At 49.3% G+C, this 280,336-nt stretch overlaps 7 protein-coding genes across 35 annotated transcripts; 4 read left to right on the top strand and 3 right to left on the bottom strand.

Moving 5' to 3' along the window:
- The first annotated feature begins 4,907 nt into the window (after positions 1-4,907).
- Positions 4,908-93,095, top strand: MAST3 (microtubule associated serine/threonine kinase 3). Of its 25 annotated transcripts, none has more exons than XM_051972352.1 (29): positions 21,768-22,033; positions 22,619-22,708; positions 47,681-47,769; positions 47,991-48,063; positions 51,073-51,151; positions 51,870-52,030; positions 52,242-52,317; positions 53,604-53,813; positions 55,222-55,323; positions 56,328-56,460; positions 59,697-59,746; positions 62,800-62,885; positions 63,330-63,538; positions 64,130-64,268; positions 64,721-64,853; positions 65,524-65,689; positions 66,342-66,443; positions 67,267-67,389; positions 71,757-71,866; positions 74,941-75,089; positions 75,968-76,212; positions 76,529-76,732; positions 77,664-77,890; positions 79,660-79,782; positions 80,132-80,268; positions 82,913-83,100; positions 84,924-86,912; positions 86,979-87,011; positions 87,044-93,095. In XM_051972352.1, the coding sequence occupies exons 1-27, from the start codon at positions 21,987-21,989 to the stop codon at positions 85,964-85,966; spliced, it is 4,494 nt and encodes a 1,497-aa protein (XP_051828312.1). In that variant the 5' UTR covers positions 21,768-21,986; the 3' UTR covers positions 85,967-86,912; positions 86,979-87,011; positions 87,044-93,095. The 25 variants fall into 25 exon arrangements, with proteins under 25 accessions (XP_051828329.1, XP_051828312.1, XP_051828310.1 ...); XM_051972350.1 differs by having other exon boundaries at positions 86,946-87,011; XM_051972369.1 differs by lacking the exons at positions 21,768-22,033; positions 22,619-22,708 and adding exons at positions 4,908-5,027; positions 18,052-18,083 and having other exon boundaries at positions 84,924-87,011.
- A 9,442-nt stretch (positions 93,096-102,537) lies between these two features.
- PIK3R2 (phosphoinositide-3-kinase regulatory subunit 2) lies at positions 102,538-131,006 on the top strand. 2 transcript variants are annotated; one of them, XM_051972342.1, is made up of 16 exons: positions 102,538-102,641; positions 106,458-107,119; positions 117,238-117,333; positions 117,896-117,955; positions 118,195-118,326; positions 118,528-118,762; positions 119,172-119,257; positions 119,551-119,656; positions 120,164-120,262; positions 120,478-120,658; positions 121,493-121,618; positions 123,410-123,552; positions 123,980-124,156; positions 125,521-125,592; positions 127,782-127,952; positions 128,302-131,006. In XM_051972342.1, exons 2-16 carry the CDS (start codon positions 106,780-106,782, stop codon positions 128,492-128,494), a joined length of 2,217 nt encoding a protein of 738 aa, XP_051828302.1. In that variant the 5' UTR covers positions 102,538-102,641; positions 106,458-106,779; the 3' UTR covers positions 128,495-131,006. The 2 variants fall into 2 exon arrangements, with proteins under 2 accessions (XP_051828302.1, XP_051828303.1); XM_051972343.1 differs by lacking the exon at positions 102,538-102,641 and adding an exon at positions 104,318-104,380.
- Positions 131,007-144,565: 13,559 nt separating this feature from the next.
- Positions 144,566-153,638, top strand: IFI30 (IFI30 lysosomal thiol reductase). Its single transcript, XM_051972336.1, has 7 exons — positions 144,566-144,825; positions 147,124-147,306; positions 147,420-147,494; positions 147,669-147,767; positions 151,592-151,744; positions 153,068-153,121; positions 153,357-153,638. The coding sequence occupies exons 1-7, from the start codon at positions 144,652-144,654 to the stop codon at positions 153,414-153,416; spliced, it is 798 nt and encodes a 265-aa protein (XP_051828296.1). The 5' UTR covers positions 144,566-144,651; the 3' UTR covers positions 153,417-153,638.
- A 23,705-nt stretch (positions 153,639-177,343) lies between these two features.
- Positions 177,344-184,312, top strand: MPV17L2 (MPV17 mitochondrial inner membrane protein like 2). The gene is made up of 5 exons (XM_051972340.1): positions 177,344-177,633; positions 178,287-178,457; positions 182,078-182,154; positions 182,977-183,105; positions 183,605-184,312. Exons 1-5 carry the CDS (start codon positions 177,432-177,434, stop codon positions 183,647-183,649), a joined length of 624 nt encoding a protein of 207 aa, XP_051828300.1. The 5' UTR covers positions 177,344-177,431; the 3' UTR covers positions 183,650-184,312.
- Positions 184,313-184,425: 113 nt separating this feature from the next.
- Positions 184,426-191,677, bottom strand: RAB3A (RAB3A, member RAS oncogene family). Of its 2 annotated transcripts, none has more exons than XM_051972337.1 (5): positions 191,530-191,677; positions 189,414-189,641; positions 186,778-186,896; positions 186,532-186,656; positions 184,426-185,864 (listed from the first exon to the last, which is right to left on the bottom strand). In XM_051972337.1, exons 2-5 carry the CDS (start codon positions 189,639-189,641, stop codon positions 185,674-185,676), a joined length of 663 nt encoding a protein of 220 aa, XP_051828297.1. In that variant the 5' UTR covers positions 191,530-191,677; the 3' UTR covers positions 184,426-185,673. The 2 variants fall into 2 exon arrangements, with proteins under 2 accessions (XP_051828297.1, XP_051828298.1); XM_051972338.1 differs by lacking the exon at positions 191,530-191,677 and adding an exon at positions 191,441-191,503.
- A 10,583-nt stretch (positions 191,678-202,260) lies between these two features.
- Positions 202,261-254,271, bottom strand: PDE4C (phosphodiesterase 4C). Of its 3 annotated transcripts, none has more exons than XM_051972332.1 (15): positions 253,899-254,271; positions 218,728-218,919; positions 218,542-218,578; positions 218,302-218,372; positions 218,166-218,218; positions 217,206-217,318; positions 215,142-215,235; positions 213,636-213,820; positions 213,442-213,540; positions 212,365-212,529; positions 211,962-212,061; positions 209,169-209,323; positions 208,376-208,498; positions 205,902-206,084; positions 202,261-204,804 (listed from the first exon to the last, which is right to left on the bottom strand). In XM_051972332.1, the coding sequence occupies exons 1-15, from the start codon at positions 254,156-254,158 to the stop codon at positions 204,334-204,336; spliced, it is 2,301 nt and encodes a 766-aa protein (XP_051828292.1). In that variant the 5' UTR covers positions 254,159-254,271; the 3' UTR covers positions 202,261-204,333. The 3 variants fall into 3 exon arrangements, with proteins under 3 accessions (XP_051828292.1, XP_051828290.1, XP_051828291.1); XM_051972330.1 differs by lacking the exon at positions 253,899-254,271 and adding an exon at positions 233,435-234,339; XM_051972331.1 differs by lacking the exon at positions 253,899-254,271 and adding an exon at positions 221,775-222,110.
- Positions 254,272-269,330: 15,059 nt separating this feature from the next.
- On the bottom strand, positions 269,331-276,039 carry LOC127545218 (putative protein TPRXL). Its single transcript, XM_051972335.1, has 4 exons — positions 275,695-276,039; positions 271,050-271,601; positions 270,570-270,709; positions 269,331-269,985 (listed from the first exon to the last, which is right to left on the bottom strand). The coding sequence occupies exons 1-4, from the start codon at positions 275,756-275,758 to the stop codon at positions 269,938-269,940; spliced, it is 804 nt and encodes a 267-aa protein (XP_051828295.1). The 5' UTR covers positions 275,759-276,039; the 3' UTR covers positions 269,331-269,937.
- Between the last annotated feature and the right edge of the window lie 4,297 nt (positions 276,040-280,336).

The raw sequence follows: 280,336 nt of genomic DNA, 5'->3' as shown, positions 1-280,336 counted from the left end.
ATGGCCTCCACCCCTTGCCCTGCCTGCACCCTAACCTGGGCACGAAGCCATACAGAGGCAAGAGTGGGATGGGGGATGGTTTCCCTTTTAAAGTCTGAAGGCCTGGCTCAGGGCCCCTCTGATGCTGCCTGGCCCCGGATGGAGCAGCCCTGCCCAGGGAGGAGCTAGGCCCAGAGGGCCTGTATGAGCTCAGAGCTCACAAGAAGCCAATGTCCCCGGGAGCCAGGGTGCCCAGTGCAGTCGGACAGAGGACCATTCACCCAGTGCCCAGGCAGGAACAATCGAGGGCCTTTATCTTGGTTAGAAGGGAGGGCGGGGAGGAGGAGGGAAGAAGAGAGGGAAGCTGTACTTGGAGCAAAGGGCAGCCCAGGTGGAAATGGGATCAAGGGTCCATCCTCTCTCTCATAAGGCACTGAGAATGATTGGCCAGTGTTTAGCCAAATCACCCAGCTTAAATGCAAAATAGGCATGTGCCCTTGGTACCTTTGGGGCCAGAGAAGAGGAGGGATACTATTATTGTCTTTATGAGCGTTAGTGTTCTATGTGGCCTCAGAGGGCAGGACTAGGACCAGTAAGGGGTGAGGGGGATTATCCAGAGGCAGATTCCAGCTACACCTTTCTAACAATCAGATCTATCCATCAGTGGAAGGAGCTACTTCTGAGAATGTTCAAGCAGAGGCTGAATGATAGTCCTCCCCACCCCCCAATCAGGGACATAGAGAGAGCATCTCTATGCTGGGTAAAAGGATTGAATTAAGTAACCTTTGACCTCTTTTGTAGTTCTGGGGTCCTGAGTCTAAAAAATGACACCAGTAATGCAAAAGCCTTAATTGGTTTTTCCCTCCTGTTGGTATCATGCTGCCTCTGGCACAAAGAAAGCCCTTTCTGTCCCCCTTCAATCCATCACTCATCTGATCGTGGCACTCCTCTGCTCAATAATCTTCAATATCTCCCTATGGTAAATGGAGTCAAATTCAAACACTTCTATCATTTTCTGGCATTCAAGTCTCTCCACAATTTGATACCACCTTCTCATCCAGCCTTATTTCATTGCCTTCTTCCATAAAGGCTCCAGACAAAGCAGATATGTCTCTACTCTCCCCATTCCCAATGTGTATACTAAGGCTGAATCCTCTGCTTTCTCTGCAAATCAATTTGACAAGTACTCATTTCAAGGTGCTGGAATTACAAAGTCAAAAACAAAAGCCATTCTCCTTGAGTTTTGTTCAGGGTTCTGCATGCCCATGGAGCTTAACTAATGTTGAGCGAATGAAAGAAGGAATGAATAAATGAATAAATGAATGAATCCACCCCGTCCCATCTCCAGCATCCAGTCCCTGGATCTCTTCCCTTAGACCGGGGTTCTTAACATTTTTTGTGTCAGTGCCAGGGACTCAGGTGATGTCCATGGCGCCCTTCTCAGAATCATATTTTTAAATAATTGAAGAAATTGAATAATTACTAAGTTTTAGTTGGAGGTTAGTGAAAACAAAAATGTAATTTCCCCCATCCACATTCACAATCTACCTGAAATCTATTCACTGAATCCTTGGGGAGAGGGTCTTGGAGGGAGGAGGAATATCTATGAACTCTAGGTTAAAAATTTCTGACCTAGATCCAGCTCTCCCATCAAGGGTATTTGATATGTAATTGGGGAGGAAAAGTATCAGTGGATCACAATGGATTCTACTGACTACTTCTTCCAGGTTAAAAAAAATCAGCAAGCATTTATTAAGCACTTACTAAGTGCCAGGTGTAGGGCAACTAGGGTGGAACAGTGATGAGCTCTGGGTCTGGAGTCCGGAAGCTCTGAATTGAAATCCAGCCTCAGCCACTTAACTACCTGTAAAAAACCTCTATAAGTCATTTAACCCTGTTTGTTTCTGTTTCCTGATTTATAAAATAAGCCTCTGTTTCCTGATTTATAAAATGGCAAACCCCAAATGGGATCATGAAGAGTTGGAGGACATGACTGAAAGCCTGAACCACATGCCAGGTACCATGTTCTGGAGATATCTGAGACACGAAGACAAAATTCAGTCAATCAATAAACATTTATCAAGCACCTACTATGTGCTGAGGACTGTGTTCAGCCCCAGAGATTCAAAAAGGGGCAAAAGACAAGTCTCTGCCCTCAAAGTGTTCACAATATAGGCAGATAGATCCAGGTGAGAGATGTGTTTGGCACCTTCTCTGTAATTTACAGTCTTAGAATTGCCTAGAGCACCAAGAGATTAAGTTACTTATCTAAGGTCATTTAATCAACATGCCAGATGATTTTGAAGAACACCAGCAACCATGGGGATCAAGATAGCCTCGATGTATTCGGTTATTTTAAACTTCTCCAATTAATATATAAAAGACAAATACCTAACCATCACCATTTCAAAATGATTTCAATCAGAAATTTCCTCCTGAATAAATAAATTATAGTAATATTTGTTGTTTAGCCATATCAGGGACTCTTTGTGACACCATTTAAGGTTTTCTTGGCAAAGATACTGGAGGGGTTTGCCATTTCCTTCTCTCATTTTACAGATGAAGAAATTGAGGCAGACAGGGTAAAGTGACTTGGCTAGGATTATACAACTAGTAAGAGTCTGCAATCCAGATGTGAACTTGTCTTTTTGACTTGAGGTCTAGCACTCTAACTACTAAGCCACCTAGCTGCCAACTATAACACTAATAATGATATATAACATTAACAGTACATATAAATATAAATGAAGTCAATAAATAGGAGAGTCTCAGGGCTTTTCAAGGGCCTTTCATGGAGTAGTTCCTGAAAGGGATCCAAAAGGGACCTGTGTGGTCTGGCATATGGGAACTTTTGCCTCATCACATGGAGGCCTGGCCCAGTTTCTCACAGTCAGACTCTTGGGTTTATTCAACCAAGATTAGCCAATAATAAGGACCACTGTTCCTGTCTCTAAGCAGCTTAGAACTCCAGCATGGGAGGAATGGAGGAGCCTTGGAACCAATACCCAGTAAGACTTAGAGTTGGGAAAGATTCTACAGGTCATTCAGTACCAATCCCATTTTACAGAAGAGGAAACTGAGGCCCATAGAAGTAAAATAATTTGGCTGGTCACACAGGTAGCAAGTGGCAAAGTCTGAAGCCTAACCTTCACCTTCTCACCCTAGCAATTTTCCCTGCACTTTATACTAGGTTGGTAAGTTGATCTCGAAAACAAATTAGGGTTAATTAGGTGACACAGTGGGGTAGGGTGCTAAGTCTAGAGTTGGGAAGCCCTGAATTGAAGTCCAGCCTTATACATTCACTACTGGGCAAATCACTTCACCCTATTGCCCTCAGTTTTTTCATCTATCAAATAAGCTGGAAAAGAAAATGCCAGACTAGTGTCTGTGGCAAGAAAATTCTCAGTAGGGCCATTGGAGAGTCAGATGGGACTGAATGATAACTGTGCTATCACAGGACATTGGTACAGAGCTGGGAAGGTCCTCAGTCAGAGAGCATCTAGTCCAGTGGTTCTCAAACTTTTGTTTTCAGTATCTTTATCCTATTAAAAATTATTGAGGATCTCTCCAAAGCGTTTTTGTTTATCTGGGTTATATTTATAGACATTTGCCATATTGGAAATAAAAACTATTTTTGAATTTGTAGACCCTCTAAAAGGGTTTCAGTGATCCCCAGGATTCGCTAGACCATACTTTGAGAACCACTGATTCTAGTCTAAGCCCATAATTTTATGGAAGAAGAATCAGCAAAAGATCCCATAAATAGTAAATATCAGAGACTGGATTTGCTTCTGGTTCCTTTGGTGCCGGAGCCGGTGAGTTTTTCACTCTCAAAATAGCCTGTTGAAATGAATGTGGCAATGATAATAATAATGAGGAGGAGGAGGGAGAAGGAGAAGAAGGAGGAGGAACAGAAAGAGGAAAAGGAAGAGAAGGAGGAGGAGGAAGAAGAGGAAGAAAGGAGGAGGGGGAGGAGGGAGAAGAGAAAAAGAAGTTGAAGAAGGGAAAGTATTTCTTAAGCATTTATTAAGTTCCCACAGCTATCATTAGGACAGGGATACAAATACAAACAAGTAAGATGAAGTCTGCCCTCAAGGAGCTTACATCCTAAGGGATGAGACTAGGGTTACTCGAACTAGAAGGTGGGAGGGGAGAGGGAAAGACAGGAGAAGGGACAAGGTGGACCGGTTCTTAGCGAGTTAAGATGAAAGTTCACGTGTCGGAGTCCAGAGTCCCAGGGCTGAGAGTGTGAGTTAAGGGGAGGGATTCTGGTAGTCACTACCTGCGGGACTTTAAAAGTGACATAGCCTCTCATGGTCTGTTTTTTTCATGTGTCAAATGAGGATCTCTATTCCAAATTCTATGATCCCCAAATCCTGAGTATCGGGAACCTCAGAGCTAGGAGGGACCTTGCCAAAGCTGCCGGGCCACCTCATCAAATCCTTCTATTTGAGAAAAAGGGAAGGGAAAGCAAGGCCCAGAAACGGGAGGTTTGTTCGAGGTCGCACGAAAGTCAATCTCGGTTCGGGACTTTCCAGGAAACTGATGCTTCGGCGCAAAGAGAGGTAGGTGAAGGTTTTTTGTTGCTACAGTGGTGGACCATCAATCCCTTTCTCCTCTCCGGTCACAGTTTTCCTTCTCTGAAAAATGGGGGGAAATAGTCCCTTCCTCCCTCTTCCTCCCTTGGATGCTGCGAGGATCAGAAGGGAGAATGTCCAAGAAAGTGCGCCCTGGGGCCCTGCGTCGCCAGCCTGCCCCTAGTTCCGCCCCTCTCTTCGGGGCCCCGAGCTCTCTTTTCTCTGACTCCCTCCCGCCCCCTCCTCTCCGGGGCCCTCCCCCGTGCCAGGGCTTCCAGGGTTTGGGGGCCGCAGGCGGGAGGGTCCGAGGAGGATCAGCTGACCCGCCGCAGCCCAATCGCGCAGGAAGGAGGCGAGCGCGGAGCCCGAGCGGGAGCGGGAGCGGGAGCCGAGAGTGCGGGCCGCCAGCTGCTGCGGAGGACAGCCGGCTCCATGGACGAACCGAGCATCCTGAGGCGCCGGGGGCTGCAGGTGAGACTGGCCGGAGCCCCGCCCGGGGGAGAGGGAAAAGGGGAGGCTTTCTCCCCGCCCACAATGCACTGGGTTAAGGGCGGGAGGGGGATAGAAGGGAGCATCCCTTTAGCTGTTGGGGAGCTGGGTCTGGCGAAAGGGAGGTGGGTGTGGACAGAGTCCCTCTTTCGGCGTAGTTCTGGTTTAAACTAAGCGTTTGGAAGGCTCTGGTGGTCAGGAATCCGGTCCCGCCCGGATTAGGACTTCTCGTTTCTGGACCCTTGCCTCAGTTTACCTTTAATGGAGACTATGGAAAGAAGCTGAGTAAATGGGGGCTCAGGAGTTTAGGCGATAGAAGATGGGAAATCAGAAACTCCGAGGGGACAATAAGACTAGAAATTAGGGACAGAAATGTTGGGATCCCTTCCCCACCTTCCCTAAGCTGGAATATGTCTTCAGTTTACCTGCAGGGTAGGGTTGGAGTGATTAAAGGGGCTCTGAAACAGGAGGAGTGAATTCTAGGACTGAAAGAGAGACTTGGATAATCGAGGAGAGCTGTAAAGAGAGCCGGAGACCGAGGGAATCAATCCTGAGACCCTCCCCACAAACCTTGGAGGGTGAAAGGCTCAAGGACTTCCCTTAGCCCAGGCAGAGCCCCAGGGGTGTGGTCTGGGCCAAGCAAATCTAACCACAGGCAGTAAAATTATGAAGTTACCCAATTTCCTTTCCGCTGCTCTCAGCCATCCCTTCATGTACCCGTTTCCTGCTATGCCCTCTCAACGAGGCTGTGCCCGGCATCAGGCTGGCATTGCCCTCCGTGCACTCTCCGTCCCTGATTTCCTAATCTCACACCGGCATAGCACCTCACAAAGCAATCTCTCTGTTCCCTCGTTAGCACCCATAACAATCCTCTGAGCTAAACAGGAACTATACTTCTCATATTACAGATGGGAAAACTGAGGCCCCCGAAAAGGGATAGGTATTGCTTGGCCTTGAGCACAATACAGATTAATGTCAAAATTAGGACTGAAGCCCGGGTCTCCTATCTATTCATCTTTCCATGCACCAGCTTCCTGTTCTCAGGGAAGCGTCCTTATGTCAATAACATATCTTCCTCTGAATTTGTATCTGAATTTCCTCTTTCACCACCCTTTCTCCCCTTTAAAGTAGATCCTGACAAACAAAAACTAGGCAAAAATAATAATAATAATATAATCAAATTTTCTCAGCTTTCAAATAGAAAAAGATTGGTTTAGAGTGGGGAATACTGAAGTCAAATCAGACATAGGAGGGGCTCAGCCCATTCATGGAAAGTATTCTAGACCCTCTGACTCATGTTTCATCCTCAGAATCCTCCAGAAACTCCTCCTCCTGGTCTTAAGATCCATCCCTGGTATAGTGGGATCGTGCTTAGATGAAGGGGGGCAGATATTAAATATCTAAAATGAATGGAAGGGAAATTAGGCTCATTCTCTTGTCTCTTAGAGTAGAAGTGATAACTTAGGGGAAGTGCACCGGGGCAGGTTTAGAGTCAGGCAAGAAAAACCCTAATAATGAAGTGTCTCAGAGTGGCCTGGAAGACTTCTGGACAGCTCCAAGCCCAGCCCCAGATAACCACTTGCTGTAGAGATTATCCAGACTCAGCCCTGAGTTGTACTGGATCCTTTTTTTTTGGGGGGGGAGAATTGGGAGGGGAGAAAGCCTCTTCAAGAACCCTGAGAGTCTAGAACTCCGATTCTATGGGTCTGTTTCTCCCATGATCTTCAGGCTGTAGTGTTCCCAACAATCAATCACCAAATCTATTATGGACTTAAATATGACTTAGATAGCCCTGAGAATACAAAACTAAAAATGTAAGGGTTCCCCTGCTTAGATGGGGGAAGAGGAAGAAGGGGAAGGATAATAGATACATATATAAAGTGGATACAAAATAAGTACCAGGTAATTATGATAGGAAGAGGAGGAGGGTGAAGGGGATTTGGGAGAGCATTGCAGATCAGGATAGGTTTCATGCAGGATTTTCACCTTGATCTGAGCTTTGAAGAAAACTAGAGATTTTAAAAGGCAAGCATAAGGAGGGAGGGTGTTCTTGGCTTGAGGGACAGCCTGGTCAAAGGTTCAGAGATAGAAAATGGGGAATAGTGTATAAGGAACTATTTGACTGGATTGTAGAGTCTGTGAGGAGCGTTGTAATAACGTTAGAAAGATAAATTGGGGCAGAGTTGTAAAGTGCTTTACACATAGAAGTTTGTATTTGATTTTCAAGGCAATAAGGAGCCACAGGAGTTGGTTGAATAGGTTAGTGACATGGTTAGCAGTCAATGTAGCAGCTATGTAGAGCATGAATTGGAGAGACTTGAACAAGAGGAATTAAATAAAAAGCTATTTCTGCATAAGGTGCTAAGGATCTGAAGGGGGGGAGAAGGGATCAAGTAGGAGAGATGTTAGGGAAGTGTAAGACTGGTAACTGATGGAAAATGGGAGGTGAGGAAGAATTCAGAATTGAGGAAGACCCCAAAGTTGCAAACCAAGGTGACAACAAAGATCAATTAATTCAAAGGATGTTGATGGTGATCTCAGCAAAGAGTCAGTTTTAGGAGAGAATTAATGAGGTGAATTTCAAACTGAAGATGTTTCCAAGAAGTCCAGTTTGAAATGTCCAATAGGCAAATGGTGTTGCAGGAACTAAGCTCTGGCCACCATTAGCTCAGAAATAATCCTTGAACCCATGGCAGCTGGAGTTCTCAGGAGAGATTGTGGAGAGACAATAGAACAGCATCCAGGCTGATCTTGAGAGACATTCATAGTTAGAGAGCAGGCTAGAGGCTTTTATTATACTAGCCTCTCAGCAGACTGGCTCATACCTCTGATGTGCATCCCAGGAGCCCAGCATGTGTTCAGAAAAGGCTTCTAACTCTGGGGTAACTGTATTTATGATCCCCAGGATCTGTTAGGGCCTCCCCTCCAAATTACTTTATATTTATATATACATATACATATACATACATACACACATGCACACCTGTGTTCACTTGCCCTCAGTAGGATTGTAAGCTCCCTGGGGGCAGGGACTGTTTCACTTCTGTCTTTGTATCCCGGGTACCTAGTGTCTAGCATACAGGAGGGGCTTACTAAATGCTGGTTAATTGATTGGTATTTGAATAGATTGGAGACTGAAAATGTTGATTAATGTGCTTTGCTCTCAGGATGTTAGAATCCCAGAATTCCAGTGCTGAAAGGGACCTTAGAGGGCATGTAATCCAACACCATAACCGAACAGGAGTCCATTCCACAAGCATGTATTAAATGCCCTCTATTGCAAGACATGATACTAGGTGCAAGAAAAGAGAAGATTTAAAACTGGAGCATCAGCTCCTTTCTATAATATCCCCGGGCTCCTTTTGAACATTGTCTTCCCCTTGTTTGGCCATGTGTGAATAGCTATGTTAGGTGATAGATCAGTAAGCATTAATTGAGCACCTATTATGTGCCAGGCATGGTACTAAGTCAAGGGATAAAGAAAAATAGCCCCTGCTCTCAAGGGGCTTACAATCCAATGGGGTCGGTTAATGTGGGAATTTGTCTGCACGACTATACATATTTGTCATGGATTCTATTTTTCTTGCCTTCCTAATGGCTAGGGGAGTGTGGGAGAGGGAGAGAATTTGAAACTAAAAATAAAATTGAATTTAAAACAATCTAATGGGGGAAAACAACACCCAACAGGAAGCTGAAAGGGGAGTGAGGAAGGGGGCGGGGGATGATAAAAAAGTCTGGAAAATTACATACAGTGAGATGAGAAATAAAGAGATTGCTGGACTGGGTGCCCTCCTTACATAGAGATTTGGGGAAGGCCATCTCCACTTGGAGAGATCTTATATGGATTTTGTAGCATATTGTTTATGTGTGTGTGTGCAGTAATCAAAAATGATGTTAGTGGTACTTATGTAGATTTGTATACATGTGTTTACAAAGCCATATGTTTACAGATCTGTGTGAGCATGTGTGGGAGAGGAAGCATAACCCCCTGGATAAAATGTTGGTCTCAGCCCCTTCGGGAAGAGCTGGATTGAAATCTTACCCTGATGCTTACTAGCTGGATGATCTTAAGCAAGTCATTTAACCTCTACTGAGTCTCAGTTCTCTGAACCTTCCGATGTCTTTGTAGGTAGCATTAATACTGTCTACTAAGACAAAGATGTCAAATACCAGATGGTTGTCCTTCTATTCCTGAAATGCCCCACCTCCTCATCTCTGCCTTCTGGCTTCCTTCAGGTCCCACCCTCTGCAAGAAGCCTTTCCCAGCCTGAGTGACTTCCCTCTATTGATTATTTCCAATTTATCCTGTCTCTATCCTTTCTGTACGTGACCGTTTGCCTGTTGTCTCCCTCTCTGCCCCCATTAGACTGCAAGCTTTTGAACAATTTGAGATTATTTTTGCCTCTTTATCACCAATGCAGTGCCTGGCGCATAGTAGGCACTTAAGAAATGTTTGTTGACTTGGCCAGCGTGTATGTTCTATTCCTCTGTTTTTCTGTGTATTGTTTATGAATTCAGTTCACTAAATAGCTGTTGAGTGCTTTCTGTGTGCTAGGCACCCGGAGTAAACAATTCCTCCAAAATTCTACTGGGCAGAGCAGACATGTTCGCAGATAAGTATGACATCATACTTGGGCGTGATGGGACAAAAGAGAAATTGTGACAAAGTATTCTTGGAAAATGTGAAGAAGGAGGGGCAACTTTAGGTTGGGGAGGATCAGAGAAAGCTTCACAAAGAGACTGACCTGAGCTAGACCTTCCTTGAAGGAAGAAAAGGATTTTGAAAGGCAGAGAGGAGGAAGGGAACCCATTGGAGGCGTGGGGAACAGCTTGTGTGAATGCATGGAGGCGGGAGACAGTATGTTGGTTTGGGAAGCAGAGCAGTCCAGTTTGGCTGGAACGGAGAGTCCCCGTCATGCTTCCCCGAACTTGATGTTCCAGCTAAGCTGGCTTGCTTTTTGTTTGCTGTATTCCATCTCCCATCTCCAAGTCTTTGCTTAGGCTTTCTCCCTGTCCCAAATGCTCTTGTTTCCTTACCTCTGGCTTCTAGCTAGGCTCCACGGTACATTACTTTGTAAATATTTTGATATAATTATCTGTTTTTATTTTATTCCCTTCCTCCAATTAGAACATAAGCCTCCTAAGGCAAAGAGGATATGACTTTTGTCTTTACACCCTTAGTCTAGTGCCTTGCACACAGTAAGTACTTAATAAGTGCTTGAATGAATGAGAGTAAATTGAAATAAGCCTGGAGAGATAGCATCCAAAGATGCTAGAACAGGGCAGCTAGATTGCCTAATGGCTAGAGCACTGGCTCTAGAGTCAGGAGGAGCCAAGTTCAGCCTCAGATATTTAACACTATTAGTGACTTTGGGCAATTTACATAACTCCAGTTGCCTTGGGGAGAAAATCAGGAAAAGATCATTAGAAATAGAGCTGGAAAATTGGAACAAAAGGTTTGGCAATTGTCAATGCTGTAAAATTACCCATGCATATCACTTGTAAATAAAAAGGTATATAATAAAAAAATAAAGAAAGAAATAGAGCTGGAAGGACGCTTAGAGAGGTTACTTAGCCCAACTCTCCCCTCATTTTACAGATGAGGACACTGAGGCCCCACAGGGATAAAATGATTTGCTTGAGATTATACATCTAGGAAGTGGCAAATCTGGAATTTAAACTCAGGTTTTCAGACTCCAAATCCACTGCTCTTTTCACTAAAGGAGCGTTATTCCAGGCTGAGAAAATTTTATTTTTCCTTCGAGGTAATAGGGAACTCCTGAAATTTTAAGTATTGGAAAGTGATCTGATTGGACTTGAATCTGACAAGGAGATTCTCTGGCCAGATGCATGGAGGATTGATGGGAAAGGGGCTGGCCTGAGAGCAAGGAGACAGTTGGCAGGCTGTTGCCATCTTCCAGACCGGTAGTAAGGAGGGTTGGACTTAAGGCGGTGGCTCAGTGGGTGTAAGTGTGAGATGTGGATGAAGGAGACATGAAAACTAATTGGACTGGGGAGGAAGGGGGGATGGGTACAGGGATTGGGGCAGAAAGGCTGGAGACAAAGAGACTGAAGTTTCACCTAAAATTCCTCCTTCTGTAGGAAGTTTTTCCCGATCCCTCTTCATAACCCATCCCCTCCTCTCTTCCCAGTCCCCTTACTCCCTATTTCTCCAACCACACTGTTCAATCTAGCAACACTGGCCTCCTGCCTGTTCCATGAGGCACAGGGGTCCCCGGGCCAGATGCGGCAGCTGAGGACATTTATCCCCCTCACCCAGGGCTAGGAAGTTTTTTTATTTAAAGGCCCACAAAACAAAGTTTTTGTTTTTACTATAGTCTGGCCCTCCACTAGCCTGAGGAACAGTGAACTGGTCCCCTATTTAAAAAGTCTGAGGACCCCCAAACAAGACCCTCCAACTATTGGTTCTGGGCAATTTCCCTGACGGCCCCCATGCCTTCGATGCCTTCCCTTCTCCGCTCTGACTACAGATCTCCCTGGCTTCTTGTAAGTCCCCATTCAAATCCCACCTTTTCTAGGCAGTCTTCCCCAAGGCTTATTTCCAGAACCTTCCCTCTGTTAACTATTTACTAATACCCTGCTTGCTTTGTATAGAGTTGTTTCACATTGTTTCCCCCAGGGAGACGGCTATCTTTTGCTCCCCCTTTTTTCTCCATCTCTTAGTACAATGCCCCCCACATAGTTTCCAATTCCTTGTGAGCCCATGTGGGTTTGTTGGATTTTGGTGGGCGTTGGTTTGACATTTCCTTCCCCGGCTCTTTTTACAGATGAGGAAACTGAGGCAGACAGGGTTAAGAGACACAACTAGTATAGTGTACCTAAAGGCACTTAATAAATATTGACTGATGAGTGCCTTCCTTTGAGATTTGTCTCCAATTGATAGCTTCCACGTAGCATGTTGTGTACACAATCGTTTGTATGTTGTCTTCCCCATTAACCGAGCTCTTTGAGAACAGAAACCGGGGGTCGGGGTTGGTGGTGGGGGTGGCAAGGTTTGGGTTTTCTGCTTAGCACAGGGTCTGGCACACAGTAGGCTTTTTAATCAATGTCTTTTTGAGTGACCCTGAGAAGCTGCCCTGCATGTGCACAGTGTGCGCGCGCACGTGTATTGTATGGGCATGGACTCGGGCGGGCATGTGTTTTGGGGTGCGCACGTGCCAGCACAAGTTTCCCTGCCCCGCCCCAGATCCTGGTGTGCCACGCTCTTAGGGCCTTTACGGTAACGAGGGCTCCGACATTTCCCGGGGCTGACACGTGTGTTTGTTTACCGCTGAGTGACTTCGGACCTCTTCCCTAGGGGCACAATAAGCCCCAGAGTCTCATCCAATCGGGTTCAGAGTGGCTGGAGTCTCAGCCAATCAGATAGTCCCGAGGCACCTGTCTAAAAGCTGGCGCTGGTCACATCAGGTCAGTTCAAAAAACCCCCGTGGTAAGACGCGAGCTTCGTTCTTACTGGCCAGCCCCGCGGAAGGGCCGGGGACCTGACCAATCTGGGGACGGCAGCTCGGGAAGCGCAGGCAGATGCTGGCCCGGGACACGGCTCTGTGCTCCATCAGTCTCTGTCCTTAAAGAAGGGTCCTGGCGTGACGTCCCCGGGAGCCTGCTGAGACAGGGGAAGGGGCTGAGAAAATAAACAGTCGTTTTCTCTGGCGCAAGAGCGGCCGAGCCTTTCCTCCCCCTCCGAGCTTCCCCTCTGCTTGCTTCCCCTTCCTGCCCTAACCAGGACCTCCTGCAGAGACAGAATTACTCCTGTCATCCGTGTTTGGGTTTGGGGAAAACATAGACCAGACGCACTGTGATGCACTGGAAGTCGGTGGGATGCAGCAGGCGGAGTGGCTGCTTAGAACCCCGGACCTAAGCTCCAGCGTAGCTCTGCCACCTGAGTGACTCCTGGCAGGTCGCCGAGTTTGGATGAGCCGACTTCTGAGGTCTCTTCCTTCCCCGGATCTCCGATTTCTCCTTCCCCTTCTGCACTTCCCTGAAAAGGGGGCTTCCTAAGCTTATGTATGTGTCACGTGGAAAAAGCATTTGGGCAGGCTCGTGCTCTCTCTCTCTCTCTCTGTCTCTCTGTCTCTGTCTTTCTGTCTGTCTCTCTCTGTGTCTCTCTGTCTTTTTCTGTCTCTGTCTCTCTGTGTCTCTCTGTGTGTCTCTCTGTCTCTGTGTATGTGTGTGTGTTTCTGTCTCTTTCACTCTTTTTCTCCCCTCTCTCCTCTCTTCTATCTCACTCTTTGTTTCTCTGTCTCTCTGTCTTCTCTCTGTCTCTGTTTCTCTGTCCCTATCTCTCTCTCTATCTTGCTCTCTCTCTTCTCGCCTCTCTTCTCTCTCTGTCTCACTGTTTCACTCACTATCTCTTTCACACTCTGTCTCTGTCTCTCTCTCTCTCTCACTCCTCTACCCCCCATCTTAGTTTCTTCATCTGTAAAGTGGGGATAATTATATTTTTCTTCTTGGCAAGTCCTTATTGGGCTTCTGTTTCTTTTTATGCAAAATAAGATAACCACTTTAATCCCCTCAAGTTCCAAATCTACAGTGATACCTTTCCCCTCTTCCCCCAGATAATCCCATACTGGTGCAGAGGTATCTAAATTCTGGCAATTTCAAGAACAGTGGTCAGAAAATCAATCTAGATAAGATCAGAGAGGTTTATTGCCAGATTGTCTAGTGGTGGAGGAATATTTTGGCTACAGCCACTTAGAAAGACCATATACAAAGAAGTAAGGAAGAGCTTGGAAATACTCATCCTAATGAAATCATGAATAATTTTTAAAACTTCAAAGAATGGGACACTAGCTACCTTGTCCTGGTGATTGTGAAGAGAGCAGTTTGTAAGCTGTAGGGAGGAAAAAGTAGCTAATTTGTAAACTAAAATCTCATTAATTCAGGCCTTCTCATTTAAAGATTAAGGAGAAGTGGAAGAAACCTCCAAAGACATGTCTATTTAAATCCAGAAATTGCCTCTGAAGTATTCCTGATGGGAAGATCTCCATTCCCTATCTGAACATCCCCAGTGACAGGGAGGTCACCTTCTGAGGCAGTTTGTTCTATTGTTGCCTGCTCTGATTGTTTTCTTTATAACAGAGCTGAAATCTGTCTCCTGGTGACTTTTCTTCCCCAGCACTTCTCTTTATAATTATAGTTCCCATTCCTCTAGCAATTCAAGATTTACAAAGCATTTGCCTCATCGTCACTGAAGTAGGAAGTATGTACATTGTTATTCTTATTTTTGAAATGAGTTTATTTTAGGAAGGCCTTGGAAGTGCCTAGTTGGAAAAAGAAACTGAGGGGCAAATCATTTGAATGACTTACACACTTGAAAGTTTTGCCTCTTGAAGACATAAAGAAAAATCAGCTTTCCCCCAAAAAAAAAGATTTTAAAAAAAGAAAGAAAAAAAAGTAAATCAGGGCACAATCATTTATGAAGTCCCTACTATGTGGCAGGCCCTATTCCAGAATGTCCCAAAAAGTGTGAACTTGACTATCTATATTTGAGAGCTACTGAGAACTTTTGAGTAGAGGAGAGATATTATCAGATCTCCACAGAAGGATTGTTATTTTAGGGGCAAGAGAAGCACAAGGAAAAGCAGGCCCTGCCTTTAGGGAGCTTACATTCTTTTTGGAGGAAACAATATATACATTTATAAATATCCATGATATAAATAAAAAGTGACTTGGGGGGAGCCACTAATTTAAAGTATCTGAAAGGTCTCCTCTAGACATTTGAGCTGAGCTTTCAAGGAGGCACAGGTGAGGAAGAAGGACATTTCAGGTATAGGGGATGATCTGGCCAAAGATATGCAGGATTGGGGATTAAACATCATGTAGGAAGGATGGCAAGAAAGCTCCTTTGGTTGGACTGGAGAGTATGAAATGGAGAGTAATATAAAGTAAGTCTGAAAGGATGTGTAGAAACCAATTTATGAAGAAGAGCTTTTAATATCAAACCGAGAAGTTTGGTCCCAGCAGAAATAGGGAGCCATTAGAGTTTATTGAGCAGGAGAATAACCTTGGAGTATTTGTTGTTTGTTCATGGATTGTGGGATTTCAGATAAGCCAGAACTTCCAGGGACTTCAAAAGGCATCTAGTCCAACCTGGACCCGAGCAGGAATGAACTGATCAGAGGCCATTGTCCATTTGCTTTTCGGTGCCCACCAGCCCTACGGGTAGCCCTTTCTACTTTGGACAGCTCTGTTTGGAAGGAAAGTGTTTCTTACTTTGAGCTGAAATTTGTGCCTATGTAACTTCCTTTTTCTGACCTTAATCTTTCTTTCATTTGATGGTCTTTCAGATACTTAAAGATAGGGAGCAAGGAATCCATCCTCATCTGGTCCCCTGGTCCCTGGGTTCCTGCAGCTGAGGGCTGAATGTTCTCTCTGTGTCCTTCACCATCATGATTGACCTCCTTTGGGTAGTCACCAGTTTGCCAATGCCCTCACTAAGCTGATACCTCAAAACTGAACGCAGTCCTCCCCATCCTGTGTCACCAGGGCAGAGCACAAGGGGACAGTCCTGTCCTTTGTTGTTTCTCGGAATAATGCAGCCCAAGATCTAATTAGCTAATTGTGAAGGCCATTGCTCTCCCCCCACATTGTTCTCCCCTTCGGGCCACACACCCCCAGTTGCCTTGCTCCAGTAGAGGGAGTCTTCAGAGATTCCCCCCACATCCACCCCCACGTGTGTTTGGCTTCAAAGGGAAAGCTGATCTTTTGTCTCCCTGCCAGTGACTGGAGATCTTTGACGTCATCCGGTTTCCATGGCAAACGCCTGTTGCCTCCCTGGATGTTGCCAGGAAGGCTGGGATGTGGGCAGCCCTGAACCTCCCTGAGCCCACCAAGCCAACCCTGGAGGCAAAAATAGCTGTGTTCCCGAACCAGCAGCCCACCCAGCCCACTAAGCACCCTCTGGGCCCCTGGGGTGTGTGGAGAGAGGGTGGTAGGAACACCTCCTTCCCCCGTGGACCATGTGTCCTATCCCCGTGGGGGAAATCGTGGAAGAGCACGAAGTGGGGGGCCTGGAAAGAAGGGGGAATTCCTACAGAATACAAGTTGTTTTCTCACCTGGAATGACCTTCCCCTTCCTCTCCGCCTCCCTCCCATCTCCACCTGTCAAAAGCTTCCTCATCCTTCTAGGTCTGGTTCCAAAGCTACCTGCTCCTGGAAGCCTCCCCAGACCTTACCAGGTGGATGCGACCTTGAGCTCAAATAATTGTCACATAATTATAGGCTTTGGAACTAAAAAGGCTCAACTCCTAAAATCTGAGGACTCCCAAAGGCTAAGGGCTTTCAGTTCAGTCATTCTTAAACTTCAGTCAACTGGCATTTCTTGCTCCCAGGCTCTGAAATTTGTCCAAATCAGTGTGGTCAAGCAGTCAAGAAGCATTAAATTAAGCCTGTGTGCTAATCATAGATGATGTACAAAGAAAGCCAAAAACATCCTTGTGCCTGTCTGTGCCTTTGTTGGAGCAGAGAAAGTCTTGGGGGTTTGGAATCAAAGAATTAGAATCTAAGCTATTAAGTCAGGCAACAAGCATTTATTAAGTGCCTGCTGTATACCAAGCATTGTGCTAGACTCTGAGGATATAAAGAAAAAAGTGAAAGTCTGTTTTCAGGGAACTTACATTCTATTGAGGCAGACTACACAAATAGGTACATACATGCACGTGTACACACAAACACATCTGGTACATCACCTGAAACTGGAGTTCTTTGTTTACACCTTCAAAATTAATAAAACTGCAAATAGGCCTTGTTTGATACTTTTGTTAATTGTCTAGACTTAAGAAGAAAGTGATTGGGGGAAAAACCGTTAACAAGGCAGATTAAATTTAAAAGTATATCCTGCATCCAGTTCTTTTCCCAGAAAACTGATTTTTAAATATTCAGCAGCACACTGCTGTATATAAGTGTTTATGAAACACATACAAAGCAAATACTCTCTAAGATATCCCTGGAGCAGAAGACAGAGTGGGAGGGGAAGGAGAGGACCAGGAAAGGCTTCAATTGGGTAAAGGGCCTTCTACATGCAAGCCATTGTGCTAGTCCCTGAGCCAGCTGAGTCTCCTTTCTGTGCCTCAGTTTCTCCCTTGAAATGGTTATCCTAGATGGTCTCTAAGGTCCTTTGCAGCTAAGCTTAGAATGAGGAAGAACCGATTCTTGCCTTGTAAATCCTGCCTTAGATACTTAGTAGTGTGTGACTTAGGGTGAACCATGCTATCTTTCTCTGCCTCAGTTTACCTCTCCAAGATGAGGGGCTTGAACTCATTAGTTCTTTCATCTCCCATGATGGTGACTAAGGGAGCCAGGCCAGGATTTGACTCTAGGTCCTTGCAGTACAAAGCCAACTTACTTTCCTCAGCCTCCCCACGCTCTCTCACAGATCTCACACCCCATGGGACCTAAGAGCATAGAATCATTCCCACGACTGCACGGGAGTCTTTTTGGAAAACTTCAGCATTTTTAAGAACTCCAGTGACTGGGCCATTTACCATCACGTTCCTTTTGGACAGTTCTTCTAAACTCTCCTAGTTCTTGAAGGACATGGAGGGAGAAAGTGTGGTCCCTGCCCCCCTTTCCCATTCCTTGCTCTCTTTGTGTCCCCCTCCCCTCCCCAAGTCCTTCAATAGAAAGAGCCTCTGTGTGAAGATTGCCAGGTTCATGGTTCTAGTTCCAGTTTCCTCACTGATTCACTGTTTGTTTTTGGGTCAGACATTTCCTCCTCCTGGAGCCTCAGTTTCCTTCTCTGTATAATGGGTATAACTAATCCTCCTAGGGCAATTATAAGGAAACTTACTCCTATAGATATGGATTCAGTGTTATTTTTGTTATGATTTGTGGGGAAAGACCTGGACCAGGACCCCGAGCTTCATTCCTGACTCTCGGAAACCGGGCTGGGATGGGAGGCGGATGGGAATTTTGGCCTCTTGGGCCATTCTGACCCCCTGACAGCTGCTACCATAGTCTGACCTGCTCTCTCTCTTTTTTATTGCAGAAAGAGCTCAGCCTGCCACGACGGGGACGGTCGTAAGTACCCGGGGTGACTTCTGGGCCTGATGAAGTTTTGGCCAAGATCTGAAATTTGGGTTCCTTAACAGCTTCCTTAGAGGGGGAGGGGCTCAGGCAGGTGAGGAGGGCAAGAGAGGAAGCAGTCTGCATGAGGGCCACGGAGTGACACAAACTGGGCTGGCGATACAAAGACCGGCCCCTCGCCTCAGAGAGCGTATATCCTAAAGGGGAGGAGAGGAGGAAGAGGCAGCATGAGCAGAGATAGATGGTCCAGGAGACAGAGACAAAGTTCAGGGTGACCCGAGAGGGAGCAGCGCTAGCGGAGACGTCTCCAAGGTCGTGTTCTGAGTCAGCTGTCTTCTCTAAAGTTCCTTCTGTCGCCGACTTACTGTGGGACTTTGGGCAAATTACTCCCCGTCTCGATACCTCCGTTTACCAGGCTTAAGGCAAATCATTTTCCTCTGCAAGCCTCAGTTTCCTAACCTGTAAAATGAAATCCTGAGACCAAATAGTCACTCATCTTCCTTCCAACTCTGGCATTTGTGAACTGAGTTTCATTCAACACGCATATATCAGGCACCTGCTGTATACAAGGCATTTTGCTTCATACCAGGGATACAAGACACAGAAAAAAATCAGTTTGAGATCTCAGCTCTCCCCTCTAGCTTCCCATTGTGTGGTGTCTCTGAGCGGCCCCTAGTGGGGAATTAAGGAACGGCCGCTCAGGGCTGTGAGACTCTTGTGGAGGGGGTGGAGGAACCTTCTCTGGTGGGTGGATTGTTTCTGTTCTCAGGGCCATGTTAGGGCAAGAAGACTCTTTCCTGTATTTGTATCCCTGGTGCTTAGCACAGCACCTGGCAAACAGTAAGTGCTTAATAAATGCTTATTGACAAACCCTATCTCGAACCGTCCACTAGATGCGATAAGGCATTGTATACAGAAGCCTCCTGCAAGAATGATCCTGCATTTGTATTCGTTTTTGTAACATTTATTAAGAGTGGAAAGGAAACAGAAGGATAAAACCCAGTCTCCTTGCCTTCACAGAGCTTGCCAGATAGATACAAAGCAGTAATGCCTTGTGGCCCTCACAGAACCCTTGTGAGAGGGATAGGGCAAATATTATTCTATTAAATTCCCTCAGTTTCCTCATCTGTAAAATGGGTAAATTGGATTATATGATCACCAAGATCCCTAAATCTATGAGGCTATGATCCATTTTCTAGATGGGGAGACTACAATCCCAAGAGGAGAAGTGATTTACCTTTTGGTACATGTAGAATGAGTGTTGGCCTGGGACTAGGATCCCTGCTTTCTGAATCCCAGGTTAGGCTTCTTTCTACTGCCTTCTGCAGAGTTCTACTCATCCTACTACTGACTCTTTAATGTGACCTGGACCGAATGGCTCAGCCATTCTCAGCCTCTATTTCTGCTATAAAATGCGAGGATTGGGCTCAGTGGTCACCCAGGTCTCATATTCCATGTTCTGTATCATTAAGGGCCCTCCCAGCTCTGACATCCCAGCTTCTAAGAGCCTTCCCAACTCTGACATCCCGGGTTCTAAGGGCCCTTCCAGCACTGACATCCTGGGTTCTAAGGGCCCTCCCAGCTCTGACATCCCGGGTTCTAAGGGCCCTCCCAGCCCTGACATCCCTGGTTCTAAGGGCCCTCCCAGCTCTGACATCCCGGGTTCTAAGGCCCTCCCAGCTCTGACATCCTGGGTTCTAAGAGCCCTTCCAGCCCTGACATCCCTGGTTCTAAGGGCCCTCCCAGCTCTGACATCCCTGGTTCTAAGGGCCCTCCCAGCTCTGACATCCCTGGTTCTAAGGGCCCTCCCAGCCCTGACATCCCTGGTTCTAAGGGCCCTCCCAGCTCTGACCTCCTGGGTTCTAAGGGCCCTCCCAGCTCTGACATGCTGGGTTCTAAGGGCCCTCCCAGCCCTGACATCCCTGGTTCTAAGGGCCCTCCCAGCTCTGACCTCCTGGGTTCTAAGGGCCCTCCCAGCTCTGACATCCCGGGTTCTAAGGGTCCTCCCAGCCCTGACATCCTGGGATCTAAGAGCCCTTCCAGCTCTGACATCCTGGGTTCTAAGGGCCTTCCCAGCTCTGACATCCTGGGTTCTAAGGGCCCTCCCAGCTCTGACATCCTGGGTTCTAAGGGCCCTCCCAGCTCTGACATCCCGGGTTCTAAGGGCCCTCCCAGCTCTGACATCCTGGGTTCTAAGGGCCCTCCCAGCCCTGACATCCTGGGTTCTAAGAGCCCTCCCAACTCTGACATCCCGGGTTCTAAGGGCCCTCCCGGCTCTCACACTGGCCTAAGGGCTGCTCGTTTCTGACATTTTGTGTCCCAGATCTCATGTTTGGGGTTCAGAGAGCAGGCCTGAGGAGCTCTCAGGAGCTGGAGAGCTGGGTCGGGGTAGGACGAGGTACGGTCTGAATGAAGAGCTCTGGGTCACCTCTGGGTTGCCTTGAGCTTGAGCAAGGTGGTGCACGGTCTGGCGTAGCAGCAGCTGGCTATTCTCCCTGATCTGGCAGGGCCTGGGAGGGGGACCAGGGCACACCTTGCTTCCTTCCCAGACCCTTGGCCTCGGGCCAGCTTGGGATGGGCCCCGGCTCCTTGAGCTTCGCCCCGGCCAGGGCTGTGGGAGGCCAATCTCTAAGGAGCGAGGTGGGGTCAGGCCTGGGAGCAGATACTGGCCGGGGGCACAGGACGCCTGGTTTCCTGCCGCGAGGCCGGCATGTTGCAGACCCAGTACCGGAGCCCAGCCTGAGCAGTAACAGCCAGGACTGGTGACCTGCCGCCTTAGCGATACCATAGGCCCAGATTTGGGGGACAAGTCATTCATGCTCCTCTCCCCCTCCCCGGGCAGCTCTGCATAAAAGCACCGGACTTTGGAATCATAAGAGAGCTGGGTCTGAACCCTGCCCTGACTCATACTAACGGGCAGCCACAGGCCGATCACAAAATCTGCTTGAGACTCAGCCTCCCCTTCTGTGAAATGGGAGGAATATTTCAGTAGCCCCTCTCTCTGAAAGGCGGCTGGGATGAAAAGCCAGCTCCGGCCGACGAAGACCCGAGTTCAGGTGCCCCTTCTGACACTGGCAGGGAGACCCTGGACTCCCGGTGCCCCAGCCACTGAGACCAGCAAGTGCTTAACTGTATTCCAATCACACAAGAAGCATCTTGTTCACCTTAAACTACCATATTAATATCAGCTGCTGTTATTAATGAGAATAGCATTCTCCTCGCGAGGAAAGTCTCGGGCCCGTGTCCCCCTCCCTCCCGTTTGCTCCTCCCTGGGACGCGTCCCTTTCTGCCCCTCCTCCCGGCTGGCTCCCTAACTCGAAGTCCCTGCTTGGGGCAATTCCCTTTTCCGCCCCGCCCCACCCATTTCTACCTATCCACCCCCCCCTTGGGGCGGGTCTCCATTCTGCCCCCATTCCCACCAAAGGGCCCCTCCCATCGCAAACCCCTCCCCGGGACAGGTCCCTATTCTGGCCAGCTCCAACCGGCATCCGGCCTCTCTTCTAAGCCCCCTCCCGGAGCAGGGCCCCCCTTCCAGCCAGACCCCATCTCCAAAGGGCCAGTTTCTCTGCTCCCGGCACGGCTTGGGGTTCCCATTGCCCAGTTGTGCACGCGGGGCGGACTCCCCGGAGGAGGTGCAAGGAGTGACGCGCGCGTAGAGGGGGCGGGTACAGCGCAGCGTGGAGGCCTCCGCCCGGCTCCGACTGAGGATCCGAGCCTAGGACCGCCCCCCACCCCATTCCCACCACCCCCACCCCATCAGCTCGCCCTTCCTCCTCCTCCCTCCTCTCTCCCTCCCTCCGCGCCGGCGGCTGTGGGGACAGGCGGACTGACAGCTCAAGAAGGAGTGAGGCTACCGGCCTTCCCTTCCTCCCCCACTCTCAGCCCCCTCCCGTGGCCATGAAATCCCGGCGGGACAAGCTGAACATCCCGGCCCTGACCTTGGAGTGAGTAGCCTGGGGGGCTATCCGGAGGCGGCGGCCCCACTTTTGAGCGAGGTGGAGCCAGTGAAGCCCCGGGCTGGAGAGAGTCGGGTGGGGAAGGGGATCCCAGAGTGCCTGGCCCCGAGCCTCTGTTTGAGGTTACTAGGTGACCGGAGCAGGGCCCCTTCTGATTGATGGGGCACAGAGAAAGTCCGTGATTCCCCCTCCTCCTGGGGAATCTCAAAGTACCTTCTCCATGATTCCATACGCCCCCAGCCTCTGTCCTCCCCGCAGATCCCGGAACCCCTGATAGAATCGGGGAGCGGGACTTCTCCCAAGGGAATCTGGGGCAATCTGAGGGACGGGATTCTGCTCCCCAGCCCTCAGCGCCCTCTCCTGCCCCTGGCCTGGGCTGAACCTCCTTCACTGCACTCCTGAGCGCCCCCTTACCCAGTAAACTGGACCAGATCCTCTGGAGGCCCAGCCTTGATGTCTCTCTTCTCCCATCTCCCATCTGCCGCTTCCCGAGCAGCCAGGATGAGGGGAGCTAGCCGCTTGGGGGTGCCTGGCTCTGGGGAAGATTCACAGGTTGTGGTCCTCTCATTGCAGTTTGTCACCAAGTAGCCAGAGCCCGACCCTGCTGAGTCCTTGCAGCCCTGCTAGCCCCTGCAGCCCATTACAGACCTTGCACCCCTGGAGGTAAGACCAGGCCAAAGAGGAAGACCTGGATTGTCTGCTGGGAGAGGGGAGGGACAGGGCACACCGAGGACTTGTCTGGAACTCAGCATCCCCTACTTTTCCCCAGGGAACCTGTTGCTTATTACCTTCAAGGGGAGGGTGTGTGTGTGTATAGGGAGGAGCACCCACTGCATCTCTGCCAGCTGCCTGATGGGTAATGCAACCTCAGCAAAGGGTGACTGTGCCTAAATCTCAAAATCTGTTCCAATGAGTATTGAAACTGGGAGGGCTCTCAGAACACAGACTGTCTGGGCCCAGGGGGAGGGGAGCCCTTAGAACACAGACTGTCTGGGCCAGGAGGGGCCTCAGAATACAGACTGTCTGAGCCAGGAGGGGCCTCAGAACACAGACTGTCTGGGCCAGGAGGGCCCTCAGAACACAGACTGTCTGGGCCAGGAGGGCCCTCAGAACACAGACTGTCTGGGCAGGAGGGCCCTCAGAACACAGACTGTCTGGGCCAGGAGGGGCCTCAGAATACAGACTGTCTGGGCCAGGAGGGCCCTCAGGACACAGACTGTCTGGGCCCAGGGGGAGGGGAGCCCTTAGAACACAGACTGTCTGGGTCAGGAGGGCCCTCAGAACACAGACTGTCTGGTCCAGGAGGGCCCTCAGGACACAGACTGTCTGGGCCCAGGGGGAGGGGAGCCCTTAGAACACAGACTGTCTGGGCCAGGCAGTCCCTTAGGACACAGAATGTCAGGGCTGGAAAGGCCCTTAGAATAGCCTGGGAGGGTCCTTAAAACAGAATTCTGAATCCAGAGGGGTCTTAGAGCGTCAGATATGGAATGGTCCTGATGCAAGGGGTGAAAGTGAGGAAATGCTTTAAAGATGAAACTTCTAATGTTGGTGTTCCAAAGTGATTCCAACTTATCTCCTATATCCAAAGCTAAGCGGAATGACTCTTAGTCATTCTTATCCTGCTCTCTAGGCCTGTTTCTGAGCCTTTGTTAAAACCATCTTCTGTGCCTGGAATGGATTCCCCATCTTGGAGCCCATCTCCTTAGGCCCTCTGCAGGTTTCACGGCTCTTCCTGGTAAAAGCGATTTCTCCCTCCTCTCCTCTCTTCTCACACTTTGACCTATGCTTCTCTTTATCTCCTTCCCAGGTCTAGATTCTAAGACCTGTGATATGCTGATTTCTACCATTGCTGAAGCTGTTTCTACCAGAGTTATTTGTGTGCTTGTCTTCTATCCCTCTCCTAATCAGACTGATGGGTAGTCATCAGAGGCAAAACCTTGGAGGGTAGGCTCTGTCTAATCTACCTTTCTGTCTCAAGCACTGGGCTTGGGGCTCTGTTACCTTCCATCTCAAGCACTGGGCTTGGGCTCTGTTACCTTTCTATCTCAAGCACTGAACGTGGGGCTCTGTTAGATAGATATATCTTTATTAGAATTTAATTTGTGGGAAGGGAGCCTGGTCACTCATTTTACAGATGAGGTCAGAAAGGGAGAATAAATCTGTCCTAAGTCCCACAGCTAAGTTGGTGGCATATTGGAACCCAGCGCTCCTGATAGCAAAACCAAGCCCTTTCTAAATATACAATATTTCTTCTCCTCTTCTTCCCCTTCTCCCTCCCCTCCTCTTCCACACACACCCTTCCCCCACCTTTTGTAAATATGAGTAGAGCTATAGACCTTCTGGTAGGGAGGACTTTTCCCTTTAATTACTTATCAGTCAATGGATAAACATTTATCCAGCTCCTGATGTGTAACAATCATTCCGCTAGGCCCTGGGTATACAACTACAAAGAAACAACTTTATTGAAAGCAAACATTTACTATGCACTATTTGCTCTACTAGGTACTTGACAAAGGCAAAAATGAAATCATCCTTACCCTCAGGGAGTTTATAGATTAATGAAGGAGACATGTGCATGTGTGCATATTATATATAATTTGTAAGTACAAGATAATTTGGGGGAGGAAAAAGCTGAGGGGAAAGTTTCCCTAGAAAGGGGGAATAAGTATTTTTATAGCTCCTGCTGATTTTTTTTAAATAAGCAATAGACACCCCACCTTGTAAATCTCAACTGGAATAGAATCAGCACCCAGTGCTTTACCACACAAATGGCATTCAAAATTTCTTCAACTGGAATTGTACTTAGGAAGCGATTGATTTCAATTTGAGGTAAACAGACAATAGCTTCAGCATTGACTGATGATGATCTGTTGAGAACACCGTGGAAGTGTTCATCCCATCTAAGATCATGTCTTTATCACTAATCAGTGAGACTCCATCAGCACTGAGTAGGTGAGATGCACCATAAATAGAGTTCGATGCATCATAAAAACGATTTGGATTGTTACTATCTGCATAAAACTTCCTTCTTCCTGAGCCAAGAATGCTACATCTCTCCGTCATTTTTGAGGGGTCCTTTTTTTGGTCCTTTGATCTCCTTCAAAATGAAAAACAACCACCTCCTACTATGTGCCAGACACCATGCTAGCCACTTTTTACAAATATCTGATTTGATACTCTTAACAATCCCATAGGGTAAATGCTATTATTGTCCCCATTTTATAGATGAAGAAACTAAGGGGCAAAACAAGGGGAAGTGTTTTGCCCAAGGAGACACAAGTAAGTGTCTTAAGGTTAGATTTTAACTTAATTCTTCCAGATTCCAAGCATAGTCTCTTTATTTGATTTCACCAGAATTGTATTCCAAGCCCCAAATAGAGAGTTGTAAAAAGGTGAAAAAGGTGAAAAAAATCTCAGAATCTGGTGAATGCCTGAGAGCATCTAAAATTTCATCAGACAGTGATGAAATACACTCTCTTCTCTTCAATCAATCAGGATGGGAAGCTGCTTTTGGGTCTGTAGGTCAGGAGAAAATGATTTATGAATGTCAGCCACTATTCAAGAAATGTTTAGGAGTCTCCTCAAGGTCCCTTCATAGCCCTTTCATGAGATTTTTTTTTTTTTTTTTGTCAAAATAATTGGGGTTAAGTGACTTGCTCAGGATCACACAATAAATGCTAATTGTCTGAGGTCAAATTTGAACTCAGGTGCTCCTGATTTCAGGGTCAATGCTTTAACCACTGTGCTATCTCACTGTCCCGTAGTCCTCCTGTTCAGGAAATAAGAGCAGGTGCTTATTCCCATTACATGGATAAGGAAGGGAAAAAGCATTTATTAACTGTACTAAATGCTTTACAAATATTATCTTATTTGATAGGAAAAAATATTTACAAATATTATCTCATTTGATATTTGATATCTTCACAACAAGCCTGAGAGGTTTTTTTTAATAGTTGAAGAAATGGAGGCAGACAGTGGTTAAATGACATACCCAGAGTTACACAGCTATTTAGTGTCTAAGGCTGCATTTGAACACAGGTTTTCCAGATTCCATCCACTGCTCCATAAGCTTGGTTGAGATTCAGAAAAGGTACTTGCTGAAGTTCATGTTGCAAGCCAGTGGCAGAATTGTAGAAATCCTACATTTTGAGCTGAAACGACTTCTCATTTTTACAAGAGAAGAAACTGAGGCTCAGGGAAGTAAATTGACCTGCCCAAGATCTAAATAATGGGAGCAGGGTTAGAATTCACATCCTCTCAACCCAAATCCAGGGTTTCTTCCAAGAAAAGAGAAGTCAGTTGTCCACAGTCACATAACTCATAAATGGAAGAGGAAGGATTTATGTTGGAGTCCCTAGTTCAGATCCTGCACTCTTTGCCATATCATCCTGTCAGAGTCAAGGTTAAGATCCTGGTCCTTTGACTCTCAGGGCCCTCGAGCCTTATCTCTGCTGGACCATCTGTGGGGTGCCTCCTGCCAGACTGGGCCATGCCCAGAATGAGACTGACCATCCCGACTGAGCCAAGCCAGAGCAGCAGCTCCAGAAGGACTTCTCTGGGAGCTATATATAAAATGAGTCCCTACCCCATCAGTCCACATAGAGTATCATAGCCTTGCTTTTAAAATGTTTTTTTTTTTTCTTGGATTTCTAAACCCTCCCAAAATGGGAGTTGGAGTTTACTGGCTAGATTTCTTTCTTAAGGACCACACTTTCAACCAAAACCACTCTCCCATTGATTGGCCACTACTGGGTCCTAGGAGACCATTTATTTGGGTCCTGATTGATTCAGATGGAATATAAATAGCAATCATTTTGCTTCAATCAGAAATCCTGAGAGTTTTCCCTTCCCAGATAGATAGATTGATTGATTGAGGGGTTTTTTTGGATTAACTAAGTGAAAAAGGCCATTCTTTGCCTCAATTGCTACCTAGTCTTAATCACTGAATGGGTGCAACCTCGGTCAAACTGCTGTGGTTGAGGATGTGGGATTGATGATGTAGAACTTAGGACTGAAAGTTGGGTTCGGTCATGTGAAGAATTCACAATGGTCATTCTCTTTAGCAAAAGGTAGATTTATTTAGGGAAGAAGATACGACAAAATGAGGGGATACAATAGACAACAGGAATGGTAAATATAAAATAGAGTGGGAGAGCATATGAAAGACAAGTTCCTCAGTGGCACTCCCAATTACCTAGTAGAAAGGGAGTACCTCATGAGGTTGGGGCATGTTCTTAGATGGAAGACTAAATTCTAAAAGGGGGTTAGCAGCCTGAAAGAGTTAGTTAGCTATAAGGAAGCTGGTTGGAGAGCATTGTGGAATTAGGGGAGATACCATATGGCATGGGGGACAGACAGGTAAAGAGACACACCACGAGACAGAGTGCCATGATGGACTCACCCAAAGGAAGGCAGCAGCCATGCGATGGCCCATAAGTAGATTTTATAGGGAAAATTTAACCTCAGAGACATGACTGGGATTTCTGACAGGGCATGGTAAGGTATCTCTTCTAATTTCAGATCTACTGAGGGGGTCTACCTATCTCAAGTCTTTCCCCACTACAATCCATTCTCTAACCAGCCACTCATGATTTTTTCCTAAGTTACAAATAAATAAATTTGTTGTTGAGGTTTTCAATGTTAGGTGTGGTTAGCAGGGGAATTGATCCCTGAGGCAGATTCTGATAGAGATCAATTTAGCTCCATGATCCTATCTTCTGGGGAGGTCGACCAGTCTGAAATCTAAGTTATGACAAACTCTTGAGATCCAGCCTCTGTAGAGATCTCGAGCAGACTTGAGATGGGCAGATCCCTCAGCAGAGCTGAAATCGTTCAGATGTGAAGTGATAAGAGTCTTCTCCAGAGTGGGGACAGTGTCTGAGAGAAAAGGGGGATATTCAAGAGTGTTTTAGAAGTGATGTTGACAGCCCTTGGCAACAGCTTGGAAATGGGAGAGTGGTGGGGAGAGAGATAGTGAGGAGTCCAGAATGACTCATAGGTTGGGAGCCTGAGGGTCTGAAAGGATGGTGTTGTTCTTCATAGTCATAGGGAAGATAGGAGGTGGGGAAGCTTTAGAGGGAAAGAAGAGTTCTGTTTTAGACACTGAATTTAAGATATTTACTGGACATATATAGTTTAAGATGACTAAAAGGCAGTTGGAGATGTGAATTGGGGGAGCAGAAAGATTGGGTTCAGTCATGTGAAGAATTCGTAATGGCCATTCTCTTTGGCAGGAAAGATAGATTTGATGAGAGTTGGTTCGGTTCCATGGAAGTTGATGAGATCATTAAATGAAGTCGTATAGGACAAGAGAGGGAGGACAGAGCTCTGAGAGACATCACAATTTGGAACTATGCTCTAAAGGCTGTAAAACTGTATACCCTTTGAACCAGCTGTCTCGACTGGGTCTATTTCCCAAAGAGATCATAAAAAAGAAAAAAAGGGCCCACGTGTACAAAAATGTTTGTAGCAGCACTTGTTGTATTGTCAAGGAACTAGAAATTGAGTGGATGCCCATCAGTTGGGGAATGGCTGAATAAGTTATGGTGTATGAATGTTATGGAATATTATTGTTCTGTAAGAAATGATGAGCGGGCTGATTTCAAAAAGGCCTGGAGAGACTTACATGAACTGATGCTGAATGAAGTGAGCAGAACTAAGAGAATATTATTCATAGTAACAAGATTATGTGATGAATAACTGTAATAGATTTGGCTCTTTTTCAACAATGAGGTGATTCAAGTCAATTCCAATAGGCTTGTGATGGAAAGTGCCATCTACATCCAAAGAAAGAATTATGGAGATTGAATGTGGATCAAACCATAGATTTTCATCTTTTTCTTGTTTGCTTGTTTTTTTTCCTTGTGTTTTTTTCCCTCTTGATATTTTTTTTTTTGCACAGTATGAGAAATATGGAAATATATTTAGAATTGCACAAATTTAACTTAGATTGGATTGTTTGTTGTCTTGGGGAAGGGGGAGGGAAGAAGAGGGAAAAAATGTGAACACAAGGTTTTGCAAAGGTGAATGTTTAGCTATCTTTGCATATGTAGAAAAATAAAGTACTATTAAAAATAAACTTCAGACTTTAAAAGAAGAAAAAAATAGATCAGCATGACAGGAGGTAGACTGATGTGGCCACAAGTGAGATTGTAAAGGGTTAAGAAAGTGAAAGTAGGGAAAGTGCAAGGGCATATTACAGACAGTCTTAAGCTTTTTGAAGGGCAAGAAGGGGTATAGGAGGAAGTTAGTAGGGATCCAATTAAGAGTTGGATTTGTTTGGTTTTTTTCACAACAGGGGGAGACATGTCTGCACTAGGAAATGATTAGAAGTATATATAATCAAGCAAAGCAAAGTCCCTCCCTGTCAGTGTCCAAAAGTCACATCTCATTCTGTGTCTAAGTTAAGTCTATTATCTCTGGCAAGAGCACCAGCATGGAGATCATTTCATTGATCAGAGTACTTAAGCCTTTCAAAGTTGTTTTTCTTTCTCTGTTCCATATTCTTCCTCTTCTTCCCCTTCCTCTTCCCTTTCCCCTGTCTACTGATAAGGCAACACATTGTACACTTTATTCTGCTCACTTAACTCTGCCTGGATTCATAGAGGTCTTCCCAGTTTTCTCTGAAATTGCCCATTTCATAACCTCTCACAGTGCAATAAGATTCCATTGTATTCGTATAATACAACTCATTAAACTATTCTTTAATATAGATATCCCCTTAGTTTTTTCTCTGTTTCTTCTATTCTTTTTCTTCCTCCTTTTTTTTTTTTTTTTTTTGCTACTGCAAAAAGAACTTCTATGAATGTATTTTATACATAGATTCTTTTCCTCTTTCTTTGATCTCTGCTGGAGTATATAGAATGTTAGCTAGGTGAAAGGGTATACCAATTTAGTGGCTTGAAGGCACAGTTCCAAATTGCTTTCCAGAAAGACTAGCCTCATTCATAGCTCCCCCAACAGTCCATTTTTTAATTGTCTCATTTTTTAAGATTTTTTTTAAAAAGAATTATTTTTTTAAAGAAATCTTTTTTTTTTAAAAAGAATTCTTAAAAGAGAATTCTCTGAGCAGAATTATTCCCTGGGGGCAAAAGGCTGATCTTCCCTAGACACCCTCATACCAACTCACACCCAGGTCAGTTAGTCCTTCTTTCCTTCTAATGTTCCTAGTCCTAATGTTCCTTCTGGACATTAATTCAAGAAGGCTGCTGGCAGGAAAGAAGCCGGCTTAGCTTTGGCTCTTGGTGGCCAGAAGAGGGCAGCATGTCCTAGCACACTCCAGGTAGACTTGGGGCTGTCCTGATTCTGGGGGACTTGGCAAAAAGGAAGCTTCATCCTTTAAGAAGGGGAAGAGCTAGTGAGCGCTGGAAGCCCTAATGAAGTTGCCTTTGGACAGCTCAGAGATCTAAGAAACCCAGTCCTGTTGGCAAAACCCTCTCTATCCATTTCCTCATTTGAACCTAAAAATACTGAGAAGTAGATAAGAGAGGTATTATTGTCCCCATTTTACAGATGAGGAATTGGAGGCAGAGTTGCCCGGATTAACACATTATCAGAAGAAGGAAAGAAGCATTTAAGTGCTTTGTTGTTCCTGCTTGTTCTTTATTCTCTAAGATGATCAGGATATCAGGGAGGTGGTGCAATGTTATGCAAGTGAACTGGATTTAAATGAGGGAGGGCTGTGCAAGTTACCTGCCTCACTTTCCCTTCCAGAGCCAGCTGGGCCCAGTGGTCTGTACTGATCAAGGTTATTAAGAGATGGCTCTGGATGAAGTGAGGCCTTCAACAAATCTCCGTTTGACTGAGGGCCACACCCGTTCAGTGATTAAGGCTAGATAGCATTAAGGCAAAGAATGGCTTCTTTTACCTAAGTAAAAAAATCTAAATAAATCTTGGAGGGAAGGAGGCAGAAATGATTGCTATTTACATTCACTCTGAATCAATCAGGAACCAAACCAATAACCAGCGGCCTTGGCCTGGGACCTATTGTTGGCCAACCAATGAGAATCTGAACAGTTTTGGTTTAAGGGATGGATGGTCCTTAAAAAAGAAATCTAGCCAGGAAACCTCAAGATTTCTTGGGAGGATGTATCGATCCAAAAAACAAAAGTTTTTAAGAGCATGTGTACGTAAGCGTATGGTACCCATGTGGACAGAGAGAGGGAAGGAGGAAAAGGAGAGAGGAAGGGAGTTTCCCAACTGATAATTCCAATTGGGTCCCCAGTCACTGAATGAGTGTGGTCTCAGTCCGACTGAGACCTGTTAAAGGCTTTTAACAGGGACCTTTCCCAGTCATCCTTATCTTGCTGTTGGACCCAGATGGCTCTGGAGGCGAAAGTGAGCTTTCTTAATGCCATGGTTCTCTTGGAGAATAAAGGACAAATTAGTGCTGGTTCTGTGCCAGTCACTGTATTAGGGTACTAATACAAACCCAAATACTTGTCTTCAGGGAGCTTACATTCTGAATGAGAGAGAGGCAACACACTAAAGGGAGTTGAAGGGAGGAATGAAAATGGAGGCTGCCGGATGAACTGAATTATGGGAGAAGGGAGCTGGCTGGTGGAAGTATATTTGAGTGTGAGAAGGGCTCAAGAATGTTAAGACAGCTAGTTAAGTGTCAGAGGTGAAGCTCAAATTTAGGCAGACATGTTACTTTAGATATGCAGATAGGAGCAATGTAATAATAAGAGACTTGGATCTTGGTTTTCTCTTTTGTGAAAAAAGGGAATTTATTAGATGATTTAACAAATATTTTGAAACTATATATTGTGTCCTTGACAATACGCTCAGTGCTAAGAAGAGATCATCTTTAAGGGGCCTCCAACCTTTATATTCTGCCATTCTGGGTTCTAGTTCTCACATTTTCTGTTCTAAAGGTCCTTCCAGCCCTGACATTCTGTGTTCAAGTTCGTTATGTCTTCTAAGGTCTTAGAGAGAGCGTTGGGATATAAATTTTAAAATATCAGAGCAAGAAAGGAGATAGAGAACATCTTGTGTAATCCCCTCATTTTAAAGATACGAAAATAGAGGCAATGATTTGCCCATACTGAATCAGTGGTAGAGCTGAGACTAAAACCCAGACCTGGTGCCTTCTATTTGGGTCTCTATGGGCTCAGTTGCTAGCCAGACATTTCAGAATAGCCTCTTCCACAGTCCAGAGGGCAAAATTCCCTGGATTCTCTCTAACCCTGTGTGTTTCTGAAGGCTGGTCCAGGTTCCCTGCAGCCACTTCTTCGGGACTGGCAAGTGAGGCAGGACATTGGACTGATGCTATTCCAAACATGCTTAACTTCTCTGGGTGTCATTTTCCACACCCTGAAAATGAGAAGTTTGGAGTAATGACTTGGGATCCTGATAATAGAATCATACATGCTGGGATGGAAGGGAATTTAAAAGGCCATTTAGTCTAACTCCCTCATTTTACAGATGGAGAAGTTGAGACCCACAGAGCTCAATGACCTGTCCAAGATGACCTATGTAGTATGTGACAGGATTTGATCTCAAGTCCCCTGACTCCAAAACTCAGGCTCTTTCCTAATTTTTTGGGGGTTGACTTCATACCATCCCTCTAATTCTACATAGACTCTTATACCATCCTGTGATTTGCTAGAATATCGGTCTGGGCCTTCAGAACCCAATGGGATTTCAGAAAAACTAGCTGTCCTTCAGTGAGTGTCACTTCCATTATTGGTACAAGTTTGAAAATCTGTTCCTAAGCCTGGTACTTCCAGCTTCCCCAGCCCAGATGATCCTTCAGGTCAGGGCTGGTTGGTACCTGCCAGCCCTGGGGGGAGAAAAAAAGACAAATGTAGCCAGCTATCTTATCTCCTAGTAATGGTGGCTATTTCTAAAGTGCCTTATAATCATATAAGCCTCTGAACATCTCTGAGAAAGAGACAGGGAAGGGCAAATTATGTCCATTTTGAAAACTGGGAAAGTAAAATTCTTCTTAAAGTCAGTCAACCAGCAAACATCTGTTAAGTACTTACAGCATGAAAGGAAGTGCACCAAATGCCAGGGGTACAAAGAGAGACAAAAAACAGTTCTTGCCCTCAGAAAATTTACATTGTAATGTGAGAGGTAACATGAAAATAATGAGTATAGACCAAGTAGATGGAAAATGACCAGAAAGAGAAAGTGATTTCCTGAAAACTGCCCAGTGGTGATGCTGGGATTATCTTCTTTAGGTCCAGTGCCCCCAAGGAGCCTGAGAGACTATCTAATCCATCCTCCAAGGGATTTTTGTGATAGCATCTCCAAGAAATAGTCTGCTTTAAGCTCTCCAGTGTTAGGATGCTCCCATTCAATTAATCAACAATTAATAATTGTCATGCACATACTATCTGTCAATCCCTAAATATTTATTAGGCACTTATCATATGCTAGACGAATGGAAAAATAAAGAAACATTAGTTTTTTTTTTTTTATTAAAGCTTTTTCAACATTGATCCTTGCAAAACCTGTGTTCCAAATTTCCCCTTCTTCCCCCATCCCCTCCCCTAGATGGCAAGTAATCCAATATATGTTAAACATTTTAAAATATATGTTAAATCTAATATATGCATACATATTTATACAATTATCTTGCTGCACAAGAAAATTATATCAAAAAGGAAAAAAATGAGAAAGAAAACAAAATGAAAGCAAACAACAAAAAGAGTGAGAATGTTATGTTATGATAAATACTCAGTTCCCACTATCCTCTCTCTGGGTGTAAAATGGCTCTCTTCACCATCACGAGATCATTGAAACTGGCCACAATCATCTCGTTGTTGGAAAGAGCCACTTCCATCAGAATTGATCATTTTATAATCTTATTGTTGTTGTGTACAATGATCTCCTGGTTCTGCTCATTTCACTTAGCATCAGTTCATGTAAGTCTCTCCAGGCCTGTCGGAAATCATCCTGCTGATCGTTTCTTATAGAACAATAATATTCCATAACATTCATAGACCATAACTTATTGATAAAGAAAAATTAAATTGCCTCTGCCTTCAAGGAGCTTATAGTCTTGGGAAAAATAATGGGTACATACATGCTGTTACAAAATATATAATAAAGAAAATAAAAGGTAATTTGATGGGGGAAGATGCTAGCAACTGAGGGATTTGGAAAGATTTCCTATAGAAAATGGAGCTTTCAGTGAGCAATGAAGGAAATTGAAGATTTTAAAGAGCAGAGGTGAGGAGGGAGTGTATAGGGCAGCATAGGCAAATGCAAAGAGGAGTTTGGAGATGGGGATTAATGGATGAGGAACCACAAATGAGTCGGCCTGCCTGGGCCAAATGTTAAGGGGGATTTCTGATTTCTGTCAATTATATAACATAAGTCTGGGAAGGTAACCTCGAGAGGGATTTTTGAAGAGATGTAAATGTCAGAAATAAGGATTTGTAGGTATACCTAGAAGCAATAGAGAGCCACTGAAATTTATTGAGCAGGGATACTTTAGGGTTGTTACATGAACAATTGTTTGGAGAATACGCCGGAGAAAGAGACTTGTGACAGGGAAACCAATAGAGAGACTGTTGCAGGAGTCCAGGACAAAGGGGATGAGGGGCTAAAATAGGGTGATGGCCATGTGAATGGAGAAGAGTATGGAACTGACAAGATAGCATCTGATTGGAGGAGGGGAGCAAGGAACTGAAGATTCTGAGGTTTTGAACTCAACTGCCTGGAAGGGTGTTGGCAACCTTGACCAAAATAGGGAAGTTCAGAAGAGTTTGGTTTTGAACAAGACAGCCCATAACTTAGTGGGGCAGCTGTGATTGTTAGTACCTTCTCTCCTATGAGGAAGTGATAGGTGTGGACTGAAGAATTCAGTAGAATTAAGCATAGAACAAAGCAAGTTTGAGCTAAGGCCCATCAAACATAGTTCATAGACCCTCAAAGCTGGCAGGGACCAAGCCTAATTTAAGGTTAGGGTCAGATGCTGTGCTAAAGTGTTGGAGTTACAAAGGATAACCCTCCCACAACCAAAAACCCATTGTCTCCTTTCTAAGGGCTCAAAATAGTATCTGGTAGAGGCAGCATGCAAACTACTATGTATAAACTAAGTGTATACAGGATAGCATTAAGAAGGTTTAGCTGAGACTGGAAGGAATCCAGGGAAGTCAGTGATAGAGAGGACAGGAAGAGAATTCTAGTCATGGGAGACTTTGAAAATGGCCAACACATATATAACATATACTAAATTGTTTACTGTCTGAGGGAGGGAGGGAGAAAATCTGAAACTCAAAATTTTATTTTAAAAAATGTTAAAAATTGTCTTTACATGTAACTGGAAAAAATAAAAATACTGTTAAAAAAAGGAAGAAAGAAAGACAATGCCCAGTGTGGATAGATGAAGTCTCTTGTTCAAAGAACAGAAAAGAAACTAGTGCTACTAGATCTAAGAGTCTATGGAGGAAAGCAAGAAGGAAGAATGGGAAGATTATAGAAGGTTTTAAAAATGAGACAGAAGGGACAGTTAAGTGGTGCAGGGGATAGAGCTTACTAAGCCTAAAGTCAGGAGGACCTGAGTTCAAATCCAGCTTCAGATACTTAGTACTTGTGTAATCCTAGGAGAAAATCACTTAACCCCAATTGCCTTCTTGGAGATCCTAGGCAGCCACTGGAGCTGATTGAGCAGGAGGGTGTATGTGGTCAGACTTGAGGAAGATTAATTTGATTACTAAGCCAAGGATGGGCTGGAATAGAGGGATGGGAGCAGGGAGATTAGCAAACTATTGTTGGAATCCAGGTGTGAGATGATTAGGGCCGGAATGGTGGCAATATCAGGAAAGGATTATATGTGGAGAGATAGCTTATGAAGGTGGGATCAACAGGACTTTGCAACTGAGTAAGAGAATGGAGATTTGAAGGTAACAAGATTTCAGGTTTGAGTGACTAGAAGGATGGGGGTGTTCTTGACCCCATCTTGGAAGAGGTTAGGCTTGAGAGAAAGGTGAGGAGTTCAGTTTGGGACAGGTTGAGGATTAGATGTCTAAGGGGCATCTAGTAAGAGATTTCCAGGAAGAAGTTGGTGATAAAAGGACTGCAGTATCATGGATGTTAGGCAGGTGTATAGAAATGATCATTGAATCAATGAGAGCTAATGAAATCAGAGATGAAATGATGCAAAGAGAGAATAAAAGAGGTCCTGGTCAGAGACTGGGGACACCCACAGTTAGCTGTGCGACCCGGAGCGGGATCCAACAAAGATAAGCAGGAGAACTAGAGAGGAGGTGATCCCTAGCATGGAAGGCTGCAGGTGGCTCCAGAAGGCTCAGGATCTAGAAAAGGCCATTGCATTTGGGAGTCAGCCCACTGGATGTTCAGTGCTGAGATCAGACTGCTCCGAGTTAAGGGAGGACGGTGGTAGGGAGAGTCTAGAATGTCAGAGCTGGGAGGGCCCTCCATCTAGGCCAGGCTCTTCACTATGAAGGTCCACAGATGGGAAGTGGTTGGCCTGTGGTTACACGGCAAGTACACGTCTGGTTGGGTGGAGCAGGAGATCCCAGGCCACTGATCTGCTGGTTTGTTGTAGGAGGGTGCTAGTGTTCTCAGCCCCTTTCCATCCCCTTTTTATGGTTCCCACGTGAACCCTCTCTCCCAAGTCATAAATACTCCCACCGTGGAGAGGACAAAGTGAAACATGGACTTGACAAAGGTGTTTTCCAACTTCCTGTTTGGTTGCTCAAGATGGGTGGAAATTGAGTAAAAGAATCCTTTTGCATCACTCTGGGCCATGTTTGAGTCACAGCTTGGGACTTTGACTAGCATCTGAAAATGAGAATGAAATCTGACTTTTAAAGAGTCACCCTTATAGTCACAGAACGCCAGAGCTGGAAAGGCCTTTCCAAATCAGAATGTCAGAGCTGAGAGGGTTCTTAACACACAAACGTCAGAGCCCTTAGGACAGATTATCCTAAAATAGACTAGATTGTCAGATTCCAAAGAACCTCAGAGGTCAACTAATCTAGAGGTTCTTAAGCTGGAGTTCTGATTAGCAAGGGTGTCTGGGGATAGATTTCAGGGGGAGTGTGTTAATTTGGATGGGAAAATATATCTTTACTTCTATATAACTGTTTTCTTTTGTAACCCTATGTATTTTATGTGTTTAAAAACATAAAAGGAGAGAATCCCTGATGCTGCCCAACCTCCTATTTTACCTACAAGTCAATGTAGGGTTCAATGTAGCCCAGTTTTGGGCTTTTCCTTTCCATACTATACTCCTTTGATTGGTGGAAAGCATTTTTTATGTATCTACTATGTACTAAGCACCTACTAAGTGCTAAATAAATGCTGGGAATACAAAAGACAGTTCCTGCCTTTAAGAAGTTCCCAGTTTAATTGGGTGCAAAGTAGTTATAAACAGAATGTAGGCAGGGTAAATTGGACCTTATCATGGGAGAGGAAGGCTTTAACATCCAACTAATCAGGAAATGCTTTCTCTAGAAGATGGGATTTTAGCTGGGACTTCTTATTGCAGTGGTGATCTAGCTCTTTGTGACTCTGCTTTTGGGATTTTCTTGGCAAAGACACGGAGTGGTTTGCTATTTCCTAGTCATTTTACAGATGAGGAAACTGAGGCAAATAGACACAGCTAGTGTCTGAGACTGGATTTAAACTCTCTTCCTGACTCTAGTCACCTTGCCGTCTGGCTAAGATTTAAGCTGACCTGGTTTTGTATGTGTTAAAGCCTGTTGGACTTCTCTTCGGGACTGTGGGTCTGGTCTCTCTGAGGCTGTGGGAGCATGGCGGGAGCTAAAGAGAGGAGGGGGAGATTACATAACTACCGTGAGAACAGCATAAGCAGGACCCAGACTGGAATCATGGGCACTATCGGCCTAAAACCCCAGGCGCTCATGGAAGCCCTCCCACAGGAAGTAAGCAGGTACCACAGTGGCCTGGGCCACTGACACTTCCCCTCTCAAAGACTGTTTCCTCTAATTTACATCCCTATTTTATAGATGAGGAAACTGAGGCTAATGTGCTGGGCAATGGTTGCATAGATCCTGAAAGAGGCCAGTGCACCTGGCCATGGCCATTGCCCGCCTCTTTCTCAATCCCCGACCGCGTCCTGAGCCAGCGCGCATTTCCAGGGTGGCTGCGCCTTGGACTGCGTGAGCCCCAGCTCCAGGAAGCTCACCCAGCAAGTTAGTGACGAGCCTGGTCCCAGGAAGGGGAAGGACTGACTCGGGCCTTGGATGAGGAGGCTCTGAGTGAGATCAGGAGTTGGCCACCCACTGGGACAGTGCAGGGTCCGCAACTGTGGGAGCTCTTCGCTGGACATCCCCAGGGCCCCAGGCAATGCTTGGGCCCTCTGTACGGGACGCTTGGTTGGCTGCTGTCGAGATAGCCAGGAGGGGGAATTGGAGGATGTGTCCGGAGCCAGGTGGAAAGGGCCCCCCATCACCTTGCCTCCCTTCACTCAGCCCCGGAGCCACCAGGGCCCTAAGCGGGTAAAAGGCCCCGGGGGGCTGGGACATGGCCCTGACCGCCACCCACAGCCTGGACCCCAGGGTCCCCTGGTTCACTGCTGGGCCCCGTCCTTTTAGACCATTGCTGCTGCCGGGTCCAATTCTGGGGGACCCCTTTGGGGATACCGCAGTGGTTTGCCATGTCCTCCTCCAGCTCATCTTACTGAGGAGGAAACTCAGGCGAACAGGGTGAAGTGACTTTTCCGGGGTCACCCAGCTAGTAGGGATCTGGGGTTAGATTTGAATTTAGGAAGGTGAGACTTCTAGTCTGGGGGGAAGGGGGGGCGCTCTATCTCCTGCCTACAGGACTAAGCATTGCCCTCATGATCCCAGGTGGGACCCTGATGCTTTGGGGCACCCACAGCCCCCGTGTGCGCTCTGGTACCCAGGGAAGGGGGCTGGGGCTGTGATACCAGCACAGCTCGGGCACGATTTTTCAGGGTCCGTGGCCGGCCCCTGCACGGGGCCCGGGCGCCGGGGGTCGCAGCCCCGGCTTGAGGGGCGGGGGCCCGCCCGGTGGCTCGGCCCCCTTTTGCACGTGGGCTGGGGGCCCGCCCAGTCTTCCGCCCAGCCCGGGCCCGGCCCCGCCCCTCCCCACCCGGCTGGCCCGGGGGCGCGGCGAGAGCGCAGCGGCTGCCGCCTGCTCGCCCGCGCGCGCTCCTTTCGCGCGCGCTCCTCCTCCCGCCCCCGCGGAGCCCCACGCGCCAGGCGGCCTGGCGCGCGCCGCCCGCTCCTCCGCCTCCGTCCCCGCCCCCGCCGCCCGCGCGTGGAGCAGCCCCCCCGGGCCGGGCCGGGGCATGGCCACGGCCACGGCTGCGGGCGCGCGGCTCCCTCGGCTGTTCCCGGGCCCCGCGGCGTGCTGAGCCCGCCTCCCGCCCTCCGCGCCTGCCCCGGCGGCCTGGCCCGGGGGGCGCCCGCCGCGGCGGACAAAGGCCGGAGCATGTCGGACCCCAGCTACTGGACGGCCGCGCCAGCCCCGGGCCACCGGAGCCGCCTGGCCAAGGGCGCGCTGCTGCAGCGCTCCAAAAGGTACCGGGCTAGGGAGGGAGCCGGGGAGGGGGCCGGGCGCCGCCTCGGAGCGGTCCGCCGGGATTGCCGGCGCGGACCGGGGGAGGGGGTCGGGCGCAGGGCTTCCCCCTCCCCCCTCCGTCGGATTAAAGCGGGGTGGGGGGGAGCTGATTGCTGCCTGTGTCTCCCGTCAGCCCCCACCCCCACCCCAAGCGCCTCAGAGCGGGGGTCTGCCTGACCCTCGGGGCCGCCCCGGAGCCGAGCGTCCATCGGCAGATTCCTGGGTGGGCGTGGAGCCAGCCCGGCGTGGGCAAAGGAGGGGGGAGGGGAAGACAGCCTGACACAGCTGGTGGTCAGAGAGCTGGGCATCCACCTCGGACTTGTCTAGCTCCTCGACCCCACCAGGAAGTCACCTATCCTGGGCCTCAGTTTCCCCCTCCTCACAAAGGGGCATCATATTGGCATCCCACCTCGTAGGGTATTGGGGAGGATCAAACGAGGTACAGAGAGGAAAGCACCCTCCACCTCAAAGCTCTAAGGAGACCCTAGCACTGTGGTGGGCAAGGAGGAGGAAGCAGGAATAGGGCTGGTGGTCTACACCCATGCCTCCCCCCCCCTCCGGGTGATTCATCCCCAGCTCCATTACTGGGCCCTGCCCTCCCCCGTTTGGATAGTCTGGGGTTGCAGTGACTCCGCCAAGCGAGCATCTCCTGCCCTTTGGCAGCCAGCTTGGGGGGAGAGGGGAACGGGCAGGAGGATCTCAGGTGTCCTTCCCTGTCCCTCTGACCCGCTCCCTCCCGCCCCATCCCTGTGTGGCCCCTGCTCCTTGGTGAGGAGTGAGTGAATAAGGGGAGCCCTGAGCCACAAAACCGGAAAACGCCCTAGTCCTAGTTCCCTGTAGGACTGTCTCCTAGAGCTGGAAAGGGCTTCAGATGATTATCCAGTTAAACGTCTTGTATTACAGACGAGAAAACAGACCTCAGGCCTCACGGTAGGAGTGATAATCAGCCCTAGGAAGGCGGTCTCTTGGGGAGGAGGGCAGAGGCTTTCCTGGAGCCTCAGTTTCCTCCTTGGTAAGTGAGGCGAGTGAGGCAGGAAGGGGCAGCCCCTGAGTTCCTTGCAACTGTAAATGCACGATCCGGTACTGTAACTCGTGGAGCCTCTCCGGGGCCTCTGCACAGAGGCAGGTGCTTGTGGGTTTTATTATTTCTCTTTACAGAGGAGGAAACCAAGGTTTCTGAAAGCTTAAGAGGCCCGGCCATGGTCGCAGAGGCTGCTAACTCTACCAGCGGCAGAGCTGGGAGGAACGTTAGACTATTTGGACCATTGGAATACGAGTCTGAGGCAGATGTGAGGGAGAGCAGCCCTAGCTTGGGGTGGCAAGCAAAGCTTAGGCCAAGAAAGGGGGAGGCGTAGAGTGCTCCTAGGCCGTGGTTCACAGGAAACCACAACAGACTATCTTGTCAACCAGCAGGGCTGGATTCGAGCCTGCTCTCGCTACAATATCAGCGCTTGAGAGGGTCCTTAGAGCAGAGAAGCCCACACAGAATGTCAGGGCTAGGAAGACTCTTAGAACAGAACTAGAATGTCAGTCTGTCGGGGAAGGAAAGAAGCAAGCACTTATTAAGCACCCACTGTGTACCGGGCACTGTGCTGAGGCACTTCCCAATTATTATCTCCTCTGAACCGCAGAATAACCCGAGGAGGTAGATGCTGTTATTATCCCCATTTTACAGTTGAGGCACCTGAAGCAGACAGAGGTAAAGTGACTTGTCCAGGATTACACAGCTCGTAAGTGAGCCTGGATTTGAACTCAGTTTTCCTGACTCCAGAATATTGATCCTTAGAATGTCGAATCTCTGTATTTTTCTGAATCTTGCTGGTAGACACAGTAGCCTTTTGGGTTTTCCTGTGAATGATGACCTTTGAGTTTTGTTTTTTTTTTTTTTAATTCTGTGCATGTGTCTCCTCTGAATACGTGCAGCCTGTAGGTTTCTGGGCTAGAAGCAGGGTGAGAAAAAAAATTTCTTCAAGGATCTTTTCTTTTTTTGATTGAGTTGCTTCTTTTAGTCAGTCACAAAGTCCTTGGGGTTGAAACCAAAGAAGTCCCTGCCCTCAGGAGGTTTATAGTGTTAAGAAAGTAAGGGTCTTAACATGGGGTCTGTGACCATGATTTCAAAAAAAAGAAAAAGTTATAAATATATTTTAGTATAATAGGTTTTCTATATTGGGATTCCTGTGTTCTAATGTAATTGGTAATTCTAAATGTTTTAATTTATGCGCTCAAAAACCTTTTCTGGCAAGTTCTTGGCAGACCCATAACACAAAAAGTTAAGGATCTCTGGTCCAAGAAGCAGTGGATGCCACAAAATGGTAGGACAAGGCAGTGTGAGCTGCGGACCACTGGAGAGGAAGGGTAGGATTGGGGCTGGCCTCCTGGAGGAAGGGTTAGAGCAGGGCCTTGAAGAATTATTCCCATGCTCCCAGAGAAGGATGGGGAAGGGTCCCTCCAAATCCAGGCCAAAGTAGAGCTACTCAGAGTGCTGCGAATTCAGAGACAAGACTTCTGGGAGGAGACTCCCTAGGCAAGGGCTTTGGCTTCAAAGCCAGAGGCCCTGGATTTGAATGCTGTTTCCTCTGCTTACTCCCTATTGTGCAAACTTATCACCTTGACCAAGACCCTCCCCATCTGCCCTCAGTTTCCTAAGCTGTAAAGTGAGAGAAGACTTGACAAGATTGTCTCTTGACAAGGAGCTCCCCTGCCCAGCTGACACCAGTCTATCCCTCAGGGTGAGATGCGATTTCCTCCCTCTCTCCTGGGCTCCTTCTACTGAGATCAGCCCTGTGATAACACCATCACATCCTCTGAAGGTGGGGCAGGAGGGCAGGGAGGGGGTTCTGGTATTTTGCCAGCAGATTTTCCATGTGGTTTCACATGTGTAAACACACACACACACACACACACACACACACACACACACACCCTGGGATTCAGCTGAGCATTGAGGGCAGTGCTTCCTCCCGACCTGACACTAGGCCATCAGTGGAGGGAGTGGCCCAGCCAGGCTTTCCAGCATGGTAGACTAAACTAGACCACACCGGAGAGAGGGGGGGGTCCAGAGTTGAGAGGGCAGCTCAGGACCAGCCAGACCTTCAGGGACAGGAAGTTTTGCTGAGGTCTGAGTCAGACTCCTTATTAAGGATGCTTACAGCTTCCCCTAAGGAGAATGGACTGCTTCAGCAGATGGATTGGATGAGTGGATGGATGGATGGATGGATCTAGACAGAGAGAGAGAGATCTCCGATCATTAGAGGTATCCAAGCAAGGGTGGATGGTCCCTTGCCAACAACATTATTAAGTAGGTTTCCTGTTCAGGTATAGATTGAACCACATAGATGTCCCCAAAGGTCCCTTCTTATTGTTTTCATGAAATCATAGATTCAAAACTGGGATGGATCTTTGAAGGCATCTAATACAACCCCCTAATTTTACTTTGAGGACACAGACATTAAAAATCATACATATAATAATTGGCATAGTGAAGGGTTTGAGGTAAGGGTTCTCTTGTATTCTCTCCAGGGCCCCTTCGCTTACTGTGTGCCAGGCTTTGTGCTACATGCTGAAGATTCAAAGAAAAGTAAGACAGTTCCTGACCTCAAAGAGCTTACAGTCTAATGAGATAGCTACATACTAGCAAGCTACAGACAGGACAAATTGGAGCTAATCAAAAGAGGGAAAGTACTAGGATTAAGGGCGAATCAGAAAAGGCTTCTTGTGGAAGAAGCTAGGAGGCGGAAATAAGGGGGAGAGCCAGAAAGAATGTCTGGAGATGAGTGTCTTTTTGTGGAACCGCCAGGAGGCCGATGACACTGGATCAAAAAATACTGTTGGAGAGTTAAGTTATAGGAAGACTGGAAACGTAGGAGTAGGATAGGTTGAATATCAAGTAGGGCATTTTATATCTACTCCTGGAGACAATAGGAAGCCACTGGAATTTTTTGAGTAGAGGTATGGTCTGGTCAGTTCTGTGCTTTAAGAAAATGCTTTACGACCTACTTTGATGGACGTGGCTCTTTTCAACAATGAAGTGATTCAGGCTGATTCCAATGGTCTTATAATGGAGAAAGCCCTCTTCATCCAGAGAGAGGACTGTGGGGACTGAATGTGGATCACAACGTAGTGTTTTCACCTTTTTTGTTGTTTGCTTGCTTTTTTTTTTCCTCTTTGATCTGATTTTTCTTTTCTTTTTTAATAGCTTTTTATTTACAAGATATATGCATGGGTAATTTTTCAGCATTGAACATATTTAACATATATAGGACTGCTTGCCATCTTGGGTGGGGGGAGGAGGGAGGGAGGGGAAAAAACGAAACATAAGTGATTGCAAGGGATAATGCTGTGTAAAAATTATCCTGGCATGGATTCTGTCAATACAAAGTTATTATTAAAAAAAAAATTTTCAGCATTGACATTTGCAAAACCTTATGTTCCAAATTATCCTCTCCTTCCCCCACCCCTCCCCTAGATGGTAAGTAGTCCAATATATTTAAATATGTTAAATTATATGTTAAATCCAATAAATGTATACACATTTATACAATTATCTTGCTGCACAAGAAAAATCAGATCAAGAAGGGAAAAGAAGAACTGGGAAAGAAAACAAAATGCAAGCAAACATCAACAAAAAAAGAGAGAATGCTGTTGTGGTCCACACTCGGCTCCCACAGTCCTCTCTTTGGGTGTAGATGGCTCTCTTCCTCACTAAACAAGTGGAATTGGTTTGAATCATTTCATTGTGGAAGAGAGCCACATCCATCAGAATTTGATCTGATTTTTCTTGTGCAGCACGATAAATGTGGAAATATGTTTGGAAGAATTACACATATTTCACCCATATTGGATTATTTGCTATCTAGGGAAGGGGAATGGGGGAAAGGGAAGGAGAAAAACTTGGAACAAGGGTAAATGATGAAAAACTATCTTTACATGTATTTTGAAAATTAAAAAAACTATTACTAAAGAAAGAGATTGAAATATAATTTTAAACTTAAAAAAAAAAAAAAAGAAAATCATTTTAGTGACTGAATGGAGACTGGACTGGAGTGGGGAGAGGCTTACAGCAGGCAGACCCATGGCAGGCTCTGGCAATTAATGCAGGTGTGAGGGGATGGGGGATGACAGTGTTGGAGGAGAGAAGATGCTGCAAAGGTGATATTGACAGGCCTTGGCAATAGCTTGGACATGGAGGTGAGAGGTAGCAGGGAGTCCAGGAGTCCCCTCGGTTGGGAGCCGGAGAGCCTGGGAAGATGGTGTTGTTCTTTCTGTACTGTAATAAAGGAAGTTAACCAAGACCAGGAGGCAGGTGAGAGTGCCTGGGTAGAGATGATAAGGTCAGTATTAACATGTTAAGGGCAGTCACAGCAAAGAGGGTATCTTCAGGGCCAGCTTGACCAGTCATCTTGTTTTATAGTCAAGGGGACCAAGGCTGTTAAGGAAGGCCCATCTGGAACAAAAACCCAGGACCCTCAACTCTAAGGCTGTGGCCTATTTTTACCATCACGCTTAACTTTCAGCAGTGTATTCATGTGGCAGACATTTGGTGCCATAGTGGAGGAAGCCCTGAGCCTGGAGTCAGAAATATTCAGGTTCAAAACTAGCCTCAGATACGTGATTCAGATTGTGACTCTGAGCAGCTGTGCCTCAGTTTCCTTACCTGTAAAATGGAGATTTGCCATATCTATGTTGAAGGATTGTAGTGAGTATGAAAGAGATATTTATAAGTATAGTACCTAACACCTAGTAGCTCTTGATAAATGCTTATTAGCCTCCCTTTTTTCCTCCCCTTGCAGAAACCAATGCAGCAGGGGTATAGAATTTGTTCTGTAAGGGGCGAGTGAGAATCTGACTTGGAAATAGGAAGACCTGCGGGGCAAACCCTGAGAATCTGGCAGATCTCTCAGCCTTCCTAAGTCCTTTCATTTGTAAAACCAGCATAAACACTAGCTTTCTCCCTCCTAGGGTTGTGTGTGGGTCCCCAGGAGATAAGGTCTGTTGAGTTTTGCCTTGTTGAGTGCTGCCTTGTAAACCTGATTGGATTTTACTAAGAGAAACCATAATACTTTTTATGATTAAGCAAATATTCATGGAGTGGCTACCCTCAGCAGAGAATTGGGAAAGACAGAGGGCCTTGTTCTCGTGGAGTTCTCTGTGACAAGTCTCTGGACCTTATTTTTCTCACCTGTAAATTCAGGGATCCGTGTACCCATCTACCTCACAGGGTTGCTGTGGAACCTGGTTTTAGTAGCAATGGTAATAGTTCAAAAATACTACTGGAAGTCCCCTTCTGAATTCAGAGCCTGGGGTTTCTCTTTACATAATGAGTGCTCAGAAACATCAACCTTTCTGACTCCATTTCCCTGCCTGTAAAGTCCCCCCGACTTCCTTCCCCAGGCTTACGTTAGAATGCATCAGGAGAGGACCCCTGTCCCCCTGTACTGTAGAGATAGGAAGCGCCAACAGGCCTCATCCAGCTCATCCTATTGTGCTCGCTTCCATCCCCATGTACATATATATCACGTGTTAAAGATGTGTACGGGTGTCTCAGAAGGCGCCCGCTCGGAGCTTCGGGGAGCGTTGGCGGGCTCTGTGGGCAAAGCTCGGCTCGTTAGGGTGTCGGGAGCTGTTCCTGCGGGGGGTGGGGGTGGAGGGTGGGGGCGGCTCCCTCGTTCCTTCTGTTCATCCTCGCTAGGTGGGAACGGAGAGGGCTCGGCCCAGAAGGCTGTGGGGCTGCTCCGGAAGCACCTGCTGGGACCCGGCCAGGCCGGGCGGAGGCCGGCACCCGGGAGAGGGCAGGACGGAGTCTTGTACCCTCCACAAGCCATTTTGCTTGGGAAGACGAGAATGGAGAGCAAGAAAGGGCTCTGTGGGATCAGGGGGAGGGTATGAGGTTCATAGAGGGAGAGAGGGACGGGTGGATGGAGACAGTGGGAGGCAGGAGGAGAGAGAGGAAATGTGCCGGCATCTTGTGGGCAGAGGGCAGTTAGGGAGGATCTCCTTGAGGGCAGGGGGCCTAAGCCAGGCCACAGAAGAGACATTCTAGGTGTGAGGGGGGTGCCCAGAGGAGCCGTAGTGTGCCAGGGAAGGCAGACTCCATTCCATTCCCTCAGCCAGCAGAATTCTGGGAGGCCATCCAAATCAAGGCCCCCAACTATATGGGCCTCTGAGGGCAAAACAAATAGAACCCAAAGTGTGGGGGACTTAATGGAAAGAGTGGTGGGCTTGGGATCAGGTAGGTCTGATGTACAATGATTGTTCAGATATTCTAGGCAAATAATTTAACACTGTCAGTTTACTCATCTGTGAAATGGGAATAATAGCACCCACATGACAGGGCTACTGCAAAGATCAAATAAAATATTTGTTAAACACTGTGCAAACTTTAATGTGTAAATGTTAAACGTGGAACATACATTGTCAGAGCTGGAAGGGCCCTTAGAATATGGAGGGTCAGAGCAGGACAGAGAATGTTAGAGCGGGGAAGTCCCTTAGATCCTTCGGACAGTGACTGGTTTGGCTTTTGTGTCTGTGCTCGGCCTGTTGGAGCTTTGGATCGAAGCCCTGTTCACTGGCCAGCTTTAGGCCAGACGTGTACAGAGAAGGGAAGGCTGTGTGGTGAAGGATACTGGAGTTTGTGCCATTGACCAAAGAAACGAGCCATTTAAGCTGGAGAAGAATGGACTGAGCACATGGGAGAGCGGAGGAGGGGCTCCATCTCCATGTGTTTGAGGGGTTCCTGTGGCTTTACCCGGTTCTGTTGGGCCCAGGCGGCAGAGACAAGAGCTGCTTTGGGCAGCCAGGTTTAGACGAGAGGTCAGGGAGAAGCTCCCCGCTGGGAGAGGTGTCCCCAGGGGAATGATGGGGCTCCTCTCAGCCCTTGGGGCCTTCGATGTTGTCTTGTGCAAGTGAACGATCAGAACCAGGAGGGATCTTGGTACCTGAGGCCCAAAGGAGAGAACTGGAGGTGGCCTTGGGGGCTTACCCAGCCGCTGCCAGTTGTGGCCCCTCTAGCCCTAGGAGGCAGGGATGTGGGGTCTTCCCAGGCTCACTTCCCAGGAGAGGAGGGTCCTCTCCTGCCCATTGATGTTTTCCTGGTTTCCTCCTTTGCAGCTGTCGCAGCGGCAACAGAAAAAGCCTGGTGGTGGGGACGCCCTCGCCCACCCTCTCCCGACCTCTGTCCCCGCTCTCGGTGCCCACAGGTGAGTGCGAGCCGGAAGGGCCATTGGATGGAAGATGTCGGGCCTCCTCTCCGTCCCCTCCCCGGCCCTCCTCCTGCCCTCGCCCTCATCCTCATCGTGGGGGGGTGGGCGTGGGTCCCCCGGCCTAGTGGATCACACCCAGGGGAAAACCTGAGGAGGGATTGGTGTCAGAGTTCTGTGACTCAGTTTCTTTCCCTGCTCTGACCCCTCCTCCCCCATAGCCGGCAGCAGCCCCTTGGACAGTCCCCGGAACTTCTCAGCCAGCACTGCTGTGAATTTCCCCTTTGCACGCAGGTAAGTTTCCCTGATCTGGTGATGTGCAGAAGCGGGTGGGAACAAACTGCCATCTTTGGGAAGGAGGGGGCTTCCTTCACACTTGGGGGATCCTAGAGCTAGAGCTGAGAGGGCCGTCTGGTCCCAATCCACCCCATTTTACAGAACAGAAAATTGAGCCCCGGAGGCTTGTCCAAATGGCTTGTCCGGGGTCTCAGAGCCTGGCCCCCTCCCCGGTGTCCCGGGTCTCAGAGCCTGGCCCCCTGCCCGGTGTCCCGGGTCTCAGAGCCTGGCCCCCTCCCCGGTGTTCCGGGTCTCAGAGCCTGGCCCCCTCCCCGGTGTCCCGGGTCTCAGAGCCTGGCCCCCTCCCCGGTGTCCCGGGTCTCAGAGCCTGGCCCCCTCCCCGGTGTTCCGGGTCTCAGAGCCTGGCCCCCTCCCCGTGTCCCGGGTCTCAGAGCCCGGCCCCCTCTCCGGTGTCCCGGGTCTCAGAGCCTGGCCCCCTCTCTGGTGTCCCGGGTCTCAGAGCCCGGCCCCCTCTCCGGTGTCCCGGGTCTCAGAGCCCGGCCCCCTCTCCGGTGTCCCGGGTCTCAGAGCCTGGCCCCCTCTCTGGTGTCCCGGGTCTCAGAGCCCGGCCCCCTCTCCGGTGTCCCGGGTCTCAGAGCCTGGCCCCCTCCCCGGTGTCCCACCTCCCTGCCTAGAGCTTTTCTCAGAATACTTCCTCCTTGCTCTGCGTCACGGGGGTGACCCCAGCCTGAGGTCTGATGACTGAGAGGCGGCCGGGTGCCAGCCCAGGGGAGGCGGCCGGTCTCTGTGCCCCAGTCCTTAAATCCGGCCTTTCTTCCTGTGTCCCCCTGCCCCCCGCCCTCCCTGGCCCTGGTTCTGTCCCCCTCTCCTTCCCCTTTCCTGCTGATAAACCTTCATGCAGCCACGGGCCCCGGACTGACAGGTAATTTCTTCCAGGAATCTGGCACAGAGCGCTTCCTTTGGGGGTGGGGGATGGGAATGGCTGAGGACAGGAGGAGGGGGTGGGGTGCTGTGAGAGTCACATTTCAAGCACGAAGGGAGTCAGCTGACCTTCCCCCTGAGATCTGATCCGCTTCAGGAACCCCAGGATGTCAGATCCCCTTCCGCTCCCACTTCCCCCCAAGAAATCCCCTCAGGGAAACTCTTCCATGAGTAGGTCGGAAGTGTCCTTACCTCCTAGCGCCTCTGAAGGGGCTTCTGGGAACTGATCCGGGCCAGGGCTGATCTGGGCTGGGGCTGAGCCAGGCCAGGGCTGATCTAGGATAGGGTTGATCTGGACCAGGGCTGATCTGGGCTGGGGCTGATCCTGGCCGGGGCTGATCCAGGCCAGGGATGATCCTAGGCCACGGCAGATCTAGGCTGGGGCTGATCCTGGGCTAAGGCAAATTCTGAGCCAGAGGCTGGGGCTGATTTTGGGCTAGGACTGATCCAGGTCAGGGCTGATCCTGGGCCAGGGCAGATTCTGGGCTAGGGCTGATCCTACCTGAGTGAGAGCCAGGCAGATCTAGGCTGGGGCTGATGCTGGGCCAGGGCTGATCTAGGATAGGGTTGATCTGGACCAGGGCTGATCTGGGCTGGGGCTGATCCTGGGCCGGGGCTGATCTAGGATAGGGTTGATCTGGACCAGGGCTGATCCTGGGCTAAGGCAAATTCTGAGCCAGAGGCTGGGGCTGATTTTGGGCTAGGACTGATCCAGGTCAGGGCTGATCCTGGGCCAGGGCAGATTCTGGGCTAGGGCTGATCCTACCTGAGTGAGAGCCAGGCAGATCTAGGCGGGGGCTGATCCTGGACCAGGGCTGTTCCTGGGCTAAGGCTGATCCTGAGCCAGGGTGGGTGGGGACGGGAGAGGGAGAGTGGGGTTCAGCCCCAGGCTGGGACCTTTTCAGAAGGGCTGGGGGACAGGAGTCCCTGGCCCTGGCTGCCGTGTGGGCTGGCTGGGGAGGTAGGACCTGCCGCCAGCCAGGAAGCAATCACACCGCCAAGGGAGACAGACTGGAAGCATGTGGTCTTGGCAGTAAGTCCTGAAAACTCCAGGAAGAAGAGAGATCGTGGTAGGCGGCAGCAGTCAGGACAGGCTTCCCGGAGGAGGTGGGCTGCCCGCCACCTGCTCCCCCAGTGCCGGAGGATCTCCTCCAGCTGGGACTGGCCTTGTAGCTGGGATGGGGCCATTCGGTCCTTGCTGGCTTTTTCTCTCACCTGGCTCCTTCTCCCTTTTTTCTTCCTTTCCTTTGCCTGTTCCTCTAACTCTCTGGGAGTATGTGGCGGAGCTTGTGGGGGTCACAGATCAGCCCAGCCCATAAGAGGACAGGAATGTGACTGTATTTTAAACGTTAGAGTCTGGGAAGACTCGGGATCTGGGGGCTGGATGGAACCCTAAAGTGCCACTAGCCTGAGCCAGACATACACAATCCACCGCTTCTGCAGCCCCAGGAAGCAGCCTGTCCCCCAGTCATGGCTCAGTGCTCCCGGGGATGGAGAGCTCACCCCCTCCTGGGGCGCCAGGGGCAGTCTTGGAGAGTCCTCACTGTCAAGGAGGGCTTTCTTTATCCTGACTGGGAGGGAGCTGAGATCCACCTCTCTGGCACTTATCGCTGCCCCTTCTGCCCTCTGGGACCCTCTGGCTCGTCCTTCTTCAGCTCGGCCAGCCTCGGAGACGCCGTTGCTGTGGTTCTTCCTCCCCCTCCCACCAGAGCCTTCTCATTTTTCCTCCTCGTTGCCTTCGGCTGACCCTCCTGTGGTTGTGCCAGGGTCCTCACTACCCAACTCCCTACTCCCATCATGGCTCTAGGCTTTCAGTGTGTCCAAGCAGCACGCGATGAGCAGGTGTCCAGGACTTTATAAAGGGGATTTCTGCTCAGGGATGGGTTGAATAAGAGTCCTCCAAGTTCTTTTGGGCCTCAGTTCCCTGAGTGGACACAGAGCCCTCAGTGAGCTCCTAACACAGCCTTCCTCCACCATCACTCCCTAGCCCAGCTACAACTGGCCACAACTTGTTTCTTCTTTCAGGGCTGATGGCCGGAGATGGTCACTCGCTTCCCTCCCCTCCTCTGGCTATGGGACCAACACACCCAGCTCGACTGTTTCGGTAAGGCTCTCCCTGGCTGGAGGGAACCTGGGGGCGCAGTGGCCGGAAGCCCCCAACCCCTGGTCCCTTCCCCAAAGTCGGGCTGTTCCCCAAGGACCTTATCAGGCTCCTATCTGGGATCTTAGTTGGCCCCTCACAACCAGTGAGGCTGGGGCAAGTCGGGCAGGGATTATCGATCCCATTTGACGGGTGAGAAACCAGAGACTCGGAGGATGGAAACCTCTTAGCCAAACCCACGCAGCAGATAAGTGGCAGGGCCAGAAATGTCTCCTCTGCCTAGTGGTCAGCCTCCTATCCCATCAGGGGGCAGCCAGGACTGCGGCTTTTGCCCCTATCTGATGGATGAGGGCATGTGTTAATCAATTGGTCTGTCACTTGCCTAGGGCAACGATTATTAAGCACCTCCTGTATACCAAGGGGGAATGAAATTGGGGGGTTTCCATTCTACTGAGGGACATACAGAAAGACAGCCAGAACCCAGACCCTGCCTTCGCTGGGCTTGCAATCTAGTAGGGGAGGGGGTCTTCTAAGGAAGTGATTTGCCGAATGAGTTAGTGAGAGCACGGGGCCTTGAAAGGAGGTTCTTCTCTCCCCCCACCACCAGTGGTGGCACAAGGTGTGTCCTTGACCCCGTCATGGCTGACATGGCTGACAGCCTTAGGGGACCAGGGGCAGGTGAGCCTGAGACCCACAGCTTTTCTCTCTCCTCCTGCTCAAGTCCTCCTCATCCTCCCGAGAACGGCTGCACCAGCTGCCATACCAGCCAACGCCAGATGAGCTCCACTTTCTTTCCAAGCACTTCCGCAGCTCGGAGAGCATCGTGGACGAGGATGGGGGCCGCCGCTCGCCCTGCATGCGCCCTCGCTCCCGCAGCCTCAGGTAGGGGGTCCTGGGGCTCTCCCGGCCCTCCCCGGCTGAGATCCGGGCCCCGAGGTGCCTGGGGGTCGGCGAGTTCCCTTGGAGCCCACGTCCTGCGGTAGATGGGGGGGGGGCGTTGGTGGGCGGCAGTGGTCTCCAGCCCAGCCCCCAGCCCCTCATGGCCCGACCTCGCTTCTGTCAGATTGGAACTGGTCTTATTTCCCTCTTCCAGCCCCGGGCGAACCTCAGGAGCTTTTGACAGCGACATTGTCATGATGAATCATGTCTACAAGGAGCGATTCCCCAAGGTTGGGCTCCCCAGTGGGAGAGGGCAGTGGGGGAGGGGCCGGGGCAGAGCGAGGAACAGTGTGTGGGGAGACAGCAGAGGGTGCAGCTTGATAATAGGGGGAAACGTCCTAATAATGGGAATCGCCCCCAGTGGAACCAGCAAGCTTCTCGCTGAAAGTCTCTGAGGAGAGCCTGGGATGTTAGTCAGGAAGGCGCTCGCTTAGGAAGGGGGAGGGGGCCGAGCCCTTCCTAGACGCTTGTACCTGGGATTTCTGTGCTGATGGAGCATCCCCTTCCTAGCCCGGGTCACGGTAAAGCCGGAACTGCAGGTGGTTATAACGGGGCTCGGGCAGATTCGGCGGAGGAGCAGATGCAGGGTTTCCCGGGAGCTGGGAGGCCAGCTTTCCCCCAGAAGGCTCGCCCGCGATCGCCGTTGGGGTTGGGAAGAGAGAGGCCCTAGATGGGGGAGCCAAGGGAGCGAACAGGCTACAAGGTTGGGGATGGAAACTGGAATGGAAGCAACCCCCCATATCGGCATCCTGGGGCAGAGCCCCATTTGTCTCAGCTTGGTTACGGCTCTGCCTTAATGGGCTGGAGGAGATGGTACCGTTGGGATCCTTTTCTATAGGAATTCGAAGGATCCTGTTCTCTACCACTATGCACAGCACCCTCCATAATATCCTAATTCATGTCAGAGTCAGGTTTATAAAGCCATAAAATACAATACATAGAATTACAAAGGAAGCTAATTCTTTTGAAATCCAGTTATCAAAATGTTTAAAAAAAAAACCCACTCCTCTTCCCTTTGGGAGTCCATGGGCCTCCCTTCACCCTTCTGGGTTAAGAAGCCCTACTTAATATGTGTTATTGCCTTTGTTCCTCACAATGGATGCCCTTGTGAAGTAGGAAGTTTAGGAGGTGATATTCTCATTTAGGGAATGTGAAAGACTCTCCATTTGATGCACATTTATTGTGTGTTGTGTGTTACATGTTCTCAGCACAGAGGGCAGTACAAAATTATAATATAATATAAAAATAATAATATAGTGAATAAGAGTCTCTTCTTTCGGGGGATTCCCTGTGGAAGGGAAGAGCCAACATACACACAGGGGAAACGGTTACGCAGGTTGTAAATGTCCAAACAACAGATAGGACATTGAGCCCAGTCCCTTTACAATAAGGAAACTGAGACCTAGCAGAGGTCCGTGTGACACATCCCGAGTGAGAGAGCAGGGCTGAGGCAGAAGCAGAGCTGCCGCGGAGAGCCTCCATCTATCCCCTTCTTTATTCTGCGCTCCCCACACAGGCCACCGCCCAAATGGAGGAGCGGCTGCAGGACATCATCACCACCTTCTCCCCGTCCAATACCCTGGCCCTGGCTGATGGCGTGCTGAGCTTCATTCACCACCAGATAGTGGAGCTGGCCCGGGACTGCTTGGCCAAGGCTCGGGAAGACCTGGTCACCTCTCGCTACTTCTTGGAGCTTCAGGAAAAGCTGGAGAAGATGCTGCAAGATGTGAGTATCCCGCTTCTTTCCTTCCCTCTCTTTCTCTTTTCCTTTTCTCCTTTCCCATTTTCTCTCTCTTTTCCCCTTTTCTTTCTCTTTTTCCTTCTCTGAGAACCTGTCAGAAAGGGACTGGATCATCCTATAGAGCAACTATCCCAATTATAAGATGTTTACTTCAAGACAGCCTTAAGAGATCATCTCCAACATACGTCAAGTGATGCTGAGTGAAATGAGCAGGGCCAGGAGATCATTATACACGTCAACAACAATACTATATGATGATCAGTTCTGATGGACGTGGATCTATTCAACAATGAGAGGATCCAAATCAGTTCCAATTGATTAGTAATGAACAGAACCAGCTACACCCAGAGAAAGAACACTAGGAAATGAGTATGGACCACATCATAGCATTTCCACTCTTTCTGTTCTCTGTTTGCTTGCTTTTTGTTTTTTCTTTCCAGGTTATTTTTACCTTTTTTCTAAATCCAATCTTTCTTGTGCAGCAAGAGAACTGTATAAATATGTACCCATAGATTGTATTTAACATATTTAACATGTATGGGACTGCCTGCCATCTAGGGGAGGGGGTGGGGGGAAGGAGGGGGAAAGTTGGAACAGAAGTGTTTGCAAGAGTCAGTGTTGAAAAATTAGCCATGCATATGTTTTGTATATAAAAAGATATTTTAAAAAAGTCTTTTCCAGTTCAATGGAAGAGCACAGCATAGTCTGCCCACCTTCCAGTATGATAGTAAAGAAAACTATTATCGTGCTGTAGTATTTGGTAGCTAATATTTTTCTATTAAACATCTTGTTTATTTGTCTACTGCCAGAGAGAGAGAGAGAGAGAGGGAGAGAGAGAGATCATCTCCAGTTTACAAATGGGGGAACTTCAGTCCCAGAGGACTTTTTCCTGGTTTATGGGTCAGAGCCGGGATAAATCTAGATAAGTCTAAGCTACAGGCTTTCCTCCTCCTACCACATTGTGCATCTTCAGCAGACTTTAGCCTTCCACGGCTCCCTAGCAAGATGGGGAGAGTAGGGCCCTGGTTACCTTTAAAGAAATGCCCGTGAGCATGGGGAGGGCACCTTCCTGCCCAGCCCGGGGAGCAAGTCAAGCCTGACAAGAGGAGATTAGGTGACAGCACAGTTGGGGGGGGCTCGGGCCCCGCCTCGGGAAGCCCTCGGTCCCTTCTCAGGTCAGCAAGTGCTGTTAATGGTGTGTGAGGGTCTATAGTTTTGTATCTACATGTGGTAGCCGCGGCAGAGAGCTGTTGGGGGGCCTCCCCTACAGGGAAAGCCGCCAGCCTCTGCCCTGAGGCTCTCGCCTCCCGCTTCCACAAGGGCCCAGTAACCTGCCTGCAGACAGGCCCTTCCCTGTGGGTGATGCTCTTGCCGCTCTCTGTGTGACCCACAGGCGCACGAACGCTCCGAGAGCCAGGAGGTCACCTTCATCGGGCAGCTGGTGCGGAAGCTCTTGATTGTCATCTCACGCCCGGCCCGTCTCCTGGAGTGCCTGGTAAGTGCTCTCGGCGAGCTGAGGAGGGGAGGAGGGGACGGGGGGAGGGGAGGAGGGGCTCAACGCTGACTCCCCTTGGGAGTCCGGGGCCAGGGCAGCCCCTGGCTACACAGAAGCATGCTGGGGCAGTACGCGCCGGACGGCAGAATCGGGCTCCAGAAAGGCAGAACCAGTCTAGGAGGGTGGATTTAAGCGGTCTCAATGTAAAGTTTTATACTTGGGTTCAAATAGTCACTAACCCAAGCGTAAGATTGGGAGGCAGGGCCCTGCTATCAGGGATTGAGGGCAGAGCAACTACTTGATTTGGAGTTAGAATGTGAAGCGCAGGAAGATGTTGCTCTGTGCACATGGCAGCAGAAAGGGGCTGCCGCGATCTTACGCTGTATTTAGAGCCGCAGTGCCGGTAACAGGGGAAAGCCCCTCTGTTCTCTGTCCACAGCAGGGCGTGGGAGGGATCGGACCCCGAGGGTCCTTGGGCGCACATGGGCGGGGCCCCTCCCGGCTCTGGGACGGCCGGTTGGTCCTGGCGTGTTTGTTGTCGGTTGGGGCAGTGGGAGGGGCGTCCCAGGATTTGTTAAATGCCCCTCGTGTGCCATTCACTGTCCAAGGGGACGGAGGAGAGGTGAGCCCCCCAAGGGCCGGGGCCGCGGGCAAGTTCTCAGGCCCCAGTTTCCTTTCTCTGCTGAACGAGAGGCTTTGTTGGAGCCCCCGAGCTCTCGGATCTGGGGCCCGCTCGCCCACAAAGCTTGTCTGCTTAGTTGGCAGAGGGGCCTGGGGGCCGGCGGAAGGGATTTCCCCGAGGCGATGGAGGGAGTCGGGCGGCCTGCCCAGGGTCCCACGGCCGGTGTGGGCCAGAGAACGGCGGGCCTGTACCCGGCTCCGACACAGCCAGGCCCGATGTGCCGGCCCCGAGCTCAGCCCCCGTCGGGCGCGTGCCACTGGGCGCAGGCCGTGGTGCGAGGGTCTGGGCAACGTCCAGCGCGTCTTCCCCTCCCGCTCTCCAGGAGTTTGATCCTGAGGAGTTCTATCACCTTCTGGAAGCCGCCGAAGGACACGCCCGGGTGGGTCAGGGCATCAAGACGGACATTCCTCGATACATCATTGGCCAGTTAGGCCTTACCAAGGACCCCCTGGTGGGTAAGTGGGGGAAACGGGTCAGTCCTGCTGAAACCTGACTGTGCGGCCGAGGACTGGCTCCAGACTTGGCTTTGCTACTTGTTTGCTTTGGGTGAGGAATTATCTTGGGTCTTCAGTTCCCTGTTTGCATAATGAGCAGGTTGGGCTCAAAGAATTGCTTCTGTAATCTAAGGAACCCTCAGTCCTGACAGTGTGTTTCCAAGAGCCCTGACCTCCCGGGTTCTAAGGGCCCTCCCAGCTCTGACCTCCCGGGTTCTAAGGGCCCTCCCAGCCCTGACCTCCTGGGTTCTAGGGGCCCTCCCAGCCCTGACCTCCTGGGTTCTAGGGGCCCTCCCAGCTCTGACCTCCTGGGTTCTAGGGGCCCTCCCAGCTCTGACCTCCTGGGTTTTAGGGACCCTCCCAGCTCTGATACTCTATGTTCTAAGGACCCTCTCAGCTCTTACATTCTGGATCGTAAGGATTCCTCCAGTGTAGACAATTTTTTTCAATAAATTTCACAGGAAGGAGAGGGCTAGAGAGGGAGATAATTGTCAAGAGGAGCCTCTCAGGAGTCTATTTTTTTTTTTTTTGTTTTAATAGTTTTTTATTTCCAAGACATATGCATGGGTAATTTTTCAGCATTGACAACTGCAAAACCTTTTGTTCCAACTTTTCCCCTCCCCCTCCTCCCATCCCCTCCCCCACTTGGCAGGTTGACTAATACATGTTAAATATGTTAAAGTATAAGTTAAATACAGTATATGTATACATGTCCATATGGTTATTTTGCTGTTCAGAAAGAATCGGACTTTGAAATAGTCACAATTAGCCTGTGAAGGAAATCACAAATGCAGGCAGGCAGAAACAGATTAGGAATTCTGTGTAATGGCTCTTAGTCATCTCCCGGGTTCTTTCTCTGGGCGTAGCTGGTTCAGTTCGTTACTGCTCTGTTGGAGCTGATGCAGTTCGTCTCATTGCTGAGGATGGTCAGGTCTGTCAGAATCGATCCTCACACAGTCTTGCTGTTGCCGTGTATGATGCTCTTCAGGAGTGCATTTGTAGCCAAGGACTAAGAGTCCATAGAACCTGAGGGGGGAGATGTCCTAGAGGAGATGGGAAGGAAGAAGTGGAAGCACCAGGGCGCATTCCCAAGGAAACACGTTTTCTCTGCTGAGCGGGAGGCTCCTGGGGCTGAGGAGGTTCTGCTGGGGGCCGGGAGCTCTCCTGGCTGAGGCCTCTGTCCTGGGGAACCAGGGGCACAGTGAGGGAGAAGGAAAGCTCCGAGTGGTCACTTGGGGAACCAGGGAAAGGAATCGGGGCGGACAGTGCAGCTGCTTCCGGATCCCGAGGGTGAAACGTCTGAGCTCGATCCTGGTGCTTCTTTCTGATCCGGGCGAGCTGCTCGCAGACTCGGGCCTCGCCTGTGAAACGGGATCGCTCTGGGCCCGCCTCCCCGGCCTGTGAGACAGAGATGAGCTGAGCGCTGTAGAGCTCTCTGCATAATTTAAAACGCTGTGTGAGGAATTATTTCTCATTTGTAAAACATTATTTTTGGGGCGAGGAACTTCCAGCTGTGGGAGCTGCAGAGGCCGTTGGTCCAACCAGCCGACTCTGAGGCCGCTTGAGCAGCTCCCCACATACCTCGCTGCTTTTCCAGGCAGCTCGGTCCTCGGAAACCTCCAGGTGATGGGGGCGGGGGGGAGGAGGGGGAGCAGCCTCCGGGGGGGGGGATGCCAAGAACCTGCGCTGAGCAGATGCGGTGTGTGGGCGGCTCGGTGCTAGGAGACTCGGCTTCCTGGCGTTCCTCCCCAGAGCCGAGGGTTTGGGGGCTCCCCTCCTGAGACTGGGGGTCTGGCACTGAGGTCCTGCCAGCCAGTTATCTAGAAAGTCAACAGAGTGCTGGAAAGTCAGGCCTGGGGGCGGTTCTTAGCACCCAGGAGGTCAGAGCACCTCAAAACACAAGGTGCAGGAGCTGGGAGGAACCTTGGAGCACAGGTGGTCAACTGGGAGGAGCCTTGGAATACAAGGTTCGGGAGCTGGGAAGAGCTTAGAACCCAGGAGATCAGGGCTGGAAGGAGCCTTGGAGCACAGGTGGTCAGAGCTGGGAGGAGCCTTGGAGCACAAGGTTCAGGAGCTGGGAAGAGCTTAGAACCCAGGAGATCAGGGCTGGAAGGAGCCTTGGAGCACAGGTGGTCAGAGCTGGGAGGAGCCTTGGAGCACAAGGTTCAGGAGTGGGAAGAGCTTAGAACCCAGGAGATTAGGGCTGGAAGGAGCCTTGGAGCACAGGTGGTCAGAGCTGGGAGGAGCTTGGAGCACAAGGTTCGGGAGCTGGGGAGAGCTTAGAACCCAGGAGGTCAGGGCTGGGAGGAGCCTTGGAGCACAGGTGGTCAGAGTTGGGAGGAGCCTTGGAGCACAAGGTTTGGGAGCTGGGGAGAGCTTAGAACCCAGGAGATTAGGGCTGGAAGGAGCCTTGGAGCACAGGTGGTCAGAGTTGGGAGGAGCCTTGGAGCACAGGTGGTCAACTGGGAGGAGCCTTGGAGCACAAGGTTCGGGAGCTGGGGAGAGCTTAGAACCCAGGAGGTCAGGGCTGGGAGGAGCCTTGGAACCCAGGAGGTCAGAGCTGGGAGGGGTCTTGCAGACTATCTGTTCCAACTTCTTTATTTTACAACCAAAGAGACTTAGAGGGTGAGTTGCTGGTCCTGCCCTGGGAGGTGGCGGGCCCTCTACTACAGGGCTTTAAACAGAGGACTATAGGATTCCAGCTGGGAGGGCCTCCGAACCCCATGGCCACTGGTGTGAACTCAGATGGGAAGTGATCCCTGCTGGCCGTGTATTGACTTGTATTGGTTATAGCATCAATGATTGGTTACCGTTAGTATTGACAACGTGGTATTGTATTGTTTTGTTAATCATTTCCCAGTCCCGATGTGCTTCAGACACTGCTGAATTCTGGGACTGCTTGCCCCTTAGCCCCGCCCTGTCCCTTCACACCCAGGGAGGGAGGTTTGATTTGCCCAGAGAGGCCCAGGAAGCCTCACCGGAGCTGGTGGAAGAGGCTTCCTTGATCAGGGCTTGGGGAGGGGTCCTCCGCTCCTCCAGGTCCCGGCCAGCTTTGGTGTCCTGTGGTTCCCGCCCTGCCTAGGGAGGCAATGAGTGAGTGACAGAGCTGAGACTCTGAGGCCCCCCGCCCCCCTGACTCCCCAGGCTGAGACCCCCCTCCCCCTGCTCTGGCTGACCCCCTCTCTTTGTCTCTCCAGAGATGGTGCAGCTGGGTCCCCAGGACGCCGACGCCGGAGACCCCCCAGAGGTGAGGGTGCCAGTCATTAGGGTGGTGCTAGGGCCCGGTCACCAGGGCAAAGGGGGAGCAAGTGGGGGCTGGGTGAGACGTGTTGGGCCTGGTTACGCGTGTGGCCGCTGGCCAACTCCCGGGGGGGAGGCTTGGAGTCAGAAAAATCCGGCACCCAGTCTTGTCTGGGACTTGCTAGCTGGGTGAGCCTGGCCACTTCCCTCTCCCAGCCTCAGTTTCTCTCTCTATAAAATGGGAGTAATACTTGTCTTTAACTCCTAGGCCGGTTGTGGGGGTCAAAGGAGACGGGAGACACAAAATGCTTTGCCAGCCTCCAGTTGCACAGTCGGTGCAGGCGATCATCGGGGTGGGGTTTCCCTGACAGAGGCAGCCGGTGGCAGGGGGGCACTAGGGGTTGTGAAAGGGGGAACTGCCTTAGGTGAAGCTGCACTTTCCCAGCATCTGCTCCTTTGGCCTCAGCAGGGCAGGGAGCAGGGTTCCCCTGGTCTGGTGTGGGTGGGCATGGTGCCCAGGGAGCCAGGGCTCTGAGCCTCGCCCGGGAGACAAGAACAAGGGCAGTGCTGGCTGTTCTGGCTGGAGAAATCAGGAAGGTGGGAGAAGATAGGAAGGATGGTGAAAGACTTGAGTGTAATGTTGGTCAGGCCTTGGTCTCAGCAGGACAGACACCACAAGAATGATCAGGAATAGAGTCTAGAGTCTTTTTTTATCATTATTATTATAGCTTTTTATTTATAAAATATGAACGGGTAATTTTTCATCATTGACCCTTGAAAACCTTCTGTTCCACCTTTCCCCTCCTCCCCAGATGGCAGGTGAGTCTAGATTCTTTTTTCTGGCCCAGCCTTATTCTTAGGCAGGAGACCATCTTCCAGCCCTTCTGTACCTTATTGTCATTACGGCACACTGAGCATGTGTGACCTTTTCAGCCCTAGCCTTGCTGTGCAGTAGTAGGTGCTTACTAATTGTCTGATGGAAAAGCATTTATTACCACTGCTAAGTGCTGGCTATACAAATAAAAATCAGACAGTCCCTGCTTTCCGAGAAGTTTTGGGGGTTTTGTTTGTTTGTTTTGGATTTTTTTGCTGAGGCAGTTGGGGTTAAGTGACTAAGCTAGGAAGTGTTAAGTGTCAGAGGCCAGATTTGAACTTCTATCCTCCTGATTTCAGGGCCTAAATTCTATCCACAGCAGCATTTATATTTTATGCAGAGTTTATATTTTAATGGAAGCAGACTATGGTGTGGAAGTGGGAAGGGATATTTTGGTTTAGAAAGATACAGGGATGGGGAATGGAGTCACAGAAGAGTTGTGACGCTTTTCAGGAACAATGACAGTTGATTATTTTTATTTCTTTGATTTCCAAATGAAAGAGGATAGTAAAACTGGGCCAGATAGTACGGAGAAATCTTGGAAGTAGAAGTGAAATATACTGCAGCCTAGGGCACTTGGACGGCACTAATCATTTTAGGACCTCGGAGAGGGAATTCCTGCCAGGAAAGGACCTGGAGTATGGACCGGACAGCATGACAGTCAGAAGTTGTCCAGGAAATAAAGAATAAAGAAAATTAAATTTCAAACTTACATAGCTAATTAGTGGTAAAGTTGGGGCTTTTCTCTTCTGGGGAATAAAGAAAAGTAATCCCCTTTAAGGAAGTCCTTGCAAGGTAGTCACTGGCTTCTGTTTGTATCCTTGAAAGGGCTGGCAGAGGTCATTACTGAGCTTTTGTCAGTGATACTTGAAGGATTTGGGGAAAACTAGAGAAGTGCCACAAAATTAGAGAAGCATGGACGTGATTCAGAGGCTGCTCATCCTAAGCCAGTGAGCTTGACATTCATTCCAGGAAAACTCTACAAGGAATTGTTAAAGAGATGGCTGGTGAACATCTAGAAAGGGAAGTGTCGATCACCGAGCATCAGCACGGCAGCTTCATCCCAAACGGGGTCTGCCTAATGAATCTCGCCCACTCTCGTGACAGGGTTACTAAACCATGAGATGAAGGACGTGTTGCGGGTGTTTGTTTACCTAGATTTTAGTTAAAGTGTTTTATGTTATTCTTGCGGAGAAGAGGGAAGGATGTGGACTCCTTGGATGATAAATGATGGATGATGAGAACTTGGGGGTGGCCAGATTCAAACCATAGTTGTCAATGGGGCAGAGTCAGCATGTGAGAGGGATCCTTGGCGTGCCTTTCAGATGTACAGATAATGGAAAGCTGGGAGGAGCAGCTAACACATTGGCTGGTGGGGATCCTTTGGGGTATTGATTGATCCAAATGATCAGTGAGGTCCCGTCTAACTCAAGCTCTTTACTCTGTGACTAAAGTGACGGGGAACTCATCGCCTCCTAAGTCAGCAGCTGATCTGTTCTTCCTTAAATCTGCCTCCTTTTGAGTTCCAGGTTTCCCCTAACCACAGATTTCTTAAACTTCTTTCCTTTTGAGACCTCTTTTTAACCTGAGAAATTTTTACATGACCCTGGCCGTAGAGGTACATAAAATAGGCATCCGACATTTACCGATAAATCATCATTTTGTGACCCCCACATTCAGTTACTAGACCCCATATGCGGTCATGAACCACAGTTGAAGAAGTTGGGGTCTCTGGGGTTTATTGGAGCCTTGAAGGAACCTTAGAGATCATTCAGTTCCATCCTCTCACTTTTACTGGTGAAACAATTTGCCCAGAGGCATTGAGGTGACAGCAGTGACTCAGATTTGGAACTCGAGTCAGAGGACCCCAAAGCCAGAGCTGGAAGGGACCCCAAAGCCAGAGACTGCTCTAAAGTCACACGGGGCAGCTGAGACTTGAACTCTGACTTCCATGTTCTTCAGTCTTTTCCCTGAGCCAGCTCTGCCCTTGGAGGCAAGGTACTGCAGGCTGAGCTTTTGGATCTTTGAGGAAGGTACAGGATGGCCGACCTCCTGAGGGATCCCGAGTCCAAGGCAGAGGATTTCTTGGGGGCTCTCGGGCAGAAGGGACCGATTCCGGTGCCCCAGGGTCTGGTAGGCCCTGGGAGCTGAGGCGTCCCCTCCAGCCTCACTCTGGTTTTTTTCAGAACCGATCTCTCACTGTCCCTTCCCGAAGGAAACCCTGCGAGAATGACTTTGAGACCATCAAACTGATCAGCAACGGAGCTTATGGGTAAGTGGGAGGCAGCCTCACCCCCTGAAGTGGGAGCAACAATTTCCTCAGCTGCAGAGCTGACAAGTAACCGAATTTATTGGGCTTCTTCTCCAGGGAAGCCAGGGATGGGGGGCGCGGGGGAAGGGGAAGATGCTATGGCTTTATCAGCAGAACATGGAATGCCAAAGTTAAGAGAAGCCTTAGAACCCAGGAGGTCGGAGCTGGGAGGGCCCTTAGATCCCGGGAGGTCAGGGCTGGGAGGGCCCTTAGAACCCAGGAGGTCAGGGCTGGGAAGGCCCTTAGAACCCGGGATGTCAGAGGCTAGCAGAACATATGAACATAAAATATAGAATGTCGTAGTTGAAAAAGCCCTTAGAAGGTAAATTGTCAAAGCTAGGAGGGATTTTAGGACATAGATTATTAGTCATCATCTTGTTTATCCCACCCTTCCCTCCCCTCCAGGGCTGTGTATCTGGTCAGGCATCGGGAGACCCGCCAGCGCTTCGCTATCAAAAAGATCAACAAGCAGAATCTAGTGCTCCGAAACCAGATCCAGCAAGTGTTTGTGGAGAGGGACATCCTCACCTTTGCTGAGAACCCTTTTGTCGTCAGTATGTTCTGCTCCTTTGAAACCCGCAGGCACCTCTGCATGGTCATGGAATATGTGGAAGGTCAGTACTGGGGGGTCAATGTTCAAGAATTCCTTCTTCAACTCTGCTCAGACTTTGTGTGTAACTAGAAGAAACCCTTCTCTCTGGGCCTCAGTTTCCGCATCTGTGTTTGGGGGGTCTCTAAGTGTTCCTCCTAGCTGCAACATTTTGTGTTTTAAGATCCCTCCCAGCCCTGACCTCCCGGGTTCTAAGGGCCCTCCCAGCTCTGACACTCAGGGTTTCGAGCCCACTAGTGGCCGAGAGCTCTCCTGGCAGTGTGGGTGAGCCGGCCCCTGCAGGGTGATGAGCTCCCTGCCTCCCTCACTTGGCCCTGGCCCTCAGGAGGCCCTGTGTTCCCTCTGACCCGGTCCGTGGCTCATTCCTTCCTCCAGCTCTCTCTCTCTCTCTCTCTCTCTGTCTCTCTCTCTCTCTCTCTCTCTCTCTCTCTCTCTCTCTCTCTCTCTCTCTGTCTCTGTCTCTGTCTCTGTCTCTGTCTCCTGTCCGGCCTTTTCTGGCTTGAAGCCCTCCTGGGGGAGGCTGAGGGGTGCCTGCTAGTCTCGGGGGTCCCCGCGGAGGCCGCCCCGCACCCGCCCTGACGGGGTCTTTCTGCAGGTGGGGACTGCGCCACGCTGCTGAAGAACATGGGCCCCCTCCCCGTGGACATGGCCCGCATGTACTTTGCGGAGACCGTCCTGGCCTTGGAGTACCTGCACAACTACGGCATCGTGCACCGGGACCTCAAGCCGGACAAGTAAGAGGCGCAGAGTGTGGGCGGGAACCGTGGGAGAGGCGGGGTCTGATCTGAGGCTCTGAGAAACGGGGGCTCCCGGGCTCGTCTCTGCGCTCAGTCTGCTCAGGTGCGGCTGAGCACCTCCCGCCGGGGGGACAGAGGGGGAGATGGGCCAGCTGGCTGCGGCCCTCGGGCCTCCGAGGCTCCGGCAGAAACCCCCGGGCTCGGCTTCGGAGCTGGCCGCCGAGGGCTGGGGGGCGGGCGCTCTGGTGCCTCCAGGGGTCGGGGTCCCCGGCCTGCCCCCCTGCTCCGTGGTGAGGGCTACGCCAGTGATGGAAGGCTGGGTTGGGACCTCCCCGAGGGCAGGAGCCTGAGCGCGGGAGCGTGTGGCGGGTGTCCTGGCGGCCCTGCCCCTCGGGGCTCTCCTCCCGGCCGAGCCGGTGTGACGGGGCCCCCGGCCTGCTCTGTGACAGCCTCCTGATCACGTCCTTGGGCCACATCAAGCTGACGGACTTCGGGCTGTCCAAGATCGGACTGATGAGCATGACCACGAATCTGTACGAGGGCCACATCGAGAAGGACGCCCGGGAGTTTGTGGACAAGCAGGTGAGTGGCTCCGAGAGGAAGGGGCTTCGGATTCGGGGGCTCTGGTGGGCGTGAGACCCCCAGAGGTGGGGAGCCTTTCCAGCCCTCCGGAAGCTTCCTTGTCACTGCCTGAGACAGCAGCATTTAAGTGCCCCCCTCCAGCCCTCCTGTATCCAGGGCTTGCCCGGCTCCTGCAGGCGGCGAGGGCAGAGCTGCATTTACCTGAGGCAGAGGAGGTGTTTGGCTCAGCAGCCCTTGCCCAGCACAGCCCAGTACCTGGCTCTGGCACTGACTCAGTGTGTCCGTCCGTCTGAGAGAGCTCGGCAGGTCTCCTCCTGCCCACTTTTCTCATCTGTTGAAGGAAATGTTGAAGTAGCTCCTGATGCTGCCCCAGGCGAGGAACGGGCTTTGAGTCGCCCGCCTTTCTAGCGTCCCTCTCCTGATCCCCCGGCACACTACCCGGGGCGGCCCCCAGCATCCCACCCTCTGCAGGACTTTCTCCTAGGGCCCTCCCTTCCTCCTCTGTGTGCGTCTGGTACGTAGACGTGTTACCTTGGACTGGAAGCCCTCCTGGCTCCGCTGCTTAGCAAGTGCCTGGTACACAGTCGGCGCTTAGTAAATGCTTGTGTCTGAGTGGCCAGAGTGTCCCAGCTGCCTGGGTCCGAGCCCTCACTGGCGTCTCCTCCCCCAGGTCTGCGGGACCCCCGAGTACATCGCACCTGAAGTGATCTTCCGACAAGGCTACGGCAAGCCGGTGGATTGGTGGGCCATGGGCGTGATCCTCTATGAATTTCTGGTGGGCTGCGTCCCGTTCTTCGGCGACACGCCCGAGGAGCTCTTCGGCCAGGTCATCAGCGGTACGTCTCCCCCGGACCTGGGGCGCCCCCCCGGAGATGCATGGGAGAGGCTCTGGGGCGCTGCGCGGGGAGCGGGGGCAGTCGGGGGCCTGGGTGTGAGTCAGCCTTCTCCCGCTGGGTCACCACGAGGTTCTGGCCCCGGCCCTTCCGTGGGAACCCAGGTTCCGGCCTGACAGCCAGCGAGGAGGGAGCCTTCCCACTTAGAATTTTTTTCAGTTAACAAAGATATTTTTCCCCTTCCAAGAAAAAAAAATCAGAGCCTCTGAAACAAAGACGCAGTTAGAAGCGATGCGGTTGGCTGGGCCCAAGGCCTGTGGCTCCCTGCCTCCTTGGCCCCCACCTGTCAGAGGGCGGCATCCTGACCCTCGGTGCCAGCGGACAGAGCGCTGGGTGGGCTCAGCCCAAGCTGTCCCCGGGCAGGGCCCCGGCAAGCTGAGGAGCATCCGGGTCCCTTCCAGCTCTAGAACATACCCATGGGAAAGGGTGGGGCGGAGGGAGGATTTTCCCGCCTCCTCCCTAGCTGCTCCCTCGACCTACTCAGAGACCTCCCTCTGAATGGCACCGCGGGGGTGGCGCGGGGCTCCGGCCAGAGGCTTCTGCTCTCAGAGCAGCCTCCGCCACCCCCGCTGGGAGCTGACCCTTCCTTGTGTAGATGACATCATCTGGCCGGACGGGGACGAGGCGCTGCCCGCGGATGCTCAGGACCTGATCACGAAGCTGCTGAAGCAGAGTCCCCTGGACCGACTTGGCACTGGTACGTGGCCCGGCGGGGGCCCTGCTGGTCCCCGGTCCCACCAACCACGGGTTTCCGAGCTGGCCCGTAGTCAGAGCCCGGCGCTCAGAGGCACGGCGGGGTCCCCCCTGCCCCCGCTGAGATGGGCCTGCCCGGCCACGTTTTCCTGCTGCGCAGGCTGGGGCCGAGTTACGTTTTCCTTCCCACCGAGTGCCCACCCTTCTTCCTCTCTGCGTCCGCCCTGATGGGCCAGCTCGGTCTGGCCACTGGCTTTCTCAAATTCCTTTTTTAAAAATAGATTTTTAATTTATTTCATTAAGTGTTTCTCGATTTCATTTTATAATTTTTGAGTGTTGAGCTCCAAATTCTCTCCTTCCCTAGCCCCTGAGCGAGCTCAGATCACTTTTTACTTAACTTGAAGCCCCCCACCAGGCTCTCCTCAGAGCACCAGCAGCCGGCCCCCGTAGCGAGCGTTTCCTGGTACCCGACGTACGGCAGACGTGGCCTGGGCTCAGAGCATCCCCTCGCTGCCTTTCCCTCGGCCCACCTGGCCCAGCTCCGGCCTCCTCCCACCCCCACTCTGCCGTATTCCCCTTACTTAGTGCCAGGGGTTTATACAGAGAGAAACAAGCAGCTGGTGGTGGTTCCAAAAAAGGAATTTTTAAGAGGGGATGTGCCCATAACACCCCCCTCCAAAAAGCTTTCTGAAAATTGGTCGTGGCGCCCTTGAGCTGCAGAGAATGAGGCTGGAAGGGCTCGCGGAGGGGAGACAGGGAGGAGGAAGGGGCTTCAGGGGCCCCCAGGAGTGGGATGCTCAGCCCCAGCCCCAATCTGTGCCCGGCAGGTGGGGCCTATGAGGTAAAGCAGCACCCCTTCTTCCACAACCTCGACTGGACGGGTCTCCTCCGGCAGAAGGCAGAATTCATCCCGCAGCTGGAGGCGGAAGATGACACGAGCTACTTTGACAGTGAGTGGGAAGCAGTTCTCTGGAGGCGTGGGGGAGGGTGTGCTCCTCTGGCTGGGGAATGGTTGTGCTTCCCTGCTTTGGGATGAAGGAGCAGAGCCTCTTTTAGACTCAAAACTGTATGTATTAGTCAGAAGGCTAGAACAGGTAGCTCTGAGCGCCTCCCACCCCTGGCGTTCATTGTTGTAAGGGCCCTCCTATCTCTGCCATTCTCTGGGCCCTCCCAGCCCTGACTGACCGGGTTCTAAGGGCCCTCCCGGCCCTGACCTCCCAGGTTCTAAGGGCCCTCCCAGCCCTGACTTCCCGGGTTCTAAGGGCCCTCCCAGCTCTGACATTCCCTGTTCTAAGGGTCCTCCCAGCTCTGACATCCTGAATTCTAAGGGCCCTCCCGGCCCTGACCTCCCAGGTTCTAAGGGCCCTCCCAGCCCTGACTTCCCAGGTTCTAAGGGCCCTCCCAGCTCTGACATCCCGGGTTCTAAGGGCTCTCCCAGCCCTGACATTCCCTGTTCTAAGGGTCCTCCCAGCTCTGACATCCCGAGTTCTAAGGGCCCTCTCAGCCCTGACCTCCTGGGTTCTAAGGTTCCTCTCAGCTCTGACATCCCGGGTTCTAAAGTTCCTCCCAGCTCTGACATCCTGGGTTCTAAGGGTCCTCCCAGCTCTGACATCCCGAGTTCTAAGGGCCCTCCCAGCTCTGACATCCCGGGTTCTAAAGTCCCTCCCAGCTCTGACATCCTGGGTTCTAAAGTTCCTCCCAGCTCTGACCTCCTGGGTTCTAAGGTTCCTCCCAGCTCTGACATCCTGGGTTCTAAGGGCCCTCCCAGCTCTGACATCCCGGGTTCTAAGGGCCCTCCCAGCCCTGACATTGTGTGTCTGCAGTGAGTCTGCTGCAGCAGATGGCATCATCTGTCCAGGGTCCTGAAGTCTCCTAGAGTGGGAGGGCTGGTGGTCCCTGAGTCTTTTGCCCAAGGAGCTGAACAAGTTATAGCATATGATTGTGGTGTAATACTATTGTGCTAAAAGAAATGACAAGTAGGATGGTTTTAGGAAAACCTGGAAAGACTTAGATGAAGTGATAGTGAAGTGTGCAGAACCAGAAAAATGTTGCACATAGTAACGGTAATATTGTGTGACAAATCTCTACAAAGAGATCACAATTACTCTGATCACTAAGTTTCATCCAGCTGGTGACCCCCAGTCCTGCTCCCCGTATTGGCTCGTGACGACCCTTAGCCTGTCAAGCCGGGCTATTGTATTGCTGCATCTAGGCAGGGTAGAGAGAAGTCCCCTGTGGCCAGGGCTGGGAAGCTGTTGCTGACCCCGGGCTGGGAGAGGAAGTGAAAGCAGGAGAGGAGTGAACTGTCCATGAAGAGCCTGAGAGGAAGCTTGGCCCTCTCTGCTTTGGGAGGGGCAGGAAACGTAGTTAACCCCAGCCTGGGGTCCATCCAAACTCTCATCTCTGGGCTCTCCCTTCCCCAGTGTGATAAATACAGCTCTGCAGGCGGGAACCGGGGTCTCCTGATGCCCCGAGAGCAGCTTTCTCTTCTCATTTCCCCCTGCGGTCTCCCCTTGTCTGGGACTCAGGTTCCTTAGGGGCCAAAGCTCCTCACCTAACATTGGGGGCCACAGAGAGGCTCTAAGGCAGTGGTCCTCAGAGTGTAGTCCAAAGAATTGTGGGGGTCTCTGAAACCCTCTCAGAGGGTCTACAAATTCAAAATCATTTTTATTTCTAATAAATAGCTGTAAATATAACCTATGGGATCAAAAACTCTGAACAGATCCCTGATAGTTTTTTCACAACGTGAAGATACTGAGAACAAAGGTTCGAGAACCACTGCTCTAAGGGACGGCCCCTCAGAGCTAGTCTCACGGCAGCTTGGGATGGTTGGCTCAGAGAAGAGGAGGCTTGGGGCCAACTGTTGGCCTTTCGATGTTTGAAGAGCTGTCCTATAAGCAGTCAGTAGGCATTTATGAAGCACCTACTATGTGCCGGTGCTCAACACTTGAGAAAGAAGGAAAGAAAAAAATGAGAAAAAGAACAAAAGAAAGAGGGAGAAGAAAATAACGAGTAGGAAAAAATAGGCGTTAGACTTGTCCTTTTGGTCCCAGAGGGGAACGCTTGGACAAGTGGCTGGAAATTACAAAAGACACAGATCCCACATCCTTGTAAACAACGGCTTCCCAGCATTCCGAGCTGTCAGAAGTGGGCCGGCCTGTGCGGAGGGAGGGCTCCATCACCTTGTGTGCCAGTGGGGGCCAGGGGACCACTCCTCAAACATGAGACTCCTCTCCGGGGTCAGGGGGGCTTTGAAGCCCTTGTAGCTCCTAAATCTCACACGTGGGTCCGTATTAAAGGTGAAATCCTGCCCAAGGATTTGTTTGGGGGCAGCTTTGGGGCTCACCCCTCCTTCCCCAGCACTGCTGAGAACTCCAGCTCTTCTGGGTGGAACATGGCCTGCTGGCCCAGCGACAAGGACCAGGCAGTGTCTCTGGGAGTCGGGCTGGGATGTGCCGCCGCTTCCACGGAGGGAGCTACCCTTGGGGCTGCCTCTGCAGGGCTGGCGCTCGCCCTGAGGGATGCCCCAGGCAGGATTTCCCGGACTTGCCGGTGACTGACCTTCCCCAGGCCCCTTCGGTCCTGCTTTCATGCAGCAGGAAGGTTCCTGAGCCTTTGTCCCTGCTGCATCCCAGGACGAGCCCTCTGGTGCACGACCTCAGAGGGGGCAGCTCTGGGACCAGCCAGGCCTGATGTGGCTCAGTGTGGAGAAAAGTCTCCCTAATGCAGCTCCCCCCTCGTGCCCACAGCTGGGGGTGACCCTGCTAAGGGACCGTGCCATTCCCTCTGCCCTTAGCCCGTCAGGAAACCAGGCCGGCTTCCTGTCGTCTCCGGGGTCGGAGCCAGAGTCCTCTGGGCCTGGACTTTCCAGACTGATGGAGCGCCCACTCTGGGCCTGTCCCCCGGGTCTGAGGCTTTCACCCTACTTCCACCCCGCTCATAGCTCTCTCCCTGTTGAAAGGCTTTTCCTGATGCCCCTCCCTGCCACTCCTTCCTGTTCCTAAGTGGAAGCTTTTCTGTTTGGGGGTTTGTTTTTTGGTTTTAGAATGGAAGCTTTTCTGGGTTTTTTGGTTTGTTTTTAGAATGGGACCTTCTTGAGGGCAGGGACTCTTTGACTGTATCACCAGCCCCTGACAAGTAAGATGACTGACTGAGCACTAGCTACATGTGGACTCGGTGGTCCTGGGAGGTCTTTGGGCTGAGGGCCGAGCTCTTGCTGGGAATGTTGCATTAAGGATTCCTGCAGGAGGGTTGGGTCAGATGCCCTCCGGCTTCTGAATGTGTGTCTCTGGTCTGGGTCTCTCCTTTCGCTCCTCCCCCGGTGATCTCGCTGGGGCCCTCATTGGAGTTCCCACGGATCTGACTGTTGTCTCCATGGAGATGACTCAGATTTATTTGTCCAGCCCAACCTTTGTCTGCCCTCCACTCTCACCTCTCCCACTTCTGGCTGAACCTCTCGAGCTGGATGTCGTGTAGACAGATTCAAAACTGAGGTCATCATCGTTTCCCCCAAGCCCGCCTTCCTTCCAGCCTGCCTTATCATGGCCCACGGGCCTTCCTGACTCCTCATCCTCCCTCGCTCGCACATATCTACTGATTTTACCGTCATCACCTGTGTGCCCCCCCTGCCCTCCGACACTCTGGGGTCCCTCTTGGACTGGTGGGCGTCCCTGCCTCAAGTATCTCCCCTGAACCAGGCCATCCTCCACCCAGCTGTCCAATTAATCTTCCTAATGCCGAGTCTGACCCTGTCCCTCCCACCCCCAATTCTGCCACCTTCAGGAAAAGTTCAAATACAAGTAGGAAAGTCTTTATTGATTGGTACGGCCCCTCCCCACTTTTCCACTTTTCTCCCCGGCACCCCCAGCATGCTCCGCAGCCTTCCTGAGACTACGTCTCCTCTTCCCCTTCCAGCTTTTGTCCTCCCCAGAAGCCCGATCCTCCTATGCTCGTGCTCCCCTCTGAGACCAGCCCCAGGTTACCCTGTATGTGTCTTCCCAGCGTCTTGTCTCCCATCACACCGGCAGCTCCCTGAGGGCAGTCTCTGGAGCTCGGCCACCTAGCGCAGGGCCTGTCACGGCTCAGTAATGCTGCCTGCCTGCCTGAGCATCCCGGTCCAAACCTTCCCGTTCCGACGGGGGATTCTGAGGGGCCTCGGGCAGCAGGGCAGGCTGAGAGCCGGCTCTCCTCGGCTCCCGCCCCACAGTCAGAGAGAGCCCGGGGCTCTGCCTTCTCCCTCCGGGATGGGCGGACACTGAGGGCGGAGGGGAGTCAGGAGGCGCTCCAGCTGTACCCGTGTCCCTGTCCCTCGTTCCAGCTCGTTCGGAGCGGTACCGGCACCTGGGCTCGGAGGACGACGAAACTAACGATGAGGAATCCTCTACGGAAATCCCCCAGTTCTCTTCCTGCTCCCACCGGTTCAGTAAGGTACGAGCTGTTTGTCCTGAACTCTGCCTGTGTGTGTCTCAGGAGCCTCTCCTGTGAGTCTCGGTTGCAAAATTAGCATTCAGAAGCATAAGTGATTCCTCTTGGGGACTATACCTAGGCAGTTTGTCGGTCTATCAACACACATTTATGTCTAGAATTCGTGTATAGCAATATATGATTATATAGTAATATATAATATAGTAATATATAATATAGTAATATATGATTATATAATATAATAACATATAGCAATATATGGTTATATAATATATAATATAATAATGTATAGCAATATATGATTATGTAATAATATATATAGTATATAATATAGTAATATATGATTATATAATATAACATATAGCAATATATGGTTATATAATATATAATAACGTATAGCGATATATGGTTATATAATATATAATATAATAGCATATAGCAATATATGATTACAAAATGTTGTATTGTATATTATATATGATATGTAGCATTATATAGTAATCTGATATAATCATAGTGATGGATAAGCTTGCCTCGAGTAATCTTTGGCTGAACAGCAGTTTGTCTGAAAGGGATCTGGGGTATCGGTGAACTGCGTACTCTGACTGTGGTCGGGCTGCATTAAGGAGGAGGAAGAGGAAGGCTCTGGCCAGACACGGCTGGAGAAGTACCTTCCATTGTGGGGGCCAGAGCCTAGGGGACAGAGAAGGGAAGCTTGGATTCGTGCCCTGGAGGGTTTGTGGAAGGAACTGAGGAGGAGGTTGAGGCTGGAAAGGAGAAGACTTGGGGGATGCGAGTGTTCTCTTCAGTATTGGGGGTGGGGGTGGGGGAGAGACTCTGCTTGGTCCTGGCTGGGGGCAGACCTAGGAATTGAGGAACACTGCCTAGTAGTGAGAACCTCTGCCAGATGAAACCGGCTGTCTGGGAAGCCAGGGCAGGGTTCTCCTCGCCCCCAGCTTGGCTCCAGAAGGCTGGGCCTGTGGTCTGAATGAGCCACGGCCATTAAACTGAGCCAGAGCTCATGGAATATTTACCCTTTTATTCCCCACATCCTCAAGAGATGAACTGTTCTTACATTAACGGATCAGAGCTGGGTCTTATTACCTAGTACTTGTTTTAAGTAACAGGAGATCTTGTAGCAGAATACACATTCCTCCACATTATTATGTCTTATATAATAATGTAATGTATTTTTATAATATATTGATCAATATGTTATCATATATGCATTACTACTCATACTAGACAATAAATGCGCGTGGATTCGAGGAGGATTGATATGTGCTGACTGTGAGATCTGGGCAATTAGCAGAAACTGAGTGTTCCCAGGCACCTTCCCGTTACAGCTGAGTGCTTGATCAGCCCTGTTTCCCAGAGTTCCTGGGGGAGAGATCCCCTTCTCTTTCTTAATCCTATAATAAACATTATCCAGGGAGTGGGGCGAGGAGCATTCTCTCACTACGGCTAAACAGAAGGAACAGCCACCACTAGGGTAGGAAAGGTTAAGATTCCTTCCAATGGAGTCATCTCCCTTAGATGAAATTAGAAATCTGAACTTTACAAAGAAGAAAATGTTTTTTATTTTAAAAAAAACTTTCATATTCAAGTATTAATATATTCTAGTCCTTCCCTCAGCAGTTAGGGGTGGAAGTGGAATTCAGCAAAACTAACCACCGCATTGACCGTGTCTGGCCAGTTTGTATGGTATTCCACACTCTCAGTCCCCACACCTGCTGTGAAAGGAGGGAGATGCATTTTCTCAACTCCTCTCTAAGCTAATCTTGGTCAGGGAGAATTACACAGTGCTCGTTTCATTTACAAAAGCAAGATGCTTGTTCTTCCCCCAAAGCCCAGCTTTGCTGCCTTCTCGTAGCATCGAGGCTGACCGGGGTCCTCGGAGCTGTTGAGCAAGCTCTGGCAGATCCCACCAATGGATAAAGCTTTAGGTCATAGCAACTTTCTTCCAGTTAGTAGACTTAGTGGTTGAGGAGCTCCTATCCACACCGACCAAATCACAAATCCTTGGATTATTGAGGATGGGAAATTCTTATGAAAGGATCTTGGTATAACAGTCAGTGTTCTTAATCATCAGTTAGAAAATAAACAGAGTGAGATTGAAAGAAATAAAACATCTTGGATAAGCCTTGGTTTCTTTCTTTACTAGCTATAAACTTATTTTGTTAAATCTAATTCTGAAAAATTCTTTATTTTGAGCCAAAAAGTCCTTCCCAAATGTTCCTCCTTGGTGAGGCATTCTGGCCTCAAAAACTCACTTTTCCCATCCGGCTTCTCATTTGTCAATCACAAATTATCTGGTTTAACCAAATTGTCCCAGGGACTCATCAGAGGAGTACTCACACTATTCCTTTTCTCCCCTCCTAGTTTTCCTTCCTCTATCCATGTGTGGAGACCGAAAGGGAACAGGTTATTTATAAAGTATATCTCTTTTCCAGCAATGTAAATAAACTGAATTTTCTTCCTTTTGCTCTTCTCCCCTCCCCCTCCAGTAGGTGATTTGTTTTAAGGTCTCTCCCAGTTCTGATACTCTGTGTTCTAAAGGCCCTACCCCTCCCTGGTGTTCCTGGTTCTAAGGGCCCTCCCAGCTCTGATCTCCTGGGTTCTAAGGCCCTCCCAGCTCTGACCTCCTGGGTTCTAAGAGCCCTCCCAGCTCTGATCTCCTGGGTTCTAAGGGCCCTCCCAGCTCAGATATCCTGGGTTCTAAGGACCCTCCCAGCTCAGACATTCTGGGTTCTAAGGGCCCTCCCAGCTCTGACCTCCTGGGTTCTAAGGGCCCTCCCAGCTCTGACCTCCTGGGTTCTAAGGGCCCTCCTAGCTCAGACATCCTGGGTTCTAAGGCCCTCCCAGCTCTAATGGGGAGCTACGTGTCCCCTGATTTCACATGTAATTGATATCTTATTGATTGCCTTCTGGGGAGGAGGGAGGAGGGACAGAATTTGGAGCTCCCAGTTTAAAAAGAAAAGAATGCTAAAATGAATAAATAGCAGCAACAACAAAAGGAAGTGGGGAGTCCTGTCCCTTCTGCACCAACCTGTGCGTTTCCTCCGCTCTCCCTGAAGGTTTATAGCAGTTCTGAGTTCCTTGCTGTTCAGTCAAATCTGACCTGTTCTGAGAGAAGCTACAGCGAGGACAAGGAAGAGCGATTGGAGCGGTGGGACCGGGGCTCAGGGGAGGAGGAGAAGAGCCGCCCTTTGAGCACAGAAGTCAGGTGAGTGGGAGCACGCGCAGGCAGGGCCTGGCTTTCTTTCTGTCCCATGGTGGCAATGAGGGCCGAGCGCAGGCCCGGGGCAGCCACTCTCTGCTGCTCCTTCCTCCGCTGTCCCTTCCGGGGGCCCGAGGGGCATTTAACCAGCACCTGCTATTGCCCGGTACAGGGGCTTTTTCATCCGCCCAGGGCTTCTTCTGGCGCTCTGAATAAAGTCCCCGAATCTCCGTTTCCTCGTCAGTATGATGGGACATTGCTCCCGATACTGCCGAGCTCACCACGTATAAGAAGGCCTCATGGCACCGCAGAAGGGCCTAACAGTCAGAATGGCCCAGCCGGCGTCCTGCCGTTAAGGGAGCGAGTTCCCCAAAGACGCTGGATGCGTTTGCTGGCAGGGTGGGAGGGGGGTTCCTGCTTACACACATCAGAGGGTCTTTGTTTTGTGGTGTCCTGGGCCCCTGGGGAGGGTCCGAGGCCTCTCCTTGGAATAACGTTTCCAAATGCCTAGAATAAAAGACCCAAGTTTACAAAGGAAGTCGGTGATCTCTAACTGACCTAACGGTGACCAGCATTTTCCCAGTAAGGTTAGGGACCCTGACCTAAGTCGGCCGGTCCTGCGTTAACTCGGATGGCAAACCAGCAAGCAGTGATCGAGCACCTACTGTGTGCCGGGCGTTGTGCTGAGCGTACAGAGGAAGGCAGAGCTTAGTCCAGGAGGAAGACACTTCTGTTAATGGAGACCTGAAAAAGCTGCTGGCAGAGGGTGGGGGTTTTCGCTAAGACCTCAGGGAAGGCCAGGCCACAGCCAGGGCCCCGACACCTCGGGAAGGAAGGGCTTTGGCCCAGCGGCTGCCCCCATGCCTTCGGCTTCCTCCCTGTAGGCTGAGATCCTGGACGTCCTCGGGCTCCCTGCGGCACTCCTCCTCCTCGTCCTCCCAGCCGGAGCGAAGCCAGAGCCCCTCCGCCCTGAGCACCACCTACAGCCTGGACCCCATGCCCAAGTTCGCCTTCTCCTCCGAGGACGAAGCCCCCAGCCAGGGCCCTTCCCAGCCAGAAAGGCCCATTTTTGTGTTGGGGGAACCCGAGGAGCCGGTGAAGGAACCGGCCAAAGCGTCTGCCCTCACAGGTGGGTGCCGATGGGGGTCCTCCCTCTCCTGCCTGAGGGCAGGCTCCCTTTCCCGACCGTGGCCTTCTGGGGCGAGCTGGCTCCTGCGCCTCCCTAGTCCTGTTTCATGGGGGGAAGTTGCAGCTCCGAGGTCCCCAGCCAGCGGGAGCCGGAGAATAGTGAGGGCCCAGGGGCTCCGGCCTCGGTCCCGGCCGCTCCACCTCTGGGGGCAGGAGGGTCTTAGACTTGCCCCTCACAGGGCTCAGAACCTGCCCAGCCGGGGCTCCGGGTCAAGGGTCACTCAGACCGATGGTCTCCCCCGTTGTCATTCATGTAGCCGACGGTTCCAGCCTCAGCCACATCCGGCTCCGCAGTAACAGTACTGGGGCCAAGAACTCCACACCGCGGGGCCCGGAGGGCGGATCGAGCCGGCGCCTCGGGGGCCAGAAGGAGACTCCCGAGAAGCAGAAGACGTCCCCCAGCGGGGGCCGGGTGCCCAAGTCGGCCTCCGTCTCGGCCCTCTCGCTGGTCATCACTTCAGGTAAGGCTGGGCCTCTGGACCCGGGCCCCAGAGCCCCGCCCCTTCTGGGGGGGTGTTCTCCCAAGAGATCGTGGCCCGCTCCCGTGTTGTCCTTTGGCACAGCCCCACTAGGTCTCATTCACCCAGTGAGGGAAGAGGCAGAGCAAGGATTTGTGACTTAAAGGATCAGCTGATTGATAAACAGTTATTAAGTGTCTATGCCCGAAACTGGGCTTTTAGCATCGGGGATACCCAAGAGGAAAAGTTCCTGCCCTTGGGGAGCTTACACTCACTTGTTCTCTCTGGGGACAGAATCAGGAGCAGAGAGAGGGTACCAAGAGAGAAAATACTTAGGTCTGATAGGAAAAAATCCTGATAATACAAGGGGTCCCAGCGGGGAACAGGCTAGTCTGGGGGGCTGGCTGCCCCTCGTCTGGTCTTCCACCAGCCAGGCTATTCCTTTAGGAAGCCCCGAGGTTCCTTTCTCACCCCAGAATTCCGTGAAATCAAAGCACTTAGAGCTTGGAAAAAAGAAATTGGAGACGATCTAAGTCAGATCTTCTTTTTACCACTGAGTCAGGAGTCCCGGAGAGGGGAAGTGACTCACCCCCATTTTCCAGAAGAGGCTCAGGGGCACTTAAGGCAGTTCCCAAGGTCACCAAGTGAATCAGGGCCCAGGCTGCAAATCAGAGCCTTGGCTTCCGACCTTCTGCTCTAGGAAAGGCGTTCAGGATCATGGATGAGTCACGGAGGAGCAAACTGGGCCATCCAGGACTGACTCGCTCCTTTCCCTTCTCTCCCTCTGCTCTTTTCTCTGTTCATGATTTCTTGGGGTAACAGAGCTAAGTGGCGTTTTCCCAAGGTAGAACGTAACCTCCTCGAGGGCAGGGGCTCTTCTGCTCGTACCTCTGCATGGCCATTAACGGAGGCTTATTGAATTGAATTTCCACAGATGACTGCAGTAGTGGGGCCCTCATGAGTCCCATCTCCCCTCATTCTCTCTCCTCCAACCCCTCCTCTCGGGACTCCTCCCCGAGCCGAGACTCCTCCATCAGTATCACCAACCTGCGACCGCCCATCATCATCCACAGCTCCGGGAAGAAGTTTGGCTTCAGCCTCAGGGCCATCCGTGTCTACATGGGCGACAGCGATGTCTACACCGTGCACCACGTGGTCTGGGTGAGCAAAAGCACTTGGGTGGGATGGGCGACGTACGCGGGAGGTTAAAATGTAGAGTGTCGAATCTGGCTTTGATTATTGATTATATTTTATCCCTGGTGGTCAGTGATCTGGATTTGGCTCTTTCACTCACCACGGTTTGATTTCTGGTCAGGTAACTTTCTTTGCAGCCAGTGTGAGACCTGGAATTAGGAAGGCTCATCTTCCCGAGCCCATCTAGTGCCAATTAGTGTAACCCTTTGTCCCCGAGGTCTTTGTTCTTGGTGTTGGAGCGGGGCCCAGAACGCTCTGCCCCGACTCCCGATTTCAGACTCTGTCCCCTGAACCACAGGTAATTTCCGAGATGTGCCCAAAACCCCTCTCCGCTAACTCACAAGCTACACGTGACAAAAATCAGTTCATTGCTTTGTAAACTCATTTCAGATGTTCCAGAGAAATTACATTTATCCTCCATGTGTTATGTATGTCTCAAGTAAAGTGCACCCAGAGTGACTCTGAGGAAATTGCATGTCAGCACTTGCACGGACCTTAGAACATGGAATGGCCGAGGCAGAAGGATCTGGAAGGAGTTAAATACAAAGGGACTTTAGGAGCCTATAAGCCAGGAGTTGACAATTTTTTTTTCTCCTGGATGCCTTGGGGGCAGTCTGTCTAGAAAAGCCTGTGGACCCCTTCTCAGATCATATGTTTAAATGTTTAAAGCAAAATACGTAGCTTACAAAGGAAATCTAAAGTTAGTGGAAATTAAGGCATAATTTCTTTTCTCTTCCAACTCACAAACCTCTGGATCTAATCCAGCCTCATTTTATAGTTGTGTGAGAAATGAATATTTCTCTTGTAATTAAAAACTAATTATTGTATAATAAGGTTTTTCCCCTTTTTCTACTTTCTCATCCAGAACCAGTGTGGGGGAAATCTCATAGATTTACCTAGGCTAAAGTCTAATCAGACAGTTTAGGCTAATGGGCAATTTCCTACTCATTGTGTTTACTAAGATGATTAAAAACCATCCCTATTATCAAGACAGATAATATGAAAATTGATATCTCTGATCAAGATTTAGGTGAACTAAGTCATATACCCCAACATAGCTCATTTATTTGCTTAACCAGTCTGGGTTGAATAGTCCCCTTGAAAACACCTACTTCAAAGGGCATACAAACTGTAACCCCACGATCATTAAGGGTCTTTGGTCTGAAAGAGATGGCCCAGTGACCATTTTTAAAATAAATAACGTATCAGTCTTATTGATAAAATTATTAAATTGCTTCAAAACTCTCAAAATTTTTAATCATCACAGGTTAACTGAGGCCCAGAGAAAGGAGGTAATTTGCCAACATTCTGCAGTGAATTTAGTATCATTTATTTTTTTAATTGTAGTAGTTTATTTTTGACACACATTGCTTTGTGAATCAAGTATCAAACATTTATTAAATGCCTGCTGTATGTCAGGCCTTGTGCCAAACACCAGGGGGTACAAAGAAAGGCAAAATCCCATCCCTCTCCTCAAGGAGCTCCCGTGCAATGAGGAAGAGTCCCCGAGAGAAAGCGCTGAGGTCAGGCTAGGGGCCGTCACTCCCAGAGCCCAGGCAGGTCTCAATTTAATTCAGCGCAGAGAACGTTTGTCATGCACTTTACCCGTTTCCGGGTGGACAAAGGGCCATGGGTGCAAGTCGGCGGCCCCTCTCACCTGCATTGGCTGGGCAAGGCAGGGTCCTGCAGTTCCCACGATTCTGGGAGCGGCCGCTAACCGCCCGTCTTTCCTTCAGAGTGTGGAGGAAGGCAGCCCTGCTCACGAAGCTGGGCTGAGGGCGGGAGACCTCATCACACACATCAACGGAGAGTCTGTGCTCGGACTGGTTCACATGGATGTCGTGGAGCTGCTGCTGAAGGTACTGGGGACTCCAGGCCAGGGGCTTGGGACCAAATGGGGGGGAGTTAGAGCGGTGGGAGGGACCGCGGAGTGAGAGGAGGGCCCGGACACAGCAGATGGGGACGGGGGGAAAGTGGAGGATGGGAAGGCGCCAAGGAAGGGGGGCCTAGCATCGCTGAGCTGTGCGGGCGTCCAGAAATGGAAAGGGGAAAGGGCCTCCCGCGCAGGGAGGTCGTTACCCGGACATGGGCAGAAAGCGGGACGGGGACGGGAAGGACTGGGCAGGATGCGGAGGGTGCAAGCAGGCGGCGGGTCCTGGGTGCCGGTCAGCCACTGGCCCTCTGTCCAGCTTTGTCTTCTGTCCTCAGAGCAACAACAAGATCTCCCTTAGAACCACGGCCCTGGAGAACACCTCCATCAAGGTGGGCCCAGCCCGGAAACACAGCAACAAAGGCCGCATGGCCCGGCGGAGCAAGAAGAGCCGGAAGCGGGAGAGTCAGGACAGGTGTGCGCTAAGGCAGGCTGGGATAGAAGGACCTGCGGGGCCTGGATGGCCCAGGCAGAGAGCCACGGCCTCGGGGCCTGGGCGGCCTGGGCAGCCCGGGATAGAAGGCCTTGCGGGGCCTGGGCAGGCCGGGATAGAAGGCCCTGCGGGGCCTGGGCAGGCTGGGATAGAAGGCCCTGCGGGGCCTGGGCAGGCCAGGATAGAAGGCCCTGCGGGGCCTGGGCAGGCCGGGATAGAAGGCCCTGCGGGGCCTGGGTGGCCCGGGCAGAGAGCCCCGGCCTCGGGGCCTGGGCAGGCCAGGATAGAAGGCCCTGCGGGGCCTGGGCAGGCCGGGATAGAAGGCCCTGCGGGGCCTGGGCGGCCCGGGCAGAGAGCCCCGGCCTCGGGGCCCGAGCTGCTTCTGCCTCAGACTGCAGTCCCAGACCCGTCAGTCCTGCAGTGGGAGGGACGCTAACCGCGCTCCTCTGGGATAATGCTTCGGCCCCTCTCGGGGAGTTTCGGGCCACCTCAGGTCTGAGCAGTTTCTGACGATTTGGAGCCGGGGGAGTTACAGACGAAGCCCTCGAGCTCCTGGATCTTGGAGGGAGTCGTTTTCTGGGCCTCGGTTCCCCCAGCCGTTAAAAAATGGGAGGGTTTCTGTGGTGTTCTCTGGCCCATCCTGCCAGGAAGGCGAGCCTTGTCCTGCAGGGCTCAGCTGAGGGAACTGCGGTGTTGCCCTGGGCCCTTTAGAGTGGGCATTTAGGGTTAAGTCCTGGATCTGAGTTCGAATGCAGCTTCAGAAGCTGTGTGAACTGGGGAAAGTCCCTTCAGCTTTCCTGCCTCGGTTTTCTCATTGGTAATATGAGCTGGAGAAGGAAGAGGGGCTTCCCTTAGCCCAGATGGGCTCCTGAGAGTTGGTCCCTGCAGAAACAGTGGGACAACAATTACATTCTTTATCTGACACGATCCCCAGGTGTGTGTGCTATAGTGGGCCACTAGGGGGAGCCACAGGCTGGAGTTGGGAAGACCTGAATTCAAATCCAGCCTCAGCTATGTGACTGAACAAGTGCCTTCCCCTCTATCTGCCTCAGTTTCCTCCTCTGTAAAATGGTGATAACCATAGCACTCACCTCTTCCAAAGCCCTTGTGAGGATTGGATGAAATCATATTTTACAAGTACTTAGCACATAGTAGGTGCTGTAGAAATGCTGGTTGTTATTTTTGTAGATGTTCAGATAAGGAATCTGAGGTTCTGAGATGTCAGATGAGTTGCCTCTAGTGTGCGTGTGGGGCACAGGCTGCAAACCCGTTCTCACCCGATGCAAAATCTGCCTTCCCGTGATGGCACCCTCCACCCTGGGGCTCCTTCCCCTTTGTTGCATGGGGGGCCCCTTTGGCAGCCAGTCTGGGCAAGCCTGCGGATGGACCCCTCCTCAGAAAAAGGGCTCTGAGTGACTGAAGGAAATGGGGCATTTTCCCTCCTGAAATCTGCCCATTCTCATGGATCCCAAACTAAGGTCTCCTGCTTTAGACTGTCAAATGTTCACATAAAAATGCCTGGAAGGGGCCTTGCAAAGTAACCCAGTCCAGTCTGCTTCCCTCCCCGCTTTATTTTCTGAGCAGAAGACTTCCTTATGGGGTTTCTCAGGGTGAGGAACAAGAGGAGTGATTTCATAAGCTCTAAAAAGAAATGAGGAATCTGTGGTTTTCCAGTTATGGGTTTTGCTCAAAATAAATCTCTGGCAGAAGTCTGGAGAAGGCGAGGGGCCCCAATTCCCCAGGCACCGCTGGCTAACCCAGCAGGGCCATTTATGGTGCCGCCACCAGACATGTCTGGGATGGTCCTCGGCCTCCTCCGGGGGAGATGGCCGTGCCCGAGCATCCCCCCAGTGTCGCCTGGATTCTTGCCACCGCCTTTAGCATTGAAGGCCGCCTGCCGTGGGACTTGTTGCATAATCACACATAAAACAGTTTTCCCCCAACACCTCAAACCAGGGAATGATGTCATTCAAAGTAATTTACATTCAGAGATTTTCCCTATCCTAATATAGATTGATAGATTCAAAAATGGGCCTGAGAACCTGAAGAATAGGGCCTTAGAACACAGAGCTGGGAGGGCCCTTAGAACCCAGGAGGTCAGAGCCGGGAGGTCCCTTAGAACCCAGGATGTCGGAGCTAGAGAGAAACTTAAAATATAAAATATTTGAGCTAGAAAGATATTTTATACCAGAATAAAGACTATAAGAGCTAGAAGGGGCCTTTTTCACATAGAACACAATGCCAGGTCAGAGCGCACTTAATACAAAGAACATAGAATGTTGGAGCTGAGAGACCATCTGGTTTGGGAGTTCTTGGAGATTTTAAGATGGAGAGGAAAGATTAAATTCTTTATTTTCATCTCCCTTTGGTTTTCTTTAAAATCCTGTGGACTTAATTTTATGCCTTTAAAATTCTTTTAAGAAGGGGTCAGTCCATCCTTGGGCTTCCTCAGACTTCCAGAGGCACCCACGTCACAAAAACGTTTAAGAACTTCCAAAACTGTTAGTTTACAAGTGAGGAAGATGCTAGAGAAGGAAGGAGACTTGGGACAGCCACATTCTGGCTTTCACTGTGTCCATTCCTTTCTTCCTAAATCCTAAATGATTTTTGTTCTCTGCTTTCGAAGGAGGAAGTCTCTTTTCAAAAAGATCTCCAAGCAGTCCACAATACTACACACGAGTCGGAGCTTCTCTTCTGGCCTCCATCACTCGTTGTCCTCCAGCGAGAGCCTTCCCGGCTCCCCTACGCACAGTCTGTCCCCTGGACCAGCCACCCCTTGCCGCAGCCCCGCCCCTGACGCCCCACCAGGTACCGGTAGGATGTTCCCCCTTTCCCGGGAGGGATCTGGGAAGGAAGGAAGCCCACTCAGTACTTGGGGCCCTCTCTTCTCTCGGGTTTATTTTGCCAGTTTAATCATTCTCTTTTCATCTGAAAATCTTCATAGCAAACTCCAGATTGAGGTGGGTGGTTAGCTCTCACCAGCAGACACTTGTGGGCTCTAAGGAAGTTTGTCTTCCTCAGAATTTTGGTCAATTCTGCCTTTTTATTTTAAACTCATTTGTGTGGGTCTCTCCTGTGCACCAATATGGGATTTAACATCAACTAAATATTATCAAGTACCTACTATGAGTCAGGCTCTCTCCTAAGCACAGAGGAGACAAAGAAAGGCAAGAGAGTGACCCGCTCTCAGAGAATTTAAAATCTAATGACAAATGCAAAACAGTTATGTACAGGAGAAACTGGAAATAATTCATGCGGAAAAGCTTGAAATTAAGGGGGACTGGGAAAAGCTTCCTGTCAGAAGTGGGATTGCCACGGGGACTGGAAGGAAGTCTGGGAATCCAAGAGGTAGAAATGAGCAGGGGATGGGAACCAAGCTGACAAATTTGTGAAGCTAAAGCTTTCACCGAGATTTCCCAAGTGAAACCTTATTCTGAGAATCATTTAAAACACTTATTATGTGCCATGCTCTGGACCAAGTGGGAAGGAGGGTTCAGCAACAGAGTGAAAAACTGCCCTTCCCTGGAGAAGATTCCCTTCTATTGTGGGATACAATATGTAGAATAGTCAGTCATCAGGCGGATGTTTAAGGAAAGAACTCGTTAACTAGGGGCAGTCTGGGAAGCTTTTTATTGAGAACAGTACATAAGCTGAGCACTGAAGGCCGCTAGGGGGTGCAGTGGTTGGACCTCTGGAGCTGGAAACAAAAAACTCCAGATATTTTATAGCAAAGGGAATCCTTCAGCCTCAGTTGTCTCAGCTGTGAAATGGAGACGATCGCAGTATCTCCCTCTCCCAGAGTTATTAGAGTGAGGTAGTTTTTGTAATATACTCTACAAATTGTAATGCTATGTAAATGCTAGTGGTGATGATGATGGAAGGGATTTTTCAGAAGCAGGGCTGAAGAGAGAATGTGCATTCCAGACATAGGAAGCATCTAGGCAAAAAAAAAAAAAAAAAGAAAGAAAGAAATTATCTAGAGATAGAGTCAGGAACATAGACCCATGCAATTAAAACGTAGCATCCAGGATAGTCCTGGGGCAGTGAGCCCAAGCACATGGACCAGGTGATGAAGGATGCTCAATAGCAAGCAGAGGCCCTAGGGAGCCACCAATTTCTGAAGCCTCCTTAGTTTGGGGGCCTCCAAAGGTTGGACGAGACTATCTCTGGTCATGTCGAGCTCTGAATCTGGGATCCTAAGAGCTGCCTCGGGTTCTTCGGTTATGAAATAATAATAGTAATAATAGCCCTTCCCTCCCAGAGGAGTTAAGATGATCGTTGAAAAGCACTTACTACGGGCCTGGCACATAGTAGGTGCTTAAATCCTTCCTTCCTAATAATAATGTCTCTCTCTCACTTGCCGAGACCGTCCCCTTCATTCAGATCTGCTTTTGCTTCTGCTCCACCCTGAAACACGGGGACAGAAGTCGCTGTTGCTCCCCAGGCTCTGCTTGGGCTCATCGGGGAATAGCAGGAGAAGGAGGAGGAGGTTTGCTGGGGGGAGCGTTCCACGCCGGTTGGATTGCTCAGGAAGCCTTAGCTTAGGGTCCCTGGAGAGGGGACTCTGGGTGGCTGCCCTCCTTCGCGGCCTGGGCCATGGGGAGAGCTGTGACATGGGGTGTTCCTCGTTTTTTCAGATACCGCGTCCCCCCAGAGCACTTCGCCCTCCTCCAGCACCCCCACCTCCCCCGCGGGCCACATCCGGCCCAGCTCTCTGCACGGGCTGGCGTCCAAGCTGGGGGCCCCGCGCTATAAGGTGGGCCGCCGGAAGTCGACGAGCAGCATCCCACCATCTCCGCTGGCCTGCACGCCGTCCCCGGGCCCGCAGCCCCCCTCCCCGCAGAGGTCTCCATCCCCTTTGCCAGGTTACCCCAAAAACCTGTACACCTTCCAGGGTAAGACCTTGTCCCCCCCGATGATCACCAGGCAGACGTCCCGGCCCCGGAGCGCCGAGACCCCCCGATCCCCCCTCCTGAAGCGAGGGCAGTCTGCTGACAAAATCGCCCCCTCCCTGGCGGAGAAGAAGCCGTTGGGGGGCCGTAAACTCACCCTGGAGATGCCGGCGGGAGACGGGGACGGCCCGGAGGAGGCGTCCAGCCAGGCCTTCTCAGCGAGCCGGGGCAGAGACTGGGCCGGGGACCAGGAGGTGGTGGTCATGAGGCGCCTGAACCTCTCCGAGCGCCGGGACTCGTTCAAAAAGCAGGAGGCCGTCCAGGAGGTGAGCTTCGACGAGCCCGAGCCCGCGGGCGCTGGGGACGAGGGCCCTGGCAGGCAGGAGGGCCAGGCGCGGGCGCGCGAGCAGAAGCCCCCGCCCGTGCCCCAGATCGCCCTGGAGGGCCGGGTGCACGAGCCGGGCGCGGGCGAGTGGGAGTGCCAGGGCTCCTACCCGCCCCTGCAGCTGGTGGCCAAGGTCTACACCGAGCAGACGGACGGGACCAAGGCGGTCGAGTACAAGAGCCTCTCATCGCAGCGGCGGAACAGCCGGGACCTGCGGGACTTGGGCTCGGGGCCGCAGCCCCCCAGGGTGGGCCGGGCCCTGCGGGGGCCCCTGCAGGCGGCCAAGTCCTTGCCCATCCTCCAGCTCTCGGGAGGCCAGGAGCGGGCGGGACCTGACCCTCGCACTCCCCGGAGTCCGCGAGACGCCGGCCCCTCGCGGAGGAAGGACGGGGACCGGCGCTAGGAGCTGCCACCCAAGCCCGCCCCCATCCCTCCCACCCGCATCTGCCTGGAGCCGAGTCAGTGCATGCGTCCTCGAGGCGGGGGCGGGAGAAAGGAAAGGCGCGAGCCTCGGACCCCGCCGCGGAGCAAGCCCAGGACAAGCAGTGTGGACTCGGACGCGACTTTTTCTACAAACTGGAAAGAAGTCTCCTTATTTTTGTAGCGGGGGCCGTGGGTAGGAGAAGGCACTTTTGTAAATAGCTGGGAGGCAGACCCCTACCATTAATTTATTACTTTTGTAAGCTAAGCTGAGATTGGAGCCCAGAGCTTCTGTGAAGGCACCTTGACCCGGCGTGGGGGAGGAAGGGGGGAGGGAGCCGCCTCCCCCGGGGTGAGGAGCCCACCTGCACCTCCCTCTGGCTGGGGGTTTTCTACTGGGGGAGGGGAGGGCTGGGGTTTAACTCGCGCTGTCCAGGGGTCTGGCTGCGGTCGGGAACGGGCCGAATGCTGCCCAGCTGTGGGCGTGAGGGAGGGGGCTTTCTGCTCCAGGGCGGGCGGAAGGTCATCTGGCCAGGGGTTCTCGATCAGGCTGTGATTCAGACAAGACAAGCCCCTCCTCTTCCCCCCACCCGTCTTCTCCTTTGGGAGATGCCCCCCAGCCCCAGGCACATGCACATGCACAGAAATGGCTACAGCTGCAAACTTCCCCTAAACAGTGTCATGGGCTGGAGCTGCCCCTTCTCTGTCCAGTGACCTTAAAGAAGGAAGGACGCTCTCCCCGGCTTCCTTTCCACTTCACCCCCAAACAAACCTTGCATGTTTACCATAAGTCAGCACTTTGGGAGGAAAACAAGAGCCTCCGGGGATACCTTCTGCCAAAACAGAAGTTCTCATGGGATGTTAGCATCAGTGTGGTTTCCCTGGACAGTTTTAAAGTCAGGGCTGGGAGGGCCCTTAGAACCCGGGAGGTCAGGGCTGGGAGGGCCCTTAGAACCCAGGAGGTCAGGGCTGGGAGGGCCCTTAGAACCCGGGAGGTCAGGGCTGGGAGGGCCCTTAGAACCCGGGAGGTCAGGGCTGGGAGGGCCCTTAGAACCCGGAGGTCAGGGCTGGGAGGGCCCTTAGAACACGGGAGGTCAGGGCTGGGAGGGCCCTTAGAACACGGGAGGTCAGGGCTGGGAGGGCCCTTAGAACACGGGAGGTCAGGGCTGGGAGGGCCCTTAGAACACGGGAGGTCAGGGCTGGGAGGGCCCTTAGAACACGAGATGTCAGGGCTGGGAGGGCCCTTAGAACACGGGATGTCAGGGCTGGGAGGGCCCTTAGAACAGGGAATGGCAGAACCAAGGACTGAGAATGTGAAGAGCCAGTCTAACTTGTCCGAGGTTAGTGACAGAGCCAGGACTATGACCTGCCTGGAACCTCCAGCCCAGGGATCTCTCTCTTCCCTCAGCGCCATGCCATTGCCATCAGATGCCAGCTGGGCATTCCTCTGCATTTTGTTTTTCTCTGGGTCCCCCTTGCAGGGATTTTCTCCCTTTGCGTCTGGGGGGCAGAAGGCTTCTGCTTTGTCTCTGGTCTCAAAAGCCTGTTTCAGGAGTTCCAACCTGCGTTTCTGAGCTTCCAAACTGGTTGTGGAGAAGACATGCAGCCAGCGGGCGGACGCCCAGGAACGGGCTCTGCCACGCTGTAATTTAGCACAGTCTGACTTTGAGATCCACGTCGCGGCCTCTTTGATTCCCCTAGCATTCCCTCACCGACAGGCTTCCCGTCTGGACTAGGGGGTACTTAAGGCTGCGATGAGGTGGGCGGTGCTGTCTGTGGGACCGGCCAGGAAGGCCAGACTCCCCGGGAAGGGCAGGGCCGGAGCAGAGGCTCCATCGCCAGGGAAGCTTCTCCTCCCGTGGGTCAGCCTGCAGCCACTGCTTTTCCCATCATCCCGGTCCAGCCAGAGACAAGGCTAGCCCTTTGTTCCGTGAATGATATCATTACTTCCACTCCAGCAGGGAGGGACCCTCCAAACTTCAGCCAAAAACAGATGGAACTTCCCATCCCGGACGTTAGATTATGGATTAGCTCTTTGGGGTGTTGTTCCTAAATTGTGCAAGGCTTTGTCTGCAGTGCCTAAAGGGTCTGAAATTCCTTGATCTGGTTGACTTGGGAACGTAGAATGTTAGAGAGAAAATCAAGATGACCTAAGTCCCTGCTGGCTGTGTGACCTCAATTTTCTTATCTGAGGAATGGGCTTGATGGATACTTTATTTTCCTGTGATAATTGGGGTCAAGTGACCTACCCAGAGTCACACAGCCAGGAAGCGTTAAGTGTCTGAGATCCGATTTGAACTTGGGTCCTTCTGACTTCAGGGCTGATGCTCCTGATGGATCCTTAAGACCTTTCCAGCTCTCAGTTTATGCTCCTACTCTCCTCTGTGCAGGTAGCCCCTCCATCAGTATCAGTAATGGCCAGTCTGTTGTGAGTGACAAAATGGGTCATCTTATGGCCAACTTTAAGGTGATGACAGACCCAGAGTGGGCCCCACTACACACCCCTTAGCCTCTTAGAACCTGCAGAGCCCAGAGGCATTGAACAGAGCTTCCCTGGGGGAGAAACCGACCAGTTTAAACCTCTTGGTTCCAAAAGGAGCAACTTGATGTTTAAAAATGCCTCTTTATAGAATAGATCCATAGGCATTTATTAAGCACTTATTGTGTACCTTGAGCTCATAGCCCCTGTCCTCTGAGAGCTTACATTCTTCTAAAGAAAACTCAGGTTTTTGGAGGAGCTCATGACCTGAAGCCCAATTACTGGAAATTTTCAGGGGGCTAAGGTTAGATGTAACCATTTATAAATAACCCCGTCATATATTTTTATCTTTTAAAAATATTTTTTTCTATTCATTTACCCTTAGCCCCTGTTTAACCTTGAGAACATGCATTCTGCCTTCTTTAATTATCTCCTGTTCTTTTACATTTGGACAATGCTTTAAAATTGTGTGATCTCTTATCTGTGTTCTCCACAGCAGGAGAATAGATGGAACAAGGTTCCCCATTTCCCTTCCAATTTGACATTTTACTTCCCCAGATGTAAAGCATCAATGGGAGTTTCCCTTGGGATCCTTAGTGGACACTGTCCAAGGTGTTGGAGCCAAGTCTCCTCCTGCTTCCCCAGGAGAATCCTCCAACCCCAGTCAGTCCCGCGGCCCGTGGTTTCCCCGGTAGCTGGGACTGGAAGAGCAGAAGCTCTGCTGATACAGCCGGTCTCCGTGGGCCCACGAGGACCCCTTGCTTCCCTGAATGGTCACCCCCGTTTTATCTTGCACGTCGTTCCCAAATATTGACCGGTGGTTTCATGGTTGGCTCCCCCCTTGGGTTCTGTCTCTGGTAATGGCCATCCCCCCGTTGCTGTTCCTCCTACTCTAGTTCCTGGTGCAGAGTGGAAGTTGGATAAGAGAAAAATAGTGACCTGGAGAGAGCTTTGCTAATGAGTGTTGCATGAGGTCTTAAGTCAACTCAGGAATCATTTCTTAAACCATTATTAAACACTCGCGGAGCAACTCTGACTCTGGGTCAGAGACGAGCATGAAAGGCAGTCATTTCCCTCCTCGGGCCTCCAAGCCAGGATTTCTCCCGACCCTTTCAGTCATCCTTGGCGCCTTCTCAGAATCATGTTTCCAAATAAGTGAAGAAGATCAGGCAGCGCAGTGGAGAGCGCCGTGGTCCTGCAGGCAGGAGGACCCGAGTCCAAATGGGCCCTCAGACTTTGACTGTGTGGCCCTGGAAAAAATTGAAGAAAATGTCAGGTTTCCATGAAAAGTTAGTGAAAATAAAGACGTCATTCTGTCCCCATCCATTTTGTAGACTCCTTAATAGCTATCCACAGACTTGGAGGCAGGGTAGGGGTATCTGTGGGCCCGAGTTTAAGAACTGCTTCAGAGCCAGTTCTGCTACCGTCCTCCACGGGACATTTGGCCAGTCACTCTTCACGAGCTGTAAATTTCCAGCCCCATCACCCAAAGGGGCTGGATTAGCTCAGTGCCCTTAACCTCTTGTGTGTGTCCTGAATCGTGTTTTTAAATGTCTAAAACAAGAATGAAAATGATGATTTGAGGTAACTATCAAAAAGCTAAATTTTTAAGTATTCACTGATGATAGGTTAAGAACTCCCTATTTAAGTGATGTCTTGCTGAATCGCCTTCCCGTTGGAGGCAGCTAAATGACCTGGTGGATGAAGGGGCTGCACCTGGAGTCAGGGAGAACCAAGTTCAAATCTCCCCTGCCTCAGTTTCCTTCTCTGTAAAACGGCACCTACCTCAGAGGGTTGTTGTGAGGATCCCATGAGATATCTGTAAAGTGCAGTGCCTGGTACGTAGTAGGTGTTCTGTAAATGTTTATGCCCTTCCCTTCTCCCCAAAGGGAGACAGCCCCTTTAGAGTCCATCTGCCAATAATATCATGCTGTCTGCCATAGGTTTTTGAGTTACAAAATGGCAGATCTGAAAGGCTCTTGGAACTTGCATAGAACAGAAGGAACCTTAGAATGTTAAAGCTGAGAAAGCAAGGTCAGAGGTGGGAGGAATCTTAAAAAGGATTCTCCGAGCTGAAAAGGGATTTGAAAACAGTGTTAGATTCGGAGGCGTTCCTTCTTCAGAGGGGGCTTCAGCAGACTTCTGGAGTTTAATTTAATTCATGAGGATCAGGGAGCTTATAGTCCAATTGATCCATTTTACAGGAGGCTTGTCCGAGGTCACACCTTGGCGGTCATTGCAAAATCAGGACTGGTCCTGTCTCCCTAATCATTCAGACATCCTTCATTTTTTAAATTGTTTTAATGTGTTTTTTTTTTTCTGGTTATACATGTATTTAAATACATGTTTCATTATGAAGCACTTTGGGAAGAAAAAAATCAAGAGTTAAAAAATCATAAAAGAAAAAAGAAGTGAACATAGCATGTGTACATTGCAGATATTAAAAGAAAAATAACTCACCTGGCTTTTCTGGGACCAGACAAAAGTGAAAGCAGCAGAAGCAAGGACAGAAATCCCTTATCCAACATCCTTGGGCTTAGATTTGGGGCAAGATAACAATTTCCAAAACCGAAAAATGTGGGTATATACATTGGCAGCTTCAGGACCATCTGTGATACAGATTTATGTTAAAGCCGGGAAGAGTGTCGTGTACTTGTGATCCCTGCTCCCCGGGAGGCTCCAGCTGGTGGATTTTGTGAGCTCAGGGTTCTGAGCTGCAGCCGGCTAAGTTATCAGTTGAGGGAGCTTGTGGGAGTAAGGAGCCACCGGGCCACCTAAGGAGTTAAAAACAGCAGGTTGCTGATGCCCCTCTGCTCATCAATTTGGGGATCAAGCTTCTAAGTGGAGATTCCTCTGAACTCGGGCACAAAAAAAAAAAGTGTATGTTGAAGGACTTTGACTTTACAGGGACATTCCAGGACTAGTTTAGTGCATAAACCCATGGATCTAATTTCTCTTGCGTTTCCTTTAAAACAGGAAATAGCCATTTTAAATTTTTTTTTTTCTCTTTTGAAGCCAGGTGGTTGCATCCTTTAAGGCTTAATAGCTTAGCCAGAAGTCTGATCTTGGATTCTTCTAGGTCTTAGATGTTCAGCAAAACAGTTATCGTGGTAGAAATTGGAACCACTCCATCCAGCAGGGAAGAAAACCTTTCATTGTGACCTGTGTGAACTTAAGTTGTGTGACAACAGCGTCGTCTTCCTCTTGTAGAGAACCCCAAGAGCTCGCCCACAGAATTCCCACAGGGTCCCAGCTGACTTCCCGAAGCTTGTTCGCCGACCTATAGAACTAAATCTGGCAGGAATACTCAGGGTATTGAGCAAGGCAGATTTATTTAGGTAGCACTCCGGCCCCTTCTGACCTGCAGCATGTGTACAGTTAGTGGGACATCCGTTGGTCAGAGTTCCTGTAGTCCTGACTGGGAGTATTTAGGAAATTGTTTGGCCAAATGATCCATCTGTAGCCGGAAGGAGTCTGGGTAGCCGTGGTTAGCCAGTAAGTGACAAGAAGTAGAAGTTATTCCAAACCTCTGGTTTTACAGAAGGGTACACTGAGGTCTGGAAGAAAAGGGATTTGCCCAAGTTCACAAGCACAAGAGCTTGGGCTAAGAAAGCAAATTTCTGGGTGACCAGTTTCCCATTCCCCCCCTTCCTTATTCTTCTATTAAATCTGGAGAGGAAGTAGGAATGATCAGATGAGGAAATTCTGCCCTAAATTCTAGAGGGAATAATTAAGAAATCTAGGAAATGTTCACATGTCTATGGGAATTTTTACATTTTTTTTCCAGCCCTTTCCCTACCTCTATCCCCCCAGAGTTGGAATACATAGAGAAATGTCTGGACCAACTTCTTGTTTGTCTTTTGGGAAACATTTCGTAGAATTACGGCTTGTAATGGAAAATTCAGCAGCGAGGGAATGTCGCTGCCATGGCCTAAGCCTTCTGCTTCCTCCTGTGGTTTGAAAGACAAGAATTAGCTGTATCTGCTTGCCTCCCCCCTAATAGCTCAAGTGCTGTTTCCCACACCCCTTTACCCAGGGGGGGCCTTCTGCTGCCAGGGTTCTGGGTAAGTTGGTGAGCTTCGAACCTCCCTGACCCCTCTTGTGATGGTAGTTTTGTATGAACTTGGAGCTGCTCCTTCCTGTTCCCCTTGTTTTCTATGCCATCAATGTTTACATTTTGGTATGCATGTGTGCGATTTCTGGGGTTAAGCTCCTGCCTCGGTTGTGCTGAGAATCCCAGGGACCAGGCCTTTTACATGTTGAATTTCTAGATCTCCTGTACAGTTTATTGCTGCTGATGAACGTCGTTATCATGTTGCCAGCCTATGTCAAGTGTGATTTTTTTTTTAATGTGACCAAAGCCTTTGGGTAGTTCCCCCCATTTGCCTTCCCTACCACCCCAGGCTTCTAGGTCTGTTGGGCCTGGTTACTTTGCTCATTGCCCTGAGGTCTCCTCTCCCTGTCACCCGAAAATGGGCTTTCCTCTGCAAAGAAGTCAGAAGCCACCCTACCCTTGCCATCACTAGCTGGCCACAGTGCATGACTTGTTCCCCCAACTCCATTTGCAGAAGCCTGGGAACATTATCTGGGTTTTCAATTGAATTAAAAAAAAAAATTAAGACCAAAAAGAAAAGCGTATGTATTCCTTGGTGCTGTGTATTTTTTTTTTTTTTTTTTACAAATTTACTAATCTAACTAAATATCTACTATGTACCAAACAGCAGACAGCCTCTGCTTTCTAGGGGCTCACAGTTTAGTGGAGGAAACACTGCAGACAGATATATACAAACAAGATCTAGACAGGGTAAATCGGATAGGGAGGGCATTTACATTGAGAAGCTTCTTGCAGAAAATAGGGATTTTAGAGAAAACGAGGGAGTGAGTTGCCATGGGATTGCTATGAGAGGGAAACCAGTGAGTCCTCTGGAGCTGGAAAGAGACTTACAGATAATGGAGTCAATATAAGTGGCCATGCTGGGCTTCAAACCAAGGCCTTTCCACTACACCAGGAGAGGAGGAAGCATTTCACACAAAGTCACAATGAATTTCCCTACATGAAATCCTGACAGAAGAGGAGAGTGTTGGCAGGATCCCCTGGTGGGAGAAACTCGGTACCCATCTCTATAATATTTTAAAGTTCTTCATAATAACTGTGTGAGGTGGGCAAGAATATTATTATTATTTTTTGATGAGTATTATTATTCCCATTTTGCTGATGGAGAAACAGGCTTAGGTTGAAATGGTTTGCCTGAGGTCACATGACAAATCTGGAATCAGATAATCAAAAAAAATATTAAGTTCTTACTATGAATTTAACATGGATTGTAAAGACAAGATTTTTAAAAAATTAGTCAGATACTTACATTCTAATGAAAGAAAATGCATCTACCAAGCACTAGCAACTATGGGTTCTGGGAATGGCCTGCAGAAGGTGACATCTGAAGTGAGTCAAGAAACCAGGGTCCTAAATGGGAGAGTGTTCAGAATAAGAAGGAAAGATAGGGAGATGGGAAATGAAATATCCTCTGTGAGGAACAAGTAAGAAGGAAAATACTGGAAGGAGAAAAAGTCAAGGTAAGAGTTCTAAATGCTACTTGGAATTTATATTTCCATCTATCAACACTTACTATGTGCTTAATAGTAGGTTAAGCATTGGGGATACAGATATAAAGAATGAAAATTCCTTCCCTCAATGAACTTACATTCTAATGAAAGACAGAAAAACATGTAAATTTACATGTGTATATATTTACATGTAAATATATACCACGGGTGACATATTTACATTTGAATAATGTCCATATTTACTTATGTAAACACATGGATATTTATATATGTAGATATAATTACGTGTTTACATGTGCAATTATTTACATGGGTGTGTGTTTACAAGTGTATATATAGCATAAAAGGAAATTGAAGAAATTCAGATATTTGAAGAGAATTTGGTAGAAAAATCACTCAGCAGATGGGGTGATCAAGGGAGGTATTGTGCCGAAAATGGTGTTTGAGCTATGTTTCAAAGGAAGAGGAGGAATCCATGAGGTTGAAATAAGAAGGAAGTGCATTTCAATCATGGAGTATGATACATCAAAGGATCAGAGATGGAATATCATGCGTGTGTGAAGAACAGAACAGAGACCAGTCTGGTTAGATCTCAGAATAAGAAAGAGAAGAATATCCAACACCATGGAAAGGTAGGTTGGGGTCGGATTGTATCATTCCTTAAGAAGTGAACAGAAGAGTATATATTTAAAAGGCAATAGGGAGCTATTGAAGTTGATTGAGAAGGGGAGTAACGTGATCATATCCGCTTAAGGAAAATCACCCAGGTCTGTGTGTAGGATGGATTAGAATGGAGTGAGTCTTGAGGCTCAGAGACTAATTAGGAAGATGTGCAATAATCTAGACAAGAGTGAGAACTAGTGGAAGTGTTTGATTGGAGAGGAGTTGGATTTGATGATGTGGAGATAAGAACACAAAATTTGGCAACTGATTGGATATTAGTGGGAGGGGGAAAGAAAGTAAGGAGTCCAGAATAATGCCTTGATTGTGAACTGCACAGTGGCTTAGAATCAGGAAAACTCATTTTGAAGTCAAATCCAGACTGTGACACTTGTTAACTGGATGACCCTGGGAAAGAAAGTTAACCCTGTTTGTCCCAGTTTCCCCCATCAAGACAAATGAGCTGGAGAAGGAAATAGCAAACCATTCCAGTACTCTTGCCAAGAAACCCCCACTATATAGTCATGAAGAAATAACTATACAATAAAATACAAACCTGAGACATTGAAGGATGGTGGTATCTTCAACAGAAAGGAAAGTTTGGAGGGGGAAAAAATGAGTTCGGTTTGGGACTCCTCAAGTTTAAGATATATCCATGACATCCAAGTTTGAAATAGGCAGTAGGTCATCGGTGCTGTGAGACAGAAGCTCAGGGAGAGACTCAGGGGAGTCTTCTGTGTAGAGGTAATTATGAGAGCTGATAGAGTTATAGAGAGAACATATAGAAAAAAAAATAGAGGAAAGCCTAGGACAGAATCTTGGTGAACACCCAAGTTATGGTATATGAGGCAGGTGAGAGCCAGTCAAGTAGATTGAAAAAGAGCAGTCAAACAGGTTCGAGAAGGACCAGGAGGGAGGAAGGAAGGTCATGAGAAAGAATCTGAAGAGGATTCTAGGAAGAATGTATCATGTGCGGCAGAAGACCAACATCTGGTCATTTAGGGTTTTCTGGTGACTTTGAAGAACAGTTTTGGTTGAGTAATGAAATTAGAAGTCAAATTGCAAAAACTTGAGGATTAAATGATAGAAGAGAAGTGAAAGTATTAAGTGTAGATCCATTTTTCTAGAATTTTGTCTAATAAAGGGAGGAAAGGTATGGATGAAAACTTGAGGGTATGAGGTCTAAGGAAGGCTTTTTATTATTACTATTGTTACCTTTTTTTTTTTCTTGTTAAGGAAAGAGCATTCTTTGGATATATTTGAAGCCCATGAGAAGGAGCCAGTAGATGGAGGCTGGAGATTGAAGAAGGATGGGAAGGGAGAGGCGATGTTTGAGGAGCAAATTATTTAACTCCAATTGCCTCCAAAAAAATCCAAGATGATCTCAAAGGAGTTTGAGATGAAGGGAATGGAATAAAAGGCAATTCATGTTTACTGGTCTCAATTTTCTTAGTGAAGTAAAGAAATAAAAGTTCTCATCTCAGAAATTGGGCTTGGGGGAGGGGAAGGGTGAAAAGGGAAGAAAAAGTGAGGAATAAGATAAGGAATCAATAAAAGCATTCCCTTGCTGCAGGGAGCACCCAGTTGAGAAAAGACAACGTGAATCTGTAATGTACCCATGTGAAAGAGCTTTGGGAATTTAATACTCCATTATGGTCAAACTTGTACTCTAGGAAAATAATGGATAGTCATACAATAGGATGGAGAGAGATGGGACAGAAAGACTGCAACAATCTATTGGCCAGGTGATGAGTGGCTGAATTGGAGGGATGGCTATATAAGCCTTACTATTATTAAGCACTTACTATGTACCTGGAACTTTACTGTACATTAGGCAAACAGAGAAAAAGAAAAAGACTGCTCCTGCCCCAGCTTACAGTCAAATGGGGGAGACAACATACAAACAATTATGTGGACTAGATGAAGTGAGGGCAATTTCAGAGGGAGGATGCTAGGATTAAGGGGGACAGTGAAAGGCTTCTTATAGAAACTGGGATTTTAGCCAAGACTTGAAGGAAGCCAGGAGGCAGAGATAAAGAGGAAGAACATTCCAGGCTTTGGGGGGAGGAAAAGGGATTTGGAGTTGAGTTTGTGAACGAGACCAGTGTCACTGCATCCCAGAGTATGGGGGAGGAGGGCTATGACGTGAAAAGACTGGGAGGAGAGGAAAGGTTCAGGTTTTAAGAACTTTCAAAACTAAACAGGGATTTTTATATTTGATTCTGGAGGTAATAGGAGAGCCATGGAGTTTATTGAACAGGAAGGTGATATGGTAAGGCTTGCATTTTGGGAAGATCACTGAGAGCTGAGTTAAGGTTTGGAATAGGTAGAAACTTGAGGCCATACCAAAAAGCAGGCTATTAAATGCCAGAGAAGGATGAGAATTAAGAAAAGGCAATTAATTAGATTGGGTGGTTAAGTACACAGCTTTGGAGAGGGCAATTTCAATTGAATCATGGGGCTAAAAGCCAGATCACTGAGGATTTTCTCTTATTGCCAAAGCTAATATTTCTAATACAATATTGAAGAGTAATGGTGATAGTGGGCAACCTTGTTTCACCCTTGATCTTACTGGGGATGGTTCTGGTTGGTTTCCATTACTTATGATGCTTTTAAACAAATGCTACTGATGGTTTTAAGGAAAAATCCATTTATTCCTGTCCTCTCTAGTGTTTTTAACAGGAATGGTTGTTTGATTTTATCAAATTCACAGAGGGTTTAAAGAGAGTGAAAGATGGATTTTTTAGTGGGAGGGAGTTAGGTAAGAAAGGATATTCTTGGACTTGTAGGTGATGGCAAGACCAAGGTATCATGGCTAAGTGCATCAGAGGGAGAATGAGAAAATAGGATATTGGAATTGAATAGACTGAAGAATTGGAAAGCTTCTTGTTTTTAATTTTCAATATTATTTTATTTTCCAAATATACGTAAAGATAGTTTTCACCATTTGTTTTTGTAAGATTTTGTGTCCAAATTTTTCTTCCTTCTTCTCTTACCTCCCCCTCCCCAAGACAGCAAGCAATCAAATTTAGGTTAAACATGTGCGATTATTTTAAACATGTTTCAATATTCATCAGTTGTTCAAGAAAAATCAGACCAAGACCATGAGAAAGAAACAAACAAAAAGTGAAAATACCATGCTTTGTTCCATATTCAGTTTTCATATAGCTCTCTCTGAATGCAGATGGTATTTCCCATCCAAAGTTTATTGGAATTGTCCTGAATCACCTCATTGTTGAAAAGAGCCACATCCATCACAGTTGATCATCACATAATCTTGTTGTTGCCGTCTAACAATGTTCTCCTGGTTCTGCTCACCTCACTCAGCATCAGTTCAAGTCTTTCCAGGCCTTTCTGAAATCATCTTGCTGGTCATTAATATTCTGTAACATTCACATACCATAATTTACCCAGCCATTCTCCAACTGATGGGCATCCATTCAATTTCCAGTTTCTTGTCACTACAACAAGGGCTGCCACAAGTATTTTTGCACATGTGGGTCCTTTTCCCTCTTTTATGATCTCATTGGGATACAGGCCCAGTAGAAACACTGCTGGATCAAAGGGTATGCACAGTTTTATAGCCCTTTGGGCATAGTTCCAAATTATTCTCCAGAATGGTTGGATCATTTCATCAAGTTGAAGAACAGTAGCATACATGCTGAAGTCACCTAATAGGAGGTTAGAAATTGGAGTGGAGAGGGAGATTGTGAGCCAGACACAGAACTCATTGTGAAAAGAAGAGTCTGTAGACAAAAACTACCAGGCTGTGGTTCGGAGGATGAATGTGGGTCTCACAAACCTCAAGGGAGAAGAGGCTGCTGAGTGACAATAGTGAAGATATAGAGAACTTACACAGTGGAAAGAGGGAGCAAGGAATAATCTGAGTCTTCCCTGGGGGAGGGACGTGGGGATGAGGGAAGGAGCAACCAGTACTGACTGGAAAGGTTTCTGTGTCATTTGGGAGGAGCCAGATCTCCTCCAGTGCCAGAAGATGAAAAGGAAAAAGAGGAAGAAGTTTTAAATGAAAGGAAGCTTGCTAATTAAAGAGCTGGGGAGTTCCAGGAGACAATGGAAGGAGTGGGCAGATCAGGCGAGGAGGGGAGAAGAGGAATGGGAATGAAGGTTTGTTCAGGACTGGGGAGAGAAGTGTCAAAGTTCTATATACCACTGAGAGTATGTTCTAGCATGCTAACCAGGGGGAAATTATTATTTTTCCTTTGTTCCTTGGAGAAGATCAGTGACAGCAAGGGATGATGTCTTGAGTCCTGTGTGAATTGGATTTAATAGGGCAGAGCTGCATAAAATTGTCAGCCTCACTTTGTCTTCTAGTGTCATTGTAGTCCAGTGGCAGGATAAAGGTCAAGATAATTAGTAATGGCAATACCGGACCTTGGAGTCTTCATGTCTGACCCTGATTCTGCCCCTTTCGCAGCCACTGGAACAAATTGTTCTCATTGGCCCGTTTCTCCAGAGGAAGTCTTCCCAAGCTTAGGGAGCATCCCCCCTAATTCACTGAGCAGTCTGGGGCCTGTGGGTTACCCCTCCACTAGTTTAGCCTTTTATCGATATGCAGGTGATTGGTAAGTTCAAAGTCTATCTGCACCTAAGCCAGGCTCTCAACTTCCTGACAGATAATGATGGGGGGTGTTGGGGAGGTGGGATAAGGACTGAGAAGTAATGGTGTGCCCCTGATATGTAGCAGCAGGAAGGGGTGCAGGGGTCCTCAAACTACGGCCTGCGGGCCAGATGCAACAGCTGAGGACGGTTATCCCCCCCATCCAGGGCTATGAAGTTTCTTTATTTAAAGGCCCACAAAACAAAGTTTTTGTTTTTACTATAGTCCGGTCCTTCTGAGGGACAGTGAACTGGCCCCTCTTTAAAAAGTTTGAGGACCCCTGCTTAGACCCATGTCAACATTAAGTGGGGACCAGGAACTAAGCAGGGGCTATATAGAAAGGGAAAAGGCAGTCTCCGCCCTCAAGGATCTTCCTGTCTAAGGAGGGAGATAAGGAGCCATGGGCCACAGGCTTGAGGGGTTGACTGATACCCCTCCCCACTTTGTGCATTGTAGCCCACTTCAAACAACCTTTTTTTTCCCTGGAGGAGACGAATTTACATAGATTCCCTTAGGAACTCTGGTTGGGATGCATCCATGAGTGCCAGCTATGGGCTCTCTTGGGTGCCCATGTGGGCAGCCTGTTCCTTTGTGGTCTGGGAAAGGGGGGGATTTAAAGTGCAGAAAGTTAAGCACCCCCCAAAAGCCTGCGTGTCAGGTGGAGAGAGATTGCCCCCAGGAAAAGTACTGGAATGACCTAGGCACTTCTCTGTCCAATTATCCAATTTGAGAGTTACATAACTGGGTGTTTTAAAAAAACAGAGCCACTAAAAGACAGTCCTGGCAACCCTGCCAGCCCATTAACCCATGCTAATGAGAGGCAGGTTCTGGCCTGCCCTGCCCTGCCCTTCCAGACAACTTGGCCCAGGGATGGGGAATGGGCTCAGGCACCCCACCCTGCTGAGCCAGATGCCCCCCGGGTACGGCTACCTGTTCCCACAAAGAGAAAGGGCGTTAAAGAGAAAGGGCTTCTGACCCCGGCACTGGGGGTGGGGCAACGTCACCACATTTAGAGCAGAAGATCCCCATAGTGTGGGTGTAAAGAACGGGGAGATCCCCTATTTAGGGAATGAGGACAGGGGTGGAAGCGATGGGATACTGAAAGGAGGGGGCTTTCCCTTGCTTGTCCATTTGAGAAAAGGCAGAGTTGACAGAAGGAAATCCCCATGGTAGAAAATTGAGGGGAGGAGACCCCAGATCAAAGAGACTTAGAGGAAAATGGATTGGGGGAAACAAGAGTGAAGGGGACTGAAAAAGGAAGGGATTACTATTGCTCCCATAGGCCCCCAAACTTAGGAGACTAACAGAAGACCTTATGTTGAGACTTAGTAAGGAGGGAGCAAATGGGAAGGACCCCAAAGGGAAGGAGGTGGAGACTTCATGTTGGGGGAGGGGAGATCTACTTTAAAAGTAGCCGGGTTTCATACTCCGGATATTTGGGGAAGAGGAAGGAGATAGAATGAATGATTGGTAGAGACCCCGAACTGAGGCAGGACCTCACATTGAGGAAATGACTGAGGCGAAAGGGACAGGGCAGCTAGGGATCTGGACTCGGCAACGCCTGAATGTAAACTGGGCTTCAGACACTAGCTTTGGGACACCTGGTGTCCTGGCTGGGACACTGTGGACAGAGTCCTAAAGCCTGCCCCAAACCCTTCTGCTTTTCCATAGTTGTTTGCATGTTGTCTCCCCTACTACACGGAGAGAGGACAGGTGTAAGCAGCCAGGGGATGCAGTATAGAGCGTGGGATCTGGAACTGGGGAAGTGTGAGTGGAAATTCAGCCTCAGACTTCCGAGCTGTCCAGTCACTCAAACAAAACCCCTGCCTCAGTTTCCTGGTCTGTGAAATGGAGATAACCATAGCAGTGACCTCCCAGGGCTCTTGTGAGCATCAGATGAGGTATCCGCAAAGTGTTTTGCAAACCTTAAGGGGCTCGTAGTCTAGCCATTATTGTATTTTGTGGCAGTTTGGTGTAGAAGTGGACAGAGTGCCAGGTGAATACAAATGTGGCCTGAGACACTAGCTATGTGAGCCTGGGCAAGTCACTTCATCCTGTTTTTAAACATTTTTTTAAATTGTTTTTTTTTTCTAGTTATACATGTATATTAACTTTTAAAATAACATTTCTTTATGAATTGTGTTGGGAGAGAAAAATCAGAAGAAATGGTAAAAGCCAAGGACGAGAAAAAAGAAAAAAAGAAGAAAAAAAAACAGAAAAAAGATCACTTCATCCTGTTTTCAAACATTTTTTAAAAAATTAATTGGCTTTTTTCCCTAGTTATACGTGTATATTAACTTTTAAAATACACATTTCTTTATGAATTGTGTCGGGAGAGAAAAATCAGAACAAAGGGTAAAAACCAAGGACGAGAAAAAAGGAAAAAAACAGAAAAAAGATCATTTCATTCTGTTTGCCTCGATTTCCTCATCTGCGAAATGAAGTGGAGAAGGAACTGGGAAACCGCGCCAGTGTCTTGGCTAGAAAGCCCCCGGAGTTGGACCGGACAGAACAAAAATCCCGTTCTGCCGTTCATGGAACTCCCGGCGCCTGTCTGAGTGCCGGGAATTTAGTAGGCGCTTACTAAATGCGATGTGATTTCTTGCTGTGCCCCTGGACGGGTCATTTCTCTCTTCCTCAGTTTCCCTATCTGTATAATAGCACCTACTCCTCTTCTGCGAGGCTTGGAAGGACCGAGCGCTTTGCAAACCTTAAATAAGGCTTTATTATGATGACTGGGGAGAAAGCGGAGCGCTCGACCCCAGCCGGAAGGGTCTGGACCGCAGGGGGTGGAGCTGCTTCTCCCAATGACTTCAGGGGAGGCGGGGCCAGAAGCGCTAGGCCACGCCCCCAGCGCTTCGGGCCCCGCTCAAGAGGGAGTTTCCGTGAGCGCCCCGGCGCAGGCGCAGTTTCTTCCGCCCGCCCCCGGCCTGAGCGAGCTCGGCGTTTTCCTGGAGAGCGCAGGCGCCACCTCTTCCCTTCTCCGGCCCGCCCCCCGCCCGTCCTCGCTCTGCGCGCTCGGCAGTTTCCGTGAGCGCGCAGACCCGGCCCTCCTCTTCCCCCGCCCCGCCCGCTTCCCCGGCTCGGCTCTTTCCGTGACTCCCCTGCGCGGGGCTTGTCTCCGCCCGTCGGGGGCGGGCTCAGCGGCCAGCTCGAGATCATGGCTGCAGCCCCGGCTCTGGATCCGGCTGCTGCTGCTGCTGCTGCCGCCGCCGCCGCCGCTGCCTCCCCCTCCTGCTTCTCCTCCTCCCCCTCGTCTGCCGCCGCCGCCGCCGCCGCCGCTGCTGGAGGTGGAGGCCGCGCCGCGGGCTCGGGGTGACGGCGCGAGGAGACGAGGTGGGTCCTGGCCGGCCGGCTGCGGCGGGCGCCGGACTCTCCCGGGAGGGGCCGGGCCGGGCCCGGATTTGCAGGTTGGGGGGTGTCGGAGCGGAGGCCGGGGCCGCGCTGGGTCTTGCGGGGCAGGGGGGGGGGGGGCTGAGTTACACGATTTGGGGGCTGCCCCGGACAGAGGCGCCGGCTCTTGGGAAGGGGGGACCCCGGCCGTACAGGATGGAGACTGAGCTGCGCTGGCTAGCTGGGTCATGAGGGGGTGGCCAAAGTGGAACACGCTGGGAAAGCTCTGTAATTACATTCGGGATGCTCTCCCGGGAAAGGGCCCGGGCGTGGGGAACCCCGGCTAGTCTGGGTAGGGACGGAGCCGCTCTCAGAGGGTTGGGCCATGGTGGAGGTAGCTCGGCTTTCGCTGGGCGGGACTGAGCCCCTCACAGGGGCGGCTCATACTGGGTGCGCAGAGGGGCTTACGGGGGAGAGCGCGAGTTATTCAGGATGGTCCTCGGGGCCTCCCTGGAAAAGGTTTTGGCTGTTTTGGGGAACCCCCCATTCTACTGCACAGGGACCGAGCTCTGTTGGAGGAGGCTGGGCTCGCATGGGTTCAGTGGAATGGGGATACGGATGGGGCTGTCCTTACTGTGCTGGCGCTACGGGGGAGATTAGGGGACCCCGACTGTAATGAGTGGAGGCAGACTGATTGTAATGGGGGGTGACTATTGGGGGCGGGGAGAAGGAAGGGGTGCTTGGTCTGCGCTGTACTTGGAAGGGCCCGGCCCCAAGGGAAAAGACAGGGAAAGGGTCCAGTAGAGCAGGAAAATGGGGGCCAGGGTTAGGGTGAAAGCAGGGGTGGGGGGCTGTGTGCTGGAGTGAAAGGTAGGGATTGTCATCGCTGTGCGGGTGGGGAGGACGCCCCAGGGGGTCATTGATGGATTCTCATAGCCTCCTTCCCCCCATTCCCCCTGACCTGACATATGACAGACTCTGCGGGGATCACAAGAGCTCTGGTCAAAAGACCCAGATTTGGATCCTGCTCACCTGCTTAGGGAGTGACCCTGGGCAAGCCCCTTTCTAGATTTTGGCCTCAGTTTCCCTATTTGAAAACAAGGTGATTGGTTAATCCTTCATTCTTCTAGGACTCTCCCAGCCCAGATAGTCTGGGTGCTGGGGTTCCTTTCATGTCAGATGGCCCACGTCCTCTTCCGGGGCCCCTGCCCAGGCTGTGACTCCTGTCAGGCTTGTGCCCCACGGACCCATTCAGGGCCCAGTCTGTGCTTGAGCCGTCCAGGTCCCCGTCCCCGAGCTGCCCGGCGCAGCACGGACCAGAGAAAAGTCGGAAGGAGGGCATCCCTGCAGAGGGAGATCCTGGGCTGTTGGCTCCCTCTCCCTCCCGCCCACGGGCCCCTGGGACATGTGGAGCCTTGGCCTTTGGGGGAGGAGAGCAAGGCGGGCAGATGCTCTTTGGGGCAGGAAGCCCAGCCTGGGGGAGATGGGAAAGCTGAAATGCCCAGCCTCCAGCCCCCTTTCCCCGCCCTTGGCTTGGCTGAGAGCCCTTCCAGGAGGGCCCCACTGGCACTGGGCCTCCTGGGATGGGTTTGGACTCAGAGACAGAGCTGAGCCTCTTCCCCTCCCTTTGGCTTCAGAGCTCCCTCCTGCAGCAGGCGTGATGAGGCTGGCTCTTCTCTGCTGAGTGTGCATGCTCCAGGAGAGCCCGGCTTATGGAGTCTGTCTGTGCAAGGGGGAGATCTGTGAGTGTGAGGGTGTGGGGGGCTGGCGTGTGTGCAGGGGGAATATCTGTGTGTAAGTGGGGGGCTGGTGGGCGGGCTGTGTGGTCAGGGGGAGCTCCTGAATAAGGGTGGGTGGGACATGCAATGTGCATGTACATGTGGTGTGCATAGGGAAATAGCTGTGAAGGTGAGGGTGTGGGGGGCTGGCTGGCAAGTGGGATGTGTGTGCAGGGGGAATATCTGTGTGTAAGTGGGGGGCTGGCGAGCGGGCTGTGTGGGCAGGGGGAGCGCCTAAATAAGGGTGGGGGGGATATGCAATGTGCATGTACATGTGGTGTGCCTAGGGAAATAGCTGTGAAGGTGAGGGTGTGGGGGGCTGGCCAGCGGGCTGTGTATGCAGGGGGGAACCCCATGAATGTGGGGAGTGTGCAGCATGTGCACGTGTCTGTAAGAGTGAGAAGGTATATATTTGATCAGGAGAGAAACACGTGTGAGTGGCCCTGTGTGCAGCTGGCGGACTGTGTGAACACAAGAGGCATCTGTGAATTGCATAAATGTGGGTTGGGAGCGGGGACAGGAGGGGAGACCAATCTTGCCCTCTCGGCTGCTGCTTTCACTCCCCTTTCGCTTCTGTGGAAATCAGGGGTGGGGGTTGGGTGTGTGAATCCATAGGTTCGGGAATCTCCCAGCCAGAAGCTAAGGAAGGGATGGAGGCCGGGAGAAGGCAAAGGCTGTCTCCGGAGTCACAGAGCAAGCACTGGCCTGCATGGTCCCCAAAAGACACAGATTAATTTCCTCCATTAATAACCTCGGTCCAAGGTACAGAAAGCTGGGAGGGACTTGAGAGCTCACCCAGGCCAGGCCTCCTTGTTTCCTGCAAGGGCAGAATCCAGGTATCACCCCCAGGTCTCCCTGCCAAGCCGAAGGCTTTGTTCCTCCTGCTGCTGCCCTGGGGCCGCCACAGCTTCCCTTCCAGACCTGACTCCCCCCATCTGTGATTTTTTTCCTCAGGAGCTTTGGGCCCCTCTCCCCATGGGCGGTAGTTGCAGGGAGGGAGAAGAGGGGGCATTATTCTACCCCGGGGTCTTCTCTGGATCAGAGGGAGGGGTGTGAACTGTGTCACGTTCATTCATCCTCAACATCTGCAGGGAGTCAGCAAGTTCTTGGCAGCCCCTTTCAGTTTGGGATGGGGCCAAAGCCGCTCCTTAAGAACATAGCATGTAGAGCTGGAAGCGGACTTTGGAGAACATTTTATCCCCTCATTTTACAGATGGGGAAACTGAGGATCGGAGAGCCTGACTGATGTACCTAAAGTGCTAGATTCCCACCTGGTGCCTCCGATCCTAAACCTGATCCTCTTTGGGTCAGCCATCCTGAATCCGACCTTGTGGCTGGTGGAATCCTGGGATCACAGAGTGTTAGGATGGGAATACGCCTGAAAACTCTGGTGGCGGAATAAAAAACACCCCCAGGGATGGCAGCCTGTCCACATGGAGGCAGCCCTGGAGATTAGGGAATTTTTCTTTAAATTAAGGCAGAATCGACCCCTCTCGAGACCCCACCCTTGGCATCTGGCTTTAGCTTCAGGAGCCAAGCAGAGCAGTCCTGTTTCCTCTGCCCTCTGCTATTCAGAGGCTCCTCCTTATGCCATTGCGGGCAGGCTAGGAAGAGTGGCTTCATGTGAATAGGGAGTTGCAAAACTGGACTGGAAGTAACCAATATCAGCATTTATTAAACACCTGCTATATTTTAGGCACTGGGGAGACAAGTGCAAGGGAGTCAGGAGGACTTGGGTTCCAACCTCAGCCTAGCTCACTAGCTGTGTGACTTTAGTGAGTCACTTACCTGCTGTCTACCTCAGTTTCCTCATGAGGCTGGAGCACATGATGTCTAAGGACCCTTCTGGTTATCAGTTTTTATCCTACCATCTGAAAGGTTGATGGAAGGGGCTGGGTGGGGGCCCTTCAGCGTTGTCCTCCCTCCATTTCTGGAGTCCTGGTTGGACTGGCTGGGGGGGTGCTCCCCGAGCCCACATGGGCTCCCTGTATTGGTACTAACGGCTCTCTCGGTCTCTTTCCCTTCTGTCTCCTTCCTGTAGGTCCTGACCAGCTTCCGGTCAGAGCCGTGGCCTGTCCTGGGCACAAACACTCTTCCCTGGGGCCTAGGCAACCCGTCTCCCCCAAGGGCCAGAGTATGGTGGTGATACTAGCCCTTTGCTCCATCATCTGGCTAAACCGGGGCTTCAAGCTGCGGAAAAGTGGCTAGGGCGCCTGGCCCCTCGCCCTGCTCTGCTGACCCTGCCACACTCTCCTCGCTGGACTTCCGAGCGCCTGCTCCCCGGCCATGTGGCCGCTGGCCCATAGTTGAGCTCCCGTCTCCCTTGGTCCAGGAGGGGTCCCGCCGCCCCCGGCCCGGACATCATGGCCAGTGCTGAGGGCTTCCAGTACCGGGCCCTTTACCAGTACCACAAGGAGCGTGAGGAGGACCTCGACCTGCTACCTGGAGATATCCTGGTAGTGAGCAAGGGCACTCTGGAGGCGCTCGGCTTCCAGGATGGGGACGAGCAGAGTCCCCACCACATCGGCTGGATCCTCGGCGTCAACGAGCGCACCAAGCAGAAGGGAGACTTCCCGGGTACCTACGTGGAGTACCTGGGGCCCGTGAAGATTGCCCTGCCCTCCCACCGTCCCCGAGGCCACAGGCCACTGCCTGCCACCCCAGGGCCAGGGCCCGTCCGTCCCCGGGACTCCCCGGAGCCAGGTAAGCCCTGGAGCCCTTCTGAGGTTGCCTCGTTGTGAGCCAGGAGGCCGTGTGAGGCTTGATTTGTCCCAAATGTTCCTTGAGAGGGGGAGGGCAGCCCCTCAGTGGCAGAGGCTGGGGAGCCATTGAGAACCTGTAGGGAAGACTGATTCTTTTTTGGATTGGCGGCTTCTGGGGACTCTTGCTTCTCTGAAAGATGAGGATTCCCTGGTCTTTCTCCGATCCGGGCAGAGAAGCCTGTGCAGTAGGAGAAGGAGCGTGGGGTCATGTCCTTCCTTAGTCAGCTATTTATCGAGTCCCTGCCGTTTCTGGAGGGTGATGGGAGAAAAGCAGGCCCTCTCCTTACAGCGCTCCAGGCCAAGCTCCCTAGTTCCTGGTGAGCTGGAGGAGTGAGGACAGGGTATGAGGAGGGGAGGCGAGTATCCGGTCCAACCTCCTTTGGTTTTCACATGAGGAAACTGAGGCTCGAAGAAAGGAAAAGAATTCCTCAAGACCACATAGGAATCTGAGGGTCTTTACGGAGTGGTCTGCTGCTGAGAGGGCCGGGAAGAGCTGAGCAGTGGCAGGGGCTTCCTGGAGGAGGAGGAGGGCTGGGGGCTGGGCTTTGCGAATGGGATAGGCCGGCCTGTGCTGGCTTCCCTGCCATGGGAGCGGGCACTGCCTGGTCCTGCCCAGCTCTGTGGGGACATGCCCCAAACTTTCCCATTCCCTGCCTGAGTCTACCCCATGTGGCTTGTTGGGGCACGACAGATGTGCCTTCATCTGGGCCCCAAACTCCCTCCCTTTAACGGTGGCCAAGGCAGGAGCGGGGAGCGGCCTCTGGAATCCCTGCCCTTCCTCCCATAGTCTGGCCATTCTGCCCCCACCCAGCCCCTTCTAGTCCCCTTGGGAGTCAGTATATACTCCTCGGGATCACCGTGGGGAAGTGTCTTCTTCTTGAACCTCAGTTTCCTCTTCTAAAAGAGAGAGAGAGAGTAGCCCCTGCTCTGGCTTCCTTGTTGGGTGGTTGGGAAGCCCACATGAGAAAATGGAAAGTGTGGCTGGGAGAGAGCCTTGTGGTGGGTTGGTCGGAGTGCAGAGAGAGCTAGGGCTTGATGCTTCCTAGCTGGAGGAACCTCTCTGAGTCTCAGTTTCTTCATCTGTGAAATGGAGACAGAAAAAAATGACCGTACTCCCTGTCTCATAGGGTTATGTGAGGGGCTTTGCAAACCGTCCAGTGCTATTTGCATAGGAACAGCAGCAGCAGAAATGAGAAACAGCCGCCCAGGGCGCACAGGGCATCGGCTTTGGGCGGGACGCTCGGCTCTGCCTCCGCATTGCCCGGTGACCCTGCCCATCAGCCTGCTGGGGTTAGACTGGGACGGATCAGTGGCCGGGATGCCTCCCTCCCTGGCCGGGTCGGGCGAGCCGGGGACGGGCACTGTCTGGAGAGGAGCCTGGGCTCCCGGCCCCTGTGGTCACACCCTCCTCTGGATGCTGGCAGCGAGGAGCCAGTCCTCCCACTGCTGAAAGACAGGCTTGTTCCAGGGCCAGCTTGGGCCCCGCGGCGGCGGGCTATCAGAGGCCAGCGGGATGGGATCGGGCGGGAGAGAGCCGCAGCCCCGGGACTTTGCCCAGGTTCTCTGCACCTGGGAGGGGAGAGGAGGGGAAGGAACAATAGGGAGCCAGGGGCAAGCCGGCCATGCTTCTGAGTTCCCTTGGAAGGAGATGACCTGGGGAGAGCCGAGCACTACCTTTTCCCCCAAGGAGCCTGCTCAGTGTCTCTCCGTGTTCTAAGGCTGTGGGGAGGAAGGGCTTTGGAACCAGAGCGTGCAACAATAGAAAGCAGTGCTGGTAATTAGGATGGCCCCTGGCCCTGGAGAAGGTGCCTGCTGAGGGTAGCTTTCCTGCCTAGCTGGGAGGGCCCTTAGAACCCAGGATGTCGGGCTGAGGAAGTCCTGAGAACATGAGAGGTCAGGGCTGGGACAAAGTTTAGGGATCAGAGGTCAGATTCCAACACTGTCACTGTATTTGTATAGAAGTCACTTCTCTATCTCCTCTCTCTCTCTCTCTCTGTCTTTGTCTCTCTTCTTCTTCTCTCTGTATCCCTTTCTCTATCTCTCTGTCTCTCTCTGTCTTTTTCTTTCTCTGTCTTTTTCTGTCTCTGTCTCCCCCTCCCCTCTTTCTCTCCCTGTCTCTGTTCCTGTCTCTGCATTTCCCCCCCTCCCCTCTTTCTTTTTTTCTCTCTGTCTTTTCCTTGAGCTCCCTGGAGATAGAATTGGCAGGAAACATAATTCAGATTGGAGCCGGATCTGGGGGGAAATGGGATGGGGGAGGGGAGGGAGACTGGGGTTCTGCTGACACAGCACATTCCTGGAGCAGGGTTGGGGAGAAGGAAGCCCGCATCTGGGGCGATGCTCTCCCCCCGCCCGCCCCAGTCCCCAGAGACCTTCTGCCAGGGTCACACGGTGGCCTTCTGCCCTTAGCAGCTGGAATCCCTCTCCTGTAAAAGCTTTTACCCCGTTCTCACCACCCCCTTCCCCCTCACCGCCTCTTGGGTTTCCAGGCCATTGGGTGGGTGGGGTTTGGATTTCTCTGGTTCCATGGGGCCCCTCACCCTGAGTATCTCTTGCCAAGAGCTCCCTCCCCCCACTGCTTCTGTGGGCTTCCTGCCAGGGCTTTTTCCCCTCCCTAGTAACAGCCAGTCTGGAAAGGAGCAGGACGGACGACTCCCTTCCTGGGAGAGCTGGAGAGGGCTGGGAGCGGAGGTGGGGGGTGGGGCTAGTGGGGGGAAGCAGAGCGAGTTCCAAGAACTTGAAACTGGAAGATCTGAAATTGAAGAGGCCTGGGGCCTGCGGATGGGGTTTGGAGTGGGAATGGTTGGCAGCGAGGTGGGGGTGTACAGAACACCCTGGGAAAAGGATACCTTTGGGATGTAGACCTGGCTAGAGATAAATCCCTGTCTCTGTGGGCTTCTGCTCCCTCTGAAAATGAGGAAACCTTCTAGACAGGCTGTGCATTATGTCTGACATCCCATGTTCCAAGGCCCTTTCCAGCTCTGACCTCCTGGGTTCTAAAGGCCCTCCCAGCTCTGACATCCCGGGTTCTAAGGGCCCTCCCAGCTCTGACATCCCGGGTTCTAAGGGCCCTCCCAGCTCTGACCTCGCGGGTTCTAAGGGCCCTCTCAGCTCTGACATCCTGGGTTCTAAGGGCCCTCCCAGCCCTGACCTCCTGTGTTCTAAGGGCCCTCCCAGCCCTGACCTCCTGGGTTCTAAGGGCCCTCCCAGCTCTGACATCCCAGGTTCTAAGGGTCCTCCCAGCTCTGACATCCTGGGTTCTAGCAACGTTCTTCTTGCACTGACTTGTTTATGTTCTCAGTTTCCTTTCACCGCTCTTTCATTCCTGTAGTCCTATTATTAAGTGTATCAGTGTGTTCTGGGCTCACAGAATCAGACAAAGGACCTCCAGTTCATCTAGTTCAGCCTGTACCTTAAAAAAGGCTGAAACTGCCCCCATCCCTTACCCCAGCAAACATAGTCAGGCCCTGATGATCATCCTATATCTGCTTGAAGACCTGGAACAAAGGGAATTTTCTCCCCTCTGGACAACTCTTGTTTTTCCAGCTGTTGAACAGCAATTGCCCCTGCAACATTGTGCCTGGCTATGTTGAGCTAGGATCAGTTGAAGTAGCTGGGGGTTTAGCTTGGAAAAGGGAAAATGGAGGAGAAGAGGGGAGATAGGACAGTTGTCCTCAAATGTTGGAAAGTTTGCCATTGGTAGAAGGACTAAATGTGACCCTGGAAACCATGAATGAAAGCTGCAGATTGGCTGATTGAGGCCTGATGTCAGGAAAAACTACTAAGCAGGAGAAGTGTCCCAAAGGACTTCTTGGAGAGGCAGTGGGTGCCCCTCTTGGTGGTCTCTGGCAGAGACTAGCATTTATCAAGTGCTGACTGTGTCCCAGGCACTCTGCTAAGTCCTGATGATACAAAGAAAGGTCAAAACATGGGCCTTGCCTTTAAATTCAGACTAATAGGGAGACCACAGGGCAAATGCTGCATAAAGGAGAGCCACAGACTGCCCCTCAGCGGGGCCCTACAAGAAGGAGGCTTTGAGCTGCATCTAGAAGCAAAGCAGGACCAGTAAGGGGTGGGGGACACACTGGGCTCCTCAGAAATCACCTTGTCCTACTCCTCCACTCCACAACAAGCCTGAGGCCCAGGGATCCATTTGCCCAACATCATCCGTCACAAAGATCCAATTCCAGCCCAGCTTTTCTGACTCCAAATCCAATCCTTATTTTTCTGTCATTTCCTCCAGAAGCGCATGAGATATTTTTATCAAAGTCTTGCAAAAACAAAACAGAAAAACCCAGGTAAATGTTAGCTATTGTATTGCCTCATTTGCCACTTTCAGAAAGCTTGGCAGAAAGGGTGCAAGGCAGTCTGATCCAGCTTGGTTCGTTGGGATCCCCTTACTTTCTTTTTTTCTTTGCTGAAGGCAGTTGGGATTAAGTGACTTGCCTGGGGTCACACTGCTAGGAAGTGTTAAATTTCTGAGGTCAGATTTAATTTGAACTCAGGTCCTCCTGACTTCAGGACTGATGCTTTCTCTACTGCACCACCTAGCTGCCTCTGGGACCCTCTTTCTTGATACTCATCAGCCATATATTTAATAATACAGTTTGGCCCAGAAATGATGGTGTTTTCCCCCGTCACTGCTTTGTTTTTGTTTGTTTGTTTAATTTTGAGAAGTAGGACTTTAGCTTTGCTCCCATCCTGTGGTTCCTTCCCCATTTCTCCATGTTCACCGAAAGGCCCCTGATGGCAGCTCGGCAGGCACACCCACCAGTTCTCTGAATCCCTATGGATGTGATTCATGGGGGACCTGGTCACAGACAGACAGACAGACAGACAGCTGGGGCACTTATTTCCTCCTCATTCCATCTCCAATAGTAACGTTCTCTCAGTGATTTTTACACTGCCCTTTCCAGCCTAAAGTTCAGAGCAGTTCTGTCTTCTCTCTGGCCGTCATTATCCCATCCAGAAGAACCCGTTGAAGAGAGAACTCTAAATACACTAGTGCCTGAATACTGTAGGATGACCTTGTGCTGGAAGGAACTGTGGCTCTAAGTGAGGTGAGATAGGGGGAGTGAACAGGACCAGGAAAGCTGTCTGTTCTAATCTTGTCCCTGCCTCAGCAGCTGTCTCATCCCTGCTTTCATCGTCTGCCCTGTATAGCAGCAAAAGAAAGCCCTTTCTGTTTTGCTGGGCCTTTACACCTCACTCTTGAGACTTGGCTCTCTGGACGATATTTGAGCAAGCAGCCTTCCATGCTCTTCTATCCATCATGATAATAGCTGATGATTATATGGTGTGTCAGGCACTGTGCTAAGCATTTTACCATTGTGATCTCATCTTCTTTTACCCACCTTTGCTTCCATCTTCTGTAGGGATCTTTTAAAATTTCTTTCTTTTGGAGGAGAAAGGGGGATGTAAATGGGATTATACAGCTTAGTAAGTATCTGAGGCTGGATTTGAACTCAGGACTTTCTGATCTTGATCTGATACACTCCATTGTGCCACCTAGCTGCTCCTGCCTTTTAAAATTTCAGTGGAAAGACTCTCAGGGCAGAAATTGTGCTGTGATTCATCTTTGTGTTCATAGAGCTGCATGCAGTAGGAACTTAATACATGCTTACTAGGTTGGATTGATCACACCAGGAACCTTCTCTTTTTTGTCCTCAGAAAGTTGTTTCTCTTTGTATTTTCAGATTTTCTTTCTTGAGAGTTTCTCATAGTCTGCCTGCCAAGACAAAGCAGGAACTATATGAACAAAATTATAAACTTTCCGCACAGATAAAGTCTAAGCAATTGGAAGATTAGCAAGTGCTCATGGGGAGGCCGAAGTAATATAATAAAAGTAACAATTCTCTCTTAATAATCTACTTATTCAGTGCCATACCAATCAAACTGCCAAGAAATTACAGAGCCCCCCCCCCAAAAAAAAGAATTTATGAAAAAATATGCAAATGAAGGTGTCCTAGCTGTACCAGACCTAAAACTCTATTATAAAGCAGCGGTCATCAAAACCATTTGGTACTGGCTAAGAAATAAGAGTAGTGGATCAGTGGAATAGGTTAGGATCACAAGACACAATAATCAATGACTATAGTAATACAATATTTGATGAACCCAAAGACCCCAGCGTCTGGGATAAAAACTTACTATTTGACAAAAACTACTGGGAAAATTGAGTTTCCCATTCTTCCTGATCAGGTCAGCATCAAGTATTTATTAAATACCCACTGTGTATTAAGCACTCTGGTGACTTCTCATGTAAATCAATAAGCATTTATTAAAGGCCCACTGTGTATTAGAAGCCCTGCTGACTTCTCTTGTAGTTAGTCAACATGCCTTTACTAAATGTCCACTGTGTACTAGGCACTCAACTGCCTTCTCCTGTTGTCAAAGCATTTATTAAGTGCCTGCTAGATGCAGGTGTTCTTCTCAGTGCTAGGATTGCCCCAAAAGATAAAAGCCTCTGCTTTCAAAAAACTGGCCATGATCCCACAGGATTTGACCTATTTTTTTCTCTGAATCCATAGAAATCTCTTCCCAGATCTGGAGAGCACATCTGCCTACGGCCAACTTCCTTGTCCTTCTCCCATTACAACCTTTAGAATGGACTGGTTCCCTTTCCCAGGAAGTCTTCTAGGACCTCAGAGGTCTTCTTTTTTAACCTGTACCTTTAAAATAACTCTTTGGGCAGCTTTCCTCAAAAAAGTGCTCACCCAGTCTTTGAGACAGACTCTCAGTGGATAGAATTCTGGATTTGGAGTCAGGGAGACCCAGGTCAATCTAGCCTCTTGAATCTCACTAGCTGTATGACCCTGGACAATTCACTTTACCTGTTTGCCTCAGTTTCCCCATTTATAAAATAAGCTGGAGAAGGAAATGGCAAGCCATCTAGTGTCTTTTTCAAGAAAATCCCAAAAGGGGACACAAAAAGTGAAACACAACTGAACAATAACAAAGTCTTTGAGATCCCTTTGAGGAGGGCAGTGGACCATCACCTGCCCCAGCCCATCAGAAAAATGCCTCTTCCAGGTATAATTTACCTGCACTCAAGTAAGGCATTTAGCTGGTTACTTGGACTCTCCTTTTCAAAAGATAGAGAGATGAGGGTTGGCCAGCTGTGCTGTTGGGTAGATCTGGATCCCGATCATAGTAATTAAAATAAAGAGTTGATGGCTGTCCAGGGTGTCCCATACGTCTTGGTGCACTTGTAAGCTCTCAGCATAAAACCATCCTGAGACTTTGGGGATGCCCTTTAGCAGGTAGTCTACAACCTTTGATCCTCACAGCAGCTTTAGGACTCGGATGCCACAGGGATTATTAGTCTCATTTAACAGATGAGGAAACTGAGGATCAGAGAAATGGCTTCTCCAAAGTTACATGGTTAATATATTAATACTAACAGAAACAGTAATAATCACGGCTACTCTTATTGCAGCGTTTACCACGTGCCAGGCTTGTGCTTAGTGCTTTACAGTTATTGTCTCATTTGAGCCTCGTAACAATCTTGGGAGGGGGTGGAGTTCTGTAACAATGTTACAGGGCATCTTTCAATCAAAGAAACTGAGGCTCAGAAATGTGAGCCGGCTTACCTACAGTTACATTGTTAACATGATCATCATAGTCAACATTTATGTAGCATCTGCTATATGCTAGACACCGTACTAAGCACTTTACAGTTATTATCTCATTTGATCCTTACAATAAACCTGGGCGGGGGGGGGGGGAGGGGGGAAGGGAGAGAGATGGGGAGGGATGCTCTTATTATCCCCAACTTACATTTGGGGAAACCAAGGATCAGAAATATGAGATGCCTTACCCCTAGTTATATAATTAACATAATTGTCATAGCTAACATTTATATAGCACCTACTATGTGCTAAGTACCCTACTAAGTGCTTTTTGGTTATTATCTCATTTGATTGTCACAAGTCAGAGCTGGGGCATAATTGTTATTGCCTATTTTACAATTGGATAAACTGAGACTCCAAGTTGTGAAATGACTTACCCAGTCATTAATATGTGTTAAATGGACTCCAAAAAAAGAGAGAAATTTATCTTCCTTTCCTGAGTAAGTTATTTAACGTCTCTTGGCAAGCCAAAAAAAAAAAAGATAAATTTATGTGTCGAAGATGAAATTCAAACTCTTCTTCCTGTGGCAGCTAGATGGCGCAGTGGATAGAATGCTGGCCCTGGAATCAGTAGTATCTGAGTTCAAAATCGACCTCAGACACTATTATCACCAGCCGTGTGACTGTAGGCAAATCATTTAACCCCAATTGCCTCGCAAAATAATAATAACAACAAGCTCTTTTCCTCCTGATTACAAGGCTTTATCCATTACCCTTGCTGCCTTTCTCCCCAAAAAAGAATGATTTAAATCACTGTGGAAGGAAGTCTCTAGAGATAGGTCCCCACATTTTGTACATGGTTCTGTGCTATTTAACAACTTCTGAAGCTTTTTATTAAGCTCCAATCTGACCACGGCACTTTCCTACTCAATAAACTCCCATGGCTCCCTATTGTTTCTACAACAAACTAAAGTGTTTAAAACCTCTCATAATTTGGCCCCGACTTGTCTTTTCAGTCATTCAATTGGTTACACAAGCAGCATTTATTAAGCCCCTATGGTGTGGTGAGCAATAAGCTAGGCATGAAATAGCTTTACCCTAAGGGACTTTAGTCTTTTAGGAAATAGCGTGTATATAAATCACTGGTACAGAATGAATACATAGCCAAAAAAAAAAAAAAAATGGTAAGGTGAAGACATTAGCAGCTTGGAGTTGTTGGGTATGCATCAGGAAAGGCTTCCCGTGGGGTTATCCTTTGAGTGGAGTTTTGTAGGAAACAGATGAGGAGGGAAATTGATGTGGGGTGCACCAGTTTATATAGAGACAAGTTTGAACAGGAGGGAGTTGTGTATAATATGGAAGAGCACAAAGGACATAAAGTCAGGGCAGAAGGGTATGTTGAGGCAGAGCTGGGAATAGATCATGACCAGAGCTGACCCCGCTGGCAAACACAGATTGTTTGGTACTTCTTGGCAGAGATGGAGGCTCCATTACATATGGTGGCAGCCCTTATTCAAAGGAGTGATCAGTGGTGGTGGGAGTTCTCTTCCTCTTTTTTTTTTTTTTTTGATTTTAATTTTCTTTATTTTGGGGAGTCAGTCAGGGTTAAATGATTTGTCTAGGATCACACAGGTAGTATGTATCTGAGGTCAGATTTGAACTCAGGTCCTCCTGACTCTGGCTAGTGCTCTATCCACTGTACCACTTACCTGCTGGGTTTTTTTTTTTTCCTATTCATTCATTTGTTTTTTTTTTTGTTTGTTTGTTTGCTTTAATATTTTATTTTATTTTATTTAATAATAACTTTATATTGACAGAATCCATGCCAGGGTAATTCATTCATTTGTTTTTAAAATATTCTTTGTTACATCGGATGCCCCAGAGAGAGGAAGAGAGATAGGAGGAAATTTCAAAACAAGAATTAGCAATAAAAATTTATTAAAAAGGAAAAATTTATTAAGGGGGGGGGCAGAAAGATGGTACAGTGGATTGAGCACTAGTCCTGAAATCAGGAGGAGCTGAGTTCAAATCCAGCCTCAGATACTTCCTAGCTGTGTGACTCTGGGCAAGTCACTTAATCCTAGTTGCCTTGCAAAAAAAAAAAAAAAAAAAGATTGGTGGGAGGATAATCATGGTAACAGGGAATGATCATGAACCTCCAAAAAGGAGAGCATATTCTCCATTAAATTAAAGGAGGTTTTAAGGTGTCTATTGCTTTCCTTTTAGAACAGGCTTTTCTTCTTTCTTGTTCTAGCCACTGACCCTGGTGGGTCTGGGTGATTAGATCTTCCAGCATCCCCTTCCCACTGCCAGCTTCTCGCAAGGGCCCCCTACCTCCCAGAGACTGCTTTCTTCAGGGAATGGGCGTTGACGGGTAAATGGGCTGCTGCCCCCAGCAGCCTAGGACCGCGTGGGGCTCCTCCAGCTGGGCCCATCTAACTTCAGGTCTGGGTCCTAACTTCATGGCTATAAAGTTCTCTTCTCTTTCCAGCTGGTGCCCTGCTCCCTGACCTGCCAGAGCAGTTTGTGCCCCCCGAGGCGGCCCCGCCCATTCTTCAGAAGTTGGTGGAAGCCATCGAACGCAAAGGTAAGGGTGCTCTGGACTCAGGAGGTCTCTCGACTCCTTTCTCCCCCCACCCTCTTCCATCTCCCCCATCGGCCTCAGACCGGAATCAGAAGAAAAGGAAATAAGTATTTATGAAGCACCTACTGTGTGCCAGGCACTGTACCAAGCTCTTAACAAACATTATCTCATTTGAGTCTCACAAGAGTCCTGGGAGGCAGGTGCTATTGTTATTATCCCATTTTGTAAACGAGGAAACTGAGGTTAAAATATTTGTCCCCAGCTAGTAAGTAGTAGGTAGATTTGAACTCGGGTTTTCCTGGCTCCGGGCCCAGCAGTCTGTCCTATTTCTTGGAATGTTTCTGAGCCCCAAACCCCTTGCTCCTTCTCTCGCCTCAGTCTTCCTTCCCCCTAAGAACCAACCCCTCTCATCTCTCTTGGCGATTTTCTTGGCTGGGGCTCATCTCGTTGGCTCCCGGAAAGTCATCCGAAGTGATTTCTGGCCCACGCTTTGCCCCACACCTTGCTGATCAGAAGCTCGCTATGGATTTGCTTCTTTGACATTACCTGGACCTTCTTCCTGCAGGGCTGGACAGTGAGATGCTCTACAGACCATCTGGTTCTGAGCTGCGGCCCCTGAGAATTGGTGAGGAACACCCTTCCTCAGGGACTTGCTCGCTCTCCTTTCTCTTCCCCTCTTTCCGGAGACAGATTAGGGTCCTAGGGCAAGGGAGGGGTCTCCGGAGAGTGCCCATGGGGCTTTGCGTTGGTTCTGGCCCAGGTTTTGATGCTTGGGGCTGGGCTGGATGGGGTGGGTGAGTGGGTGCAACTTGGCCCCTGGGGCAGAAAGCAAACATCCCTCGCCTGTGTCCCGGCCCCTGGCAGACTGGACTCTGAGTGACGTGGATCAGTGGGATGTGGCCACTCTCTCTGAAGCCCTGAAGAGCTACCTACAAGCTTTGCCCAGGCCCCTAGTGCCCCCCGGAGTCCATGGGGATGTTCTCCATGCCTTGCAGGGTGAGTGTCTCCACAGCCACGGGCAGCAGGACTGCTCACGTCCCTAGAACGGGAGGTGGTAGCCCAGGGGTCCCTGGGTCAGGGAGAGGGCCGACCTCGGGCCTGGGTAGCCACGGTGCTCCTGCTGTGGGCAGCCCTGGAGACCACGGCTGGGAGGCTGGGAGGGCCCCACTCATTCATGTCTCGTGCATCCCATCTCAGAGACCACCAGTCCGGCCGCAGCCACGGCGGCAGCGGGGTGGAGGAGGCAGCAGCTGCAGGCGGTGCTGGAGCCCCCCCTCGTCCCCCTGCACAATGCCCTGACTCTGCGCTTCCTGCTCCAGCACCTGGGGAGGGTGGCCCGGCAGGCCCAGGCCCAAGCGCAGGGCAGCGGCCTGGGCTCCCGGGCCCTGGGCGAGATCTTTGGACCTCTCCTCTTTAGACTGCCGGCCTCTGGGTGCGTATATACACGACCAAAGAGCAGGGGAAGGGGTGGAGGGACAGAGGTATGGGGGAAGGGAGGGAGGAGGGAAAGAAGGATAGAAGGAGAAGGAGAAAGAAAGAGGGAGGAAGGATAAGGGAGAAAACCTAGAGCTCAAAAATTAAAAAAGAAAAAAGTTAAATGGTTTTTCATGTAACTGGGGGAAAATAGTAAATTAAAAAAAAAAGGCTCAAGTTTGAGAGAAGGTGCCAGCCTACACTGATAGAGGGGCTTCTCGCCCAGGAGCTCCCTGTCCTGTACCTATGTAGCCAATGTGGGGCTTCAGAGATACGTGTGCCAGCCTGCTCACCTACCCCGGGCCCAGGGACCGCCGGGCTGCCCTGGAAGCCGGCCCCTTGGCCCTGACCCTGCTCCTCCCCCCCAGGCCTGAGCAGACTCCTGACTTCTCAGCTCTGTTCCTGGAAATGCTGCTGCAGGACCAGGAGGAGGAGCAGGAGCCACCGCCCCCAGGTAAAGAGCATCGGGCCCCTCCCCACTTTCCTTTCAAGGACGTTCCCCGTTGTCGCTGTCCTCCTGCCCCAGAAAGGCAGCCTGCTGTGGTGGAGAGAGCAGGGGGCCCGAAGCCTGCAGTCCTGGCCCAGAGCCGGGGGACTCCAGGGCTCAGTTTCCTTGTCTGTAAAATAACTGTTCTGCTCCGGAAGGGCGTTGAGTCCTCCCAGCTCTAAATCTCCAATGCTAGTAGGCTCTGGGAGGAGGGTTCCTGGGGGCTGTCCTGGTCTGACACTAGCCTGCTTTTATTTCAGCTCTGCCCCCGAAGCCCCCCAAACCCAAGGTCCAGGCTGGCGGCCTGTCCAACGGGAGCAGCGCCCCCCTCCAGGAAGCCGAGTGGTACTGGGGAGACATTTCGAGGTAACATGGAAGCTTCCAGCTTGGGAGAGGGGGAGGAGCAGGTCTGGTCTTAACTCGGTGGGCGATGGGAGGAACTTTTGTTTTCCTTCTGTCCTCCTCAGTTTTACCCTCTGTATAATGGACATAGGATGGGAGTCAATGCTGTATTGTTTATGGGGAGCAAAAGGGCTTTGAGTAGGGACAGCTAGGTGGCGCAGTGGATAGAGCACCAGCCCTGAAGTCAGGAGGGTCCGAGTTCAAATCCAGTCTCAGACACTTAATGCTTCCTGGTTGTGTGACCCTGGGCAAGTCACTTAATCCCAATTGCCTCAGCCAAAAAAAAGGGGGGGGGTGGTAAGGGGGACTTTGAGATCTGGACCTAGGGGAAAGACAGAGAGGGAGAGCCCCTGGGCAGGGAAAAGATGATGGTGATTGTGCAGCCTGGGGGTTTCCTAGAAGCCCAAAAGGAAGGCTTCTGGACAGGGTAGGCCCCTCTGGCCCAAGATTTGACCCCTTCTCACCCTGCAGGGAAGAGGTGAATGAGAAACTTCGGGACACTCCAGATGGTACCTTCTTAGTCCGGGATGCCTCGAGCAAGATCCAGGGTGAATACACGCTGACCCTCAGGTACTGAAGGAGTCTGGGAGGGTGCGAGCTCCGGCCATCCTCCCAACTCTGATTTCGGGGAACTGCAGGAGAGTTCAGGGGAGGGGGTCCAGAGAGACAAGGGAGGTGGACCCAGGGGTCTCTTTGTGGGCTTGCCACATCCCCCAGGAGGGGCCGTCAGATCCCCAAGGGGGTCCAGGCTTGTCTGACTCCTGACCACTTTCTGCCTTCTGCAGGAAGGGCGGCAATAACAAGCTGATCAAAGTCTTCCATCGAGACGGACAGTACGGCTTCTCCGAGCCCCTGACCTTTGGCTCCGTGGTGGAGCTCATCACCCACTACCGACACGAGTCTCTGGCCCAGTACAACGCCAAGCTGGACACTCGCCTGCTCTATCCTGTGTCCAAATACCAGCAGGTCTGGGGGTGGCGGGGCTCGCCCGGGAGGGGAGGGGGCGCAGCGGGGATGGCCGGGAGCCAGCGGAGCTCAGCTTGGGCCACTCGCCCGCCGCCGTTCCCCACACCCAGCTCACAGCCAGTTAAATTTTCTGAAGCCAGGCTGGCTTGTACATGTATCTCTGCTACATCTTCTCTGTCTCATGAGATTCATCCCCTCTGTCAACAAGAATTAATTAAGCGCCTACTCTGCCCTAGTCAGTAAGCAACTATTAAGCACCTGCTATGTTCCAGGCCTTGGGCTAAGCACGGCAAAGATAGATGTCCTGCTGTGAGGATCCTACAGTCTGATGAGGGGAAAGCTTGTAAATGGCTACGTAAGCCGGGCCTTTTTGGGGGACCCTGACTCTCTTGTTCAGAGTATTAACTGTGGCTGTTGGGTTCATGTCGTCTGGAAGCTGCTGTGCCCTTGCCCCGGCTGGAAGGCCCTCCCCGCGCCTGTCTCTCAGAAGCCCTCCATCAGGGCTCACTCACTTCTCTGCTTTTCGCAGGCAGTGGGTGGCAAGTTCCCTGGGGCAGGCTCTTTGCCATCTCTCTCCCCATAGTACCTAGAACCTAGTGGGTGCTTAATTAGTGCTTTTTTGGATCCAACTGAATTAATAGAAACAGTCAACTGAGAGCTTTGAGAGTCGGTTCTTCGTTTTTGCTTTTCCTGATTCCCTAAGCTAATGTATAGAAAGTACTTTGCAAACCTGAAATTGTTAGATGAATGCACTCTGCTGTTATTGTGCCGATATGGGTAATATTAAGCTTCTTCAGGGCCATTCACGTGCCCCGTGTCTGTCCCCTGTCCCAGGACCAGGTGGTAAAGGAGGACAGCGTCGAGGCAGTGGGAGAGCAGCTGAAGGTTTACCATCAGCAGTATCAGGACAAGAGTCGGGAGTACGACCTGCTCTATGAGGAATATACGCGCACTTCCCAGGTATCCCAGCCTCTGCCCACTATCCCAGGGAGCCTGGTTCTGAAAACACTAAGGGGAGGTTGTGGGACTCACGGCAAGGACCCTGACCAACGCTGGAGGCCCCGGCCAAACAGGGACATGTGGGAGGGAATGGGACGAGGTTCCTGACGCAGCCTCCAGAACCTGGCTCGGGTTCCTGGTATATACTTGGTCCAAGGCCCGTGGGATCATGCCCTGAGAGCGCCCAGTACCAGGCCTGACATGTAGCATGGGCTTTGTGAGGGTTGGATGGGTGGATGAACTACAGGAAGACAGATTTTAGCTCAATATTAAGGAATATCCTCCTCAGTTTCTTCATCTATAAAATGGGAATTAAAATTAACTATTGTGCCCACCACTTAGAGCTATTGAAAGTATCCAAAAAAATATTAGTGACCATAAATTCATGTGATAAATGTAAACTTCAAAATATGCTAAATAGATGTTAACTGGCCACATGCGTTTCCCACCCCAATCCTACCCTACAGCACCCAGAATAGTAGTTAGAAAGTCTGGCAGAACATATCTAACATATATAGGACTGTTTGCCATCTAGGGGAGGGGGTGGAGGGAGGGAGGGGAAAAATCGGAACAGAAGTGAGTGCAAGGGATAATGTTGTAAAAAATTACCCTGGCATGTGTTCTGTCAATATAAAGTTATTATTAAATAAAATAAAATAAAATATTAAAAAAAAAAAAGGAAAGAAAAAAAGTCTGGCAGAATGGGGAGAACAGGAAGCAAGGAAGTCAGGGAACCTGGGGATAAGTCCAGCTCTGTCACCCTTACTATGGGGCCTCCTGGGAATTCCTTCTGCTTTTGGAGGCCTCAGTTTCCCAATTTGTAATCATGAGATTTAATGTAATAACTTCTAAGCTCCCTCCCAACTCTGACAATCTGGATTCTAAGCTCTCTCTCAGTTCTGATATTCTGGGTTCTAAGTTCCCTCCAGCTCTGACATACTATGGTCCAAACTCTCTCTCAATTTTGACATTCTAGGTTCTAAGGTCCTCCCATTTCTAACATACTGTTGTCCAAACTCCCTCCCAACTCTGACATTCTGGGTTCTAAGCTCTCTCACTTCTGACATTCTGAGTTCTAAAGTCCCCCCAGTTCTGGCATTCTAGGTAATAAGCTCTCTCCAAACTCTGATATTCTGGATTCTAAGCTCTCTCTCTCTCAGTTCTGACATTCTGGGTTCTAAGTTCCCTCCAGCTCTGACATACTATGGTCCAAACTCTCTCTCAATTTTGACATTCTAGGTTCTAAGGTCCTCCCATTTCTAACATACTGTTGCCCAAACTCCCTCCCAACTCTGACATTCTGGGTTCTAAGCTTTCTCACTTCTGACATTCTGAGTTCTAAAGTCCCCCCAGTTCTGGCATTCTAGGTAATAAGCTCTCTCCAAACTCTGATATTCTGGATTCTAAGCTCTCTCTCTCTCTCAGTTCTGACATTCTGGGTTCTAAGCCCCCTCCAGCTCTGATATATCATAGTCTAAGCTCCCTCTCAACATTGAGAACCTATGACAATGAGAAGGATTTTTACAAAGTCAAGCACAGAGAAGGAATTGCTTGACCCTTGTGACTATTTAACCTGCTTTACAAGGTGATCCTGTTCCCTGAAGGGCTTGTCGGGGGTGATTCCTGTGGCCTTCTCCACAGGGGAGAGGGTGGGCTGCTGAGATGTGGGAGAGGTCATTCGGGGGTGAGCCCCCCCTGCTGCCTCAGCTCAGGCCAAGCCTCTGACGCCCCCCTGCCTGTCTCCATCCCTAGGAGCTGCAGATGAAGCGGACAGCCATTGAGGCCTTCAATGAGACCATCAAAATCTTCGAGGAGCAGGGCCAGACACAGGAGAAGTGCAGCAAAGATTACCTGGAACGCTTCCGGCGAGAGGGGAACGAGAAGGAGATTCAGCGGTGAGTGGGGATCCAGCCTGCTGAGCCCCGGGGGATTCTGGGAGCAGAGGGGGCCTTTGCTCTCTCTCCTTCCCTGTACTTGGGAGCTTTTCCCATTTTCTGGAACCCCTTTTTTATCTTTTCCCATCTGCTCCCCCCCTCCCCCGGACATTTGTCCCTGCATGGGTATCTGTACCATAACCTTGCCTAGTCCTGCTTCTGTCTAATGACCCCCCTCTCCCCCCGCCATAGCAGTCCACGTCCCTGCCCCGTTCCCTTGCTTGGTGACCCTGAGAAAGCAAAGCCCCCTCCAGTGTTAAGTTTCCCAGTCCATAATGGAGCATATTGCCCTAGAAGGTCTAAGAGGCTCCGTCCCTTCCCTGATATCCCACGTGCCGTGTCCAGAGGGCCCCTGGCCTGTAACAGCCCCTGCTCACACCCCTTTCAGAATCCTCATGAATTCCGAGAAACTCAAGTCCCGAATAGCCGAGATTCACGACAGCAAGATGAAGTTGGAGCAGGACCTGCGGGCACAGGCGGCCGACAACCGGGAGATCGACAAGCGCATGAACAGCCTCAAGCCTGACCTCATGCAGCTGCGGAAAATCCGGGACCAGTATCTCGTGTGAGCGTCCCCTCCCAGACCTCGCGCCCCGGGGGGAGCCCGCCTCCTGGTGGCCACCTTCAGCATCCTTCCCCACGGGGCCTCTGTGCCCCAGCCAGACCCTCCAGGGCCGAATCTTCCTTAGCTTCTGCCTGTGACCCTCAGAGTGTTCCAGGAGACCTCCGGGCAGACAGGCAGACACACAGACAGACAGACACAGACTGACGTAACGGAGTATTTAGTTTAAAGAAAAGTAATATTAGGGAGGATGTAGTTCGAAGGACTGTGTGCAAAGGATCAGCTTTGGTCTGTGCTCCAGAAGCAGATTTTAGCCTGGGAGCTGCTGGAGACCGGGGATGAATGGGCAGAGACTGTTTGAAATCTGAGATCAGGGAAAATGTCTAGTCCGTAAGCCCTCTGAAAGTGGGATGGGTGGCCCAGGAAAGCCATGGCGTCTCGCTCCCTGGTCCAGGCTTCCAGACGTGTCGATGGCTTCTTTTCCAAGGACGCATTGGACCAGATGGCCATGGAGTCCCTTCCAGCTCGCAGCCTGGGTTCTCTGACTCTCTCGGGAACTCCTGGGTCTCAGTAATGTCCTTCTTCAGATGAGATTGAACTCAGTGACCTCTGGGGTCCCTTCCAGCCTTTATGTAGGTTCTGTTCTAGAATCTATCCCAACTCCATCATCCCATATGTTCTGTGTTGCTCTACTCTTTTCTTCTCAATTTTAAAATCAAATTTTTTTTCCTGAAGCAATTGGGGTAAAGTGACTTGTCCAGGGTCACATAGCTAGGAAGTATTAAGTGTCTGAGGCCAGATTTGAACTCAGGTCCTTCTAACTTCAGGGCCAGTGCTCTTATGCTAGCTGCCCCTAATTTCATTTTTTTAAATTTTATTTTATAATTAATAAAAATCAGTTTTTTTCCCTCTCCCTCCAACAACCCTTGCAACACAAAAAATCAGATAAAAGAAATTCCTGCATTGGTCACGGCCCAAAAATTACGTCTCATTCCCTATCCTGAGTGTGTCTCCTCTCCGATGGTGATGGGTCGGCTCCTCTGAAGTCCTGGGCGGCCGTGCCATCGATGAGAGTCCCTGATACCTTCAGAGTTTGTCTCTGCAGTGTTATTATCATGGAAGTTGTTTTCCCGGTTCTGTTCGCTTCGCTCTGCATCAGTTCACACGGAACTTCCCAGGCTTCTCCGAGTCCTTCCCTCGCATCGTCCTTTACAGTCGCTCGTAGCAGTCCGTTTTCCTCGGGTTCTATTCCCCGATGGACGGGCCCCTCCTTTGTTCTGCTCCTCACCCAGACAAAGCCCATGAAGGGAAGGGCCTCTGCTAAAAGCCATGTCCGTGGGCTTGACGTGCTCTTCTACCCCCGGCAGGTGGCTGACCCAGAAGGGAGCCCGACAGAAGAAGATTAATGAATGGCTGGGAATCAAGAACGAGACTGAAGAGTGAGTATCCCAGGGACGGGAAAGGCCCCCTCCCCTCGTCCTCCTTGAGTCGGGCCATTTAGGAAAAGGACACTTCAGTGGGTAGGAGAGAGCCCTTAGTAACAATCCTGTCTAGCTGGGTGACACTTAACTCGGTCTCAGTTTCCCCATCTAGAAAATGGGTTCATGCTACTTTGAGGTAAACCTTAAGCCTCCATGGGAATGGGAGTAGTTGGGATTGTCAGCAGTGACAGTGAGCCCTCCTCACTCAAGAACCCAGTCTCAGAAGGTCTGAGCTAGGTTCAGACATGGGAGACTCTCCCAGAATGTGGGGAAAGGAGAGCGGGTTCACGTCCTTCTTTGTGTTCTGAACCCCTTTGGCCTGCAGAGGGAGAAACTTGTGGACCCTTCTCAGAATAAGGTTTCTAAAAGCATAAAATAAAATACAAAAATAAGGGAAGCCAATTCCATCAAAATGCAAATTCCAAATAATATCAAATAATATACCAAAATACCAAAAAATACACTTCCCCCCCCCTAAGGCAATTGTGGGTAAGTGACTTGCCCAGGGTCACACAGCTAGGAAGTGTTACGTGACCGAGGTCAGATTTGAACTCAGGTCCTCCTGACTTCAGGGCTGGTGTTCTATCCACTGCGCCATTTAGCTGCCCCAAAATACACCTTTTTTTTAATTGAGTGTGCAGTTGCCCAAGTTGAGAGTTCCTGGTCCAAGTAGTACTGCTCCTAGCTCAGTAACAGCACATAGTAGACGCTTAATAAATGCTGGATAATTGATTGGTTTGAGAAGAACCGCAGAACTCTGAAAAGACACTAGGGGAGGCACTTTCCATCTAACCTTCCCTGTTGGCGGATGGAGGTGCTGACCATCGAGCCATCCTGTCGGCCTGAGTGCAGAAGCTTGCTGCTTCCGGGGCCTCTATGCATTGACCCTGCATACCTGGAGGCTCTGTCCCTGTCTCTTCCTTAACTTCCTTCAAGGCTCCATTCCTGGGCCCCCTCCTCCAGGAAGCCCTCCTGCTCCCCACCCCATCTCGTGCCTTCTCAGGTCCAAATCATCGTTGTGGACAGATTTGCCCGGGAGCCAGGAGCTGCAGCCCCTGTTCCCTTCCCTCCTAATTATCTCCTGGAAGGCAGGGGCTGTCTGCTGGCTCCCAACACCCAGGATGTAGCAATCCCTTCGTGAATGCTGTTTGGGTGGGGTGCCCGGGGCTGGATGATCTCATGCTGTAGCCAGGGGTGAGCCTGACCTCCGCCCAGGCAGGAAAGGGGAGGCTTTGGGGGCTTGGGAGGGGGAGAGGTACCATTGGAGGCCAGCAGGAAGGCAGCAGGCTAACTGGGAGCCAGGCTCTGTGCAGAGCCCCGGAGATCCCTGCTCTCATGGCGGGACTGTCGGGGCTGTAAACAGTGGAAATGGGAAGTGGTCCCAGAGAGAAGGCCCTGAGCAGGGGAAAGGGGTGGGGGGTGGGGGGGAGGAGGAAGGCTTCTCCAAGAAGGCAGGCTGAGCGTTGGAGGAGGCCAGAGCGAGATGAGCAGTGAGTGCTGCGCTTGTCCCTGATACTCTTAATCAGTACTTTTCTCTTCTCTTCTCTTCTTTTTTTTTTCTTTTCTTTTCCTGCTGAGGCACTTGGGGTTAAGTGACTTGCCCAGGGTCACGCAGCCAGGAAGGGTCTGAGGTCAGATTGGAACTCGGGTCCTCCTGACTTCAGGGCTGGTGCTCTGCCCACTGCGCCACCCGGCTGCCCCTCAATCAGTATATTTTTTACTTAATAGTATTTTATTTCTTCCACTTACATATAAAGACAGTTTTCAACATTCATCTTTAAGATTTTTCTCCCTCCCCAAGACTACAAGCACTCTGATACAGGTCATACGTGCACAATCATGTTAAACGTATTTCCCATGTTGTGAAAAAAAGACCCAGAACACAAGGGAAAAACCACGAGAAATAAAGAAAAAGTGAAAACAGCCCGCTTCAACCCGCAGCCAGACTCCCCAGCTCTCTCTCAATGTGGTCGCCATTTCCTATCCCGAGTCTGTGGGAGTTGTCTTTGATCCATTGATCAGTATTTGTAATGCCTCCTGGGGCGGGGGCACTGTGCCAAGCATGGGGGGCATAAAGCGGCCGGAGGCGGCCCCCGGGAGGCCCCTGCAGGTGGGAGCAGCCCGGCTCACCTGTGCCCCGCCCACAGCCAGTACTCCATGGTGGATGAGGAGGAGGACCTGCCCCATCATGAGGAAAGGACTTGGTACGTCGGGAAGATCAACCGTGGGCGAGCGGAGGAGATGCTGAGCGGCAAAAGGGACGGCACCTTCCTCATCCGGGAGAGCAGCCAGAGGGGCTGTTACGCCTGCTCTGTGGTGTGAGTGTGATCGGGGCTGCTGGGGGACAGGAGCCCACCTTGGGCCAAGGTCTGACTGGGGCTCCCCGGTCCCTTATCTCCTCCCCAAAAGCAAGGCCCGGGGGGACGGTGGGAGGTGAAGTCGGGGCCCAGCCCGGAAGGGGGAAGCAGGGCCAGGGCCCGGCCTGACTGGGGGGAAGCAGAGTAGGGCCCAGTCTGGGAGGGGAAGCAGGGCCGGGCCTGGTCTGACTCGGGGAGAAAAGTCCGGGCCTGGGCCCGGGAGAAGGTGTGTCCCGGACAGGCCTGAGCCTGGCCCCGGGCCGCGGCCCCCTGGACACCCGGGACCAGCTGCGCTTTCTCTCGCCCTCAGGGTGGACGGGGACACCAAACACTGCGTCATCTACAAGACGGTGACCGGCTACGGCTTCGCCGAGCCCTACAACCTCTACGCCTCCCTCAAGGACCTGGTGCTACACTACAAGCATACGTCGCTGGTTCAGCATAACGACTCCCTCAATGTGACGCTGGCCCACCCCGTGCTGTCGCCGCCCCCCGCCCGCTGAGGGGCCCGGCCCCCGGGGGGAGGGGGGACCAGGAGGGGCTGGGGCTGCCGCCTTCTCCTCGGCCGGAGGCCCCCCGCTTCTCACTGCCTGGCCCTGCCCTGCCCCTGAGTTCCCGGGACAAGGGGACCCGGCCGGGGCTCCCTGAGGGCGTCGGGGCCTGGGGACTGGACCAAGGGGTGTGTGTGCGTGTGTGTATGTGTGTGTTTGCATGTCTGCATGCACGTGCGCTCCCCCCACTGCCGCCAGGAGGGGAAGGGGACGGTTTTCTTAGTCACTGGGATGGTTCCTGACCCTCCCTCCCGAGGAATGCAAGCAGGTGGGCGGTGGGATGCCCTGGGAGGAGGCAGAGCCCCACTCGCCTCCAGGCCCGTCCGGGGCACTTAGAGCCCCAGTGTTGCTGAGCCCTGGGCCCGGTAGCAGGGTCTGGGGGAGCCCTCGGAGACTGCTACCGGCCTGAGGGATCATCTTACAGAGGGGGAAACTGAGGCCCCTGCCCCGGGTTGGAAGGACATCAGGAGGGATCTGGTTCCCCTGGAATAGGAATCCCCTCCAACACTGACACATCTTGGGTCCCCGTGGCCAGAGGAGGAAGAACGTCCTAGTTATAGCCCTGAACCCGGCTCCCTCCTCCTCGCCCCCGTTTCTGGTGCTGCTGGCAGCCCACCTTGCTTGTCCAGAAGCCAGGGGCACGGCAGAGTCTCCCACAGCTGCGCTTCTCCCCTCTGCCCCCCACGCGCTGTATCATCCTGGACAGCCCCCCTACCCCTTCTGGGCCTCAGTTTCCCGATCTGTCAAATGATGGGGTGTGAGTAGATGCTGAAAGCCGGGGGAACTAGCTCCCCTCCCTCCTGGGGCCATCGCTTCCCCTCCGGGGGCGGTCGTTGAGCGGCTGCGGGCCCCCTGGGGGCACCACTGGGCAGAGGCAGGGACTCGTTCCGCGGGCGGCAGCTGAGCTCTGGGTTAGGAGGGAGACCCCCAGTCCCACAGCCCCCGGGTCCTGTCCCTCCATGGGGAAGGGAGCGAGGGGCAGGGGGGTTAGTGAGGGTCCCACGTGAAGCGGCTCTCTTTGGGGTTTCCTGGTTCGGGGAGGGGTGGGGGGCCACCTCCGGGCGGAGCTGAGTGGGGGGTGGGATTTCTCCGTGTGTAGATCTCTGCATGAGCGTGTGCGTCTGTGTGTGTGAGACCCGTGTCTGGGAGCGTGTGTGAACATGACCGAGGTCACCTTCTCTGTGGGTCCGGACCTCCTGCCTGCCTTGTCCCCCTCTCTCAGGCCCACGTATCTGTTAAAGCTACTTCAGGAGGCCAAGGCCGTCGTGCCTGACCCACAGCCCCCCATTCTTCCGGCCCAGTTGGGGTTGGGTTCTTTGGAGCAGAAGCAGGCGATGAGGTCCTAGGTGCCTGGTGCAGAGACCAGAGGAGTGGCTCCTCCCGGGGAGCCCGGGTCCTGCAGTCTCCCCCACACTGCCTTTGGGGGCCAAGAGCCATCCTCCTCCTCTTCCCCCTCCAAACCACTTAAAGCCTTCCTGCCCCACTCTGCAAGCCCAGACCCATAAATAAGCCATAGAACCAGGGTGGGGGGTCAGAGCAGGGGCTCCGACCCCACCTTCCTTCCTCCAGTCCCACAGACCGTGACTCCGGGGCAGCCAGGTGGAAACTCGCTGCCTCCCACCAGTTCTGGGGTCACAAAGCAGAAGGGGACTCGCCCCAGACACCCCACACGGCCGTCTCTGCCTTGGGAGGCCTTGGCCTGGCTTCTGGACCAGCCAGTTTGGGGAGGGGGCCTTGTGTTTAGACTCCTGACCCCACAGGATGGTACTTGAGTCCCCTCCGAGCTGGGGGGCCCTGAGCCAGCTGCCCTTGGGCAGGCCATTGTAAATCCCTCCATCCCTCCCTTGGGAGTGTGACTCGAGGCGGGGTTGGGTGGGGGGGACACAACTAACTTCCCTTCTCAAGAAGCCGAGTTTACTGAGAACTGAAACCTTCGCTGGAAGCTGGGTCTGCAGCTTCAGCTGTCAGCGGGGAGCCTGGAATTCCCCAGGAAGTCGGCCAGAGCTTCATTTCCCCCTTTGAGCCCCACAACGACCACCCCACACCCCCAGTGTCCTCTTTTCTAATACAAGGAGCCAGGTTTGGCTGTTTACAACTTCCTGACTGGTCCTGCGGGCTGATGCAGCCTCCTCTTCCCTTCTTGGCCCGCTTGGGATCGGGGGGCTCGCCGGGCCCCCCGAAGTAGGATGACCATAGAACTTCCCTCCTCAGAGGCCGTGTCCTCCCAGGGGCCTCTGTGTGGATGAGTGGGGAGAGACTCCCCAGGAAAAAATTATACCTGGGTAAGGGCACCGAGAGCTTCTGGGGGGGCCATTCTTGGGATTTTCTTGCTTTTCTTATTTGTGTTGGTTTTGTTTGTTTGTTTTTAAAGGAAATTTGTTTTTGTCTTTTTTTTTTTACTTTCAAAGATGGAAGGAGGGCTGTGTTGGGGAAGGTTAGATATGCAATAAACGCTTAGCTGGCATTCTGTTGTCTGTGGTTCCAAGAAGCCATTTGTCGGAGTCCAAGAGCTGAATGATAGCGGGAGGCTGGTTCTCGATGGTACTTTGAGATCAGAAATAAAAAGTACACGTTAATGGTGCTGTAGGCTCTGGGGAGGCTGCTCCAGAAGTCATCCACCTACAGAAGCCCCAGGAAAGTGGGGCTCAGTGTGAGAACTTGAGGGCCTGGGTTCGAATCCTAGCACTATGCTCCTGGGTCTGGCCCCTCTGGACTTAGTCCTCATCTATAAAATGCTGGCCAAAGAGAGTCCTCGGTCATAGTTGCGGGGCAGCCGAGAGCTCTAGGAGTTACCTTTCTGCGCCAGTCCCTTCTTTTTGTACTTGGAGAAGATGGAAACACAGGAAAGTCACAGATAACTGGGAAAGGCAGCCTTCAGACGCAGAGGAGCTGGTTCTCTAAAACCCCCCGGTTCACTCCGCTCTACCTGATTGAGCAGGTATTCCCGCCCAAGTGCCATGGGATGGGCCCAGCCGAGCCTGAGACAATCCCTCAGGACCAGAAGCTGGACGCTCCGAAGGAAGCCTGTGTCCCCGAGCTCTGGCTGCCAGCTCTGCTCCACGTGATGCTGAGGAACGCCTCCTGACAAGGTCCATCCTGGCTCACTAGGGTCTTAGGAGATGAAATGTAGTATCAGGGGACTGCTGGGTCTGGAAGAATCCAGCCAAAAAGTACCACGGGGATCTTGGGCTTCAGGAAAGGGGGTGCCCGGATCTGGGGAAGTGGGGAGCCTGCTGTACTCTGCCCAGTCATCCACCAATCATTTGTTAATCACTTGAGTTAATTTATTGATCAAATGACCAAAAAAAAAAAAAATCCACTTTTTCAAGGAGGTTGTATTTTATTGGAACCAAATGACTTAAGTTTGGAAAATTTACTGGAAGCCATGTAGAAGGTAACTCTTTGGTGGAAAGGAAGGACTAACAGAGGGAAACAGGATAAGCTTCCGGGAGGAGGTGGTTCCTGAGCTGGGCTTTGAAGTACACTTGGGATCAAAGGTGCAGAAGTGGGGGAGCAGATGCCTGATAAAAGCATGGAATATTCCATATGGCAAGTCAAACACTAAAATTGTAGCATGAAGCATGTGGAAGAGAGTAATATATAGTAACCCTGGAAAGATATAATGGAACTAGATGGGAAGAGTATTATATATTTTTAAATTTTATTTTCAATATTATTTCATTTTTCTAAATACATGTGAAGATAGTTTTTAATTTAATTTTAATTCAATTTTGTAAGACCATGATCCAAATTTTTCTTTTCCCCTCTCTTACTTTCCCTCTTTCCAAGGCAGCAAACAATCTGATATGTTATTCCTTTAAATTTATTTCCATATTTGCCATGTTGTGCAAGAAAAAACAGACCAAGAGGGGGAAAAAATAAACAAAAAGGGTAAAAATACTATGTTTCAATCCACATTCAGTCCCCAATCCATTCCAGTCAGCCATTACCCAACCAATGGACATCCACTCAGTTTCCAGTTCCTTGCCTACAAAAAGGGTTACTACGAACATTTCTGCACATGTGGGTCCTTTGCCATGGGAAGGGTTTTTCAAGCCATTCTGTCAATAGCATTTATTAAGCACCTACTAGATCCCAGTCACTGCTAGTACCCACACAAATTCTAAGGAAAGAGACAACATACAAATAACTATTGTCTTGGATAGGCTAAAATGGAGATGATCGTTGGAGAAAAGGCCCCAGAATTCAAGGGAATTGGGAAAAGTTTGGGGCAGAAGGTAGGATTTTAGGTGGAGGTGACAGGAGGCGGAAATGAAGAAAGTTCTAAAAAGGAAGGACAGCCACAGTAGAGAGACAGGAGCATATGGGGAGAAAATGGAGGCGGTTCATGCCATTGGGTCGTAGAGCTTGTGGGAATTAGGTGTGAGAACAAGTTAGTAGGGACCAAGTTATGTAAAAGGCCAACAAAGGGATTTATATTTTATCCCAGAAGGAAAAGGGAGTCATTGGAGATTTTTGAAGGGAGAGGGAAGGATGCTTTAGGAATAACAGGTTGGAGTTGTGTAGGAAATGGATAAAGAATGGAGACTAGAAGATTGGTTAGTTTTTGCATTGTTCCGGATCAGAAGTGGATTGAGCTCCATGTGGATAGAAAGGAGGTGACAGATGCAAAAGTCTGGAAATAAAATTGGCAGCTGGTGAATATGTGGTAGAAAGAAGAGCTGAGGGTGATGAACTTGGATGACCAGGAAGGCGGTGGTGTTTGCAACAGAAATAGGAAGTTAATGGTGGGAAAGGGAAAGAGAATGAGTTCAGTTATGTCAAGTTTGAGATGTCTATGGGATAAGGCATTGGCAATGTCCAGTAGGCAGTTGGTGATATGGGGCTGCAGCTTAGGAAAGAGACTAAGGCTGAATGGGGAGATCTAGGAGTCGCCTGCATGAAAGGAATTGTGAATTCGTGGGATCTGATGGGGCCAAAAGGGCAATAGCTATAGAAGGAAGAGATCCCTGAGATACACAGTGGGGCAGGGACTAGGATGTTAATCTAAACAACAAGGAGTGAAAAGTAGCTGGGGGAGAAGAGTGTCACAAAAATCCTGGGAGGAGAGGTTAGACCAGAGCAGGAAGTGCTGTAGAGGGGTCCAGAAGGATGGTGAGGATTGAGGAAAGACCATCTGGGTCTCTCCTGATTCCATGCCTAAATGACCACATTTAGGGCTCTCTTTGCAAAGATACTGGAGCAGTTTGCCATTTCCTTCCTTCTCCAGCTCGTTTTATAGATGAGGAAACTAAGGTAGCTGTGGCTAAATGACTTGTCCAGGGTCTCACAGCTAGTAAGTTGCTGAATCGGGTTATTGGCTATCTCAAAGAGGAGTTTTCAGTTGAGTGTTATGTTCAGATGCTGGGCTATAGGGGGTGAGAAAAAGGCACGTAGATTATCCTAGAAGGCTATGAAAGAGGAGAAATGGTGGCTGGAGGGGATCTGGGGAAGGTTTGGTGGGTTTTGGTGGGGGTTTTTGGGGAGGATGGAGAAATCAGGGCACATTTAAGGAGCAAGCTCCCAAGGGAGTCCAAGGGATGTGATCAAGGACCATAAATTCACTACATAGAGAAGGGGAAGTACATGTTCATTTCTCTTGTAATAAACCTAATTTCCTCCTAAATTTCGTGAAGTTCAGATCGCCTATTAATAGAAAGAAAAAAAAAAGGGTCAATGAGAATGTTCTCTCAAGGGCCCAAGCAGAGAGTTTGGCATTTGCCAGCAGCACCAACCTCTTCCAGATTGGAGCAAAGGAGGAGAGAGTTGGAGGGTTTGAGTCAAGGATTTGAAGGGTAAAATGGGAAAGAAGCAGCTTGGGATGCACAGCTGTTGCTGAAAGGAAGGATGTGGTATAGACGACTTGGAACAGATGCTGAGGGAAGTGGGGAGGACAAATTAGGAAGGACTAAAAGGATGAGGGCTGCCGAGGAGAGGCCGTGGTGGAGATTATGGGACAAGAATTTGCAGTGGATCTGTTCAGTGCAGTAGTGTGATTTCTTCCATCAGCATTCAGCAGCACTTGTATTGGAGCAGTCCTTTTTATTCGGTTATTTTTGTTATTGTTGTTATTTATTCAGTTACTGTTCATCCTATCCAACTCTCCCTGACCACATTTAGGGTTTTCTTAGCAAAGACACTGGAGTGGTTTGCCATTTCCTTCTCCAGTTCATTTTACAGATGAGGAAACTGAGGCAGATGTGGTTAAATAACTTGCCCAGAGTCTCACAGTTAATAAATTGCTGAAGCCAGATTTTAGCTCAGGGAGATGAGTCTTCCTGACTCCATGCCAGGTATTCTATCTGCTGTGTCACCTCCCTGCGCCCAGAAGGCAGATGGTGAATTAATACAGAATCGGGATTTGGAAAGGGATGAGTAGCAATTGGAATTGCGAGGCAAAGGAATCAAGGATAAAAGAGAGGGTAAAAGCCAAGCTGGTTAACTATAGGGTCAGGATTTTGTAAGGGAGGGAAATAAAGTCAGAGCTAGGATGGCAGCCGTTCTGGGAAAGTAGGGAGAGAATGGGCTGAGCTACTGAAGGTTGCGAGGACAGCAAAGATTAGTTGAGGAGGAAGGAGGCATGGGGAGAGCGGGAAGGACAGAAGTTTATGTTCTCAGATTATGAAGGAGAAACACTAATGGGTGAGAATGAGCTCAAGGGTGTGGCCATCTTTGTGTGAACCCGAGCTGGAGTAAGGGAGGTCATGAGAGTGAGAGAGCTGGGGATCTCAAGCTAGGAAGCAAGGATGTTTAAAGGGACATCAACTTGTAAATGGAATGACCTAAGAATGAGGGCCTGGGTTGAGGTGGGGAAGAAGACTATGAACCAAGTAGGGAACTCCTCAAAAAAAAAGGAGGAAGAAGGAGGGGGGATGGGCAGGAGGAAGGGGAAGAATTTGGAACTCCATTTTTAAAAATTATTGTTTTTTTGTTGTTGTTGTTGAGGCAATTAAGTGACTTGCCCAGGGTCACATATCTAGGAAATATTAAGTGTCTGAGGCTGGATTTAAACTCAGATCCTCCTGACGTCACTGTACCATCTAGCTGCTCCTATTGTTCATTTTTTTACATGTAACTGGGAAATATTTTGTGAAATAAAATAAATAAATAAATAAATAAGTAAATAAAAGAAAGAAGGAAGAATGAGACAGGTGGTAGCAGTTGAAAATGGTCTCCAAGATCTCTATCAGGTGATAAATTAGGAAACTCAGAGGAAAAGTTGATGTGTATGTGCCAGAGTATGCTTTCTCCTCCTGGGGGACCACTCTGAGGACAGAAGGAAAGGAGGAGGCTTGAGCAGAGGTCCATGCAGAGCTGGCGAGGATGCCCAGAAATGAATCTCTTTTGAGGGAATCCAGATTTCCATTCTTGCCAAGAAACGAAGAAGCATGAGAGGAAATTTGAAAGGATGGTTGTTACTGATGGAATGGGGGCAAAATGGAAAATGGATGAAGTGGAATAAGGACGAGGAGAGTTGGAGTCAACAGGAATGAGAATGAAGGGATGAATACAGAAAGGACTGGAGAGACTTACATGAATTGATGCTAAGTGAAATGAGCCAGGAGATCATTATATACCTCAGCAATGATACTGTTTGAGGATGTATTCTGATGGAAGTGGATCTCTTCGATAAAGAGAGCTAATTCAGTTTCAATTGATCAAGGATGGACAGAAGCAGCTACACCCAAAGAAAGAACACTGGGAAATGAATGTAAACTGCTTGCATTTTTGTTTTTCTTCCCGGGTTATTTCTACCTTCTGAATCCAATTCTCCCTGTGCAACAAGAAAACTGTTTGGTTCTGCACACATATATTGTATCTAGGATATACTGTGACATATTTAACATGTATAGGACTGCTTGCCATCTGGGGGAGGGGGTGGAGGGAGGGAGAGGAAAAATCGGAACAGAAGTGAGTGCAAGGGATAATGCTGTAAAAAATTACGCTGGCATGGGTTCTATCAATAAAAAGTTATTTTAAAAAAAAGTTTCAAACCTTACTGCTCTATTCTTCTTTTTTTTTTTTTTTTCTGTTAATGATACCTCCCAAAGACTCCTCCCCATTCTTTCCACATCACTGGAACCCCCTCTTATAACAAATAAGCATGATCAAGCACAACTAGTCAAAATACTTGCCATAAGTAGAAATGAATGCCCCATTCTCCACCTGGCCATCTGCTTCCTTCACACTCAGAGGTGGGAGACGGGATTCACCATCCACCGTGTGCAGTTAGGTTTGGTCACTCGCCTCAGGAGAGGTCCGCAGTATTCCAAAGTTGTTTCCCTTTAACGTCTTGTGGCAATTGGGTAAATACTTGCTTTGCTCTGTATCCTATCATATGCTTCTTCCTAAGTTTTTCTGAATTCTTCATAACAAGTCCTAACGAGATAAGGACCTTGTCATTATAATATTATACTGCGGTATACATAATAGGACAGTTTGTCCAGCTATTCCCCAAACTGATAACAGATATTGAAAGCACATTAATTGATATGCTGATTGCATTCAGAAAAGAACTATAGAGTCTGTAGATACTTTTTTGTGTTATGGTTGTTTTTTCTTTCTCCTTGTATTTCCCTTTTGGTTTTTTTTTGTTTGTTTGTTTGTTTTTTTAACTTTTTCATTCTCATGGATTTTCCCTTTTCTTCTGAATCTTTCACAACAAAACTGTGGAAATATATTTAATGTGATTGTACATGTATAAACTACATCAGATTGCTTGATATCTTGGGGACTGGGGAGGGAAGGAAGGAAAAAAGGGAGAAAACTTTAGAGCTCAGGATCTTACAAAAATGAATGTTAAAAACTGTAGTTACATGTAATTGGGGGAAAAATACTATTAAGAAAGGACATTGAGGAACTACACAGCAACCAGAGGAGGGAAACCAAGATACTGAAGGTTAGGTCTTGTCTGGTGAGAATTAAACTATGCTAGCTGTAGTTGTTATAAGATTCTATTAGATCTGCTTGGACCGATTTAATCTGCTTAGAATTCTTTCTCTTAGAAAGAATTGAAACCAAGAGATAGAAAATGCAGAGAGAGAATATACTGAGGAATTTTGTTCTTTTGTAAGAAAATAATTCCTCAGAAACTGAGCAATGCAGAAGCTATAAGGAAGTACCTCAAGAGGCAGTGGGTTACCCCTAGGGAAAGTCTTATCCAAAAGGCTAGATAGCCTCTTATCAGGGGTGTGAAAGGGCATTAGAAACCACCATGTGGTTAGATGTTTTGATGGTGTGTCACAAGATGATACTACTGAAAGGGGCCTCCATCTAAACCAATGCCTCTTGCTCTGTAGAAGTGGAAATTCAGACCTAGAAGAAGTGAATTTCCAAGATCATCCCTCAAAATCAGGGCAAGAACCCTTGGGGGGGGGGGGTTGGGAGGAAGAGCAGGTCCTGGTGGAAAGATGGTGGTTTGCAGAGGCTGAGTTTGGGGTGCTGGTGGGACACCGGGGCACAGATAGCCAGGAAGGAGTTCAGCAGAACGCTGGCAGGAGTTCCCGGGAAAAGCCTGGGCTACAGAGAGAATTCTGGAAGTCGAGTAAAGTCAACAAGCATTTTTTAAAATCGTATTTTTTTCCCAACTACATATAAAGATAGTTTTCATTAACATTAATTTTTCAAATAACATTTTTTAGTTCCAAATTTTCTCTCTTCCCTGCCCCCTCACTAAGACTGTAAGCAATTGATATAGATTATAGATGTGCAATCATGTAAAATATATTTGCATATTAGTCACATTGTGAAATAAAAAGAATAAAAGGAAAAAAGGAGTAAATTCTGCATTCAAACATTCAGTTTTTTCTCTGGAGTGATACCATTTTGCAGCATGAGTCCTTTGGAGTTACCTTGGATCACCCATTTGCTTGTTATGCCACAGTTTTCTTTAACTGTCCTGACTCAGTTTCCCTGTCTCAGTTTCCTTAACTGTTCTGTCTCAATCTCTTATACATTAGCAAGATAAGAGAGTAGATTCCTGACTGTTTTGTGTCCTCAAGGATTTACAATATTCCTTTAGAATATTCCAAGATAACCCACGATATCTTTACTTCTTTGTCTCCGGATTTTTTAGGGTTTTATGGCTTCCCCTCCCTGATAAAAACTTTCCCTCCCTTTCTCTTCTTTGTCTCCAAAAAGGTATTTAAGAAGTTGGGATTCTTCCATTCATTGCTGGAGGATGGCGGCTGGCAGTTGTATGCCGGAGTCCTGGGACTCCTCCAGCCCTGGGACCAATATGCATTCCTTGGTCCCAGTATACTTATCTCTGTCTGAATGGATAATCTGAGACGAGAGAACTGTCCAGTCAATCTTACTCTCCCATTAATAAAATATTAAAACTCTCTAATCTCTCTCCTGCCTCAGTTTCTCCGGCATTACATGCTGAGAAGAGCTAAGTCCATCTTGGTGGACCTTCACATGCTGTTGCTTCCACAAACATTGTGGAAAGCATTCCACAAACCCAGGACTTTGTGGGTGCCAGGATTATGCTAAGCATTGGCCATACAAAGCAAGGCCCGGGACAGTCCCTGCAGTCAGCTTTCTCACAGGCTCCTGGGGGAGACAACAGGCAAACCTGACAATCCAGTCCTAGTGGACCCCGAGGTAGCCCCTCACACCTCTCAGATTGGTGACAGGATGACAGGAAAAAATGATGAATGTTGGAGGGGATAAAGTAGAGCTGATCAGCAGAGGGAAGGCACTGGCATCAGGAGGGTTTGCTTCCTGTAAAAGGGGAGGTTTGGGGTTAGCCTTGAAGGAAGCCAGGAGATGGAGAGGAGATGGGAGAGCTTTCCTAGTGTGGGACACGCTCTGGGCAAAGATTCAGAGTCCTTCAAAGAGCCCCAACTTGGTGCTGGGGGAGATAAGGATTGGGGCAGGATCCGTGATTTCATTCAGCTGGAGACTCTCTGTGTGCAAGTTGGCACCTGCTCTGCTACTCAAAGGACTGAGGCAGTGAGAGGGTGGTCCAGATCACAGCCAGCAAGGGTCACTTCTTCCTGATCTCTATTCACCATATTATGCTCCTTCCTGGGGAAGATGCAAATGCTTTTTTCATTGATTCTTTCAAAGTTTAAAAAAAAGTCTTTTCCTTCTAACCCAAAGGAACAGATATGAGCACAGATAACTGGGATTAATAACAAAAAGCAGCATTTCTCAAGGCTTCCTATGTACCAGGCAGGATTTTCAGCCCTGGGGCTCCAAATATTAGCGGAAAAGAAAGACAAAAATTTCCATTCTAGTAAGAGGAACCTATTAAGGTGACATTTTCTGTCCTCATGGACCTTCCAAGGGGGTGGAGGGAGAAGAGACTATGAAGGAGCTAAAAAGGGAGGGGGAGAGAATGATGTTAGCCAGGCTGGTGGGCCTGGGAAAGGAATAAAGGATGGTTTCCTGGATTCTTCCTCAAAATGGACATACAAGAGAGAACTGACCAGTGGGAGATAGGGGCCAAAGAGGTGAAGGGGTATTCCAGATAAGAAAACCAGAGAAGAAGAGATCACCTGCTTGGGGACAAGGCAACTGAGGCAAAGGTTGCAAAGCTGGGAGAGTCACATGCATTTAAAAGAAAGGTGAAAGTGCAACTTATGGGAAGGGATGAGATGACCCAAGGGAGGGAGAGAAAAAAATGGAACAGAGAGCAAGATCTTGAGTGATTCCCTCACTGGGGAGCAGAAGTTGGGGTCAGTGGGGAAGGGGCGATTGGAAGGAAGAAGAGGTTCTATGGAAGAAGAAAGTCCCAGAAGGGTGAGGGCTGCTTAGTTCCCAGAGCTCAGACATCTGAGAGAAAAAATATTCTGGAGCTGAGGAGATGAGCAGAACCTTCCAGGGCTTTTGGGTCTCCCCAAGTGAAAAAGCTTCCCCCTCCCCGGGATTAGTTTCAGTATATCTAAAGCCTGTAACTAAATCCCCTTTTTAGTAGCTCCCTCAGACCCCAAGAAGTCCCTTTTCCTTCTTCCCCCTCCCCCAGTATATTTCAGAAAGCACTTCATAGGAGATTCAAAAGTCCCTTGGTTGGTGGAGGAGGGGCTCATGGGGGATAGAGGATAGGATGGTTAGGTAGAGAACAGACCTGGGAATCCCCAGGCCCCAGAGGTGATCTATTCTCTCAGAACTCAGGTTGACATATGACCCGCTGGCACATGGCCAATCTGAGCCCTGCCCTCCTCAGAGCCCAGGCCAGCCCTGCTGGAAATGCATGGTTTATAGCCCAGGGGCATGAGCTTCCCCAAGCAGCCCCCAAAATAAATCCAGGGCCTGCTCCCTTCTTACTAGAAAAGGGAAGTGAAGAGTAGCTTTTGTGGGCAGAGGGTAGTTTGCCTTTCTGACCCTTGTGAAATCTTGGGTGGGGTGGAATATAGAAATCCAGGGGGACAGAATGGGGGAGCAGGGCTGGGAAGATCCCAAGTTCTTTGCCCTCAGCTTCAACCTCAGGAATGGAGCCAGCAGAGGCACCCACCATTCCCTTTAAATAGGGGGAACATCTCAGGGTGGTATTCAATTGGGAGTCGGCTTGGTGGTCCAGCCAAATGGCCCAGTTGTTCTCCTGGAAGCAGCATTCTATCTTCCACCTTCCTTCTCCATACCTAGAATCGATTTGGGATGGAAAATGCCATCTACATTCAGAGAGAGAATGGAGACTGAATATGGATGGAAGCATAGTATTTTCACTTTTTGCTTGTTGTTTTGTTTTCTTTCTTTTTTCCACTCTTTTATTCTGTTTTTTTTTCTTATACAACATGACCGATAGGGAAATATACTTAAAAGGATTGTATATGTTCAATTTAGATCAGATTGGTTGCTATCTTGGAGAGAGAGGAGAAGGAAAGGAGGGAGAAAAATCTGGAACACAAAATTTTACAGAAATGAATGTTGGAAATTATCTTTACATATATTTGGAAAAATAAAATACTATTGAAGCAAAAAAAAAAAAAAAAATGATGAGCAGGCTAATTTTAGAAAAACCTGAAAAAATTTACATGAACAGAGATTGAAAAGACTGAGCCTGAGTCACGAGATCTAAGGGTCATGGGATCAAAATTGCAAGGGACACTAGAGGTTATCTAGTCCAGTACAGTGTCCTAAGCTCTGGCTTTGGGAATGGCAGGGTAGATAAGGGGACTCAAAGGCCCAGGAACACATGGGCAGCAAGGAGCAGAACAGAGATTCAAACACAGGTTCATTGTTGACACATCCGAGGTGTTTTTCCCTATGGGCAGCACAGTCCCTCCCAGTGTGTGTTTGGGGAGGGAAGACCAAGCCAGAAACCCAGGTTGGTGTTTCTGGAAGCAGGACAAGAGCTTCCCTGATCCCTCTCCCTCCTTCTGTCACCTCTCTCTCTTCCTGGGACTGAGATGAGAAGCTAGGATCACCCCCTGCCCTCCTCCATTGTAGGCACTAGGCCCCCTTCTAAGGAGCTAAAAGGCTTAGCCCCATGAGAAAAATGACCTGCTGGATGTGGAGCGGGAGGGAAGGGTGACAGGTAGTGGATAATTTACCCTGAAGAGCTGGGGATGCAGAGTGGGAGAGGGCAGGCCAGCAGGGCCACCTTTTACTCTTTTAGGTACTCTGTCTTCTAAGGCCTTTCCAGTTCTAGAATTTTCTTTTTTTCAGAGCCTACATTTTTAGCTCTCCTTCTTGGGTCTGAGGTCCTCTCCAGTTTCCTCAGCTGTCAAATGGAGATATGACAGCACCTATCTGCCAGGATTGTCATGAGGATAGAATAAGATAATGTTGGTAAAGTCTCATTTTTGTGCTGACATGAACTATTTTGTTATTTTTCCTTTTTTTTTTTTTAATTAATCATTTGTTTTAAAAAAACATTCTTTTCTTAGAAAATTTGAGTTCCAGATTCTTTCCTTCTAGCTCACTTGTCCTGGACTCACTGAAAAGGAAGGAAATATAATTCCAATTATACATGTGAAAGCTAGCACAACATTGATTTCCATATTAGCCATATCAGCAAAAATAAGAAGAAAAAGAAAAAGAAAAGTGACCAAAAAGAAAAAAGAAAGAAAGTTATACTTCAGTTGCACTCAGCATTTACCAGTTCTGTTTTTGGAACGAATAGCATTTTTCTTTTTTCTTTGCTTTATTTAAATTTATTTTTTTCTGGTTAATACATGAGTATTGGGCAAATTAGTATTAACTTTTAAAATACACATTTCTTTAAAAAATGATGTTGGGAGAGCAAAATCAGAACAAAAGGGAAAAACTATAAGAGAGAAAAAAAAAACAGAAAAAAAGTGAACAGAACATGTGTTGACTTATATTCAATCTCCATAGTTCTTTTTCTGGGCACAGACGGCATTTTTTATCCACAGTTTATTAGTATTGCCTTGGAATGAATAGCATTTCTCATCATGGGGCCCTTGGAATTGTCTTAATATCAGTGTACTGATCCAAGTAGTCACGTCTTTCTCAGTTGGTCATCACTGCAATATGGCAGGTACTGTTCTCCTTACTTCTCTCTGCATCAGTTCATGGAAGTTGTTCCTGGTTTTCTGAAAGCATCCTGTTCTTCATTTCTTATAGCACAATAGCATTCCATCACAACCATATGGCACAACTTGACCCCCATTCCCCAACTGATGAGCATCCCCTTGACTTCCAGTTCTTTGCCACCACAAAAAGAGCTGCTAGAAGTCGTTTTCTACATGTGGGTCCTTTTCCTTTGCTCTTTTGGGGGGGGGGGGGGAAGAAATACAGGCTTAATAGTGATACTGCTGGACCAAAGGGTATGCACAGAGGGCTATAAAGCCCTCTTGACATATTTCCAGGGGTTTTCCAGAACTGACAGTAAGTATTCAATGTATGTTTCCTTCCTTCTCTCCAGCTCTAAAATTCCACGTGTCTGTTTTAATGTGGCTTCCTGCTCTGACTTTCTATGTCCTAAGGTCCCTTCCAACACTCACTTTTGTTATCTTATAGGATCACCATGGCTGCATAATCCTCAGCCCAGATTCTCTTCTTTCCAAAGTCCCTCCCCTAACCTGCCTTAATGTTCCCCAAAGTTTGGGGCAAGGTTATAGGAATACAGAAAAGATCCTAGAATGTTCCACACAGATTCCAAATGGGGGCCAGACTGACTTTTGTTAAATGTCCTCAGCTCCCAGGCTTCTCCCACTCCAACCATAGACTCTCCTCATTGTTGCTTTTTGGAAGGTGGCCCAGGGTGAGGGAAAGTTAGTGAGGATCTTTGCAATTGCCAGGTGATCCAGCTCAATTCCATGCCAAGAGTCCTTTTCTCAAATTTCTTTTTTGGTTTTTTAACATTTATGCTTCTGAGTTCCAAATTCTCTTTCTCCTTTGAGTCCCTGTCCCAGCCATTGAGAAGGGAAGCACTAAGATACCCATTATGCATTTGGAGAGATGCAAAACATTTGCATAACAGCCAAAGAAAGAAAGTAAGAAAACGACCATTCCACCCTCTTCCTCCTCCCTCCCCCAGCCCCGACTTTTGCTTCAGGCTGCAGTCAGGGTTCACCAGTTCTGCCTCTGGAAGGGGACAGCATTTTTCACCAGATGCTTTCTCTGAGATTATTGTGGACTTTGCATTGGAGCTCAGTCTGTCATCTTTGGTTCTGGTTACAACATTGTGGTTACTGTATACAATGACCTCCTGGTTCTGCTCATTTCTTTTTTACAGAGAAATTTCCCCCAGGGGCCCTTTGGGGAAGACTGGGGACACGAATTCCAGGGTTCCCTAGTCAAGGGAAAGCCTTTGGCTTTTTTTTCCAGAGGAGGAAACTGGAGACTCGAAGGGAAGGGTCCCAGGGTTAAAGAAGGAGAGGTCTCAAAAGGAGCCTTGGGATCACTTGTCCTAGCCCTGCTTCTCTCCCCACCTTCCAGGCCGCCACTGTACTGGAGCATCCCTGACTGCTGGGACCGGCTGGCAGGGGATCAGAAGTGAAGGGACCGTGGGGCCCCCACGTTCTCCTCGCCCCAGTGCCCAGAGCAGCACGGAGGCGGGGACAGAGGCGGGGACGGAGGGGGGGCGGTCCGTATACCGTTGGGGAAGGAGATTAAAGGCTGGGACTTTCAACCTCCCAGCACAACCAGCTAGTCGACGCTCGGTTCTCGGCTCAGACAACTCCGTCCACCCAAGCATGAAGGCTTGGGTTCCTTTGGCACCTCTGCTGCTGCTCCTGCTCCTGGTGCCCAGAGTGCCCGGGAGCCTCCGTCTCCCCTACCTCCACCGAAAATCCCACCACACAAAGCCTGTCTGTACCCAGCCCGTCTACAACTGGTGCTCCTCCTGGGAAAATTCCCGAATCTGCGAGGTACTGGGTCGGCGCAGAAACACCGGCCGGGATCGGGACCGGGGCCGGGCCAGGGAATGGGGTCAGATCCTGAGCGCTCCCCCGTCCCCGGAAGCCAGGCAGGCACCTGGCGGGGCTCAGGCAGGCAGGCGGGACACGTTCCGAGGCGGGCGGGTGGAACATCTGGCCCTGCCCCGTCCTCGGACTGCGCCGGACACGGAGCGAGCTCGCAGGCAGCCAGATCTACCCGCCAGAGTCAGAAACAGGCGCAAAGGGAACGGCCCTGAGTACTAGCGGGCAGACAGCTCCCTGGGGGGCCTGGCGGGGCGGAGAGAGCAGCGTCCCGGAGCAAAGAAGCGGGGACCTGGACAAAGATCCAGGACAGCAAAGCCCTTTCCCCAAAGCTACGGGTACCCTGGGGTGGGTGGGGCTTGCTGGGGTTCCCAGGGACCCCCAAACCATTTTTCCCTACTGCTTTTCCTGGCCACTTAAGAGGTCTTAATGTAGGTTTGGATTTGCGGGGGGGTGGGCGTGCTCTTGAAATATTTGCCTGCCACTTTGGGGCTCCGAACTCCCTCTCCCGCTAGTCTCTGCCGCGAGTCATTGGGCTGCCGAGGGTCTTTCTAGGCCCCCTCCTGGGGAGTTGGAAGCTGGAAGGAGGGCTAGGAAAGAGGAGGAGCAGGAAGAGGATGAAGGGGAGCAAGAGGAGGAGGAGGTGAAAAGTATTGAGGGGAAGTCAAAGGTGTTCCCCTAGTTGAGTAGGTCAGGATTTGCTCAGAAATCCCATGATAACCACATGGTGACTAACCTGGCACTGATTCCTCAGTGGTTTCAGAGGATGAGGAGAGGTGGAAAGAAAAGTAGGAAGTTGTCCCTAGGCAGTGGCCATAAAGGACCTTCTTTATCACGAAGAATGGGAGAGCTGAGAGGACTCAGAACATTGAGCTGCTAACAAATATGGAACTGTTTAAAAGAATTACACATATTTTTACCTGTATCAGATGGTTTGCTGTCTTGGGGAGTGGACAGAAAAGGCAGGGAAGGAGAAAAATTTGGAACATCAAAGTCTTACCAAAATGACTGTTGAAAATTATGTATACATGTATTTGGGGGAAAATACTATTAAAAATAAATAAATTGTGCTGGAAGAGGATTGTAAGCTTCTATCAGTAAGGTAACAGGGTCCAAAATTCTGAAGGGTAGGATACTTGTGCCAGAAGGGTCCTAGAGATTATTGGTCCCAGTGCCTTAATTTTGCAGATTAGGAAACAAGCCAAAGAGTTCCTTTTGACCAGAACATCAGCCAATCAGTATCTATTAAATGCCTAGCATGTACCAGATATTGCTAGGGCTGGATCTAAAATACATAAGGTAGATAGTTCCAAAGGTCTCTCTCCATGAAGAGCTAGCTCTGTGAAGGAGCTGCCATTCTCTCAGGGGAGATAACTTGGTCTCTGCACACAAGTCAATGTAGGATAAAGGAGAATGGGACTGGATAGGATGAGTGCATTGGGATAGGAAAGTCTCTAGTGAGCGTCTCCCTCCGCCAGAGAAAGTTGGCCCTTTCTTTACAACTTACACTCTTACTCTTAGAGTGTCTAGCACTGAGATTAAGTGCTCAAGTGCCTTAAGACAGGGCTTGAATCCAGGACTTCCTGGCTTCGTGGATATCTTTGCATGTAGGACAGATAGGGAGTAGATATAGTGCATGTGCATATATATATTAATAAACATATAAAATAGCTGTGTATGTATGTCTATAGGAATAAGTAGAATACAGTGATGGGAGGAGAGAGGATGACATTAACACAGACATCTCTTGAAGAAGGTGGCCCTGAGCTGCACCCTAAAGGAAGCTAGGGGTTTCAAGACAGAAGTCGGGCAGGAGAACGTGCCATGGGCAGACCATGCCCGGACCTGGAGGTGGGACATGTTCTAGGAGCAGCAGTTGGCTGAAGTGTAGAATGAGGGCTAGGAAGTACTGTGTAATCAGTTTGGAAAAAGAGGCTGATGGGCATTCAGTGCCAAAGAAAGGAGTTTGGATTCTCTCCTAACTGCAGAAGAGAACCAAAGAAACTTCCAGAGGATAGGAAAATGACTTTGGCAGTCATGTGGAGAATGACTGGAGAGAGAAGAGGCTGCAGGAGATGATCTGATCAGATCCGGCAAGATTCTGGATGAGGAGACTCGGTGTCTGTTGGCTCTCTGGATCTCCTCGTTGCATAAATGTGGGGAAGGGGTAGGGAGAAAGGAGCCTGTTACACGCTGACTGCACTCATCTTTCCATTACTAATGTGCCCTGATCTATCCATCCTGCAGACAGCCAAAGAATGTTCTACTTTATGGAGAGCTTCAGATGCCCGTCCTGTCTCTGTGCAACTCTTCTATGAGGCACTGTGCCCTGCCTGCCGGTCCTTCCTGGTAATGATGCTCTTCCCTACCTGGCTAATTCTGGGCGATGATGTCATGAATGTCACCCTTGTCCCTTTTGGCAATGCTGAGGTGAGTGGTCAAGTTTGGGTGTGGGGCGAGGGGAAGGTGGGAGTAGATGGCAGGGGTGGGGAGGTTGTCAGGAGCCTTCTGCCTTCCCTTCATTTCTGGGGTCTGTTTTTCAGGAAAAAAATGTGAATGGGACCTGGGAGTTTACCTGCCAACATGGAGAGCTGGAGTGTGCACTCAACATGGTTCAGGTAAGAGTTCTGCTGCCCCAAACCTTTCATGGGGTGTGTGACTGGGCAGTCCACTTAACCTGCGGACATCCTTTTGCCCCACTGGTACATTAGAGGGAGGAGGGTGTAGAGTAGCACCCCAGGGAAAGGGGATTCTCATTTTCAGCCCCTCAGACTTAGTTTCTGCTCCTACAGACCTGTGTGCTGTATCTCCTTGGGAAAGAATTTCCTAATGCCTTTGCTGTGGTCAACTGTATGATGTCAGCTGCAAATCCAGAGACCTCATTGGAGCCGGTAAGTGACTGCTTAGTCTGAGCAGACAGGAAAGAGAAAGGAAGAAAGGAGATCTCTTCCCGTCCTTGTCTTTTTCTGACCTGGGATTGTAGCTAGACAGAGGGTAGAACTTTTATTATCCCAGTATCACTAAAGGACGTTAGAGCTTGTGCCACATGGCTTTATGACCTTGGAAAAGTAACTGCTGGTTTTTTGTTTTTCGTTTTTTGTCTTGATTTCCTCATCAGTAAAGTAGAATTAGTGAAAAGGTGTTTATTATGATCAGATAAAAATCACAGATAGAGCAAATGTCGAGTCCAGTAGGAAATATTACTAAAAGATGGAGTGAAAGAAATGACGGAAGGCATTAAAATCATATTAAGAATAATAGACTTCTATAGTTATCACAGTTTCTAAAATGTTTCTCATGACTGTTCTTGTGAGGAGGGTAGTATAATTATAGTCACCACTATTAGAGACAATAGCGGAGCATCGGAAATCCCCATACAGTCCTAATTACTCAGTCCTAAAGTCTGAAAGCAAAGAATTCATTCAAAGCTTTTCTAGGTGCCCCACCTCCTGGACCCACTTTCACATTTCTTGCTTCTGTGAGGCTGGGTGTTCTGTTGTCTTAGGTGGGGAGACACTTTCCTTACCAACCATGATAACCCAGGGTTTTCCTGGAGAGTAGAATTAGCTGCAGTTTCTTCCATCTGCTTCCTCCAGTGAATGTCACGTCAGTCAGTCCCTCTGAAAGTGTCTGTGTTGCTTGGACCCAGAGACTTCAGGAGATGAATTTGGAAGGCAGTAATGGGAGTGTGTTTCTTGAAGCAATGACCATGTCTCTGCCTTTCATTCTGTCTCCACTGCTTAGCACAGTGTTTGGCATCTGGCAATTGCTTAATATATGCTTGTTGATTGAGACTGGTGCAGGCAAAAGGTGACTCAAGAACCTGGATGGGTTCATCTTGTAGGTGTTCCCTCTGCTGACTGGGCAGAGAGGAGGTGGTCCTCCTGTGTCTTCTCATCCCATGGGGTCCTTGTCCATGTCCTTGGATGGCTTCTCCCTAGAGGCCCAAAGACTTTGCAAACGTCACAGCTGCTAGGGCTACACTCACACTCTCCATCTTTACCCCACACTCTTTGTTACGTGAATGACATACTACCTTTGTCGATCTTGTGTCTGCTTCTCTTGCGACAGTCCTAGTCCGACTGGTCTGTGTGAAGGCTGCAGCCTTTTTCTGCCCACCATGTATCTCCCATACTCCTTTGAGCCACCTGCATTTGTTCCTGTTGGAAGCTTTTTCATCTTGGTATGGAAATGCCTGTGGCTTAGTCTTAGAGAGTTTTTTCAGGAAGTTTGGTGACTTGTCCACACACACTCTTGACTTACATACCCCAGAACACAGGTCTCAGCTCTGCTGAGTCATCCTTTATCCAGAATAGAATATCTTTATTATCTATATTATTTATGTATTATTTAATACATTCTGGTATTAAAAAGAAGAGCATTCCTTGGTGACAGGATGAACTCAAGTCGCCCATCATCTATTGAGTGGCAGCTATGTCCATGGCATTGACTAGGCACTGGGGAATACAAAGACAATATATAAGCCAGTCCCTTCATTGACATTTTCCTAGAGCAACTCATGAAACAGACAAAAATTATGAGGATTAATAGAAAAGGTAATAAAATTTTCTGTTTTTTTAGCATTGACAAAGATTGTTGTTCACAACAGTTCAGAAAAGGGCATTGTGGAAATTTCTGTTGTCATACTATTTTTAAAATTGAATCATCTTTAAAAATTTGTATTTAAAATTTTGAGTTCTAATACTATACTTCTTCCTTTCTATGTCCTCCCCCCTCTTTGAGATGGCAGACAATCAGATACAGGTTGAACATGTTCAATTATGTAAAAAATTTCCATATTAGTCATTTTGTGCATAAAGATTCAAAAAGAAAAAAAAGAAAGTGAAAAATAGCATGCTACAGATGGTATTCAAATAATATCAGTTCTTTCTTTGGAGCTGGATAGTCCTTTGGGATAGTCTTGGATCACTGTATTGCAGTGAATAGTTAAGTCATTCACATTTTTTCATTGAGCAATATTGCTGTTATTGTATGCAATGTTCTCCTGGTTCTGTTCAGTTCACTATACATCAATTCATGTAAGTCTTTCCAGATTTTTCAGAAATCATCCTGCTTGTTATTTCTTATAGCATAATAATATTTCATTACAATTATATACCACAGCTGGTTTAGCCATTTCCTTTTTGATGGGCATCTCTTTATGAATCATCTTTTCTTTTCTTTTTTTTTTAAAGCTTTTTTATTTACAAGTTATATGCATGGATAATTTTACAGCATTGACAATTGCCAAATCTTTTTGTTCCAATTTTTCCCCTCCTTCCCTCCACCCCCTCCCCTAGATGGCAGGTTGACCAATACATGTTAAATATGTTAAAATATAAATTAAATACAAAATAAGTATACGTGTCCAAACAGTAATTTTGCTGTACAAAAAGAATCAGACTCTGAAATAATGTACAATTAGCCTGTGAAGGAAATTAAAAATGCAGGTGGACAAAAATAGAGGGATTGGGGATCCTATGTAATGGCTCTTAGTCATCTCCCAGAGTTCTTTCGCTGGGTGTAGCTGGTTCAGTTCATTACTGATCCATTGGAACTGATTTAGTTCATCTCATTGCTGAAGATGGCCAGGTCCATCAGAATTGATCATCATATTGTATTGTTGTTTGTTGAAGTATATAATGATCTCCTGGCCCTGCTCATTTCACTCAGCATCAGTTCATATAAGTCTCTCCAGGCCTTTCTGAAATCATCCTGTTGGTCATTTCTTACAGAATAATAATATTCCATAACATTCATATACCACAATTTATTCAGCCATTCTCCAATTGATGGGCATCTATTCAGTTTCCAGTTTCTGGCCACTACAAAGAGGGCTGCCACAAATAGTGAGTCATCTTTTCAATGAACAGAAATTTACTTTCTGTATCTCAGGACTTTGATCCCCTCTTGCCCAAGTTGAGAAATACAAGAAAAACAACAACCCTGAACCAAATATACATAGTTAAGCAAAAGAAATTTCTCCGTTGAGCTTGTTCCAAAAATATTTTTCTCTTTTTGCCTCCTGAGTGTATTCCTCTCTCAGTTAGGAGGCAGGCAATATTTTTCTTCATCCTCAGTCCTCTAGAACTAAGAGATTCTTTTCTAACACTTAGGATAACAAATTTTACTCAGAGTCCCACACTAGTCAGAGTCAGAGGATAATGCCCAAGTCCCATGAGCTTTCTGAAACTGTAGAAGCTGGTTTTTTGAAGAAGCTGGACCATTGTTTTTCTAATTCCCTTTCTGGATTTCTGGGCAATTCCCCACCTTCTACAGACACATTTTCCTCCCAGAGCAAGGACTTAGCTGAGAGAAGATCAGTTCTTACTGAATTTCAGAGATAGTGGGCACATTTCAGAGATTTGGAGCCAGAGAAGGCTGGAGAAAGGAGTAAGGCAGTCCTGGGTTAGCTTCCCCTGGTGCTCTCTCTTCTATGGGAGCTGAAATTCCACTCCAACTGTAGGCTAGTGTAAAGGCAAGAGGTTTAGAGGTCCAAATCCCCTCTAATAACTGCTGAGAGAGGGGAAGGAGAGACCCAATGGTCAAGATTCATTCCCTTTTCAGAGCAAAGGCTCCTTGGGTTGTTTCTCCTCCCTTCCCCCAATGCCTCAGTGACAGTTGAGGAGATAAGGTTGGCCCGGTGGCTCTGGGGAAAGAAGAATGGTGGGGCAATGCTGTTAGGCTCAGATTCTTCCTTCATCTCTTTGCACAGTGTCTGAAGATCTATGCCCCTGAGGTTACTGTGGATGATATCATGGAATGTGCAAAGGGACCTCAAGGCAATGAGCTGATGCATCAGAATGCCATGATGACAGATCATCTTTCCCCCGAACATACATATACGCCGTGGATTCTGGTTGATGAAGTAAGAGCTGCAGCCCATCCCTCCCTTACCTGCTGTTTTCTGTTAATTTGGCCCAGCTGTCTCCCCTGGCCACTCCTCCCACACCCACTTCCCACCACTAAACCCCCTCTAAGGAGGGAATCACAATTCTTCCTGGCCAGATCAAAATTTGTTCTTTTCAGGGTCTTGTGGGTATGTAGCATTGCCTAGACACAAAAACTTGTGAGAATGGAGGGAGAAAAGTTGGAGGTGAATGTGAGGAGCCGGAGCAGTGGTGGGCAGAGGGACTAGATCTGGAGCTTATTTGAACTCCTCATTCTGTGACCCAGGCTAGCCACTTGATCTTTCTGTGCTTCAGTTGGCCTGAACTCCCTCACAGGATAGTTCAGAGGGAACTGAGCTTGAAGGGGGAGCTGTTTTTATCTAGTCTCATTTTCCAGATGAGTTCTTTTACAGAGGTCAAGTGAGTTACCCTAATACCCAGGTAATAATGAACAGAGCTCAGGTATCAGCCTGGTTCCCTGACTCCAAATGTCCACTGCATGCTACCAATCTTGCCCATTCTAGCATTCACTGGCCATGTGACTCTGAATAAGTTCTTCTTCTACATGGAACCTCCACTTATAACTGATCATTCTACTCAGTTTTCTAGATGTAGTAGAAACTCCAATAGTAGTGGAGATCCTAATACTTTTCAAGAAACCCCAGGCCACCTGGCCTTGGAAATGATATGGTCACCTTAGGAATATACCCAATGGAAGTGATATACCCTTGGAGAATGTGTGAAAGAAAGGAAGCTGAACCAGATGTCTTTATTCCACTAAGCTATCTGTCAGGGATGTCTAATTCTTCATCCCAAAGTCTAGGCTGCCATCTCACCTTAGGATTCAAACAATGAGCTCTTCTTAGGTTAATGAAAGAACGGAGATTATTGTTAGCCCCCATTATCAAACTTCTCACCAATCATGTGAACCCCAATCCCATGATGTCACTTAACCTGTTCTGTTCTTTATTCTGTCATTTTATAATTCCACCTATAATAATTTTCCCTATAAATTTATCTGTTTGCTCCTTGTCCTTTGCTATTGTTCTCTTGGATTTTAATCCATTTTAAATGGCATTATAATTATAACAAAAGTTTGCCTTTTGACTTAGAAATTATCTAAACTTCCAACTCCTTTTGGACAACCTTGATACTGGTCCAGAATACCAATATATTTTGGGATCCCTGCACCCCAATATTCTCAAGAGTTATAGTTAGGATTAATTTCCTAGGTCTTCAAGCTTATGCATTTAACTTTTATTCTTTACTTTTGTCCTTGACATAATTTTTTTTTTGAACAGTATCACTTAGAGAATCCAGCTGACCTCTTAAATACCGTGTGTCATTTCTATAAGGTGAGTTGTCATACCTCATTTAGAAATACTTCCAAGATGAGGAAGAGCCCCTAAATTAGTCAGTCTTTAATTCTGGAGGGCCAGGGATGGTGCTAGGGGATTGCCTGGGGTTGAGGGTAGAAATTGGGGATGTCTCATCTTAGGCTCGGCCTCCAGAACTAGAATCCCCAGCAGCTGTGGGAGGGAGACAAAGATGAGTTGGGACCCAAGAGTAAAGTGTTGATGTCTTTTTCAGGGAGATCTGCCTTATGCTTGCAAAAAGGACTTCATGACAAAACGAATCTTCTTGCAATGAACCTGTAGTGCCTTTGGGTGCATTAACGGAGGTTTGGTACACTGCGAATCAAATATATCAGCAGGCAGCTGGCTTGGCTCAGAGGAACCAAGTCCCCATAAGCAGCGCAGATTTTGATGAATCTGGGTACTAGATCCTTTTGTATCTTCCTGACAGGCTCAGGAAATCTCATCATCCTCTCCAGGGTTTTCTTGAAATAAAAACCTATTTCAAGAAACATGATTGAAGAATTTATTTCATTTCTTTTTCTTTTTTAAACAAGATGGCTAAAGAGCCCAGGTCTTGCCAAGCTGACCTTCTAAGGTTCCTTCCAGATGCGACATTGTGTTCTAAGGTCCTTCCCAACTTTGGTATTCTACATGTCAAATTCCCTTCTTGTTTGGATCATGCCCTACATCCTCTTGTAGCTGCCTTTCTACCTGACGGTCTCTCTAGGAATGACATTCTCGCCAGCCTTGATAGTCAAGTTCCACAGTCCCTTCTCAGGATCATCCTCCTTCGTAACACTGATAGTTCTCATTTCTATGACACTTTGCAATGAATCTTTTTTTTTTTTTTTTAGTTCCCTTACATATACAAATACTTGGAACTTGTCCAAGAGATAAACCCAGACACAGGGACCAATTAAAGAGCAATTAAACTCTGTGATGGAGTATTTGGTTACTAGGGCCCCACCCTCTGCTGAAATCTGGGAAAACAGGTCATGGACCATTGCATCAACAGTATTCTTTGAAAATTGTTGTTGGCTGTATGGAGACCTCTTTTCCCCAGATTTCTCTCCCCATCCCACCCCCTAACTATTCAGTAGTCCAGGGCTAAGGTGTTAAGGGTCTGTTTTAAAGAGATGTTTAGAGGAGAGAAGGGGCTTATGGGAGAGTTGTTAGGAAGGTGAAATCGACAGACCTTTGATGGGGTTCTAGTAGCAGTCAGAGACTTGTGGGAATCCCCTTCTGGCTGGTGCAGGTCCTTCGTGAAAGAATTCACAAGGTGGCAAAAAGCGAAGTTTATTGTTGGATGAGAAGCCAGCTTTGCTAGAAAGACTGACTTCTTCAGTGGCAAAGACCTGGCAGAGAACTAACAAAAGGTTTTTTGCTAAGAAGAAGGTCTCTCTACATTGGGCAGAAGTCCTGGCAGATTTTGGACATTCTGAAAAGAAGTAAGTTTAAGATTGCCCTTTAATAGGGAATCTTGAGGCAGGGATTTCAGGTTGAAAAGAAAGCCAAAATGTGGCTCTCTTCAACAATGAGATGAACCAAATCAGTTCCATTTGTTCAATAATGAAGAGAACCAGCTACACCCAGTGAAAGAACTATGGGAAATGAGTGTGAACCACTACATAGCATTTCCAATCCCTCTGTTTTTGTTCACTTGCATTTTTGATTTCCTTCTCAGGTTATTTTTACCTTATTTCTAAGTCCGATTTTTCTTGTGCAGCAAAATAGCTGTATGGATATGTAAACATATATTGTATTTAACATATACTTTAACATATTTAACATGTATTGGTCTACCTGCCATCTAGGGAAGGGGGTGGAGGGAAGGAGAGGAAAAGTTGGAACAGAAGGTTTTGCAAGGGTCAATGCTGAAAAATTACCCAAGCATATATCTTGTAAATATAAAGCTATAATAAAAAAAAAGAAAGAAAGAAAGAAAAAGAAAAAAAAAAGCCAAAGTCCTCAGGCCTAGTTGCTTTAAAGGCTTCTGGAATTTGGAATTTCCTGAAAAGGGTCTGCATCCCCCAAAAATCAATAGGGTGATTCAGCCAGGAGGATATGCTCTCTCTCTCTCTCATAGACTCTCTGGAGTCTGGGAGACCCCAATCTCTCTTCTTTTGCAGATCAAAAGGGGACACAATTTCGGAGTAATTAATTTTACAGATTAAAGGGAACACAGTTTTACACTGGTCACCTTGACCACAGTTCACATCTGGAACTGAGACAGTGAGGAGTCTGAGGTAACTCCTAGGTTGTGAGCCTGAGGGGACTGAAGTGTGGTGATATCCCCTTAATAAAGAGTTGTTTGCAAGTATGTATGTGTGTTTGTCTCTGCGTGTGGTGGGGAAGGTTCGGGAGAAAGATAAGTTCACTTTAGGATATCAGTTTCATATATCCATGGAGATTTCCAATTTGAGATCTCTAATATATTAGTTATTGAGATCTATGGACAAAATTGAATGCAAGGAAGCGGATGAGGCCATGAAGTAAAAGTGGAATTGTGGAAGAAGAGAAAAGGGCACAGGATAGAGCCTTGGGGGACACTGAAAGTTAGATGGTGTATACTTGATGCAATTCCAGCAAAGGAGATGGGCGTCTATAGGCAGAACTGGGGGAGATGGGCTCTTTTCAGGGGCTCTTATTCAGGCCTTCAGTCCCGAAAGACTCCTGAAACACACCGGCTATCTCCTGTGGAAGGTGCTGACAGGCTGAGGGCACACTGACCACTCTCCTCTGTCGCTTTTATAGATTTCTCAGGAGAAAAGGGAAACATGCTACTGGGCTTATACCCCAAAGAGATACTAAAGAAAGGAAAGGGACCTGTATGTGCCAAAATGTTTGTGGCAGCCCTGTTTGTAGTGGCTAGAAGCGGGAAAATGAATGGATGCCCATCAATTGGAGAATGGCTGGGTAAATTGTGGTATATGAACGTTATGGAATATTATTGTTCTGTAAGAAATGACCAACAGGATGAATACAGAGAGGACTGGCGAGACTTACATGGACTGATGCTGAGTGAAATGAGCAGAATCAGGAGGTCATTATATACCTCAACAACGATACTGTTTGAGGATGTATTCTGATGGAAGTGGATCTCTTCGATAAAGAGAGCTAATTCAGTTTCAATTGATCAAGGATGGACAGAAGCAGCTACACCCAAAGAAAGAACACTGGGAAATGAATGTAAACTGCTTGCATTTTTGTTTTTCTTCCTGGGTTATTTCTACCTTCTGAATCCAATTCTCCCTGTGCAACAAGAGAACTGTTCGGTTCTGCACGCATATATTGTATCTAGGATATACTGTAACCTATTCAACATGTAAAGGACTGCTTGCCATCTGGGGAGGGGGTGGAGGAAGGAGGGGAAAAATCGGAACAGAAGTGAGTGCAAGGGATAATGCTGTAAAAAATTACCCTGGCATGGGTTCTGTCAATAAAAAGTTATTTTTAAAAAAAGAGAGAGAGAGAGAAAAGGGAAACATGTCTAAAGGGCCTCGGGACCTCAGACCCCTGTCTCCCCCCACTCGGAGGTGGGCGGCCATCAGCCCTGAGTCCCACACAGGCCGGACGGTCCCTGCCCCAGCAGAGATGCTCGCCCGGGCTCACAGAGCTCAGAAGGAAGGTTTCGATGCTCCGTGGGGCCTCCATCGGGGCTCTGGTTCACTTCCTGATTGCCAGTGCTCTGCCAACAATGGCGCCCCTTAGCTGGCTTCAAGAGGGGTCGCGGTGCTGTTCTTTAACCAGTTTTAGTTTCCTTCCCCCTCAGTGGCTGGGCTACGGGGCGAATTTGGGACTGAAAATAAGGGAAAAAGTGCATTTCAGACGAGCACGTGTGAGTAAGGATCAAGACGCTCAGGCCACAAGGATGTACACGGAGGATTGAATTTGCGCAGTTCCCACTTCCGCCCCGGGAGCCGCCAGGTCCTCGCTATAGGAGGCGGGGCCGTCTTCCGGTGACGAGACCGCGCTGCCCGCAGTTCCCGGAAGCATCAGGCGTGGGGCGCTATGCGGGCCTTTTGGCAGGCAGCAGGAGCTGAGCCTACGGCTGCGGGGGGAGTGACCCTTAACTTGAGTTTCCACTTCCTTCGGACTGCGGCGGTCCGCGGTCCCCTGTCCCTCTGCCCGCGCCGGGAGTCGTCGTGGGTCTGCACACGGAGGCCCACATCTGGAGGCACAAACGTCCCTAGAAAGGACACGGCCGCCACACGCGCGCACACGCACATGCACACACTGGAGGCACAAACGTCCCCAGAAAGGACACGGCCGCCACACGCGCGCACACGCACACGCACACACACTGGAGGCACAAACGTCCCCAGAAAGGACACGGCCGCCACACGCGCGCACACGCACACACACACACTGGAGACACAAATGTTCCCAGAAAGGACACGGCCGCCACACGCGCGCACACGCACACACACACACTGGAGACACAAATGTTCCCAGAAAGGACACGGCCGCCACACGCGCGCACACGCACACACACACACTGGAGGCACAAACGTCCCCAGAAAGGACACGGCCGCCACACGCGCGCACACGCACACACACTGGAGGCACAAACGTCCCCAGAAAGGACACGGCCGCCACACGCGCGCGCACGCACACACACGAGGCACAAATGTCCCCAGAAAGGACACGGCCGCCACACGCACACACACGAGGCACAAACGTCCCCAGAAAGGACACGGCCGCCACACGCGCGCACACGCACACGCACACACACTGGAGGCACAAACGTCCCCAGAAAGGACACGGCCGCCACACGCGCGCGCAGGCACACGCACACACACACGAGGCACAAACGTCCCCAGAAAGGACACGGCCGCCACACGCGCGCACACGCACACACACGAGGCACAAACGTCCCCAGAAAGGACACGGCCGCCACACGCGCGCGCACGCACACACACACGAGGCACAAACGTCCCCAGAAAGGACACGGCCGCCACACGCGCGCGCACACACTGGAGGCACAAATGTCCCCAGAAAGGACACGGGTGCGCACACGCACACACACTGGAGGCACAAATGTTCCCAGAAAGGACACGGCCGCCACACGCGCGCACACGCACACACACTGGAGGCACAAATGTTCCCAGAAAGGACACGGCCGCCACACGCGCGCGCAGGCACACACACTCCTCGAGAAAGGTCTATATCTATAGGAACTTCCATTTCGAGATCTCTAATGGTCTTAATGTCTGCGGGACAAAATTGAATCCAAGGAAGCTTCTGAAGTCACTTGCTCTGGGCAGGTCATTTGCTTCTGGAAAAGCAAAAACTGCTGCTCAGGGGTCTGCTGTGAGGATCTACTATAATAAGGAGTAAACCCCAAAGCAGCTCTTATTCTTAGGAGATTCTATTTGATCTGTCTAAACCCAAAGGAAAGAATTGGCACAAAAAGTGAAAATATATTGAGGAATTTTGTTCTCATGTGAAAAAATAAACAATTCCCAGAAACTGAGCAACGCAGAAATTGCAATGAAGCGGGAGGCAGTGGGTTTCCCCTAAGGGAAAGTCTTATCCAAAAGGCTAGATGGCTTCGGATCAGCGATGGGAAGGGGCATTAGAAACCACTAGATGGTTAGATATTTTGATGTTGTGTCACAAGATGATATTGCTAAAGGGGCCTTCATCTAAACCAATGTCTCTTGCTCTGTAGGGGTGAAAACTCAGGCCTAGGAGAAGTGAATTTCCAAGATTATCCCCTTCTCTCCTCTCCCCCGCCTCCCTTAAATCAGGACAAAACCCTCAATTTTTAAAGTCTTCTTGGGAGAGAAGAAAGGCTGAAGAGGGAAGTTGGGAGGAAGAGCAGGTCCTGGTGGAAAGATGGTGGCTGTGGGTTTGCAGAGGCTGAGTTTGGGGTGCTGGTGGGACACCGGGGCACAGATAGCCAGGAAGGAGTTCAGCAGAACGCTGGCAGGAGTTCACGGGAGAAGCCTGGGCTACAGAGAGAATTCTGGGAGTCAAGTAAAGTCAACAAGCATTTTTTAAAATCGTATTTTATTTTTTTCCCTACTCCATATAAAGATAGTTTTCATTAACATTAATTTTTCAAATAACATTTTTTAGTTCCAAATTTTCTCTCTTCCCTGCCCCCTCACTAAGACTGTAAGCAATTGATATAGATTATAGATGTGCAATCATGCAAAATATATTTGCATATTAGTCACATTGTGAAATAAAAAGAATAAAAGGAAAAAAGGAGTAAAATCTGCATTCAAACACTCAGTTTTTTCTCTGGAGTGATACTATTTTCCAGCATGAGTCCTTTGGAGTTACCTTGGATCACCCATTTGCTGAGAAGAGCTAAGTCCATCTTGGTGGACCTTCACATGCTGTTGCTTCCACATACATTTCGGAAGGACTTTGTGGGTGCCAGGATTGTGCTAAGCACTGGCTATACAAAGCAAGGCCCGGGACAGTCCCTGCAGTCAGCTTTCTCACAGGCTCCTGGGGGAGACAACAGGCAAACCTGACAATCCAGTCCTAGTGGACCCCGAGGTACCCCCTCACACCTCTCAGATTGGTGATGGTGATGCAGGAAAGATTCCTTTCTAGATTCCCACTCTCTCCTAGTTAATGTAAATTGCCCTTTAACTCACTAATCCTGGTCCCTTTGAATTCCAATAGAAGATCTGACCTGGTCCCAGTCCCACCTGGATCTGAGCCAACTTTGGGGCTACACCCAAAAGCCCCTTGAGCTAAGTCTCCCATTATAAAAAGGCCACGCTGGGAACCCCTCTTTGCAGAGATTCTAAACATGGTAGCCATGTGAGGACCCTCTGTCCACTGGACCCTTTGTCCAGTGCCCTCCTTATCTCTATCTTCACCTAATAAATTTCTTTTATCAATCTAGCTCTCCGGGCCAATAAATGCTTTTATTGGGAACTCGCACCGCTACTAGACCCCATTTACCACCGTATCCTTGTGCCAAAACCCTAATTTCATTTAGGTACCCCAAATCTAGGATGACAGGAAAAAATGATGAATGTTGGAGGGGATAAAGTGGAGCTGATCAGCAGAGGGAAGGCACTAGCATCAGGAGGGTTTGCTTCCTGTAAAAGGGGAGGTTTGGGGTAAGCCTTGAAGGAAGCCAGGAGATGGAGAGGAGATGGGAGAGCTTTCCTAGTGTGGGACACGCTCTGGGCAAAGATTCAGAGTCCTTCAAAGAGCCCCAACTTGGTGCTGGGGGAGATAAGGATTGGGGCAGGATCCGTGATTTCATTCAGCTGGAGACTCTCTCTGTGCAAGCTGGCACCTGCTCTGCTACTCAAAGGACTGAGGCAGTGAGAGGGTGGTCCAGATCACAGCCAGCAAGGGTCACTTCTTCCTGATCTCTATTCACCATATTATGCTCCTTCCTGGGGAAGATGCAAATGCTTTTTCATTGATTCTTTCAAAGTTTAAAAAAAAAGTCTTTTCCTTCTAACCCAAAGGAACAGATATGAGCACAGATAACTGGGATTAATAACAAAAAGCAGCATTTCTCAATGCTTCCTATGTACCTGGCAGGGTTTTCCACCCTGAGGCTCCAAATATTATCGGAAAAGAAAGACAAGAATTTCCATTCTAGTAAGAGGAATCTATTAAGGTGACATTTTCTGTCCTCATGGACCTTCCAAGGGGGTGGAGGGAGAAGAGACTATGAAGGAGCTAAAAAGAGAGGGGGAGAGAATGATGTTAGCCAGGCTGGTGGGCCTAGGAAAGGAATAAAGGATGGTTTCCTGGATTCTTCCTCAAAATGGACATGCAAGAGAGAACTGACCAGTGGGAGATAGGGGCCAAAGAGGTGAAGGGGTATTCCAGATAAGAAAACCAGAGAAGAAGAGATCACCTGCTTGGGGACAAGGCAGTTGAGGCAAAGGTTGCAAAGCTGGAAGAGTCACATGCATTTAAAAGAAGGATGAAAGTGCAATTTATGGGAAGGGATGAGATGACCCAAGGGAGGGGAGAGAAAAAAATGGAACAGAGAGCAAGATCTTGAGTGATTCCCTCACTGGGGAGCAGAAGTTGGGGTCAGTGGGGAAAGGGGTGATTGGAAGGAAGAAGAGGTTCTATGGAAGAAGAAAGTCCCAGAAGGGTGAGGGCTGCTTAGTTCCCCAGAGCTCAGACATCTGAGAGAAAAAATATTCTGGAGCTGAGGAGATGAGCAGAACCTTCCAGGGCTTTTGGGTCTCCCCAAGTGAAAAAGCTTCCCCCCCCGGATTAGTTTCAGTATATCTAAAGCCTGTAACTAAATCCCCCTTTTAGTAACTCCCTCAGACCCCAAGAAGTCCCTTTTCCTTCTTCCCCCTCCCCCAGTGTATTTTGGAAAGCACTTCATAGGAGATTCAAAAGACCCTTGGTTGGTGGAGGAGGGGCTCATGGGGGATAGAGGATAGGATGGTTAGGTAGAGAACAGACCTGGGAATCCCCAGGCCCCAGAGGTGATCTATTCTCTCAGAACTCAGGTTGACATATGACCCGCTGGCACATGGCCAATCTGAGCCCTGCCCTCCTCAGAGCCCAGGCCAGCCCTGCTGGAAATGCATGGTTTATAGCCCAGGGGCATGAGCTTCCCCAAGCAGCCCCCAAAATAAATCCAGGATCTGCTCCCTTCATACTAGAAAAGGGAAGTGAAGAGTAGCTTTTGTGGGCAGAGGGTAGTTTGCCTTTCTGACCCTTGTGAAATCTTGGGTGGGGTGGAATATAGAAATCCAGGGGGACAGAATGGGGGAGCAGGGCTGGGAAGATCCCAAGTTCTTTGCTCTCAGCTTCAACCTCAGGAATGGAGCCAGCAGAGACACCCACCATTCCCTTTAAATAGGGGGAACATCTCAGGGTGGTATTCAATTGGGAGTCGGCTTGGTGGTCCAGCCAAATGGCCCAGTTGTTCTCCTGGAAGCAGCATTCTATCTTCCATCTTCCTTTGTATAGCCTGTCTCCCATACCTAGAATCATATCTAGAATGCTCTCAGAACCCTTCAAAGCTCAGCTCTTGCGTTACCTCTTAAAGAGCCTTCATCTGATCCCCCACTTGGCTCCTTGTATGATGAAGACTCCTTTGGTGTATATTCTGTATTTCTCTGTGAATACTGAATCAGGGGGCCATCATGTCCCAACAATCTTCTCAACCCTTTGGCCCCTTTCCCTGATCATTTCCTTCTGGACCTTCTCTTCTAAGGAAGGCCCCAGGCTACATTTGTTTCCTCCTTCATTCCCCATCAGGGTCCACTCCTGACTCTGGATTTCTTTCTCCACTATGCCCCCATTTCTGGACATTCACCTGACCTTCCTCTTCAGCTTCTTTTTCTATGTTTCCTACATTCCCTCACCCTATTCAAATAGAAGCTTCATGAGGGAGTGAATGTCACCTTTTTTGGTTTCTATTTGTATCTCAGTATTCAGCATGTCCCAGAAACACAGGAAGTACTTGATAAATATTTTCTAACATAATCCCTTTCTCTCCTCTGACCCTCCCACCCCCCAGTCTCTAGTGCTTTCTCTCATCACTGGACTATTGCAACTGCTTGCTGGTGGGTCTGCCTGCCCTATGCCTCTCCCCCTCCCCCCCCCCCCCCCCCCACCCCCACCCCAGTCCATCTTCCATTCAGGAACTAAAAGGATATTTCTAAATTTCTACCATGTTCAAGAAGCTCTAGCCTAATTAGAGAAATACAAATTAAATCAATTCTGAGATACCTCCTCACATCTGTCAGATTGGCTAACATAACAAAAGAAGGAAAATGACAAATGTTGAAGGGGCTGTGGAAAAATTGGTCCTCTAATGTACTCTTCTTGGTAGAGTGGTTAACTAGTCCAGCTATTCTGAACAACTATGGTCAAAGGGCTATAAAACTGTGCATTCACTTTGACCCAGCAATATCACCTTTAGGTCTGTATCCCAAAGAGTTTTTTTTTTTTAAGAGGGAAAAGGAGCTATGTTTTTTCTTTTTTTTTTTTTCTTTAAATAAAGCTTTTTATTTTCAAAACATATGCATGGATAATTTTTTAAATTCTTCCTTTTTTAATTTTAATTTTTTTAAATTTTTAAATAACTTTTTATTGACAGAACCCATGCCAGGGTAATTTTTTACAACGTTATCCCTTGCACTCACTTCTATTCTGATTTTTCCCCTCCCTCCTTCCCTCCACCTCCTCTCCCAGATGGCAAGTAGTCCTTTACATGTTAAATAGGTTACAGTATATCCTAGATACAATATATGTGTGCAGAACCGAACAGTTCTCTTGTTGCACAGGGAGAATTGGATTCAGAAGGTAGAAATAACCCAGGAAGAAAAACAAAAATGCAAGCAGTTTATATTCATTTCCCAGTGTTCTTTCTTTGGGTGTAGCTGCTTCTGTCCATCTTTGATCTGAATTAACTCTCTTTATCGAAGAGATCCACTTCCATCAGAATACATCCTCAAACAGTATCGTTGTTGAGGTATATAATGATCTCCTGGTTCTGCTCATTTCACTCAGCATCAGTTCATGTAAGTCTCTCCAGTCCTCTCTGTCTTCATCCTGCTGGTCATTTCTTACAGAACAATAATATTCCATAACATTCACATACCACAATTTACCCAGCCATTCTCCAATTGATGGGCATCCATTCATTTTCCAGCTTCTAGCCACTACAAACAGGGCTGCCACAAACATTTTGGCCCATACAGGTCCCTTTCCCTTCTTTAGTATCTCTTGGGATATAAGCCCAGTAGAAACACTGCTGGATCAAAGGGTATGCACAGTTTGATAACTTTTTGAGCATAGTTCCAAATTATGCATGGATAATTTGACAACAATGACCCTTGCATAGCTTTGTGTTTTAGATTTTCTCCTCCTTCCTCCTACCCCTTCCCTAGATTCAATATACTTTAAATATGTTAAAATATATGTTAAGTCCAATATGTATATTTATACAATTCTCTTGCTGCACAAGAGAAGTCAGATCAAAAAAGAAAGTAAATGAGTAAGAAAACAAAATGCAAGCGAACAACAACAAAAAGAATGAGAATGTTATGTTGTGTTCCACATTCAGTTCCTACAGTGCAGATGGCTCTCTTCATCACAAGATCATTGGAACTAGCATCAATCATTTCATTGTTGGAAAGAGCCATGTACATCAGAATTGATCATTGTATAATATTGATATTATTGTGCACAATGTTCTCTTGGTTCTGCTCACTTCACTCAGCATCAGTTCATGTAAGTCTCTCCAGGCTTCTCTACTACTGGGTTAAAAGGTATGCACAGTCTGATAATTTTTTTTTTTTAACATAGTTCCAAATTGCTCTCCAGAATGGTTGGATCCATTCACAGTTCCACCAACAATGTATCAGTGTCCCAGTTTTCCCACATCCCCTCCAGCATTCATCATTATATTTTCCTGTCATCTTAGCCAATCTGAGAGGTGTGTAGTAGTATCTTAAGAGTTGTCTTAATTTTTATTTCTCTGATTAATAGTGATTTAGAGCATCTTTTCATATGATTAGAAATAGTTTTAATTTCTTCATCTGAAAATTGTCTGTTCATATCCTTCAACTATTTACCTATTGGAGAATGGCTTGGGTTTGAAAAGGAATTATTTGTACAAAACTATAATAGCTGTTTTTGTGGTGAAGAATTGGAAATCAAGGGGATTCTAATTATTTGGGAAAAAGCTGAATAAATTGTGGGTAGGAAGATAATGGAATACTTTTGTGCTATAAGAAATGTTGAGCAGGATATTTTCAGAAAAACCTGAAAAGATTTACATGAACTAATGAATAGAGATTGAGGGGGCTGAGCATGAGAGAGAGATGAGATATGAGGGTCATGGGATCTAAATTGGAAGGGACATTAGAGGTCATCCAGTCCAGTCTAGTATCCTCAGCTCAGAGCTTGGGAATGCCTTCTTGGATCTCAGGTTCTCTTCAGTTTCCTCAACAGTCAAATGGAGATATGACAGCACCTATGTGCCAGGATTGTCATGAGGATAGAGTAAGATAATACTAGTAAAGCTCTCAGAACTGCGCCTGACATGAAGTATTTTTGTGGTTTTTCTCTTTTTATTTATCATTTGTTAACATTCTTTTGAGATTTTGAGTTCCATATTCTTTCCCTTCATCTCACTTCTCCTGGACTCATTGAAAAGGAAGGGAATATGATACCAATTAGCATGTAAAGGCTTGCAAAACATTGATTTCCATATTAGACATAGGGAAAAAAAAAAAGGCAACAACAACCAAAAAAGTCATACTTCAGATGCATTCAGCATTTACCAGTTCAGTCTCTGGAATCAGATAACATTTCTCATCATGGGGCCCTTAGAATTGTTTTGGATCAATGTACTGATCCAAGTAGCCACGTCTTTCTCAGTTGGTCATCACTGCAATATGGCAGGTACTGTTCTCCTTACTTCTCTCTGCATCAGTTCATGGAAGTTGTTCCTGGTTTTCTGAAAGCATCCTGTTCTTCATTTCTTATAGCACAATAGCATTCCATCACAACCATATGGCACAACTTGACCCCCATTCCCCAACTGATGAGCATCCCCTTGACTTCCAGTTCTTTGCCACCACAAAAAGAGCTGCTAGAAGTTTTCTACACGTGGGTCCTTTTCCTTTTCCTTTGCTCCTTTTTTTTTTTTTTTTTTGAGGGGGGTTACAGATCTAATAGTGATACTGCTGGACCAAAGGGTAGGCACAGAGGGCTATAAAGTGTTTTCCAGAACTGATAGGAAGTATTCAATGTGTGTTTCCTTCCTTCTCTCCAGCTCTAAAATTCCACGTGTCTTTTTTATTGTGGCTTCCTGCTCTGACTTTCTATGTCCAACACTCACTTTTGTGATCTTATAGGATCACCATGACTGCATAATCCTCAGCCCAGTTGTTGGGATTCCCTTCCCCATATTTCTTCATTTCTCTGTCTCAGTCTGCAGTGAAGGCTGTGTCATAAAATCCATTCAGATTCTCTTCTTTCCAAAGTCCCTCTCCTAACCTGCCTTAATGTCCCCCAAAGTTTGGGGCAAGGTTATAGGAGTACAGAAAAGAACCTAGAATGTTCCACCCAGATTCCAAATGGGGGCCAGACAGACTTTTGTTAAATATCCTCAACTCCCAGCTTCCCCACTCCAACCACAGACCCTCCTCGTTGTTGCTTTCTGGAAGATGGCTCAGGGTGAGGGGCACTCAGAGAGAGTGAGGGAAACTCCCATTTCCAAAGTTAGTGAGGATCTTTGCAATTGCCAGGTGATCCAGCTCAATTCCATGCCAAGAGTCCTTTTCTCAAATTTCTTTTTTGTTTTTTAACATTTATGCTTTTGAGTTCCAAATTCTCTTCCTCCTTTGAGTTCCTGTCCCAGCCATTGAGAACCACTACGAAACTTATTATGCATACAGAGGCATACAAAACATATTTCCATATTCCCCCCCCCCCCAAAAAAAGAGAAAGAAATAAAGAAAATTTTACCTCCCTCCCCCAGCCTCAACTTTTGCTTCAGGCTGCAGTCAGAAATCGCCAGTTCTCCCTCTGGAAGTGGACAGCATTTTTCACAAGATGCTTTCTTTGAGATGTTGGGGACATTGTATTGGTCAGAGGAGCTGTCTGTCACCTTTGGTCCTGGTTACAACATTGTAGTTACTGTGTACAATGACCTCCTATTTCTGCTCATTTCTCTTTGTTCAGGGAAATCTCCCCAAGAGCCCCTGTGGGAAAGACTCGAATTCCAGGACTCCCTAAAAGAAGGTCCCGTATTCAACCTGGTCCACAACCCTTCATTTTTCAGAGGAGGAAACTGAAGACTCAAAGCAAGGACCACAGAGTTAAAGGAGAGGTCTCAGGAGATCCTTAGGGAATCACTTGTCCTAGCCATGTTTCTCTCCCTACCTTCCAGGCCACCACTGTGCTGGAACAGCCCCACCTGCCAGTCCTTCACCAACAGAATTCTTTACCTCAACATGATTCGGGGAGAGGCTCTGCTGCCCGAACCTTTCTTGGGGTATGTGACTGAGCAGTCCTTGGGACATCCTTTTGTCCCACTGGTGCAGCAGAGGGAGGCAGGGTGTAGAGTAGAACCCAGGGAAAGGGGATTCTCCCTTTCAGCCCCTCAGCTTAGTCTCTGCTCCTGCAACCTGTGTGATAAAAACCCTTGAGGAGGAGTTTGCCAATACTTTTGCTGTGATCAACTGTAAGTGTCTTCTGTAGATCCAAAGACCTCCCTGGAGCCTGTGAGCGTCTAGGGAGGTGGGAAGAGAAGGGAACAAAGATCTCTTCCTGGCTTTATCTGTCACTGCCTTGGGGCTGCAGCTGCACGGTTGGCTCCCTGAGCCCTGAGGCAGGACTGCCTTGTCCCCAGGTCACCTAAAATCCTTAGAACTTGTGATGGGCAGCTACTGGCTGTATGTAGGACTGTGGAAAAGTGGCTGCTGTTTCTTTGAGACTTCATCTCCTCATCAGTAAAGTGGGGTAGTTGAAAGGAGGTTGCTAGGATCAAGTAAAAGTAACATATGGCACGTGCCAAGACCAGTACTGTTTTCTGTTGTCTTAGGTGGATAAAGCATTAATGAATGGTCCCTGAGGAAAGATGGATGCTTTCTTTACCAACCTTGCTAATCAGGGGCTTTCCTAGAGAGTAGAATTAGCTGCAGTTTCTTCCATCTGCTTCCTCCAGTGAATGTCACATCAGGCCCAGCTCCTCTGAAAGTGTTTGTGTTGTTGGGGACCCAAAGATGGCAAGATTTCAGGAGATGAATTTGGAAGGCAGTAATGGGAGTGTGTTCCTTGAAGCAGTGACCATATCTCTGCCTTTCATTCTGTCTCCACTGCTTAGCACAGCGTTCGGCACCTGGCAATTGCTTAACATATGCTTGTTGACCGAGACTGGTGCAGGCAAAAGATGACTCTCAAGAACCTGGATGGGTTCATCTTGTAGGTGTTCCCTCTGCTGAGTGGGCAGAGAGGAGGTGGTCCTCCTGTGTCTTTTCATCCCATGGGGTCCTTGCCCATGTCCTCGGATGGCTTCTCCCTAGAGGCCCAAAGACTTTGCAAAGGTCACAGCTGCTAGCGCTACACTCACTCTCCATCTTTACCCCACACTTTTTATGTGAGTGACACACTACCTTTGTCGATCTTGTGTCCACTTCTCTTGTGACAGTCCTAGTCCGACTGGTCTGTGTGAAGGCTGCAGCCTTTTTCTGCCCACCATGTATCTCCCATGCTCTTTTGAGCCACCTGCATTTGTTCTCTTGGGGGGAGCCACCTATGCTTTTCATCTGTAGATATTCATCTTGGTATAGAAATGCCTGCGGCTTAGTCTTAGTTTTTTCAAGAAATTTGGTGAGTTGTCCACACACATTCTTGACTTACAGACCCCAGAACCCAAGTTTCCCTGAATCTGAGATCAGTTCTGCTGAGTCATCCTTCATCCAGAGAATTCTGGTGTTAAAAAGAGCATTCTCTGGTGACAGGGATGAACTCAAGTCACCCATCATCTACTGAGTGGCGGCTATGTCCATAGCATTGACTAGGCACTGGGGAAAAAATGACAATATAAAAGCCAGTCCTTTCATTGACACTTTCCTAGAGCAACTCATGAAACAGACAAAAATTATGGGGAATAAAAGAAAAGGTAATAAAAATGGCTGTTTCTCTAGCATTTGAAAGTTGACAAAGATCATTGTTCACAACAGCTCAGAGAGGAAAGTTGTGTGAAAATTTCTGTTGCTCTTTTTTAAAAAATGAATCATCTTTTCAAAAAATAGAAACTTATTTTCTCTGTCTCATACCTATAGTTCCCTCTTGCCCCAGTTGGCAAAAACAAGAAAAACAACAACCTTGTACCAAACATAGTTAAGTAAAAATAATTTCTGCATTGTCCAAAAAACATGTTTTCTCTTTCTGCTTCCTGACTTGGTAAGGAGGTAGGCAGCATTCTTCCTCATCCTCAGTCCTCTGGAAGTAGGAGACTCTTTTTTAAACTTAGGATAAGAGAAACTCAGAAAAATCAAAGGACTTGTCCAGAGTCCTACAGCTACTCAGAGTCACAGGATAATCCCATGAGCTTCCTGAAACTCTGCAGAAGCTGGTGGACAGACAATTGTCTTCCTAATTCCCTTTTTGAATTGCTGGGCAATTCCCCCCTTCTATATACACATTGTCCCCTAGAGCAAGGACTTACTCAGGTCAGTTTTTAGTGAATTTCAGAGATAGTGGGCACATTTTAGAGATTTGGAGCCAGAGGAGGAGGTGCTGGCTGGGGGGAGATGATTTCCCTTCCCCTGGTACTCGTCTATGGTAGCTGAAATTCCACTCCAGCTGAAGGTTTGTGTAAGGGAATGAGATTTAGATACCTAAACCCACTTTAATAATTGCTGAGAGAGGGGAAGGGAAAACTTAATGGTCAAGATTATCCTCCTTTCAGGGTAAAGGCTCCCTGGGTTTTTAATTCTCTTCTCTCTAGTCCTTCAATGATGTTGAAGAGATAAGTAAGGTTGGCTCAGTGATTCTGGAAGAAAAAAGGTGGGGGTAATGCTCTTCTCCAAATAATCACCTTCCCCTCTTTTCACAGTGTCTGAAGATCTATGCTCCTCATATTTCTGTGGATAACGCCATGAAATGTGAAAAGGGACCTCAAAGCAAAGAACTGATGCATTGAAATGCCATGATGATAAATCACCTTTCCCCAGCACATTTATATGTAACTTGGGTTCTGATTGAAAATATAAGAGCTGCAACCTATCCTTTCCTTACTTTACCTTTCTTCTGTTAACTTGGACCAGCCTTCTCCCCCCACACCACTAAACCCCCTTCTAAAGAGGGCAGAGAACCTAGATTTGCAGCTTATTTAAACTCCTTATTCTGTGACCCAGGCTACCCACTTTATCTTTGTATGCCTTCACTGGCCTGAACTTCCTCACAGGATAGTTGAGAGAGAACTGGGTGTAGTGTGCTTTCTACAGTGCCGTGCTGGGATGCCAAAATATACCATCCTCACTAGCTCTCTGGAGGATCTCAGGACCAGCCAGAGTCCTTGGTCTTAGAGAAGGAATGATGAGGCAGGGACCCACATGGATGGTCCATTTATTTCAAGTTCTCTCAGCCCTAAATCCCTTAGTACAATTACATCACTACAGCACACTGAGCATGTGCTAACTCTAGTACCATTATATCACCACAGCACACTGCGCATGTGCTAACTATAAGTACCCTGTTATTAATATGTAAATGTGTCTTTTACTGTACCTATTTCTGCTTCAAGTAGAACACAGGTTGTCACACCCCCCTGACTTCTCAGGAAAACTGAGATGCCCCAAGGACAGAGGGGGAGCTGAAGCAGACTTTGTCAGCAGGTTCCTTCTGGCTGAAGGGTTTTCTACCTCACGGAGAGTTCCCCCACTATCTGTGGCTCTCTACAACTGGGCTTGAAGAGAGAGCTGTTTTTAACTAGTCTCATTTTCCAGATGAGTAGAAGTCACATGAGTTGCCCTAGTCCCCAGGTAGTAAGGAGCAGAGCCCAGGTGTCCTGATTTCAAATGGTCTACTCCCTGTTGCTTATCTTGTCCATTCTAGTATTCACATGGAGCCTCCATTTATGCCTTTGATCATTCTACTCAATCTTCTCAAGAGATCTTCTTATGAGATAAGAGTTTCCCAGCTTTTAAAACTTTATGCCCCCTGACAACATATGTGTATGTGTGTGTGTATAAAAAACATATTTTTTAAACAGGATCATCTGACAAATTCAGCTGACTTCTTAAATGCATTGTGTTTTTACAATGAGATGAGTTGCCATGCCTCATTTAGAAATACTTTTAAGATGAGGGTGTCACCCCCTGAAACTAGCCATGTCTTTATTTGAAGACCAGTGGTAGTGGTAGGGGCTTGCCTGGGGCTAAAGGCGGTGCTGGTGATGGTAGTTCCATCTTGGGCTCAGGGTCCAGGACCTGAATTCTCCAGCAGATAGAGGAGGAGGAGGGAACAAAAGTGAGTAATATAAGATTAACTGTCCATATCTTTTTTTAGGGGGTGGTCCTGATGCCTGCAAAAGGGCAAACATCATATACTGGTACTGAACCTGCAATAGCCTTGGTCCGTTAATACAGAGATGGTATATTACTGGCATATAACTACCCAGTTATATAGCAGCAGGCAGTTCTTTTGGCTCCATGGGACCAAATCCCCATGAGCAGCCCAGATTTTGATGAATCTAGATACTTAGATCTTTCTGTATCTTCTTGGCAGGCTCAGGAAATCTCACCTTCTCTGGGGTTTTCTTGAAATAAAAATCTATTTTGAGAAACATGACTAAAGAGTTCTCTCTCTTTTAAAAAAAATTTTTTTTTAACAAGGCTAGAGGACCCAGGTCTCGCTAAGCTGACATTCTAAGGTTCCTTCCAGATGTGACATCATGTTCTAAACTCTTCTCAGCCTTGTGCCAAATTCCCTTCCTTGGATCATGCTCCTTTCTTTTCTCTACACTTGATGGTCTCTCCCAAGAATGATATTCTTGCCAGTCTTGATAGTCAAGTTCCACCTTCTCTTCTCAGAAATACATCCTCATTAGTAACACTGATAGTTCCTATTTCTATGACACTTTGCAATGAATCTATTTTTTTTTTAATTTAAATTCCCTTATATATACAAGACTATATATCCAAATACTTGGGACTTGTCCAAGTGATAAACCCAGACACACAGACCAATTAAAGAGCAATTCAATTCTGTGATTGAGTGTTGGGTTACTGGGTCTTCACTCTTTGTTGAAATCTGGGAAAACAGGTCATGATCATTGCATCAACAGAATTCTCTGAAAATCATTGTTGGCTGTTTGGAGACCTCCTTTCCTCCAGATCTCACTCCCCATCCCATCCCCTGACTATCGCAGTAATCCAGGTTTAAGGAAATAAGCATCTGCTCTAGTTGTTGGGAAGATGAAACCTACAAACCTTGCCCATAGCTTAGATCTGGAACTGAGATAGTGAGGAGTCCAAGATGACTCCTAGGTTGTGAGCCTGAGGTGACTGACGTGTGGTGGTGTCCCCTGGAGTAATAAAGAATTGTTTGCATGTGTGTTTGTGTATATGTGTGTGTGTGTGTGTGTGTGTGTGTGTGTGTGTGTGTGTGGTGGGGAAGGTTTAGGAAGAAAAATGAGTTCACTTTAGGACATCAATTCTATATATAGGGACTTCCAATTTGAAATTTCTAATGATCATTGAGGTCTGCAGACAAAATTGAATTCAAGGAAGCTGATGAGGTCATTAAGTAAAAGTGGAATTGTGGAAGAAGAGAAAAGGGCACACACAGGACAGAGCCTTGAGGGACACTGAAAGTTAGATGGTGTATACTTGATGCAATTCCAGCAAAAAAGACAGGTACTTACAGAGCTGGGAGAGAGCAGTCTTTTTTTCCCTTTCTTTTTTATTTTAGGGACTACTAGCATATAAAGATGGTGTTTATTGAGCTTGTTGAATTGTTTATATTTTTTCATTTACAATTCAAAAACCTTAAATGATTTTCTGATGCATCAAGAACTCTCCATCAGCATAATTCAGTCAACAAATGACACTCCTAATTTATCTCAAGCCTCTTATTGGATTCTTTTTTTCTTTTCTCCCCCCTACTACATGTTAAAACAATTTATCATTTTTTTGAAATTTTGATTTCCCAGTTTTATCCCCCCATCCCTCCTTACCTTTCCCCCACTATCCATGAGAGAGTAAGCAATCAGATATAGTTATTCATGTGCAAATCATGTAAATTTTGTGGTAGTTTGACATTTTTTAAAAAGTGAAAGAAAGCAAACAATGGTATCTTCTGTTTGTATTCTGACAATATTGGTTCTCTGAAAGCACACAGTATACTTCATCATTAGTCCTTTGATATTGTCTTGGATCATTGTATTGCTAAAAATAGCTAAGTCATTAACAGTCTTTCAGTGTACAATATTTCTGTTTGTATAACTTTCTCCTGATTCTGAGCAAATTTTGGTTGCATTGGTTTTGTTTGTGCAAAAACTTTAATTTTATATAAACACTATTTTACATTTTGTATTTCCTTTAGTCCTAAATTTTTCCCTTAACCATAAATCTGACAAACTATTCCATATAATTCTAATTTGTTTATGATATCACTCCCTATATATGAATCACATACTCATTACACCTTTTTCATATATGGTGTGAGATATTGATCTACACTGAGTTTCCACCATACTGTTTACCCAGTTTTTGTCAAATAATGAGTTTTTGTTCCAAAAGCTTGGATCTGTGGGTTTATCATATACTAGATTGCTTTGACCATTTACTATAACTTAATATGTACCTAATCTATTCCACTGATCCACCACTCTATTTCTTAGCCAATATAAGATTGTTTTGATAATTGCCATTTTATATTAGTTTGACATCTGAGATGGCTAGACCACCTTTCATCCTTTTTCTTTTTTCAACTGATTTCCTTGATATCCTTTGTTCTTTCAAGAAAATTTTATTACTTTTTCTAGCTCTAAACTTTTTGGTAGTTTGGTTCGGCACCAATTTAGGTTGAATTATTTTTTATATTGACTTGGCCTACCTACTACTTACTAATGAGCAATTGTTTTTCCAATGATTTAGATATTTCATTTTGTGAAAAGTGTTTTCTACTTGTCTTCATACAGTTTCTATGTTTGTCTTAGCAAGTAGATCCCCAAATAGTTTATATTGTTTTGTTATTTTAAATGAAATTTCTCAATCTTTTGCTCCCAGACTTTGTTGGTAATACTGATGATTTGCTGATGAGTTGTGTGGGTTTGTTTTATGTCCTGCAACTATCCTGCTTTAGTTGTTTCAACTTTATAGTTGATTTTCAACATTCTCTGAGTATATCATCTAAGCATCATCACCTGCAAAGAATGATAGTTGTTTCCTCATTATCTATCCTAATTTATTTTATTTCTTTTTCTTCTTTTATTGCTATAGCTAACATTTTTATTACAATATGGAACAGAGGTGATAATAGGCATCTTTGCTTTATCCCTGATTGTACCAGGGAGACTACTAGTTATTATTTCCAGATAATGTTTGCTGATGGTTTTTGGTACTGTAATTTTAAGGTGAGCTCCATTTGTTCCTGTGCTTTTTGGTGTTTTTAATATGAATGAGCATTATATTTCATTGTTTTTTTCTGCATCTATTGATACAATCATATGATTTCTTTTGATTAGTTATTGATAGGATCAATTATATTTAGTTTTCCTAATACTGAATCAGCTCTATATTTCTAGTATAAATCCTATCTGCTCTTAGTGAATGATTATGATATATTGCTATAATCTTGCTAATACTTAAATTTTTTGCATGAATATTCATTAAAGAAGTTGGTCTTAATTTTCTTTCTGTTTTGGCTCTTCCTGGTTTAAATTTCAGCACTATATTTGCATTGGAAAAAAAATTGATAAAACTCCTTTTTTGCCTCTTTTTTCAAAGGTTTATATAGTACTGGTATTGTTCTGATTTAAATTAAATGTTTTGTAGAATTTATTTGTGAATCTATTTGGCCCTGGAGATTTTTTATTAGAAAGCTCGTTGATGTCTTGTTCCATTTCTTTTTCTAAGACTAGATTATTTAAGTATTCTATTTCTTCTTCTGTTAAGCTGGGCAAAGTGTCTTTTGTGTTAGTTATTCAGCCATTTCACTTAATTTGTCAAATTTGTTGACATATAATTGGATAAACAAGATTTTAATTATTGTTTTAATTTCTTCTTCCTTGGTGATAAATTCACCCCTTTCATTATTAGTAATTTGGTTTTCTTTTTAAAATCAAACTCACCACAATCTGGAATTATGCCCAAAAAGTTATCAAACTGCGCATACCCTTTGATCCAGCAGTGCTACTAAAGAAGCCAAAATGTTTGTGGCAGCCCTGTTTGTAGTGGCCAGAAACTGGAAATTGAATGGATGCCCATCAATTGGAGAATGGCTGGGTAAATTGTGGCATATGAATGTTATGGAATATTATTGTTCTGTAAGAAATGACCAGCGGGATGAATACAGAGAGGCTTGGAGAGACTTACATGAACTGATGCTAAGTGAAATGAACAGAACCAAGAGATCATTATATACATCAACAACGATACTGTTTGAGGATGTATTCTGATGGAAGTGGATTTCTTTGACAAAGAGACCTGAGTTTCAATTGATAAATGATGGACAGAAGCAGCTACACCCAAAGAAAGAACACTGGGAAACGAATGTGAACTATTTGCATTTTTGTTTTTCTTCCCGGGTTATTTTTACCTTCTGAATCCAATTCTCCCTGTGCAACAAGAGAACTGTTTGGTTCTGCAAACATATATTGTATCTGGGATATACTGCAACATATCTAACATATATAGGACTGCTTGCCATCTAGGGGAGGGGGTGGAGGAGGGAGGGGAAAAATCGGAACAGAAGCGAGTGCAAGGGATAATGTTGTAAAAAAATTACCTTGGCATGGATTCTGTCAATATAAAGTTATTATAAAATAAAATAAAATATTAAAAAAAATAAAACTAACCAATAGTTTATTTTATTGTAGTTCCCTTCCACCCCCCGGAACTGGCTTCTAATTTTACTTATTAGTTTGTTTTCTTTCAATATTAGCAATCTCTTCTTTGATTTTTCAGGATTTCCAATTTATTAACTGAGGATTTTTAATTTGTTCTTTTAAAAATTTTTTAGTTGCACATCCAATTCATTGATCTGCTCTTTCTCTTGCAGTTTTCCTTGGTAATTTCTTGAAAGACATAAAATTATTTCTCCTGGAGCTATTTTCCAGATCAGTTGTTTTTTCAATGAGAAATTTCATATTTTCTTCTATTTGAAAAAAAGTTTTTCCTTGAATCTTGATATTTCACTTGCCTTATTCTAATTTTTAAAGAGTCATTGTATTCACTGAGTTTTTGTATTTCTCCACTTGGTCAATTCTATTTTTTAGAGAATTACTTTCTTCAGTGAATTTTTACATAACTTTCCATGCTGTTGAATCTTTTTTTGTGATTCTCTTGCATGTACTCTTAACTTCTATTCCTAATTTTGTTTTTACTTCTCTGCTTTTTAAAATCTTTTTGTAAGCTCATCCAGGAATTCTTATTAAAACTGAATCCAAATTACATTTTCCTTTGAGGCTTTACACATAGCTATTTTGGGCACTATTGTCCTCTTCTAAATTTGTGCTTTAATGCACAAAATAGGGATATCAGCACAACAGCTTTCTAGTGGCGAAAGTACCCTTCTTCCCTTCCCTCTCCCTTTTTGTTATTTCACCATTTTTTGTGCCTATTTTTGACCTTTTTTTTTTTTTTTTTGGATGAGCTCAAGCTCTCTTCCTGTCCTGTCCCGAGCTTCTGGTGCGAGGGCTCAGGGTCTAGCCGGAGGGAGAGGCCTTTGTGCTCATTAATTCTCGAGGTGAGAATAGGGCTTCCCTGGGGTATTAGTTTTCTGTGCTGGTCTGCCCCCTGTAGGGCAGGCGACATTTTCCTGGATTGCTAGCAAACACTACGGGTCAGTCAAGGCTATAAAGCCTTACTCATGATCTATTGGGAATGGGACTGCTGGGAGGCTGGCTTGCGCCGCTAACTAGGAGGTAATCCTTGAAGGAGGGTAAAGCCTTGCTGGGAGTTTGTCCCCAAGTCTCTGAGGCTGGCAGCTGCAGATCGACGTTTTATCAAAGGCTCTTCCTCAGGGGTTCAGCTCGAGACCCACACCAAGGTCTCGAAGGACTCTTCAAGCACTGCGGCCCCCCCCCAATGGAGGGCGCTGACAGACTCACTGACCACTCTTCTCTGCTTTTTGCGTATTTCTCAGGGGAAGAAACCGCCCACCTGGGCGGTCATCAGCTCTGTGCCCCGCACGGTCCACAGAGTTTTCCAGCGCCAGCGGGGATGCTCGCCCGGAAGTGTCCGAAACTCCGCGGAGACTCAGCTCAGACTCACTTCCGGATTGCCCCGACTGCGCCCCTTAGCTGGCTTCAAGATGGATGTTGGCGCTGTTGTTCAACCCGTTTTATTTATTTTCCTTCCTTTTCAGTGGGTGGCCTACGGGGAAACTTGGAAGTGGAAATCAGAAAGTGCATTTCGGACAAGTGAGAGCAAGGGCCAAGCACGGACTCGGAGGTCCCTTTTGAGCCTGCGCAGTTTTCACTTCCGTCTCGGGAGCCGTCAGGCCCCCGTGACGTCACCCTGCAGCCGGCTCGTTGCCGGAAGCATCGGGACGTGGGTCGCAGCGCGGGCCGTTTGGGAGCCAGAGCTCAGGCTACTGCCGTGGTGGTGTCCCGCGCGAGCTTCCGCTTCCTTCGGGGTCACCGCGGCTCGCGATGCCTCCGCCCGGGCCACGAGTGGTTGTGGGTCTTTTGGCCGCGTGGCGGCCGCTGTTCCGGGGCCGACTCCTGCTGGTCACCAATACGTTGAGTTGCGGGACACTCATGGCGGCGGGGGATGCAGTGCGGCAGGCCTGGGAGCGACGGCTGCCCGAGGGTGCCGCCGGGCCGCCCCAACCCATGGACTTGCGTCGCACAGGTGAGCTGCGACCCTTGACCCTGACTTCTGAACCCAGCAACACGTGACCTGCGCCCACAACCCCTCCCACCAAAACACCCTTACTCCCCCTGCCCCAAAGAGCGGGGCAGCACGGCGGGAGCTCGTACTGACACCTACTCCCCTCCTCCCCCAGAAAGGACGAGGCTGACGCTGACACCCACTGTCTCCCCTCTCCCCAGCTCCTGCGCTGGAGCGACCCCTATCCCTTCTCGCCACTCTCCAGCTCTAGAAGGCCCTCCCCAAAAGTCTGCAGAAAGCCCCGCCTCCTCCTTTCCCCCAATTCCCACCTCAGGCCCCCCCTTAATCTTGGGGAGCAAGCGAGAGAGCCAAGTGGATCTGGCGCTGAGCCTGAGGGCGGGAGTGACAGTTCAAATCTGAGCCCCGATCCGGTGTGATTCGGGGGCAAGTTCCTTAACCTGTCGGCCAGAATGTCCCCCTCCCCCCGTAGCTGTGCCGGGCGCCGATGGACATCGTGGCCCTTCCCTGGGCCCGCCTTCGGGCCCCGCCAGTGGCTGTCCGGGCAGCCTGGCCCTCCCGGAGGGAGAGGCGGATGGAATTGCTGGGGCCCGGAGCCCAGCCAGCCCAGTGGGTCAGGCTGCGCGGTCCCCTCAGCCTCTCTTCTCTTTGTGCAGCAAGAATGTTTGCGATGGGCTGCAGCATGGGCCCCTTCCTGCACTACTGGTACCAGTGGCTAGACAGACTCTTCCCTGCCATGGGATTCAAGGACATTCGGACCATTCTGAAGAAGGTGCTGGTTGACCAGCTGGTGGCGTCCCCTCTCCTGGGGGTGTGGTACTTCCTGGGTAAGTGGGGATCCGAAGCTCCTTGGGACCTGCCAGAATGTCCCATTTGTAAAAGCCCCTACAAATGGGAGAGACGCACGGGCCCTGGGATGGAAATCAGAGGGGAGAAGTGACAAAAAGGGGTCGTATCTCCTAAACAGCAAGTCTATCTTGTGTATTATCCTCCCTCTTGTTGCTTTTCTGCCAATCATCCATGGGAAACTAGATGATATAAGCCATGTTTTGTTTCATAAATGCAGATAAATAAAATTAATCAGTTCTATTCAATTGTGGGAAAAGAAAGACCCCCCAGCTCTACTTGCTCCTCTCCCAACTAGATGGAAATTCTTTTTTACTCCCATCCCCAACTTTAAAAGTCCCTCATCTTTTCTCTGGTCAGAAACCAGGTTTTCTAATTTTGCATCCAGTTAATTGATTTAATTACAGAGTGAGACAGATTTTTATGAATTAAAAACAGCTAATCGAGTAAGATCAATTAGTTGTTAATTAACTTTTTAATTCATAAAAATCTGTTTCATTCTGTATTCCCAGTCTTTGGGGAATCCATCCATTCATTATGTCTGTTTTGCTACTAAATTGGATAGCATGAATTGTTTCCTCACTTATTAAAACATATCAACCCATTATTATTAATTATTCAGGTTGGGCTCTAAGCCTAGCTGATCTTCCCTCTTCCCTCATGAGTTCTCATGAATTTTGATCCCCCTTTAAAGTGTGACTCATGGAGGGCTCCTGCTCCCCTCCTTGCTGCGCTCACTGTCTGGGTTCTGGGTCTCTGAGGTGCTTATTCTGAAAGGTTGGGCTGCACCTCATCCCTCACCGAGCCAGGCAGTGCAGAGAAGACCAGAGGGGTTGGTGAGTGAGGGAACCGTGATGGCGACGCCTGATTAGAGATCTAGAGCCAGAAGGAGATGAATGAGCCAAGTAAAACAACAGCACCACGGCCAACGCTTGTACAAACACTGGACTGTTCAGGGCACCTCTGGCTTTTGTTGTCAGGTCTTTTTAGTCGTGTCAGCTCTTTGGGATCCCATTTGGGTTTTCTAGGCAAAGGTCAAAGATTGGAGTGGTTTGCCATTTTCTTCTCCAGGTCATTTTGCACATGAGGAAACTGAGGCAAAGAGAGGTGAAATGACTAGAGTGTCTGAGGCTGGATTAACCTGAGGCTGGATTGGAACCTGAGCCTTCTTGACTCTGGGGCTAGTCCTCTGCACTTTGGCAATACCTGGCTTCCAAGGGAAATAGGGGAGGAATAGTTGTGGAGCTCTCATTTTAGGGCTATACGGTAAATACTCAAATAGCTGCAGTAAAAAATGGACCTCAGTAAGTGCATCGGTGGGAGATGGCGTTGTTCTTGAAGTCTTTCAGGGAGGAAACGTTTGCCTCGGCCCTGAGCCTTAAAGGATTGATAGGATTCCCGGAGGTTCAGATCCCAGAGCTCTGGCGATCAGCTCTCGGTGGTGGGGCCTGGGAGGTGGGCACAGGGAACAAGGGAAGGGTTTGGGGCCACACAGACCTTGTGGCTGAGGTGCAGGGTACTGTAGAGGGAGCAGGAGAAGAGGTGACCAGCTGTGAATCCTGCCTCCTCCCTCCTGCCCTCAGGCCACTGGCCCCTGGCTTTGCTTAACTTTGTTATGAGGGAGAGGCTTTGGGAACATGTCAATTGAGGGATGTAAAAAAATGAAAAGTATACTTTTTTTTTTTTTTAAAGAAAGCTAAAGGATCTTTAGCTTGTTGAAGATTTTGGATTTTCCATTTGCTCTTGGGAGACATTAGGGAATCATCCCTGAAGCTTTGTGAATAGAGGAATCCTATGGCCAGATTGAATTCACTTCAGCAATCAACAAGTATCTGCTGTGTGCAAGGCTAGAACTATGAGGAAGGAAAATGAGTGGGACTTTGTCTTACTCCCTAGAGGGAGCCACTAAGGATACACGCTTAGAGGGATGTTTTAAGAAGGCATTGCTAGCTGCTGTGTGGGAGCAGAGACTGGAGGCGGGAAGCTTATTATTTCTTAGCATGTTAGAACTGCAAATACTTTCAAATAGCTCATCTTTCCCATTCCCCAGTGCCTCCCCCGCAAAGTTCAAACACTTTGGCATTCAAACCAGACTTTCCGATTCCCAGTCCAGAGCTCTGTATGCTGTCCCTCAGCTATTGTTCCCGAGTTAACTTTGGGATTACCACCAGGAGCTGTCCAAAAAGGCATTTGTACATGCAAGACTGAATTCCCAGGGAAAGGTTGGGGCTAAAAAGGTAGATTCCTTGTGGTGGTTAACATCCAGAGAGTAGATGAGAAACCAGGATCGAATCTAGTGAGGAAAGAGCAAAGGAGTCAGTTATGAGCTTTGGAGAATACTATAGTTGGAGAAGAATCAGAACTATAGAAAGATGGTGAAGGAGACCTGGTATTATCTCCCAATTCTTCTCTTCTTTTTCCCCATACTGGCTTTCAGGGATCCCAAGGGACCTCAAGACCCTGCCAGGATGTGGGAAAGGAGGCCTGCCCTCTGAGTCTCAGGAAACAAGTCTCCAAATAAATAAATAGCTTAATAATGAGTCTGGGCCACATTCTCTCTGACCAGTTTGCATCCTGTGCTTCTGTGGTTTTAGGTTCCTTTTACCAAAGGGGAGAAATTGACCCTGGGTCCAAGGAGAATGTGAACTTGTGTGTGATATCACTTTTCCACAATTCCTGCTCCTAGAGGGAAGGTCAAGATTAGTGGGTCTTAGAGCTCCGAAGTTCTGAGCTGCAGAAGAGCTAAAGTTGATTGGATGCCCACACTAAGTCTGGCACCGATAACGGAGAGGGTGGCTCTTGGGGGTATAGGCCTTCAAGCTGCCTAAGGATGGTTAACTCGTCCAGGTCAGAAATGGAGCAGGCCATCATTTCTGGGTCCAACAGCAGTAGTAGGGATTGGGTCTGGGAGTGAATACAGTGTTTCCAGGGTGGGTAAAATCAACTTAGAAAGAAAGGAGAGAAGATTTGTACAAATAAAGCCTCTGACCTTCCAAATAATCCCTGCAGGCAGCTCTGGGGCTTCCAAGGAACTGTGGCAATCTAGAGGTTAAAGGGGGATGGTAAACAACTATTTAGGTGGGGGATGGAGGGGATTCTGGCAAGAAATGTATTGAGTGAGGAATACTCCAGGTAGGAGGCTGAAGACTCAAGAAAAATTGGGAAATCATTCCAGAAAACAGTTCTTATTGGGTAGTGGTTGTGGAAGCCATTCTCAGGGCTTTCATGGAGATTAGAGAGATTTGTTGGTTTTCTCACTAACCAACTCTGCTTGGGAGAACTAGAAAGATTCTTTTCTATGCCTGAGGCTCCCTTGAACCTTCTTCCTCCTTTGGGGGTTTAGGCTGCCTCCAGGCAACTCTTCCTCCTCCCCTTGTCCTTTACTCATTAAATACCATCTCTAGGGATAGAAAAGAAGCTTCTGGGACAGCTCAGGCAGGATTCCTGTGAGTCAGAGGGAAGTAAGCAGCCAGTCCTTATCCACACACACTCCCAAGCTGTGTCCTGTTGCAGGGCTTCTCGAAGAGTCAGGGCTTCCTGGTCCCCTTACCCCATCCCCACCACTCTCCTAACCTCCTCTACTCCTCTTCTCTGACTGCAGGAATGGGCTGCTTAGAGGGCCAGAGCCTGGACACATCTTGTCAGGAGCTGCAGGACAAGTTCTGGGAGTTCTACAAGGTAACCTGACCATGAAACCTCATGACCTTCCCCTTTCCTGATAGTCACCTAGCAGGGGGGAGAGCCTGGGTATTAGAGGTCAGAGGTCCCTCAGAAAACATCCAGATTCAGCCTCCTCATTTTAGAGAGCAAAAAACTGAATTTGTAAGATGTTAAGCTGGGATTTGAACCCAAGTCCCCTGATAACAAAATTCAGCATTCTTGATACTGTGCTGCACTTCCTGATATCAGTCCAAACCTAAACTCACATGCACCAGCAGTGGTACCCCAGATCTCCTCTCTCCATAGTCATCTTAGTGAAGTCCTGGACTCCACAGGCCCAGGCTTTGGGCCCAGTCAGCAAAGTCCTCTGGATTCAGGGAGAGGACAGCTGGTCACCTGGACTTAAACCTTTGGAGACAAGTCATTCTTTCTCTGACCTCAGTTTCCTTGTGTGTAAATGGAGGGATGGTCTTTGAGGATGCTTCCTACTTTGGGGTCTTTGGAGCTGGCCATAAGCGGAGAAACAGCCTTTGAGCTTTGGTCTTGAGGGGATGTTGCCAGTGCCGGGCTGGCCTTTCCCAAACTGAGCCCCACTCGGGTCCCTGCTGTTGTCTCGGACGCAGCAGAGAGGGGCCTGCCTGCTGGTCACGGTCGCCTTTCAGAGGGACCCTCTCCCCAATGGAGCAAGGCCGGAACGGAGTCTGCGTGTTGTGTTGTGTGACTTCGCTGAGCGTGTGGGCATAATAACCACACAGGGACTGCTGTTAGAGCAGGGGTAGGGCAGTGCAGCTTTGACAGGCAGTTTTCCCAAAGAAGTAACTCTGCTCTCCCTCCTGCCAGGCTGATTGGTGTGTGTGGCCAGCAGCCCAGCTGGTGAACTTCCTTTATGTGCCTACCAGTTACCGAGTGATGTATGTGAACGGCATGACTCTGGGTTGGGACACCTACCTCTCGTACTTAAAGCACCGGGTGAGTCCTGGCTGGCCCCTGCTCTCCTCCCATCTCAGGCCTCAGCTGTTGAGTTAGGGCAGCAGGTCCCAGATACTCGGAGCCGTCCTCAGGAGACCACACGGGCCTTCGCAGCAGGGCTGGCCAGGGGAATGCAGGGAGAGGGGGAGGTCGGGGCGCTTGGAGCCAGATGTGGGCCTTTGCGCCTTTCTGTTGTGAGGTTTCAGCATCAGTGGGGTCTGGTGGAGATGACGTGGGGCGGGCTGGGAAGCCAGGCTGCAGCACAGCGGCCCCTTTCTCTCCTCCTGGCTCTGCTTAGCAGCTGGAACATCGGCATGGGCAGGGGAAGGGTCGCATGGGACAGAAGGCCCTGAGTTCAGACCCTGCCTTCCAGCTGCATTCGGTGCGCCCTGTGTATGGCAGCATCAGTGGAGGGGCTCAGGGTGCCCTTTGCTGAGGGCTGCCACATGTGCAGGATAGAGAGGTGACGCGGCCCCGCATTGCTCTAACCCTCCCACAGGACCACCTCCCCGGCCGCTTGGGCATTGCCTCCCACACTGACTGAGATGCTGGATGGGGCTGAGCCTCTGGCAGTGGCAAAACCTGGCATAGTAGGCCCAGGCAAGGGCATCTGGAACTGGGCCTGGAGCTGTCTGAGCACAACTGGACCCTAGAAGCCTAATCAAAGATTTCTGTGTAATTTGTTAACTAATTCACTGTGTCCAGGAGACAGGGAGGACTACGAGCAGTGTGGCCCCGAGTCTGTTCAGTCTCACCCTTCCAAGTGGGACCCCGCTTCTCTGCAGATGAGAAGCCAGGGATCTCAGAGCACCTTACGTATCAGAGCCATAGAGCCCCTTGAAGGAGCCCACTTTGCACATCATTACAAGACCAGTGCCTTCTGTGAACGCAGCCCATGGAGCGCTGGCCTGTAGGATGTAAAAATTAGAGTCCTTGGGCTTGAAGGCCAGAGAAAGAACAGGGGTCGGCCTTGTGTTCCCCTGACCCCAGAGCGGAAGCTAAACATCCCAACCATCTTCCGTTAGCTCTACAGAGCCAGGGCCAAAGTCACTGGCAGTGGCAGGTGGGCAGGATCAGACCTGGGAGATGCTGTCACCTCCCTGCCGGGAGCAGGCCTGAGCAACTTGGTGGCCTTATAACTTCAGGTAGGAAGCTTGTTCTGGGATGGAAGATGTCTTGGACTAATAAATAAAGATTCTAATACAGATGGGCTGTGGTTGTGCATTCGTGTGTTTGCTCAAGAAAACCTGATCTCCTTCCTGCCTCCCGGGGAGAGTCACTGAGAGCTTTGAGGAGAGCAGCCTCACACCTCCAGCCAAGCCGGGCTCAGAAGGATTTTATTGTTTTCACGACACCTCTGATACAGTGATTTAGGAAACACTCTTGTTTGACACTTGTCACATCTGTACAGTACAGTGCAGCCCTCCCAGAAGGGCCTCGGGAAAACCACACCAAGAGGAGCTTTCGCTAGATGAGCCTTTAGGGAACCCCCTCATCCCCCCCCCCACCCCCCAGAAATGAAAAAGAAGGGATACTCGAGTTTGGTTGCTGATACGTCACTAACTCACATTCTTCATGTGAAACAATTATACAAACACATGGGAGCAGACGACCTGAAGGAAACATGCTCCTTGGTGCCCCCTCTCTCCCCCCCAAAGTCTCCCGGAACCTGGGAGGGGAGTTGGGGCCAGGCAGGGCCACTCCCCACCCCTGTCCAAGGTGTTCTGAATAATTTAAGCCAAATGTACCAGCAGCCAAGCCAGACCAGACCTTCCTGAGGACGAGCCCTGAGCCCCTCGTCTTGTGCAAACCTGAGCGGGCCAGAGGTCACGTGAAAGGTCAGGGGCTCCCAGCCAGCTTCTGACATCTGCTCCCAGAGACGGGGAGGAGCAGTTTGCTATGTTCTGCCCTGAAATGCTGGGTTTTAGAAGTGATGTTAAACAAACCGACACCAAGTGGCTAAAAGAAATCCGTGGGCACAAGTCAGCACAGCATGGAACACACCGGGACCACTCACTAATCCTATGTACAGGGTTCAGTCTCATATGTACAAGGAGGAAGACGGCGAGAGGGAGGGGGAGGGGGTTTTCTACAGGGACCAAGGTCGAGGAGTAAAGAGGGACCCAGCAGCTGGGAGGAATTGCAGGGCACAGCCCCTGAGTGGGGCCCGGGGGCCCAGTCCTCCCCATTGTTTGGGGCTAAGGAGATCAGCCCATTGGAGGATGGGAGATGGAGAGAAAGAACGGGATGGGGGATGCAGAGATGGGCTTCAGCAAGTAGGGCACGTTCTCTTTAACAAGTCTCCAAATAAATAAATAGCTTAATAAATTAAATAAGTTAGAGGAATAGAAGCTCCTAAGAGCTCTGGGAAGACTAAGGACGGGGGAGGCTGTAAAGGCCTACTAGACCATCCTTCCCTGCTGAGCTCACTCTCCCCGAGGGCTTGGGGCTCTGGCCCTGGAGTGGGGGAGTGGGGGGCACACGAGGAGAGTGACCCGTGGGGGGTGGGAGAGCAGCAGGGGGAATGCTAGTGACCGCTGAGGAAGGACAGAGCCTGGGCGCAGGGCCTTAACAGGCACAGTCCTGGTGGGGGGGCGCCTGCTGGTCTGTGAGCTGGGGGCCCTGCTTGGCTCCAGTCACGGCGGGGTCGGCCGTGTCCAGGGATTCCGACATCTTCTCACAGATGATGTCCACCAGTCGCTCGAAGGTCTGTTTCACGTTGATATTGTCCTTGGCGCTGGCCTCAAAGAACTCAAATCCTGCCCAGGAGGAGAGAGGAAGCGTGAGTGGGGGCAGCCCCCCGGCAGGGATAGCCCCCTGGCAGGGACAGCCCCCGGCAGGGACAGCCTGGTGTCCCAACACCCCTACCCCTCCCACCTCCCACCCCTCCCTTTCCTCCCCGTCCCTCCCCTGCAGGACCGGGGGAACGGGGAAAGGCAGACTGGAGGAGTGACCGGCTCCCCCAGACCTCCCTCTACGGGAAAGGACTGTGCAGTCCTGCAGGAGGACGTCCAGCTCCTCTGAGCTCAGTGGTCCACAGTCACCCAGGGGTGCAAAGGTGGACTTAAGTAAGCCTTTGGTTTTTAAAATATAGTCAGTTCCTTTGCAAAAATATCGTGAAGAGTTCCAAGGTTCCACCGGACTGCCTGCACGAGAGCTCTAGGGTATGGGGGATAATTAGCCCCTGGGTTCTGAACAGAAGACAATGGATCCAGCAGGGAAGAGTGACTTAAGGCCATGCAACGTCCCAAATGGAATTGGAACCCACGGCTACCCTGGAAAACCTGCGCCCTTCCCCTTGCACCCCGTCCTAGAGGAGACCGTAGAGTCCAGCCTCCCGGATGTGGGAAAGGAGGCCTGCTCTCTGAGGTCTCGGGAAATTTGGGAGCTTGTGACGGGCAGACCACGGGCCGCCCGCCTCCTTACCCAGGTGCTCTGCCAGCTGCCGGCCCCTCTCGGAGGACACAACCCTTTCGTCCTCCATGTCACACTTGTTTCCCACGAGCAGCACCTGTGCGTTGTCCCACGAATACGTCTTGATCTGGGTTGACCTGGTGAGCAGGAAGGAGGGGTCAGGGTGGGGGAGGAGGGCAGGAGCCAGCTCGCTGCCAGAGCCGGCAAGGGCGCCCATCCCGAAATGCCAGGCCCCGAGGTGCCCAGTGTGAGGCTCACCAGTCCTGGACTGCATTGAAGGATTCCTCGTTGGTGATGTCATACATGAGGATGAAGCCCATGGCCCCTCGGTAGTAGGCCGTGGTGATGGTCCGGTATCGCTCCTGCCCAGCTGTGTCCTGGAGACGAGTGGGAGTCTGAGTGGAGGCCTGGCTGGCCGGCCCCCTGCTCCTGACCCCGCAATTGTGCTGGGATCTTTGCTCTCAGCACTTGGGTCCCCGGGGCTTTCACTCAGGCTCCATTCTGGCCGGGTCCTCGTCTTTTATTGCTTTCTCTCTCACCACGAGCGTGCTCCTGAACGCTCTCCAAACCTTCTCCCTCCTGAGTGCCCCCTCCCACCTTCACCTCTCTGGGCGGCCTCCTCCCCACTCCCAAACCACGCTGAACTTTGCCCTCCCGGGACTCCGGCCCTGCTGCCCTATGTCCACCGGGGTCACCGGCACCGGGAAATGCTTGGAGAAAACACAGCCTCATTTTACAGATGCCTAAGAGCCAGGAGGAAAAGGGCTCAGCCAAGGCCGTGGTCAGTGGCAGAGTCTCGGGGGCCCCTGAGCAAGCGTTCCACACAAGCTTCCCATCTGAAGCTGAGAGGGACCCCCGAGTGGCCCAGAGAGGGAGAAGGACGGGGTCAGGCAGGAACTGGCCCAGAGCTGTCCAGCTTCTCTCCGGCCCTCTCCTACCTCAAAGGCAGCGTTCTCTCCCCAGCACCACCACCCCCGCCAGGGCACGTGGCCCAGATTCTGGGGGCCCGGCCGCCTGCCTTGGACAGCGCCCCATGAGGTCAGGAGGGCACCCGGTATTATCAGCTCCCTTTAACTGGTGAGAGACGGGCCCGGGGTGCTCAGCACCTCAGGAAATTAGGGCCGAGCTGAGCATGGAGCCCGGATTTCTCGGCTCTCAGGCCCCCGGCTGCCAGCCTGCGTGGCACCCTTCCCCGCCCACCCCCAGTACCCGGAGGCCACGCCATCGCTTCTAGGGCTTGAAAATCTACAAAACCCACTCAGAAAACCCAGGTCGGAGTCGGAGGGCGGTGGTGTGAGTGCTGCTCTTTGCACCAGTGAGCAACAAGGCTCAAGAGGAATTTCTGCCCAAGGACTGGCCCCAAGATCTGACAGATTCAGGGCTCTTTCTGCTTCATCTGGGCACAAAGGAAGGGATGGAGATGTTTGGCGGGTAGAATATATTCTAACAGGTCAGATGGGCACCTTACTCCACGTTCCACATCCCAGCACTTAGGACCATAGAGCTGAGCACACAGTAGGCACTTAATAAATGTTTATGACTGACTGACTATTCTGCTTCCCTGGGGGCAAAACTGGAGGCAATGGGCAGGGATCCTGGGGAGCCATATCTCAAGTCGATTTAAGGAAGAATTTGCTAGACATCAAGCTGTCCGGGCTATGGATTGGGGGTGGTTAAGCAAGCTGTGGTTTATGAATGGGATGGGATATTGCTACATGGAAGGGAATGATGGCTATGGGGAATTCAGAGAAGCATGGGAAGACTTGTACAAACGCATACAAAGAGAAATAAGCAGATCCAAGAGAACAACAAGGATGATCAAAATGAAACCCAAATCCTGTGTAATTGTAATGACCCATCTTGGCTCCAGAAAAGCGAGGAAGAACGGTCCCTTTCCTCATAGGAAAGAAGAGCCAAGACTATGTTACTTAAGGTTGGGTTTGCAAGAGCATCAGCCCTGAAGTCAGGAGGACCTGAGTTCAAATCTGATCTCAGACATTTAACATTTCCCAGCTGTGTGACCCTGGGCAAGTCACTTAACCCCAATTGCCTCAGCAAAAAACAAACAAACAAAAAAGCTGAGTTTGCTGAGCTTTTTCTTTGTTACAGGGGAGGGTTCATTGATGGAAATGGGAAAAGGAACATATTAGTGATGGTAATGGAAAAAAGACACCAACAAAAGTCAACTCCTAAAGCAGAATGGGCAGCCTTGAGGACCTGACGAAGAGGGCAGAGGGTGTGTGAGCCTTCTCCAACCCTCCTTAAAGCTGTAAAAGGGGGAATTCCTGAGGCAGCTGGTGGCACAGAGGACAGAGCCCTGGGCCTGGAGTCAAGAGAACCTGAATTCCAATTCAGCTGCAGACACTTTCTGGCTATGTAAGCGCAGGCAAGTCACTTAAGTTAGTTTCCTCTGTTGGTCTCAGCTTTCTCCACTGTAAAATGGGGATAACAATAGCATCTACCTTCCAGGGTTGTAATGAGAATCAAAAGAGATAATATTTGTAAAAAAGCACAGAGTAGAGTGCCTTAATGTTTCCTCCCTCCTTGCCCTTGCACTAAGTCATAGGGATAACAGCCTCGTAGCTGGCATCTCAGTGGTCAAACAAGCCCTTCATTTTCCAGATAAGCCCAGTGAGTCCCAGCAGAGATTAAACAACTTGCTTGTGGCCCCATGGGTAGGAATTGGCAGCGCTAGGATTGCTGCCAGTTGGGGTCCTTTTCCAATTTTAGGATTCTGTTTTCATGACTTATCCAAGTGAAGGAGAGAACCTGCCTTGTCTCCTGTTTCCTGAATCTCTCTGCTCCATTTCACTTTCATCCCGGTCCCAGGATGCCTCAGGCTCCTCTCCATCCCAGCTCTTTGTCTCCACCCCCCTCCCCCAGCTCATGCTCACCCAGATCTGCAGCTTGATTCTCTTCTCATTGCGATAGATGGTCTTCACCTTGAAATCTATGCCCACAGTGCTGACAAAGGCTGGGGTGAATGAATCATCGGCATACCGGAAAAGGAAGGATGTCTTCCCCACGCTGCTGTTCCCAATGATGAGAATCTTGAACATGTAATCAAAGTTCTGGTCGGAGGATTCCTTTTGCCCATAGCGGGAGTCCGTGGCCGATGCCATCTGCAGGGGGTGGGGAGGGAGGGTTTGGGTGAACTAAGGAGAGAAGCTGGGGTCTCTGGGAAGGGACGGGGAGCCCACCCTGTGGGGCTACGCTCAGATGCCAAAGGGCTTTCCTGACAAGGAGCTAGTGAAAGTTTTCTACAATTGTACAAAGCTCAGAGGGGGAGACTGGCCCTAAGTGTGGAACTAGTTAAGGAGCGTTCCCAGAGGCAGGACAGGATAGCAAATGGAGTGTTGGATTCAGAGTTAGTAAGATCTGTGTCAGATTCAATCATTGACAAAGCAGCCGAGTGACCAGAGGCAAGTCAATAAAGCTGGACTTTAACTTCATCTGTAAAATGGGGCTAAGAAAAGTGTCTACATCTCAGGATTGTTATGAGGATTAAATGAGATAAGGCAGCTTTGCAAGTCCTAAAGTGCTAGATCAGGGTCAGCTGCCATTGCTGCTGCTCACCGAGCTAGGGTGAAAAGCAAAGGAGGAAACGGATAGAAAGGATTACATATGTGCCAGCTATCAGCACCACCAACTGTCAGACCGGGGGCACCAGCCCTGCCCCTGGCATTCTGGGAACAAGGCCCTTTCCCCTAAACAACACAGCTTATTTCCTTCTAGCTGAAGCGTGAGATGAATGCTAGCCATTATCCAGGTGCCAAGAAAGGGGTGCTCTGAGCTACTGCTCAGAAACCTGGGGGAAGAGAGGGGGTGGGGGAGGAGGAGGGAGAGATGCTGAAGCCCAGGCCCCGCGGGCTTCCCCTGAGGATGGGTCTGGGTAGGAGCCCCAGCCGGAAAAGGCTCTAGCTGGACCTTCCTTCGTTCCCCGCACCACGCCTTAGGAATGGACGCTTTGCCTGGGGTAGGAACCGGGTGGACAGCTCCGGGTTCTGATTAAGGCTCCGCGAGGATGCTGTAGTGGCCGGGAACCTGGGGGAGGGCAGGTCTCTAACCCCGGCAGGCTCAGCCCACACTCGGTGCAACTTTTATCCGCCCTGAGGAGTAACTCTATCCAGGCCCTCGGGCCAGCGCAGGGATGTGTCAGGGAGACAGGGAGAAAGGGAGAAGGGAGGAGGCTCTCTGCGCAGCCTCAGCTCCGCCTCTCCATCCATCATTCAAGCTTTAGTCTCCAGGCCCTGCAGGGCTTTATTAACGAAAGAGGCCCCACGGAAGCGGTCCCCCCGCCGGGGCCCAGACCCCTGCCCCTGCACCTCGGGCCGCCGAGGAATGGCGCACGCACCGACACGGTCGTCCCCGGCAGATTTGGGGGCGCCGGACACAAGGCCGGGCTGAGAGGGTCGGGCGCCATCAGGTGACTCGGCGGGGAGCGGGCGGCGGGACCCCGCACAGATGCAGCGGGCCTAGCGCGTCCGGACCCACAGTCACGGGGACGCGAGCATCCTCCCCTCCCATAGATGACACAGACACACATGCACACGCGTACACATACACCCACAAGAAGCACGCATACCTCGAGACACACGAGCACGCAGTCGCACACCGGCGGACACTCCTCCACATCCCGATCCCCCGCCCCGCTCCGTGCCCAATCACACCAGGAGGGGGCTGGGAGGCGAGGGGGGAGGGGAGCAGATGGAGTTCCCCCCTCCCCCGCCCCCAGGAAAGGATGCGGATCCCCTGGCGCCGGATGGTCCCCATGACACCTCCCTACTTATGTCAAATGAAGGTTACCGGGCTTAAGGCGGGAGCCAGGGACGGCGGGAAGCAGGGACCAGCCCGGGGGAGAGGGGGTGCACGGGCCTGGGGGGAGGGGGCGGAATTCACGGGATGAAGGGGATGCACGAACCTGGCGCCGAGGATGCAAAGCCCATTGGGGGTGGGGGCGGCCCGATGGGATTCTGGCCTCCGGCTCCAGGGGCGGCCCCCTGCACTCACCTCGCCCTACCTAGCGCGCACTCTGCAGCAGCCTGGCTCCCTTGCACCAATGCGGCGGTGGCGGCTTCAGCGGCTCTGGAGGCTCCGGCGGCTCCAGCGGCTCGGGTGGCTCGGGCTCCTGCAGAACCCAGTGACGTCCTGCAAAGAGTGGGGCGGGGCTTCCCATGCAGATGAGCCGCTGACGCACGGGCGCGGGGAAGGCGGGGCCTCGCATGCAGACCCTTCTTTAAGAGAAACGCCTCCTTAGCACTGGAGGAACGGCGTCAGGAAGGGGGCGTGGCTCCTCGCCTTTCCCCACCCCCGTGCTCTGCCCAATGGCAGAGCGTTCTCTGTCACAGCCCGCCAATCCGTGTATGTCCCATTCCTTGGGCCTAGCCCTGCCCCGCCCTGCGGGCGGGTGGGGGTGGGGAGAAAATAAAAGGTTGGAATGACTCGGTACCGAGACTGTGGGGATGCTGAGTTGCCGAGCGGGGGAGGTGTGGGGAGAGCGTGGGGACGGCTCCCTGGTTCTGAGCCCCACTGAGGCCTCTGACCCCACCTCCAGACCCCCAAGGGAGGAGGCAAAGGATGCTGCTTCCACCAGAGAGGCTCTTCCGGCACGCGTGCGTGCCAACCTCAGGGCGGGGACCGGTGTCTCTGAGTCGGGGGAGCCCTGACTCCGCCCCGCCCACCGAAGACCCCCTGCCCCCCTCCCAAAGCCTCCTTTCCCAGAGCTGTCCTGGCTGGGGCGGGGGAGACAGATGGAGCCTCCCGCTGAGGGGGCGGGGGGCCGGCTAGGGAGGCTGGGAGGGCCGTGCAGCCTCTCGGGGAGAAAAGGGGGAGCTAAGAATAGACTCCCTAGGGCGCTCCCTGTCACTGGGGGAGTGAGGGAGGATGGGAGAATGCTCTTCCGTGAGCAGCTTTCCCTAGCAAATCAGGAGGGGACTGGGGGAAAAGGATTCACCCAGAAGTGGGTCCCGGAGCGGGGAACTGGGGCCCTCAGGACGACTCGGAACTCACTGCAGGCCCATGCTGGCTGTCTAAAGACAGTCTGACACAGCGGGAGGCATTTAAGCCCCCCAAGACAAGTACATGCTGAATACCTACTGTGTGCAGAGCACTGGGCATTGTTGAGAATTTTAGATAAAATGAACAACTTGAATTTGGATGGAGAGAATTACATCTTTGCTTTATTAATCTATTATTGAAATTGAGCATTTCCTTCAATTAAAAAAAAACCAACACATTCTGAGACGGGGCTCATAGCTTTCACCAGTTTCTAGAAGGGGTCCGGGACACAGTGAACCTGAAGTCTTATCTTTGGCATAACTGAGTTCAAGGAAACAGAGAAGTAAGGAGGAAAGAGCATTGAACTTGAAGTCATAGAACCAGAGTCCTCAAGAAGCAATTTTTAAAAAGCGCCTACTGTGTGCCAGGCTCTGGGCTAATTGCTGGTGATAGAAAGGACAACAAAAACTCCTCACTTTCAAGGAAAATGGGGAAAACACCATGCAAACAAGTGTGAACAAACAAGATAGAGACTGGATAAACTGGAGATGATCACCAGAGAGGGGGCACTTAAATTAAGGAGTACCAGGGAAAACCTCTTGCAGAAGGTGATACTTTAGCTGAGACTTAAAGGAAGCCAGGGAAGAAAGGAGGGAGCAGGGACTCTAGTGACAAGGTCCAGTTAGGAGATGGAATGCCCTGTGCTGGGAAAAGCAAGGAAAGCATAGATGATGAGGGATCAGGGGGAGTAAGCTGTATGATAGATTGCTGATAAAACAGAACCAGCCTAGGAAGGGCTTTAAAAGCCAAACGGAGGATTTTGTGTTTGAGCCTGGAGGTAATAGGGAGCGAGGAAGGAAGTGAGAGACTTGACATGGTAAGACCTGCAATTGAGGAAGATCATTTTGACAGCTAAAGGATGGGGAAGAGGAAGGATTGGAGTGGAGGGGCCTGTGAGGTAGACCAGAAGTCTAAGACCTGCAGTGGTCCAGGTATGAGGTGATAAAGATCTGCACCTGAGTGACAATGTCAGGGGAAAGACAGGGACATGTATGAGATGTGAATCAATACTGCTTGCCGGGGCAAGGAGTTGAGGGTGACATCTCTAGATTGTTATCCTAGGTGCCTGGGAGGATGACAGACAAAAGAGGGAAATTAGGAAGAGGGGGAGGTTTCAAGGATGAAGGATTGGATTGGAGCAGCAGCTGATGGTGGGAATTGAATGAAACACACTGAATCCATAAATTGTGACTCCGTTCTGGATATTTTTGGGGAAGGGGATGTTTTATACAATTGTTCTTGTCATATATTTTCTTAGCAAACACCCCTTTCTTTTTATTTTTATGTCATCGTCATTTCAAGACTGCCTTTCCCTCCAGATTATACTCTTCCTTTTGACACAGAAAAAATACCCATTGTAGAGGCTAATTATATCTGACTTATTGATGTCAACTTATAACATGAGGAGAAGCATGCCAGTTGGGACTCCTGAGACATTGTCAATTTCTGAGCCATGTGCCAGTGGGCTACAAGCAGCTAAAGGGATAAGTGCTGGCCTGAAGTCAGGATGCCCTGAGTTCAAATCCCGCCTCAGAGACTTGCTAGATATATAACCCTGGAAAAATCACTCCACTCTTTTTGCCTCAATTTCCTCATCTGTAAAATGAGCTGGAGAAAGAAATGACAAATTGCTTCAGTATCTCTGCCAAGAAAATCCAAATGAAGCCATGGAGAGTCAGACATGACTGAAAAAGATTAGAAAAGCATCAGAGGCCAGATTGTTATGAAACCAAGGCTTAACATGTTCCTGGATCCCGGGTCCAGAACTCTGCCACAGCTCAGACCTTCCTTTCCAGGCACTGGCTATTTATCTCTACACCTCCTCCGAGACTAAGCCTATAAACCATAACAGTCAAGTTGATGAAGAAGAAGGACCGACCAGCTGAGTTATAAACTTGGGTAGGGCAGGAGCCTCCTTAAATCTCAGACTGGGGTTCTGGCCTCTGTAGCTCTGAGGAATCCCAGGGGCAGTACCAGGCCCTAAGGACCAGTACTCAGATGGGGAGAAGAGAATACAAGAGAGGAAGTAATCCTGGGTGGGTAGAAAGGGAGGAAAGAAGAGGGAAATAAAAGTGCCTTAGGGCTTGGACATCCTCGTGAGATCAGTTGGAACAAAGAGTAGCCCACGTCAGAGCTTAGAGGACTTAAGAATCAGAAATATCATAGCTGGGAGAGACCTTCCAGTGCAGATTATTGGAGAGAGGAGAGCACTTGGGACAAAGAATGTCAGCATTAGCAGGGTCCTAGAATATACAGGACATGAAATTTCACATCAGGAAGAGACTTTAGAGATCACTTATCTCACAGCTGATAAGAATGAGGGCCCTAGGAAAGAGACTTTTTTAGGGCTGTAGAGTCAGTATCCCAGCACAACTTGAACTCAGATGTCCTACCTACCAAGCTTCCGCATTATCGTCCCCTCCTTCTTCTGCCCTTAACCCACAGATGCTCCTTCCCCTCCTTTCTCCTTCCCCAGACTATTTTTTCTTTCCTTTCCTTTCCTTTCTTTCTTTTTCTTCCTTCATTCCTTCCTTTCTTCTTTCCTTCTTCCTTCCTTCCTTTCTCTCTCTCTCTTCCTTCCTTCCTTCCTTCCTTCCTTCCTTCCTTCCTTCCTTCCTTCCTTCCTTCCTTCCTTCCTTCCTTCCTTTCTTTCCTTCCTTCCTTTCTCTCCCTTCCTTCCTTCCTTTTTTCTTTCTTCCTTCCTTCCTTCCTTCCTTCCTTTCTTTCTTTCTTTCTCTCTCTCTCTTTCTTCCTTCCTGTCTTTCTTTCTTTCTTTCTTTCTCCCTCTCTCTCCCTTCCTTCCTGTCTTTCTTTCTCTCTCTCTCTCTTCCTTCCTTTCTCTCTCTCTCTCTTTCTTTCTTTCTTTCTTCTCTCTCTTTCAAACATATGCATAGAATGTTTTCAATATTCAACAAACCTTGCATTACAAATTTTTTCTCCCTCCCTTCCCCCATTCAATATATGTTGAACATGTGCAATTCTTCTATATATTTTTTTCCACATTTATTTTGATGAACATGAAAAATCAGATCAAAAGGGGAAAACAAGAAAGAAAACAAAATGCAAGCAACAACAATGTGAAAATATTATGTTGTGATCCATACTCAGTTCCCATAATTCTCTCTCTGGATTCAGATAGCTCTCTCCATCACAAGACCATTGGAACTGGCCTGAATCACCTTGCTGTTGAAAAGATCCACGTCCATCAGAATTGATCATCATATAATCTTGCTGTTGCTGTACAATGATCTCCTGGTTCTGCTCATTTCACTTAGCATCAATTCACGTAAGTCTCTCTAGGTCTTTCTGAAATCATCCTGCTGATTATTTTTTATTGAACATAATATTCCATAATATTCACATACCATAACTTATTCAGCCATTTCCTAGCTTGTAGACATCCACTCAGTTTTCCATTTCCTTTGAGCTATTTTCTTTGGGAAAACAGATAAGTCATGGGATTGCTTGAGATATCAGAGGTCACACAGGAAGCAATCCTTAATGGAAACACTGCAGGGGCCCATGTTTGCCAACAATTCAGTTCAATTAAAGGAATGTTTATTAAGTATCTAGTGTTTGCGGACCAAATGGCATTCAGACAGAGTAGCCAGAGAAGGTTTTGTACAGCTGGCAAGGAAGATTCCTACTTTTCAGGCCTCCTCTAATCTGCCCAGGCTTCCTTTGTCTTCCCTCAGCTGTCCAAAAGGCTGTGCTTCTGGGGACTGAGATCATTCTTTTTCTTCAAGACCCATTTCAGGAGTCACCTCTTCCAGGAAGATTTCCCTCATCTTTCCTCTTTCTTGAGGAAAAAAGAATTAGGAGGAAACTAATTGATACCTCCTCAAATTTTCCTACAGCCTTTTATCTAACTCTTTGTTTAATTTCTTTACACTTGACCTTGAATGAATGAAAAATCATTATAGAATGCTACAGCACTTAGGAGGCCTTGAGGTAGGTTCTAGAGATTCTTACATCAACCTTGCCTTAAGGGAGTCACTTTAATACAGGGGAAAATGGCACTCTGAAGGGAGTGGTGGACAAAGAAGAATATATTGGACTGTGTTGGGAAGGCACAGTGACTGGTGAATGGAGTCCTAGGGCAATTGTTATATGGGGAATTATAGGGTTGCATGATCATATCTTACTCATTTGTGTATATGTCCCATTTCCTCCCAGATTGTATAATCTCGTTACTTCTTTTATCTATTGAGAAGAGAACTACATTTAAGGTCTGGCAAACTGACTTTGCTTTCTGGTTCTAACACTCATTGGCTGGGAGATCCGAGGTAAGTCAATCCAGCTGTCTGAGCCTCAGTTTCCCCATCTGTAAAATGGATATAATGTTCCCCTATACTCTCCCTTATAGAATGAGGTTGTGAGCAAAGTGCTGTGTAAACATGTAAAGTGCCCTAGAATTAGGAGCTGTCATTGTAGGTCCAGCATATCACCAAGTCTCCTGGAATGCTTATTAGAAAAAGACACTCTATCAGAAGAGGAGATGGGCTGGTTGCATAGTGAGAAACATGGACACTACAAATGCCACCTTGATGCCCATGAAATATCAACTTTCCTTTTTTTTTCTTCTAAATCATATCCTTCATACAGATGTCAAATGAAAATTCCTGAATATTTGCTCCAAAAAGCTTAAATGCCTTCCTATTGCCTCTAGGATAAAACCCAAACTCCTTCCTTTAGCATCTAAAGTACCTCACAATCCAACTGCAGTCCAGCTTTCCAGGTTGATCATATACTACTTCCCTTCCCACACTCTATATTGTAATAATTGTTTCCAGGCCGCTATGTGGTATATAGTGCTAAGTGGAGTTTAGAAGACTCCTTTTCCTGAGTTTCTTTGCCATCAGACACTGGCTGTGTGACCTAGACAAGTCACTTTACCCTTTTGCCTCAGTTTCCTCATCTATAAGATGATCTGAAGAAGGGAATGGCAAATCTCTTCCGTATCTCTGCCAAGGAAAACCCAAATGGGGTTACGAAGAGTCATTCATGACTGAAATGACTGAACAGCTGTTTCCCATCCACAAAATCCCATTTCTTGGGGCCGCCAGCTCCCGTCATAGTTTAGCTCAATGGAGACTGAATGTAAATCAACATATGCTATGCTCACTTTTTTTTTTTCTCTTGTGGTTTTTTCCTTTTGTTCTGATTTCTCTCTCTTAACCTGATTCATAAAGAAATACATATTTTTAAAAATTAATGTACATGTATAACCAGAAAAAAGAAAACAAAAGAAGAAAAAAATTAACTCAAGGACTAATTCCTTAAGAGAGGCCTTTCCTAACACTACCTTGTTAGTGCTGCCCTTATGTCCTCCCTTTCCCTTGAAATACTTTTGCATTTGTTTTGTGAATATCCCATAATCACTTATATGGGAGCACATTATATCCCTCCCAGGAGAAGACAAACTGGAACAGATCTCTTTTTTTTCCTTAGTAAATTTGTTCTAAATACACATTGCTTTATGAATCATGTTGGGAGAGAAAAGGCAAAGCAAAAGGGGAAAAGCATGGGAGACATAAAAAAAAAAAAAAGACAAATGAAGTAAACATAGTATGTGTTGATTTACATTCAGTCTCCTTAGTTCGTTTCTGGATGCAGATGGCACTGAGTCTTTCGTAGTTGATCACCGCACATTCTTGCTGTTAATTGTATGCAATGTATTCCTGCTTCTGCTCCTTTAGCTCACCATTTTGTGATTTGTGTAAATCTTTCCAGGACTTTATAAAATCAGCTTGTTCTTTTTTTTATAGAACAATAATATTCCATTACCTCCACTTTGACTTTTTTTTTTGGAGTTAAGTGACTTGCCCAGGGTCACACAGCCAGGAAGTGTTAAGTGTCTGAGACCAGATTTGCACTCAGGTCCTCCTGACTTCAGGGCTGGTACTCTATCCCCTGCATCACTTACCTGCCCCTGGGTCTCTTTTTCAAACTTGTGTTGCCAAAGCCTAGCCCAGCACCTAGAACATGGGGTGGGGCTTAATAAATGCTTAGAGCTCAATGGACAAAGACAAGAATTGCACCCAATGAGTTATACCAGATCAGGTCAAAATCGATGGAAGGAAGGCTTTTATTACCAAAAAGCTGGATCCTTTGAAAGCAATAGGAGTGTCTCCAGGACAGGACCTGCTTTTCATTTTTTTCTTAGTGTCCTGCACAGTGCTCTGTGCATAACCGGTACATTAATGCCTGGTTGGATTGGACAATAATTGGTATTAATATCAATAATGATTTTGTTATAAGCAGGGACGTGAGGGATATTTCTCATCTTTGTATCTGAGGTAATGGATACAGGAATGCAGCAAGAGTAAATAAAAACATATGGCCACAGCTTGAGCTCCGTCTTTAGCAACCTCAAAGGGTTAAAAGGCTCCTAGAATGCTAGGTAGCTCTTACTCAGAGGGCTGATGGGAGCAGCACATGTGGGAGTGATTGGAACCCACTCACTTGGCTGGATTACAGTTTTCATCATGGGAAAGCATAAGCAGCTGCTGAGATTGTAGGTACTTTATAAAATCAGTATCTCCCCAGAGCATCCCACACAGAGCCTTCATGTAATGAAGGGACCATAGGATTTCCAGCTGGAAGGAGCCTTAGAGAGAGGAGAGATGATTGAGGATAAAATGTACAGGATTAGTATTAGGTCTGAGAGTAAAGAGGAAATGAGGATGAAACGTCCAAGATGACATTTGTTTCTGAATTGGGGTGACTGGAAGGACAACGGTCCCCTGGACAGTCACAGGGAGGAGTCTGAGGGGAAAGATAAAGGCATCAATCTAGTTTAAACCGGGAGCTGTCGATTACAACAACTTTTGCTATTTCAATATATTTGACTTTCTTTGAAATCCTGCATATTTTATGTATTAAAAAAATATTCTGGAAAGGAGTCCAGAGGCTTCTTCTACCAGATGGCCAAAGGGACCCAGGAAATAGCATAGAACCCTCGACCTGACCTAGTAGAAGGTTTGTATGGTATGGGTATCAATAAATCCATATTTATTGGTGGATTGTTGGAGATTGTCTGAAATAACCAGGGGGTAAAATGGACAGGCTGCTGGGATCTGGAAACTCGGAGGTCAAATCCAGCCTTAACTAGCTGTGTGACTGGACTAATCACTTAACCCCTACCTGCCTCCATTTCCTCAATTGTAAAAAAAAAAAAAAAATCAGGGTTAATAACAGCACCTCCTTCCAGGTGATGAAGATCAAATGAGGACATTTTGTAAAGCACTTAGCAAGTGCCGGGCACATAATATGTAGTAAATGGCTCGTTCCTTCCTTAAGCAAAAAGCCACTTCAGCCTGAGCCTTGGATCCCGGAATGTAGAAAGGGGCATTTAAACGGGGGACGGTGAGCTGAGCAGGACTTCAGAGATCACCAAGGCCATTTCCCTTTTTTACGTGAGAAGAAAATGATTTGATTTGATTAAGTTACATCTCTGGCTTCTGATCTCCAGCACCCTCCTCCAGACTGCCGGGGCTGGCCGAGAAAACCCCTTGCTTTACAGCTGAGGAAATGAAGAACGGGGAGGGACTGAACAGATCATTTAATGTCACGGGGGCAGCGAGCGGAAGAGGCGAGGTCTGGACCTCAGCCCCCTGAGGATGTCCTCAGGCCGGGTCCCTCGAGTCCCTGGGGGCACGTTGGCAGCCTGCTTTACACCCCGGGGCCTGCTACACTTCCTTCTCCACTGTTTGCTTTTCCGGGGTGCTGGGAGAGAGGAGGAATAAGGACAATCATCCCCAAAGCCATGGAGGGCCAAGGCGCTGGGGGCGGGGCAAAGCCCCAGAGCTCATCTCATTATGCATCATGACCTTTCCCGGGACGCCCTCGGTGGGGAGGGGGCTACGAATCCCTCGTTGGCTGAGTGACTATTTGGTACATCAATGACTCCCCTCCCCTCCCCCCCCTCCCCCTTCTTGGAGACTGAATCTCTTGCAGTTGATAAGACAAGAGGCCACTGGGTGGCACTGATGAGCCGGCTGATCTTGGGACGGGTGGGTAGGAGAGGTTGGCTGGGCTTGGAGTTGGGGATGGGAAGAGGAAGACAAGAATTTAAAAATATCAGCGAGCCGCTGCATTCTCCTGGGGTCTTTTGTCTTCCTGGCCCCCAAGACCCCATAGAGGGGGTGGTATGCACTAGGTGCAGAATGGAGCCATTCTTTTTTATTCAGCATTTATTAAGCACTTACTGTGCTCCCGGCACATAGTAGGCAGAGAACTTGGAAACGTGGGAAGTTGCCTGTGATATCATTGATATAGGAAAGTGAGAAACTTGCACTGGGGGGTGCCATAATGCAGAGAGCCCTGGGCTTGGAACCAGACTCAGCCTCCCGAGTTCAAATCCAGCCGCAGACCCTTCCTATTTGTGACACTCTGGGCAAGCCATTTAACCCTGCTTGCCTCAGTTTCCTCCTCTGTAACAAGAGCTAGAGAAGAAAATGGCAACGGCAAACCTCTCTGGTAGCTTTGCCCACCAAACAGAGCTGGCTAAGTCTGGCAGACAAATTTTTTTTGTCAATCATGTCCTACTCTTCATGGCCCCATTTGGGCTTTTCTTGGCTGGACTTGACCCTAGACCAGAGGTCCTCAAACTTTTTATATAGGGGCCAGTTCACTGTCCCTCAGACTGTTGGAGGGCCCGACTATAGTAAAAACAAAACCTTTGTTTTGCGGGCCTTTAAAGAAACTTCATAGCCCTGGGTGAGGGAGATAACGTCCTCAGCTGCCGCATCTGGCCCGCGGCCGTAGTTTGAGGACCCCGGCCCTAGACTTTCCTGGCTTTGAGCTTCAGGTCTCTCCAGGTGTTAACTGATGGGTCAGGGAGATAGGAACCAGCAATCCTTGGCCCCCTTCGCAGGATAACCTGGGAGAAAGAACGGCCGAGGAGGAAAGGTCTCCTGTGGTGAGTGCACAGGATGGGCCTTGGAGGGAGAGGAAAGGAGGGGGTTCGTTCCAGCGCAGGGGACAGTGTAGGCAAAGACCTGGAAATGGGAGACGGAGTGCCCAGGACCGGCAGATGGAAGTCAGCGAGCCAGTCCAAGGCCTGGATCCTATGGCCTGCTCTGACTTCCTCTGAACAATTGTCCATATTCCCCGTTTTGCCTTAGAGCCAGCTAGACCCTTTAGCTATCAAATGATAGCTATCATTTGACCAGAACTGGACAATGCCCTCCTTCCCTTTCAAAATAAGAGTGTTTTATTGGCGGGGGGGGAGAGGGGGGTGAGTGGTATCTCCTGTTGATACAGCTCATTCTTCTTCTCAAGCCACTGACCTCAAGCAATTGATTTTTTGAATCTAACTGTAGGACTCGACATTTATCCCTCTTAAATCTTTATTGCAATCACTTAATGACTGTGAAATGTCCACTAACCCCAGCAGAAGAGCAGGGATTATCTTCACTTTGCAGATAAGGAAAGAGATTGCCGTGGGTGCCTGGGCCCAGTCACCAAGCCAGGTGGAACAGGGACAGGGTTTGCCTCCCAGGCAGCTTCCCCCCCCCCCCATCCGTGCCAGGGGTCAGGGCTTCTTGGGCTGGTGGGCTGCACGTTACTCCGTATTTAATATGAGCCGCCCTGGGCGGTTTGTGCTTGACCTTGGACAAGGCGGGCTTGGCTGGGTGTCGGAACAGAGAAGATGGACACGGACAGACACACACACGGTCAGGCTGTCAAAGATTTCCTTTTTATCTGAAGTCTACTTTACACACAGGAGGTGGAAAAGCAGCTGGGATGGGGGAAGAGCCTGGAGGGCTTGGGGGGATGGCAGGGGAATTTCCCCTCATGTCCCTCTGCTGAGCCGGCTGCCACCATGGGCCCACCTCCCATCCACCAGGGCGGCGGGGCCAGGGCGATGGACCGAGGGATGGCCTCCCCAAGCCCATAACCAGGCAGCCCCTCGTGAGCCGGGCCGCCCCGGCCTCCCCAACTCCGGCTCTCCGGCTCCTCGCACATCGAAGCTTCTCCCCGGCCTTCCCAGACCACGGGGGGCTGGGCCTGACTGGGGGCAGGAAGGCGGAGCCCTCCCCGAGCCCAGGCTGCGTCCACCTCACCCTGGAACTGTGGTCTGTGCGGCCCTGAGAAAGCCCAGTGGCGGCCGCCCCAGACCCGAGGAGAAGTTCCGACAGAAGAAACATAGGGTGGGGAAAGGAAGGGAGGATGAGTGGGAGCTCAGATAGTCTAGCACTGTAGAACAAGGACCTTAGAACACAGGAACACAATACAGTTCTAGGAGGGATCACAGAACACAAATTACAATGTGAAGGAGAGAGACCTTAGAACATATAACACAGAATTGTAGGACTGGGAGGGCCCTTAGAACCCGGGGGGGCAGGGCTGGGAGGGATCTTGGAACATGTCAGAGGCAAGAGAAAATTTGAAAATCTAGTTCAACCTGCCCTCCCCAATTTTATGTTTGGGGAAATTGAGGCTACCCGGGAGGAAATGGCTTGCCCAAGATACACAGTGAGGCAGGGGCAGAGCCAGGGTCTCCTAACTTGCCCCCCACCCCCACCCCAGCGGAGCAAGCAACCCTCCCCCTCAGTCCGGGAGAAGGGCCAGTCTGAGCAATCAGCCCCTCAGAGCCTGGATCTTTCCAGGAGAGCAGGCCTGGAGCTGTATATGTGTGTGAGAGAGACCAAGTTTTTACTTTAAAAAAAAAGTGAGCTACAAAAAAATCTTAAAAACACGTGAGCCAGTGTTAAAATAAATTAAACGGCAGTGTCCAAGGTGCTACCACAGGCGCACCATGGGGCGCGGGAGGGAAGCGGGGGAGCCTGGAGTTTTCTGCCCGCTGTCTCTTTTCTCCCCTCCCCTCTTCCTCTACTCAGGCTGGAGGTGGGAATACTATGGAAAGTGGGAGGTGCTGGTCTGGGCCCCCGAGCCCCCAACATCTCAGAAGCAAACGGGATTCAGGGTCTCTAGTCCCGGGGGGCTCCCACCCAAATGCCCCCTATAACCTCCCCATCAGCCAAACGGCCTCCAGTGACGGAGAGCTCACTATGGCCAATCTCACCACTGACAGTCCTAGCACAGGGACTTCCTCCTTCCTCCTCTCCCCACCCCCCCCTTCTTCAGCGGCCATTTTTCTCACCCTTGAGGGCTTCCTTGAGGGGAGCCAGGGGAGGTCAGGAAGGGCCGGGCTCCTCGGGCACTGAGCAAGGGGACAAGGTCCTGTCCACAGGGAGCTCTCTCAGCTAGCAGATGTCGGCAGGGAGGGCGAGGGCCAAACCCTAAGGAGCCTCTGTGAGAGCTCCAGTCCAACCCACACTTTCCCAAGCCGAGGGCGCAGGCCACGCCGTCCTCGGGAGGATAGCTGGCTTCCCCTCTCCCGTGAGCCTCCCTCGGGGGGTCTCTGCCTGCTAGGAGGCCGCCACTGGGCAGGGAGCACGGCTTCCCTTTAAGTCAGCTGGACGCTGTTAGGAAGCCCCTCTTCACTTCTCTCAGTTTTATCCCCATTCTGGAGGCCGTTTGCTCCCCCAGCCCCTGCCTCCCTTCTCCCTCCGTTTCTCCTCTCTCTGGGGGGCTGTCGGGGGGCCGTGGGGCCCAGACCAAGCCCTCCCCTCAGGGCCCACTGGGGGTTTTGATGGGATGCTTCCTGTTTGTGTCTATCAGGGTCTTGGGGAGTCAGAGCGGGGAGAGGGGAGAGCTGGGAGGGGGATTTTAAATGTAATCCCTCCCACCCCACCCCAAGTCCGAGAAGCGGTTCCAGGCCTGGAGGGGAGGGGGCAGCCACAGCTGTTATGTTCCCAGGGGGTAGCAGGGAAGGTTGCCTTCCTGATCCACCTCCTCCTGCAGGCTCCCGACCTGGGCCTGGGACAGCGTCCGCTCGTTATCCAGAGGCACGGGCAGGCCCCCCTCCCCCTTGGGACTGGCCTCCTCTTCTGGAGACAGGGGGTCCGCCTCCGCCGACTCCGAGTCCTCCATGGCCAGGGTCTTCGGGTCACTGCCGCTGGTTTCTTCCTGCCCTTCCTCGACCTGGCTCCTGGGCTCCCCCTCCTCCTCCTCCTCCTCCAGCGTCAGCTCAAACTGGAACTTGTCGGCAACCTTGGCCAGGAAGGCCTCGTGGCTGCTGTTGGGGCTCCGGGGGATCATGCTGTGGTACCACTCCCGGTTGTCCTCCAGCGTGTCCAGGATCTCCTGGGCGTCTGGGTGCACCAGGTCCGCCCAGGTCTCCCACAGCGGGTGGGCGATGTAGTCAATGAATCCCACCTGCGGGAAGGAGTTGGCCATTGGTGGGGGCCCAACTGCAGCCCAGGCCGGGGACGCGGCCCCCTCTGTCCCCTCTGTCCCAGGCCGGGGACACGGCCCCCTCTGTCCCCTCAGTCCCAGGCCGGGGACGCGGCCCCCTCTGTCCCCTCTGTCCCAGGCCGGGGACGCGGCCCTCTCTGTCCCCAAGTCCCAGGCTGAGGCCACGGCCCCCTCTGTCCCCTCAGTCCCAGGCCGAGGTCACGGCCCCCTCTGTCCCAGGCCGGGGACGCGGCCCCCTCTGTCCCCTCAGTCCCAGGCCGGGGACGCGGCCCCCTCTGTCCCCTCTGTCCCAGGCCGGGGACGCGGCCCCCTCTGTCCCCTCAGTCCCAGGCCCGGATAGCGGCCCCCTCTGTCCCCTCAGTCCCAGGCCGGGGACGCGGCCCCCTCTGCCCCCCAGTCCCAGGCCGGGGACACGGCCCCCTCTGTCCCAGGCTGGGGATGCGGCCCTCTCTGTCCCCTCTGTCCCAGGCCGGGGATGCGGCCCCCTCTGCCCCCCAGTCCCAGGCCGGGGACGCGGCCCCCTCTGCCCCTCTGTCCCAGGCCGGGGATGCGGCCCCCTCTGCCCCCCAGTCCCAGGCCGGGGACGCGGCCCCCTCTGCCCCTCTGTCCCAGGCCGGGAACACGGCCCCCTCTGTCCCAGGCCGGGGACACGGCCCCCTCTGTCCCCTCTGTCCCAGGCCGGGGATGCGGCCCCCTCTGCCCCCCAGTCCCAGGCCGGGGACGCGGCCCCCTCTGCCCCTCTGTCCCAGGCCGGGGATGCGGCCCCCTCTGTCCCCTCTGTCCCAGGCCGGGGACGCGGCCCCCTCTGTCCCCTCTGTCCCAGGCCGGGGACGCGGCCCCCTCTGTCCCCTCTGTCCCAGGCCGGGGACGCGGCCCCCTCTGTCCCCTCTGTCCCAGGCCGGGGACGCGGCCCCCTCTGTCCCCTCTGTCCCAGGCCGGGGACGCGGCCCCCTCTGCCCCCCAGTCCCAGGCCAGGGACGCGGCCCCCTCTGTCCCCTCTGTCCCAGGCCGGGGATGCGGCCCCCTCTGTCCCCCAGTCCCAGCCCTGGGAGGCTGACCTGGGACTTCTCCACGGAGGCCGTGTGCTTATCGCACATGGGGCTGATCTCCATGCCCTTCTCCCGCTCCCGGTCTCCCTGCTGGAAGAACTCCACCATGATCCTGTCCGTCCACTGGCGGTACAGCTCCAGGGGCTTGGTGGGGTTGCTGAGGTCAGCACAATGCACCATGCTCTGTAGGACCTGAGGGGACCGGTGGGGGGCAGGAGGGTCAGGGGCCCAGCCAAGGTCAAACCGCCTCCCGCCCCCCTCGGCCACTGAGTAACAGGGAGGGGCCCCGGGTTCGGGGCCATGGGCAAGGCCGGCCCTGCGGGCCCCGGCAGTTTTTCTCAGTGACGGTCTAGCGGCTACAGGGGGCAGAGGGACCCTCCTCTCCAGGAGTTCTCAGCAGCCCCTTTGGGCCCGTGGGCCTTTCTCTACAGCAGGAGCCCATTCGGCCCCTGGCTTCTCACCAAACAAAGAGAAAGTTTTCAGTCTGTTCCTGATTAGGACGTGGGCTTGTGGGGGGCAGAAACTGCCGCCTTTTCGCTTGTGTTTGTCTCCAACGCACCGCCGGCGCTTGGAATCACCGGTCAGAATGATGATGATATTAAGTGAGGGGGGTAATGTCCGAGAGACCCTGGGCGGGAGCCTGAGGTTCCTCTGCGAGGGAGTGGAGGCCAAGGGCCATCCGGGTGCATAAACTGGACGTACAGATTGTTACTGATGGCTGCAAAGGTGGCCCGTGGGGAAGAGAAAGGGACGAGCTTTCTACTGGGCTCCTCCATCTCTTACACGGATCCCGCTTGGTCCTTACAAGGTGCTATTGTTATTTACATTTCACAGTTGAGGAAACTGAGGCGAACAGGACTAAGGGACCCGCTCAGGGCCACACGGCGTCCAAGGCCGGATTTCACTCAGTTCTTCCTCCAGGCCCGGGGCTCAGCTCATCCGCCCCCACCTACAGTGGGTCAGTATTCAGGAGGAAGGCTAGAGAGGGGTCCCGGGGATGTGAGCAGAGCACCGGGGGTAGTCACGGAACCACCCCGCCCCGAAGTCTGTCCCAGTGGGAACCTCTACAGCTGCTCCCTTCCCAGGGCCGATGGCGGAAGCAGCAGCCAGATAACGGAGGGAAGGCATAAAAGGGACCCGGAACTGGACCCACTCGCCCGATTCCAGGTCTAACCACTGCCCTGCTCCCTCAGCACAGAATCCCAGGATCAGAAGGGACCCCTGAGGCCGGACTCTCTCCACAAGCTGACCTGACCATGTCCCTCCCTGCTCCGTCACCTTCAGTGGCTCCCAGCCACCTCTAGGATTAAATATAAACTCATCGGTGTCGTTTTTAAAGCTCAACATATTTACATAAACTTCAGTCTCAAAGTAATTCCTAAATTGCAGGTCTAAACTGCAGACAGCCTCCTCTTCCTTACTCAAGAAGCTTCCATGGCTCCCTATCATCTCTAGGCTCAACAAAAAATTCCGTTTGGCTTTCAAAGCCTCTTGTGGCCTGGTCCCTTCCTGCCGGCCAGCTTTCTTAGCTCGCCTGTCCTGAGATCCAGGGGCCCTGCCCTCCTTACTCTTCTTGACACACTCTCTCTCCCAGCTCCGGCTCTTTTTCCTGCTGTGTCCCCCTGCCTGAAACGCTCTCTCCTCATCGCTCCCTCTGGGCCCCCCTGGCACAAAAAGCCTTTTCCAGTCTTGTCCCAACTCTTCTTCTCTCCCCTTTTTTTTTGAGGCAACCAGGGTTAAGGGCCTGAGGATGTATTTGAACTCAGATCTTCCCAACTCCAGGCCTGATACTCTCCCCACTGCCACCTAGCTGTCATGTCAAGTATATAAAATATAGAAGTATATGAGTTAACAAAAATATACTGTCGATGCAGGGTAACTAGGTGCTAGAATAGGTAGAGTGCCAGACCTGGAGCCTCACCTTCCTGAGTTCAGCCCCAGACACTCACTGGCTGTGTCACTTAGCCCTGTTTTCCTCATCTGTAAAATGAGCTGGAGAAGGAAACGGCAAACCGCTCAGTAGTTTTGCCAAGAAAACCCTACGGGGGGTTATGAAGAGTCTGAAAATAATGGAACAAAAATATATTTAAGCTGCACAGATTCATGTCTATCGCTTTATCTGACTACACACACACACACATTTGTTGTCTCTGGAAGGGGACCTTCATTCTTTGTTGTTGTATTCCTCGGGCCTGGGATCAGTCAACAAATATTATGCGCCTTCTGTGTACCTCGGGCCTGGTACACAGAAGGCGCATAATATTTGTTGACTGACTCAAGTCTATCTGAAGACCCTAGGAGTTCAACACTCCATTCCCCTGTGGGGTAGCTTTCATGGGTAAGGCTTTCCTCACCTCTCCCTGAAACCTGCCCCTTGTCACCCCCATCACTCCTCCTGCTGCTGCCCTCTGGGCCCAGTGGCCCTCTCCCACATGGCCACCTGGGGGGAGGGGGGCGGCGCGGCCGCTGGCTCGGCTGCCCACCTGGATCCGGTCGGAGTAGTTGTCCAGCAACAGGACACCCAGGCTTGTCACCTTCTTCGTCTCCACCATGGTCTTCAGGTCGCCCAGCAAGTTCATGTGTTTGGACATGTCTGTGGCCAGTACCTGCCCAGGGAGAGCAGAACAGGGAGAGATGGCACCTTGGACAGACCAGCCCTGGGATCCTGCTGGCTTCACGGAGCATAGGCCCTTCCTCTCCTAGAGCTGGTCCTAGCTGGGGCCCCAGAAGCTTTCCAGTGTTGTTAATCTCAAAAAGACAGAGCCACTGAGCTGGGGAGGCCTTTAGAAGACAGGAGGTTAGAGCCGGGAGGAACCTTAGAACCCAGGAGGTCAGAGCTGGGAGGAACCTTAGAACCCAGGATGTCAGAGCTGGGAGGGCCTTAGAAGCCAGGAGGTCAGAGCTGGGAGGAACCTTAGAACCCAGGATGTCAGAGCTGGGAGGGCCTTAGAAGCCAGGAGGTCAGAGCTGGGAGGAACCTTAGAACCCAGGATGGCAGAGCTGGGAGGGCCCTTAGAACCCAGGAAGTCAGAGCTGGGAGGGCCTTTAGAACCCAGGATGTCAGAGCTGGGAGGAACCTTAGAACCCAGGATGTCAGAGCTGGGGGGGGGGGAGACCCATGCCTCCTTTCTATGTCCGGAGACGCTGAGGTCCAGAGCTGACACAGGATTTTCTCTGGGTCCCAGAGCGGGTCGGGGCAGAGCTGGCACTGGGACCAGCCCGCCGGGCCAGCCTTACACCGGGTTCTGTTGGCTGCCCTCCCCCGGGCCCTCTCACCATGTCGATGACCATCTTGCGCAGGCTCTGCCGCTGCTTGACGCTCAGGTTCTGGAAGATGTTGCAGTTCTTCTCCTGGAGCAGCTTGAAGCCCACCGCCAAGTGGTGGTTCTCCAGGACGGAGGCGTCATTGTACATGAGGGCCAGCTCCGAGTCTGAAACACGTGGGGGTAGCACAGGGGAGCCGGTGTTACCAGTCTGGCAAGGTTTGGGGCCCAGGGCCTGTAGGTGAGACTCTGGGGCTCGAATTCAGATCCCTGACCCCCCCAACTAAGTTGCTGAGCAATCGAGCAAATTAGTTCCTTTCTCTGAGCCTCCAATCCCTGGGGATGTTGTGAGAAAATCTTTTTGTAAATCTTCCATGCCACCTATTACTTTTACTTTTATTACTGCTCATGGCGGTTGTTGCTCCAGACTCGGCTTTTTTGGAGAGTCCTGGGAACTTGTCCAGGGTCCCACCTACGGGGGAAACCCCCTGCCTGATACAAGAAGGCAACCTCCCCTTGAAGGCGTTAGGCCGTGCCTAGGACGGGGAGACCTTTTGTTGGAGAGACTCTTGTCAACAAAGTGGTGTTTGTGATCATCCCCAGTGAAAAGTGCGGTTGTAAGAGAAAAATACAGAAAGGTCTGAATGAGCGTGTGACATGATAAGTGAGAAGCACTTGTCCGAGCTCACAGAGGTGACCCTGAGAGGTGGAACTCGAATCCAGATCTCCCCGTCTCCACGATGGCCGGAATCTGAATTCTGCTTCAGACACCAGAGGGAGGTCACCTCCACCTTGCCCAGCCTCCGTTTCCTCAGCTTACAAAGGGGCAATAATAGCACCCGGGCCTTGGCTCTTCTCAACAATGAGGTGACTCAAGGCCATTCCAATAGGCCTGTGATGGAAGGTATCATCCACGTCCAGAGAGAGAACTATGGAGACTGAATGTGGATCAAAGCAGAGAATTCTCACCTCTTTCTTCACTTTTTTCTTTCTCTTGGTTTTTCCCTTTTTGGTCTGATTTTTTGGGCACAATATGACAAATATGGAAATGTGTTTAAAAGAATTGCCCGTGTTTAACCCATATCAGATTGCTTGCTCTCTTGGGGAGGGGGAGGCAAGGGAGAGAGAGGGAAACATTTAGAACACAAAAGTTTTATAAATATGGATGTTCTATTTAATTTGTATAGGACTGCTTGCCATCTGGGGGAGGGGGTGGAGGGAGGGAGGAAGGGGAAAAGTCGGAACAGAAGTGGGCGCAAGGGACAATGTTGTAAAAAATTACCCAGGCATGGGCTCTGTCAATAAAAACTTATATTAAAAAAAAAACAAACAGATGCAAACACAAAATACTAAATAATTAAATAAAAACAGAATAGTCAAAGAAAAAAATGGATGTTAAATCTCTACGTGTGTTTGGAAAAATAGAACACATTTAAAAAATAACAGTACCTGGGCAACTGGGTGGTGCCCTAGTGTCCAGAGTCCCGGACCAGGAGCCTGGAGGACCCGAGCTCCAATGTGCCTTAGCCCTGTCCTAGCTGGGGCCTGTGGGGAAGTCTGTCTCCCTGAGCCCGAGAAGGACACGGCAAACACTCCAACCCCAACAGGGTTGGGAAGAGCCGGGCGGGAGAACAACAGGTCCCGCCTCCCAGGATGGTCCTGAGGGGAATGAGCTACAAGGGCATCGCGCCATATAATAAAGGCTCCTTGTTGCTGTGGGATCCCGGGTAAGATTTCTTATTCCGAGGGTCCGGCACTGCCGCCCGCAGGGTGGGGCCAGAACAGGGATGAGCCCACAGAGAGCCGGCCCCTGGGAAGGACCCAACCGCAGGGTTCTGAGGCCACTGGGGAGGGCAGGGAACTCAGAAAAACAAAGACTTTAGAGATCTGGCCCAACCCCTCATTTTACAGATGGGGAAACTGAGGCTCCCGGAGGTCCGGTCTCCACCCTCCACACTGATTCTTCTCCTGGGCTTTAAGGGCTCCCCCAGTCTCGCAATGCGCAGGGCCGCGGGGTGGGACGGACGGACGGAGATGGAGAAGACGTGGTCACATCTGTCTGGGAGCCCTCCCGGGCTGGGGGGAGGGGTAACCAGACACACAGACCTGCGGTGGGGGGCAGACAAAGGGCTGCGAGGGGCCCGCTCAGAGACAAATGGGGGGAGGGAATCCAGGTGGGAGGAGCTCTGAGGCCGTGTATTCGTTTTATGTTAATATTACATTTTGACTCTAAGTTTAATACTATTTGATACTAAGTAACGTGTGTTTTGCTACGTTTTTATTTATGCTGTTCCTTACTTCCCAATCACTTTTTGGAGGCAGTCGGGCTTAAGGGGCTAAGGAGACTTGGGTCTCCTGACTTGGAGGCTGGGGCTCTGTCCCCCACTGCCCCCCAGTCAGTGGGGGCCACAGTTTGCCCCTCTGTGGGGGACGGCCCCATCTCCTGCACGGGCCTGGGAGACCAGTCAGCACAGGACAGGCGGACCAGGAGGGAGAGCCACGAGAAAGGCACAAGGCGGGGAGAGCCCAGGCTAAGAAGCCCCATCTGCCCCAAGCTTCTAGTCTGAAAGCCCCTATTCTGTGGGGGACCGAAGCCGGGTGGCAGAGTGAGCCAGACGGCCTGGGGGACGCTGCCTCTGGCTCGCCTTTCAGCCTCAGCTTCTCCCCGGGAGGGAAGGCCTGGACTCCAGAGGCCCCTCCAGCCAGAGGCCGAGTCCCAGGCCCAGGTCCGCAGGCCCCAGCCGGGGCTCCTCAGCTACAACAAGCCCCGGCCCCAGACCCCCCTCTTCCGCACGGCGCCACTCACTGGTGTTGATCAGAAACTGGTTGGAGACCCCGGGGTGATCCACGTCATGGATGGCGCTGGCGAAGATGGCGGCCAAGATTTCCAGATCGGTGAAGACAGCCTTGAAACAGATACGGGTCGTTGGCGGGGGGTGGGCGGGGAGAGGGCCCAGAGCCGTCAGAAAACTCGCAGGCTCGGCCGGGCCGGGGTCCCTCCGCCCTGACCGGCTGCGGCCTTGTCCCCGCCGGGCCTGGGGGCTGAGGGAGCCACTGGGAGCGAGGGGGCAAGGACCCAAGGAGGGAAGAAGCATTTATCCCGCATCTGCTGCTGCCCGGGCCTGGGCTAAAGGCTTTACAAATATCTCAGCTGGCTCAGTCAGGCTGGGGCGCGTGGCCCCCCCCCCCCCCGGCCCTGGCCCCCGAACCTCAAGCGCCGGCGTCAGCAGCAGCACGTGTGTGGACTGGGCGACATCTGCCGCGTGGAGGCTGTTGTGATAGGCCACGTCAGAGTGGTAATGGTCCTCCAGCGTCAGCAGGTAGGTCACCAGCGTGTCCGGCTGGATTTGGAAGGTTTTTAGCAGGTCCCGCTCCTGGAGGTGGGACCGAGAGGAAACGGAGGCTCTGAAGCCAGAAGGACCTTAGAAACCAGGGGGTCCAAATCTCCCATTTTACAGCTGGGGAAACCGAGACCCAGAGAGAAACCAGGGGGTCCAAATCTCCCATTTTACAGCTGGGGAAACCGAGACCCAGAGAGAAACCAGGAGTCCAAATCTCCCATTTTACAGCTGGGGAAACCGAGACCCAGAGAGAAACCAGGGAGTCCAAATCTCCCATTTTACAGCTGGGGAAACCGAGACCCAGAGAGAAACCAGGGGGTCCAAATCTCCCATTTTACAGCTGGGGAAACCGAGACCCAGAGAGAAACCAGGGGGTCCAAATCTCCCATTTTACAGCTGGGGAAACCGAGACCCAGAGAGAAACCAGGGAGTCCAAATCTCCCATTTTACAGCTGGGGAAACCGAGACCCAGAGAGAAACCAGGGAGTCCAAATCTCCCATTTTACAGATGGAGACCAGAGAAGTCATATATTTTAGATTTGGAGCCCAGTAAAGATCTGAGAGAGAACAATAGCAACAGCTAACATTTACCTAGGGTTTCCAAATTTTGTAAAGCAGTTTATACGCCTCATTTGACCCTTAGAACAACTCTGAGAGGTAGGTGCTGTTATTATCCCCAATTTACAGATGAAGAAACCGAGAGTGAGAGATCAGGACGGGGTCTTAGAGTTTAAGACACATGAACCCTCGTGGACTGCCTCCTTTTGAATTCACAGTTTGGGACCCGTTCGCAGCAGCCGTGGGCAGATCTGAGCTGCCCCCAGTAATCGGGGCTGTCTCGAGAGGCGATGGGCCCCGCGTCTGCGTAGGAGGGCTCCTCTCACGGAAGGAGCTGCATCTCGAGAGGCCCCGGGGAGCCGGCTCCAGGTGCTCGGGGTGACCCACCTGAAAGATGCTGTACATGATGGCTGTCAGCGGGCGGTTCCCGGAGAGCTCGGCCACCTTGAACACGTCCAGACCCCACCGGTTTGTGTCTTTCAGCTCCTGAAAGCAGAGAGCGGGTTCGCACTTCCCTGCTCGGACTGCAGTGGCCCCGGGGGCTGCACTGGGGGTCCGGGCGCCCCCGCCCCCCAGCGCACCTTCTCCAGCAGCTGCTCCTGGTCAGACTTGACGCCGAATTTTGGGATGGCGGCCGCGGTGAAGCTGGAGCTGTGGGGCAGCCTGTGGAGGCCGCTGATCTGAGACATGGGGCCCTCCTCCGCCTCCTTCTCCTCCTCCTCCTCCTTGACCGGCAGGGGAGCGAGCTCCACCTCGTTCTGCTTATCTGAGGGAAGGCAGCCGTCTGGGCCTGATAGCTTTGCAGAGATTCTGTAATTCCCACCAGCCCCAGCCGCCCCTGCCGTCCCTTATCACTTATATTTATTTTAAAAATCAACAGCGTTCCAGTCTCTCCTTCAGGTGCGGGAGCTTCCTGGTGATGTGGGAAGGGTGAGTGGCTCTCTGTGCTCGTTCTCTCACTGCCCCAGTCTCGGTGGCTCCCGGCTCTCGGGGACCCAGCACGGCCTTTCTGCTCTCACCCTTCCCGAGCTAGCTCAGGAGCCCTGGGAGGGCAAAGCCGGGGGGTGGGAGGGAGTCCTGGCAGGGGCAGGGCAGAGAGGGAGGGCGCTGTACTCCCGGGAAGTGTTTCGGGACGCCTGGGAGGAGACGACCCCCAGGAAGCTGGGGATGCAGGGTTAGAATCCAGGAGGGAACTCGGGCCTGGAGACCCCGCTCCTGGCCATCTGCCTTGTATCTGACTGAACAGGTTAAGGCAGTCTGGCTCCCTCTCTTTCTCCTTCCCTCAAGGTCTCCCATTCTTCCTTTTGCTCCCTTCTCCTCGCTGAGACTAGCCCCACGACCCCTGCTCTTGATCCCATTCCTTCCTTTCAGGCCCCCCCCATCCTGCCTCCCTACCTCACCACTTAAGGTCTCCCCACCCTAACCAATGTTCGGTCCCTGCCGACCTGCCCCAGACCTCGCCTCCTTCCGTGGCCAGAGTCCTAGAAAGGGACCCTCATGCCCCGTTCGGGGTCACGCCGCCGTGTGACTCCCCAGGTCAGGGCTTTGTCCACTACACCGTACTGGGCGCGGCCCACCACGCGGGCCTCCCCCTTTCACCATTTCTTCTAGACTTCCGTTTATCTTGGACTCTGCCCTGACCCTCCCTCTCAGAGCCCACCAAGGAGGACAGTACTTATTTTAGGGCTAGAAGGGACCATAAAGGCCGCTGGGTCCAATTCTCCCTCTTCTGTAGATAATGAAAGGGACTCCCCTCACTCCCGCTTGCCGCGGCTTCTACTTAAGCAGGGCGGGTCTGATCTATCCCAGCCTTTCCCAATCAATAATCAGTCCCTCATTATTAGGCACTTACTGTGTACCGGGCACACAGAGCAGAGGCAAGGCCAGCCCAGCAGCTATTGTTAAGCCTTGGGGAGTCACAGGAAGGACCCCAAAAACCCAATGCTGATGAGGTAGAAAAGGATGAACCTCGCATTTTGTGAAGCAGAAAATGAGGTCTAGAGAAGGGCGGTGATTTAGCCAGTGGGAGAACTGGGACTCAAACCAAACCCGAAGCTCCCGCCTCCTGCCTTAAGAGGCCCACTCACCCAGAAAGGTCTGGGAGATGTACTCCGACACCTGGTTTCCGGAGCGGCTCGTCTCTGACAGGTGAGTCAGCTCCCGGTTAAGCATCCGCTTGAACTGTGGGGGGAAAACGAAAGGTCGATTCCCCTGGGCCTGAGATCCCCTTTTCTAACTCTAAGGTCGCCCCCAAAGCTATTACGTTTTCCTGTAATTCCAACGGGAAATCTATAGTCGTTGGAAACCTCGTGTTCAGGAAAGGAGGAGGACAACATCCCCTTTGGGGAGCAGAGACCCAAGGGCGGCCTGGGGGCTGGGACGACCCCCTCCATTGGCTTGTTTGAGGGCGCCCAAGTGGGGCTGTGACTGTGACTCAGCTTCTTCTTAGAGGAAGAGAGAGGGAGGCTGATATCTTGTGAGATGGAGTCTGGTGAAAGAGCCACCGTCCTAATGCTCTCTCCTACCCTGCTTCTGCCAACAACCTTTTCCTTTTTAAAATGAGCAGTGTCTACCAAATGGCCTCTGAGACCCCTCCCAGCCCTGACCTCCCGGGTTCTAAGGGCCCTCCCAGCTCTGACCTCCTGGGTTCTAAGGACCCTCCCAGCCCTGACATCCCGGGTTCTAAGGGCCCTCCCAGCTCCGACCTCCCGGGTTCTAAGGGCCCTCCCAGCCCCGACCTCCTGGGTTCTAAGGGCCCTCCCAGCTCCGACCTCCCGGGTTCTAAGGGCCCTCCCAGCTCTGACATCCTGGGTTCTAAGGCCCCTCCCAGCCCTGACCTCCCGGGTTCTAAGGGCCCTCCCAGCTCTGACATCCCGGGTTCTAAGGCCCCTCCCAGCTCTGACCTCCTGGGTTCTAAGGGCCCTCCCAGCCCTGACATCCCGGGTTCTAAGGACCCTCCCAGCCCTGACCTCCTGGGTTCTAAGGGCCCTCCCAGCCCTGACCTCCCGGGTTCTAAGGACCCTCTCAGCCCTGACATCCCAGGTTCTAAGGATCCTCCCAGCCCTGACCTCCCGGGTTCTAAGGCCCCTCCCAGCTCTGACCTCCTGGGTTCTAAGGGCCCTCCCAGCTCTGACATCCCGGGTTCTAAGGACCCTCCCAGCCCTGACCTCCTGGGTTCTAAGGGCCCTCCCAGCTCTGACCTCCTGGGTTCTAAGAGCCCTCCCAGCTCCTACTCTAACAGTTCCCAGATCTGGCCCAGTCTGACACCCGGCACACCAAAGGTTCTCCTGGCCTGTTTCAGAGGCCTGACCCCCAGTCCCTCGCACTGATACAGAAAATCCCCTGAGGACGCTGGGCGGTGATGGGACCCCCTCCCCCACAGGAGCACACACGGCTCCCTCTCCTCTCCCCGGCAGCGCTCGGGCTTTAAGCATCGGGGCCGGGGGGAGAGGCCGGGGGGAGAGGGCTCAGCCGGCCTGTGTGCTCTCCCGGCCCCCGCAGCTCCTGGGTGACCCCCCCTTGGTGCAGCAGAGCTGTGGTTCATGCAAATACCCACGGAAACCTCATCTCATCCCCGGGCATTTTATGCTCCGCTGGATTCCTTTGCAGGCTCATCCTTCAGGCTCATTTCTGGATTTTTGAGCCCTGGTTTTGCCCGGGGGGGGCATCACAGCCCCCCCTCCCCCTGCCCAGATGCCCGAGGACGGATGGACACACAGCCCCCCCCCCATGACCCCCTCCCCCCGCTCTGAGGGTGCCAGGCCCAGCCCGCCCGGGTTAGTCAGGGAGGTCTGCTGCTTTGTCGGTTGGGGTTTTAAATCTACTTCAGAGGGACGGGGAGAAAGGGCCAATGACGCACAGAGCCAGCTGTGCCTGGCCGACCACGAACACATCTGCGGAGCAAACAGGAAGGGGGCGGGGGCTGGGGAGCGGCCGGGCGCTCAGGGCCTGGTGGGGAGGGGAAGGCCCCGGGCCCGAGCGGGGGAGGGGGTCCGGGCCCGGCCCTGCCCGTGCCTCAGTTTCCCTGCCTGTGCCTGGGCTGGGGGCCTTCTCTGCCGTTAAAGCCCCGTCCTTGAGCCCGTCCGGAGCGGGGGCTGAGGGGGCGGGGAGGGTCCTGGCCCACCCTCCGGGGGCAGCAGGTGCTGACTCACTTTGTTGGAGGCCATCTCGCTGACCGAGTGCTGGGTCTGCAGGGTCTCCAGCTGGTCCAAGCACCAGTCCAGCTCTTCCAGGGTCTCCATGGCCAGCTTCTGGCCGACATCCTCTGTGGCAAGGACCGCGGGTCACCGCCTGCCCCCTCAGCATCAGCGCCTCGGCCCCGGCAGCTTCCCCCCAACGCGGGCCGAGGGAGCGACTGCTCCAGGGCTCGGGGTCTGGGCAGGCGCCCGTCAGCAGCTGCCCCCTCCCCGGCTCTGGCCCCGGGGGGAGTCCCGAGGCCCGGATTCAAATTCTACCCCACATGGGTGTGTGACGGAGGAGACTTCTGCCTGCTCTCCATGGGAGCCGAGCATGGGACAAGGATCTGCGGGCAGCGCGGTGCCGGAACCCGGGCCCAGTCCTTGTGGCCACCACCGCAATCATTTACACGCTGGGCCTCAGTCTCCCCAAACGTACCTTGATGATCTCTCTGAGGCTCCCTCCCACCCTGACCCCCCGGGGCTCCGAGGCCCTGTCTCTCTCTGTTCCTCGGGTCCCTCCCGGCCCTGACTCTGTGAGCCTCTCCCTCTCCCATCTTCCTGGACTTGCTGCCAATTACATGCAAAGTAGTGATTGGTTCCGGGTCCAGAGGTCAGACCCTCTGTCTGGTCACCGTTGGAACCGGGCCTGGAATTGCCCTGAGGGAGGTGGGGGACGTTGCCCAGTTGTTCTCTGTCCCTCTCTGCTGCTGTAAGAGCGGCTCTCGCAGAGGGAGTGGGAGAGGGACACACGAGGGCTGGGAAGGGGCTCGCTGAGGACGGTGTTTGCCTGCTCTTCCTGGGGAGACCACTGGGGGGAGGCTCGTGGCTGGGGGGGTGGGACCCCCGAGAGTACAGGCAGGGGGGAGCGAGGACCCCCTGACTCAGAACCCCATCTTTACAGACGCGCCCCAGCACCAGCGGGGGCCCACTCACCTGGCAGCGGCGGGGCCCGGCAGCCAGAAGCAGAGCTGCTGCTCGACACTCTCCTGCAGAGCACAGGGGCAATTTAGGGTCCGGCGGGGCCGCGCAGCCCCCAGGCCCCTCCCCCCCCGTACACGCACGCGCTCACTTGGCCACGCGGTCCTGGAGCCGGGTCAGCACGGCGAAGTTGCTCCTGACCGTCCGAAGGCTGGCCAAGACCTGGGAGGGGAGGCGGCGCCCGCTGAGTCTCCCGCCGGGGGAGTCCCTGCTCAGCGGGGCCGGGAGAGGGGCCCAGCCCGGACTATTCAGGGGAGAGACATCCGGGGGCAGCCTCCCACCCTCCGGCCCTCTCCCTACAGCAGGGGCCGGGAAACAGGCGGGCACCCACCTGGGCAAACGGGGTCACGATCATGTCTTCTCCATGTCTGCGGGGAGAGAGAAAGTCTGTCAGGTGGGCAGGGGGAGAGAAGGGCCGGACGGAGGCTGGGCGGCTTCTGGTGTCGGAGCTCTCTCCCTGGGCTGCCCCTGCAACGACGGATTCGCCCCCGAGCCCCCGTCCCAAAGGGGAACTCACAGGTCGCTGGCAATCGAGGAGTTCCGGGACATGGCCTTGGGGGAGAGGTCATAGTCGCTGTCCGAGCGGTAGAGGAAAGACTCCCGCCTCTGACTGTGGGGGAAGTTGCCCTGGATGACGAGGCCCGAGCTGGGACTGGTCTGCAGATCCAGCGGGCTCCTTCCCGAAGACAGGCCATTCTCAAGGTCGAAGCTGCGGCCGGGGGAGAGCAAAGGGGCTGAGCGAGGGGGCCGAGGCGCTGGCGGGTCCCCGACCCTCGCCCTGGAAGCGCAGGACCCCGCGAGCCCCCGGCCTGCTCCGCGACACGTCCGGGGCTCAGCTTCCCTCGCGGCTCTCCCCGCGGTCCCCAAGCCAGGGGCCAAACCCCGAGCCAGCCTGGGAAGCTTTGGGTCAGGCTGCCCCATCCTCAAGAAGGCCGCAAGTTCTCGCCCTTGTTCAGCATCACAGGATTCTTTACTGGGGTTCTTTAACAAATAAAGAAACCGAGGGCAGGGAGATCCGCAAGGCCCCACAGACACTGCATTTAGGTTTCTGCCAGATCTCATTTCTAGCCCTGCTGCTCCTTATGGAGCCTGAGACCACCCAGCTTCTCCCTGGGGCCGGCCCCTTCTCCGGGCAGGGCAGATCTGCCGCCTCCTCCTCCAGAGGAAAGGCTCTCCCTTCGGAAGCCGACTGACTGACCGGGCAGGGCACCTGTTAAGCGCTTACTGTATACAGACACAGAGCGGAGAGAACTGGTGGCTCCTGCCCGGGTGATTCTCCCAGCACAGCCACAGGGAAGCTCTTCCGTAACCCAAACAGGGGGCACAGCATCACATGGAGAGTGTCCTCAGGAAGGGCCGGCTCAGGGGAGAGCAGGACGGACAGACGCAGGGAAGCCATTCGCTGAGGGACACTTCCCCTCCGTCTCTCCCTGCCCCACCGACGGCGCGTCCCAGTCAGAGACAGGGCCTTCTGCCCGAGGGAAGGTCTCGGGGATCAGCACAGGCCCCGCCACCCGAGGCTCCCCCTCTCCAAGGCCATGCCACAGGCTTGGCTCCCCATCCTCATCTGTGGCCTGCTCAGATCAGGGCCCCATCCCTCCCCTTCTCCGCGGGCCCTGGGGCTCTGGGCAGCCGTGTTGGGAACACTGGGGCAGAGGGGCAGGGGCTAACACATGGCCGGGTCTCCCTCCCCTGCCCAGGGGTTCTGGGTCCTGTGCGGGGCTGGAGGGACCAAAGCAGTGGTCTTCCTCTCCTGCTCCCTACCCCCCCCCCCAGAGGGCCAGGCTTGGGGGAGGGGAGGGGCTGTGCTACTTCCCCGGAAACCACAGTCCCCCCGGAGGGCCTGCGGCGAGAGCATCTCTGAGGAGCAGAGGCGGTACACATGTACACATGTACTATACTGGGGAGGCCCCGGGGGGTGCACCAGGCCAGCGACTGTGCACCCCCCAACAGGTACCGGGTCCATGGTGGTCTATGTGCCGGGCCCCGAAAATACATGATGTGAGAGCAACCCCCAAAGGGTCTGTGTAAGCTTACTGTAAGCGGTCTGGAAAGAGCCAGATGCACAGGCAAAATGCAAACAGGGCCTGCCTTCAGAGGACTTACATTCTCTCCTTCTTTCCTCCGTGTTTCTCTCACCCCTCCCCACATACCCACACACTCCGTATCTGTGTGGCCGTGTGGAAGCTGATTTTTTTCCTGGGTTCACACGTGTTCTCATACCTATATATTCATTATATGGGCGTCTATGTGTACTATGTACTTGTAGGGCAGGAATTTCCTTTCCTCGGACCAACCTTCTCATCTGAGACCTACTCCTAGAAGGGCTGAGGGGGTATCCTTTCCACCCCAGTCATGCTCTCCGAGGAGCAGAGCCGGGGAAGCCTTGGGGAGTAAGGAGAAGGCACATCTGTGTGAAGGTGAGCTCTGGGAACCTGGGATTTCAACCTCTCTTCCCCCCCCTTCCCTCCTACAGGCAGGGTACTGACCTTGCCCCTGCTCAGTCCCCTGGGACTGGCAAAACTCCCAGGATCAGGGTTGGCCTGGACTTCTGTCCCTCAGGGGCCAACGTGAGCTCAGGCAACCCTGGGGTGGAGGAGTCAGATCACCTCAGTGTGCCCCTAATTACCTCTTCCCAGTCAGGAAAGCCCGAGAAGGTCCTCTCTCTTCAGGGGGCACCTTTCTCTAACGGCCTCTCCTTCCCTCTCCATCCCCCCCTCCGCCTGGGGCTAATCTTAGGCCAGAAGACAGCTGCAGCCCCTGCTTCTCCCCACCCACGTGGTACCCACAGCCTCCACAGAGACCGAACATAAAGAAGAGGCCATTAGAACATGGTGTCAGACCTGGGGAAATTAAGCCCCGGGGAATCGGCTTGCCCGACAAGACACAGGCTCTCATTCCAAGAGCCGGTCCCCGAGGTGTTTGTTTTGGTTCCCAACTGAGCGGAACAGTCCTTAGAATATAGACTGGGAGGCTTGTGACAGAACTGGAGTGCTGAGATAAATTCAGAATGTCTGATGTAGAAGGCACGGGCCCTTAGAAAACCCAGGGTCAGGTCGGGGAGGGTCCTTGCAGCACGGAACCCGCATGTCAGAGGCGCAGACCTGTGTGCCCTGGGACAAAGCGTTTCAGAACCGGAGGGGGGTCTCAGAACTTAGAATGCCAGAGCTGAGAGTCCTTACAACCGAGACCGGCAGAATTGGAAGGGACTTAACAAGAGCCGAGCTGGGAGGGAGGGTCCTTAGAACAGACAACGTCAGAACTGAAAGGGAGCTTCAGGCAGAAAAGCGAGAGCTGCGAGGGACAGTCCTAGGAACAGAGAAACGTCAGAACTGAGAGACCTTCGAGCAGAATAGCAGAGCCGGGAGGAAAGGATCCTTAGAACTGGAAGGGACCTTCCAACTTGGAAAGCTGGCAAGGACCTCAGAGCGTGGAACACAGAATGCCTGGGCTGGAAAGGCCCTTCCACGCACTACACAGGACGTGAGGCAAGAGTGGAAGCCCCGCTCCCGCAGCCTCCCCCCGGTCCCGATCGGGGCTCCCAGCCCGCCCCCAGGGCGTTACCGTCGGCGTTTCCCCACGATGTCAATGGGCCGGTTGACCGCGCAGGGCGAGCCGAGGAGGTGGGCGCCGCCGCCGCCGCCGCCGCCGAGGCGCAGCAGGGTCGGGGGGCCACCCCCGCTGCCCGGCGGCAGGTTCATAGTGGCGCCCGGGCCGGAGCTCGGGACTCACGCCTTCTGCGCCTTCGCCTCCGCCCCCTCCGCCTCCTCCTCCCCGGGCGGCGGTGGCGCTCGCAGCAGCTGCTGGGGGCCCCGGAGCGCGGCGGGGACATGGCTCGCGGCTCGGGCCGGAGGAGCCGCGGACAGCCGCGCAGCGGTGCGCTCCGGGCCGGGGGCGCATGCTCGGGACTCTTCCCCCCCGCCCCCCGCCTCCCACCTCCCACCGGCCCCTCCCGTCTGGCGCTCGGGGTTGGGCAGCGCCTAGCAAAGAGAGGATCCCGGCAGGGGGGGGGGGGGGCGCGCGCCGCGCAACGGGGTAGCCGAACTCGGCCACGCGCCCCACTCCCCCCGCCCCTCCTTCGGCCGCGCGCTCCAGCCAGCCCCCGCTGTGACGTCAACCTTTCGTTCTTAACTCTGCACTGCCCAGAGACCCCGGACCCAGAATGTTGCCGAGCTGAGAAGCGGGCGCGAGGCAAGGGTTAAAAAGCCGGGCTGGGCGGCCCGGGGGCGGGGGAGGGGGAGGAGAGTCTGAGGCCGGGGAAACCCGGGGGCTCTGGGGAAGGTCAGTCCGGGGACGTGTCCGCGCACACGCGCACCCAAGGCGGACACCTCACACTGACCACATACTGATGCACACCAACCACACGCGGACACACACAGACACTCACCGGTGCTGCCAAATTCAGCTCGGCATTCAGACACTTCCAGTTCGACTCGAGCCCGGCTTTCCAGACTCATTTGCACATTCTTCCCCTTTACTCAAAACTCATATTCTCGCTCTACTCACACATTTACATCTCCCGACATACTCCCTCCTGTCTCCGTGCTGTCCCCACGTCTGGAACGCACTCTCTCCTCCCCTCTTCCCCATGGAACTCAAACCCAGTGCAAAGTCCCCCCCTCCTGAGGCCTTTCATGATCCTCCAGTTTCCAGCTTCCCCCATTGCCTTGTATTTAATGCACAGGTATAGGCTTTGTATAGGTTTTGTAAAAGCTCATACGTGGACATATCATTTCCCCCGAGAGAATCAAAAGCAGCTGCTTAAAGGAAAGGATCGTTTCATTTTTGTCTTTTATCTGTGAAGTCTCCTTTCTCCTCCACTTCCCCCATTGCCTTGTATTTCTTGTACGGGTTTTGTAAAAGCTCATACGTGCACATGTCATTTCCCCTGAAAGAGTCAAAGGCAGCTGCTGAAGGCAAAGGATCGTTTCGTTTTTGCCTTTTATCTCGAGTCGGCTTAAGGAGATGCCGCCCGAGAGCGGCAGTTCCCCTGCCCCAATATCAGCGAACAGTGGACTCGCCTCCGGGTTCTAGCCCAGAATTTGGCACATGGTAAACATGCTTATCGACCGATGCACGCCGGCACAAGGGATAATGCACAAGCCGGGGGGCCCTACAAAGAATCCTGGACTTGTAGTAGGGATGCCACAGAATCCCTTCTTAATTGTGCCTCAGCCTCCGCAGGGGCACAATAATGCCCGCCTTCCCCCAACTCCCGGAGGTGCGTAAAGGAGCCAACGGACACCCAGAAAGCACTACTCGAAATGGACTTCGAGGCTGACACCTCCCAAGGTCCAGCCTCTGGGCAGGGGACGGCTTTGGGTGTGGAGGGTGAGCAGGGAAGCCGGGGATCGCACCGGAGGCGTGGGGGTGGGAGGTGGGGAAGGGAGGCAAGACTACTGGCGCCAGGCCGGAGGCGTGGGCAGTGGAAATCCTATGGGGGGCAGACCTCAGCCTCCCCGCAGGGCTGGGGGCGGGGAGGTGACCAGGGATCCTGCCCCGGGGGCGGGGCCGTGGCGAGCTCAGTCACTGATTGGCCCGGGAGTACTTGCACCCCCGCCTGGGCGCTCGGGCTCTTAGTGAATGTGGGGAAAGGGTCTTTCCCAGAAGACCGAGAGCCTCGGAAGGAGAGTCAGGAGGCCCGAGATGCGTAGTGCCGGCGGGCAGGCAACACCCGTGCGAGCACTGGCCCAGCTCCAGCCACCCGGGTGTGCCCCAGTACCTTCGCCTCAGTTTCCCCCAGAAGACTCGCAGGAAGTCCCCGCAGGGATCAGCAAGGGTTAACCGAGCTCTCTCAGCCCGGGCCGAGGGAGGGATGGAATACTGGGACTTGCAGCTAGGCGCCCCGCCCATGCCGGCCCATCCCGGCCGGGGCCGCTGGGGGCCCCGAGGGTCAGAGGCAGCGCTTTCCATGACGCAGGAAGCTCTGCGGGGCGCGGTTGGGGGTGGCGGACAGACTGGGTCGCGGAGCTGAGAGTGCCTGGTTCTGAGCACAGTCATTGGCTCTCTGCGAATCCCGGTGGGGCGGCCCTGCTCCCCCATGCCCCGCGTCTTCCAGGTCCAGCGTCCCCCACGGGCCCCCCCAAAAATAATCCTAGGGATAGTGGAGAACAGGGTCTGTACGCCCCCTGGCGGGCCGAGACGGCACTGCTGCGGACTCAGGGCTTAGTGTCCCAATAGTACTCGACCACTCGGCTCCTTCCTGTAACCCGGGGACCTCTTCCCCCAATCCGTGGCCCAGAGATTTTTTCCTTTCCCCCTCTCCGCTGCCCTAAGGACTCCTCTCAAAAACCACGATTTTGAGAGTTGGGTGGGATTTCCTCGGACTTTTAGCCCGTCCCACACAGGAAAGAAATCTCCGTTAACATCTACCAGTGGCCTCCGGCCAGCTTCCAGTCCTTTCTACGGGAAAAGTTGGGGAGGGAAGGTAGCTCCCGGGAACGCTAATGAGGACCATGATTTTCTCTTCTCCCTGAATTCACCATGGGCTGGAGGAGCCAGCCCTTCCTAGCAGCCGCTGGCCCCGGGGCCTCGGAGGATCTCGGCCCAGCCTGACCTGCGCCCGGTGGGGCAAGGGTTTCTCTCCTGGGTTCGCATTCACCCCAGGGCGGGGCCCTGCAGAGCAAGCCGTCAGCTCACACCGTGGCCAGAGCGGGGAGAGACTTCCGCAGCGCTCTGCTCCCCGGGCCGTCTCAGACCGGGAGCCTGAGGCTCTCCAAGGTCATGGGAAGCTAGAGATTAATCTACAAGGGACTGGCTGATGCAAGTGCTCTGACTCCTGAGGTCTTTGCACTATACCACACGGCCTCCAGGATTAGCCAGACAGGATTAACATTTTAATTATAAACTCTCTGAGGGAAGAGACTATCGTTTTTCATACTTCTGTCCCCAGCAGTTGAGCCGAGGTCTAACCTTAGTGTCATTCTCCTGCTCAAATACTGCAGCCTTTGTTTGGCATTTACAGCCATTCCCAACTGTCTCCAGCCTCCTTTTCGGGGCTCGTGACATGGTTCTCCTGCCCATACACAGTGCAGCCCAACAGGATTGACATTCTTGGTGCTTCTCTCCCCGACTCTGCCCCTCATCTTAAAGTTCATATTCAGAAAATCAAAGTACAGCCTGTCTCAGTCCCTGCCCCTCAAAGTCAGTTCTTGCCCTAACACACTTTTTCCCCCTGAGGAAACTCAGGTTGAGTGACTTGCAGCTGAATTTGAACTCAGGTCCTCCTGACTTCAGGGCAGGGGCTCTATCTCCACTGCACCATCTAGCTGCCCGACACACTTTTTGGAGAATGTGAGGAATCGGAACAATGGGTGACCCAGAGAAGAGTGGACGGAACCACCCAGTGTACAAGGAGCCTACAGTATATTTCTAATAATAATCAGTAGAATCACAGAACTTCATTTGAAAGGGCACTCAGTGTTCCATCTTATGAGCCAACAAATTATGGGCTGATGGGCTGAATTTGTAGTCAGGGAAATCTAAATTGAAATCTTGCCTCAGACATTTACTAGGTGTGTGATCCTAGTCAAGACTCATCAACTTAATCTTGTTTGCCTCAGTTTCCTCAGCTATAAAATGATCTAATAGCATCTATTTGGTTCTTCTGAGGTTCAAATGAGTTAATATTTACAAAACACTCAGCACTGTGCCTGGTACATTGTAGGAGATTAATAGATGCTTATTCCCTTTCCCCTCCATCTTTATTCCAACTTTGAATGGCAAGTGGTAAAAGTGGAATTTGAATACAGATCTTTCTGACTTGAAGTCTAGCATTCTTTCTGCAATCCCACAATGCCATCAGTGACAAGTACATATAAGAAGTGACATGAGGAATATCAGGAGGAGAAGGAAGAGGAAGAGGGGAAGAAGGAGCAGGAGAAGGAGAAGGAGGAGAGGGGAGGATGAAAAGGAGAAGAAAAAGGAGGAGGATTAGTCACTGGCAGATGAAGCCCCATCTTCAGATCTCCTGCCCAGGACTCCCCATTAATAGGTTGCCTCTCAAGATAGTACTGTAGGTTAAAGAGGTATGGGTTTTGAGCAGGGAGTGAAACCCAGGAGGGAAAATAACAATAATAATCGCTAATCTTAATATTTGCAAGAATCTATGGTTTTATCACAGGCATGGAAAAATGCCATCAAAATGTTTTTCAAACCCTCTATGACTTAATAGATACAACACATAGGGAGTTGCTTGGGATATATAGAAATGAAACAAGTTAGTTGTCTAGATTTACACAGCCAATACAGTTCAGAGACTGTCTAGGAACTCAGCACTCTACTGTGGTAAGCTTTCCCTAAGGGAGGGAGGAGTCTGTGAATGTGTGTGTGTGTGTGTGTGTGTGTGTGTGTGTGTGTGTGTGTGTTATATTTCAATCATTGTTGCTTTTGTAATCCCATGCCTTTTATATTATTCATTTAATTATCATATTCTGAGAAAGTGGTCCTTCCCCAGACTGCCAGAGGGGTCCACAAAACAAAAAAGTTAAAAAGTTAAAGTTAAAAAGGCAAAAGAGAAATCATTGAGGAAATAAATGATCACAAAAGGAGAGAGGGAGCTGGCCAGATATCAAAAGCAAGAGATGACATGTGGATGGACAGCTGAGGCTGTTTGCTGGTGCCCAGGAAGTGTAAGAATGCCTCAGGGGAAAATCTGAGGGAGAATTAGGGACAAGGGAGGTACGAGGATGACAAGGAGGAAGGGTTACTATCTTCACTAAATAGGATCATTGCTGGAAGGAACTTCAGAGTGATGCAGCCCTGCCCCCTCATTTTGCAAATAAGGAAACTGAGGCCTAGGGAAGATTGCTCAAGATCATGCAAGTAAGTAAGAGGGTCACAATTTCAACTGGGTAACTCTCTCCAAATTCAGTGTTTTTTTCAACTGAAGAATGAAGCTGCCTCTGTGGAGGATTATAGGGCTACAAGAAGACTCTGGGAAGCCCGTACATATTACATGTAACACTTGTCCTTTTAACTCTATTGAGATCAATCATTCCCAACTGTTAAACTCCATGAAAGCAGAGGCATTTTCCTTTGTATTTGTATCCCCAGTCTTGTCAACAAGCTTCTTTTAAGTGTTTTCTGTGTATCAAGCACCTTGGGATACAAAGGCAGGCAAAAATATGGTTCCTGTTCCCAAGGAGCACTCAGTTTAATGGGGGAGAGAGATATGCATGGACAAGACACATTCAGGATAAATTAGAGAGAAGCTCAGAAGGAAGGCGCTAAGATGATAGACGGATGGAAACGGTTTCTTGGAGGGGATTTAATCTGAGACCTGGAGGAAGCTAGGGAAGTCAGGAGGCAGAGAGGAGACATGGGGAGGGGGGAACCAGGGAAAATGCTTGGGAATCCAAAGACAGAGTGTCTTATGGAAGGGGCAGCAAGGGGGGCTGGAGAGACTGGATCAGAGATTAAAGAGGAATAAGATGCCAGGGAGGAGGGAACCAGGTTTTGTTTTTTTGCTATTTGTTCGCAATTGCTATTGACTTGCCCAAGTTCACACAGTTAGTTAAGTGACAAATTAGAACTCGGGTTCTATGGTCTATGCACCGAGCCACTGAGCTGCCCCAGAGAGAAGTTCTGGAGAACTTTGGGAAGCCAAACAGAAGATTCTGCATTTGATCCTAGTTGATTGTGTGTGTGTAAGGGATCTAGGGGACTCGGCCAGACTAGTGGGCAAAGATCACTTTAGCAGCTGAGTGGAGCATGGAGAGTTATTACAATGCCTGGAATGCAGTAGGGGATTAACAGATTCTTGTTAATTGGCTCAGTGCCTTCCCTTGAAATTACCTCCATTTACCGTGCATAGAGTTTGTATTTACTTATACACACCCCTGGTTTCTTCATAGACTGTCATCTCCTAGAAGGCAGAGACAGTTATAAAGCATTCGGTCCTCCCCTCACCCCATGACCCTGTGAAGTATTTAAAGAGAAGGACACTGAGGATGAGGGACACTAAGTGACTTGCCCATCTTTACTCAGCTACCCAGGGCAGGTGTTAAGCTCAGAATACTCTCCATTGGTCCTGCTCTCTATCTAGCCACTAGACCCAGATGGCTCCAGAGGAGAAAGTGAGGCAGGTGATCTTGCCCAGCCCTCCCTCACTGAAATCCAACTCACTCGCATGTCATGGGCCCCTTCGAGAAGGAAAGACAAACAACAATAACCAACTCCAGTCCACCGTTCCATCTCCCGTGACACGAACCCTGGACTTTTTTTTCCTATTTCCTTCACCTAGCACAATGTCTAGCTTGCTAATTAATGGTTATATAGCCAGAGCTCTGAGATGGAGAGCCTTATGCAGCCATTTAGCCAGTCCCCACCTGAACCAATACCTACTATGCCTTCCCAGCAAACCTGCTAGATGGCTCCTCCCTTGCACACAACACTCAAACTCAAGTCCCAACCCTAAGAGACTCTCTCTCTCTCTCTCTCTCTCTCTCTCTCTCTCTCTCTCTCTCTCTCTCTCTCTCTCTCTCTCTCTCTCCTTTCTCTCTCTCTCTCTCTGTCTCTCTCTGTCTTTGACTCTGTCTCTCTCTGTCTCTGTCTCTGACTGTCTCTCTCTGTCTCTGACTCTGTCTCTCTCTGTCTCTGTCTCTGACTGTCTCTCTCTGTCTCTGTCTCTGACTCTGTCTCTGTCTCTCTGTCTCTCTGTCTCTCTCTCTCTCTCTCTCTCTGTCTCTCTCTCTCCTTTCTCCTCTCTCTCTCTCCTTTCCTCTCTCTCTCTCTCTCCTCTCTCTCTCTCTCTCTCTCCTTTCTCTCTCTCTCTCTCTCTCTCTCTCTCTCTCTTCTCCTTTCTCTCTCTCTCTCTCTCTCTCTCTTTGACTCTGTCTCTCTCTGTCTCTGTCTCTGACTCTGTCTCTCTGTCTCTCTGTCTCTCTCTGTCTCTCTCTCTCCTTTCTCTCTCTCTCTCTCCTTTCTCTCTCTCTCTCTCTCTCCTCTCTCTCTCTCTCTTCTCCTTTCTCTCTCTCTCTCCTCTCTCTCTCTCTCTCTCTTCTCTCTTCTCTCTCTCTCTCTTCTCCTTTCTCTCTCTCTCTCTCTCTCTCTCTCTCTTTGACTCTGTCTCTCTCTGTCTCTGTCTCTGACTGTCTCTCTCTGTCTCTGTCTCTGATTCTGTCTCTGTCTCTCTGTCTCTCTGTCTCTCTCTGTCTCTCTCTCTCTCTTCTCCTCTCTCTCTCTCTCTCTCTCCTTTCTCTCTCTCTCTCTCTCTCTCTCTCTCTCTCTCTCTCCTTTCTCTCTCTCTCTCTCTCTCTCTCTTCTCCTTCTGTGTTTGTTTCTTCTCTCTCTAATCATTTTCTATGTCTCTTCCTTTCTCTCTTTTTGTCTCTATCTCTTCTTCCCTCTTTTCCTTCTCTGTCTTTTGTCTCTATCTCCCTCTCTTTCCCCTTGTTTTCTCTTCTCTCTTTGTCTACTTCTCCTCCCCTTCTCTCCTCTGTCTCCCTCTCCCTCCTCCTCCTTCTTTCCTTCTCTGTCTATCTAAATCTGTCTCTTCTCCCTTTCTTTCTTTCCTTCTCTGTCTCTGTCTCTCCTTTCTCTCTCTATCTCTCTCTCTGTCTGTCTGTCTCTGTCTCTCCTCTATCTCACCTCTATCTCTCTCTCTGTCTCTGTCTCTCTGTCTCTTTCTGTCTCTGTCTCTCTCTGTCTCTGTCCTCTCTCTATCTCTCCTCTCTCTCTCTCTGTCTCTGTCTGTTTCTCTGTCTCTTTCTGTCTCTGTCTCTGTCTCTCTGTCTGTCTCTGTCTCTGTGTCTATCTCTCTCTCTGATTCTGTTTCTGTCTCTCTCTGTCTCTCTGTCTTTCTGTGTCTCTGTCTCTGTTTCTTTCTTTCTCTGTCTCTGTCTCTGTGTCTGTCTCTCTCTCTGTCTCTCTGTCTCTGTCTCTGATTCTCTGTTTCTGTCTCTGTCTCTCTGTCTTTCTCTGTCTCTCTCTCTCTTTCTCTGTCTCTCTACCCCCTCCTCTCTCTCTCTTACACACACTCTCTCTCTCTCTCTCTCTCTCTCTCTCTCTCTCTCTCTCTCTCAGGCACAGATGCCACATGTTCAGTCAGTTCATCACAGGTCCACCTGAGCACCCTCCCCCTATTCCGGTCCCGCCCAGTGCACGCTGGGCCTAGGGGTGCCCTAGAGCTTCAGCTGATATTATCACACTGGGACTCTAGCCCAGGCACAAAGGGGCCAGTGTGGAGCTGTGGCAGCTGAAGCCAGAGTCGGAGCCTGGCGGCCAGCCTCTGGCCCTCTGCCTGGCTGCCCGCCCATTCCGGATCCGGGGGTGGGGTGCCACCCTACAGACAGGGTTCCATCCTCTTTGTTTGCTCCCAAAGCTGGGGTTTCTGGGCCAGTCCAAGCCCTGCCCACCCAGCCTTCTGCCACCACTGGAAATCTGGACTGTGTGAGGACTGAAGTTTCCCCGCCCAGACTTCCCTGGCCTGCGTCTCCCCAGCAGTTGTGCTTTCCCAGCTTGTTTAGGCAGGTGCCTACAGAGCTGGGGAGGGAGCTGAGACTGCCGGCTGGCCCCCTGCCTGGCCCCTCAGGAGCCGCACATCTGCTCACCCCTGGCTTGGAGCTGAGAGGGCCTGGGAGAGAAGGCTGACCCTGACCCCTTGCTTCCAACCCTGAAGCACAGAAAATGCAAGCCTCCCGAGCTCTCTCGTTTCCTCCCACCCTCTCCTCCATCCCCACCTCCACCCAGGGGCAAGGAAATCAGGAAGGAAGATACAGCAGACTCTCCTAAGATTCTCTTCCAAGGATTTCAAGTTTCTTTGGACATCCCCGAGAACCAGTTGCATCAGAGCCCAGCAGCCAAAGTGTAAAACCACGTAATAGGAGTCCAAAGCTACAGAATCATACGTTTCGATCTCCAAATAGAGCTCAGAAGACATCTAATCCAAGGCCCCATTTTACAGATAAAGAAACCAAGACTCAGAGAATGAAAGTGACTTCTAGCTCACACAGGCAGCCCATGGCAGAGGCAAGCTTTGAGCTCTGGCTACATTTTCCCCTTGTACTACGCTGAAGCACAGTGACAGCTGAAGTCAAGGGATCAGCCACCTACAACTATGTACACAGTTGTGTACAAGTTAGTAGCTTCTCTGGGCCTCAGTTTCCCTCTAAAATTCAAAAGAGGAAGAAAGTTGGATTGGATGAATCCAAGTCCCTCAGAGCTCCGTAGCTTCCTTACTTTCCCAATGAGGATGGGAGCTGGGACTTCAGAAGCCAACCTGTCTGGCCCTTATCGGCCCAACAATCCCTCCAGCTTAATAACTCTGGCCTTTGTTGAAGGATTGTGATGATGGGGAACCGCTACCTCCCAAGTTGGGCCAATGCATTTTTGGCTGGTTTGAACAGTAGGTTTTTCCTTACATGGAGCCAATATCGGCCTGAAATTACCCTCTCCCCCCCCTCCCCAACTGCTCCCAGATCTGCCCTCTGGAGCCAAACGGAGCAAGGCTAATTGTTCTTCCACATGACAACCCTTCAAATGCTTGAAGACAGTGATTATGCTCCCCCACATACACACCCTTCTCCTCTCCCCACCCTGTCTTTTTTTTAGGCTTTGCTATGTAGCATGAATTCAAGGCCCTTCCCTAGACTGGCTGCATTCCTCTGTACTCTCTGCAGTTTACTGATGTCCTCCCTAATACCTTCCTCATTCTGGACACCATGTTTCCAATCACTTTTGGTTTTTGTTTTAGTTTTTGCTGAGGCAATCAGGGTTAAGTGACTTGTCCAAGGTCCCACAACTAGGAAGTGTTAAGTGTCTGAGGCCAGATTTGAACTCAGGTCCTCCTGACTTCATGGTGTGTGTGTGTGTGTGTGTGTGTGTGTGTGTGTGTGTTGGAGAAAGCAGGACATAGATATAAGAGGACTAAAGTAGAAGGGATGGAACTATATGTATAGGATTCCTACCAGATGGAAGTCTGGAAGGAGATCCTTCCCTCCTAGTTCTGGGATGGGAGAACCCACTCAGGACCAGCTTAAGTTAGAGTATTAAAACAAGGCCCATGGGGTCTGGGAACTAAGAAGCAGAAAATGGGTCCATAGTGAGCAACTTTAAACTTCTGGTACCTGTGCCCAAACTCCTTGGCACTCAGACCAGTTTCCCACTGACTGGTAGATTTCTTATTGGAGACCTCTAGATTCAAGCTGGAAAGACCCTTAGAAATGACCCAGCTCAAGCCCCTCGTTCTCCAGAGGAGAATCCAAGTTCAGTAACTTTCCAAAGAACATACAGAACAGAAGTGGGTTGTGAACCTAGTTCTGAGTACAAAACTTTTGATCCTACCACTAGAGGCACAGAAGGAGGGTCTGATGAGGGGGATGATCCCAGAGAGGGGCAGCCAGGAAAGGGGGAACAAGGAGAGGTTGGGAGGTTTGTAAGTCTAGACTCCGTTGGTCCACTGGCAGAGATGTGGTATCAGGTGCAAAGGGACACGTGAGTTTGGGCCCTAAGACTGCCCCTTTCCAAACATTTGGGGGGTCTCCAGAGGCCTGCCCCTGGCCCTCCACTTCTCTGCCTGCAGGAGGATTTCCCTACATTTCCATACCCAGGGTCGGAGCCTAGTTTGACACTTAGGCTGGGCCTGTGCCACAAGGACCCAGGCGCTCTCAGTAGCTGTCACTCAGCCAAGGATGGGGTGGGGCCAAGTGTCCCACTGAGCCAAAGGAGAGAGGACAAGGACACAGTACCCACACCCCCACCTCCTGCGCCAGAAGTTGCTCCTCCACCCCCATCCCTCATGGCCTAGCTTTCTGCTCCAGCTCTCTGCCTGGGTCTCTCTCCCCTGCCTCTGTCTCTGACACCAGCTGTATCCCAGGCTCCGAGTTCCCTCTCTTGCTTCTCATTTCCCCATCACTTTTTTCTCTATTTGTTTCTGCGCCTCTTGTTTGTGGCTCTTGATTTCAGCCTTTCCGGGTTTCCCTCTCTTTTTGTTTCCTTCTGTCTGGGCTGGAGGCCTCAGTCTCCCAGGCTTGATTTTAATCTCTGCCTCTCCATCTCTGGAGTCCCAGGGATGTGCACCCGGTGGCTGAGGTCTCCAGTTTGCCATCTGTCTACACTTGTCCATGTCCCTCTGAGGTCTTTGCCCCTTCCTCAGCCGTAGTATGTGGCTCTAGGTACTTGTCTCTTTGTCAGGTACTAAAGACACTCCCCCTCTAGTGGGCCTCCCTCCCGGGACCCCCTCCCTCCATTCCTGGGACAGTCCCCAAGGCGGGAGCGAGGCTCACCAGAGAGGGTGGGCCACGGTGAATCGTCGCTGCAGTCGGATGCTCTGGTTTACCAGCAGTTTCCTGAAGAGCCCGGGGGAGCTGCGCGGGGAAGCCCGGGGAGACGCGCCTGGTGAGGAGGGGGCGCCTGGGCCGGGGCCCGGGGGACTGCGCTGTCCACCCAGCATGGCTGGCCAGCCCCCCGCACGTTCCCAGATTGCTGCCCCTGGGCTCTCCCTGGGTGTCTCTCAATGTAGGTCCCCGTTTCGGGATGTCTCTGGCTGCGGGTGTCTCTCTCCGTCTCTGTCTCTTCCTCCCCCCCACCCCTCCCCGTGTGTCACTCCGTGTGTGTCTGTGTCCCTCTCTCCGCGTCGGGTCTTTTTCTCCGCCCGTCGCTGGGGCGGGGCTTCCGGGGGGGTCCCGGGACGGCGAGCTAGGGGTCAGGCGGGCTGCTGGGGTAGCCGGAAGAACAGAGACACAGTGCAGCGCCCTGGGCCCCCTCGAAGCTCACTCCCCCCAAGTCTCTCCTTCCCGCCCGTCCGCAGCTGGGGGCCTGGCTCGGTCCCAGGAGCAGGGGCTCCGCCCCGCCCCACTGAGCTCTGGCTCTCGGGGTCCGCTTCAACCGCGCTCGGTCTCGGTCACTGCCGCTCACTCCCCTTGTCCTCTTCTCTCTATTGTTCTTCACCTCTGCCTCAGTTTCTCCGCTCCCGCTTCTGGCTTTGACTCTGTCTTTCTCTACTCCAAGCTTGCTTTCCCCGCTTCTCACTTCCTCGTCTCGTAGCCTTCTCCATCCCTCTTTCCCTGCCTCTCAGCCCCAGACCCTGTGCTTCTGACACTCTTCTCTTTCCGAGTCTTGTCTGTTGCCTCATCCCCACCAACCGCGCCTTCCTCTGTTTCTGTCTGTGTCAGTCCCGTCTCAGTCTGTCGCGGTCCCGAGCCGGCCTGGCTTGAACTCAGCGGGACTCCAAGTGTCAGAGCGCTTTAGGCGGGCGAGAGGCGGGGCACCCGAGGCCACGGCTGTCCCCGTTCCTTTCCCTCCCCTTTCTTCCTTTCCCCCTCCCCACAACAGACCCTGCTGGGCGCCAGAACCGGAACCCGACCTCCTCGGAGCCCCTACTCCTGTCAGCTCAGTACTAGGGCTGAGACTCGGAAAAGGGGCGGGCGGAGGGGGGGAGGAATGGGTGGGGAAGAGGCTCACTCCCTGGAACCCAGACTCCTGGCCTCCTGTGTAGCCCCTGACACAGACCAGATCCTGCTCCCTTTTCCAGGACTCATCTTTCTTTCTCGGTCCCGAGCTCCGATCCGCTAAACATCCGGCACTCTCCTCCCCACCCTATCCCCGGCCCTGACACACACATCCCCCTCCCACCACCACTATCCCCTCCGGGGCCTCCGGACGGGACTGGAAAGGGAGACAGACAGGGGGAAACACAGAGCAGGCTCGGCTGTCACCGGCACACACAACCCAGCTCATCCCCAGGGCTTCCTTTCTTCCGGAATCTATATTACTCTTGGGGCCAACCTCATACTCCCCCTCGGTCCCAAGGGGTCCTTTTCTCTAGAATGTGCTAGATTTGGAATGGGATGACTTGAGTTTCTATGACTCTATGATGAGGCATGTAAACTCCCGGAGTCTCAGTTTCTCCATTTGTAAAATATTACATCCTTTCTAAAGATTCAAAGAAGAGTCTTAGAAGCTTACTAACATTTCCCTCCTTCCAACCATTCCTCCCTCAGAGCAGCTGCTCCAGCCTCCATGGAGGGGGGTAGTGGTGGTAGTGGTAGGGTACTAGAGGCCAATAGCACTGGACCCCAAAGAAGCCATCTGGAACCACAAAGCGTTCTTCTCCTTGGTGTGTGTGTGTGTGTGTGTGTGTGTGTGTGTGTGTGTGAGAGAGAGAGATAGACAGAGACAGAGACAGAGAGACAGAGAGACAGAGACAGAGATAGAGACAGAGAGATTATGCCCAAGGTTTTGGTATGTACTTAGGTGCAGAGTTGAGGCAAATGTGGTTTCTTTATTATAGGAAAATCCCTGTGTTAACTCAAACTTGTAATTCTTCAGTAAAATCTTAAGAGAGTTGCCTGGGGGCACAGATCTAGGGTGTCAGAAGCAGTATTTGAACCTATTTCCTGCTGATCCCAATGCCAGACTTCTATCTGTCACTTCATGCTGTCCCAGATTTAATCATATTCTTTATTGTACTGTAGCTATTTCTGTTGTCATAGCTTTCTTCATCAAGAGGCAAGACAAGTTTCAGACTTATATGTTTGTAGTAACGCTAGCAGGATCCTGCAGGCAGTTATATTTTCATTCTTATTTGGATTTTTCCATTTCTGTTTGGGCAGAGGGGGTGTTTCTGTGTCTGGGTGTGTTTCACTTTGTGCCTCTGTGTGTGTGTGTGTGTGTCTATTTCTGGGTCTTTGTTTAAATATCTTTTATGTTTCTGGGTCTGGTTATGAGCGGGTATCAAGGTGTTTTTCTGGTTTGGGTATGTTTCTGGGTCTGGGTTTTATGTTCTAGAGCTTCCTTGGATGTGTGTTTGCCTTCCTAGACTTGGATGTTTTTAAGTCTTAGGATAGTACTGGAGGCCTTCATGTTTCTGTTTGTGGTAAGAAGAGACTGAGTCCAGACCCAGAAGTATGTTTTGGTGTTCCTTCGGATCTGGTGTGTCTGGATTTGTGTGAGTTTTTGAATCTGGATGAGAAAGTGTGAAATGTTTGTTTGGGTATTTCAGTGGGTTTAGGAGCTGAAGGTATATTTCTGGATTAAAATATAGCAATCTTGGTGTTTCTACAGGTCGTATGTTTCAGTGTATGTTGGTTAGTATGTTTCTGAATATCACTGTGCTTGCTCAATGTATGTTTCCAGCATGTGTTGGTTTCACTGGATTAGTGGGTGACTCTTGGTCTGACTGTGGGTATCTGAGTGCTTCTGTATGTTTCTGTGTGTGTTGCTTTCACTGGAGCAGGGTGTGTTTCTGAGTTTGACTGGTCGGTGTCTGGGTGCTTCTGTGGGTATGTTTCAGTGTGTGTTGATTTCACTGTGTATGTGTGTGTGTGTTTCTAAGTTTGGCTCTGGGTGTCTGGGTATTTCTGTTTGTTTCAGTATGTGTTGGTTTCACTGGAGAAGGGTGCGTTTCTAGGTCTGGCCATCGATGTCTAGATACTTCTGTGGGCCTGTATATTTCAGTGTGTGATGATTTCTGATATTAGTGTATATTTCTGGATCTGACTGTGGCTGTCTCAGTGCTTCTGGGAGTTGTATTTTTGAGGTCTGAATTTTTCTGTGAGTTTCTGTTTGTGTGTCTGGGCTTGGAAGTATGTCTCATTGATTCTGAGATTTTTGTAATTCTGAATGGGGGTAGGTCTGTTTCTATGTCTGTCTACAAGTCAATATTTTGGTGTTTCTGTTGTTTGTCTATCTGGGGGAGGATCTGAATGTATTGGTCTCTTTTTGTGGTGGGTGTAAATCTGGGTTTGAGTGTCCACATTTTCACTCTCCCCATCAATTAATTTCCATTTTTCAGAAAGTATTGCCCAGATCAGGGTGCCTAGTTAAGTCCAACCTCAGGGTCTTGATAGCCTCCTAGAGGCTATCAGGACAGCCTTAGTCCCCTCCCCCTTACCAACATACCTCACCCTCATTTCTGCAACCAAACACCTGGTGGGAAAATGCCCTGCTGGCTCTGAGTGGGTAAAAATAATCCCATAGCTGGCCCTGGCCTAATTTTAGCTCCTACCCTTCCCCTGGGAGATGCCAGGGCTCTGAGCCCTGCCCTTTGGAGCATGTCTATGTGTTTGTGGGGTGGGGAGGAGGTGATTTGGCCCATCTGAAATCCTCTATAGCATCCTGGATTGCTGTCCCTGCCATGCTGAAGTACTGAAACCCCCTGCCATTCTTCATTCCTAGCCCTCAGCCTCTTGTATTTCTGGCTACACTTCTCAGACTCAGACTGCTGAATGGCAGATAGGAAGAACTTGAGAAGGGAAGGAGCCAGAAGGGAGAAAGAGATTAAGGGTAGAGCCCTCCAAGTAGAGATGGGAAGGTAGGGGTGGGGGGTAAGGGTGGAGGAGGGTGCACTGTTAGTAATGGAGAAAGAAGACTCCTAAGACAATAGATGTAATGTTATAAGGCCCAGTGGTTCTCAAAGTCTGGTCCAAAGCATCCTGGGAATCTCTGAAATCCTTTCAGAGAGTCTACAAGTTCATAATTAGTTTTTATTTTTAATGTGATCAATATCTATAACTATAAACCACATAAACAAAATCTCTTTGGACAGATCCTCAATCATTTTTAATAGGATAAAGATATTGAGAACAAAAGTTTGAAGACCATTGTTATAAGCTCTCTGAAAGGTCACTAATTGCCTCCTTACAGATGAGGAAACAGACTCAGAAAACGGTAACGGTAAGACTGGGCCAAGCTTGAAGCTCAGCTCCTCTTCCTCCAAAACAATTGGTCAGTAAGAATTTATGATGCACCTACCTTGTTCCAGTCACTGTGCTAAGTGCTGAGGATACAAAGAAAGGAAAAAGACAGTAAAAAGACAGTTCCTGCCCTTGAGGAGTTTGCAGACTAATGGGGGAGACCAAATCATCATGCACAAACGACACATAGGATAAATTGGAGGTAATCATGAGAGGGAAGGCACTAGCATTCAGAACTTTTCCCTCTGTGTCAAGAATCATGGCAAGCCAAACCTAGCAGAAACCTCACTCTTCCCAGAGGGCAGGCTTTTTGCATCCCAGGTGGATTTCTCCCATGACTGGCTCCTCTCATTTCACAAGACTCCTCAGATCCCAGGGCCAAGGGCACTGGTTCTGTACATTGTTTCATCTGTCTCTTGTTCTCTCACTCTGTTTCAATCTTTTTGTCTCTGTGTCTCTGCATCTTTGTTTTTCTCTGTGTCTGTCTCTCTTTTTCTTTTTTTCTGTTTCTGTTCCTCTTTTTGTCTCTTTCTTTGTCTCTGTTTTTCTTTCTGTCCCTGTCTCACTTTCTCTTTCTGTATCTCTCTTTCCGATTCTGACACTTTCTATCTCTGTCTCTGTGTATCTCTTTGTCTCCTTGTCTCTCTATCTCTGCCTTCCTGTGTTTATCTCTTTCTGCCTGTCTGTCTCTCATCTCTGTCTCCCTGTCTACGTGTGTCTCCTGCTGACTCCTTGTGAGACACTGGGCAAACAGGAGAGGCAGCCGGAGCGGATCTGTGCTGGACCTGGACAGAGAGAGACCTTGGTGTTTACTAGCTGTGCGACCTGGGTCGTCACTTGATTCCTCTGGGCCTTTGCTGTCTCGTCTGAGGATGAGGGGGCTGGACTAGACCCCGTGCTTGGCACAGGGCTGGTGATTAATAAATGCTAGTTGACTGACCGACTCTCACTTTGGTCCCTTTCAGCTCCAGTTCCTACAGCGGATTTTAGCTCAAACCTCCAGCCAGCAGCCCCAATTAGCTCACTTAATAAGGCAAAGAATGGAAACCGTGGCATTTAAAAGGCACCAGCCCCTGCCGCCCTCCCTCGCTTGGCGAACCCTGCCCACTGGTGGCGGGCCATGGGCTTGCCCAGAGCCGCCGGGCAGAGACTGGCACTTTCGCACTGCGGCCGCTAGGTGGAGGTGGTGAGTTGCGCGCGGGGTGGGGGAGGTGTTGGGGAGGGGCGGGGCGGGGCTCCGGGCCTTCGCCACCCGCACCTTGTGTTGCCTCGGTAGCACCCAGGGGCTTCTCTTCTAGACCCCGAGGGCGACAGCTCCCGCTCCTCTCTTCGCCCTGGGCGCTTGCACTAAGGCAGAATGGGCCTGGGATTTACTAACCCGGCCGAGAAGAGATTCCCACTTGCATTCCGGCCCTTCGGACCTTTGGCCAGAATTAGCCGAGTGAGCCTGGGCCGGACCTCTCTGACTTTGTTTTCTCATCTGTCAAATGGGGGTATGGATCTCTATTACCAGGGGTGCTGTGATAAGCAAACAAGATGAGCCCTTCCCAATCCTTACGGAGATAGATTGTGATGGTTATTTACGTCTTAAGAACCTAAAAGACGGATGGCTATTAATAAACTGAGCTTCTTGAGGCAGAGATGGCAGCTGTCTCCTACAGAGACCCTCCAATCCCCCTTCCCCCAGCAAATCCCCTCGTTCTCTGGTCAAAGCTGGGAGAGTCCTTACAACACAGCTAAGATGCGGAATTACCTTAAAAGTGAGAACTCTGGAACACAGAATGTCGGATCTGGGAGGGCGCGTAGGACATAGGGGGTCAGGGCCGGGAGGGCCCGTAGGACATAGGGGGTCAGGGCCGGGAGGGCGGTAGGACATAGGGGGTCAGGGCCGGGAGGGCGGTAGGACATAGGGGGTCAGGGCCGGGAGGGCCCGTAGGACATAGGGGGTCAGGGCCGGGAGGGCGGTAGGACATAGGGGGTCAGGGCCGGAGGGCGGTAGGACATAGGGGGTCAGGGCCGGGAGGGCGGTAGGACATAGGGGGTCAGGGCCGGGAGGGCGGTAGGACATAGGGAGTCAGGGCCGGGAGGGCGGTAGGACATAGGGGGTCAGGGCCGGGAGGGCGGTAGGACATAGGGGGTCAGGGCCGGGAGGGCGGTAGGACATAGGGGGTCAGGGCCAGGAGGGCCCTTTGACGGTAGGCCACAGAATCCCAGAGTCGGAAGGAATGCGCGGGACTGTTTTGTACGCCTCTCTCATTTTCCAGAAGCCCAGAGAGAGGGAGAGATTTGCCCAATGTCCCACAGGCAGAGCTAGGGAGCATGGGCGCACAAGGCTTGGAGCTCCCTTTTCCGGTCTCTTTTCACCATACAGAAAGCAGAGAAGTGAATGCCAGAGGGAGAGAGGCAGAATCATTGCTCTCAGGGTCCTTCTTGACTGGGCAGTGAAGAAAGGGAGCCAGTGTGATGTGATGGAGAAATCCAGAGGTTTATAACTGGACCACTTGTCCCCTTCCCCAAATTGAAATAAGGGACAAATGAAAGGAGAACAAGGTCCCCAGGACAGACTTTTATTTATAAGATTAATGACAATTATGTGAGGCAGAGAATCATGGAACTTAACACAGCAAACTGGCAAAGAGAAGAGAACTGTTAATATTGAAGGGTTTTCATCTATACTCCTATAAAAAGATGCTCTACATCACTATTGATTAGAGAAATGCAAATTCAAACCTCTCTGAGGTGCCACTTTACACCTCTCAGATGAGCTAGAATGACAGGGAAAGAATGTTGGAGGGATGGTGGGAAAACTGGAACATGAATGCATTGTTGGTGGAGTTGTGAAATGATTCAACCGTTCTGAGAACAGTTTGGAACTATGCCCAAAGAGCTATCAAACTGCATACCCTTTGAGCCAGAAGTGCCATTACTGAGTCTGTATCCCAAGAAAATCATAAAGGAGGAAAATGGACCCACACGTGCAAAAATGTTTGTTAACAGCTCTTTTTGTGGTAGCAAAGAATTGGAAAATGAGTAGGTGCCCAACAATTGGGGAATGGCTGAATAAGTTATGGTACTAAAGATAATGGCATATTACTGCTCTATAAAAAAATGACAAACAATCTGATTTTAGAAAGGCCTGGAAAGATTTACATGAACTGATACTTAGCAAAACAAGCAGAACCAGGAATACACTGTATACAAGAACAGCAAGAATGTGTGATGATCAACTATGGAAGACTTGGTTCTTCTCAGTGGCTCAACGATCCAAAGCAATCCCATAGACTTTGGATAGAAATGTTATCTGCATCCAGAAAATGAACTATGGAGACTGAATGTAAATCAACACATACTATGTTCACTTCTTTTTTTTTCCCTCTCTTCCATGTTTTTTTCCCTTTTGCTCTGATTTTTCTCTTCCAACATGATTCATAAAGCAATGTGTATTAAAAATAAAAAATTAAATGAGAAGAAGAAAACATTGAAGGGCTTGTAGGAAGATGAACACACAAATGCTCTTGGTGGAGCGATATATCAACTGGTCCAACTGTTTTGGAAAGCAATCTGGAATTATTTGAAGAAAGTGGTTAAGATCTCCATAGCTTTTGACCTAGAGATTGTAGTGCTAGACAAATATGCCAAGGCAAGAAATAAGCCTGGCTATACCAAAGGAGGGGATGTAACCACCAGATATAATCACCAATGACAAGTGTATTGACAAGTTATCTCCTTTACACCTCTACAAAGTAACAACCTCTCTCTCTGTTTGAGTCAGAAGAAAGAAGAATCATTAGATTAGCAAAAATTGGTAGTACTTTTTCAGTGATAAAGGGGAACAAGGGAAAGGGAATAAACATTTAAATAAGCACTCACTAGATTATCTAGTTTGTAAGTATTTCACTTTCTTCATATCAATCCTGGGAGTTAGGAAGTATTATTATCCTCATTTTACAGCTAAAGAAACTAAGGTAGACAGAGGTTATTGATTTTCTGAATTTGAATTCAAGTCTTCCTATATACAGTTCTACCTAGCTGTCTCATATGCTAATCCCTGGAGTAGCTCAGCTATTTCAGAAGAACCCATCTTTTCATCTCCTAGTGGGGTGGGCAGTAAAGTAGGAGAGGAGGAGAGGACTTCCTTTCCTCTCTCCATTTCTTCCTCTGTCCTCTAGTTGAGAAGCTATTATCTCAAGAGGAGAAAATCCATCCAACAATCAGAGAATTGGTTTCAGAGAGTTTGAGGTCTAGTTGAGGGAGCAAAGGCACTCTCTAGACAGATGCTGATCCCAAGTGATAGTTGAGGCAAGGGCTAGAAGCAGCTTCAAAGAACAGAACCTTTGGTAGCAAAGGAAAAATCCAATGATGACTCAAAAGAGAGCTATTCCTGGCAATTTAAATTTAAGTTTTGGAGAGGGGCAGACTAAGGGAGAGACACTGTTCTCCAAAGGAGTTTTATGAGGACTCCACTAGAAGAGAAAGAACATTGGGTTTTGTAATTCCACAGCTATGAATTGCCTTGGTCCATGGGCTCCTTATTTATGTGCCTCACCTCTATTCTATCCTATTCTATTCTATTTTGGTTTAGTCTAGTCTATTGGATTTATGCCCACTCTTCCCACAAATATTGAGTAAATGCTTCCTCAAGAACAAATTGTATCAAGAGAACTGTATAAATATGTACACATATATTGTATTTAAGATATACATTAACACGTTTAACATGTATGAGACTGCCTGCCATCTAAGGGAAGGAGTGAAAGGAAGGAGGGGAAAAGTTGGAACACAAGTGTTTGTAAGGGTCAATGTTGAAAAATTACCCATGCATATGTTCTGTCAATAAAAAGCTATATAAAAAAGAATATATAGGAACTGATGATTCTTTAAAAAAATATTAAAAGATACAATTTTTCAAATTGTATCTACTGTTTGATTGTTAATGGAAAGTATACCTATAGGGACAATTGAGTTATAGTGGAAGGAGCCCATACTCACAGGGTAATCTAGAACCCATAGAAGTAGAAGCTGCCCTCTGGGAAGCTAGCTAAAGGAGGTTTAATACTGAGAGTTTTATGTGTAAGAATCAAGTTCCCTTCCCCCTATATTTATAACAACAATTTTGTAATAGCAAAGAAATAGAAACAAAACAGATGTCCATTCTTTGAGAATAGTGAAACAGCTTCTGGTACATGAATACAATGTGCTATAATATTACTAAACTGTAAGCAATGAGGAAAATAATGACTATAGGGAAACATGGAAAGATTCATAATAACTGATGCAAAGTAAGGTTAGCAGAATCAGGAAAACAATATACACAATGATTACAATAATGTAAATGGGAGGAGTCATCATGAAACAATAAAAACTTAAAATGTTGCCAAAATATAATGACTCCCCAAAGAAAGATAAAAAAAAAGTCCCTCCTCTGGGTACTATAGAAAATGCCAGACTTCTTGATTTATTTTGAGGTGGCTCAGTGGATAGAGTACTGGACCTGGAGTTAGGAATGTATGTGTATGCAGTTGAAGAACTCCCAAGGACATTTAAATTCCTCTTCTATATTTTAGTTTCTCTAGGTCTCTGTGACCTAAGTATGTTGAGTAGTAGCCAATATGTCCTTAGATTTTAGATATATGTATTTAACCTAGAATGATGACATTTATCACTGTTCAAGTTATCAGTGTTTAGACAAACTAGTTGCCTAATGTATGGTTCCTCCCATAACTAGGGAATCTGCTGTTTTTGGCACGAATAACATCCAATTAAGGGGTGGGGGAGCACCTATCCCTTAATGTTCTCTAGCTCATGATGTAATCCTTTGTTACTAAAACCTATAAAAACTGTATACTTTATCCCCTTCTTTAGCTCTTCTACCGTGAGCTCTCTCTTTCCCTCCTCATAGTGGAATTGCTCATTTTCATGAATAAACAACTTTTCTGTTTTTACTTCCAGAGGTTTCTGAGTAGTCATTTTTGGATAGGATTTTCTATCCCTCACAGGAAGACAAGTTCAAATTCATCCTCAGTTACTAAATGACCTTGTTCAAGTCACAACCTTCATCCATCTGTTTTTTCAACTGTAAAATGGGAATGATAATAGCTCTTAAATCATGAAGATCACATGAGATAATATTTGTAAAGGACTTAGTCCAGTGCCTGTTAAGGACATCTGAGGCTTTTCTGCCTCCCCTTCTGGTTAGAGCTCTTTCATCCAATAATGGTATTCATTTTTTACATTACTTGTATTTCCTTATATTTATTTATGTTCTCCCTCACCCTACTAGAATGTAAGCTTTTTGAGAGCAAGAGCTGCTTCATTTTATCTTTATAGTAGGTGCTTAATGCTTGTTTCCTTCCTTCCTAGTGGTGTCAAACTATTTCTCCATCTCTTTTTTATTCTTTCTTATAAGGGATGGCTCTCTGGGGGAGACAGAAAAAAGAGATGTCTTGGAAAATAAAGTGATATAAAACAAAAAATATGACTAAATGTTTTGTTTTCAAAAAAAGATAGAAGGAATCCTTTGTCCTCCTTTGGTCCAATTCTTGCATTTTAGAGATGAGGTACCAGAAACAAGGAAAATTCGTTGGTTAAAAGTCTACCTCTCTTCTGAACACTAGACCTCCTTGGGTGAGGCAGAAGAAGAGTCTGGATAAAGAGATACATTCTTAGAAACTTTAAAAGATGTCCCTATAGATTCTAAAATAAAATATCAACTCCTCAGCCTAGCAGTTCAAGCCTTTACCATCTGACACTAACCTGTCTTTCCAGGATAATGTCACACAATTCTCTCTCAGATACTTTCTCAAACTGGCCTACTTGCTCACAAATGATATTCCATTTCCTGCTTCCTTGCCTTTGCTCAGGCTGCACCCCCTTCCTGGAATGACTTTCCTTCTCAATTCTGACTCTAGGAATCTCTATCTCCCTTGAAAGTTCAGCTCAAATGACATCTGAGGCTTTTCTGCCTCCCCTTCTGGTTAGAACTCTTTCATCCAATAATGGTATTCATTTTGTACATTACTTGTATTTCCTTATATTTATTTATGTTCCCCCTCATCCTAGTATGTAAGCTTCTTGAGAGAAAGAGCTGTTTCATTTTATCTTTATATTCATTCAAAAAGCATTTATTAAGCTCCTACTATTTGACAGGCAAAAAACAAGATAATCCCAGTTCTCAAAGAATTTATATTTTCCTGGATACAAGAGTTCTATAGAGTAGCACAGTGCCTGGTACACAGTAGGTGCTTAATAAATGCTTATTGCCTGAGAAGTACCTTAAATATATATAGAAGATAAAGATGATTAAAGGTAATTTTAGGGGAAAGGACCCTATCAACAAAGATGATTATGAAAGACCTCCTGTGTGATGACCGTGTTAGCATACTGGATACTTTAGAGTCAGCTGGAGTGAGGATAAGCGAAAGTCCTTGATCTTTATTCTTTGTGGATGTGAACAGAATGGTGATACAAAGTGAGAGCAACCGAGACACAAATCTGCCAGGAGTGACTGGTTTTCTCACTCCACCCACCAACTCCTCCACCCAATCTCCTTATGCAACAGATCAGGGCCATTCTTTCCCCAAGCATATACTGATAGAGTATTGTCCAGTTTGGTAATTGGTTTTAAGTGCTCTGACCTCAGTGCATCTGCTCAGAGTTTTCAGCCCATTACACTCCTGGTGACATTTGATACCTTGAAAGAAATTAAAAATTCCCAGAGGCAGAAAACAGGAAGCACATTTTGGGTATGAGACAACTAACGTACAAAGGTAGGGAGGAGGAGGGATTTAGATGTTCATGAACAGGGAGCAGTAGGCTAATTTGCCTAGAAGAGAGCACGTTTAATGAACCTGGAAAGGTAGAACAGAACAAGATTATTTGAGACTTTAAATACAAAGCTACAGGTTCTGTACTGGACCTCAGAAGAAATAGTGAGCCATTGAATTCCTTGAGCAGGGGAGAAATATGGTTAGATTTGTGCTTTAACAATAGCAATTCGGTAGCTTTGTGAGGGATAAATTGAAAAGAAGAGAGAATGAAAACAAGGAAACAATCAAGGAGTTGTTGCAAAAGTCTCCGCAAGAGGTTAAAAATCTGAAATAGGGTCTTGGTTGTGTGTGTGAGATCAATGAAGAGGAAGCAGGTGCAAGAGAGGTTGTGGAGACAGAATTGATCAGCCTTGGCAACTGATTGTAGATATGAAGCTTCAGGGAAAAGGAAGCTTTTGTGATGGCTCAAAGGCAGTGAACATAGCTGGTTGAAATAATGATGGAGCCACCAACAGAAATAAGGCAATTAGGAGAGGAGTGGGTTAGGGGGGAATAAGGTAACTTTACTCTTTTGAGTTGAAGATCTCATGGAACATTCTAATAGGACCCAAGCTCAGGAAAGAAACTAGAGCTAAATTCACAGATCTAGGAGTCATCTTCACTGAGATTATAATTGAACCCCAGAAAGCTGATGAGATCATCAAGGGAAGGGGTACAAAAAAGAGAATAATAATAACTAGCATTATCTAGCATCTTAAGGTTTGCAAAGACCAATAACATGTTATTTCATTTGATCTTCACAGTAGCCCTTTTCTTATCCCCATTTTACAGATAAGGAAATTGAGACTGAGTAGACTGACAATCCATCCCACACAAAGCTGCATCTAAACTCTTTCTAACCCTACTTCCCTTTCTACCTAGCTGCAGCAGACAACAGGGCTGAGGACAGAGACCTAGAGAACAGCCTCAGTTAGTGTCAAAGCTGGTGACATTGCAAAGAGATAGAGAAGAAACAGCCAGTTAGAAATAAGGATGTCGGGAAAACCTAAGAAAGGGAGAGTATCCAGAAGAATGGGATGTTAATTAGTATCATATGCTGCAGAGATATCAAGAAGAGTGAGGACTGAGAGCCAGTTATTGGATTTGGCAATCAAGAGATCATTAGTAACCTTGGAAAGAACAGGTTTATTATTAGTTCGATGATGAGGTTCCGAGTCATATTACCAAAGCTTGTGGAGAAGGATGAGAAGAGGAGGGGAGAGGAGGAAGGGCGGCTGTTTCTAGGAATGTGGCTGTGAAATGGAGGAGAGGTAAGAAGATAGCTTTAGGAGATGGTTAGGAAAAGGTAGGAAACACCTGAGCTTGTTTTTAGGCAGCAGAGAAGAAGCCAGGAGAGACAGAGACAGAGAGACAGAAATAGAGAGACAGAGATACACATATACTCACAGACAGACACACACAGACACAGAGAGAAATAGAGTCGGAGACACACACACAGACACATACAGACACAGAGAGAAATAGAGTCGGAGACACACACACAGACACACACAGACACACAGAGATAAAGATAAGAGAAACAGAGATGGAGAGACAGAGAGATGCAGTGAGACAAAGAGACACAGAAACAGGAAGAGACACAGAGAGTCAGATATATAAAAACAGAGATAGAGATGGAGAGAGAGACAGACTGAGAGAGGGAGGGACAGAGAAACAGACACACACACATACACATAGAGACACAGACAGAGACAAAGAGAGAGAGAGGGAAAGTGGGGACAGAGACAGAGACACAGATGGAGAAACAGAGAGATACAGAGATGGAGACACATAAAAACAGACACACATATACACATAGAGACAGAGAGAGACACAGACACAGAGATGGAGAGACAGAGAAACAAAGACAAAGACTGAGACGGACAGAGATAGAAATGGAAAGACAGACTCACATACACATGGAAAGACAAAGAGACAGAGAGAGAGAGGCAGTCAGAAACAGAGAGAGAGAGAGACTGAAAGAATCAGAGAAGAAGAGACAGAGACAGAAAGAGAGAGATAATTGAGTATACCAGAAAAGAAAAGAGAAGATGGGATTAATGGCATAAAAGGAATTGGCTTTGACACTCAGAAGACACTTTTCATCAGAAGCTGTAGCAAAAAAAGGAGAGAGTAGGGGATAATGTCAAGGAGCTATGAGATGTGGAGCAGGGGAGAAGAGCAGCTTTCTGGAGACTGTTCATTGTTTTCTCAGTCAAGTGTGTCAGGAAATCCCCTGAGAAGGATTTGGGAGGAGACTGGGGAACGAAGACCCGAAGAGGAAGGAGGTTTGGAGCAGCCTCTGTGGTATGAGATAGTCAATTTGGAAAGAGTTTTTAATGAGGAATTACCCAGGAGCAACGAAGGCCCGTTGAGATTTGGCACTGTGTTAGGTACTGATCAGCACAGTTCTATGACTTCCTCTGGCTCCATTCAGCTGTAATGAGTAGGAGGAGATAAGATTGATGATGGAGGTTATCCTTGGCTGGGGTTTGGCAAAGTATTGGCTTCTAGGAAAAGGGGATAAGGGAATTGAGAATAGAGCGCAGCATATATTTGAATTCATTAGCTACAAGGTTAAGGTTGGGAAGGGAGGAAATTAATGTCAGTGTGAGGGTGAAGGCCTGAGGTGTCCCAGAGAGAACAAGGGGCTGGAAGTTATGAGAAGGATGGAGGAGAAATGAAGCTCAGAAAGAGATGGAAGGACAGGAGATAGTTGTCACAGAGAGAAATTTCAGGGTTCTTGGTCATGGAAATCTACTCCCTACTAGGTAGTAGCTAATGTAGTATCTAATTATGTAGATTGATGTAGTATCTAATAAATGTTCATTTGATTGAAGTGAATGGACATAAATATGAGCAGGCAGACACACACAATCACACTAACACACAATCATGCAGACTTTAAGAGCTGCTCCATCTGTGCAGATGGGAGAACTTCCAATATAACATGCTAGAAAGAAGCCTAGGTGAGTACTTGGGAGACTGGACTCTTTCCAGCACAGACACTAGCCTTCTCTGTCCTTTCTCTGGGCTTCTGCTTCCTTCTCTTTCTTCAATGAAGACTGTTAGATTAAATGATCTTTAAAGATTGTTAGCGCTGACATTCTGTGATTTATGATTTGATGACTGATGTTTTTTCTTCCTGCTCACATGGCACCACCGTGGTTCAAATCCTCTCTATTTCTTGTCAAGGCTATTGAACTGGAATCAATTCTAACTGGTCTAAACTTAAATCTTGAAATTTCTCTCCTCTCCAATCCATCCTCTGAACGGCTGCCAGAGTGATATTCCCAAGGCACAGGTCTGACCACTCCCTCGAGTGATCAATAAATTTCAGTGCCTCCCTATTAGCTCTAAGAGCAAAACCAGACTCTCTTGTTTATTGTTGTTGAAAGTCCTTCACTTCACAACCCCTTTCCAAATTTTTTCAATTTTATTAATGATTTCCATTCTCAAATGACTTTCCATCTCCCACCTGTGTCTGCCTAGACCATCTCTCAAATCTGAAATGCACTTCATTCCCACCTTGGCCTATTAAAATCCTAAGAACACTCTACAGTTCAGCATTTAGCCCAGTGCTTGGTCCACAGAAGGTGCTTAATAAATCCTTGTTGATTGCTTGGTCTGTTTTTTAGGGCCCTCTCAGTCCCCGTTCTCCATTCTGTGGTCCCTTACAGCTTTTACATTATTGAATATAAGAGCTACTCTGGGTTCTGAGTCCTTTCCAACTCTGGCCTAGATTTAGATGTACACACTTGTGTCCTCTCCACCCTTCTCCCCACTCTGCCTCCATTACCAGCTCACATACTGATTCCCTTAAGCACTTGCCTGAAGAGCAAGCAGATATTTTTTTCATTAGGGACATCATTTGAGGCTGCTGCCAGAAACGTTAATGGGCACTGATTAAAACAAATTCAGGAAAGGCGCAGTGGGAGACATCACAGAGGTGGGGAGGCAATGAGTTAGCTGCAGGGAGCCCAAGCTGAGAGCTGAGGAGGAGGAGCCTAGGGCTGAATTTTCCTGAGATGGGGACACGAGGCAATGATGGCCTTTCCATGCTGGCATGGAAGGGAGGAGGAATTATTGTGGGGGAGAAGGGAGCAAAACATTATTTCCAGCCTTGCTTTTTCCCAAATCTTGTCAGCCTATAGACAGTAGGAAAAATACAGATTCCCTCAGCATAAATACTTTGAAAGAAGGCCCCATTGTTGTTCTCCTCCCCCCCCCAAGATCCTAGAATAGCTTCAAAGAAGTGGAATCCTGAGCTAGTCATATACCTTGTTACATCCACACTCTTAATGTGCACATACACACCTAAATCACATGCATGTTCACACGTGCACAACCACATGCTACAGACATGAAAGAATGCCCATCTATGGAGAAATGCAAATTAAGACAACTCTACATCCCCCTCAGATTGGCTAAGATGAATGTTGGAGGGGATGTGGGAAGACTGGCACACTGATGAATTGTTGGTGGAGTTGTGAACTGATCCAACCATTCTGGAGAGCAATTTGGAACTATGCTCAAAAAGTTATCAAACTGTGCATACCCTTTGATCCAGCAGTGTTTCTACTGGGCTTATATCCCAAAGAGATACTAAAGAAGGGAAAGGGACCTGTATGTGCCAAAATGTTTGTGGCAGCCCTGTTTGTAGTGGCCAGAAACTGGAACTGAGTGGATGCCCATCAATTGGAGAATGGCTGAATTATGGCATATGAATGCTATGGAATATTATTGTTCTGTAAGAAACGAGCAGTGGGATGATTTCAGAGAGGCCTGGAGAGACTTACATGAACTGATGCTGAGTCAAATGAGCAGAACCAGGGGATTATTGTATGCGGCAACAAGAAGACTGAACGATGATCAATTCTGATGGATGTGGCCCTCTTCAACAATGAGGTGATTGAGGCCAGTTTCAGTGATTTAATGACCAAGAGAGCCATCTACAACCAGAGAGAGGATTATGGGAACTGAGGCTGGACCACAACATAGCATTCTCACTCTTTGTTGTGGTTTGCTTGCATCTTATTTTTTCTTACTTTTTTCTTTTTTGATCTATAATTGTATAAATATTTATGCCTACTGGATTTAACATATTTTTTTTTACTATATTTAATATATATTGGATTGCTTGCCATCTAGGGGAGGGGAAGGGGAAAGGGGGAGAAATTGAAACACAAAGTTTTTCAAGGATCAATGTTGAAAAATCATTCTTGCATATGCTTTGAAAAGAAAAAAAATTCAATTAAAAAAAGGGGAAAAAAAGAATGCCATCTATGGTGCACATATTCATTTAGCCAGTATCTATACATGGGTTCCATATAGAATTCTGGAGAGCAAGACATGTACAATCACAACATTGAGGTAAATGACCTCAGTAGCTTTTTTACAACCAATCTTCTTGTTGCTTAAATGAATACTGTGTTGGTGGGGGGGGAGGCAGTAGTCAATGGAGAAAAGGAAAGGAAGGAAGGACAAGGGTTGAATGCCCTAGAACATGTAGAAAAGATGAAGGAAGAAGGACCTGACTTGGCTAGAGTGAATAAGGCTTTCTGAGTGGCTTCTCTTGTTGCTCCTCCCAAGCCTTTGCCTGCTCTATCCCCCCCATGGTAGTGCTTCTTTACTAGGTCTTTTTTCCTTTAATGAGAGTGTCTAAGAATAGGGAAGACTCTTCTTTCACCTCATTAAACAGAGTTTAGTAAGCTATATGATGCTAGATGGGGCAGGTAAGTGTCAAAGTGGATAGAGTACTGGGCCTGGAGTCAGAAAAATCTCAGCTCAAATCTCAGACACTAACTCTATAACCCTGTTTGCCTCAGTTCCTCATCTGTTAAAAAAAAAAAGCTGGAAAAGGAAAAGGAAATGAAAATCCCCTGGAATATCTTTGCCAAGAAAATCTGAAATGGGGTTACCAAGAGTCAGATATGACTGAACAAAAATGATGCTAAGCAAGTATTCCTCTCTCTCAGTCTCAGGTTTTTTTTTTAATCATGTGAAATGGGTGGTGGTAATTAAATAGATGGTGTCTACTCTTTGATACTCTAGGGTCTGTTTTATAATTCTAAGCAGTAAATGAGAGGCTTATAGAAGCTAGTTTCCTTCTTGATTTCTGGAGCTGAGGGATCGGATTAGTGAAGGTATTTCTTCTCCCCCCCTCAAATATTTACCTCACCAAACTGGAATTGTGATTGGAAGTTGGGAGGGAGTATTGGCTCTGGTTCAGAGAAACTCTAATTTTACAATAAAGGAAATTGAGATCCATAAAGAGGAAGAACTTTGCCACAGATATCATGTCACTGAGTGGAAGGACTCTTAGTTCCAAAATCTGTGCTCTATGTATAGCGCACATCAGGTTAATAAATGTAGACGCAAATGCAAGGTACAAGATAATCAAATGCCTTCACCTCTCTGTACTTCTTTGTTTATCTTTACTTACTCTGTGTGCTTATTTCTTACTTTATCTGTTACTTATCTCTTTTATGTCTCTATCTCAGACTCTCTTTTCTATAAATTCAATATTAACCCCTTTCCTCTCTCTGTTTTGGTCTCTCTCCCTCCCTCCCTCCCTTTCTTCTCTATGTCTTTAATGTATTCCCCCTTATATGTGTCAAGGTCTTTCCTCTCTTTGTGTATTTCTATAACCCTCTCTTTTGTGCATCTCACTATCTTGCTGCTTAACCTGTATCTCTCTCTTCTTTTCTGTGTTTCAGTATTTTTCTCCTCTCTTTATATTCCTGTCCTCTCTGTGTGTCTCAGTGTCTGTTCCAGATGCGTATGTTTTCTCTTAGGCTTGGTTTCTCTGGGTCTTCATAGAGCCTTTGAATGTAGAACAGCTTCTTCATTCTGTGCCCTCTCTTATAGGTACATGGAACACTATGTGTCTGAACAAACAGACCATGCTCCATTAGCCTAGCAACCTCCAGGGGATGGGCTTTACTTGCTCTAATCCCAAACTGGGTTGAAGGGAGGTGCAAGGGTGGGAGGGGGGTGACAAGGCAGTATCAGCTTTGGCCTCTTCCCTTGGAGACAGGGGAAGGGGGGGTTCATGTATTTTCTCTATTTCTCTCTCATCTGTCTCTAGATGGTGTGATGTAGTTAATGGTTTTCTGGAATTGGATTAATGAGAGATCCTGGTTCAAGTCCCATACTTGACTTACTGGTGTGTGACCAGAGGAAAGGTACCTAATCTTTTGGGTATCTCAGATTCTTAATTTATAAACTAAGGATAATAATCCCTGTAGAATCTATTTCAAAGATGGTTGTAAATCTCAAATGGAATAATGTAGGTAAGGGGTAAGATTAGTACTAAATATGGGATTTCATTGATATAAGTAGTTCTCAAATGAAAAACAAACTTCCTTTACCAAAGTAGATCAGTACCTTCTCGGCAACCTTCGTCTTTGAAAGTACTTAGAGCACCAGAGGTCAGTTGACTTGCTCAGTCACATAGTATGCATCAGAGATAGGGCTTGCACTTGAATCTTCTTGGCTCTGAACTCATCTTTCTTCACATTACACTGCACTGCCTCTCTCAATGTATGGAAAAAGGGCTGCAAAATCTCTACTTTTATATGAAGGTTAGCTAGTATTATCTCACATTTCTTTCTTTCTGTGTGCCTCTTCTTTCTCAGTAGGCTCTCTCTCTTTCAATATCCCTTTCTCTTTCTGTTTTCTCTTATCCCTCTTTTGTGTATTTGTGTATCTCGGTATTCTACCCCCTTTCCTCATTTACACAAAACAATATACACAATAATTTTACCTTCCCCTTTTTCTTTCCCTGTCTTTGAAGCAACCAGGTTCTATATATCCATACACACCTATTTATATATGTAGAGACACATGTGAAGACTCGGGCTTACAAGACTCCCTACCCCCGTACAATGTACTATTTACTATACTAAATACCCACAGTCTCTTTTTCTCTCTCCTACACCCCCTAGACCCTCCCCGCTTCACACAAGGTCACACAAGGACACATATAATCCCAGGGCTTCACCGAATTATTCACGTGAATACTGTCCTGTTACTGGCCCCGTCGACAGCAGACTCCCAGACCTAAGAGAACCAAGGCTGGAGGCTCACCTTGGACTCTTTTTCCCAACCCGCTTGATTCCTCCTCTCACCCCCATCTGAGGAAAAAACCCGGAGTCCCGTTCCTGAGCTGATTACGGGCGGGATGGGGTTAGGGATGGCGACCTTTGTCTGCGCCGGTCCGGGCCTCCCCTTGTCGGTTCACCTACCGCTTCTGGAATGAGGAGGGCCACGAACACCGGGACTGCCTGAGGCCGGGGCGGGACTCCAGACTCGAAAGGTACTTGTCGGTGTCCGAGTAGAAGCGCTGCTGGATGCGGATGCGAGTCCGAGGTTGCCGCCACAGGTGCTTGGGGGGCTTGGCGGAGCCGGCGCCCTCCCGGCTGAGAGCCCGGCACAGCCTCATTGTCTCTGCCGCCTCCGCAGCCGCCACCTCCTCGCGGAGGCCGACGCCTCCTATGCTCTCCATGCCAAATCCGCCAATTCCCGGCGTTTTAGATATCGGCTCGCGCTTCCGCACTCGCGAGCCGTCAGAACTGGATGTTCGGTTGCAAACCGACTCACCCTCAAGGCCAGTTCCTCCCGCGGCTCACGCTCTAGGGAATTGTCCCTCGAGTCGGGGCTGAATTCGCAGTACCGTTGGCGGGTAGGCTCAAGAACCTCTGGGATAAACAGAAAACTGTAAACCCGAACACTGTGCTTCTCATAGATGCTAAAGCGCTCCGGGTATCCCCTGGGCTGGCTCCCCTCAGCAGGTTGGGCTCCGGGGAGCTGTCTGCTCTTAAGGTGCTGAAGCCATGAGGCTGTCTCTTAGAGAAGGCTCCTACTCCAACCCGGGAAGCTGTCCTCCAGAAGATGCAAAATCCCGCCCCTCCTCTCCTTTCCTCCTTCCCCCACCTCGTTCAGTGTCCGGGTCTGGGGTGGGGGTGGAGGCGGTGGGCAAAGGGCTCAGTTCCGGGTTCCGGGCGCCGCTGGATCTGGCTACGTACTGAGTGGGCCAGCGCTTCTGGGCGGCCTCTCCTAGACAGGCAGACCACCACCACCCAATTATAAAGGGAGGTCAAGTGCCCCGGAAGCGGGGTGGGGGTGGGGAATTGAACCCACCTCCTTGGGCTTTCTCCGTCGGAACTCTACGTAAGGAAGATAAAGGGGGATCTCTTCTTCCAAAGCAAGTAGGATGGCTTTTTACTAGGTGCCCAGAGGGCCAGAAGTAGAGAGTCCAGAGAGGGCAGACAGACGAGCTATCAAGGACTGAGTTCCAAGAGGTGTCCCGGTCCCCAAAGGGGAAAGCTCCAGCCCTGAGTCCCGTCCCTGCCGAAGGGCCAATCGCCACTTTTATAGCGCTCCCAGACTCCCGTGGCCGTTTAAGGAGAACGAATTTCATTGGCTACGCCAGCACCACTCCACAGCCCCTACTTGGGGGACTGAACACGTCTCTCAGTCCCCGTGGCGAGTTTTAAGCACCTCAGATAAGCTTTCCTACCCCCACCGCGGTGAGGGAAAACAGACCAAGCGTCAAAGCTCCCATGATCGGCTTTCACAGCCATCCCTGGGAGGGAAGAACTAAGAGTTTGCTTAATGTAATATAGAGCAGGTGTCCCGCGTAAAGAGACAGGCCTCGATCATATGACTCCATGGAACTTCGACCCTTAGCGGTAACTAAGAATTGAATGACTAAGTTAGAGGGTCGGGATACATAGATTTAGCCTATGCGGGAAGAGAAGACGAGGGGTCCATCAGGGCTCAAAGAGACCCCCGCCGAAGGCTGTGATGTAAGGGAGATTTAAGTGAGGTAGGGGTTTGGAGAGAGGGCAAGCAGATTTCACCGGCACAACTTTCATTCCCCTACAGCCCCCCACTCCCACCCCTTCCATCCTGCCTTTCCCAAGAGAGCTTTGATCCTTATGTTCAGGAAACCAAAAAGGTCCCTTTACAAATTCAACCAGGTGACACAGATCCTTTCCCAATGGTATGAGGTGGGGGGCGAGGAGGTGGGGGGCGAGGGGGTGGCGGGAAGAATTCTTACTTTCTACATGGAATTGACTTAACATTGGATACGGAGGAGTAGGATTTGCCCCCTTTCCAATCGACTCTGTTCCCAGCAGCACCCTTACACCCCATCCTGCCCTGCTGCGCTTCATGGCCTTCATCGAGATTGCTCTTGCCCCTCCAGCCCAGCCCCGACTTCAGTTTTGTCCCGAGACTCCCGACTCCTCCCTCAGTCCCCAACTTTGATTTCTCCTCTCCGCATTCGGGTTCCACGCAGAAATTCCCTTCTTCTCTTACCTGCTGCCAGTCGAGGGGTGGCCGCGCTCCGGCACTCGCTCCTCGATGCTGAACACGACCCGGGCGTTGGCTTCGGGCTCTAGGGCCCGGGCAGCCTCTCCCACTGGGCCGTGGCGCCACGTGAGCGGCGGCAGTTGCGGGGTCCCGGAGAAGCGCCTGCGGACTGCGCCGCTGCCTGGGGGCCCTGCGAGGCTCGATTCAGCTGCCTCTCGGGCTCGCTACAGAGACAAAGGGAGCTGGTGGGCCTGGGCCAGGGCTGGGGGAGGAAGGGCGCTTCTTCCCTCCACTTCTCCTCGGTGTCTAAGATATGACTCGGAATGGTGAAGGAGTTTCAGGCTTAAAGAAGAGCACTCTCTGTCCGTTCTCCTTTGCTGTCCCCTGCTAAGCTCAGTCTGCCCCATGTCCCCTAATTCTTTCCTCCCCACTTCCAAAGTGGCTGTAGCTTCCCTAGGTCCAGCATCCTGGAAGCTGTCCGTAGTGCTGAAGCCTTCGGCTTTTGACTATGCAAAGACTTTTCAGAATTGTCCCTTAGAAGAAAGCTAGTCTGAAGGGGGAACTGGAGCGGGAAATTTGTTCCCTTGGCGCTCCCTCACTTTCTCCAGGGCGAGAGAAAAAGAGAGACAAAGACAGAAGAACAGAGACAGAGACAAAGAGAGAGAATTAGTCATAAAATTTAGACCTGGAAGGGACAGATGTTCTACCTTATTTTATAAGCGTGGGAACTGAAGTCCAGAGAAGTAAGATGATTTGCCTTTAAACCTAGGGTTCTTTTCATAACACTAAGTTTTAAAAAAACAGTTAAAAAACCCCCAAAATGTCCCTAAGGCCTACATTATAGTACTGCCTCTAGCTAACTGATCTCTAGAAGGTCCCTCCTTAACTCTGTGCCTCAGTTTTCTCTCTTAGCAAAAGATCATTTCACATTCAGTGATCTAGGATTCTTTCCAGATCTGAATCTAATATCAATTGCTTACCTTTTACCCACTAATAGGGGAAGATTGGGAGAGGGAAGAGATATCTTCCCTTTTAGAATTGGTATATAAGTGTACAGTATCTCAAAGTAATTTCCAGAAACAGACTGAAGAAGACATATGGGGCAAAAGGTTCCAAAATATCAAAGTTGTAAAAGATCTCACAGGGTATCTAATTGAATAGTTCCTGAACTGGAATGGCTCTGCAGCATCCAAAAAGCTCTACAAATTTCACTTTTCCAGACTGCACTTAAGCTTTTCAGTGAGGAAGAGTTTACTATTATCCACTTCGAGACAGGTCTAATTCTTAGGAAGTTTTTTCTTTAGAAGTTGAAATCTTCAACTACTTCACTATCATTACTCCAACTCAAAACCATTTGTTTCTAGATCTGCTTTCTAGGGTTAGCAAGACTAGTCTGATCTTTTCAAGATATACATAAATTCAGATCATCTTTTCAAGATACACACAAATTCAGGTCATGTAGACTGAATTCTGTTAGACCTATGGGAGGTGGGGCCCACATCCCATTATCTGGAGAGGAAGCCTCATCTCTGGAGCACTCTTGCCCATCTGTTTGCCAGCCAGCCAGAGAAATCTCCATTTCCTGAGGCCACTCAGTACTGGTGCTAATTAACTCAACTCTTGAAATAAATTGCATTTCAAGTCATGAAAGCTGAAGTGGAAATTCGTGGTAAAAGGAGACAAAGAAGCAGTTTCAGGGAAGAAAAAGGAGGAAAGGGACTCTTGGGTCTGCAGGAAGGAAGATTGGTACCTAACATCTAAAACCTTACCCCTATTTCAATTCAAAGACAAAAAAATTTTACCTGCCCCAGATCATATTCACTACTTGGGGAGTAGAGCAACAATCATTCTTCTAAGGGGAAGCAAAGAAAAGTAAGAATGTATTGAACTGAGAAAGAAGGAAGGGAGGCGCAGAAAAATAAAGGGAAAAGGAGGAAATCTTTAGGCTGAAGTTGTTAAAAGCAAGGCAGGCAAGAGAGTCAGTCTGGGGGCTGAGCATGTCACAGGCTTTCTATGACTCACTTTCCCTAGACAAGGGATAATGAGCTTCACCAGGGATCTTTTCTCTGGGGAGTGACCCAGACTTGAGGGATAATGAGCTTCACCAGGGATCTTCTCTCTGGGGAATGACTGAACAAATCTTTCCCACTTTCTATGTATCACTTTCCCAAGCTGTAAAATGAAATTGGAATAGATCATCTCTATAGTCCCTCTCGACTTGAATATTTCATGATCTAACATCCCTTCTGTTTCTGATATTATGTCATCATTGACATCAGTGAAATAGTTTATACATGGAATAAGGGAATCAGGAGGAATTAAAGGATTGCTCTACCCTAAATTTCCTTTTATCCTGCCAAATGAGATAATGTTTATAAAACTCTTACCAGAGCTTAAAATGTTATGTTAAATCCAATTCAGTTCATCAAATATTTAGTATGTGTAAGGTACTGGTGATACAAGAGGAAAAAAAGAGAATCCTTGGCCTCAGGAAACTTGCATTCTACTAGGGTTACAACATGAATACAACTAAATAAAAATGCAGTATTTTCAAGAGTCAGAGAAACAATCTTTGGCCTCAGGAAGCTTGCCTTCTATTAGGGTTACAACATGATTAAATAAAAATGCAGTATTTTCAAAAGTCAGAGTACCAATAACTTGGGGTATTGGGGAAGGTTTCTCATAGGTGATGAAGCTAAGGGTTTGAGAAGAGACAAGGGAGGAGGAAAAATGTTCCAGATATGGAACTCCACTTGAAATAAAATACAGCCAAAGTTGTGTGATTAACAACTAATAGGTAGTTTGGAACACAGAAAGAGAAGGGAATAATACTGGGAAGGGAGGTAAGAATCAGATTGTAGGTATAGGGGATCAAGGAGAGTGGAAGGGTTAAAAATTACTGCAAGACAAGTGTTGGAAAGATGGTAGTGTTAGTAACTAGGGAAATTAGGAGGAAGGATGCATTTGTGGGAAATTAGGGATATATTTTGGACATTAATCAGTATTAAGCAACTATGTACTAGACACTGTACCAGTTTGAGGATGTAAGTAAAAAGCCTGAAATGATCTGTATTAGCAAAGAACTAAGACATAAGTGGTTAAGACAATAAGCACAAATATAAGTATATCTGGAACATAAATATAAACCAGTATATAATATCAAGTAGCTAGGTACATGATAGTTTGAGAGAGAGAGGACACTAGAAGCTGGGGATCTTAAAAGAATTTATGTAAAAAAAAATGGTGCCTGAGCTGCATCTTAAAGGAAAAGACTGAGGTAAGAAGGGTATGCATTTATGGCATTCAATGGCATGCAAAATCATTAAGCTATGGAATATCATTTGAAGAACAGAGAGAAGGCCAGTTTGGTTGGATTGAAGAATTCAAAAGGGAGAATAATGTCTAATCTGGAAAGTCAATATTTGGGTTGGGTTGTGACAGTCTTTAAAAGCTACAGGGAGGAGTTTATAATAGGAAGCCACTGGAGTTGCTTGAAATCCTTGAGAGAAGGGATCATATTTCATTATGACCCCAGAACTTTGCACAATGTTTGGCACTTAGTTAAGTGCTTCATAAAGACTAATGAATCAAGGTGATTCAGGCCAGTTCCAATGGGTCTTGTGATGGAGAGAACCATCTGCATCCAGAGAAAGGACTGTGGGGACTGAGTGTAGATCCAAACATAGTATTTTCACTTTTATTGCTTGCATTTTGTTTTTCTTTCTCATTTTTTCCTTTTTGATCTGATTTTCTTGTGCAGCATGATAATTGTGGAAATTGTGGAAATATGTATAGAATTGCACGTTTAACATATATGGGATTACTTACCATCTAAGGGAGGGGGTGGGAGGAAGGGAGGAAGAAAAATTTGGAACACAGGTCTTGCAAGGATAAATGTTGAAAACGATGCATGTGTTTTGAAAATAAACTTCATAAAAAATAAAAAGGAAGACTAGTTGACTCTCTAAAGCATTGATGTCAAAGTCAAATAGAAATAGATCTTTGCCGATGGCATATTGACTTTGAAAACTACAAATAAATGTGTTTATTGTATTTTTATTAGGGTAAACATTTCCAATTACATTTTAAAGAGATTTTGGCTGCACTTGGGTCCTTGGGCCCAGTCTGACACTTCTGCTTCAAAGTATTCAAGCTGAAATGTCCAATAGGCAACTGGTGATGTGGACCTGAAATTCAGGGGAAAGACTGGGATTGGATTTATAATTATGAGTCTTCTGCATATATATGATAGTTAAATGCATGGAATCTGAGTGTGTTATCAAGAGAGTAGAGAGAAGATAGGAACTAGGCACATATATTCCTTTATTACCCTCCAGCTGTGGAGAGAACACCCACAATTAGGAGACATGATGTGGATGCTGAACCCCTAAAGCAGTTAGGCAGATTGAAGGAGAACCAGGAGAGATAAATATCACAAAAACCAAGAAACAAGAGTATTAAGGAGGAAAGAGTGGTCATTGAAGATGAGGACCAAGAAAAGACTATTAGATCTGGCATTTAGGTGATCATTGGCAACTTTGGAGTGAGTAATTTCAGCTAATGAGGTCAGAAGCCAGATTGGGTTGAGGACTAAATGAGAAGAGAGGATGTAGAAGCAGTGAATATATACAATTTTTCAAGGAATTTGGCTGGGAAAAAGAGGAGCTATATAGAGATAAAACCATGAGAAAATGGTGTGCAAGCATTTAGATACTGCAGTAGATAAGAGCTGAACCTGTAAACAGTATTCAAATTCAGTCTAAGATATTTTACTAGCTGTGTAACCCTAAGTTCTTTAGCCTCTGTTTAAATTTCCTCATCTGTAAAATGGGTATATAATTTTCCAGGGTTGTTATGAGGAGAAAATGAGATATGACTTGTAAAATGCTTTGTAAATCTAAAAGCATTATATAAATGCTAGTTATTAGAACCTGGTGAAGGATTTTTTAGAGGGCAAATCTCAGGCATTTTTGAAGGAAAATGAAAAGGAACCAGTTGATAAAGAGATAAAGGGAAGGAGAGAGAGAGGGAAAGTGGAGGAGAGAGGAAGGGGGGAGAGAGAGAGTAAGGGGGAGAGAGAGAGAGAGAGAGAGAGAGAGAGAGAAGGGGGGAGAGAGAGAGAGAGAGAGAGAGAGAGAGAGAGAGAGAGAGAGAGAGAGAGAGAGAGAGAGAGAGAGAGCCATCGAGCGAGCTTGGGAATACAATGTTTTGGAGAAGATAGGAAATAATGGGATCAACTGCATATAAGGTACCAATATCTTATATGTATTGGCTTTGGCAAGGTCAAGGACCATCTCTCTTTCAGAGACTGGGGGGAAAAACAGGTGAGTGGAAGATTATGGCAAATGGTTTTGAGATAAAAAAGAGTGGGAAAAGAGTCCTCACAATGAATGGATTATTTTCTCAGTAAAGGCAAAGCCCTCAGCTGAGAAAGAGGGGCCAAGACTGGCAGGAGAAGCTTGAGGAGGGAAGAGAAGGTTTTGGAATAGTTTCTATGGGGAATAAGATAGGGAATCAGAAGGAATTAAAAGCCCATTACCATAGTAATGGCCCAGTTGAAGTAAGAGAACATGCATTTGCAATGTATCTACTCAGCATGGTTGTCACTTCATCCAGTTTCATTGAGGGTTCCTGAAGAGGGCTGGAGGAGATAGATTATGGCAGAGATGCAGGGTTTTGGCAAGGGATGAGTGTCAATAGGACAAGGCGCCAGGTGTGTGAGAACAAAGAGTAAATTTAAAATGGTTAACTACTGGGTTGAGTTTAGAAAGGGAGGGCCATGAAGATAGAAGTGATGATTTCAGAAAGCACAGAGGGATGGAGAGATTGGAGGCTTTGAGATGGATTCAGGATGAGTTTAGGAGGGTTGAGGCATGGGGAGATATGGAATAATAGGAGGCTACGATCTGGTGGAGGGGCAGGGTTTCTAATTAGGAAAGTGAAACATTTGTGGGTAATGATGAGATCTAGTATGTGACTCCTTATGCATAGCTGAGTGGAATGAATAGATCCTGAGACACAGGAAATATGAGGAACTGAAAGCTAGGAAGTTTGAGGGAGCAATTAGAGCAGGTAGGTGGTTGCTTCCTGACTTTGAGTCACAAAGATTAGAATAAAATCCCATCTCAGACATTTACTAGTTGTGAGATACCTAATTTCTCTTGGCCCCAGTTTCCTTATATATATAAAATAGGTATATAATAATTGCAACTGGGAAAGCTAGGTGATGCAGTGGATAGAACACCAGCCCTGAAGTCAGGAGGACTTGAGTTCAAACCTAGCCTCAGACACATAACACTTCCTAGCTGTGTGACGCTGAGCAAGTCACTCAACCCCAATTGCCTCAGCAATAATAAGAATTGCAATTATCACATATAATTATTGTGAGGATCAAATGAGATTATATATGTAAAATGATTTGCAAATCTTAAAATACTATATAGATATACACTATGTGACTGGTAAGATCCCCTGTATAAAGGCAAGTTGTGTAACTTGTATAATATAAAGGCAAGTTTGAGGGAGAAGAGGAAAATGATGAACCAAGTGTTGAACTCTGAGAAAAGGAGAATTACTTGGGGCTTGGTATAATACAGCCACTATAATTTGGTGAAGGACATGTTGAGCTTGGGATGTTTATAGAATACCCAAGTGTCACTGATAGGATGCATAGGGAATTTCTAGCAGGTAGATAATGATCTGAGTTGGGAGCTCAAGAAAAAAAAAAAACTAAGGCTGGATATATTGCTTTGAGAGTGAGTGGTATAAAGATAATTGAACCATGGGAACTGATGTAATAACTAATTGATAAAGTGTAGAAAGAGGGGAAGAGGATCCAGGAGAGAAACTTTGGGGAAGATATCCTTTTTTTCTTCAATGAACATTTAAGGGCTTTCTTATCTTTTATATATGTATGTGTGTATATACACAAACACACACACACATACATACAGATGGGTATGACTTTGGAATATATATGTATATATGTGTGTGTGTGTGTGTGTGTGTGTGTGTGTAAGTTCTTCCAGTTCTAAACAAATGCCTTCTGCCTTTTTATCATTGATTTTAACTGTAAAATTAGGGATTTGGATTAAATCATCTCTAAGGTTCCTTCCCACGTTCATGATTTTAAAGGTCCCTACTCTAAAGTACTATGTTCTTTTTTTTCTAAACTCATCTCTTCTAGGATGTTTTATTCAGTTCTTTACCCTGGGATTGGGGAAGGATTTAGATCTTTTCCCCTTTCTGATGGTAGATATAATAGATACTGCCTTGGTCCTTCCCTCATGGTCTACTACTACCAAGGGAATGTCCATTGCCCAGATCTTATGCCCAGTCCATTGCCCGGTTCTTTAAATTGATCTTGAAGTTCATCACCATTCTTGTTATCTTCTGATGTGTTTCGGCTTAGCAGTGCACTTAAAACATGGCACCCCAAAAGAGACAATACTTGGAGTGGGAGTTGACCAGGGCAGGGCACAAAAGAACAAGTATTTGCTTCCTTCTGGACACTGTTTCTCTGAATGTAGCCCAATTAGCCTCTTCATCATACACTTTGTTGACTTATTTAGGCTTTCGGTTCACCTGAATTCTCTTTTTCTCAGAAGAATTACCTAGTCATGATTCTTCCATCCTATACTTTAGAAATTAATTTTTGTGTCTTAGGTACATAACCTTATGCTTACCCTATGAGATTTTACTCCATCATGCATGGATAAATGTTGCCACACTTAAGAATCCCCAGACAAACATAATTTCTTTGGCCCTAATGAGTCTCTCCAAACCTGTTCAAACCTACTCACTACTAAACTAAGGAAGTGGCAAAAAGCCCCAAGCTTGAAAAGGAGAGCAAATAGAGAGAGCCCTTCCATCTACCAAGACTGTCTGGACCCTCTGATTTTCACAACTCCCTGAGGCAAGAGAAATCTGACTCCTCTCTAAATTCCATGGCTTTCTGGTCTTTTGAAAAGTAGGATAAGATCTCAGATGTGAAAAGGTAATTGGACTGTAGAATGGCAGATCTGGATAGACCCTCTGAACACAGACTATCAAGAGTTCTTAGAACAGAGAATATCAGATCTGGGGAAATTCTAAAGAGAATATTAGAATTGGGAGGGATTTTAGAGCATAAAATATCAGAGCTGGGAGAGTCTTTAGAGAATAGAGATGTCAGAACTAGAAGGGATTTTCAAATCCTTCATGTTTACATGGAAGAAACTGAGGTCCAACTAGAAAGTCAAATTTTCAGTGTGGCAGAAAATCCATAAGTTTTCCCATCTCAGAACCAGACAGAGTTTACAGTCAGCTCTGCTATTTTGGGAGGTGGTGGAAGGTGATAAGAAAGTGGGTAAGAGGCAGAGAGGAAAAAGAAGACATTTATTATGGAATATTTCATGCCCTTTATTCACAAGAAGGTTCTCTGGGTCCTGTCCTTAACTAAACTGCTGCCTCTCTCCCTTTCCAGATGCCAAGTCTGTATCGATGACTGTTAAGGGAATTTTACCACCCTGTAGGCCCCTGACAGGACCACCTACCAGACTAGGGAAAGACAGAGCTTCTGAATTTCATCTTCCAAGCTAAAGTTCTGCCTAGGGCCTCAAAATGTGGCCTAGGGCCACAGTTTTCTAGACTCCAAGGATGCTCTTTCCCTACCTTGCCTATATCAGTAGTCCAAGGCATCAGGTAGTGCCATAGATAGAGCACTGGTTTTTCATTCTAGAAGACCTGAGTTTCAGACATCAGCTATGTACTTTGGATAAATGACCTAATCTCAGCTTCTTCAACTGTAAAATGAAGATAACAATATATCTCATATGCTTAGCACCATAATAGATGCTATGCAAATCTTTATTATAAGCTCCTACTATAGACTTGTTTTGGCTCTACTCTCCCTGTTTTGTCCTTTCCAGATTTCAGCATTTTGTCTTTCACCCTATTCCTAGAACCTAGCAGGTAGTAGAAGGAGTGATAGAGAAAGAAGGAAAGAGGGAAAGGAAGGGAAGAAGAGAGGAAGGAGGGAGAGAAAGAGGGGAATGAGAAAAACAGAAAGGCAGAACAGGAGCAGAGGAAAGAGGATGGAAGGGGGAGGGAAAAAGAGAGGAGAGAGAAACAAAGGAGAGTGAGAGAAGGCAGGGAGTGGGGAAGAAAGGAGAGGAAAGAAGGAGAGACAAGAAGGGTAGAGGGGAAAGAGGGAGGAGAAGATGAGGGAAGGTAGGGAGAAGAAAGAGAAAGGAGAAAAGAAGGGAAGGAGAGAACATGGGGAAGGGGGGAGAGAGAAAGAGAGAGAGAGAGAGAGAGAGAGAAAGAGAGAGAGAGAGAGAGAGAGAGAGAGAGAGAGAGAGAGAGAGAGAGAGAGAGAGAGAGAGAAAAGGAGAGAAAGGAAAGATAGGGGAAAGGAAAGAGGAGAAAAGAGAAAAAAGAATAGAAAGAAGAGGGAGAATCGAGAGAGAAAATAAGAGGGATGAGAAAAGACAGAGAGGAGGAGGAAGAAAGTGGATTGAGATGATGGAGAGAATGATCAGGAAGAAGGGGAGAAAGAAAAAGGAGGGGGAAGGACATAGAGAAAAGGAGAAAGACACAAGGAAGGGAAAAAGAGGAGGAAGGGGAAGAGGGAGAAGAAGGTGAGCAGGAGGGGGGTCCAGTTAGGCTTGGGACTCACTTCCCTTCCTCCTCGGCTGCCCAGGCCCTGTTTGGCTTCAGGCAGAGGCGAAGCACTGACCCTCACCCCCCTCCTTCCGCTGTCCAGTCACTGACCAGCTGCCGCCAGGGCGCTGCCTGAAAACCTGTTGCTGCTACTCAGTGGCCGCCCCCGCTGTCGCCCCGCTCGGCCCTCCCGCCAGCTCCGCCCCTCGGGCCAGGCTGGGATGCAGCGCTTCGGGGTCCGCGGGGCCGGGGGTGGGGGAGGGCTGCGTCCCATCAGGGGTTCAGGTCCTCTCACCTCGTTAGGCAGGAAGGACGCCGCGGTCCGGCTCCGCCTCATGGCTGGGCCTCGGGGCCTCCGGCCTTGTCTAGGGAGAGAAAGGGCCCGTGAGACCCTCCCAAAATCCCCTCTGGGGCCCAAGGGGCTCCCCAGAAGGACCAGCATGCACACTCAGTGGCACAACAGCCCGCCGGCTTACGGGGACACGCCCATGGGGCACTTCCACAAGCCTGCAAAGTTTGCTCGCATTAACACAGCGCCTGGCACCCGGGAGCACTTAGTACGTGTTTTATCTAGCTAGGTATATTTTATAGCCCGACCCTCACACACACACCTTATAAACACAGCGTGAGTGCCAAAGACAAATACATCTCTGAGACACACAGTGTGTCCCTCACCGGAAAACATGGTGGACATTCTGAGCTGCCCCGGTTCCAGCACCTACATTATGAACAGTGTCAGCTCTTAAACATCTACCCTCATGGTCAGAACACATCACGGTTACCGTTTGTACCCAGTTACACAATCTGAGTCAGAGACGCAGAATGTACACTTTGGGACCCACCACAAAATATAAAAGGGGGGGTGTTTAGAAAGCCTCTTACAAATCCAGAGTACACACACATACACACACACATTTCTCCATAGCCCCCAACCAACCTCATGAAATAGGAAGCCCAACTCTCCTTACTTCAACCCCCCCATAACAGCTGGTTTCCATCACTAACAGTTTTGCTAGGGAGCCCCCAAAGAGGGACGAGAGCCCTTTCCCTTCCCATAAATAAATGACTAGTCTCTGGAGCAGGATCCTGAATGGAGGAGGGGGGTCCCCAAGAGAGCTTCAGCTATCTCCCCGGCTCCTATTTCCACAGACGCCTCTGCTCTCCCTGCATCGGATCTATCTGGGTCCAATAGAGATGGACGGAATCCTTCCTTCCCTTACCTGTTTAAACAGATGCCTTCAAGCCTCTCCTTTCCTCCTCAGAGGCAAGCAGTTAAGTGACACTGTTCTGTGCCCTGCTCCGGTCCAGGGCCAGGAATCTTCTCTGTATATATAACCGGGGGCCAAGTTTAGATTGGGAGTTAAACACACATCGAAGAGAATGTAAGGCACTGGCCAGGAGGAGCTCAGCAAGGGGCCGGAGCCCAGTCCCAGTCTTCGTGATGGGATTAAGGGAGCTTAGTTCTTGGCAATTACTTCCTCTCTTCGTTCTGCTCCCCAACTCCCCAGACCTTACACAGCTAAGGTCCGGCTCTGATGGAGTTGCCTTGGGCCCTTCAGGTTCGAGGCACCCTCCCCCAGGGGCTCCCTACCTTTTACTTCCTGACACAGGTGTGGTGAGGTAGGAAAAAGGTGGCCTAGTCGGGTAGGTTAAGACCAGGAATTGGACTGTGTGCACAGGAATCCTCTGAGGGGAGGCAGTCAGGAAGAATGAGTTCTGGCCAGCCAGGCTCCCCCCACCCCCCACCTTCCACAGTGCCCCTTAACCTTCTGTGTGCTGGATCCCTGGAGCCTCCACCTCCACCCTCCTCTGAGGACTCTGGATGATTTGGGCCAGTGAGCTGGCAGGGGCCAGAGACCCAGAGCGTGACTGTGTGTGTGTGAATGTTCCCAGCAAGGGAAGCAGAGTGGGAATAGAGGGGGCGGGGGAGAAAAATGTGACATTTTGGAGTGAGGGACTAGGACTTTGGGTATACAAGAAGGAAGTGATGACAGATTGTTTATAGAATTCTGGATTTAGAGCTGGGAGGGCATTCAGAGGCCATCTAGTCCTCCTAATACAGAGGTGGAAACTGAGGCCCAAGGCCATACAGGTAGTAAATGGCAGGACCTTTAAATTGCGATCCCCTGACTCCAAGTAAGTACACTCTCCACTGATCTTCACTATCTCTTGTGCCAAGTCAACAAGCATTCTTACCATCTGTGGGTCACGTTGATTAACTTCCTCCCAACAGGAGGGCAGCTAGGCGGTACAGTAGATAGGATGATGGGCCTGGAACCAGGAAGACTTGAGTTCAAATTGTCCTCATACACTTACTAGCTTTGTGTCATTGATGCTGTTTGCCTCAGTTTCCCCAGCTGTAAAATGGGGCCAATAACAGCACCCACCTTATGTTATGTACCTCAAAGGAGAGTATTTGTAAAAGCGATTATTAGTACATGGCTTAAATAAATATTTAATCCTCTCCCTTTCTCCCACTCCCTCAGGGAAATTTTCAAGCCAGAAGAGATTGTCTATAGAGTTGAGAAAATGAGGCAAGATTCAAAGCCAAGTCCTTTGAGAGCAATTCCAAATCCACTGCACCTGCCTCTCTGCCCTTTCTGCCACTTAGCTCAGTGCCCAGGGCGTATAGGAAGAACCGATGGAGTGCCCTGAATGAAGAGAATGAGACTCGGGCTAACCTGCCTGAATTCTGACCCTTTAAGGGAGGGGGGACAAGCTAAACCCAAAGAGAAGATCACTTGCCTCTGTCCCTGAGAGGAAGGGCGAGGGAACATCTTCAGGAAGCCCGGCTGCTTCCTGGGATGGGGGCTGGGGGTGGAGGGGAGACAAAGAGTCATACCTGAAGCCAGGATTCCCTCTGGGGTCAGTCAATTCCTTTGACAGAGGAAGTGGTAGGGGTGGCACCTGACCCAGTGCCAAGGAGAAAGGGGCAGGCTGGAGGGGGGAGGTTCTCAGACCTTTCTGGCCCCTGCCTTTCCCGAAGCTGTTGGTTAATATTTTACCTGGGTCAGTCCCTCCAGGCTCCTTCCAAGCCGGCTTCCCCCTCCCCCAGCCACTCGATGACCGAGGGTAACCCCAGCTGGCCCTAATCTCAGCCTCTGCACACTGTGGGTGTCAGTCTAAAGGCCCAAGGAGTGGAAGAGAGCCCAAGTGGGAAAGGAACCAATGGGGTCATTACAACCCCTTCCCCCAAACTCCTAGATTTCTACTGAATTCTAAAATTCAGTCCTTGCCCTCCACTCTTGTCAAACATACGGGGTTGTTAGTGCTCCAGGAACGTGTATCTTTAGCCAGAAACAGGTCAGATTCAGAAGCAAGAACCAATCAAAAGAGGCCGTTCTCTTTTCACTTCTTAGATTCTTGCCAGGCCTCTGAACACTAACATATGGTTCTGATTCTGGACTGCAGAACTGTGCCCTTCCCTGTAGGAATCCCAGCTTTGCCCCATACCCATTGTGAGACTTCGGGTAAGCTATTTCCTACTATTTCCCAAACAGTTAAATGAAAGGGAAGAGAGCCAGTGGGATTTGAAAATGGAGCCCCAAGGAGGAAGGCTTAAACTGGAAGCCGAATTTCCCAGGAAGTCATTTTACAGATGAGTAATATTGAAAAATGGAAATGATAGCATTCACCTCAGATGTTGTGAGGATTGAAGAATATATATAATGTGTTTTGCACAACCAAATGTGATCAATAAATACTAGTCATAATCAAAATTATCATCTTCTTCTTCTCCTTTATTATTATTATTATGGCAAAGAATGGAAGGGCCTTCCCCAGGATCACATTGCTAGTCAGGGGCAGAACAAAAATTCAAACCCAGGTTTTCCTGAATGTAAGTTGTTCTTTTTTTTTTTTTTCTAACACACTAAGTTCCCTCTTGGTCTCTAGAACCAAGAGTAAGATGATGACTTCTCTGAGAATAAGAGAAGGTCCAAAGGACTCAGCTCAACACTATTATGGCTTCTCCTTCTGAAGTCCTGCTTCCTAGAGGGGAGAATGACCCATCAGAGTGAGGAGGACTAGCCCCATCCCTTGGTTTGGGGATGCTCAGGTCAAATAATAATAGCATTTATATAGTGCTTTAAAGTTTACAAAGCACTGAATGTTATTTCATTTCATCAAAAGTCAAAAATGGGGGTCCCAATTTTAACAGTACAGGTATATATGGAATTAAAGGATCCAGGATGAGTCTCTGTCTCATTTCCATCTTCATTTTATTGCATGACAGACACCAGTATCCTTTTGGAAGGGGGAGAGGTCATGAGTGAGCAGGAGCTGTGCCAATAGCCCCTCAGAAGCCATCCCCCACTGCCATCTGTGTCACTGAGGGGTCAGTCTAGCAAAGAGCACCTCCTCTCGAACAGTTTCCTGGAAAAAAAAACAGGAGTCATTCGGGGGGGAGCTGCCCCTTTGGGGTAAGGAAAAGATAGAAAATCAGATTTGGAGGTTCCTTGAGCCACCAGTCTCAGGGCCAGACAGTCTCAACCTATTCCTAGGATAATTTTCTCTGGATGAGATGGTAGCTATAGGATAGAACAAAATGTGAGGGAAGAATGGAGCAAGAACAAAGGGGGGAAAAGAGAGAAAGGTGGAGGGGGGAAAGGAAGGAGAGAAGGATAGGAAGCGAAAGGAGTGATGGAAAGGGAAGAGAAAGAGGAAGGGAGAGGAGGAAAAGAAAGGAAGGAGAGAAAAGAGGGAGAGGAGAGGGAGAAAAGGAGGGAGGAGAGAGGGGAAATAGAGAAAAAGGAAAGGAAAGGAAAGGAAGAAAAAAGGGAGGGAAAGGAGAAGGGAAAAAGGGAGGAGGGAGAGAAGGAGTTAGAGAAAGAGGATGAGAAAGGAGAAAGAAGAGAAAGAATGGAGGGAAAAGAAGGAAAGAGGGGGAGGAAGGGAGAGATGGAGGGAGGGAGGAGGGCTCATGGGACAGGAATCAGGGTGATCTCAGAGGCAGAGACCATGGGTAACTCATCCATCTTCTCAAAGCCGTTTATGTTCTTCCTGAAGCATTTCACAGCCACTATCACTGAGCCCAGGACCAGAATGGACACGAAAAGGCAGACCACAATCACCACACCAGGATTTCTCTGGGTCTCTCCTGGGGGTGGGAAGAGAAATTCTCAGTCAGGCTCTTCTCCCCCCATCAATGTCTTCCCTCCCTCCCCCCTCTCCCAACTGCTGCTGCCCTTGCAAGGACCCTTGAGTAAGGTAAAGGGAAGGATGCTTAAGCAGAGCTGGGAACTTTGGAGTCTGACCCACACTTTCATCTCTCCTTTGGTAGCCATCCTTCCCAGCTGAGCTCACTTTTACCCTGGCTGCCCCGACACCTTCCTGAGTTCCCATAAGGCGGCAGCGCCGCCTGGTGCCCTTTCAGATGATGACCAGCCTCTCTGGTCTTAGTCTGACCCCAGGGTAACCCAACAGGACTGAGTTCTCACCTGTACTGGCACTGATCCCCAGAATGGTGGACCCCTTAACTGGGGTTGCCATACTCGTAACAGTTGATGGAGCTCCAAAAGAAGTGCTGGGGTTTGAGGAGGAGCCTTTAAAGGGAGTTGAGGAGGACCAGCTGGTGTGGGAGGTGGGAGTGGAGAGGGAGCCATTATGGGAGGGGGGAGTAGAGGAGGAGTCACTGTGGGAGAGAGGAGTGGAAGAGGACCTACTGTGGGAGATGGGAGTGGAGGAGGAGCTATTAGAGGAGGGAGGAGTGGAGGAGTAGCCACTGTGGGAGGAGGGAGTGGAGGAGTCCCTGTGGGAGGAGGGAGTGGAGGAGAAGCCCCTGTGGGAGGAGGGAGTGGAGGAGGAGCCACTGTGGGAAGAGGGAGTGGAAGAGAAGCCACTATGGGAGAGGGTGGAGGAGTAGCCACTGTGGGAGGAGGGAGTGGAGGAGAAGCCATTGTGGGAGATGGGAGTGGAGGGGGATTCACTGTGGGAAGTGGTGGAGAAGCTGGTAGAAGAGATATTCTCGGTAGAGTTGGAAGATTTATGCCCTAAAGAAAGAATGGAGAAGATCTACTAAATCCTCATAGGTTAGAAATTTTCCTTCCCTCTCTCCAGGCTTTTCCCACCCCCACTCCAAAAAAACCAGACTTCCAGGTTCCTTCTCAATTAACCCTTTAAAAATAGAGCTCCGTCCTAGAAGATGGCTTAACCTTCTGGATCCCTGGTCATAATTCACTCTATTCAGGGCAAAGTTGGTAGTATAACTGAATGATGATGGAAGGCTTCCTTCTAATTCTTGCCCTCAAAATTCTTATCTAGCTTGCTAGAGTGACCCAACAAGTCCTGCAGTTCCCAGAATCCAAAAGCCATAGTATGTCAGAGCTAGAAAGGCCCTTACAATCCAGAATATCAGTACTGGGAGGGTCATTAGAACATAGAGTATAAGGACTAAGAGGGACCTTAGAACACAGGATTCAGGATTAGGAGAGCCCTTAGAACCCAGGATGTCAGAGCTGGGAGGGCCCTTAGAACCCAGGATGTCAGAGCTGGGAGGGCCCTTAGAACCCAGGATGTCAGAGCTGGGAGGGCCCTTAGAACCAGGAGGTCAGAGCTGGGAGGAACCTTAGAACCCAGGATGTCAGAGCTGAGAGGGCCCTTAGAACCAGGATGTCAGAGCTGGGAGGGCCCTTAGAACCCAGGATGTCAGAGCTGGGAGGGCCCTTAGAACCCAGGATGTCAGAGCTGAGAGGGCCCTTAGAACCAGGATGTCAGAGCTGGGAGGGCCCTGAGAAGCTAGGATGTCAGAGCTGGGAGGGCCCTTAGAACCCAGGATGTCAGAGCTGGGAGGGCCTGTAGAACCCAGGATGTCAGAGCTGGGAGGGCCTTAGAACCCAGGATGTCAGAGCTGGGAGGGCTCTGAGAACAGCTTCAAGGAAGAAAAGGGCCTTAAATTCACTTGAGTTCACAGGGTAGGGCTTTCCCCACCTACCATAAAGGGAAGCCCTGAGCAGTCAGGAGTGAAAGGGACAGCAGTTTTGGCCAACTACTGTTTTGTGGTTGACTGGTCTTTTCTTTCATCCCCACCCACCCTGTTAGGGAACTCCACAGGTGGACCTGCCCCAGGGTGTGGGTGAGTAAATATTTCTTTATCTAATTAAATCCAGCTACTTTCTCTCTCTAGCTCTGGCTGGCTCCCCAGACACTATTTTGTTCCCAGACCTTTGGGTGCCCCGTCTGGCCAGGTGTGCCCTCCAAGGGCTAATAAATAGCAAGCTAGTATATTTATGGCACTTGAAGGTTTGCGAAGCACTTAACAAAAATATGACTTCATCTTGATCCCCACAACCGTCCAGGGAGGTAGATGTTATTTTTTCATTTAAGGGCAAAGTGAGGCAGGCAGAGGTTAATGGATTTGCCCAGGATTGCACATATATAGAAAATGTCTTCACACAGAATTAAATCTCAGTTCTTCCTGAATCCAAGCTCAGTGCTGTATCCCCGGAAACAACTAAGGTTCAAACATCTGGCTGAGACTGTATGGTTTTCTTGAATTATCAGAGGGATTCTGCTTCTCCTTCCCATCAATCTTCTCTCTTTCTCCCTTGTCCCCTAACTATTGTACCTCCTAATGCCATATATAGTGGACACAGACCTCTGGAATCATATGACTCTGTCAGGAACAATCGAGAAAGCTGAAGTACAGATTTATTTTATAAAGGAGCAAACTGAGACCAAAAACGGGAAGTGATTTGTACAACTGAGGTATTTGCTGAGTTGAGACTAGAACCCAGACTTCCTAACTCTCCAAATTCAGGGCTCTCTTCTTTGGACTACCTGGTATCACCCCCAGCTTTCCCTAACTCTCCTTAGGAATATATCTGTAACCTATGAATGTCTAAATCATTTTTAATGACTGCTGACATTTAATAATAATAAATAATAGCACACACTTGAGTGTATGTGTATACACAGAGAAAGCAAGACAGAAAGAAAGAAACAGATAGAGAGATAGGCGGAGGGAGGGAAAGAGAGAGGGGAAGAGAAAGAAAGAGAGAGAAAGAGAGAGAGAGAGAGAGAGAGAGAGGAAGAGAAAGAAGAGAGAGAGAGAGAGAGGAGAGAGAGAGAGAGAAGAGAGAGAGAGAGAGGAAGAGAAAGAAAGAGAGAGAAAGAGAGAGAGAGAGAGAGAGAGAGAGGAAGAGAAAGAAAGAGAGAGAGAGAGAGAGAGAGAGAGAAGAGAGAGAGAGAGAGAGAGAGAGAGAGAGAGTGTGTGTGTGTGCTATATGTCAGGCACTGTGCTAAGCACTTTTACAAATATTATCACTTGGTCCTCACAATCCTGGGAGGTGTGTGCTTTGATTATCCCCACTTTATAAGTGAGGAACTGAGAGATTAAGTGAGAGAATTCCTTAGTATGGCATTTCATAACCTGGAACCTATCTTCCTGTTTTAATCTCATGCTATTTCCTATCATGACTTGGGACTCTGCCTTCATGCAGACAGACCCCACTTCCCCTTCCTCTCCCAACCTGGAACACAATTCTCTTCACCCATTTCAGTCTACCCCAACCAGCTGAGGTGCTGTCTACTACAAAGTCATCCCCGATCCCTCTCCCCTAACATCCCACTTCGACTTCCAGCCTCTAGTCAAAGAAGCTCTCTTCCATTTCACCCCTTCCTAAAGCAGTTACTGACTTCCTCCTTTCTCCTTCACGAACATATCAGTTTATGGATACTTTTGTAACCAGAACTCAGTCTAGGACTATGCTTATAAAAATCACTTGAGGTACATTTTATGAGAAACTAACTTAATGGGTAAGTATATGGATCAAGCTTTGCCCTAGAGAAGAGAGAAGAGTCCCCACATTTGGGGAGGGAGTATAAAGGTAAGATAAGGGCTGTGGATGTGGAATAGTGTATGTATGGATGTGGAATATTCAATATGTTGGTTAACTTTGCTGATCTGTCTTCTTCTTTTTAATTATTTGTTACATGGGACAGCTGGTTGGCAGTAAGAGATGATGATGATAATGATAGTGATGAAGATGATGAGGTTGATGATATTAATGATAATTGTGATGATGATATCACCCACTATCCAAGGAATGCCTTGTAACAAAGCCAATAATAAGTTAGCGCTTACAGTTTACAGTTTATAAAGTGCTATACAAAGATTTCATTTAATCCTCACAACATCTCTGGGAGGTAAATGCTATTTTGATCTCCATTTTACAGATTAGGAAATTGAGGCAAACAGGGTTAAGTGACTTGCCCCGAGTCATACAGGTTGTTAGTGTCTGAGGCTGGATTTGAATTCACCTTCAGTCATGCCCAAATAAAAGTCCAAAATTCTTGCCATTGTGATACCTAATTGCCTCTAATATTCAAAAAGGAGGGTGATTTTTTTTTTCTTGCTGAGGCAATTGGGGTTAAGTGACTTGGCCAGGGTCATATAACTAGGGAAGTGTTAAGTGTCTGAGATCACATTTGAACTCAGGTCCTCATGACTTCAGGGCTGTTGTTCTATCCACTGCACCACCCAGCTGCCCCCATGGAGGGTAATAAAAACAAAAAGCCAAAACTGAAAGAAATATTTGCTGAGTTGGAAGGAAAAAAACAGGTCAGTGCTCACCTAACCCTTCCTGGAGAACTGAGGGTTCAGGACATCATAGTAAGCAGAAATAAAAACAAGAAAATGTGATCTCCTAGGAAAGGGGTGAGATAGACTGGGAGGGCTAATTGCTAGATTCCTTCTAGTTCTAGCAGTCTGTGAATCTAGGATGACCAAGTCTTGAGGGATGGCTACTTGTCCTATGCTAGGTAGGACGAAGACAGAAAACGATTTAAAACAACTGCCAGAATTATTTGATACCGAGCAGCACACTTCCTGGAGTGGGTTCAGGAATAGCCAGTAGACATTTTAAGAAGTCTGCCTGGGGAAAAGAAGGAGATAAACTGAGTGATTTCTTTAACGTCATTTACATTTTGCTGGGTGTATGGGGCACGCAGTGGGGAGGAGGCGCATCTGTGGCAGCTCAGGTCAGACCCGTATCCTCTCCCCCTCCTCTCCTCCCCCCACTTCTAACTCCTCCAGATTACCCAAGCGTCTAGCTAGGAGAAAGTGCCCGGGTTCCCAGCCTTTACCTCCAACTACATCCAGCTTCCAGCACAGCAGCAGCAGGGCGAAGAGAAGAGGCTGGCCCGGCATGGCTAGGAGAAGAGTTCAGCTGGGGGCCCACCTGGGGAAGAACTCGGGGCTGCCAGTTTCGGGCCGGCTGTCCGCTGCTCCGCGACAAGTTCCACTGAGGTGAGTCACTCAGCTCGGGGCTCCAGCACACAGGCAACTATACAGACTCAGCCATCCCCTGGCTTCCCCCGCCCTCGCACACCTGTGGACAGGTGCTGCCCTCCGGTACTGGGGCACCTCAGGATGGGAGTGGGCTATAGACTGAGAGAAGTGGTGGTGGTGGAGTCGGTGGCGGTGTTGTACAGGGGGAAGGGAAGTAGGGAGGAATGGGGAACCGTCCACCTGGGGAAAGGGTGGAGCCAGAATTTCATACCTACTCAACCTTTCCTAGTCAGTGCTTGGCAGCTCAACCTGGCCCTCTCAGAAGGAAGGGTGGGACCAATAGCCTTAAAAATTATAGCAACTCCCTAAGGATAACAAAAGGGCTTTCAACACAAGGGCCCCTACCTCCTATAAGTCCCCTGGAATTTCACATCTTTCAGGAATAGTCTGGGAACAGTAACTTTGAATTGAAAGGGACCTTAGAGTTCATCTACTAAGACTCAGTCATTTTATTGTTCAGTGGTGACCCCATTTGGAACTTTCTTGGCAGAGATATTGGGTGCATTTTCCTTCTCCTTATTTTAAGGTGAGAAAACTGAGGCAATCAGAGTGAAGTGATTTGTCCAGGGTCACATAGCTAGTAAGTACCTGAGACCAGATTTGAATTAGGAAGATTCCAGGCGGGGCACTCTATCTACTTTACTCCCCAGCTGCCTTACTCATTTTACCCAGGGGAAATAACGTGCCCCAGGTCACACAGGAAGTTAATAGTGTTATGCCACAGTTGTCTTTAACTGTCCTGACTCAGTTTCCCTGCACTAGTTTCCCTTGTCTCAGCTGTAAATCCCCTTTTGACCCACTAAGACTGAGGATTATTTGCTCTAAGGTTATAAATTAGCAAGATAAACAAGAGAGTAGACCTCCTGACTCTTTTCTGTCCTTAAGAATTTACAATATCTCTCTAAAATATTCTAAGATACCTCACTGATATCTTTACTTCTTTGTATTCAGACATCCTGTCTCTGGGTTTTCTAGGATTTATGGCCTCCCTATCCTGATAGAGGTTTTCCCTCACTTCTTACCCCTTCCTTTGTTTAGAGAAAAGGTATTTAAGAAGTTGGGGTTCCTCCATTCATTGCTGGAGGCTGGAGGCTGGATTCTTTGGGATGATAGTCTCCTCCAGGCCTGGGACCAACATGGATTCCTTGGTCCCAGTATACTTATCTCTGTCTGACTGGATAATTTGAGACAAGAATCCTGTCCAGTCAATTTTACTCTCCCATTAATAAAATATTAAAAACTCTAATCTCTCTCCTGACTCAGTTTCTCTGGCATTGCAATAGCAGAGTCTGAATATGAACCCAGAACTTCTAGGTTCTAATGCCAGTAATTTTTTCTGCCACTTCACATTGAATCTCTTAGTTTCAGCCACAGTTCTGACTTTAGGGCTGATACTCCTTGTACTGCACCATTTGACTGCCCCATAAGCCTCTAATTTTAGTCAAGACCCTTCACAACCTCTGGGTATGGCCTAGACCTTTCATACTCTTAAGGATTGGTCTGGACCCGTCAAACTCCTTAGGGACACCCAAGCTTTTCAAACATCTTGGACCCCCTATTCCCTCTAAGAACCTTTCCTAGTCCCTAAAGATAATACTATCCCTTACATTAGGACCCCCACACAACTAGGATCAGCTCTGTTTTTCTCCCTTTCTCATTGGGATGGCTCAAGTTGCCCATACCCTCCAGGTATAGCTGTAGGTCCTTACATCCAGAAGAATAGTCCAGACCTCTCACCCTCATTAAAGACAATCTGGTGTCTCTTACCACATATAACTACTTCAGACCATTGCACTTCCCTCGAATACTTTAAATCCTCTGAGAATGCTCTGGGACCCTTGGGTATCCAAAGACTATTCTATCCCTAGAGATAGCCCAGACCCTTCATCTCCACAGAATTGTCCACGGAAGGAGCAGCCACACATAGGGGATGCTGGTAAATATGGGAGTTGTTTCTCTGCTACCCACTTCATCTATCATTAGCAGTGATTTACTTGTTAGTAACAGAAGGAATCTTAGAGCACCGAAGCTCAAAACTGGACAAACCCCTCATATAAAAATGTGGATTGTCAGAGCTACGGGTGGCTTAGAACATGGAACAACAAGTTTAAATGGAAAATGCTAGACCTACATAAAGTCAGGAATGGCTTGAGTTGGAATAGAAGATTTACTTGTTGACAGCTCTAAGAACACAGTCAAGCCATGTGATTTGACTCTCTCAGCCTCAATTTTCCTATGTGTACAATGGGAAGAAGAAAACTTGGTAACTTTCCAGGTCCCAGGGCAGGTGTTGTTTTGCCCTGGTGAAGGGAATCTCTTCACAGGGTCTAGAAGGAAATCCATAAATGTTTACCCATCCATATTATGGGAATATGGCTTGATAGGAATGGAAAAGACTTTGGAAATCACTGATATTGCTGAGCTCTAAAATGGAAGTTAGGATAGGACTCCAGGGGAATCAAGGGAGAATGGGTGATCAACCACTTGGAAAGTAGAAAGATGGGTGGCTTGTCTCCAACAAAACTCTACCATTCCCCATTTGCCCATTGTGACTCAGCTCTCTCACCCAACTCCTTGCCTCTCAGATCAAAATGTCAGTCTGGTAGGCACCCCTCAGGGTGCAATAGTATTATATCTAAAAAAAGACCAGTGTTCATACCTTAATTAAAAATACTTGATTGCTAAAAATGATAACTATCCCCTGAGCCTTCAGCAAAGTTGTAATCTTTTTGCTGATAAAGGGTCTTGTTTTGATGATTTTGGCTGTTACCGAAGTTTGGGGTGGCTATAGCAATTTCTTAAAATAAGATAACAATGAAATTTGTTGCAACTGTTGATTCTTCTTTTCATGAGAGATTTCTCTGTAACAAGTAATGCTGTTTGATAGAATTGTACCCACAAGAGAACTTCTTCCAGAATTGAAGTCAGTCCTCTCAAATCCTATCCCTTCTTTGTCAACTAGGTTGATATAATGTTCTTTAATATTACTGTGTCTCAAGGAATAGCCAAAGGAGAGGGAGAGAAAGGAGAATGGCAGGTCGGTGGAGCTGTTAGAACATATTCAACATTTATCAATCAAGTTCATTGTCTTATATGAGCATAGTTTCTGGTACCCCAAAACAATTAGAGTACAAACATTAAAGATCATGGATCACAGATCACCATAACAGATTTAATAATAATGAAAATTGGAGTATAAAAGTTTGAAGACTGTTTATCCAAATCAGTATGAGTCCCTCTTCCCCCTATATTTATTTTAGGGTATATTTTGTATTTTTAGAATTTTTTTTTACTTGCATGATTATATATTCCAAGTTTAATAAAAGAAAATTTTCACTGTCTGCATTTCTTTTCTGACCATCATTTTTATTCTTTTCATTTCATGATCATTTCTGAAAATAATTTTTGCCATAAAGAGGAGGGACACCAGGAGCTATTTATGTCACTGCAGTTAAGCAAAATAAATCAATTGAAAGTGTAGACTTCATGCTATAACAATAATTCATCACATGGATTCTAGGAGAACAGGACAAACTAGCACCATTCCTAATTACTAATTGCTTTTATTTTGTATTTATAATGCATATGCATATTACGTGGATAACATACACATATGTATGTATGTTTATGTGTATGTGTGAATAAATAAATGTTATACATATCTATATCTACTGCACTCCTCTTCTCCTCCCTGCCAATGTAAACTTCTTGAAGACAGGGACCCTTTCCTCTTTGTATCCCCATTTTCTTGTGGACATTATGGCTAGTGCATAGCAGTGCACCTATTGGTAGGCCAATCCATTGCTATTCTAGAGGAGAAAATTGAATCTCAATGAAGAAAGGCAATAGTGTAATAATGGAACATGTGTAAAATACAAATGGGTTGAGTTGTGACTGTTACCACCTAGAGATACCTTGGACAAGTCACAGAAACCCAGAATTAGAAGGGTCTTCAGTGGTGAACCAGAACAGCTTAGGAATACAATGTTTGGGGATCCCCTTCTATTCTATCCAAATGATTATCTAGCATTCCCTTGACCTCTTCCAGTGAAGGAGAGCTCACTTCATGTCTAGGCAGCCTATTGCTGAACAGCCAAAATCAAAGACCATTTTCTTGGGCAAGGGTCTTTACAACTATACTTTCAACTTCATTATCTGTAATATCTGGAATTGGATTAACTGGCCTTTAAGTTTCCTTTCTGCCCTAGAACTTAGATTCTTATTTCTGGACACTATGCATCTCCTTAACGCAGACTAATATAGCATTTGCCATCATTTTGGCCTCAACATCATACTGGTGACTTCAGTCAGGTTTGGGGACCATTAAAATCCTCAAAGCTTTATCTGACAAACTGTCATCTAGACTTGCTTCTTCTTATCTTATAAGAGAAATTGACAAGACGAAACCTTGTTAAATATTACCATTCAATATGATCT

This window comes from Antechinus flavipes, chromosome 1 (genome assembly GCF_016432865.1).
Source record: "Antechinus flavipes isolate AdamAnt ecotype Samford, QLD, Australia chromosome 1, AdamAnt_v2, whole genome shotgun sequence".
Classification (NCBI taxonomy): domain Eukaryota; kingdom Metazoa; phylum Chordata; class Mammalia; order Dasyuromorphia; family Dasyuridae; genus Antechinus; species Antechinus flavipes.
The sequence above is the reverse complement of the archived record's forward strand: the minus strand, read 5'-3'. Positions and strand labels throughout refer to the sequence as shown.

Excerpts from the sequence above, each read along its gene's own strand:
- LOC127545218 (XM_051972335.1), bottom strand. The coding sequence starts at position 275,758 with ATGCCGGGCCAGCCTCTTCTCTTCGCCCTGCTGCTGCTGTGCTGGAAG. Across the intron at positions 271,602-275,694 it reads GAAGCTGGATGTAGTTGGAG|GGCATAAATCTTCCAACTCT; the intron begins GTAAAGGCTGGG and ends TTCTTTCTTTAG. Across the intron at positions 269,986-270,569 it reads AGATGGATGAGTTACCCATG|GAAACTGTTCGAGAGGAGGT; the intron begins GTCTCTGCCTCT and ends TTTTTTTTCCAG.
- MAST3 (XM_051972363.1), top strand. The coding sequence starts at position 21,987 with ATGAAATCCCGGCGGGACAAGCTGAACATCCCGGCCCTGACCTTGGA. Across the intron at positions 67,390-71,756 it reads TGACACGAGCTACTTTGACA|CTCGTTCGGAGCGGTACCGG; the intron begins GTGAGTGGGAAG and ends CCCTCGTTCCAG. Across the intron at positions 71,867-74,940 it reads GCTCCCACCGGTTCAGTAAG|GTTTATAGCAGTTCTGAGTT; the intron begins GTACGAGCTGTT and ends CTCTCCCTGAAG.
- IFI30 (XM_051972336.1), top strand. The coding sequence starts at position 144,652 with ATGAAGGCTTGGGTTCCTTTGGCACCTCTGCTGCTGCTCCTGCTCCTG. Across the intron at positions 151,745-153,067 it reads CGTGGATTCTGGTTGATGAA|TATCACTTAGAGAATCCAGC; the intron begins GTAAGAGCTGCA and ends TTTTTTGAACAG. Across the intron at positions 153,122-153,356 it reads CCGTGTGTCATTTCTATAAG|GGAGATCTGCCTTATGCTTG; the intron begins GTGAGTTGTCAT and ends TGTCTTTTTCAG.
- MPV17L2 (XM_051972340.1), top strand. The coding sequence starts at position 177,432 with ATGCCTCCGCCCGGGCCACGAGTGGTTGTGGGTCTTTTGGCCGCGTGG. Across the intron at positions 177,634-178,286 it reads CATGGACTTGCGTCGCACAG|CAAGAATGTTTGCGATGGGC; the intron begins GTGAGCTGCGAC and ends CTCTTTGTGCAG. Across the intron at positions 178,458-182,077 it reads GGGGGTGTGGTACTTCCTGG|GAATGGGCTGCTTAGAGGGC; the intron begins GTAAGTGGGGAT and ends CTCTGACTGCAG.
- PDE4C (XM_051972332.1), bottom strand. The coding sequence starts at position 254,158 with ATGGAGAGCATAGGAGGCGTCGGCCTCCGCGAGGAGGTGGCGGCTGCG. Across the intron at positions 218,920-253,898 it reads CCCTCCTCATTCCAGAAGCG|CTTCGACCTTGAGAATGGCC; the intron begins GTAGGTGAACCG and ends CCCCGGCCGCAG. Across the intron at positions 213,821-215,141 it reads CATCTCCCAGACCTTTCTGG|ATAAGCAGAACGAGGTGGAG; the intron begins GTGAGTGGGCCT and ends GCCTTCCCTCAG.
- RAB3A (XM_051972337.1), bottom strand. The coding sequence starts at position 189,641 with ATGGCATCGGCCACGGACTCCCGCTATGGGCAAAAGGAATCCTCCGAC. Across the intron at positions 186,897-189,413 it reads GAATCAAGCTGCAGATCTGG|GACACAGCTGGGCAGGAGCG; the intron begins GTGAGCATGAGC and ends ACTCGTCTCCAG. Across the intron at positions 185,865-186,531 it reads GCAGCTGGCAGAGCACCTGG|GATTTGAGTTCTTTGAGGCC; the intron begins GTAAGGAGGCGG and ends CCTCCTGGGCAG.
- PIK3R2 (XM_051972342.1), top strand. The coding sequence starts at position 106,780 with ATGGCCAGTGCTGAGGGCTTCCAGTACCGGGCCCTTTACCAGTACCAC. Across the intron at positions 118,327-118,527 it reads TGTTCTCCATGCCTTGCAGG|AGACCACCAGTCCGGCCGCA; the intron begins GTGAGTGTCTCC and ends ATCCCATCTCAG. Across the intron at positions 127,953-128,301 it reads TGTTACGCCTGCTCTGTGGT|GGTGGACGGGGACACCAAAC; the intron begins GTGAGTGTGATC and ends TCTCGCCCTCAG.